The 288358-nt window shown below is 41.3% G+C and overlaps 2 protein-coding genes across 2 annotated transcripts in view; one reads left to right on the forward strand and one right to left on the reverse strand.

Moving 5' to 3' along the window:
- Positions 1–7388, forward strand: part of DUSP4 (dual specificity phosphatase 4) — a 12434-nt gene extending 5046 nt beyond the window's left edge. Inside the window, exons 2-4 of the mRNA XM_062212893.1 lie at positions 3630–3775; positions 4685–4904; positions 5926–7388. Of these exons, the coding sequence (XP_062068877.1) occupies positions 3630–3775; positions 4685–4904; positions 5926–6311 (752 nt within the window). The 3' untranslated portion in view covers positions 6312–7388. The remainder of the gene's footprint in view (positions 1–3629; positions 3776–4684; positions 4905–5925) is intronic.
- Positions 7389–19808: 12420 nt separating this feature from the next.
- Positions 19809–235967, reverse strand: TNKS (tankyrase). The gene is made up of 27 exons (XM_062213699.1): positions 235257–235967; positions 206777–207001; positions 178703–178798; positions 121146–121182; positions 120322–120397; positions 99586–99680; positions 98139–98205; positions 97296–97482; positions 93791–93912; positions 90795–90886; positions 90638–90716; positions 73338–73509; positions 66551–66630; positions 63208–63353; positions 60444–60609; positions 58839–59058; positions 58443–58552; positions 48946–49134; positions 44128–44365; positions 42647–42729; positions 36422–36542; positions 34816–34913; positions 31697–31771; positions 30772–30877; positions 30020–30206; positions 28229–28385; positions 19809–25447 (listed from the first exon to the last, which is right to left on the reverse strand). Exons 1-27 carry the CDS (start codon positions 235927–235929, stop codon positions 25361–25363), a joined length of 3984 nt encoding a protein of 1327 aa, XP_062069683.1. The 5' UTR covers positions 235930–235967; the 3' UTR covers positions 19809–25360.
- Positions 235968–288358: the final 52391 nt, after the last annotated feature.

Genomic DNA, 288358 nt, shown 5'->3' on the forward strand with positions numbered 1-288358 from the left:
AGGCCACCAGCAGTGGACAATCTATGGCCAGGGAGACATGGTTCTCACTCAACTTTGGGAACTCACTTGCTGTGTGAACACAAGAGTGAGCAGTTGGGTGAAAATCGTACTCCTATTATTTTTTTTTTTCCTCCTAGACTTTCGAGTTTTAAAATTCATCTGAGAAAATGAGAGGTTTCAAAATAAGGAGTACATTCGTAAATAAGGACTTGGGAAAGACTGGTCAGAATTAGTCCAAGTGGTTTTTTTTGGAATTGCATTCAATGGGGCATACAAACAAACAGGTGAACATTCATTGGCATATCTGTTGGGATATTTTATTCAGAAGACACGAATGCCTGTTTTCTTTTTTTTTTTTTTTTGGACAGGCAGAGTTAGACAGAGAGAGAGAATCAGAGAGAAAGGTCTTCCTTCCGTTGGTTCACCCCCCAAAAGGGTCGCCACAGCCGGTGCACAGCGCTGATCCAAAGCCAGGAGCCAGGTGCTTCCTCCCATAAGGGTGCAGGGCTCAAGCACTTGGGCCATCTTCCAGAGAGCTGGACTGGAAGAGTAGCAACCGGGACAGAATCCGGCGCCCCAACTGGGACTAGAACCTGGGGTGCCGGCACCACAGGCGGAGGATTAGCCTAGTGGCGCCGGTCTGAATGCCCGTTTTCGACACCTGCTGGCCAACTTGACCAGCAGAGAAGGACCTTGTCTTTGGACATTTAGACCCACAGGACACAGGAACTTCAAGATCATTGTCATGTGATGTCCTTAGTGTTGAGGGGCTGGGAAACTGGGGTTTGAGAGAGACTGTGCTTGCCCAAGTCCCGGGTCTGCCTCCTCTGTTTGTCCTTGCACGGCGTGAGCTCAGCCTGCTTATATGCGATGGCAACAAGCTCTCCTTCTCCTGAGTTGTAGCTAAGCCTGGGGGGGGGGGGGGTGGGGTGGGGTGGGGGTGGGGGGGGGTTGACCGCAGCACACTGGGTAGGAGAGAGGCAGAAGTCTTAGAATCTTTTGTCCCACCTCACACATGGTGAGGGCTCCCACCTTCATTCACAGGGCGACTCAGTAGAGGGATACAGGCACGCCTGGAGGAACCTGCGCTCCAGGGCACGCGTGGCGTCTGCTGGTTGGTGCGGCTCAGTCCCACATTTCCACAGGACGCGGCTGGGCTCGTGGGTGGAAGCCTGGCACGTGGGACATGGTCCCTCTCACAGTGGCCGCACTCTTCGCTAGCACAGACTGAGACTAGAGACCCCTGGCGAGGGGCTGGCCTTAAGGATGCACTGGGTGCTGCAGGCCCACTGGAGGAGCTCCCTGGGGTGTTGCTCCTTGGGCCACCCAGCCACAGCCCCTCCCTAAAGCCAGCCGCAGCCCAGGAAGCTCAAACCCTCGATGGCTGCCCATGGCCCCTGCTCCCTCCGCTACTCCGCTAGCTTCTTCCTTCCCGTGGTTCCTTTAGCCATGGCCAGGAGGGAAGCTTACCTTGTTTCTGCTGCTTTCTAAGGGGGTCTTTTCTAGACGCTTGCTAGTTGTCCGTCCTGTTGGGATCGCTTGCTAGTTGTCCGTCCTGTTGGGATCAGCGTGGAGGAGGCCTCTCCTCCACCCCGGGGGGTCACCCTGTCCTGCCTCCCACCCAGTCAGCGGTCAGCAGCAGGCTCCAGGCCCCTCCCTCCGGGGGTCTGCTGCTCACTGACTGGGCCCTGGAGGTAGCCGATGCCTGCCATGGCAGGTTTTACTTGCTGGTGGGGGACAGTTGGCCTGTCTGGGAGCTTTTGGAAGGCTCCACTCTTGTCTTAGATGTTTATTGAAAAACATGTACTTTGATAGCTCACATGATACATAGACGCTGGGATGCTGGTCTTCAAACCCCTGGGAGCGCACAGAAGCCCACGTGACTGCCTGCGTGCAGGTATCCACCTGCCGTGGTTTGTCGCTTGCACCTGTCTTCCGGTCCCCTTTATCCGAAGGGGAGTGTTGACCAATGCTCCTGGTGCCTGAGGCCCACCTGACGCCAGATCTTTAGTTACAGATGCTTGCTGCCTCCTCCCCCGCCCCTCCCCCATACTCCATTCACTCCACTATGGGCAGCAAAGTCAGCAGCTTTGTAAGGAAGGGGGCAGATGGGGTTCTCATGGGAGGAAGGGGTGCTCCCGGGGTGAGGTGGCTGCTCAGGCCAGTGGCATGGCTGGAGCTGGCATGGGGCACCCGGGGCGGCTGGGCGCTGTGAGTCAGCAGGAAGCAGGCCTGTGCCCAGAGAGATGTCTGGTTACATCCGGAGGGAGGGAGTGAGCCGAGGGGGACAGGGAGGAAGGCTGGATGCCCTGTTTCTGGAAGCCTTGTGGCTCTCTGGGGATAGGGGGGGTGGGGAGGGAGCTGTTTTTAGGGTGGGGAATCAGGGCAAGGGCTTGCCTCACTATGTCACGTGGGCTGCCCTGGGGAATGGCGGCCTGGACTACAGACGGGACTGTGCTGGCGACGCGGGGATCTGCAGCCACCTTGGCATTTTCACTTTATTTATGGTTTAAAGGCTTATTTAGTTATTTGAAAAGAAGAGTGATAGAGAGGATGAGACAGAGATCTTCCGTCTTCTGGTTCACTTCCTCAAATGGCTGCATTGGCTGAGGCTGGGCCCGGGCAAAACCAGGAGCCCAGAACTCCATCTGGGTCTCCCACATTTGGTGCAGGGGCCCAATTATCAAGGCCATCTTCCGCTGCCTTCCCAGGTGCATTAGCAGGGAGCTGGGTTGGAGCCGGGACTGGCACTGGTGCTCTGGTGGGATCGCAGGTGGTGTCTTAGTTCTGCATCACAGCGCCAGCCCCCAGCTTGGCATTGTCATCATTTGAATGGGTTCATTAGAGGAGTTGTGGCAAAAGCTCTACTGCATTAAAACCATCCCTTGCTGGGCCTGGCGGGCACCCGGCACAGCGGTTAAGACAGCTCCGGGGACTCCCACATCCCAGAGTGCCTGGGTTCAAGTCCCCACTCGGCCTCCTGCTCATGCACCCATGGGAGGCAGCAGGTCCACCCATGTGGGAGACCCGGGTGGAGTTCTAGATCCCGGCTTCAGCCTGGCCCAGCCCCATCCATTGCCAGCCACTTGGGGAGTAAACCAGCAGATGGAAGATTTCTCTCCAACCATCTGTGTCTGCCTTTCAAATAAATACAAATAAGTAGAAACAGTTTTAAAGCTCATTTGTGGGGCTCACGAAATAAACCTGAAAGCGGGGCCACACGTGGGCAGGGCCTCGGAGGGCCCGGTCGGGGTCCTCCTGTGCCCGAGCCCCAGGTGTCTGCAGGGGCTGTGCGGTGAGGTGGTGCACCTGCTTCTGTTCTGCCCTGGGCATCCAAAAGGGCCGGTGCCAGGGGGCCTGGGTGTGTGTGTGTGTGACCGGCGCCCGTGCAGGCCGCCCCGGGGCGCATGGCAGCCCACAGTCCGTGCTGTGCCCTAGCTCTGCAGAGGCGCCCCTGCCGCCGGCCTGCGTGTCTTCCTCTGTAGCCCAACCCCAAGGCGTCCCCCGGAGAAACGCGCCTGGGCCGTAATCGCCGGGCCCACAGCGCCACCCAGTGGCAGATGCGGCGCCAGCCAGCCAGCCTTCGCTGAAGCCGACTCCCTTAACCTGAACCTCTTTCTGCTTTACAGGTGGCTATGAGAGGTTTTCCTCCGAGTACCCAGAATTTTGTTCCAAGACCAAGGCCCTGGCAGCCATCCCAGCCCCGGTGCCCCCGAGTGCCACGGAATCGTTGGAGCTGGGCTGTAGCTCCTGCGGGACCCCCCTGCACGACCAGGTAGACTTGGGGTGCCGACCTCAGGCGTGAGGGGTGAGGGTGGGGTGGGGACCTAGGAGCTTGGCAGAGCTCTGGTTTGTTTTTTTTTAAGACGTTGAATGTAGTGCTTCAATTTGGGAAGAATGAAGTGAACCCTGAGTATTGGGGTGTGATGTTAGACAGGGTCCGTTCACTTAACTCTCTAATTAACTCTCATTTAAGAACAAATCTAAAGACATGTGCCCAGCTCAGCCTCGAGCGTTAACGTTCGGTGTCACTGGCACCTGCTGTATAGGAGGCAGAGAGAAAGCCTTCCTCAAAGGAACAGGCCATGGAGCGGTGCCCAGCGGTCAGGCTGCCCGGCTCGTTGTGCGGGGGTCATCAAAACCTTCAGCCTCGCGATTAAGACACGGGCACCGGTGTGCCTGGGTCCAGGTCCTGGCTGCACTCCCCACTCCAGCCGCCTGCTAGCACACAGCCTGGGAGGCACTGGGGATGGCTCACGTGGTTGGGTCCCTGCTACCCACACGGGAGATCTGGATGGAGCTCCCCGGCCAGCCCCACCCTTGCTCTTGTCCCTAAGGTCAGGATGGTGCCTGTCTTTGTTGTGCAGCGGCTTGCTGATCAACAGGCTTAAACTCTGAAGGCAAAGCCAGCACTGAGCTACTTCCCTTGTCCTGGAAGTGGTGGATGGGACCTGTGCTGGCTTCTCTGCCCACTGGCAGAGTGGAAAAAGCTCCAGCTGCCCCCCCCCCCCCGGGACCACCAACCCTGCCATGCTCCCGGAGGAGGGGGTTGGGCTCCAAGGGCTGCCTTGGAAAGCCCCCCAGGGCCAGGCTCCGCCCTGCTCCCCCAGCCTGGCCTGAGCCTGTCCGGCCCTTTGCTTGCACTCACGTTGTCGGGGTGCCTCTGTGTTCCTTCCTGCTGCAGGGGGGTCCCGTGGAGATCCTGCCTTTCCTCTACCTCGGCAGCGCCTATCACGCTGCGCGGAGAGACATGCTGGATGCCCTGGGCATCACGGCCCTGCTGAACGTCTCCTCCGACTGCCCAAACCACTTCGAAGGCCACTACCAGTACAAGTGCATCCCGGTGGAAGACAACCACAAGACCGACATCAGCTCCTGGTTCATGGAAGCCATCGAGTACATAGGTAAGCGGGCTGGCCTGGGCTCCCCCCGGGGAGGGTGCGAGGGACCAAGCCGCCCTGTGCCTAGCTCCACTGCTTCCTCACCAGCAGCCTTGTGCACCGGCTGTGCTGGCTGGGTGGGGTTTGGAAGATGAGCGGCAGATACCCCAATGGGGACCCAGAGGGAGAACTGGGTCGTTCTGTTTCCGGAGATGGGAACCCTTGCATGTCTGATGGGACCTGACTGGCCGCAGCGTAAATTTTCCCCAAGTGTGGTGCTTTCCTTTGGTTAACTCCCTGGAGGGGCTGGCGTTGTGGCGCGGTGGATTCACCTGCCACTAGGGATGCTGGCATCCGGCATCGGAGCGCTGGTTCAAGTCCCTTCTCTGCTTGCTGCCAATGTGCCCAGGAAGGCAGTGGATGATGGCCAGAGTATTTGGGCTTCTGCCACTCATGTGGGAGACCAGGATGGGGTTCAGGCTCCTGGCTTGGGCCTGGCCCAGGTCTGGCCTTTGGGGCCATTTGGGGAGTGAAGCAGCCAATGGAAGATGTGTGTGTGTGTGTGTGTGTCTACACTTCTACATCTCCATCTCTCTGCCTCTCACCTAAGCAAGTAAATAAATCTTTAAGAAACAAAGCAGAGCAGAACCACCCTAGAACAGGTAGAATCCCTCACGTGGGGATTTTCTTCCTCTCCCTTCTGAATCTGCTTGGGCATTAAAAAAAAAAAAAAAAGGTTAATTTATTTAAGGACAGAGTGACAGAGAGGGAGAGAGACACAGAGCTCTTGTATCTGCTAGTTCACGTCCCATGTGGTCACCAGGAACTCCATCCTGGGCTCCCACATGGGTGGCAGGGGCCCAAGTACCTGCACCATCTTCCACTGCCTTCCCAGGTACACCGGCAGTGTTGGGGAGCAGCCAGGACTCCTGCTGGGGCTGGGATCCGGGATGGCAGCCCTGCCCCGCAGCGCTCCCCCCCACCCCCGCCCCGTGCCTGAGTAGGCGTGCCCCCAAGCTCACTGCGTCCCCCCTGTGTGCCCCAGATGCGGTGAAGGAGTGCCGCGGCCGCGTGCTGGTGCACTGCCAGGCGGGCATCTCGCGCTCGGCCACCATCTGCCTGGCCTACCTGATGATGAAGAAGCGGGTGAGGCTGGAGGAGGCCTTCGAGTTCGTGAAGCAGCGCCGGAGCATCATCTCGCCCAACTTCAGCTTCATGGGGCAGCTGCTGCAGTTCGAGTCCCAGGTGCTGGCCGCATCCTGCGCCGCCGAGGCCCACAGCCCCTCGGCGCCCCTGCGGGAGCGCGGCAAGGCCACCCCGACGCCCACCTCGCAGTTCGTCTTCAGCTTCCCGGTCTCGGTGGGCGTGCACTCGGCCCCCAGCAGCCTGCCGTACCTGCACAGCCCCATCACCACGTCTCCCAGCTGCTAAGAGCCGGGAGCCCCCCGCCCCGTCCGCCTCTCCCTGGCCAGCCGCAGGGCCAGCCACGATGGCAATAAGGACTTTCGACTACAGATTCGAACAAACAGCAAAACACTCCACCTTAGAGCAATAACGGCTGCCCCGGCTGCCAGGGAAGGCCTTGGTGTGGTTTGTGTGTCAGTTTTACTTTTCCGATAGAAATTTCTTACCTCATTTTTTAAAAGCAGTGAATGAAGGCTTGAAGTTTCCACGCCCCCAGCTCCTGGCAAGTGCGCCCGATCGACTGGTTTCCTTAGAGGCGGGGGAGGAAGGGAGAAGGAGAAGAGACCAAGTTTGCCAGAAGTGCCTGGTTCTGCGTGCTTGTCCCTTTTTTTTTTTCTGTTGTAGTTACAGGAATTGTGTTTCAAAAGGAATATTCTAGGACATGGTTTTCACTTCTGAAGTCGCCAACAGGTGCATAATTATGTGTAATAATAAAGGCAATTATTTATTACGCGGTTCCTCGGGGCGTGGACATACTAGGAGTGGAGCTACAGTGATGTGAGAGTTTGGGGTGCTGTCCAACAGCCCTGCAGCTGGGTAGGAAGTGGATGGTGCCCCCCCCCCCCGGGGGGGTGCAAGTGGGCCTGATGGTCACCCGCATCTGTCTCCCTGGACGTAGATGGGAAGAGAAAGGAAGGAAAAGACCACTCTGGGAGCTGGGACCTGGGCACCCAGACCACCAAGGTGATTGAGCTGTACCATACGACTTCTCTCCCATGATCACTTTGGCGGTTGGAGCGGGCTTCTCCTGGACCTGCCTGAGACTGTGATACATGGCACCTGGTCCAGGGTGCTCCCAGGAAATTGGGTGCCAATCAGACATTCCTAGAGCACCCCGCTTGCAAGGCCTTGGGGAAGACCAGATTCCGAACCCCTTCGTCCGCTGGAGCCTCATCTCTCCTCTCTCTTTCGGCAGCTGCAGTGTTGGGTCTTAGGAAGCTCCCCAGAGATGTCCTGGGAAATGCTTGTGCTCCTAAAATTCCCGCCTCGGTGGGTAGTTCAGGACTCTCTTGAAGGACAAGATCGTGCCAGGTGTCCTTGAGTGTGGGGGGTGGGGGTGGGGATGGGGTTGAGGCAGAGTCCGCTGGCTGCTGACCCCTGGGACGCACGTTGTGTGCACTTGGCGATGGTGGCTCCGAATCCTTTGGGCCAATGCCATTAAGGGGCCTGTCCAAGTGGAGAAATGGCTAATTTAGAGGCAGAAGGATGTGTGTTCCAGGCAAGGTTGGGGGGTGGGCTAGGGGAGGGGGGGCAGCCTTTGCGTGATTTCTTGTGTCGTGTTGTGGGGCCGTGTTGCTCTGGAAACAAGGGCCTGCGTCTTGTAGCCCTTGGATAATCTCCGTGGAGACCTTGCTCGCCCAGAAAGGACTTCCAAGCTGCAGAGGCACGGACGCCACTTCTCCTCTCCGCCTCCCAGCCGGGACTGGGCTCCTTCTGTGAACTCTGAACCCGTGTGTGCCCTTTGACCAAGGCCAGGGCTCCCACTTCCCATTTGTAGGGAAGCCAGAGGTTCACCCTCCCCTCCCCCCATTTCCTCCAGAGCAAGCTGCACGGTGGGGAGGGGTAGGGGTTGTTGGACAATGGGCACATTCAGAGACTGCTGGTGGAACATTCCCGCATTCTCACATTTTCCTTGCTTCCTGGAAGTCACTTCAAGGTCAAAGAAGGTCAAGTGGGGCCGCTGCTTGGGGGCGGGGTACCAGGGAAGGGCACCTGCAGGACCTTGTTCCTTTTTCCCTAGAGAGAGTACACATTTGCCAAAAGCCACCCTGCTTTCCCGGCCAGATCCCAACCAACTTGGAGCTTGCTCCACGTCCGGCCAACCCCTGCTTCCCAATTCAGGTCTTTGAATGTCGGACAAGCTCTTTATGAAGCCATTTCCTCTGTACTTGATAGCAGCATGAGCCCCAACCCCCTTGGAGGCAAACTAGGACATAGGCTCCATTGCAAAAGAGGCCTTTTGGTGGTAGCTCTCTTGGATGGCTCCGGCAGCCCTAATGAAGCCGCCACGGGGTCAGTGCAGCAGTCGGGGGTTTTCAGGAGCCCCTGCCCATCCTGTGCTATGATTTCTGGGAATGAGAGATCTCTGCAGTGGCCACCAGGCATTGCCACCCTTCCCTGCCCACCAAGTCTGCTGTTGGCCGTGAAAGTGCAGCCAGCGTGTGCGAGGACCATGGCCCCTTCCCTCCCCGGGTCCTGTCCGCCCACCGGTGCTTATGCAGGACCCTAAGTGGAGTGGACCGGCTCGGCCACAGGGTGGCGTTAGGCTGGCACTGTGCAGAGCATTTACAAATCCTTGGGGAAGTGGCGGCCAGGGAGCTGGGATGGTTGGAATGCGAAGAGAAGGGGCTGAGACTGGGAGTTGACCACCAAGCCTTCGGTAGCCAAGAAGGCGGTCTTTCCCCCTCGGCCACCCATAAGAATCACCCAGGAGCTTCCAGACTCCTGAAATCCAGCTCTTCCTGCACCGGGCCAACCAGAATCCCATGGGCGGGACCCCGGCATCCGTGTATTTCAGAACCGCAGGCGCTCGCAAGGTGCAGCCAACAGCCCGGTTCTGGGTGGAGGCTGGGCCCGGACACCACAGAGCTAGTCATCTCACAGAAAGCACAGCCAGGGTTTGTCCCTGTCTGGGCGTGGTCACGCCAGCCCCAGCCCCGGCCTGGCCCAAATGGGGCATCTGTTCTTGCTTGCAAGCCAGCTGATGCCAGGCAGCGCTGTGGGAAGACTTTGCCCGAACTGTGTCCATCGAGGGTGGAGGGTGTCTCCTCTTGGAAAGCGCCCTTCCCCCCAGCGCTCTGCCCCTCCTTGGTATCTTCAGCGGGTCAAGGAAGAGGGTTGCGGGAGCCAGCAATGCAATACTTATAACTTGTGTAAGTAGCCTCATCTTTCGGAGTGATGTCATGTCTACATTTGAAATGCCTGTACTTCTGTAGGATGTATATAGTCTACGGCATTTTTGTTTTGATTTTTTTTTAGAAAAGTCAACATGTCTGTTTTTATTTATTGCTTGATAAAGATTGTTTGAAGAAAAATAAATACATTTTCAACCACCTCTGGCTTGGTTTAAATGTCCTTGAACACTGTCTTGCTCCTGTGACCCAGGAGGGGAGGAAAGAAGGCCTGGGCATTGTCATCTTGCTCTAGGGTAGGCGATGAGCCTGTGGTTGAAGACGACCCCGAGTACCCGGCTGTGAGACCCAGCTCTGGCTCCTGATGCAGACCTGGGAGGCAACAGTGATGCCTCAAGTCAATTGAGGTCCCTTTCCCCAGGTCACAGCCACTGCAGGCATTTAGGGAGTGAACCAGTGGATGGGAGTTCTTCGTCTCTCCCTCCCTGTCTCTGAAATACATACATGTATTTTAAAACCCTTGCCCCCTTAGTGGCACCTGCAGTGGAGACTGGCCGGGGAAGGTAGCCCATCTCTGCTCCTTGAACACCAAGGAGGCAGGTGAGAGAAGGCAGAAAATAATCTCTCAAGAATCTGATTTCTCCAGGCTGTCCTGCAGGAGCGGGGCAGGGGGGTGGTCAGAGATGGGGAGTGCCCTCCCGCATCCGGATGGTCAAGATAGGATGTGGAGATGAGGGTTCCAGGCTCCTACCCTTGGCCCGGCCCAGCCCTGGCAAGTGCAGGCATTTGTAAAATGAACCAGGGTATGGAAGAGCAATCGCTCGCTCGCTCACTCTCTTTTTCAAGTAAGCTTTTCAACAATGAGGTGGCTATTGGAGTCAGTGGTTATGACGCTGTTTGGGATGCCCAGTTCCCCTCCCAGGGCGCTACACTATTGACTCCCAGCTCAGCTTCCTGCTGACAAACTTCCTGGGAGGCAGGAGGTGATGGCTCAAATGCTGGGGTCCCTGCCAGCCATGGGGGAGATCCCAGCTTCACTCTGGCTGAGCCCTGGATGTTGTGGGCATTTGGGGAGTGAGCCAGAGGCTGGAAGACCTGTTTTCCTCTCTCTGTGTGCCTTTCTCACACACACACACACACACACACAGAGTTGTGGAAATGAGAATGGCTCCTCAGTGGGAGACATCAATCTTACACAGCCTAGAGGCAAAGTGGGGCTGTCCCAGAAGAATGCACAAGGCATTGCCGCCACTGGCACGGCCCTCCCCACCGAGAACAAGGAGGCCTGGCCTGGCTCCCAGTCTGGGGAGATTTCACTCACCTCGTGTTCTTTCAGGACCATCAAATTCAGCAGCCTTTCGGAGCTGGTAAAAGTTTCTCACACAAGCCAGTGATGTCCTGCAGTGTTGATCTGTGGGTCACTTGCACAAGTCCACTGGTACAGATTTTCCAATGGAGGCTAAAACTACTGGGAAAGCTGCATCCCCTCTGTATTGCGATTCTTTAGCGTTATTGGCAACACGAAGCCAATGCGATTAGCCAGGGAAAGTCACGAGGGACAGCACTGGGAGGGGGGAGGTCAGATTATCTGCGGGTCATAGGTATCTGGAAAATGAAGGAATACAGTGGAAAACTCAGAGAATTCAGCAAGTGATTAATTGTAGAACTAATATGAAAAGAACCCAGACTTTTCCTATGCAGAAATGTCAATTAAAACTAAACTGGGGGTAGGAGACAATCCCACTGGCAGTAGCAATGTACAATCAAATGCCTATGGTAGACTTTACTAGAGCTAGGTCAAGTGTATGGTGGGTATGGAAATAGGAACATAGAAGAACCCTTGGAAACAGCAGAACAACACACTGTGTCTTGGATAAGAGGATAAGAAGCCTCAGTATTGAAAAAATATGGTTTCCCCATCAATTAGCCCATACATTTAACATGATTTGGGGTAAAACAGCAACAAGATTTTGAGAGGAACTTGACAAAATGATTCTGAATTTCACCTGGAAAAATAAACATGCAGGGAAATAAAAAATGTAATACTAATAATGGGGGTGGGAATCAAAGGTTGGGTTGGGAGCCTCTTGGTTTGTTGGGTGCTACCATAACAGGGTCCCGCAGACTGGTGACCTAGAATGTGGATCTAATTCTAATAGTCCTAGAGGCTGGGAAGGCCACGATCAATGGGAGCCCCTCTGGCAAAAAGTTGCTGTGTCATCCCATGGCAGAAGGGAGAAGGGCAGGAGAGTTTGAGACTGGGGCAGGGGCCAAACTTGTGTTTACCACAAAGCTCTCACAACGACGAACCCACTCTCCCAGTAAAGACAAGAATCCACTCTTGAGGTCAGAGCCCTTATGACCTAACCACTTCTTAAGGTTCCATCTCACAACACTGTTGTCCTGAGGGTTAATTAAGTTCGCAACACATGAACTTGGGGAGACAGATTTGGACCATAGTGTTCTGCCTTGGCTGGCCAATGCGTGCCCTCTGTCACCAACAAAACACATTCATCCCATCCCAATGGCCACAAAGCCTTAATTCAATCCAGCAGCAACTCCGAAGTCCAGAGTCTCATCTGAATGGGACCAGGGTGAGACTCGGGGCACAATTCACCCAGGGGTACATTCCCTTTCATGGCGAGCCTGTGAAGTTAACAAGTTACATGCCTCCCAAGACGACCGGGGGACACACGGGCTAGACATTCTCACCCCGTAAAGAAGAAATAGGCAAGAAGAAAGGGTAGCTGGTGCCAAGTTAAGTCTGAAACTCAACAGGGCAAACAACAGCAAGTGGGAAAGCTGAGAAGACTCCACGTCCTCCCATCTTGGCCACACTGAAGGGTTTGCCCCCTCTGCCCTCCGTGGCCTCAGGCAGCCCAAGCTTTGTAGCCTGGCAGGGCTCAGCCCTCCTAGCTATCTCCGGGAAGTTGGCCTCTCGTGCCTGCAGCTCTCCCAGGCTGCAAATATCGTGGCCTGGTAAGTCTGCAGGGGTGGGGTCCCAGAGGCAGTCCTGCTCCCATGGCGCCACTAGGAAGTCTACTGGGGACACTGGGGTGGCCTCGTTCCCACGGCTCCACTCGACGCCGCCCTGCCATGGACTCTGCCCTTGCGCCAAGTTTTTGTCTGGGCCCCCAGGCTGTCTGCCACACCCTCTGATATCTTGGTATTCAACCAAGGCCCACCGCTTGGGGCCTCCGAGCAGCATCTGGGTCCCCCGCGGGTCCCAGCAGCCTCTGTATGTTAGATCACCACTCTTACGGTCTGACCTCCATGAAGCACCAGGGCATGGACCCGGGGCCACTGAGTTCTCACAACTGTGGAGCAAGGATGCCTTTTCCTCCTGTTTCCAAAATCTTGCTGCTTGGTCCCAAGACCCCAGCAGTAGGACCTTCCTTCCCAGCCATGTTTCCAACAGCATCCTGATCACCACTGCCTACGTAATCTTGAAGAAGCTCCCAACTTCCACTCCAGTTCTCTTCTGAGTCCTCCCTAGATTCACCTGCAGTCTCCATTCGTGGCAATCGAACCTTTCCCTATTTGGCTGGCTTTTACACGTTATCCAGTTCCAAAGTTGCTTCTAGATTCATTTTCAGATATTGGTCACCGCAAGATTCTCATTGCTCAGGAACAACTTTCTCTCTTAGTCCCTTATTTACATAGATCAAAATTCAAAAGGTGGGGCTGGTGCCATGGTGTATTGGGCTAAGCCTGTGACACTGGCATCCCATATACGTGCCCATTCGTGGGCATAACTTGCAATATTAACTTGTTTTTGTGGTTTTAATTTTTTTTTGTTGTTGTTGTTCTATGTACAAAATGCTGGCATGGTTCTCCTTAGCTCTGATGCCTGGAGAATCCATTCAAGGAAAATCCCTCGGTCCCACTTAATGAAACTGACACCCAACACAGGCTGTGGTCCTGTCTCCAGATGTGACCGTGCGTGCTTGAGCAGACCTGTGAGAGAGAGAACCCCGGCTGGATTTTCACAGGTGGCTCCTTGGGAGCTGTGTGGCCCATCTGGCTTTCCAGAGAACGTCGAGGCAAAAGGCGACTTGTTGTCTTAACTTGGGCCTCTCTGATTAGGAGACTGAGTAGTTTATATATTTTCAAAAGTCACTGCACACGTGTGTGTGCAAATTGCCACCTGATTATCTTAGAGATTTACAGGAACCCTGCATAGAAAGAGAAGCGGCCCCTTGTCTGTCGCCAACATTTGCAGCCTGTCCCCGTCTGTCAGCTGTGTTTTGATTTTCTATATGACAGCGCTCTTCCTTTTTTTCTTTTTCTTTTTTTAACAACTATGTTTGGGTCCCTGCTTTCAGTTCTTTGGGGGTGTCTTCTCTCTGCCTATTTGAAAGAACATTTAGAGAGAGAAGAAAGCTGTCTTCATCATGGCTCGGCCCTCACGGATACATCAGGGCACATCAATCTTAAAACGTAAACATTTAATGGGCACAGGGGAGGAGATATGGCCTGGATAAGTGCTCTCCTTTCTTGATACTCCTCCTGAGTCTAAACTGTGCAGTCCAGAATCAGGTCCAAGTCCATGGTGGAGAACCTAAGGAGCACCTGTGCCCACCTCCACTGCCCCCAGTTCAGATGTGTTAAAAACAGCAGCACGCTACATAGGCTCTGCAAATATTTTTCTCCAATTCTGTTGGTTGTTTCTTTTGGATGGCATCTTTTTTTTAAAGATTTGTTTATTTATTTGAAAGGCAGAAACAGAGAGCAAGAGAAGGAGAGGAGAAGAGAGGAGGGGAGGGGAAGCGAGGGGGGGAAAGGGGAGGGGAGGAGAGGAGGGAAGGGGAGGGGAGGAGAGGAGGGGAGGGGAGGGGAGGGGAGGAAGAGAGAGAGAAAGAGAGAGAGAGAGAGAGAGAGATAATGAATCTTCCATCCGCTGGTTCACTCTGCAAAAGGCTGCAATGACTGGAGTCAGGCCAATTGGAAGCCAAGAGCTAGGAGCTTCCTCTGGGTCTCCCATGTGGGTGCAGGGGCCCAGGCACTTGGGCTGTCCTCTGCTGTTTTCCCAAGTGCATTAGTAGGGTGCTGGATTGGAAGTGGAGCGCCCATATAGAATGCCGGCAGTCCAGGTTGAGGTTTAACATTCTATACCACAGGGCCAGCCCTGTTCCTTTTCTTTTTTAATTTTTTCCCCCTTGATGGTGTCTTTTGAACCCCAATGTTTTAAAAGTTAACCAATGTGTCTTTTATCTGTAGTTGCTTGTCCTTTAGGCATTGTATCAAAGACAACAACTTCCGGGCCCACAGCTTTTATGCTTGTTTTCTTTAGAGTTTTGTCGTTTTAGCTCTGTCCTCCACTGCCAGTTCCATGCTTTGGTATACGGGGTCGGCCGCTGGGCTTTCTTCTGGGAGCAGGGGTGGTTTTCTGGTCTCTGCTCCTGTTTGGTGGCCTAGGGGTCCCTTGGGAGTCAGCAGGTGGCTGGCTCCTTGCTCCTCCCCAGGAGGAGCAAGGGCTGGCAGGAGTCGGCGCTCTATCTGCTCATCTTGGCTTCTCTACGGGGCAGGTGGAAGAGCCGTGGCTGGGACGTGGGGTGCACTCCCGGCTACCTGGAGCCACGGGGCTGGGTGCTGAGGACTGGCCTGGCCCCACTGTCACCACCGGCAGCAAACGTGGAGGCACCAGAAATAGCCTGGGCTTGCAGTCCCAATTCTGATGACTTCATTGAAATAAATCATAGAAATCGGTTAAGCATTTGAAGTTGGTCTGAATCCTTTTCTCCCACGATCGCTGGGACAGTGTCCCAGTAACTCCCTGTGGAAGCTGCCACTGCCATCTGGGTCATTTCCCACGTAACACAGGTCTTAAATCACAGCTGTGCTTTTGGAAGGCTTTGGTCGTGGGTGGGTGGGTGGGGTTAGCCCAGGGGGAAGACCTGAGATATAGATGGACGAGTGATGTGATGCACGGAATATTTCTACAGGACAGCTTTGTAGCTGTCTGCGGAAGGTTGGAAGATAGAGGAACGAGCAGGAAGAACTAAAGATGGTTACTGTGGGGCTGGTGCTGTGGGGTGGTGGGTAAAGCCACTGCCTGCAGTGCCGGCATCCCATCTGGGTGCCAGTTCAAGTCCCGGCTGCTCCACTTCCGATCCAGCTCTCTGCTGTGGCCTAGGAAAATAGAAGAAGATGGCCCAAGTCCTTGGGCCCCTGTACCTGTGTGGGTGACAGGAGGAAGCTTCTGGCTCCTGGCTTCCAATTGGCGCAGCTCCAGCTGTTGTGGCCAATTGCGGAGCGAGCCAGCGGATGGAAGACCTCTGTCTCTGTCTCTCACTCTCTCTCTCTCTCTGCCTCTTCTTTCTTTGTGTAACTCTTTCAAATAAATAAATATATATATTTTTAAAAGATGGCTATTGGAAGACTTATAGGATGGGAGTGCTATGTCTAAGTTCAAATGGAAGTCAGGAGTTTGGATTCTGTCTACACTGCCTCACTCTTGTTATGAGGCCTTCAACAGACTCTTCACCAATCAAAGAATACAGCTGGGGGCTGGTGCCGAGGTTCAGTAGGTTAATCCTCCGCCTGCGGCACCAGCATCCCATATGGGCACCGGTTCTAGTCCCGGTTGCTCCTCTTCCCATCCAGCTCTCTGCTATGGCCTGGGAAAGCAGTAGAAGATGGCCCAAGTCCTTGGGCCCCTGCATCTGGGTGGGAGACCAGGAAGAAGCCCCTGGCTCCTGGCTTTGAATCGGTATTTGGGGGGTGAACCAACCTTTCTGTCTCTCCCTCTCACTGTCTGTAACTCTGACAAAGAGAGAGAGAGAAAGAGAGAGAGAGAAAATAGAATACAGCTGGGCCAGATGAACACTAAGGCTTATTCCAGCTGTCAAGACATTGTGAGATGCCATCCTCATCCCATAGCATGAGGCCAGCTTAGGATATTTTAAGATGCAGCCACACACCCTGTGTTTTATCCTCTGAAACATACATTTTCTCTGAAGGGAAGAGGAGCCAATTTTTAGATGAAAAAAAAAATAAAGACCATTTACAACACAAGTCAGCTCATGTAATTCTCACAGCAACTCTCAAACAGTAGTTAACAATAGTAGTAGTGGTACATTTTAAAAAAAGATTGATTTATTAATTTGAGAGGCAGAGTTATGGGCTGGGGTTGAGGGGAGAATCTTCCATCCTCTGGTTCACTCCCCAAATGACCTGCAAGGGCCACAGCTGGGCCAGTCAGAGGCCAGGAGTCAGGAGCTTCTTCCGGGTCTCCCACTTGAGTGCAGGGGCCCAAGCACTTGGGTCATCCTCCGCTGCTTTCCCAGGCACATTAGCAAGGAGCTGGATCAGAAGTGAAGCAGCCGGGACACGTACGAGATGTCGGTGCCACAGGCAGTGACTTTACCTGTTAAACCCAAGTGCCTGCTCCAGTGCATTCGTTTTTAAAGATGAAGCAGTTCAGGCACAGGGAAGATAAGTGACTTATAGCCCTATGGCTCATCGGTAACAGAGCCGTATAGCCCTATGGCTCATCGGTAACAGAGCCGGAGGCTTTAATCCCACATAGTCTTTCAGTAAACTAGCTGCCTGAACAGGCTCTGAGCTCACGTCAAAACTTTGCGGAAAAAGCATGTCATGCAAAAATCAGACATGGATTTCCAAAACCTTGTTGCACCACAATAAGCCTCATCTTTTAGTTCTATTCCTTTCCATGAACTTTCTGATGTACCCTCGTACCTAGACATCTAAATGTCTCAGTGTTGTTATTCCACTTTCTCCTAGGACAATAAAAACATGATTCATATCACCTGATGCATGTCCCAAACACTCCCGTGAATGGCTCTCGGGCAGACAGTATTTCCAGCCGGCAGACAGAACAACAGAGACATGCAACCCTCTCAAACTTCCTTGGCAATTTAGTGGATTATGGCAGGTACTGCTTTCCTGTGAACTTGAACTTGAGCCTCTGCATAAAAAATGACTCTCATAGCTACCTTGTGCTGTATGCTTGGTATTCATATGCCACTGATTTTTTGGCAGGATTATGAATAAAGACAGACTTGATTTACAAATCAGTAGTTGAACAGCAAGAGTATGTTGAGTCATTTCAAAAATTGACGTCATCTACATATTGTCTTCCTCACACAAAGCTGTTGTAATAGCACTGTAAGGCTGGTGGGAACTGGTTAAAATGAAGATCCACGGCCGGCGCCGTGGCTCAACAGGCTAATCCTCCGCCTTGCGGTGCCGGCACACCGGGTTCTAGTCCCGGTCAGGGCACCGATCCTGTCCCGGTTGCCCCTCTTCCAGGCCAGCTCTCTGCTGTGGCCAGGGAGTGCAGTGGAGGACAGCCCAAGTGTTTGGGCTCTGCACCCCATGGGAGACCAGGAGAAGCACCTGGCTCCTGCCATCGGAACAGCGCGGTGCGCCGGCCGCAACGCGCTACCGCGGCGGCCATTGGAGGGTAAACCAACGGCAAAAGGAAGACCTTTCTCTCTGTCTCTCTCTCACTGTCCACTCTGCCTGTCAAAAAAAAAAAAAAAAAAAAAAAAAAAAAAAAAAAAAAAAAAAGAAGATTCACACAAGAGTCGTCTTCCATTTCTGCATTTTCTATTTTCAAGTCTTCGGAGCAGATGCTAACCAGGAAACTTGGCACTTCGGTCCCAACTCAATGGGAGCAGATGACTTCTCTTTTTTATTATCTCCAATATAATATCAAGTGCTCCTTCAGATCGGAAGCAATTACATGGTCTCGTGATTATTAAATAATGAGGAAAAGAGAACAGAGCCAAATAATGAAGGTTTACAAATGCCAAAAATGGGGCACGCTGTCTCTATTCTGAGATACTGGGTCAGAACAACCAGAGCACCAGTGTCGACAACTGAATTCATAAGCAGTTCTTCAAAGTTTGCTGCCCAAGAAACCCTTTCCTACTAGGTACAGGATTTAGTTTTTTCTTTTTCTAATTTTTATTTTATTTATTTGAAATACAGAGTTACAGAGAGAGGTAGAGATAGAGAGAGAGGTCTTCCATCCGCTGGTTCACTCCCCAGACGGCCGCAGCAGCCGGAGCTATGCTGATCCGAAGCCAGGAGCCAGGAGCTTTTTCTGGGTCTCCCACACAGGTGCAGGGGCCCAAGGACTTGGGCCATCTTCCAGTGCTTTCCCAGGCCATAGCAGAGAGCTGGATGGGAAGATGAGCAGCCGGAATTTGAACTGGCGCCCATATGGGATGCCGGCGCCCCAGACCAGGGCGTCAACCCACTGCGCCACAGCGCCGGCCCCAGGATTTAGTTTTCTAGCAAGTGATTTTCTTTAGAAGACAAATGCAATCTATCTGGCAAGTGACTTACAGCCCTCTCCCACTGTCCACCACTGAGTTCCAGTTGTAAAAGTAGGCCTTGGGGCCATGTTGTGGCGTGGTGCGTGAAGCTGCTGTCTGCAGCACAGGCATCCCATATGGGCGCCGGTTTGAATCCTGGTTGCTCCACTTCCAACCCAGTTCCCTGCTGATGTTCCTGGGAAAGCAACAGAAGATGGCCCAGGTTCTTGGGCCCTTGCACCCACATGGGAGACCCAGATGAAGCTCCCGGTCCCTGACATTCCACCTGGCCCAGCCCTAGCAGTTGCCGCTGTTTAGGGAGTGAACCAGCAGAGTAAAGATTTCTGTCTCTTACTTTCAATCTCAAAAAAAAAAAAAAAAAAAAAGCAGGCCCTTAGATTACTTATTCTGCCAGGCTGTGGAAATTCTAAGTTGCTATTTCCTAATGCACTTGATTTCCCTGCACAATTCAGATCAATTCTATTTTCTAACACAACAATAACCAAAGGGGGGCACTTGAATCTAATGGCATTTAGAATCGGATGCCCTAAGATACTGATGATCCACAAAGCATGTAGGAGAGTCAACTCTGGGTTTTCATTCCTGCTTAAGCTCAAAACTCCATTTTCTTCTTAGGGATTGGTGTACAGCAACTGATACTCAGTCCTACCGTGAAAAGTACTCTTGAGCTATAAATTATTTCACACCTTGGAGTTCGTTTCTTCATCTGTAAAGTGAGGATTAAAGCATGAGTTGTGCAGGTGGCTGGGGTTAGTAATCATGACGGTACACAGTGCCTGACTGGTTAAACAGCTCAGGGACAAGCATTCTTGTGTGCAGGGTTGCCAGAGTAGCCAGCCAGGAGAAAGGAAGGGGAGGCAACGGAAGACTGCCCCCAGCCCTCCCTGGTGGGTCCCGTGTGAGGTCTTTAGTAGCTATCTCGGCACGTGGAAGGCATTCTTTGTGCTTCCTCTCACACAGGATGAGGTATGAGAGTGAGTCTCCCAGCCATCAGGCTGTGCCGGGCCTCCCGCGGCCCCGGGAACTGTGTGAGGCCTGACTCCAAAGCTAGGTCTCTTTGTTTAGGGATCTTTCTAGAAGAAACCCGAGTTCTTCCTGCCACTGCTACTCCTCAGGGACTGCCACGCAAGCTAAGAGGTGAAGACAGTGCCCCGCAAGTCCAGATCTCACCAGGGGACAGGGAGGGAGGCTGTTACTGTGCCCTTGACAGTTTTAGGTCAGCTGTGTTAAGGCTGCTCAGGCTGAAATGAATAAACAGGACAACAGGAAAGCATTCGGGTGCTAAACGCTACTCACACACAGTGTACTTTAAAAACAGTTTTTATTGAATATTAATCAATTACAAGTACTGTAAGTTAGACGTTAAGCCAAAGCACAATCACAGGTTAAATATACTCACAAAGATGTTCTCAACAGAAACCCACCGCGGAGGCAGGTCCGGTTCTCTGGCGCCCTCTTTTGGAAATACGCAGAGGGCAGAGGGAAGGAAAGGTCTTCCATTCCGGTGAAGGACCATGAAGACTACAAGCGTTACATGCTGGAAGGCATTTTTTGTGACCGAACTGGGAAGGTTGCCAGATTCACAAAACGAAACAAAGCAAAGCAAAAATTCAGGACACTCAGTTAAATCTGAATTTCTGATAAATACCAAATACCTCTTTTTAGTTATTAAGTATATGCCAAATATTGCGTGACACATAAATGAACTAAAAAACTGTTTATCTGAAATTCAAATTTAATTGTGCATCGTGTATTTCATCTGACAATCCTACAGACAGACAAATGCAAGAAAGAAAGGGGAGGGGGTTGGAATCCCCTGCCACTGGTGGGTCATACAGACTAAAAAATAACACAGCAACAGTGAACCAAAGAATTACTACATCGGTTACTACACAGACCAACATCACAGTGAGAAGATACAGTAACTACTCCCAATGCTGTTACCAGGAAACATTCTACGTTTCCTCAAAGCTGGTTTTGTAAATGTTTTGAGAAACCTTGTTGATAAAAGTACCTTTTTAGTTTTGTAGTTATCAAAGACAAGTATTACTACCACAAACATGAGCTTAAAACAACAGGAGCAGAAGCAGGGTATTATATGCCATGAAGGGTTTAAATGTTTTGTGTAGTGAATACAATGGTTATCCGGTCAAGGTCATCTTCTAGGGCTAGGCTATTAGCCTTACAGATTTCAGCTCCTTTCTAACTCAAGGTGTCCTGCTTCAGCTTTTCATCCTGAACTCTGGGAGGGGGTGAAGGTGTGCGAGGTACAACCCACGGCCAGGGGCTGACTGGCTTTCTTTGCAAGCACTCTGATGGGCTTTCAGGGCTGCCTGCAGAAATGGGGAGACTGATCAAAAATGATAAGCATAAGCGGAATTTTGGAAAGGATGGGTGATGGGGGTGGGTGTGGAGCTGTGACGGGTAAAGCAGAAAGGAGAAGGGGAAAGTCTTGATGCTTGTCAAAATGCAATTACCTCTACAGTGTGGATACTACTTCAAAGGAGGCAGGACTCTAGCAAGTGTATAAAACTGGTCAACATCGTAACCATATTTGGTCTTACAGAGTATATAAAATCTTCAGCTTCCTACAGGTTTTCACTTTAATATCACCATAGCTTATAGCTTAAAACGACTGAAATACGGCTTCACACCACTCAGCCTCTACCTGGTAGCACGGCTGTCATCCCACCCCCACTCACAACTACATGAGCATTTCTCCAAACCAGAGCCTGGAGCTGAGGAGTTTCAAATATGGAGAAAGCAGAATGGATGGATCACATCAATCCTGCTGTTTAGAGGGGAGTATTATCTATGAAGCACATCCTCACTGAACAAGCCGACCAGGTATGGAACACACGGAGATATGCCTGACACACTGACACCCTTCAAGCACGAAGAATTGCATTTACAATATCTTACTTACTAGAATAGAAAAATGTAAAAAGTTTCTGCCACAGTTAAGGCTTTCTTAAGAAGAAAAATGTAATTGTCCATTGATTGCAGAATGCATAAGTTGTCTGAACAAGCCTGATTTTGGGGGTGGTAATTTTTGAACGCGTTTACTTTTCATATACTAGATGGGTCCCACCACAGCTCGAATACTACTTACAGTTCTTTTCATTTCTCTGTCATTGATTGGCCATCATATACATTTAACTTTAGTCAACCTGAGTCTTTCAATGAATTTCTGACACAGGAAGCCCTATCTTCATGTCAGGTTTGGGTATTTGCTAAATGACTAGCCTGTGGCTCTACGCGAGATAATTAACCCAACAGAACACACAATCAGAAGGCTACGTATCACAGATATCATCTGGACACTCTGGGAAAAGAGTCTTAGAGACACACACCACTTCCCGTGCGCAAGGCCATCGGCAGGAATCCAGAGAGCATCATGTTTATAAAGGGAGAGGAAACAATGTCCAACAACCCTCTGCGCAATTGGGAGACGCACTGAAACAGAAAAACCTGGAGAACGTACTGTATTCTGATGCCATTTTTCCAGTGTAAGCCAACTTTTTTTTTTTTTTTTTGTATAGTGGCTATAATAACAGAAAGTTAATCTGTATTACTTTATTTGTTTGCCATATTCAGGTATATTTCAATGCACCTTGCTATTTTGAGAGCCAAAGGGAAATTATTTTCACCACTGATATCAAGCTCCAAGGAGTACAAGGATGCTATTTCATGAAACATCCTAATATCTTTATTCTATTTATATTGCCCAAAAAGCTAGAAATTCCAAACTTCAAGAAGGAAAGGTAAATAGGAATCCCGGTTGCACTGCTATAATGTTGCACAGAATTACAACTCTGGGTTCCATGCTATTATTTGTTCACAAAGTGGCACAACCTTCTGGGCAGACAATGTATGAGGCCCACTACTCATTTCTGATTGTGATATGAAAATGGAGAGGTACCTCCTGTAAGTCCTAGATGAAGAGAAGAAATGAAGAATGAATGGGGTCAGGGATAACTGTTGCAGCGAATTTTATTTTCAGACTAGCAATCCGGGGGAAATGGATGGAGGCCTAGTTAAAAAAAAGTGTCTAGTCCAGAGCACTTAACTGATGCCTGTGTCAAGTATCCCGCTGGACAATACCAGTGACCTGGAACCATCAGGTCTAGAGAAGCCCTCTGCTATTGGAACTCTGGTAGAGCGCATGGTGACGTGTTCGAATTCTGACTTCCACACAGTCTGAGAAACACAGGGGCCATTTCAGGGCGGTGGGGGGTGGAGGGGAGGACTACAATGGAAGCCCCTGACTTCCTAGTGTTTCCATATAGTACATATGCAAGAAATTAAGCAGATTTCTGCTTAAGTCAATGCCATGTTTTCAATATGCCATAAGGTCTTAACATCACTGCTGATGGAAATCCTAAATGTACTCAACTTATGCTTTTCTGAGTACACGCATGATGACCTTTGGTTTTCAAGTTCTGAAAAAGTGTTACTTGCTCCTGTGATACACCCATTAGCCCTCTCCCTTTAGCAATGAATAATGCACGCACATTCTTTCAAGAACTACCACATACATGTATCATCACAAGACAAGAAGCACTGCACATGTCTTCCTTACGGAGTACCCTTTACTTGGCACACAGAACGTCTGACACAGAACACATGACAATGGCAGTTTGAATACTGAACCACAGTTTGACTTCTCAAGTGTAAGGCTCAAGTTTAAAACTGACACATCCATTAATCTAGTTAGTATAATGGAAACGACACACAACCACAGTTGGGTAGTGGTTTACCATTTTAATGAAGTCATAAAGCTTTCCATATCTATACCATAGAAACACTTTTACTTAACTAAAAATCACGGCTGTGCTGACCGTTTAAAACTATATCTAAGGGAGGGGGGCAGGAAATACACACCTGGGAACTACTGAAAACTAGACAGATGGGAATTTCTTTGACCCTTTGTTACACACAGCCAAAAAGGAACAGAGGAAAGAAAGTTCTCTCACTGAATCGGGAAGTTTGAAGCTCCACTGGAATTCTAGTGTTATCAAGCACACAGCCACGATGCGAACACCCAGCTCGGGCCACTGACCCTTCAACAGAACCGAAAACTGATGCTTCTTCTGCACTGAAATTCTGAGGACCCACATGAGATGGAGCTATAGAATTCAAACTAGTGTGGCTGTCTAGTTCTAGCACTGGACTCTAGCCAAAAAAGAAAGCAAGATGTGTATTTTTAAGAGCCTATTGCTAAAAATTTTGCATGTAAGCATTTTATTTCACCTCAGGTAATTTAAATCAGCCTACATTTTAAAAGTCCTCCAAATTAGCTTCCAAGGCTTTACATCGAAATGGCAAGTTCGTGTCATGCTGCCTTTCTGACTTTTCCACCATGTTTGTATTCCATTTTCTTCAAAGCTGAGCAGACACGCAGCCTGTCGAGTAGCGTGGAATCGATGCACTGGGTTTGCTACTTAGCTCAGGTGGAAAGGGAAGTGTGAGTACTGCAGCGCATGGCCCTGAGTCGATGTGCCCTGGGCCAGTGCTGACTCCAGCACGCAGCGAGCTCCTGTCACACCGGGACTGGGGCTCTCCACCACCTCCATCACAAAACACACACAACTAAAAAGCTTTGGTTTCCGTTTTTGATGATCTTGCCTAAATATTAAGAAATCTGAAAAGTTTGAAGCTCAAAAATTTAGTACAGGGATCTTTCTTTCTAAGCTCTCTGTAGCATACCACTCAAAATGAACACCAAATCTGGATTAAACAAAAACATTCTTGCATTGTGTGTATCTATCGAAGCTAAAGAAAACAACAGGATAATCATTTTGTGACTTTGATGAGGCACAATTCCTCTGACTTTGGAAATAAGGCAGCTAATTTTGGGGCGGCAACTCTGGTGGTGCAGATTAAGTGAGGGGAAGAACTGACTCTTTGAGGAGCCCCTCAATGCTTTTGGCTGTGATGCTGTAGATCCCGTGCTCCACCCGCGGCTTGCCACTGCTCCTCCCTTGCAGCCTGCCTAGTCTTCACCCGGGGAACGACTGGCGCAGTGGCCTCACTCCAACATTTCTCTGGCCGAGCTCTGCTGGCCTCTCCAGCACTTCCTGCGCACCTGTGCATGGAGCAAGTGATGCTTCTCAGGCTCTGACTTCTCTCAACCTGGGGCTCCTAAACTGGGGGGGGAGAGGGGGGGCTGTCTGTGCCCTTCCCGTGCAAGATGCGCCAATTTACAAAAGCGAACGAACACTGTCATTTTTCCTTTTCATTTCAGTTTAAGTGAATTTAAGCACAGACCCAAAAATCAAACCAGTGAAAGTAAAAAAAAAGAGAGTGGAAACTGAATCTCGCTAGGCCAGAAGCGTGGGTTGCATTGCTCATGACTTTAGTCAGTGTGACTTTGTGCAAAATGTCCTCAAGAAGGTTCTGGCTCATTTTCAATGTAACAAAACAAAACAAAACGCGCCAATGATGCACATTTCGAAACAATTATGTGTATGTCTGCTATATACATGTGTGATGCATAACAAAGCAAATGTAGTGTGTAACAGTGAACATGTGGAACAGTATTGGTTTTCTTGTTTTCCATGTCCAAGTCTAGATCAAGCAATTTTGTTTTAGAATTGGATAACTGCAATGAAAATGAGCCTGAGATATGTGAAAAGGCCGCCCCTGTAAACATTTCCTCAAAGGGAACAGTAGCAGTTGAGTATGTATCAGTTACTCATACTAGATTCATCACTATAGCAATGCTTTATAAAAGACAAACAGCTTATTTCTAGGCTGTCAGGGATTGACGGAATATTCACTTGCTGTTGTTCAAACAATCCACTGTAACCCAGTCCCAGGTTCCATCCAAACTGGCCTTTCCCAGGGGCGTTCACTAGGTCTTCTGCTCCGCGGCAGTGGCGGTCTGGGAAGGCGCCTCGGGCTTCATGATCTGATACGTGATGAGATACTCGGGGTATGCCTGCAGAGGACACGAAGAAAGCAGGTCACCTTCAGGGAGGCACACCGTTCCAGCTGTACTTCCCAGGGAAACCTCAGAGGCTGCTGGGCCTAGGCTAACTCCACAGAGCCCCAGCAGCCTGGGAGAACCAGTCTACGAACAGGTGCCTGGACAATTAGCAGATCCAAACGTGCGGCTCTGTACAGAAACATGCACACATCCTACACTCCAGAGAGCTACCTGAATGCCAGTTCTACTCTGAACACCATAAACGTTCACACTCTAGCCTTGTCTTTACAGCCGCATGCTACAAGACCAAGGCATGAAGCAGTGCTAAGACCTTCCTTCTTCTTCTTCCCTTATACACCATAGGACTATCGCACAGCACATGCTCGATGACAGTTGCTAAATCAAAGAGTAATTCTGCTGCACTGAGACCAGATTAGTCACAGAAAATGAAGTAAATGCACTGAGCTAGAAAGAGCAAAGGTAGGACATGCTGAGTCAGCAACAACCTACCGTCAGCAGTTGGGAGGTACTTTCTAAACACTGACTAAATACAAGTGTTGTTTATAAGAAAATAGCACCTCTCACACTAGTCTCTTTCTGTGTCTCTGCTGTCTGGCAGTTAATAAAACAGTAGGCTCAGTGTCTGGAATGAGCACTTGACGGGAGCATGAAAAAGGCTAACCAGAGGAAGTTGTCATAAACCTTGGCAGAAATACCACAAAGACAACTGGAAGGAGGGGACGAACACCTCCTCGATCTGAAAACTCCACAGGGAATTATTCCACACAAAATACACACGATTATAAAAGAAGATTCAGTACTCAGGCTGAAAAATACTACTTGTTTGGTGAGCAAATAATGTGTTGAATGATGATCTACAAATTACTTGTATGCAGACATTTAGTATGATAACAAAAGGAAAGGAATTAAAAGAGTAAGGAAAAACTGGATTAACACTTCAAATGTAGAAATAACCAATCACTGAATTATGTCTCTTTAACCACTGAGATCTTAGGAGGCAGAAACTGCTACACATCTGAGCCTTGGCTGTCTTCATCTATAAATGGCACTTCCATGAGGAATACATAAAGGGTCTTATGCTGGGCATAGTAAGAATCCAGTACATGTTAGTTATTACTATAAATATTTTACCAGAGGCTTGACTCTCCTTGGAGGTCTCAACAAGGATTTTAAAAACAAAACAAAAACCATATATGTGCCGTAAGAAGTTATACTTGCTTATGTACATGAAAGGAATCATTATTGTTTATAATATTCTTATCAAAAATTCTAATTTGTTGCTAAAAATTACAGTGCTGTCCATCTTTAGTATATGTAATTGTAATAACCAAGGATGACAATCATTTTTTACTTTACTATTTGAAGCCTCAATAACTAAATGGTTTGTAGCTTTATTTTATGATTTTTATACTGCTTAATTTTTTTTAAAGATAGATTTATTCATTTGAAAGGCAGAGTTACAGAGAGGCAGAGGCAGAGAGAGAGGTCTTCCATTTGCTGGTTCAGTCCCCAAATGGCTGCAACAGCTGGAGCTGGGCCGATCCAAAGCCAGGAGCCTGGAGCTTCTGCTAGGTCTCCTACCCCCTTCTCTATTGCTCTGCCTCTCAAATAAATCTTAAAAAAAAAAAAAAAAAAAAAGATACAAATATCCTTTGCCACTTAGCAGCTGATATGGAAATTATTTAAAAAAAAAGATTTCATATCTTTTGTATCAAAATAAACATTTTAAAATTCCATTTCCCAGAAACTTTTGAAGTATCCTTGTATCAGAAACCATGCGTTCATTTCAAAGACATCCAATTTCAGTCCACCCCTACTAGAGTTCACATTTTCCTGTTCCATATTTGTACATCCCTTCTACAGTAAGAAATGTAGTCCTCGGATCAATACATCACCACATTCATTCATTTCATCAACTCCATAATGCACCTAGAAGAGTTTCATTGTTTTGCCAAACTACTACAATCAACACACTTACTAAAAAAGATTTCTTGGCAATTCTGCTGGCTTCACACCCTACCCTGCCCAAGATTGATAGCACAGAGTAAAATACCATTTTTATAGATCACATGTTACGTATATTACATGTTGGTTTTTGTTTTTTTCTCTTCTCCTTCAGCATAGTAGTGGTATTCATTTGAAATTCAGTTAAGTTCAGATAAACTGATTTTTGTTTTCAGACAAGTTGGTAGACACTTAGCAGTACTGTCTTAAGACAGAATTGAAAAACATTGGAAAAGTTTTCTGGGTTTACATTTCCCTGAGTGTGTGTGTGTGTGTGTGTGTTGTTTCCAATTCTACTTTTGCACCTCAAGCAGTTGGTAGAATTAAACATCCTAAGAGCTTTGTGACTCAGAAAGCTACACAGTTCTATGTAGGCACCATGATCAAAATGACAGAGATTCAACTCCTGTGACAAGCCTGTGCAAGCAGGTCCATTCAATGGCAGCTCCTTAGCTCCTCACTGCCAGGCTGGGGAATGGAGGGATCCGAAGCATTAACTCAGAACAGCAGGCCTCAGCACAGCATGGCATCTAGCTGCCCTCCTGTCTACACTGAGCTACTTCCCTGACATGTAACTAATGGGTTCTCTGTGCAAAGTTGATGTCAAAGAAACATTTTCCTGTCTTCATTTTGCACCCAAGTTGACTAACACTACTAGACTAGGTGGTATGTATTTCACCAAAAGGTTTGCTTAAATCTCACATGGTCTTCATATTCTGTACTGACACGTTTGCTAACATGGATATGCTCATTTAATGCATCACATACCTGCTCTCCCCTGTAGATGACGTATTCAGCGTATGCCAGCCCGTTGACACTTGGTCTACCAATAACTGAGTGATGTCCTGGAGGCGCGTGAGCCATTTTCATGGTGCTGAATTGCAGGAAGGATTTCCCAAGAGTCACTCTACAGAAAAGCATTTGTCTGAAGAAAAAAAGGAAAGTCATGCTTTGAAGGAAACCTTAACTCTTACAATGACATAACTGTTAGGTTTTCTATACTTTTTTTAAAAAAATAATAGCAGGCAAGCCAATCTAAATGTCATTTTGAAATTAATGAGTAGGAATGAGATGGGACCTGATATATTGATTTGCTATAAACAGTTACCAGGTGCAGTAGTTAACATAAAAGTTAGGAGCTGTGTTGTGGCATGTGGGTTAAGCTACTGCCTGTGATGTTGGCATCCCATAGCAGGCTGGTTCATGTTCCAGCTGCTCCATTTCTGATCCAGCTCCCTCCTAATGGCCTGGGAAAAGAAGTGGAAGGTGCCTCAAGTGTTTGGGTTCCTGTCACCCACTGGGGAGACCCAGATAAACTTCCTGACGCTGGCTTCGGCCTGACTCAGCCCTGGCCATTATGGCCACTTGGAGAGTGGACCAGCAGATGGAAGACCCCGCCACCCCCAACCTCCATGTCTCACTCTCTTTCTCTGTAATTCTTTCACATAAATAAATTTTTTCAAAACAAGTTTAAAAGTAGTTTAGTGCGATTTAAGAACAAAACAGAAAATACATGGTACTAAGTTTTGCCTAATGCAAAAAGGCTCTCTTTTCTAGAAAATCTTGGCTAATATATAAACTTAGTGTCTAATTTTAGTAAGTGACTTTCTATCCTTATCTAGGTTCACTTTTATTGATTAAGGTTTATTTTGTTTCCAGGGGAGCCTGGTTGAAAGCAGGCTAAGTTTTGCATGCTGTATGTACTTGTGTCCTTGGGAATTTCTGTGTGTTTTGAATCAGAGAGGTCTCAATGGAAAGAATTTCTATGGCATGCACCTTAGGACTGCTGATGAATATAATTTTTTTCATAACAAAACAGAGATAAACTTTAGGGTCAATAACTATAATGAATTTCAAGATTATATAGGTCTTTTTAAGGTCTTAACTGAATAACAAGATACCTCATTAACTTGATTTGCAAAAATAATGCATCTCATTAGTTTGAAGAGAAATCTAATAAATTTCACTCTTTGTAAAGTATAATTCTTTCATATTTTTTCACTTGACCAGAAAGGGAATATTTCTCTTACACTGACTTCAGAGAAAATGTACTAACGTTATTTTTACTTTCTGAATGTTAAGATCCTATTCAAAAGCTGATATTTATTTGTTTGCAATTAATTCCAAAGTTGTTATTTTGAGGTTGTATTTTTCATGGTTAATCCTGCCATAAACAACATCAGAAGTAAATGAGAGTCTACTTGATAGTAAAAGTTGTATGTGCTAGTTAAAATGTGACTAGAGCTAGAATTCTTGGTTTCACATAAATTTTTCTCGGCCTTTCCTTGTCCTGAAGCAAGGCAAGCGGGCACAGGGAGAAAGTCAAGATGCAGGGAGCAGCATCATAGCTCACGTCTGGGCAGAGGGGTTTGGCTTCCCCTCTGATACCACATCCACGCCACTGCTCCTAGAAGAGCTGTGTCTCCTTAAACTCCAAGCCTGTCCTCTGTAATAGGAAGTTAACACTGAGGATAACCTGTGACTTCTGCAGAGTCTGAGAAGGTAGTCTGGTTTATCACCTGAGGGTGGCAACCATCACACTGAAGGCAAGACGCTCACCTGTGACATATATAACATGACCTGTCTTTGTGTGTGGGGCAGCCTGTTCCTCCTCCAATCCCATAGACATACTGGTTGCTTTTTGAGGAGTTTTCAGCAAAATAAATACCAGCTCCAAACATTCCTCCTATGTACGCATGTCGCTCATCAAACCCTTTATGAATAATGGCATTAATGAAAGGAGAACCTAAAAACATAAAGACACACAGAAAAACTGGTTTTGGAACACTTTTCTAGAACCTGAGTTAGGCACATGCTATCTGCACCAGGTAGATTAATATTAAGTAACCAATAATGCTTAAATGGGAAGCTCCATTTTTCTAAGATCGCCTATTATACATAAATTATTGTATCAGTGAATCACAGCGTCTGTTACCAAGCTTGCCATATAGGTTTGCAGATGGCATGAGATTTAGGTGGTCATGTATAATGTGGCTTTAAAAAAACTGTTTTACATGCACTCTTACTTAAACAAGCATGGAAAATCTGATAAACGAAAACAACTTCACTACATTAGGACAAAAGTACTTCGCTAGTTGGTTCAACATGCAACTTGTGTTCTGAAGCAACTGCAGATAGAGTATGTTAATTTACATGTCTTGGAAAACATGCAGTGCACCAACAATTATTTGTAAAGAACAAAACAAGCCATGTTCAACCCAACCCTACTACGGTCAACAGCATAGGGTTTTCACTTCTGTGAGTTCTGCAAAAGCCCCGTCCGCCCGCACGTGCCGGCGCCACGCACTCACCGTGAAATAACATGCGCTCGTTGTGATGGTTGTGATTCTCCTCCGAGACCTCCTTCTGTCTGTGGCAGAATCGCTCCCTCAGCTTCTTATTGACAACTTTTTGAATCTTTAAGGATGAAGAAGAAAGCAGCTATTTGCCAGTGAAATGTACAGTTACGTCTAAAAACTGAAAAGCATGCTTGCCACTAAGAAGGTTCAGTTTTTGTTGTATGCCAAAGGCAGGATTTTAAAACGCTGAGCTTGCCATGTCACGGCAATTCAGATGGTAACTCCAGCTTCCAGCCACATGCACCAGAGCTGGCTGATACAGAGGTTTAGAGTTATAAAAAGTCAAAAAGGTTCTTTCTAGGCTTTTCCCCAGCTTGATGAACTTTAGGCCTCTACATCTATATTTTTTAAAAAAGGTTCTCCTGAGTAATTCTTATGTGCACCTGTACAGCTTCCTCAGGTCTGTTAGCCCCACATGGTACACTAGCTCTCAACATATTTTACTCATATTCATACAGCCCCTTTAAAAAAGGGTACAAGTTATACATTAAGATACTGAGATTAAGAGATATACACACTCTGGTATAACCTCTGACTCAAGTAGATTGTAAATCTAGGCCTTTAATGTTACTCTCAAGTGGTAATAAAAAAAAACTACTGTCAGTGTGGTCCAATCTCCACGGGCGCTCACGTGTCACAAGGTGCGCCACGAGGTCACCAGCTGGTGTTCCCAGAGCCTCTGTTCCTCCAGAAGACTGGCTTTGGGGTGGGGGTGGGCTGAGAGTTACTGCAGGGAGGACAGTGACATCTGACTTCAGCATGACACAGCGCTGATCACCAGGGTTTGAACACAGGACTTGGAGGAAGTGTGCATGGCCTAGATTTCGCTTCCAGGCAAGCCCTCCATCTGATTCTAGCAGGACCTTTTAACACTTACTCGAATGACGTTGTATCTGTTGAAGATGCCCCCAGCATTCCCGCCATCTCTGTGTTCTCGGATGGTACTCTGCATCTGGAGAGCAAAATATAGCAATGAACCTCATGAAAATCCTTTGGCGTATAATTCTGAAGACATTCCTGTTGTTTTCAATATTCCAGTTCTATTGTATTGGTTTACTGACAAGTAAAAAATTCAGCATTAATAAATAAATAGGAGTTCACTATTTATGGGCCAACAGATTTAGTGGCTTAAATTTTTTTTTTTTTTTTTTTTGACAGGCAGAGTGGACAGTGAGAGAGAGAGACAGAGAGAAAGGTCTTCCTTTTGCCGTTGGTTCACCCTCCAATGGCTTAAATATTTTTGAGAAGAAAACAGTTACAAACATAAATATTACATTTATGTACTTTGTTTATTTTCTAATAAAAGTTTTGAAAAGAGTTCCTCTAAACCTAATGGGAAAACATACAGAAAAATATCACATTAAATCATCTAAAATCACAACTATTATTTCATGCTATTGAGAATGAGAAATTCTGTGATTAAGTCAAAACTAAAACTACTCTCATTTGGTTTACACCCCATGGGACAAATTATTAAAAATAAATAATTTTTTCAGGGCTGGTATTGTGGCTCAGGGGGTGAAACTGCCGGCTGCAATGACAGCACCCAACAGGGGTGCAGGCTTTAGAGTCCTGGCTGCTCCACTTCTTCTTTTTTAAAGATTTATTTATTTATTTATTTAAAAGACAGAGGTACAGAGAGGCAGGGGCAGAGAGAGAATCTGCTGGTTTACTTCCCAAATGGCTGCAACGGCCAGAGCTGAGCCAATCAGAAGCCAGGAGCCAGGAGCCTTTTCCGGGTCTCCCACACAGGTGCAGGGGCCCAAGCACTTGGGCTACCCTCCACTGCTTTCCCAAGTCATAGCAGAGAGCTGAATTGGAAGTGGAACAGCCGGGACTAACTGGCACCCATAGGGGATGCCGGTGCCACAGGCTTAGCCTACTATGATACAGTGTTGGCCCCTATTCCACTTCTGATGCAGCTCCTTGCAAGTGTGATTGAGAAAGCAACAGAAGATGGCCAAAGTACCTGGGCTCCTGCCGCCCACATGGGAGACCTGCATGTAGTTCCAGGCTCATGGTTTTGGCCTGTTCTAGCCCTAGCTGTTGCAGACATTTAGGGTGTGAAGCAGTGGATGGAAGATCTCTCTCTCTCTCTCTCTGTGACTGTGCCTTTCAAATAAATAAATAAACTTCAAAATAAATAAATAAATACTTTTTCAAAAAAATTAATTTTTGGAAAGTTCTCTAGGTGAAATATTCTATATTAGTTCAATAGTCTTTAACTTGTGATCTCTATGTATGTATAGAGAGTACAGAGGAAGTTGCATATAACATTCAACTAAACGAAATAACTTTCTTCTAATCACTAATCTTTCCCCCATTCTCCAAATTAAAAATAATTATTATGGAAAAGAAAAATGTTTTAAAGATTCAAGTTTTCATAGTATTGATTCACAGGGTGAATTCCCTATCTCATGCTCCCCAATTTGTGAAGATTACCGACCTATCTGATATTCCAATCAGAATTTACTAACTTCTGGAATAATTCAGTATAAGACACTAGATTGTGACAGGAAGTCTTCCTGATACTCAAGCTAAGTATGAGCTCAAAGACTTTCCTGGGATAACTGGTTCAGGACCAATCCTAATGTGATTTTCTAGCATGGGAATGAGAATAATAAAAGCATTCATTAAAAAACAACAACAATAAAAAATGTAAATGCCAGCATGCCTTCCCTGTTCAGGTAATGGAAGTAAGCATTAATTATCTAATGGAATTAGGCATGTTGCTTATCATGGGTGAGAAGTGAGACATAAGTCACCAGGAGAGAAGATATCTCAGTGGTATCTATAAGGAGGTTCACAAACATAGCCTTACCAAAGGGCTTCACATAATTGTGACTGGAGAAATGAAATATGACACAGAATTATGAAGTAGGCTTCAGAAGCAGACATGAAAATTAGGCATATATTTTATAATCATATTCTCTAACTACATTAAAATAAGGATTAGAGGATGTTTCTCTATGAGGTAAGATTCTCACTCTGTTTCATCCTTAGGCACCATTCTAAGATTGTAAGATTATAAACAGTTCTAATAGGATCCTTGCCTGAGTTTCAAGAAAGTCTCCAGAATAGAAAGACATCTGCCCAACCCATGCAAACTCTAGGCTTATGACCTGAAAGCAAGGTGGCATAGTTCCAACTCAGTCACATTTTAATTCTGGCAATATTCCACTATCATGGCAAAGGAGACTGAATAATATAGATATACCATATGACCAGCAATCCCACTATTGGGAATTTACCCAAATGAAATGAAATCAGCATATGAAGAGTCATCTGTACCCCATGTTTATTGCAGCTCAATTCACAATAGCTAAGATATGGAATCAACCCAATTGTCCATCAACTGATGATTGGATAAAGAAATTATGGCATTTATATAACGTGGAATACTACTCAGCCATAACAAAGAATATCCTTTTGCAATGAACTGGAAGCAACCAGAAACTATTATACTTAGTGAAATGAGCCAGTACCAAAAAGACAAATATCATACGTTTTCCCTGATCTGTGGTAACAAACAGAGTGTCATTTTGAGCTCTGATGATTGTTTACAGCCCTTGTCTCTACTGTTGAGGAACAGTGTTTTTTCCTTCTTACTATTTGTTGAACTCTTTACTTAGTGTAGGGTTAATCTTTTGAGTATAAAGTAAACTGAAAGTAGAACACTGTAAAAATTAAGAGGGAATAAGAGAGGGGGGAGGAGGAAGGCTGGGAGCATGGGTGGGAGGGAGGGGAGGGTGAGAAGCATCACTATGTTTCTAAATCTGCATATATGAAATATATGAAATTTGTTTACCTTAAATAAAAAACATTAATTAAAAAACACCAAAACAAAAATAATAGAGCTGTTGCCCATTTTTAAAATGGGAAAACAATAGATAGGCAGGTGGCCGCAAGATAATGTAAGATGATCCTACTTCTGGGAAAATGGGTTTGGCCACAGGTTTCAGGAAAAGAAAATTTCAAATTTTTGATATACATTACCTCTTCTTCTACTGACTGATATTCTTTATCCTCTGGAGCAAGATCCAGCAAGATAGTCCCCTGATTAACACAGTGAAAAGTCAAATAAGGATTGGTACCTGTGGAAGAGAAAAAAAATCAGCATATAAAACAACATTCTGCACCACCCAGGCTCTATCTTAGGAAAAACTTCACCACAAACAATTGATATTTTGGAATATACCTAAAGTATTTGCAATTCCAACCTAACACAGAAGGTTACATTGAATAAATGTACCAAAAACAAGAGAAGAAATGAAGATGTGTTTGTGGATCAATCTGATCAGTTTTTTTTTTTTTTTCCTTTTATTTGACAGGTAGAGCTATAGACAGCGAGAAAGAAACAGAGAGAAAGGTCTTCCTTCTGTTAGTTCACTCCCCAAATGGCTGCCACGGCTGTGCTATGCTGATCTGAATCCAGGAGTCAGGTGCTTCCTCCTGGTCTCCCATGTGGGTGCAGGAGCCCAAGCACTTGGGCCATCCTCCACTGTACTCCCGGGCCACAGCAGAGAGCTAGAATTGAAGGGGAGCAACCGGGACTAGAACCTGGCACCCATGTGGGATACCGGCACCACAGACGGAGGATTAACCAAGTGAGCCATGGTGCCAGCCCCAATCTGATCAGTTCTTACAGAGCTCCCTGTAAACATGGCAAGGATCAACAAATTGCTGAATTAAAATTGTTGAAATAAAGTCAATCATAAACACAGGGAAGCCGTATCTGACCCAAAAGACACATACTTATATTACAATGCAACAAGTCTAAAATACTTGAATTATTTGTTAAAAGTGTCACTACATGACAGAAATTTATAACAGCTTCAGAATACATTACCTTTGTTAATTTCATGGATGGACTAAAATACAGAGAAATAAATAAGACTCAAGCACAAAGCCTAACTTGTATCATGTCACTCTTGCAATTTTGTTAGCTCTGTGGCTTAATTCATTAATTCAAGTTGTTTATCTTTCCTTGCTTTACCATATAGTTAAAGTGCTTCTACCAAATGGAGAGATGATAAACATGAAAGACAAAGATAAGAGACTTCTAACAGCAAAGCACAATGGACAAAGACTGAGCTGATAATCATGGGCCAGGGAGAAAGCTTCAAGGTGAGGTAGGAAAGGTCAGATACTAAAAAAACCCCATGTTATGAGTGTCTGATTCCAGCCTAAAAGCAGTAAGATCCACTGAAGGGTTTTAAGCCAGAGTGATCTGATTAGGCTCTCATTTCATAGGGTCCTGGGGTTACCGTGGGGAGAAAGGAAAGCAAAGGTAGAGACTGCTGAGGAGCAGGAGGGTGGCCATGACAGCGCAGGGAGGCAGGAACAGTGGTTTGGGTTCAGTGAGAGCAATGGGAAAGGACAGAAGCACAGAGATTCTAGAGAAGTTTAGGATATAAAGTGTGTAGAGAGAGAGAGGGCAGAATGCGTCTCAGATCTTCCCAGCTGTAACTGAGAGGGGAGAGGCAAGGGGTACACCAGCAATGTGCATGGGCTCTGGCTCAGGTGGCCTGAGTTCACACGCCAGCCCTGATATTAAGTTTGCACCACTCACCTCTGGCCTATTATTTTCTGAATGGCTTACCTTGCTGTCCACCTAAAAGTCTTTCTACTCCTTTGATTAATTTGTGGCGATGTCCATATGCATTGATGCCTATTTCTTTCAACTCTTCATGACCCATGTCAGCCAGCACATCTAGTGTAATCTGCAAAACAAACACACTTGCTGCTACAGCTTTCAGAGTTCCTCAGACGACAGGAGTGCTTCCATTTTTCCAAAATGCTTTACCATACAAATTAAAGAAATTCTTTTGTTTCCTTTATAAGCATGAACTTGCAATCTTGTTAAAGTCACTCTCATAATCTGATCAGCTTTTTTGCTCACTTGAAATAGTTCTTATTTTTTTTTTTTTTTTTTTTTTAGTCAGTGGAGAATTAGAAAGGGAGAAATAATACTATAGAAATACAAGGTGAACATTGCTATGATTTCTTCTGATTACTGTATTTAATTCTACCATCTTCTGCTTGCCTCAAAATATAGGAGGCACCTGTAATTTGAAAATGGGGATGCCCCAGCTCCCACTCGCCAGCAGGTAGAAGTGCACACAAGGGAAAAGGAGACATGTTGAATAGTTAGATAGAATGTGGAAAAGGAGTAAGCAGTTTTGCATCACTAGATCTTAGATAAAGATAAGGAAGAACTTCCCAGTGCTAAGAAATATTTAAGCCTGGTACAGGCTGCCTGAGAAAGTGGTAAGACAGCTATCTGAAGTACACACCATTTTATAGAGAAGCTACATTAAAAAAAAAAAAAATCCCAGTTTGGACAACAGAAGACACAGTAGACAGTTTTTAAACTCTCTTAAGACATTGTCTGAATTAATAATCCCTGCTGCTTAACATACATTTCTCTTTTTAATTTTTGGTTACTTGTCCCTGTAGATGGAGATGTTTAACTGGCTCAAAAGTACCTAATGCCGTTGTGCTCTAAAGTAACTGTGCCTGCACCCCCCCCCAGTGGCAGCACTTTGAACACTCAGGATGAAGTCTCCCGCAGAGCCACTTCTTGAGGGCTGAAACAGGCAGTTTTACAGCCCAGAAGAAGCTGGCCCCTGGGATCCAAATACTAGTTCACAAGATTAGCCTTTGACTTTCTTCTTCCTTGGAAAACTGAGCAATCGTTTTACAGACACTCCTTTTCAAACTGAAAGGTATTATGAAAAATTGAAATAGCTTTTTTCCAACTTTATACCTGCACATAACATTTTAAAAACTGACAAATTAGACCTGGAGGAGCTCAGCTGATTTTTACTGTCAGAATGAAAAAGGATATAATGAGTCTGACAGTCTCAGTGCAATGAACATATATCACTCACTTTTTGAAATAATTTACTATATTGCTTCTAAGTGGCCATTTAAGAAGTAATTGCTTCATTGTACAAAATGGGCAATTCACTTTCAATCACCCAAAGGAAGTTTTCAGCCAAGCTTTTAAAGAGCAACAGTTCTGAAATACAGTTGAGACAGAATGGTTCACAAAATAGCTGTCTTCACATTTCTATCTAGAAGTGATCTTAATATAATTTGAAAACCACGTTATTGATATCCCATTTTTTTGGTAAATATATTCTGTCAGTTTAAGTACAGTTAACATAACAACGAGATCTCATATTTATGTCCTAACTTCAAGTTAAAGTATCCCTCACTTTCTGAACCGACACACACAATACCTATCTGGAGGAAACAGAAACAGGCCAGCCAAACACAGTATACTCCACAATGTCCTAGAAGCAATGCAGAAGCTTCATCTACTTGTTCATTATAAAGCACTGAGCATGCAATGAATGTAAAGAATTTCTAACCGAAGCCACAAAACACCCTGATAGATTATAATCTGCCATTTAGTTCAGAAAGCAAGGTTCAGAACGGGCCTCCTACCTACTGTGAAAAGCAGCCTCTAAGATGGCCTCCACTGATCCCTACACCTCCTGGTATCTGTGTTCCGTGCCCTTGAGTGTGAACTAGACTCACTGGTACTCATTCTAACAAACCTAAGACTGCAGAAGTGAGGAGACACCACTTTTCATGCCAGGTGGTAAAAAGATGGTGGTTTCCGCCTGGAGTGCTCACTCTGCCGGCCTGCGCCCGGGGGGAGCCAGCTGCGATGCCGCAGTAGACAGAGACAGTGAGTCCCATTCCTGTGGTGTGTGGGCTCAGCGATGGTGACTGCATGCTGACTAGCAGGATCGCTCCCCTGTTGGCTTTGGTAAGGAATTATGACATATTAGGCCCAGATGGTAAGGAGTGGAGGACTCCAGTCCAACAAGCTGCAAGCTACTGACTCCTGCCCATGACTGTAAGCTTGGAATGGGATCAGTTCCCCAGTTGAGTATTTAAATGATTTACCAGCCCTGGTAGGCACCCTGACTGCAGCTTTGTGAGACTCAGAAGCAAAGGGCAAAACTAAACCATGCACAGACTCCTGACTCACAGATGTGTTGTTTTCAGCTGTTAAATTGATGACGATTTGTCAAGCAGCAACAGATAAATAACACATACCATATGGTCATTCCATGGGGACCTCTGTAAGGTGAGGGGTCAAGGTCAAGATGGGCTAACACTACGAGTGAAGTTGGAAGTGGCCCCCACTCTCGCCAAGTGAGAGCCTCCAGAGGAAACCATGGAGCTGGCAGACGGCGGGACTAACTGCATTGCATACCTGTGGCCTGAGGCATCTAACTACGCCATGCTCAGCTCCTGGACCCACAGAAACTGCAGGATACTCAATATTTATTTTAAGCCACCAAGTTTTGGGGTAATTTGTCACATAGCAGTGAATAAAAAATGCCTCTGGGCTACCTTGGCATTTATCTCATTTGATGCTTACTTATATAGCTATATAGAAAGAATAAATAAGAAAATACGTATTCAAGGAAAAAAGAAAATATTTATTAGGTTGAAATGAAGGAGACAAAGGATCGAAAGATATTAACATCTGAAATCTGAAAAGCAAAAAGGAATGGCACAATTTATAAACCTAAAATGGAATTTATATACATACATTTTGTAATTCCATCCATCCATTCACCATGCATCCTCTCATCCACCCAATATTTGTTGTTCAAAGCACCTTCTCTCTTCCCCACTCCACAAATATCTTCAACTATCATCACATATTACTGGTCAGATTTACAATGGGGAAATTCTAAGTTATGGAAAGGGTCATCAAATTTATTACTTCATAACTGAGTGTTAAATAAGTAACATTTACAGTTGAAATACAAATAAATCCGATTGCTTGAAGACTGGATGGGGCCCAAAGACAGGCAACCACAGTTCAATACGATGGATGGTAGTATCACTTGTCTGGGGAAGAGGAAGTGTAATAGAGAACACACATTAAATGCAAGAGTCAAAGCACTGGTCAAGAAAAGGCAAAAACAACATCAATGGAACCATTCATTCAGAATAAACCTACAGTGAAAGGAGAACAAGGAAACTGATGAAACCAGGACAAGCTTTCAGAGGACTGATGGGAAATCAGTAAAAAGAGAGAAATATGCCAGAGGCAGTCAGTAACTGAGGAATATACAATACAAAGTAAAAAAGAAAACATAAAATTATAATGCTCACTGACAAGAAGAGTGGACCCTGAAGTTATATGAAAATGTTTTAATAGTCATGAAATTATTTGTTTGAGTCAGGGCCTCTGGATTTTATGCGAAGACATGAGAGTATTGTGGATATGATTTGGGAAGAAGGGATATGGCTATAATATGGCTAGAGCAGATAATAATGCTTTTAAAACAGATTCAATATCTTCAGGGAGAGAAAAAGAAAAAAAAGTCTTAAATGTTTAAGATGTTCTCAGAAGGAATCTCCAAGCCAGAGTACAAATGGTAGGAAAAAGAAATTATCACATTCTCTAAAGTCCTCACCACCAGACAGAAGAAATCTGAAGCTCCACTAAAGCATATTCTCCAACCTTGTGCACACGGCACAGCAAGTGGACGACTGCACCCCACAGAGGAGGACCTGGATCTGAGACCCAATTCAGTTTTACTCCAGCTTCCCACTGATGTAAACCCTGGGAGGCGGTGATGATGTCTTAAAAGTGGGAGACCCCCCAGGGCCGGCACAGCAGGTGAAGCTGCCGCCTGCAGTACTGGCATCCCATGTGGGTGACGGTTCAAGACCTGGCTGGTTCACTTCCAACCAATTCTCTGCTTTGGTCTGGGAAAGCAATAGAGGACAGCCCAAATCCTTGGACCCCTGTACCCGCATGAGAGGCCTGGAGGAAGCTCCTGGCTCGTGGCTTTGGATCGGCTCAGCTCTAGCCATTGCAGCCATCTGGGGAGTGAATCAGCAGATGGAAGACCTCTCTCTCTCTCTCTCTGCCTCTGGCCCTCTGTAACTCTGCCTTTCAAATTAATAAATAAATATTAAAAAAAAGTGGGAGACCCAGAAGCAGCTCCTGCTCCTGGCTTCAGATTGGCCCAGCTCTGGCTGTTTTTGGCCATCTGGGGAATAAACCAATGGACAAAAGATCTTTCTCTCTCTCTCTCTCTCTGCCCCTCTCTTTGTAACTCTGCCTTTCAAATAAATAAATCTTTTTTTTTAAAGAAACTTAATTTTACTAAGAAAAAGAAAAAAATCTTACAATGTAACTGATCTGAAAAAGAAGAAAAAGATCTGAAAAAGAAGAAAAAGAACTGAGGTTTTTAGTTAACTCCAAATTGCTTATAGGCCTATAAAGAAACCAGAACAGGGAAGAAGGTCATGTATGGAATTTGGAAACTATGGCATATAGAACATAACTAAAAAATTTGATCCTAAAATATGGGAAGATTTGTGTTGGTGGGCAGGCAGTTGGAATGGTGAAGTTCATAAACTGACTAGGTCTTAAAACTGAAGGGCTGTATTGTACTGTAGTGCACTGAGTGGTGGCTCTCTAGAGGCTACGGTTCTAATCCCCAGAACCCACAAATATGACCTTATTGGAAAGAGATTTGGAAATGTTTTTCTAGATGTAATTAAGGATCCTGAGAAAGATTAGATAGGCTTATAAGGGTAGGTCCAAATTCACTGTGAGTGTCCCTATAAGAGATACAGAGAAGAGAATACAGATACAAAAAGAGAACACAATGTGAAGATAAAGCGGTTTGAAGGAACGTGGCTGCGAGCCGAGGAAACTGCCAGGAGTCAGAAGCTAGAGGCATGGAAGGCTTGTCCTTGGAGCCCTAGAGTTCCAGGAGGCACAGCCCTGCTGACATGTCCAGAATTTGAAGGTAACTTGTGGTAATTTGTCACCACCGCCTTATGAAAGTTAATATACTATATAGATTGGAGATGTGGTTTCAGTGGAAAGCAGGGTAAACATTAAATCTAAAACATACAAATTGATTATACTCAGGGTAGATTTTGGTACACTTAAAAGTTACAGTCATTCTATTACACCTGCCCCAGATTATAAGTGACCTTCCTTGGCTACAGGATAGACACAGATGTTAAAAGGGTGATTATAAGATCTCTAAACAGCTTCCTATTCTAAGATTATTTATATATATCAATAACAGGCAATTTAAACTCAGGAACTTATTATCATTCAACATTTAATGCTGATCATGATAATAAAACCATCCAATATTAAGTTAAAAATTGTTTATCCTATGCAAAGGTAGCATGATAAATAGGATTCTAATTCATAAATGCCCTAATGATGACTCCATAACTAATGATGGCATAGACTTTTACAGACATTAAAGCTGAAAATAGGATAGTCCATTTGAATGTATTGCCAATTTTTGGCTCAATACTAATTAGACTCTAATGGAATGACAACAACTTCATAAACGGACGATTTTAAAAATGTACAAATGGCTAAGTATTCGTTGTCCAAGATTTGCTGAATACTAAATATTTAATGAAAGAGTTTCTCATTGGTTATAAGGGGAAATCTAGTCACATCAGTAATGAAATGAACTGGATAAATGCCAACAGTTTTGGAAACAAAATAACTAAAAGCAATTTTGAAAGCATCCGTTTGAAGTGGTTTTATGGTTGAAGTTTGACGTATGACAAAATATATAAAGCCAGCTTACTTGTAAATATAAACCAAAATAACAAAGTCTCTCATTTTTTAGATAATTTTGGGATGAATTATAAAATATAAGACTCCCTGGCTTCTACAGAAACATGTTGTGGGTTACAAAATAGCTATTAAAAAAAAAGAAAAAAAAAAGAAATAATGAGTGACAATTCATAATTCTTAATGTTTAATTCAAAGACTCAAATATATACAGGGGCTTACCTGTTCTGTTTCAAAGATATCCCGAAGATGTTCAAGACCAAGGCTTTTTAGGAACTGGCTAATATTCATGTCAAGACCCGCAACTGAAACAGAAACATATTAAAGTTTCTCAGAAGCAATTTTATGAATACAAAGAAAATTTCAATTTCTTTTTTTTTTAAGATTTATTTATTTGAAAGTCAGAGTTACACAGATTGAGGAGAGGCAGAGAGAGAGAGAGAGAGAGAGAGAGAGGAACAGAGAGAGAGAGAGGAACAGAGAGAGAGAGAGAAAGAGAGAGAGAGGCCCCCCATCCAATGGATCACTCTTCAATTGGCTGCAATGGCTGGCAGGAGCTGCACCGATCTGAAGCCAGGAGCCAGGAGCCTCTTCCAGGTTTCCCACATGGGTGCAGGGGCCCAAGAACTTGGGCCATCTTCTACTGCCTTTTCAGGCCATAGCAGAGAGCTAGATTGGAAGTGGAGCAGCCAGGTCACGAACTGGCGCCCATATGGGATGCCAGTACCGCAGGCCAGGGCATTAACCCACTGTGCCACAGTGCTGGCCCTGGAAATTTCAATTTCTATTTAAAGTCATGGCTCTCTGACATCCTTGGCTGTGTAGTTGATTTTACACAGCATAATATAATCCAGACTGAAGACGAGGTCTGAGTAATCGTTTTTCACCTTTACAATAGTGTGAAAGTGATACACATTCAGTAGAAAGTGGACTTTGGAGTTTGAATGTTGGTGTGTTCCTGAACTAGTGATGTGTGGCCTGACCCTCTCTAGTGCTGCTGGGCAGCAGTGGCAGTCCCGCTGTCAGCCACAGGGTCATGAGGAAAAACAACCAGGGCTCTCCAGTGTGCGCGTTGCTGAGCTAGGCTGCTTGGTAGCTTAGGGGAGCTCAGCGCATTTTCAGCTTACGATATTTTCAACTTATGATGGGTGTATCAATTTGTAATCCCACAGTGAGTTGAGGAGCGTCTGCATATAAATTTAATTCAGACATTTCAAGTTACCCCTAAATTTGAGAAGTGAAAGTAGAGTGCTTTATCAAATCATGAGTATTTACATTAATTCTAATATTATAGTTAGGACTAGATTAATATTCTAGAATAATAATTATAGCATTATAATTGTTCTATTAGAACAAATATTTAATAATATAATTATAGAATGCTCTAATTAGCATAATTATAATTGAATGTTTTTAATGAATTAAAAAAGTCCCTCCTTAAGTGACCTCCCAGTTGTTTTTGGTGATTACATAGTTTAATAAGATACTATGGTTGGAAATGGAGGTACTAGAATATGCATACTAAGAATAATGCGGATGTTTAGAAACTTGTTAGTCTTCTATGAAGTATCTAAGGTGTCAGGTGTATGAAGTTACAGACAGGATGTGTCTAAATGAGGTGTTTAACAGCTACCAATAGAAAACAGTGAGTCTGTCCCACTGAAGAAAAGTATGAGCAAAGGAGAGTTCAAAGGTCTGCTCACCTTCTCCTTCCTTCCTTTCTGTACCAGCTGCACCGTCCCCTGCGTTCGAGGCTCCTCCTACTGCCAGCTCGGCTAAAGGGCCAGTGAGGTTATCAATGCTGCTAGCAGCAGACAGGCAGGAGGGGGTGGACGCTGGTGAGATCAAAGATGCACTCACTACAGTAGCCTGAGGTTTAAAACAGGTAGGTAAGGCCTCTGGGGGCATGGCATCTATCAGCAAAGCTCTGATATCGTCAGCCTGAAATCATAATTAAAATAGGACAAACACAAATTACTATATTTTAAAATGTTACATTTCCCACACTACAGACCACATATTTTGTGAAATTTTTTCTTTAATAAAAGGATTATTATTGCCTTGAGTTTTGGTCATTCCTCTTGCTTTCCTTCGCTTATTCACAGCTCCAAGAGACTCAGTAATTTCAGTAGATAGGACTGGAGAAACTATGTAATTCTAAGACATATTTCTTATTTTAGGACATTAATTCTCTCTTAGAATTTCCATATGTGCTTTTAAAAAATTATTTATTTATTTGAAAAGCAGAGTTAGAGAAAGAGAAGATCTTTCATCACTTGGTTCATTCCCCCAAATGGCTATAATGGCCAGGGCTGGGCCAGCCTGAATCTATGTTTGGGTCTCCTATATGGGTAGCAGTGTTACAAAACACTCAGGCCATCTTCTGCTCCCTTCTCAGGCAGACTAGCAGGGAGCTGGATTGGAAGTAGAGCTGGGACTCAAACGGGGGTCATATGGGATGCCAGTGTTGTAGGCAGCATGTTAACCACTAAGCCACAAAGCCAGCCCTACTCTTTTATTGCTTAAACAACTATAATAATCTTTGGTTATTTGGTGTATACTTAATGTACAATTAACATGTTTTAATTTTTATGTTTTTTTCTACATTTTTGAGTTATCGTTTTGGTTTTAAAAAAACTTATTTATTTGAAAGTCAGAGTGAGAGACGGAGAGACAGAGATCTTCCATCTGCTGACTTGCTTCTCAAATGGCCATAACAACAAGGTCTTTGGTCTGATGCAGACCAAAGCCAGGAGCCAGGAACCCAATCCTGGTCTCCTACATGGGTTAACAGGGGTCCAAGTACTTAGGCCATCCCCTGCTGCCTTCCTTGGTACATTAGCAGGAAGCTAGACTGGAAGCAGAGTAGCCAGCACTCAGATAGGGGATGCTGGCTTCACCTGCTGTGCCACAGTGCTGGCTCCTGGTAAAACTGAAGGGTTGACTACTTGGCTGGTTTATTCACAAGCTTCCCAGTTCACACATGTGAGGTGAAGGTGCTGTAAGAGTATGCAGGAGATCGTTTCCAAAGCCATTAGCTACTAATTCCTTCACAACGTAGTGCATGCCACTCCTCCACCTACAGGTGACATCGATTTCCCTCTCCATGAACCTGATTTGCCCTGTGAGTTGCTCTGACCAATAGAACATCAAGGATGTGATGCTCTGAGCCTTTTGAGAAAGGCTTTAAGAGGCTGGCAGTATCTACTTCTACTTTCTTAGAAGCCACGCTGTAAATAAGTGGGCTGGACTACTGAGTGGTGAGAGACACTATGAATTAGGGAGAAAATCTGCAAGATGAAAGGCTATCTTGGATGCTCCAGCCTCGGTTGATTTCCTATTGAAGAGAGCCATACAGACTGCAGAACTGCTCAGCCGAACCCAGTCAGCCTTAGAACTGAGAAATAAATGGTAGGTTAAGCTCCTCTCTATGTTTTTGGATGTTTTGTTTTGCAGCAAGAGAGCAATGATATGAAAATTGGTACCTGGAAGTGGAGTGCTGCTCTAACAAAAACCCAAGCTATGTGCCTTTGGCTGGTGCCTGAACCGTGGCATGGTGACTGTTCGTGGCGGCTGGCAGACAGATAGTGGCAATGGACAGCTGGAGAAAGGGACACTGATGCTCTGGAATGCCCTGGCACTTAAGGTACTGTGGAAGGTCAACAATGACCCTAATACACTTGTGGATTGGCTAACTCAACCGCACTGGCTTGTTCTATCTGGCCTTGAAAAAGCACAGGAGAGAAATGAACTAAGATAAGAACTGCTTAGTTCTCTTTAAGGACACATATTCATCCAAGATTTGCTAGGTTTGCAACTTCTGATTAGCAAGTTTCTCAAAGCTAGAAAAAGCTTCAGGCCCAAGATCAAATCTAGGTTGTCGATAATAAAACATGGCCTCAGAGTAAAAATCAATTCAGAGGTAGGCATGTATTACATAAGTCTTAAAAAGAGCTTTAGGGTGGGTAGTACCCTTAGAACTCTCTCAGCTAGATGAAAGAGACTGTAGGAGTCTTAGGGACATTGCCCCCTAGCTCCTTGGCTTGTAATCCAAATTAGAGGGGGACATGCCTTGAAGAGATCTGTGAGGCTGCCTTTGTCTGATGGAGAAGCAAATAACTTGATAAGAAACTCAAACATTTATAGAGGAGTGTACCAGTCTGGACTAGAAGGGACAGACTGATCAAAAGGAGGGAAGGCTCAATCAAGATGCCCAGCTTCCTGGGAGCAAGGAACAACAGGCTGAGCAAGCCATTTAACAGCCATAGACATGGGTCATTTCTTATGAAAACAGAAGGATGATTCAGAGGGCACAGCCAAGAGCTACAGAAAGCCTCCCCCTGGGGAGAGAAGCGGGCCTTATTCAAGGGCCAGTCCCTGATTTCAGAGTAGAAGGCGCTACCAACATAACAGGTGCCGGGTTCGATTTCTGAGCTGCTATGGATCAGTGTTGTGCATACAGCTTAAATGCAGGAGACACGTAAATAAGTCGTGCTCACCAGGAGGCTTGTGATAGATTACACATAGTCAAAATCTTTGCTCTTTTCCCTTCAAAGAAGTGGCGTCTATTTGCTTATCCCTCAAATATGGACTGACCTCACGACTTACTTTGTCTCACAGAATGTAGTGAAGTGCTAGCATGCCAGTTCCAGGCTTAGTCTTAAGAGAAATGGCAGCTTCTGTTTTCTCCCATGAAGAAATTCTAGCAAACCTACTAAATGGTGAGACACCACATGGAGTAGACAGGAGGTCTCATCTTTCTAGTGGTCTCTGCCAAGGACCAGGCATAGGAGTGAAGTGACCCTTACATTCCTGCTCCAGCCACAGCTGTGTACAACTGCATAGCTGACCTCAAGTGAGCTTCCTAGCCAATATAGAGAACCATGAGAAATAATAAGTCATTATTAAGCCACTGTTCTGAAAGTTTGTTACTCAGCAGCAGATTTCTAGCTTAAAAATTAGAAGTTATTGTAACTCCCTATTTTCCAAAAGTTCAGGGAAGATGATTCAGTATTTAATGTTGCAGTTATGATATTTAACCCACAAACATTTCATTCTTGGTTTTGAAACATTTTTTAAAAAATTTATTTTCATTTTATTTGAAGGAAAGACACACACACAGACATACAGAAAGAGAGGATCTTCCATCTGTTGGTTCACTCTCCAAATGCCCACAACAGGTAGGGCTGGGCCAGGCCAAAATCAGGAGACTGGAACTCAATCCAGGACTCACACATGGTAGGCAGGAACTCAATTACTTAGGCAGTCACTTACTATTTCCTAGGGCACACAGTAGCAGGTAGGTGGAATCAGAAGCAGAGCTGGAACTTGAGGCCAGCCACTTTGATATGGGATTTGGGTGTCCCAAGTACTATCTTAATCACTATCTCAAATGTTAACTCTAGGGGCCGGCACTGCAGCACAGCAGGTTAAAGCCCCAACCTGCAGTGCTAGCATCCCATATGGGCACCGGTTCGAGTCCTGGCTGCTCTACTTCCCATCCAACTCTCTGCTATGGCCTGGGAAAGCAGAGAGGATGGCTCAAGTCCTTGGGTCCCCGCACCCTCGTGGGAGGCCTGGAAGAAGCTTTTGGCTCCTGGCTTCAGATCGGCTCAGCTCCAGCTGTGGAGTGAACCAGCAGATGGGAGACCTCTCTCTCTTTCTGACTCTACCTCTCTCTGTAACTCTTTCAAATAAATAAAATAAATAAATAAAACGAATCTTTAAAAAATGTTAACTAGTATTGGGAAATACTTCTATATTAATCAACTTTTATATCTTCATAGAATAATATACTGCTGACTTAATTTTCTTTGGCCATCTCATAGGCTTGTGTAACTTGTCATGAACATTCAGTTGCTCTACAACTACATGCCAAATACAGAAGGTGCAAGACATTTTACTAAATGTAATTCTTTGAGAAGATACTCTAGAAATGTGCTTTCCTAAGATTCATGTTTTTCCATTCAAGCTAAGTGTGGTACAAAAAGCTTACTGTTTAGTTTGTCTTAACAGTTTTAAATTGCATATATTTAAACATTTTTAATTAAATTTTTTAAAATGTATTTGAGAAGGAGAGACAGACACACAAAAGACAGCCAAGGAGAGCTCCCACCTGCTGGTTCATTCTTCAAAAGCCTACAACAGCTGGGGCTGTGCCAGGCTAAAGCTAAGAGCTGGGAACTCAATTCAGGTCTCCCACATGAATGACAGGGACCCAGGTATTTGAGCCATCATCTGCTGCCACCCAGTATGCACATCAGCAGAAAGCTAGAATCAGGAGTAGACCTGGGACTCAAACCTAGCAGGCATCCCAACCAAGGTTTTAAACACTGTGCCAAAGACCCATCCCTTAAGTTATATTTTAATACAAAAAAGTGTGAACTTAAAAAAATTTCAGAAAGAATTCTCTTCCTATTCTAAGCAAAATAAGCATTACTAATGGTAAACTTATTAAGCCCTAGAACTTAACCCTTTGAAAGTACAATGAACAACACTGAGTACTTGAACTGAGAACTTACTGTTGCCAGATCTAAAGGCGTCTGGCCCTCTTGGTTCTTCATGGTTGGATCTGCACCGTGTGCTAGGAGTAGGGCACACAACTGTGTCCTTCCTTTTTGGGCTGCTTCGTGAAGAGGAGTAAATGCCCACTTGTCTGTTGCATTTACACAGGTATTATATTTGATCAGTAATGCTGCTATGTCGACATGCTGAAGCAAAACAAGAGAATGCACAGCGAGATCGTTAGGGAAGCTCCATCAAGTACACTTGCTTTTACTGTAGTTTCATCTGTAATGTTTGTTCTAGGGGGAAAATACATTCTTCTCCCTGTATAATGGACTCCATCCTTTCTTGCCTCTTCCAAAATCTCAATTCCACAATCATGCTTTTATCCTGTAACTCTTAATGGGCTTTTTTTTTTTTTTTTTTTTTTTAAGAATTCAGCCTTCTAACGTATCAGGTCTATCTTAAAAACAAATATATCTTTTAAAAGCTTTATTTACTTGAAAGGCAGTTACAGAAAGAGAGGGAGAGAGAGAGATCTTCTATCTACTGGTTCATTCCCCAAATGGCCACAATGGGAGCTGGTCTGGTCTGAAGCCAGTAGCCAGTAGCCAGGAGCTTCTTCTGGGTCTCCCATATGGGTGCAGGAGCTCAAGCACTTGGGCTATCTTACATTGCTTTCCCAGGCACATTAGCAGGGAGCTGGATTTGAAGTGGAACAGCTGGGACTTAAATCATCTTCCCTATGGAAAGATGGCATCATCACAGGTGGCAGCTTTACCTGCTGTGCCACAATGCTGGCCCTTAGAAAAAAGATGAGTTTACTCCAAAAGTTAATGGAAAACTGGAGTTAAAAGATGTTTATTTTGGTGCAAAATTTTGAAATCCATGCATTTTCCATGGAATTTTTGAAGACTCCTCATATATAAAATGAATTAGTATTTGACCCTAGACCCTCTGCTCATGATCAAATCCACCTGTCAAACTTTTCAAATGTGCATTCTGTACCCACACACTTCTCTTCTCATTTCTCTCCACATCTACTGCAATCTGATCTATTTACTGAAACACTCATCTCAAGGATTTTCAATGTTTCTTTTCTTCAGCTTCTAGGAAACTAACAAAACAACATTTTACAAAAAAAAATTAGTCTGTCATGACCAAAAGGATTTAAGTGTAGAGGAAATGTTAGCAGAAGACACAGTAGTAACTCGGGCATGAGATGATGAGACTTTGAACTATCATGGTTATGGCAGAATGGAAAAGAGGGCTAAATTTGAGAAATCTGCAAAGGAACAAAAAAAATTTGGGGTTAGAAAGACAAACTCACTCCATATGAGGAAAGAATAATAAAAATAAAAGATGACAAAATTGGGGGTGGGACTGGTGTCCAGAAGATGAAAAAAACAGAGGTGGAACTATTAATAGAAAATGAATAGCAAAAGTTAAGTAGGAACGAAATGATAGAAGGATAAGGTTCACTTTTGAAGTAAAGCATTAAAACAGTGATGTTCTGTAAATGGTTTGACAGAAAAGGCTGGAGCACAGATAGAGGCCATCAATTATTCACTCCCTTATACTCCCAGAGACACCCAGCTACTAAACATTTGCTGAGTGTCTACCAAAGGCCTGGCATTGGGAGCAGGAGCTCTAGGGAGATTACAAACTGGAATATTAAATTAACGGTTGCAGTCACTTAATAAATGAGCTCATTGAGAAAAGAATACAGAGGGATAATTACAGAAAGATAAAGCTGTGAGAGCAGTATTTTGGAAAAAGTAAAAGAGTCCTCAGAGGGGGCTAAAAGAGAGACATAATGGTAGAACTATAAAGGTGCAGAATGTTGAAAGCCAATGTAGAAGAAAATTCAAAGAAAAACGGGTTCTCTCACTGGCAGCTCTACAGAGCAAAAACTGATTATACACAGGTAATACTGATTCAACAACTAGGCTTTAAAGATTTGTAAAAATAACTTGTATATGTTTATCAACACATTTGCAGATGGTAGGTACCACTAACGAATTCCTGAGATCTCATCCAAGCCCAATAGTCTATAATTTTGTAAGAATGGCATAAGTTGTATTTCTTATGGATATATTTCCTAGTATGTCTTGGTCATTTTGGATAATTAACTCAGAAGCACATTATCTGTGAAGAATACATTTCTAACTCATGCTGTTGCTCAACTACAAGCAGTCATCTCTTGGCATCTACTAGGGATACCAAAATCCACAGATGCTCTAGTCTCCTTTATAAAACGGCATATCTGCATCTAAGCTCTGCACAGCTTCTGTTTATTCTAAATTATAATTCATAATGCAATGCAATGACTCTGCAGGTGCTACATTGTGCCATTTAGAGGATAATACAGGTCTGCACATGTTCTATATAGATGCAATCTTTCCCCCACCTTTTCCAGTGTGGTTGCTTCAATCAGCAGATATGGAACCCATGGACAAAAAGGCACAACTGTGCTAGGCTATTTTTATGTTTTATTTATTTATTTATTTATTTATTCATCTACTCAAAAGGTGAGGGTGGGAGAGGGGAAAGGAAAAGCAAAAGAAAAAAGGGAAAAAAGAAAAGAGTGAGAGTGGATCTTTCACCGACTGGTTTATTCTACAAGTGCTTACAACAGCCAGAGCTGTGCTGGGCTGAAGCCAGGAGCCTGGAATTCCATCTGGCTCTCCTATATGGGCGGCAGGAATCCAAGCATTTGGGCCATCATCTAGGCCCTCCCAGGATGCATTAGCAGAAAGCTGAATCTAAAGTGGAGTAGCCAGGACTGGAACTGGATTCTGATATGGGACGTGCACACCGCAAGCAGTGTTTTGATCTGACGTGCCACAATGCCCATCCTATCAAGTTTTTTGAAGTGGACGTGTATGAGAAGGGGAAGAGAGGGGGAAGGTGAAGAAAGATCCCAAGGTGGGATTAAAGGAAAGACCACCCCCCACAAGATAGGATTTAAGGTATGCCACTTCACATCTTCCTTAAGACACAGTCTTTGCTTTCCTGAAGACATTCACTTCAAAAAGAACAGGCACTTTTTCTGAGTTAGTATTGAAGCTTTTTATAGACCACAAATATTTCTGAATTTTAGAAAAGTGAAGAAAAATCATCTTAAAAGAAAAAGAACAAATGAATGAACTCCTAAGGAAAGCTTCTACATCTGTTCTGATGATATAAAGTCAAAAAAAGAAAAAAAAAGCAGTAGCATACTCAGATAAGGCTTCTGAGAACATGCAAGTTCTGATGATCCACTTGGGATTACGAAACCAGCATAAAATTGATTCTGATCCTTAATTATTTTTAGGATTTCTAACATAAAATATGAAAACAGAGGTACCATCTGTGGCATTATCAAACTCATTTAAAACCTACCAACACCCCTTATTTAAAAGATATATTTTGGAAAAAGAATAATTTTGTTAGCCCAAAAGCATGGAATAATTTCAAGCTTCTCTCTAGTGAGGTTATATGCTATTTAAATTATACTTTTGATGACTAATTTTATTCTACTCCCATGTTTATTGGCAGAACAATATAACTTGGTAGAGTAATCTTCACAGTCTTCCAAAATTAGATAGTCCTAGAGAAATTATGTGGTTTTTTGACATGTGTGTGTATAAAATGAACTATGTATCTGGTAGGTACTATTAAACTTTCTTTATACTGAATTTATAGTTCATGCCTAGAGAAACCAATTATATGTCAGTTAAATTTGCTGAAAAATGTCTGAAAGAGCAATGAACAGGAGGAAGTATATGACTACCCAAGTAGACCACAAACAAAATTCTTAAGCTGTTTAATTCTTTTAAACAGCTAAACCACTAGGAGAAGACATAACTGAAATTTAAGGCTGACCAATCCAATAAATAAGTAGCAGTCCTGCTATTCTCTTCAATTTGTAAGAGGATTGGATTGAACTAAAAGGTCTAGAAAAGGACTTGAACTTGGTGGAATGCTTCCAGGAGAAAGAGTCAATTTCATATGGTTTCAGGGTCTAACTGCAACACAACATGTCATAGATGAAAAATCCAACATGGAAACGTTAGGAAGGTGGGAAATAGGGAGAAGAGAAATGTGCCCAGGCTCTGGCGACAGCCATTTAATCATACAAAGGCTTTTTATTACAATGATGTCATGAAATCCTCCGAAGATATATTTTAGAGAGAAGACAATAGGAAATGGAAAAAGTGGAGAAAGAAAACTAATTGGCTAAATGATTTACTCTTACGAGAAAACAACATTATATGCTTTGTGCTAATAAATAAATGCTTTATATTTATGGAAGAGAAGAAAAATTAACTGTCTTGCATAAACATACATTCAAAAATAATACAAGACATTGCACTGTAAAGAACACTAAACACAATAAGGTATAAAATGTTAATGTAAGTTCTCATGAAACTTGCAACTTTTATTTGAACTTCTTAAAGCTATGTATTCATTTCTGTATTTGGAAAAACTGAGATGGCAAGTGTTTTTTATATTAAAAAAGGCCCAAAGAAATACAGAGAATAGACTGAAGCACTCTAGAGGAAAAATTACCAATAAATAAATAAACACAAGAAGTAAACAGGTTTTTTTTTTTGAAATTCACAGACACCGTATTATTATTATTTTAAAATTTATTTTCAACTACTTGAAAGGCAGAGGGAGAATGGGAGCCAGAGAGATATCTTGCATCTACTGGTTCACTTCCCAAATGCCTGCAACAGCCAGGGCTGGGCTGGGCCGAGGCTAGCAGTTGGAAACAACATCAAGGTCTTCCGTTACGTGACAGGGGCCCAGCACTGCCTCCTAGGGTGTATTGGCAAGAAACTGAATCAAAAGCAGAGTAGCCAGGACTCAAACTGGCACTCCCATATGGGATGTGGGTGTCATAAGCGGTGGCTTAACCTGCTCAGCCACAATGCTCCTCGCCCTCTTATTATTTTCTCTCTAGTCAATTAACCTGTGCTGACTTAATACTGATTTTGAGCTGGCCAAATACATAGATCATTCCTAAGGCTGTGAGATGTAAGAGTGGTACCCAGTTCTTACTCTGATTGTGGCAAGTGAGTTACAGTATTACACTGGATTTTCATAGTGCCTTAGCTTAGAGAGTACATTTTCCATATGCATGGTCTTATTTCATCGTTACAGTAACCCTGTAAAGAAGTTCTTAGCATCCAGCTTTTACTAGTGACAAAGCTGGAGGTCAGAAGACTACTGGGTTACTGAGCACAGGAGTAAAGACTACTTTCCAGATGCTCCAATCCCAAGTACAGTTCTTTCCATTACACTGCAGATACATGCAAGGTCATGCTGGACTAAAACACAAGAGACATTTTCCTGACAAGATCAAAGTGGGAAAGAGTAGGAGAAAGCATTTAAGTAGGGAGCATTATTCTTAAAATTATTCTACAGATTGCTTCTGTTATCTACTCAAGATGAACTGCTACAAAAAATCTATTCCACAAAGCTATTACTTCAGAGCAAGTGTAAAATACACAGGATGCGGCCAGGCCACTCCATGTGGACTGGAGCCCTACGATGTCATTAGAACGTCCAGGTGAGGTAGGTATGTGGCAAGAACAAAGAGGAACTTTTGAAAGATACACAAATTTGGCCAGCACCATGGCTCACTAGGCTAATCCTCCGCCTGCGGCGCCGGCACCCCAGGTTCTAGTCCCGGTTGGGGCGCTGGATTCTGTCCCGGTTACTCCTCTTCCAGGCCAGCTCTCTGCTGTGGCCCCGGGAGTGCAGTGGAGGATGGCCTAAGTGCTTGGGCCCTGCACCCGCAAGGGAGACCAGGAGGAAGCACCTGGCTCCTGGCTTTGGATCGGCGCAGCACGCTGGCCGCAGCGGCCATTTAGGGGGTGAGCCAACGGAAGGAAGACCTTTCTCTATGTCTGTCTCTCTCACTGCCTAACTCTGCCAGTCAAAAAAGAAAGAAAGATACACAAATTTATATACCTCCAGATCACAAAAAAGTTTTATTTTCCCTTTATATAAAATGGTTATATCTGTCCTTTGTGTGTCCATAAGTTGAAGGAAGACCAAGCAGCTTTTTACATTTTTATACAGGATTGTGGTAACATTAGTCCTCATTTTAAGGCACTTCACTGAAATCGAGAGCAGCTGATCTGATATGGGCATTGATAGCCCAAAACACGATTATAAGTGGCATTAACTAGGATTACTTTATAGGGCCAAGATTCTCAGTGGGGAGGATGACCTCACTGCCAATCAACAACCAGTGAGTCATGAGAGCGATTCATCAGGGGGAGAGGCTGCACACATGAAAAAAATGGCAATGGAAAAAAAAATAAGTAAATTTTATTTATAAAATAAATAAATCACCAAAATAAAGGTGTTGGTGGATAACAGTGCATAGCTATTGAGCTGCTTGAGTTTTGAACTTACACGTTTAGTACGTGGAGGTTTTTAGTCACTCAGATAATCCACCCACACAATGAGGTAAAAATGCCTGCTCATTTGAGTTTTCAGAACAAGATGGACTCACCCAGGTGGAACCAAAACCTCTACAGCCTGGAGAATTTTCTGTTCATTTTCACCTCAGTAAGCTACCTTCACTTACAAATAGCTAAGCAGTGGGGGTTTGATAACACAAAAAGAGGTGAGAAGAATTCATCGGCTCTCACTTGGAGATAGAAACGAAGAGTCAGTCCGAGCTGTGAAGAACGGCAGAATCAGTTTACGAGAACAGAACAGTGGTCACCTGCCAGAAGACTGACTATATTACACCTCTCTTCAGCCAGTGACAAGACAGTCTCCAGGGAGCATGATATAAAACAAGGTCGATGTGCAGGCTCCATTAGATTTTAGCCACCACTTTCATTAATTCTATTCCTCTCACTCAGATTGCCAAATGACACAAATGTAGAATAAGAAACATCTCAACCCTTTTCCTATTAGAAGGATGGGAAATGGTGACTTTATAAATTTAGTATTACTTATTTTATCCTGGGGACAGTCAGGAAGCCTGTGAGAGGAGAGGACTGATGGACCGGTACTTCCCTACATCCACAACATGGGGTCAATTGTAGTCTAGAAAGCTGCTGGTATCACAGAAGCTTTATTAGATGACGTCACCACTATGATTCTATTGCCACCATCTATCCTTACTCATTGGAGATTTACACAGAAGATAAAAGACATTTAAGATCCTATAAGAGTTTTATAAACTCTTGACTGAAGCTTAGCAAAGGGATGATTAGAATATAACAAGGCAAGGGTGGGGAAAGTCAGCCATGGGCCGTACATGACTCTGCCAAGGCAACCACAGGCAAGACTCAAAATTCACAAAGTCTATAGCAGTCTAATTTTTAAGTTGATAATTTTGTATGAGCCACGAATGATGCTATAAATATTCAAATGGCCCTTGGCAGAAAAAAGTTTTCTTAACTCAGCAATATATAGAGAGCTCATGCTAAGAAGTTTAGTCTGCAAATGATATACATGTGTAATTATAACTTCAGGGTAAAAACTATATATAACATACAGGGACACTTCATAAAGTTCATGATAAGTGGAATTAAAAGATAAGCTTATTTTGGCACAAAAAATTTTGAAATCCATGCACAGATTTCTTATAATATGTATTTCCATGAACTTTTCTTTCGAAGATTTGTTTATCTGAAAGGCAGAGAGAGAGAGAAGTGGAGACAGAGAGAGAGATCTTTGATCTGCTGCTTTACTCCTCAATGGGCACAACGGTCAGAGCTGGGCTGGGCTGAAGCTAGGAGCCCAGAACTCCATCTAGGTCTCCCACATGGGTGGCAAGGGCCCATGTACCTTGGCCATCTGCTGCTGCTTTCCCAGGTGCATTAGAAGGGAGCTGGATTGGAAGTGGAGCAGCTGGGACTGCACTCCTAAGGGATGCTGGAATTGCAAGTGGCAGCTTAACTTGCTGTGCCACAGTGCTGGCCCCCTCCAAGAATTTTTGAGAGACCTCTCATATATGCAGTTAGCAGCAAATATTTAGCATATGAGATCTTCAGTAGAAATGTCTGTTGTACACTAGAACTGAGAATGTTATGCAAAGAAAGATCAAAGGGAAATTCTAACAATCTCTGGAAAGATAATTGTAGTTTCAAAAGGACTTCGGTACCAATAATATATTTATTAAATATTATAACTTCCTATTAATTTATAATTACTCTTGGAAGTATAATTTTCTTTCTTGTTTCTCCAATTTAAAACTGGATTGTTTGCTTTCCTTACAAGTATTCTCACTCAGATTCGTCATTTTCCTGAAGTCTGAGCACTGGCTTTTGTGAAACTGGCCTGAAAAGATGAGGACATTCTCTTTGTGAAGAGAGCAAAAGGCAGAATATGGAGATCAAGGTGCTTAGTTTGGTTTTTATTTATAGCTTGTCAGGCTTTTGCAAATCTAGAAACCGTGCTCATCAATAGTGATTCCAACCATGAGGACATCTGGTGCGTACAATCTGGCCTCTGGGGATTTTTACAGTCAAATAGGGATTAAAAGGATGAACATACAAGCACAGAGCATCTGCCTTATTTCTACTGTCATGAGTCATCAGGCCTGGGTAGGCGTTGGTTACTTCTAGTCAGTCAGTTCTGACAAATGGTATCAAGATATAGCAATACACTTCTTCTTACAGATGATGGTTAGCTTTAGTGTTAGACAGAATGTCTCTGAAGTTCCATGGTGGGGTTTTAGCTAGTCATCTGAATTCTATGAAACTATATATACCAATTACTCGGCCAACTTATTTGAATATTTTAAAGATGCTGATGACATACATAAGGCACCATGATGCCCATGCCTATATAACAGGCTTCTGGGCCTGCTGGTTTCTAAAATCTACTTGGGGTAGAGTTGAAATATATTACACATGGCCGGCGCCGCGGCTCACTAGGCTAATCCTCCGCCTTGCAGCGCCGGCACACCGGGTTCTAGTCCCGGTCGGGGCACCGATCCTGTCCCGGTTGCCCCGCTTCCAGGCCAGCTCTCTGCTGTGGCCAGGGAGTGCAGTGGAGGATGACCCAAGTGCTTGGGCCCTGCACCCCATGGGAGACTAGGAGAAGCACCTGGCTCCTGCCATCGGAACAGCGCGGTGCGCCGGCCGTAGCGCGCTACCGTGGCGGCCATTGGAGGGTGAACCAACAGCAAAAGGAAGACCTTTCTCTCTGTCTCTCTCTCACTGTCCACTCTGCCTGTCAAAAATAAAAAAAAAAGTTAAAAAAAAAAGAAATATATTACACATGTCCATAAATATTAACTGAGCACCTACTACACAGCTATTATTATGCTAGATAACGTGGATAGATCAAAACTCTGTGAGAGGCATCATGATTGGCTAAAATATAGCTAAGCTTAATGGAGAAGGCAAGATGAAAACTCTGAATAGGAGAATAAAATTGTGGCAGATTAAGTTGCCGGTTAGATATTTATTTGCTTACTGCATACATTTAATAGAGTAGGAAAGGTGAGAGTTAAGGGAAGCTTTCTAGATTCTTACTTTAGCGTGCTTACCCCGTAAGATGCTGCATTATGAAGAGGAATTAAACCGCCTTTGTCCTGGGCATTAACATCTGCTCCATGTTCTAGAAGATATTCAGCTACTTCCAGGTTATTATAGCCTGCTATTAGAGTGAAAAAAGATAAACACAACAGATTAATGGGAAAGAATATATGTATATAAGTAATATACATCAGAAAAAGTTCCCGTTTGAGCACTTTTTGCTTCAAAAGATAATACTATTATCCGAGAATTGAGAGCATTCACAGTAAGAAATACACAAAAGTATGTCAATTGAAAGCGTGTTTCTACGTGGTGCCCTATGCGATGCTCAGCACTGTTTCTTGTTGTTGCCTGCTTGTTTCATGCCTTGGTGAGCTGCTGTAGGTCTTTAAGGGAGGAACACCTACCTGCCAGGTGCAGCGGCGTCGAGTTCCTGCCCTGGGTGTCCCTGCAGTTGATGTTCTCCGCGGTGCACAGCTTCTGCACTCTGGCCAGGCAGCCCTTCTTGGCAGCATCCAGTAAGGCAGCGTCTCCTCTCAGCAAGTCCTGAATATCTGTGTCTCCTTCTTTCACCAAGTCTAAGGGCGTGTTTCCATCTCTGTTCTTTTTAGTTGGATCTGCTCCATGCTACAAAAAAAAAAAAAAAGAAAGAAAGAAAAATGGGGTTTGCGTTCTGTGTAATGTCTTTGCATTGGCAGATGATAGGCAGGTATATACATATTTACCTATTTTATTTCTATTTTATTTAACTTACTCTACTTCTGCTCATTTGAAGAATGTTATCTGTTACATATGCATTTTGAAAAAAAAAAAAAAAGAGGTACTATCTTGTTTACTGTCACAAATTCTCCACCTGGCAATACACTGGATCAGCTCTCCATTATTCAGTCAAAGGCTGAGGGCCAGTGGTGCTAGTGAAATGAGGAGGCTGGAGAGTGATTCCACTCCTTACACAAGGTACTTTGTCTCAGACTCCAAGTTGTCTCTGGAAACCTTTCCTTCTTTCAAGAATGGCCAGGACAGTAATTTTGACCACAGTTAAATTATAAAAGGATACTGAGTGGATATAATGAAAAACAGAAGAAAAAGGTTTGGTAATATTTTTCATATGAAGTCACAAAATTAGGTACAAATGAATAAAAAAAATCTTGATTTAAAAAGTTTAAATATCCATACCTGTGAAATAAGGTAAATCAATGTCAAGAACTTTTATTATAGCTCTCATATAGACTGCTATTGGCCCACTGTAACAACTAGGAATAAACCAAGGTAGACAATGGATTCACAATCACCTGGAAGCTATTTCTCACCAACCAGTGATAATAAAAATTAGTACAAAATCATGTTTTTTGTAAGACTCTTAAGAATAAGTATTTGAGCCCATAAAAAGGCAGAAGAATTTTTTTATAGCTAACCAGAAGAGTTTTTTTCTCTAGTTTAAGAAGCAAAAAAGACATAAAAACCAGTGTTGAGTCATTTTTTATATCATTTAATTTAAAAAAAAAAAAACATGAAATTACTGGTACTCTCATATAACTACTAGTTTCTACTGTTTTAGGTATTTCTCAAAAACCTATATCAACAACTTTATTTAGAAGTTACCTTATATTCTAATTAGAACCTGCTAGTAAAATATATGTTTAAATAATAATTAATGATGAGGAATGAGTTAATAATAATAAAATAGCCAGTAAGAAGAAATAAATCAACTTGACTGAAAAACCTGTTGCTCCCTTTATCGATTTTTTTTCAGATTTTAAAACTGTAAGTATTAAGATAATACTTAATACACACAAATTAATCCAACCCTATTCCAAAACCTAATCAGTTCAGAAAGGTACTGGCACTCCTCACAGCTATGTAAGTATATCACACTTAACCATGCCTCTAAAATGGAATATGGAAGAAATTTCTACAATAGTCACTTACAAAATATTCCCATTTAATTTCAAGTAATAGCCCAACATACATAGAATTGTCTTATATTTTATAACTTTGTTTAAACTACATACTTTCAAGAGGAGCTTGCAGATCTCATACTTCCCTTTAGCTGCTGCTTCATGAAGGGGGGTAAACTTCCAGAGGTCCGCCACATTGACAGAAGCCCCGTGTCTCACTAAGAGCTCAGCCACCTCATAGTGTCCGTATGAACAGGCATTATGAAGAGGCACCAAGCCGCTACACAAAAGAAAATTATTTTAAAGTCACAAAGCAAATATCTGTGTTAAAATGGTTCTTTATAATCAAATAATGCATTTTTATTGCATATATTAAACATCCATTCAAAAAGAAATAATTCTCATTTAGTCTTTCAGATACAATCATTTACTTGTAAATAACTTAAAATTCATATTTTCACCTTGACAATAGAAAGTCCAACACTACAAAGTGATTTCAGGGTTAATTAATCAATAATCTAGTTTTATTTCCTCTCAGATTTTCTTCCATTTTTAGGTTTTCCTAATGAAAATTATAACCTTATAAAATATACAATGCAATCCATCTTCTTGATCTACCTTTTATATTTTAATTTGTAATGACTCAGTGGTTTCTATGCGTAGGGTTATATCCAGGTGCCAAGCAATGAAAACTGACAACCCAAGTGATGGAGAAAGTATTCAGAGAGGAAACGAATGATGTCGATTATAAACTCTAGTCAGAAAAGAAAATCTCATTGCCTCAATTCACTCATATGGGCCAGCTATTCTGCGGTGACTGCACATTCTGATTAAAAGGCACACTGGCATTCTAAAACGGCAAAGATGCCCCCATACAGAAGTGTGCATAAAAAGAGTAAGTTTAAGTTGAATTTAAGACATGGCAAAAACAGGTGTCAAGTATCTTTTTATTTAGAAATCTGTACTCTGTTTAAAAAACATTTTTCCAATGAAATATCCTAATAGGCAAAAGAAACAAATGTTTTTTGCTCTCCAATGCACAACTCTTTGAAATAATTAGTGATATTATTATTGAATATTAAGGTCTGGTATATTCACTGAAAAAGATAAAGAAATACATAATCAGTAACTGAAGCTTAAAGTATACAGGTTAATTCTACACAGTTTAATTCATTCTGCTATATAATTATACATAAAGGTGTTGGCTGGTTTTGAGAGGATATAAAATTAATTCAGAATATGGAAACTCATTTCAGCTAAAAATCCCTTCTTGTATTTCTAACTAGCTTCGGTGGCTGCTTTAAGCTCTGTCTAAAGAAATTCAAATAATTTAGCAAACTAATATAAAATATAGAATACTGGAAGTAGTGAAAATAAAATTGTTTCTGTTGATACTGATGACTTTGAGATGGGTGGCTTCTTTTTTGAAGAGATTATATAGATTTATTTTTTAAAAAGATTTATTTATTTTACTTGAAGAGTTACAGAGAGAGGGAGAGATATAGACAGAGACAGAGAGAGAGAGAGAGAGATCTTTCATCTGCTGGTTCACTCCCTAAATGGTTGTAATGGCTGGAGCTGAGCCAGTCCAGAAGCCATGTGGGTGCAGGGCCCAAGCACTTGGGTCATCCTCTGCTGCTTTGCTAGGCACATGAGCCGGGAGCTGGATTGGAAGTGTCATACGTATCATACGTAGGGGATGCCAGCACTGTAGTGGTGGCTTTACTTGCTACGCCACAGCAACAGCACAGATTATATAGTTTTAAAAGCAAAAAACATCCAGAGGGATAAACATTAAATTACAAACCAGATAAAAAATTCATACAATGTAATAAGATACTACATCTAAGGGTTCAATAAATTATTTTTTAAAAGACTTTATTTTATTTGAGAGGTAGAGTTAGAGTAAGAGGGAAATTTCGACCGAGAGAAAGGCCTTCCACTGGTTCACTCCCCAAATGGCTGTAATGGCTGGAGCTGCGCCAATCCAAAGCCAGGAGCCAGGCACTTCTTCCTGGTCTTCCACGTGGGTGCAGGAGCCCAAGGACTTGGGCCATCCTCTATTGCTCCCCCAGGCCATAGCAGTGTGCTGGACTGGAAATGGAGCAGCCGGGACCAGAACTGGTGTGCATATGGGATGCCTGCGCTGCAGGCGGAGGATTAACTTACTGCGCCACAGCACCGGGCCCTTGATGAACTATTAACTACTGATTTGGAAAGAAAGATATTCAAGATAAAGCACTGGGTGAAAGCAAGGAAACCGCTAGGTAGACTATCCAGAGAGTGGTATCATCGTTTAGTGTTAAAGACCACCACCAGTGGGGCGGGATGTTATGGCCTAGAAGGTGAAGCAGACACCTGCAATACCAGCATCCCATACTGGAGCACCAGGTCAAGTCCCAGCTGCTCCACTTCCAATCCAGCTTCTTACTCATGTGCATGGGAAAGCAGTGGAAGATGACTTAAGAGCCTGGGTCCCTGCCACCCACGTGGGAGCCCTGGATGACTTCTTGGTTCTTGGCTTCAACTTGGCCCAGCTTTGGCCACTGTGGACACCTGGGGAATGAGCCAGTGATGGAAGATTTCTCTCTCTCTCTCTCTCTTTCCCTCTCTGCCTGCCTTTCAAATACATGAAATGTCTTTAATAAGTAAATAAATACCACCACCTCCACAGCATACACACTCGTTAATGCATTTGAAATATCTGGATTACATACAAATTAAAGTTGCATCTCTAGCAGGTGTGCTGACCGGAAATTTCCATTTTCTGTACGGTCATGTTTATGTTTTTAAGCAAGCATACAGAAAAGACTCCAGAGGTTTTTGTTTTGAAAGGCTGAGGAGCATGACTCCCACACAGCTGCACTGTAACACGTACCCTTTGTCTTTGGCGTGGACGTCTGCGCCATGATGCAGCAGGTACTCTACAACAGACACGCGGTTATAGCCTGCTGCAAAGTGTAGCGGTGTTGAGTGCCGGCCCTCTAAGTCTCTGCAATTCACATTTTGAGGGCTGCAAAGTTGCTTTTGTGTTACAGACAGACAAAAACAAAAAAATTAATATTCATACATTATACTCTAAAATAGCACAGCATCTTGCATAAATTTTCATTTTCTGATGACTATTTCCAAAGATCAGATAATGCAAACGAAATTTAAAAATCAGCACTATGCTTGGCTTTATGGTGATTACAACTACTATGTATCAAGTAATTAAATCTTTCCCAACATTTCCTGGTTAAAATTATAGTCAAACAGAAAAACCCACAATAAAGCAAGGAAGGCCAATTACGCCTTGTTTTTTTCAGCTTTTTAAGTCTTTCCTCCCAGAGCCTGCTTGTCATTGTACATGTGCTTATACTAGGATGCTTTTAGCCATACTTTGCTCAAGTAAGATCAACCTCAGTTGACTAGAGAACAGAGTTCTTGTCTCCTCTCTCACGAATTAAGCAAGGAAAAAGGCTCTGGAAAAAATTATTTTTCTGCTTGGATCACTCACTTGGTCCTTTGATCTACTGTAGCGATGCAGAGGACAATGCAATAAAGGCACATAAGTAAACAATGTTTTGTATCACTTTTGGGGAAATGTATGTTTAACTCTGCAAGTCGAACTGATTTTAATTACACTCTAGTTGATGCTCTTTACTTCCGTCTTCCCGGAGATTTCCTCCAAATCTCTTTTCAAAAGAGCCTTTTGACTCTTTGATGCTACCATGTCCAGCCAACCTGAATCCTAAGCTCAACGTTGTTTCTAAAACACTAAGAAGTAAGGAACAAAAGGCTGCATCATTGCTGGTAGCAGTATCTAAATACCTAATATTCTTTCAGTGAGGGAATTATTATCTATTTATGAAGAGGATCGCTATCTCCATTTTATAGCTAAACTAAGGCTCAAAAAGTGGCTTATCCTTTTTGAATAGCTAAGAGGTACACTAAAGACTTAAACCCTCCTTTACTGATTTGTAATTTCTTGATCTTTTTGCTGTATCATGCATCACTGCTCACTTTCTGAAGTGTCCAAATTCAGGGAATGATGAGAAGAAACACAATGGAAAGAAGAAAAGGTAAATGAAGTACAGAGGAGTGGCATTTTCTGGGCCACAAGGAATGATGGGTGGAAGGGCCTTTCCAAGAATTGCCAGTCTTGGCTGCCATTAAAATGAGCTACTAGTACATAAAAACTAAGAACCTGAAAGGTCTCGTTTCTACAGTTGTATGAGTAGGGGTGCAAAGGTTTAAATGTGTGTATACACTTCCAAAATTTATGCTGAACCTTATTCTTCAATGCAATAGTATCAAGAGATGGGCCTCTAGGTGTCACGAGGCCCTTCCTCCACGGATGGGGTTAAGGCCCAGCATCCAGTCCTTCCTGCCCTCCTGCTTTCTGCAGGACACAGTGACGGATGAGGCGCCATCTTGGAAGCAGCAGACCAGCCGCTAACAGACACTGAACCTGCTGGCACCAGGATCATGAACTCCTCAGCCTCTAGAACTGAGGGAAGTAAGTCTCTATTGTTTATAAATTCCTCTGTCCATGGTATATTATTATAGCAGTACAAATGGACTATGATAAGGAATATTCATACTGGTAAGATTAAAAATGAGGGCTTTTCAGGTTGCAAAATTTTAACATGACAGGAGGAAGTCTGGGTAGCAAGAGAGAGTCTACAATCCCTACTATAAGATGGAAGAGATCCTGGAAGTGTCCAAATTTTGAAACAAAACTAGAATTTCTAGGCAACTGGGTATCATCAAGAATGCTAAAATTAGTTTGCCAAAAATTACAGTTTCTTAATAAGAGGTGACATAGCTAAGTTTGTGAAAATATAACTGTTAGTACCAATTTTGCACCTAGCCTTTCTTTCAAAGTGAAAATGCATCTCTTCTTGCTTTTTTTTATAAATTTTTATAGATGTCTCTGTGTTTAAAAAGCATGTTGAGTATTAAAATTATTATAATTTTATATTTGAAAAAACAACAAATTTGTAGTCATAGTTTATATATAACAAATAAAAAAAAGTAAAATTCTTGGCAAGCAGAGTTACACAAAAAAGAAAATCCAGCTGCATATAAGTAATTGCAAATTGCAAGATCACAGAATGCTTCCTAAAATAAATGTGAGAATCTCTGGGAAAGGTCAAGAAACACCACATCGAACACTATCCCATAAGCACCTGGGTTTGAATTAGTCCACGTATTTATGACTGTGGCCAGAAATATTTTACACTTTAAGTAATGTAAGTAGAAATAAAAGTATTTTCATGAAATCTGAAGAAAAATCACTATCACTAAAAATCATGTGTAGCCGGCACCGCGGCTCACTAGGCTAATCCTCCGCCTTGTGGCGCCAGCACACCGGGTTCTAGTCCCGGTTGGGGCGCCAGATTCTGTCCCGGTTGCCCCTCTTCCAGGCCAGCTCTCTGCTATGGCCCGGGAGTGCAGTGGAGGATGGCCCAAGTGCTTGGGCCCTGCACCCCATGGGAGACCAGGAGAAGCACCTGGCTCCTGGCTTTGGATCAGCGCGGTGCGCCGGCCGCAGCGCACCAGCCGCGGTGGCCATTGGATGGTGAACCAACGGCAAAGGAAGACCTTTCTCTCTGTCTCTCTCTCTCACTGTCCACTCTGCCTGTCAAAAAAAAAAAAAATAATAATGTGTGTGTGTGCATACTTTTCTTTTTGATGGTCCAACGGATATAAAGCACTTCATGAGAACTGCTTTGTGGTAAAGATATCTTCTGAACCTGGATCTTTCTTCTGCTCAGCCTTAGTATCGCCTGGATTTAAACAGATTTACTTAGAAGCTTAAAAGTGGATTGGTTTGGGGCCAGTGCTGTGGCACAGCGGGTCAAGCTGCCATGTACAGTGCCAGCATTTCATATGGGTGCTGGTTCGAGTCCAGGCTGCTCCACTTCCAATCCAACTCTCTGCTATGGCCTGGGAAACTGGTAGAAGATGGCCCAAGTCTTTGGGCCCTGCACCCCATGGGAGACCTGGAAGAAGCTCCTGGCTCCTGGCTTTGGGTTGGTGCAGCTCTGGCCATTGTGGCCATCTGGGGAGTGAACCAGTGGATGGAAGACCTTTCTTTCTTTCTTTCTTTCTCTCTCTCTCTCTCTCTCTCTGCAACTCTGTCCTTCAAATAAGTAAATCTTTTAAAAAAAAAAAAGTGGATTGATTTGCAAAGTTTAACAGCACTGCATCAGACAGTAAGAGTACTCACTCACCTTCACAGTTTCCAAGTCTCCAGCTTTAGATGCTTCTAAAAGCCGATAGTCAACGTCGGAAGTGCGTACAGGTGTACTTTCTGCACAAAAAGAAGGTCTGCTGTTAGTCCTCCTGATACCACAAAGCCATGAAGCACGGAGAGCCATTTGGTGGTGAGTGAGAAGAGATTGAGGCATCAGGAATTTCTGAGCTCCACCATGGAGTTTTTCTTAATCTCTTTTCCAATAAGAAAGTGTTCTCTTGTTTCCATCTATTTCCATATTTTCCTAAGCCACATGTAAATAAATACTAATATACACAAATCTTCACCCATCGCTACTACTCCTTCTGTAAATATTATGATAAAACAATTGACAAAGAGACTACGGAAACCTAGAAACTGGAGATCGAGAATATCTTCCTGACACCTTGGTTTTACAAAGTGCTCTATCAAAGCTTTGACACATACCTGTTATGGAAACCTAATGTTTAATTTTTATTTTTAGCCTTAATATAAAACTATTCCTGGAATCAGAATTATTTTAGAAAGTATAATCAGTGAATAAAAATGGCCTACTAAATACAGACATTTGTTTAATTCACACCTGGCTTCAGGGAAATGCAATTTAAAATGTATAATTAGAACGTATGAGATCAATGTTAAACAAAAATATAATTGGACAGTTAAATACAGAGGCTGGGGGCTGCACTGTGGCGTAGCAGGTGAAGCTGTTGCCTGTGATGCCAGCATCCTATATAGGTGCCAATGTGTGTCCTGGATGCTCCACTTCTGATCCAGCTCCCTGCGAACAGCCTGGGAAAAGCAGCACAAGATGGCCCAAATACTTGGGCCTCTGCCACCCATGTGGGAGACCCGGATGAAGCTCCTGGCTTCAAGCCTAGCTCAGCCCTGGCCTTTGTGGCCACTTGGAGAATGAATTGGAGAAGACCTCTGTCTCTGTTTCTTTCTACCTTTCTCTCTCCCTTTCTCTCTGCTAACTCTTTCAAATAAATAAATAAATTAAGTCTTAAAAAAAATCCAGATGGTAACAAATGAGGTATTTTGATTAATCCAATATAAGCCAACCAAAAATTCATCTTGCTTTGCTCCAAACAAGGCAGGTTTTGAAAAAAAAAAAAATTGATAATATATCACCCAAAGTATGGCCATAGACATTAAGTGTGGCTTTTATAATGAGTGCACACACACAAACACACATGTAATGCAAAAAGATTGAGCTCCAGGAGACCTGCATTGTAGACTGAGCTCCATTTTCTGTCACTTTGGGCAATACTTGCTTGGCTTTTATGCTTACATAGGGGGAACTGGTTTCCTTCTCAATGTGTTTCAGACTTAAGATTGCATTATCTTATGATCAAAGACACATTTAAGCCCACTGTCCAAGTGAGAAGATCAAGTACTGTTATAAAGAGGTTTCACATTTCAGAAGAAGTACTTCAGTTCTTATGGCTTAAAGTGCTTTGTTCAGGAGAGTAGTTTTTAAACAGTAAGTAATGAAAATTCTTCATTGGCAGATAAACTGTTTATTTGATCATCATAATGATAATACTTAGCAGATAAAATGCCAAAATTACAGGGAGGAAAGGAGAGAATGTTTCATAAAATGAAGTACACTGCAAAATTCCATTCTTTAAAAGGGAAAATTATATTACAATTGTTAGCTTGTGCAATTTACTGAGGAGTCAGATCTTGCACTTCCTTACATTCTTTCCCATGTGGGAAACGGTCACAAAACATTTGCTGAACAGACCTCCATGCTAATTTATACTGGGGTTAACGTGAATGTCAAATTTTAGCTTTTGCTTTTATTGCCCTTATTCTGTTCTTTCACTTCAAGTGCATGCATTCAAAGTGTGCATGGGAGTTACTGCATTTACTGGGAAAAAGTCCATTTGTATTACATTCCTATGAGAGTGGCAGTTTATAACTCGCTGAAACATCTTTTGACTACCTATATAGGTGACATTTTTATTAATCATTTAAACAAAACAAAATGGTGGCCACAATTTTAGAATTTTGGGACACAATATGGCTGACGTCTTGAATTCTAACAAATTGTTGGAAATTGCCACACCCATCTTGATGCACACTGACCAGTAAAGGGTATATTTTATCATCAAGTAAAAAGTTTTATGAAAATGTAAGAATGTTTCTCAAAAAACAAAATCTTAGTCTTGATCAAAGAGCAGAAAATAAAGATATTGATTAAATTATTATACTAACTGTAGAGTCCTGCATCTACTATAAATCTTGAATAAGCTTACAACAGACTCATTTTCAGAAACAATGTGTACAAAGTATTAACTGAAAGAATATATATACCAACCCGGGAATTTTGTACTACAGTGATACATAATTAAACAAAGGAATATGGCCAGCGCCACGGCTCACTAGGCTAATCCTCCGCCTTGCGGTGCCGGCACACCGGGTTCTAGTCCCGGTCGGGGCACCGATCCTGTCCCGGTTGCCCCTCTTCCAGGCCAGCTCTCTGCTGTGGCCAGGGAGTGCAGTGGAGGATGGCCCAAGTCCTTGGGCCCTGCACCCCATGGGAGACCAGGAGAAGCACCTGGCTCCTGCCATCGGATCAGTGCGGTGCGCTGGCCGCAGCGCGCTACCGCGGCGGCGATTGGAGGGTGAACCAACGGCAAAGGAAGACCTTTCTCTCTCTCACTGTCCACTCTGCCTGTCAAAAAAAAAAAACAAAAAAACAAAAAAACAAAGGAATATAAAAAGTGAAGTTAGGGTTGTGTGTGGCCAGAAGGTGAAGCAGCTGCTTGGGGTACCTGCATTCATAGGAGTGTCTGGGATTCAATCCCACCCTCTGCTGCCGATCCACCTTCCAGCTAATGTGCCTGAGATGTAGCACTTGATGGCTCAAGTACTTGCATTCCAAGTGCCATGTGGGAGACCTGGATGGAGTCCCTGGCTCCCGCCTTTGGCCTGGCCTAGCTCTGGCTGTTGCAGCCAGCGCATGGAAGATCTCTCTTGCTTCCTTGCTTTCTCTTTCCCTCTCTGTCATTCAGCCTTTCAAATAAAATCAAATAATAAAAATATTTTAAAAATACAGTTCAAAAAGAAGTGTAAGTAAAGGAAGAGTAGTTGATATGCAAAATGCTGTATTAGTAAAACTCTTTTTAAGTATACTGGTTTTTGTAGAATATGAAATTATGGTGATGGGCTTCTAATTTTTTGTATGATCCTATTCTGGCTCACCAGAATTTAAAACAAAAGTTTCAAAGGCTGGAAAGCAGTTTTTTACTTAAAAATATCTCTTGTAGAGTAGCTCTTTGATTAGTATTAGACTACTATCCTGGCAACCAGCCTTAGTGGCCTATTTCTACGTGTCACTGTAAACAAGGATTTCAATGTTTAATTGAACTGTCATAAGCTTCTAAATCCTCATCTGTGTATATGATTACATCAAAGGAATGCTTATCCCACACTGGGATATACAATCTGAAGAAATCAGCTCAAGATCTAGTCTAAAAGTTCTGTCCAAAAGAACTGTGTGATGTTGGAAATACTTGTTATCTGTGCTAATATGGTAGCCATGGGCCAAATGTGTCTGCTGAGTACCAGAAATGTGGTTAGTGAGACTGCTGAACGGCTTTTCAGTTTATTTAACTTAATTAACTTAAGTGTAGTTCACAGGTACCTAGTGGCTACCAAATTAGACACAGCGGACTAGAGAAAACACATTTTCTGAAATGATGTTTTTTAAAATGCTGATTCATGAAAATCTATTCATCTTTATCTTCTTTGCTCTGATATTAATTTTGACATAAATATTGCCAGTAACTTACAAGGAAAACTTCAAAACATATTTTTTATTTGAAAGGCAGAGTTACAAAGAGAGGTGGAGAAATAGATTATCTTCTATCTGCTGGTTCACTCCCCCAGTGGCTGCCAATTGGCCAGGCTGAAGCCAGGATGCAGGGACTCCATTCAGGTCTCCCACGTGAGTGGCCCAAGTACTTATACTTGTGCCACCACTTTTTCCTGGGTGCATTAGCAGGGAGCTGGATCAGAAGTGGAGCAGTTAGGATTCAAACTGGTGCCCACATGGAATGCTGATGTCACGGGTTTGGTGGCTTAACCTGCTCCACCACAGTGCCAGCCCAAAAACTTCATTAATACAATCTTCTGGCAACCACAGACTTGAAGCTTCTAAAGTAAATCTGAAGCTGATTGCTAGCACATGTATTTCAATGAATCTTTAGGATGTTACTTAGAACAGAATGCCAACTTACTATATGATCGAGATGATAGCTATAACCTGGAAATGGATTAATAAATGCAGTTAAACTGAAAAGTCAGTTACTACATGATCCACAGCCTACAGACACAATTTCCTACCAGAAATATTAATTTAAGAAATTATATTCTCAGGGGCAGTGTTTGTGTAGTGCCCACATTCCGTTTTCGAACATCTGGGACTGAGTCCTGGCTCTGCTCCCAATTCCAGCTGCCTGCTAATGCATTCCCAGAGAGGCAGCAGATGACGGTTCAGGTAGTAGGCTCTATGTCACTCACATGGGAGACCTGAATTAATTTCCTATATCCCAGTTTTAGCCTGGCCCACCTCTGGCTGTTGCGGGCATCTGGAGGAACAACCCAGCAGATGGGAGGGTGATCTCTCTCTTTCTAGCTCTAAAAAATTAATTAATTAATTAATTAAAAATTACAGTCTCTTTCAAACAAGAAAGAATTCCCAGAAAAGAAGCCAAAAACAAAATTGTTCTGAAGTATAAAACTATACCATAATATCGAGTATCTTTACTTTCCAGATCAATAAAGAATATTAAAAATTACACTAAAATTTTGACGTTTTGACATGTCTTATTTTACAAATCAATTTTAAAAGCAGAATTATCAAAATAATTGAAGAATATTTCTTGTATGATTCAGTACTTAATTTTATCTTTTACCAGAGCTCAAATACCCCAACTGCATTTATTTAGAAGACATTTTAAAAAAGTACTGTATGGGGCCGGCACTGTGGTGTAGCAGATAAAGCTGCCTCCTGCGGTGCTGGCATCCCATATGGGTGCTGGTTCTAGTCCCGGCTGCTCCACTTCCAATCCAGCTCTCTGCTCTGGCCTAGGAAAGACTGGAAGATGGCCCAAGGCCTTGGGCCCTTGCACCCGAGTGGGAGACCCAGAAGAAGCTCCTGGCTCCTGGCTTTGGATTGGCCCAGCTCCGGCTGTTGAGGCCAATTGGGGAGTGAAGCAGTGGATGGAAGACCTCTCTCTCTGCCTCTCCTTCTCTCTCTGTTTAACTCTGAGTTTCAAATAAATATAATTTAAAAAAAAGTATTGTATGGCTCTAAGCTTCTTGATTGACTCAATCCTTTCTTCTCCATTTTGTTAATTATTTCTTTAAAATTATGTTCAATATTATTAGAAATTTTGACATAATAGTTGTATGTTTGATTCATAGTTACTACTTACAGAAACTAACTTAAAATTCAATACTAAATGATGCTTAGTAGAAAATATGAGAGCAAATTTAGCATATTTTAATAACAATCACAATTTTTAGAAATCATTAGAATTTACTAAGAAGACAGAAACATTTCCTATTCACAGAGAGATATCTTCTTTAAGCAAATGCTCCATTGCTCTGCAGAAGAAGGAGGTAAAAGTCATGTTTTAAATAGTTTAAGCTTGCACTCCTACAATAGGAAACTTCACTCCTTCAGACACAGCCTACTCATTCTGAGAGTGAAAATGCCTGAGATAGGCTTTCCCGCAGTGTGTAAACATCAGCTCATGCTCACCATGTAAGAGTGAGCTAGCACTAAGAAAATCAGCTCTAATCAATAGTTTTCACAACAATAGTTTTATGAGGTTGTTAGCACTGATCCAGCTCTTACAACACACATACCATGATCACTATGGAATGTGGAGGGCTCCATTTCAGCACCCAGCAGTCATTCCCATTTGGGCTGAACTTCTTGGAAGCCCTTTAGAAATTTAAGGGGCCAATTTTTGTCTCCTACTATGGAGTATTACTACTTAATATTTATCAATTATTTTAATCTGTAGCTTTTTCCATTTTGTTTGTTTGTTATTTTAGTCTGTAGCAGATATATTCTACACACCAAATCAAAAGGGTAGCAGAGGAGCCAGTAATAATAAGTTTCTTTTGAACGTAGCTGATCATTTTTCAGTGGGTAGACTGTGTTATTTCCTTCCATTTTAGAATTAGGTAGCCAATGTCTATTTTCATATTAATGTTTGATCTTCCTCAACAAACTAAATATTAAAATATCTAACATTGTACTAGGCAAATACTATAACATTCAGCAAGATTTCATAATTATATTTAAATCAGGAAAAGACAAAATAATTTTATATTAGTACCATGAAGTTAAGAATTATAAAAGCAGGTCCGAACATTACACATACAAGAACAATTAATTAAAGGTCATTACCATTTGAATGACACAATTTTCTCTTTGATCGGTTTTAGAGCCACTATAATTCTACATGCTTATATGAGTTTTCAGTTCTCTTTGATCATAACACCCTTAAGTCAAGTTTTTAACTACAGTTAAAAGTATATTTTTCTCCTTCTCAGGATACCTGTGCTTCACCCTACCAAAAAGGGAGAGTGCAGAAAGAGCAAAGACTAAACTGCAAAGATAGGAATAAAAAAAAAAATTGGGCAGAAAAAAACAACACTTCAGAGAGCTACTTAGGAAAATAAGTGGTATGGTTTGTTGGTATATTTCCGTGGAACTGGACTGGAAGGCACAAAACAAGCTCTCTGTCTGGACTCACCACTCAGAATCTGCTGCACCGCTTCGTTCCCCATCTGTGCTGCTGTAAAGCCTTGTAAGGAGATGATGGAGGGATCAGAGCCATAACTCAGCAGGAGGCGGCAGGTCTGCAGGTGGCCTGCGAGGGCAGCTCTATGCAAAGCAGTCTGACCAAGGGTGTCCAGCGCGTTCATCTGAAAAATCATTGGATGGGAAAACAGAATTGAGCATCTGCTTTTGTTCCCTTCGACATCTTAGCAAATACATTCTTATGAGTAAAATCAACTATCAAAGCTTTTAGAAAAATGCCACAGATGTCCATTATGTGAATTTTGCTCACTGGATCTGAAAAAAATATTATCTTCCTTTCAGGTACCTGTTCTGACCACCCTATTGAAAACGACAACATACTCCTACTTCTTCCTTGAACGACCACCTTTCTTCCTGTTTTCCAACCCCTGCCAAATCCTGACAGTTGGAATCTAAGGTCTGTGAGGGTGGGACTCTCCTCTGGCGATCACTGCTTGACAGCACTTTGGAATGAATGTGTTTTATCAAACTTATTCCCAGAATACACAAAGACAAAAGAATATGCACACCAAGACCATCAAAGCAGTTGATTACATTTCATTTCTAATTTTAGGTTGGCTATCCCAGAATACTTCGGACCCGTTTTGGGTTTTGGGTTTGAGATTTTGACACATTTGCATATACCTAATGAGATATCTTAGAAAATAGGATCCAAGTCTAAACATGAAATTCATTTATGTTTCACATATATACACATCTTTAGGGTAATTTTATACAATAATTTTAGTGCACATGCATTTTGACTGTGACCCATCACATGGGGTCAATGTGGGATTTTTCACTGTGGTGTCAGCATTTAAAAAGTTTTGGATTTTGGATTTCAGATTTTTGAATTAGGGCTACTTGTCACAGAATATGATAGCTGAATTATAAAGACATTTAACCAAAAGATTACTTGAGGATTTAAATGTTTAAAATTTAAATTTAAATGTGTGTGTGTGTGTTTTTGTTTTTGTTTTTGTTTTTTGTTTTTTTTTTTTTGACAGGCAGAGTGGACAGTGAGAGAGAGAGACAGAGAGAAAGGTCTTCCTTTGCCGTTGGTTCACCCTCCAATGGCCGCCGCGCTGCGGCCGGCGCACCACGCTGATCCGAAGGCAGGAGCCAGGTGCTTCTCCTGGTCTCCCATGGGGTACAGGGCCCAAGCACTTGGGCCATCCTCCACTGCACTCCCGGGCCACAGCAGAGAGCTGGCCTGGAAGAGGGGCAACCGGGACAGAATCCGGTGCCCAGACCAGGACTAGAACCTGGGGTGCCGGCGCCGCAAGGCGGAGGATTAGCCTAGTGAGCCACGGCACAAGCTAAAATTTAAATGTTTTAAAACCTTGAAGAATTACACAAGAAGAATGATCTAGCTAGTTTTCAGGTTGTTTAAGACAATGTGGAACTCTGGGATTGTGTTCATGGTTTGGTCCAACCTAACCGATCCTGTCTTCCAGGACGTCACGGGAGACAGTCTACTCTTGTCAGATCGAAGCCCACGTTTATGTACCAGCCGCTTCTTTCAGAGAGGCTCTTCTTCTTCCTGCATTTCTAATCATGAGAACTATTCAAGTCTTTCCTCCTCTAAGAAGTCCTCCTTGATTACTCAAAGCCTCGATGACTACATCTGAACACCTAACGCCAGTTAGCATCTATCTTTGAAAAAAATTTGCTAAATTTTTATTTTATATTAAAGACAGACACAGAAAAGATCTTCCATCTTCTAGTTCATTCCTGAAATGCCCTCAACATCTGGGGCTGAGCTAAGTCAGCAGCCTGCAACTCCATCCACGTCTCCCACGTGGGCGGTAGGGACCCAAGCACTTGAGCTGTCACTGCTGCCACCCAAGGGTGTGCATTAGCAGGAAACTCGATCAGAAGTGGAAGAGCTGAGACTCAAACTAGGCACACAGATATGGGACAGGCATCTCACGTGGTGACTTAATCTGCTGTGTCAAATACCAGCCCCATTTACTTATTATTTGAAAGGCATAGAAAAACAGAGACAGAGATCTTTCTTTCACTGTTTCATTTCCCCAGTGCCTACCACACTCAGAGCTGGCCCAGGTTGGAGTCAGGAAGGTATAAGCAGGGAGCCAGAATAAGAAGTGGAGCCTAGACTTGAACTCAGATACTCCAATGATGTGAAGTGGGTGTCCCGACAGCTGGCTTAATGCTAAACCAAACACCTGCCTGCTCACCCTCTCCCCACCCCTGCAAACTATATATTGTAACACTGGGGTAATTTTTATCACGTAAAACTAAGGTTATTGAGAATGTGGATTATATTATATACATTTCCTGGGTCCTCTAGAAAGCTCCCCATAAGAAAACATAGTAAATACCCAAATATATGCTGATAGGTTATTCAAAACACTTGTGTACATCAAATAAAAAGTTAAGAAAGGATTTAAAATAATTGGTCTCTCTGTCCCCAGCCTTTCATCACTGTCAGTAAGGCTGTCACATTTATTCAGGCAAAGGTTCATCTAAATCCTAAATGGTTATTTGCAAAATTCACCATGAAAAATCAACATATTTAATTCTATCACATTGGCCAGCAGAAAAATGACTGCTTATACATTACAACATCAAAGTGTAGCCACTAACACTTACCAGTGGAAAATAAGGTGCTAAACTAAACTTGAATTTTTCCATGAATACTTTTTTGCTACTTCTTGGAGAAAAACTTTGGGAACATTCTAATCATTAACATTTTTTTCCTGGCAATTGGAAAAGAAACTAAATTATTCAATTACAGTAATGGAAACCCCATCCGGCTTGTTAAATCATGGGAACATCATTTGAGACATACTACTCTAAAATACAGATTGCATCAAGTTATTACTCAGCTCGGAATAATGATTATTTAATGCCTTCAATAAAGTTGAATCCCTCAGCCTGTCATTTCCAACCATATGCAATTACTCCTATGCTAACTCCCTTCCCTACTGTCATTTTTCATCACCTTCTGATAGGCCTGCTATGCCTCAGCTTTATCAGATTACAAGAAGCCCCATTATACAATGAAAATGTTAGTTTCTAAAGTTATTGGTCAAAGTAAAACTTGCTTTTGGTCCAGATTATCCCCGAAAACACATTAACAACATGCGACAGTAGAGACAGACTGTAAAGTTTCTCTGTAAACTACCAGCCAGTTTACCTCCAGTGTATGAGATCAACGGATCCCCTTCGATACAGTACATACAGTAGCTTTAAACATTAAAAACACATAATATGTAAAGGAGATTCTCTCTATAAATCTGTATGGTAGAATTGAGTATAATACAGAAAATAGCAGATTCACTTCTCCCACCTGTCACTCACTCTGGGGCATGTCCTCATAGATTGAAATGTAAACTGTAAGCCATATAAGAGCAATGCAGGATCATTATGTAGGCTCAAATGCAATACTCTCCCCTGACCCCAAGTCTCAAGAAACAACCTCTAGGACAGCTGGAATAAATGTCTTCTGCATGAATGAGACTTAAAACACACGGTTGATAAAAAGAACTCTGCAATTATCTGAAAAAGTCCCAACCACTAGAGGAGAGGAGATTGATAACCCTAGAAAGTTGATAAGTTGATTATATACTGAAGCACTACGTCCTCAACCCTCTGGTTTGTATCTATGGGGCATTTACTCATTCCTCAAGGTGGAAATGTTTTCTTCTCGTATTTCAGAAAACCAAACTTAGATAAAGTCTAAGGCCCATGTGATACAAAATTATTTGTTTCAGTAAATATACAATCTTTTCAATTATAAAAGAACACTACAGTTATTTCTCAAAGCTTAAAAAATATCAGCAACAGAAAAATATCCATGGAACACTTTATCAAACAACAAAGCTAAATCACTAAAAGAAGTGACAGAGGGGCCAGTGCAGTGGCGCAGTGGGTTAAAGCTCTGGCCTGAGGCGCCAGCATCCCATATGGGCGCTGGTTCTAGTCCCAGCTGCTCCTCTTCCAATCCAGCTCTCTTCTATGGCCTGGAAAAGCAGTAGAGGATGGCCCCAAGTCCTTGGGCTCTTAGACCCACATGAGAGACCCGGAAGAAGCTCCTGGCTTTGGATCGGCCATCTGGGGAGTGAATCAGCAGATGGAAGACCTCTCTCTCTCTCTGTCTCTACCTCTCTCTGTAACTGTCTTTGAAATAAATAAAATAAATCTTTTTTTAAAAAAGTGACAGGCCGGCGCCACGACTCAATAGGCTAATCTGCCTGCAGCGCTGGCATACTGGGTTCTAGTCCCGGTTGGGGCACCGGATTCTGTCCTGGTTGCTCCTCTTCCAGGCCAGCTCTCTGCTATGGCCCGGGAGTACAGTGGAGGATGGCCCAAGTGCTTGGGCCCTGCATCCCATGGAAGACCAGAATAAGCACCTGGCTCCTGCCTTCGGATCAGCGCAGTGCGCCGGCCGCGGCGGCCATTGGAGGGTGAACCAATGGCAAAGGGAGACCTTTCGCTCTGTCTCTCTCTCTCTCTCACTGTCCACTCTGCCTGTCAAAAAATAAATAAATAAATAAAAATAAAAAGTGACAGAAAAGGACTAGTGAGTAATGTCATAAAAGTATTCATTGCATGGAAACAGTAACAAAACTTAAACAATTTGGTTATACTCTATACCACCCACTTGAAGAATCAATAATGGAGAAAATACAAAGTAGACATTCTGTAAGGGTTTTGTCAGGAAGGATTATTCTTCACTAGAAGCAAATGTCAAATTTCTCAAATCTTCTATTATTAGGACTTCAGGTTTTTCCTTTTGTGATCAAAAGCTGACTTGGCACAGGCATTGGGGTGCAGGGGGTTAAGTCACCATTTGATTTGATTGCATTCCATATCTGTGTGTTGGTTTGAATCCTAGCTACTTGCTTCTAGTCTAGCTTCCTCCTAATACGCCTGGGAGTCAGCAGATAATGGCTCCAAGGCTTGGGCCCCTGCAATCTAAATGGGAGAAAGATGGAGTTCCAGGCTCCTGATTACAGCTTGGTTCAGCTCTGGCTGTTTGTAGGCATTTCAGGAGTAAACCAGTGAATGAAAGATTTTCTCTTTCTCTCCCTGCCTCTCAAGTAAATGAAATGTAAGTAAACAAATAAGTACAAAAAAGATGACTAGGGCAGTTTCACACATCCCATTCACACAATCATATCCAATGCAAAAAAAGAGAAGTTTCATACATACATTTTAAAACAGAAGAAAGCTTTGCCAGTACATTTTTCTCACCAATCCCTACTAGCAAGGATCACCAGACCCAGCCTTCCCTGCAGTAAATGGTCTCTCAGACTGAAGGACTGGGGAAGCTATGACTTGTGGGTTAATTCCAACCAGCTGGCTTTTTTTTTTTTTTAAAGACTATACTTTTTTTTTTTTTTTTAATTTGACAGGTAGAGTTATAGACAGTGAGAGAGAGAGAGAGAGAGACAGAGAGAAAGGTCTTTCTTCTGTTGGCTCACTCCCCAAATGGCCACTACGGCTGGCACTGCGCCAATCCGAAGCCAGGAGCCAGGAGCTTCCTCCTGGCCTCCTATGCAGGTGCAGGGGCCCAAGCACTTGGGCCATCCTCCACTGCCCTCCCGGGCCACAGCAGAGAGCTGGACAGGAAGAGGAGCAGCCGGGACTAGAACCTGGTGCCCATATGGGATGCCGGCGCCGCAGGCAAAGGATTAACCAAGTGAGCCATGGTGCTGGGCCCAAGCATATACTTTAAATAAAGATCCAAAATCAGGAAACCAAAGGGATTTGCTTGTTAGATCGTCAGAAGTTTAATTAGTTAGTTTACAAAGTATAGAGAGGAAAACAATGAAAATATGGAAAGATAAGCTGCAGTAAGATCTTGGTATTCTCAGAGAATGCCAAGAGAGAGCTCAGCCTTTGTTATCACAGAACTTGGAGAGACCATGGGAAATTCTGGAATAGGCAGGTGGTATGAGCAGAATTCAGCTTCAGGAAGGTAACACACTTCCTAGGAAACTATTTTCTGTCAGAAAACCAATTCCAGAAACATACATATACAATAGCTGGTATAATCATTTAACAATATTCAACAAAGTTAGCCTTTGAAAGTTTTGGGGACAAAGATAGTGGGCAGATAATGTTTCTTACCTTCAACCTAAAGTGATTTAAATACATCTGCTACCTGTTCCCCGGATTATAGTCTCTGTCCACCAGGACACACACCTGTTTCAAATCTCTAATTTTTGTTTCTCTTTTGGAGATTTATTAAAGCCTATTAATTTTTTTCTATTGCTTAAAGTGCCCTGGTTTGAGTAAAAAAAAAAAAAAAAAGATACAATATCACAGGAATACAAAGACTGCTTTAACTCTCAAGAGTACTTGAAATCAAATTCTAGACTGAGGTTTACAAACTACTAAAATATCCTTGATTTACCCCAGGAGTGAGGAATGTAGAGCTCACAAAACATTTGGTCCAGCTCTGTTTAGGCAACAGCAGTCAGAACTTGAAATTCAACAAATCTGTAACAGGCTAATTTTTAAGTTGATAATTTTGTATGGCCCATGAATTATGTTACAAATATTCAAATGGCCTTTGGCAAAAAAATGTTTCCTAACACCTGAACTAACCAAAACCTCTTTCCCTGGAAATATGAAAGAAAAAAGAAAGTGAAATGCCAAGATTTATTGAAATGCTTAATATTAAAAATAATCAATTCATTTTATCTCTCATAAAAATACTATTTGATTCTAATACTTTTAATGTTATTTGTAGGTCATTACCCTTGCTAATTTGTACATAGTTAAAGCACCTCCTATGAATAATGAAAGAGTCAAATGAACACAAATTCAATTCTTAACTAGAATTCTGACATGGCAATGACTACCTAAAAAGGTCTTTAATCCTTTACATGTTTTAACTCACAACAAAACATGGAACTAGATTTTGGCCCACCAACTGAATTTGAATATATTATTATTTATAAGCTTTTAAACTTCATGTGGAACTTTAGAAAATCTCCTAATAAAAGTACAAAGGAAACCCAAAGCAAATAACAGGAATACTTATGGAAATATGGCAGAACCAAGTCATTACATATCAGTAATAACACTGAATGTAAATAGCTTAAATTCTTCAATTAAAAAACATAGAAAGTTAATTAATTCGAAAAAAAATCATGTGGGTTCTCTGTCTTTAATGTGCTGTACATTGCTATTTGATGCTATAATTAGTAATCCAATGGTAGTTTTTTCACTTTGTATTGCTATATGGGCAAAATGTTGAAAACCTTACCTAATATATGCTAAGCTGATCTTCTGTATACAAAGAGAATTGAAAATGAATCCTTACGTGAATGGAAGGGGAGAGGGAGCGGGAGAGGGGAGGGTTGCGGGCGGGAGGGTAGTTAAGGGAGGGGGGAAGCCATTGTGACCCATAAGCTGTACTTTGGAAATTTATATTCATTAAATAAAAGTTTAATAAAAAAAAAAAACATAGACTGGCTAAATGGAATAAAAAACAAGAACCATCTATTTGTTGCCTGCAAGAAACACACCTCACCAACAAAGATACACAGAAAATGAAAGCGAAAGGATGGAAAAAGATATTCCATACTAACAGAAAGCAAAAACGAGCAGTAGTAGCTATCTTAATATCAGACAGACTTAAACACAAAAACTGTTAAGAGACAAAGATGGGCATTAGGTAATGTTTATGGAATCAATTCAACAGGAAAATGTGACTATCATAAGTGTATATGTACCCAATTCCAGGGCAGCTGGCTATTTAAAACAAATGTTAATGGATCTAAAGGGAGACATAGGCCCCAACACAAAAAGGGGGGCCATCAACACCTTGCCTTTTTCAATGGACATATCCACTAGACAAAAAAGCAACAAGGAAACAACAGAACTAATCTTCATATGGACCAAATGAACCTACAAGACGTTTCATCCCACAGCTACAGAATACACATTCTTTTCATCAGTGCATGGAACTTTCTCTATGACAGGTCATGTGATAGGCCATAAAGCAAGTCTCAACAAATTCAAATAATTGAAATCATAACACTTATCTTTTTTGACCATATGGAATGAAGCTGGAAATTAACAACTTAAGAAACTCTAGAAAATACACAAATACGTGGAGATTGAACAACATGCTCCTAATTAACAGGGGGTCACAGAAGAAATCAGAAAGGAAATTAAAAAAATCCTAGAAATGAATGAAGATGATAATTCAACATATCAGATACAGCAAAAGCAGTAGTAAGAGGAAAGTTTAGGGGCTAGTGCCATGGCGCAGTGAGTTAAAGCTCTGGCCTGAAGTGGTGGCATCCCATATGGGTGCACCAGTTCGAGACCTGGCTGCTCCACTTCTGATCCGGCTCTCTGCTATGGCCTGGGAAGGCAGTCCTTGGGCCCCTGCACCCATGTGGGAGACCTGGAAGAAGCTCCTGGGTCCTGGCTCCGGATCAGCGCAGCTCTGGCCATTGTAGCCATCTGGGGAGTGAACCATCGGATGGAAGACCTCTCTCTCTCTCTCTCTCTATGTACCTCTGACTTTCAAATAAATAAATTAATTTAAAAAAAGTTTATAGCAATTAGTACCTACATCAAGAAATTGGAAAGGTATTAAATAAATTATCTAACAATGCATTTCAAGGATCTAGAAGAACAACAAACCAAACCCCAAATTAGAAGGAAAGAAATAATTAAAAGTAGAGAAGGAAAAAAAAAAAAACAAAATTGGACCAATAAAACAATATGAAGGATCAGTGAAATGAAGAGCTGTGTTTTTTTTTGAAAAAAACAAAACAAAACAAAAAAACCAAAATTGATATACCATTGGCCCAATTACAATCCCCCAACAAAGAGGGGGAGGAAAGACCCAAATTAATAAAATCAGAGATGAAAAAGGAGATGTTACAATGGATGCCACAGAAATAAACATAATCATCAGGAAATACTACAGTTATATGCCAACAAACCAGAAAATCTAGAAGAAATGGACAGATTTCTGGATACATACAATCTATTCAAACTGAGTCATGAAAATATAGAAAAGCTAAATGGATGAATAACCAAGACAGAGATTGAATCAATAATAAAGACCCTCCCAACAAAGAAAAGCCCAGGACTGGATGGCTTCACTAATTCCAATTCTTCTCAAATTATTCAAAACAATTGAAAAGGAACGAATTCCCCGAAACTCCTTCTATGAGGCCTGCATCACCTTAATTCCAAAACCAGAAAAAGATATAACAAAGAAAGAGAACTATAGCCCAATATCCCTGATGAACATAGATGCAAAAGTCCTCGATAAAATATTAGCTAAGCTAATCCAACAACACATCAGAAAGTTCATTCACCCAAATCAAGTAGGATTTATCCCTGGTATGCAGAGATGGTTCAACACAGGCAAATCAATAAATGTGATATGCTACATTAACTGAAGAATAAAAAAACATACGATTATCCCAGTAGATGCAGAGAAAGCATGTGATAAAATACATGCTTTCATGATAAAAACCTTAAGCAAAGTGGGTTTTTAAAGGAACATTCCTCAACATGATCAAGGTAATTAATGACAAACCCACAGCCAGCATATTGAATGGGGAACCAGATAAGGGTACCCACTTTCACCATTGCTACTCAATATAGTTCTGGAAGTTTTAGCCAGAGACATTAGGCAAGAAAAAGAAATCAAAGGTATAAAACTTAGAAAGGAGGAAGTAAAATTATTCTTATGTGCAGATTCCCATATATATAGGGGAATCCAAAGACTCCACTAACAGACTCGTGGAACTCACAGAAGAGCTTGGTAAAGTTGCAGAATATAAAATCAACACACAAAAATTAATCGCCTTTGAATACACAGACAATGCTAGGGCTAAGAAAGAACTTCGAAGATCAGTCCCATTCACAGTAACTACAAAAAAATTTAAATGCCTCAGAATAAATTTAACCAAGAATGTGAAAGATCTCTACAATGAAATTAGAAAACATTAAAGAAAGAAAAAAGAAGACACAGAATAATGGAAGAATCTTCCATGGTCATGGATCGTCATCATCAAAATGTCCATACTACTCAAGCAATTTACAGATTCAACGTGATCCCAATCAAAATATCAAAGACATTCTTCTCAAATCTAGAAAAAAGAATGCTAAAATTCATATGGGAACACAAGAGATCCCAAATAGCTAACGCAGTCTTAAACAACAAAAACAAAGCCAGAAGCATCACAATACTAGATTTCAAGACATACTACAGGGCAGTTATAACCAAAACAGCCTAGTTGGCACAAAAACAGACATGGAGCCTAATAAAACAGAACAGAAGGCTCAGGAATTAACCCACACAGCTGCAACCACCTAATCTTTGACAAACAAGATAAAATCAATCCCTGGAGAAAGGACAGTCTTTTCAACAAATGGTGCACTGGATTTATGCATGTAGAAGTATGAAACAAGACCTCTACTTCAGACCTTATAATAAAATCAACTTTCAGTGAATCAAAGGTCTAAATCTATGTCCTGATACTATCAAATTACTAGATGAAAACATCTTGGAAACTCTGCAAGACACTGGCATAGGCAAAGACTTCTTGGGAAAAAAACTCAGAAGCACAGGCAATAAAGCAAAAACAGACAAAAGGGATTACATCAAGCTAAAATCTTCTGCACTGCAAAGGAAACACTCAACAAAGTGAAGAGGCAACTGATAGAATGGAAGAAAGTATTTGTAAACCATGTATCGGATAAAGGATTAATATCCAGGCTATATAAAGAGCTTAAGAACTCAGCAATAACAAAACAAATAATCCAGTTAAGAAATGGGCAAAGGACATGAACAGGGGTTTTTCAAAGGACAAAATACAAATGACCAACAGACAGACACAGGAAAAAATGCAAATAAAAATGCAAATAAAAACGACAGTGAGGTTTCACTTCACCCCTGTCAGAATGGCTATCATCAAAAAGAAAAAAAAATGCTGGGAAAGATACTGTTGGTGGGAATGTAAACTAGTACAACCATTATGGAAGACAGTATGGAGATTGGCTCAGTTATCTGAAAATAGATCTACCCTATGACCCAGCCACCCCACTCCTGGGAATTTACCCAAAGAAAATTAAATCAACATATAACAGAGTTATTTGTACCCTCATGTTTATTGCAGCTGAATTCATAATAGCTAAGATATGGAATCAAGCCAGAAGTCCATAAACAAAATGGATAAAGAAAATGTCATATATATATACTATAGAATACTACTCAGCCATAAAAAAGAATGAAATCCTGTCTTTAGCCACAAAATAGGTGTAACTAGAAACCATCATGCTTAGTGAAATAAACCAGCCTCAAAAAGAAAAATATCCTGTTTTCTCTGATATGTAGCAGTTAATATAGGATACAAAAAATGTATAGGAACAAAATGGACATCTTGAGACTTGATTCTTTTTTTTTTTTAGTACTTGTTTACACTCTTGTGGAACCATGGTCTTTCTATTTTTTTACTTGTTGAATATTATGGTTAGTGGTGCATTAAGCCAGTGATTTGATTGGATTGAAATTATGTTTTTTTGTTTTTCAAAAATTAAAGAAAAAAGGAAGGAAAGGAGAATTGAAGGGGGGAAAGAAGGAAAGTATGGTTATCTTCTAAGAATTGTATCTATGAAATACATCAAATCAGTTTTCTTTATATTAATAAAAATTTTTTAAAATGTCTATTTTTCTCTACTTGAAAGATAAGAGTGATAGAAAGAGAAAGAGAGAGAGAGAGAGAGAGAGAGAGAGAGAGACAGACAGACCAACAAAGAGATATGGTCTATCAGTTGGGTCACTACCAAAATGGCCACAACAGCCAGGACTGGGCCAGGCTGAAGCTAGGAGCCAGGTACACCGTCTGGGTCTCCCATGTGGGTAGGTGGGTGACAGGGGCCCAGGCACTTGGGCCATCACCTACTGTCCCTATAACGCATCAGCGAGAAGCTGGATCAGAAGCAGAGTATCTGGTGCTCAAATCAGCACTCTGACAGCAGATACAGGTATTGCAAGCAGTGGTTTAAACAGGTGCACCACAATGCCCACACTTCATGAGTAATTTTAAAAGAAACATTCAAATTCCTCAAAAAAATTAAAAAAGAGTCATATATAGATATTACAACGGTATGTATTTTCTTTGCCCCGTTAAAGGGCAAGACCTCACTTAGCTCATATGCCCCGAGAAATAACAGAGTAGACTAGATATCATCAATCCAACGGCCATGTGAACAAGTTTGTCTCATTCATGATCTCTTTTCTCATCCCTGAGACTTGAAGAGACTGAACCAGGTGCAGGTGGTGTACCTGTCAGTACAGGCAAAATAGAGGTTGAAATACTGTATTTATATGACAGAGAAATCAGATAGAACAACCCAGTCTGTAGAAAGGAGAATGAAGCAGATGAACAAAGTTCAGCAGAGAAAAGGAACGACGTGACTTCACAGAGGGAGGGAGAGAGAGTTCCAAGGTATACAACAGAACTGAAAATGCTGGTCTTCTGTTAATCTCAGCTAGAATTCCTACATACAGTTAATTCACAGATGTAACAGACATATTTATAGTAGCAAAAAAATAGATTTCCATTTGCACTTTCAATCTAGATTCATTTAGTCTGTTACAGGTAACCAAAATGCCCATGAGATACTGATTATTTTGGACTTCATTTTGATATGATCAAACCTCAGATAAAAGATCTCTAGTATCTTAAAAAGTACTTTTAACACCTTGATATTACAAGAATCTATTTATTAATCCACTTCTAGAATAGTATAATAAAACCCCTACAAAGAGCTAACACATTTTCCCAAAGTGAGTAGATTTGTGATCACCTCTCAATGTGAGAAATAAGCCTTTTAGGTGTGAATTACTATTGTCACAATATCTTCTTGTATACAATATAAATAAATCTGTCAAATTAAAATATGAACAATCAAAAGAAATTCATTAATGTTTCAGGCATTTAACAGATGAACACTAATGGCAAAAGAGCAATGTTTCGGATCTGAAAAAAGCACTTCTGAATTAAGCTTTCTACTTTTAAGTATTAATAATTGCACACGCATGTTGGGCATAATTCCCCTCAATAATGACAGCAGACAATTCATTCGTGGTAGAAGGTAGATTGCCAGGGTAGACGAACAATACTAAAGAAAAAAAATTGCCCCATGAAGGATTAAACCTCTTAGTCTTATTTAGGCTTTGTAGTAATCTTGCAAAGCAGGGCATGTCAAACATAATCTTTTTTTTTTTTTTTTGAAGCACAGAAGTCTGTTCCTAGTAAAAGTAGTTTTCTTAGAATACCTCCACTTCCTTATAACCCTCCTTTGCTTCCCAGCCATTTGTTTTCTAAGCTTTTGCTGACTATTTCCTGCTTGCCCCTCCACATCTATATCCATCACTCATCCTGTTGTATATCCTAGGAAAATCACTTGTATGGACCACATCCTACAGGATCTTCTGTCTTCAACTTTTATCGGATTTCACACCAGCAGGAGATAGTAGGCAGTGAAGAGTGAGGGGAACAGAATAAGACTACAGGCCCTGGAGCTGGCACTGTGGTGCAGTAGGTTAATCCTCCGCCTGTGGTCCTGGCATTCCATATGGGCGTGGGTTCTAGTTCCAGCTGCTCCACGATCCAGCTCTCTGCTATGGCCTGAGAAAGTAGCAGAAGATGACTCAAGTCCATGGGCCCCTGCACCCACACAGGAGACCCAGAAGCTCCTGGCTCCTGGCTTCAGATCAGCTCAGCTCCGGCCACTGCAGCCATTTGGGGAATGAACCAGCAGCAGATGAAAGACCTTTCTCTCTGTCTCTCCTTCTGTCTGTAACTCTACCTCTCAAAATAAATAAATAAAATCTTAAAAAAAAAAATAGCACTACAGGTGCTGCTAATGGCTCTCACTAGATAGCTATGTTCTCTTGTTCACAGTGACCTTTTCCTTCCGTGGCCCCTTGAAGTCAGGGGTGACACTGCCTCCCCACTTGCTGCTAGAACCACCTCAATCCTTGCTGATTTCCTTAAACTTGGCCTATACCTTTGTATTCCTTTTGTTAGAACTTTTGTCAAATTATTCACTTTGAGTTTGCTGCTTCTTGCCAAGATCCCAACTGCCACAACTTCTGTATCTCCAGGGTATCTTTCAAAGCTACCAGAGCTCTCATATGAAAATTGGCAAATTAAATGTCCCCGTCTAACTTGATTTCTTTCTGCAGCATGGGTCACCTACTCCTTCTTCATGTTCTCACTGCACTCAGTAGCTACTGTGACAAAGCTTTTCTTTCCTCTTTGCTTCATTGCTCTATAAACACAGGTAATTCTCAAAAATTCTTAATTTAGCCCTCAATCTCTCTAGGGATTCTCTACTGGAGCCCCTACCTACCCTCACAATGGGAGATTACTGTCAGTGGTTTCCTATTGCCATATCTTTTATTGTTGGTTTTACCTAAATGGACTTCTACCTAAATGTCCAATTATCACATGAAATCTAAGTATAAAATCATTATTAAAACCTAGAAGCACTTTCTCTGGCTTTCTTATGTTCATTTTATCATCCTTTTCTAAGTCCATTCTAATACCAAATTCATTCCTAAACATTAAAATCATCCCTTCTTAAGTGGCTTTCCTCTTTCTCTTCCTTTTTTATTACTGATGTTGCTAAATTGATTCAGGATCAGTCAAGTTTGATAACTATATTAATTCCAAATGGGTATTTCTCATGGGAAAATGCCCTGTCTTGATCATTTTACTTGCTAATAGGGATTAAATGTGTCTTAGAAAAATTATAATTAAATGGAAATAAACAGTATACAAGTGTCTGAAAAGACAAATATGGAAAAAATGCTCATAACCATTCGTAATCAATGCATTGTTTGTATACTAAGAACTATACTATGTGCTTAAAGATACAAGCTCATTTGAGTTTTACAAACAAACCTGTAGGCGAGGTTTTTTATTTTTATTTTATTTTATTTGCAAATCACTGATGAATCAATTGAGGCTGGAGGAAATGTGGTTCAAAATCACAAAACTAGAAAGTGGAGGATTCTAAACTAAAGAAAGCATGTCTGTTAAGGCTATCTGTGCAGTATGTTCAGTTTCACTTGCATAATTAAACTAAACTTTGTTTTTATTTTTTATTTTATTTTTTTTTAAGTTTTTTTGATTTTTTGATTTTTTTTTTTTTGACAGAGTGGATAGTGAGAGAGACAGAGGGAAAGGTCTTCCTTTTTGCCGTTGGTTCACCCTCCAATGGCTGCCGCGGCCGGCGCATCGCGCTGATCCGAAGCCAGGAGCCAGGTGCCTCTCCTGGTCTCCCATGCGGGTGCAGGGCCCAAGCACTTGGGCCATCCTCCACTGCCTTCCCGGGCCATAGCAGAGAGCTGGCCTGGAAGAGGGGCAACCGGGACAGAATCCGGCGCCCCAACCGGGACTAGAACCCGGTGTGCTGGCGCCGCAAGGCGGAGGATTAGCCTGTTAAGCCACGGCGCCAGCCTAAACTTTGTTTTTATTACCAAATTTTGCACCAAAAGAATATTTTGACTCATAAAAATACTAAGTTATGTCCAAAACACATTGGGTGATGGTAATTAAGTCTCCCTCTAAAATTCTTCTGCCTTAGCCTGAGAAATTAACTCATTAAGGGGATGGGAGGGCAGCAGGGTAGTGGGAGGAGCATAAGCAGGTGAGTCCTAATGTAAAGATGAAGCTGCTTGTTCTAAAGGTGCTTCCAGAATGAAATGGAATTAAGAGTTGCCTGAAAATGAATTAGATATCATGAGTTACAACCCCCCACCCCCGGGGGAGGGAACTAAGAGAAAGCTGAGGGCCAACAGTGCAAAGTGAGATTTTACTAAGATATTAATCACCAGATACCCCAGCCCTGAGGGATAGCACACTGCTTTGGAACAAGGGAATGAGTGAACGGGAGTAGATATGACTTCTGTGATCTGAGAGTAATGGTGGCAATTCCTATCTATTGACTCATTATTTGTATTAAATGTGACTTTTTTTCCTCCATTTCAAAGTGCCTCGTAGCAAGAGTTCTCAACTCAGCTGAACTGTAGAGGAAAGACTAGGGAGTGTATTCAGAAGCCACTCTGGATCATTGGCTGAGTGTTTAAAAATTACACAAGCCTCCCTGAGGAACTAAAATGTTACTCATGAGAACGGATTATGCACATGAAATGCAGATAAAGACTGAGAGCCACAGGACCAGGGTAACGCTAACTAGGATGGTTATAAAATAATGTTGCTCTCATTGAATGTTTATGAAATGAAATGACTCACAGGGGACAATAAATAGATTTGATTTTCCTAAAATGAAGGACATTATTCATGGTTTTTCAAGAGCATAATAAATGTCATAAAAGATTTACAAGACAGACAGGTCAACAAGAAACTTACGATGCTCACAAGTACAGCAGAAAGCCTGCTTAGCTTAGTATTTTCTCCTTGACAGAGCAAGAAGACATTACTCATATAAGGCAGTAGTTGTACCTACAAAACAGGTAATAAATGTAGAGAACTCCATTCTTTTTTAGTCTTACTCCTTTCTATTTTTTCATTAAAATCATCAAATGTCCTTTTAAAGCAGTGATATTCAAGTTTTTGGATCATGTACTCTATGAGTGAAAAAATGTTTTGGGAACTCTCAAATATGTACATGTGTTCATTTGTAAATTATATCTAAGAAGCGCTGTACTGGATTACTATACAAAACTCTTAAAATAGAAATTATAAAGGATGAGAAAAGGATGAAATAATTACAAATGGTACAATATATCTTTGGGCTCTAATTTTAAAGACTTCAAAATCTTATAAAAATTGTGACACAGAGATTTGAGGGTCTGAGAATCTAAGTTCATTTTTGACAGCTGGTCCCAATGGCTCTTTTCTGAAACTATTTCATACAGATACATGGGGCTAATGAACGCGATGCATTGCTAACTGTGCCTAGTAAATTATAATGCTTATTTTAATGTGATTAATTATGCTAACATCTTAACTGAAATTCTGTAAAATTCTTGATATTTTTGCAAAATTAGTAGGATGTGTTACATTATGAAGGTTTTAACAAGTTTAGAAATCACCTAAACACAAATTAGTTAATTTTTAAACAGGTAAGAAAATCCAGTTTTCATTTATGCAGACACGATGGCCTGATGACATCAGCATTTACATACACGATCTTCTGGTAAACCAGCAGAGAAGTAGCAGGCTGTAGAGCCAGGCACTTCACTGCCAGTGTGAGCCTCACCTTTGCTCCATGTTTGTGCAGCACTTCCATGACGTCATTGTGAGCTCTCTCTGCCGCAACATGCAGGGGAGTCATGAAACTGCAGAGAAGAGAAAGGAAAAGGTAATCTCCTCTCTGACTGTAAGAGGGGAACAGCCCCTTCTGCAATCACACTTACTCTTTATTTTTTTCATTCACATTTGCTCCTTTTCTAAGTAACAATTCTGTCACTTGCTTTCGTTTGGGATGCAGGGAAGCCACAGCACAATGCTATAAAGGAAACAAAACTAAGTTAGTAAAATAAACTTCTGCTTAAAAGTAGATTTCTCAATTAACTAGCACCTGTTGATGATTTAGAACATGGTTATCTCAGAGAGTATCAGAACATGATGATATAGTTTACCTTCTGGGGATGATCCATATTCCCTCAAAACACACTGGAAGTACAAAACTTAAGCCTTCAAACCAAGGTGGAATTATGTTCTTGTTAACATTAAAAGAAATCTTGTTTCTTTTCCTTTGGCTGGTGAATAATTATGTGGTATACTAATAATGAAAGCATTAAAATACTAACTCTTCAAAGCTACAGAAATCTCCAACTAAAATACTCAATGCTTCATTAGGCCACAGGCCACTCACATCAATATTTCCCAGTCTCTCCCACACACCTAGCACTATAAGATAATAAGCTTATAAACACCTAGCACTATAGGATACTAAGATTATAAATACCTAGCACTATAGGATAATAAGCTTATATGACCAGGAATTGGATAGGAAAAGTAACAGGCTCGGGAATTTGTTCAGAGGAAGAAATGGTCTCAGAAATTTTATATTTTACTGTAATAATTACACAACTTTTATATTCTGCTTTTTTTTAAAAAAATATTTTATTTATACATTTGAGAGGAAGAATTACAGACAGTAAGAGGGAGAGACAAAAAGAAAGGTCTTCCTTCCGTTGGTTCACCCCCAAGATGGCCACAACAGTCGGAGCTGCGCCAATCCGAAGCCAGGAGCCAGGAGCTTCCTCCCGGTTTCCCATGCAGGTGCAGGGGCCCAAGGACTTGGGCCATGTTCCACTGCTTTCCCAGGCCATAGCAGAGAGCTGGATTGGAAGAGGGGCAGCCGGGCCTAAAACCAGCGCCCACATGGGGTGCCGGCGCCGCAGGCAGAGGATTAACCAACTTCACCATGGTGCTGGCCCCTATTTTTTATTTTTTTAAAGATTTATTTATGTATTTGAAAGGCAGAGATACAGAGAGGCAGAGGCAGAGGCAGAGAGAGAGAGAGAGAGAGAGAGAGGTCTTCCATCCGGTGGTTCAGTCACTATATGGCCGGAGCTGCACCAGTCAGAAGCCAGGAGCCAGGAGCTTTTTCTGGGTCTCCCACGCAGGTGCAGGGGCCCAAGGACTTGGGCCATCTTCCAGTGCTTTCCCAGGCCATAGCAGAGAGCTGGATCGGAACTGGAGCAGCCAGTACTTGAACTGGTGCCCACATGGGATACCGGCGCTGCAGGAGGCAGCTTTACACACTGGCCCCTTCTGCATTATCTTAACATTAACATTTGAGAGTAGGCAATGTGGGACAGTGGATTCAATCCCTGCTTGGTATGCCTGCACCCATTATCAGAGTGCCTGCTTTAAGTCCCTGCTACTTTGCGTGTTACTATACCTGGGAGGCAGTGGATAAAAGCTCAAGTACTTTAGTCGCTGCCACCCACCTAGAAGACCCTGATGGAGCTCCTGATTCCTGGCTTTAGCCTGGCCCAGGCCTGGTTGTTGTGAGCACTTGAGAGTGTGAGCCAGTGGACGGAAGATTTCTTTTTTTCTGTCTGTCTCCCCTCTCTTCTGTCATTCTACTTCTCAAGTAAGTAAATCTTCAAAAATATTACATTGATATTTGTATTACAATCAAACAAAAATACTTCCTTTTGAGTAATTGTATTCAAAGTACTAATTACTTTGAATGAATACTCCAAAAAGATGACTCAGGTATATTCTGTAGTGATGTGTACCTCCTGGCATAACATGTTTATCTTGAATCTGAGCCCATTTGAGGATCATGGATTTGAGGGCACATACAGCTGGCCCTGTTTTACTTGTGAATTTTTTAATGTTTTCAGCAGATGTTGACTAAAGTTTGACCTTTTTGGGTTGGATATGTGCAAGAACATTAATCGAGGTATATTCAGAGGTTTGTGATACAAATATCACAGATGCTTAAACTTTGAATTAAGGAGCAATAACTAACTAGCCCTATACTTTTGCCTTAATGCAGTCAGTGATAGAGAAAAACACATAAATCTTTCAGAAAGTGCATTAGAAGAAAAAAGATGAATAATTTTAATAACAATTTGATGTAGAACAGAAAATTCATAATCTCATAATTCATAATTTCAATATGAATATAATCAGTATTTGAATGTAATTACTCAAAAGGATGATGTAAATCTTTGGAAACACATCTTGTAATTTTTTGCATGCAAAAAATATAAGAATGGGGCCAGCACCGTGGCTCACTTAGTTAATCCTCTGCCTATGGCACTGGCATCCCATATGAGCACCGGGTTCTAGTTCCAGTTGCTCTTCTTCCAGTCCAGCTTTCTGCTGTGGCCCGGGAAGGCAGTGGAGGATGGCCCAAGTGCTTGGGCCCCTGCACCCACATGGGAGACCAGGAGGAGGCACCTGGCTCCTGGCTTCGGTTTGGTGTACCTCCAGCCATAGCGGCCATTTAGGGGGTGAACCAACGAAAGGAAGATCTTTCTCTCTCTCTCTCACTGTCTAACTCTATCTATAAAATAAATTATATATATATATATATATATATATATATATATATAGGATTCAGCTAATAAACTCAAGAGAAACAAGATTCTATTGAGAAAATCATATGTTGTATTTTTTGGAAGCATTGGCTATAAAGGTAGATTGTTTTATAATAAGTTTGTGTAAAGACAAAGGTACAATAATTGCCAAATGAAGGCTGACCAAATGTCTGTTCGCATACCCATGAAAGGAATCATCATCTGAACCAAAATTAACACTCAGTACAAGCAAAATGCAAATTCCTGGCATTTTCCACACTAAAATCAAGGTTTCTGAAATGAAAATCATATTCTGTGCTTACACTACTGTTACAGACCCAAAGAATGGATGAACAATAACATCTTACCAGTGCTGTTTCATGAGACTGTGGTTGTTTGAAATTAATGATTTCCAAAGCAAGAGTTTTTTTAACTTTGGCTAGGTCTGCTTCCCTGGCTGCTTGCAGTAAAGAATGACCTTTAAATTCATCTGTCAATGAAATAATGATTGATATAAAAAAGGTTTAAAAATAATAACACTCTTCAGCATGATTGCATACATAGGAAAATTAGTATTTTCACATATTCCTCCATTTTTAATAAGCAATACAACACTATAATGAGAATGCAGGATGAGGGCGTGATTAATGTGAAGTTTGTAAAGATGCACATACAAAGACATTTATTGCAACAAAATTTTAAAACAATTCATCTAAATATCCAGCAAAAGGAAATCAGAGGCAGGCATTGTGGCACTGCAGGTTAAGCCATCACTTGCATCACTCACATCCCATATCAGAGTGCTTGTTTGAGTCCTGGCTGCCCTGCTTCCTATCCAGTTTCCTAATAATGTACTTGGGCAATTAACAGTGACGGCCCCAGTACCTGGGCCCCTGCCATTCATTTGGGAGACCAGGATGGAGTTCCTGGCTCTCAGCTTTGGCCTGGACCAGCTCGGGTCAATGTAGCCATTTGAACCATGAGCGAACCATCCACTGGCTCGCTCTCTCCCTATTACTCTGCCTTTTAAATAAATAAATCTTTAAAAAAAACAAAAAACAAACAAACAAAAAAAACACTAGTGAGATGGCATTGGTACATGCCACCTTGATGGGATTGTATTGGAATCCCCTAGCAAGTTTCTAACTCCATCATTTGGGGCAAGTCCGATTGAGCATGTCCCAAATTGTACATCTCCTCCCTCTCTTTTTCCTACTCTTACATCCAACAAGGATCAATTTTTGGTTAAAATTCAAACATCTAAGAATAATTGTGTGTTAATTACAGAGTCCAAACAATAGTACTAAAACAAAAAAATACTATAATGGATAAAGTATTGCATTGTACATCAACAGTCAGGACAAGAGCTGATCAAGTCACTGTTTCTCATAGTGTCCAATTCACTTCAACAGGTATCCCCTTTGGTGCTCAGTTAGTTGTCACCGATCAGGGAGAACATATGATATTTGTCCCTTTGGGACTGGCTTATTTAACTCAGCATAATGTTTTCCAGATTCCTCCATCTTGTTGCAAATGACCAGATTTCATTGTTTTTGACTGCTGTATAGTATTCTATACACTACATGTCCCATAATTTCTTTATCCAGTCTACTGTTGATGGGCATTTGGGTTGGTTCCAGGACTTAGCTATTGCGAATTGAGCTGAAATAAACATTAATGTGCAGACAGCTTTTTTGTTTGCCAATTTAATTTCCTTCGGGTAAATTCCAAGGAGTGGGATGGCTGGGTTGTATGGTAGAGTTATGTTCAGGTTTCTGAGGAATCTCCAGACTGACTTCCATAGTGGCTTAACCAGTTTGCATTCCCACCAACAGTGGGTTAGTGTCCCTTTTTCCCCACATCCTCTCCAGCATCTATTGTTGGTAGATTTCTGAATGTGAGCCATTCTCACCGGGGTGAGGTGAAACCTCATTATGTACCAATGCCATCGCACAAGTCCAGGTGATCAACTTCAGTTCACAATTGATCACACTGATAGGTCTAAGAGTCAAAGGGATCACACAAACAAGACTAGTGTCTGCTAATACTAACTGATAGAATCAAAAAGGGAGAGAACGATCCAACATGGGAAGTGGGAGACACAGCAGACTCATAGAATGGCAGATGTCCTAAATAGCACTCTGGACTCAGACTCAGCCCTTAAGGCATTCGGATCTGGCTGAAGAGCCCATGAGAGTATTTTAGGCATGGAAAGCCAAGACACTCTGGGAAAAAAAAAAAAAAAAAAAGACGACCTAAATGAAAGATCTCTGCGAGTGAGATCCCAGTGGAAAGAATGGGGCCATCAAAGAAGGAGGTACCTTTCTCTGAAGGGAGGAGAGAACTTCCACTTTGACTATGACCCTGTCAGAATAAGATTGAAGTCGGCGAACCCTAAAGGCTTCCATAGCCTTGGCAACTCATGACTAGAGCCTAGGGAGATTACTGACGCCATAAACAAGAGTGTCAAATTGTTAAGTCAGCAACAGGAGTCACTGTGTACTTACGTCTCATGTGGGATCTGTCCTTAATGTGCTGTCCAAAGTGAAGTAATGCTATAACTAGTACTGAAACAGTTTTTTTTTTGACAGGCAGAGTGGACAGTGAGAGAGAGAGACAGAGAGAAAGGTCTTCCTTTGCCGTTGGTTCACCATCCAATGGCCGCCATGGCCAGCACACTGCGGCTGGCGCACCGCGCTGATCCGATGGCAGGAGCCAGGTGCTTATCCTGGTCTCCCATGGGGTACAGGGCCCAAACACTTGGGCCATCCTCCACTGCACTCCTGGGCCACAGCAGAGAGCTGGACTGGAAGAGAGGCAACTGGGACAGAATCCAGCGCCCCGTTGGGACTAGAACCTGGTGTGTCGGTGGTGCAAGGCGGAGGATTAGCCTGTTGAGCCATGGTGCCGGCTCTGAAATTGTATTTTTACACTTTGTGTTTCTGTGTGGGTGCAAACTGATGAAATCTTTACTTAGTATATACTGAATCGATCTTCTGTATATAAAGATAATTGAAAATGAAAAAAAAAAAACCTAGGTTTTAAATTGGAAATTGCATAGAAAATTAATCAATTTTTAAAAAATATCATGTAGGATCTCTGTCCTTAATGTGCTGTACATTGTGATTTAATGCTATAACTAGTACTCCAACAGTATTTTTCACTTTATGTTGCTATGTGGGTGCAAACTGTTGAAATCTTTACTTAATATATACTAAACTGATCTTCTGTATATAAAGAGAATTGAAAATGAATCTTGATGTGAATGGAAGTGGAGAGGGAGTGGGAAAGGGGAGGGTTGCAGGTGGGAGGGAAGTTATGGAGGGGTGGGGAAAGCCAATGTAATCCATAAGCTGTACTTTAGAAATTTATATTCATTAAATAAAAGTTAAAAAAAAAAAAAAAACCCAAGATTGTGCAACCTTGCAAGGCTTGGGAAAATATAAATACTCAGAAATGTTGAATATAACCTATTATTATCAATGGCACAAAAATAGAAGCTCTTATGATGTCAGAGATTTTTTTCCCTGATTTGTACACTGCTGTATTCCCAGTGCCTGGCTCATAGTAAGTATTCAATAAGTGGTTCCTGATGGACTCATTCTCATTAGCCCTAAAAAAAAGCAGCAGCAGCTGCTGCCACTGCCACCTTAACAAATGAGTTAGTTTTAGGCTTGAATAAAACCCTAACATATGGTATGTGTGTACAAGATGCCTGTGGAAGTCATAGAGAAGTAAAAGTGTATGATTAGAAATGAGGACTATAAACTAGTATTCCTGCAAAAATGGAAGGATAACATCTAAGTTAGGCAAAACACTAGCCCTAGGAACAATTGCTCTCAGCAGTATTGATTTTAGGATCCAGATACATACAAGTCAATCTCTCTCGGAGTTCAGGAGTGGGAGCCATGTCCACAGCACTTTTGCCGTGGCAGTTGACCAGCGTAGGGTCGGCACCGTGGCTGAGTAACAAGGAGCAGACTTCAACGCGGTTCTTGGAAGCAGCCTCGTGCAGTGGAGTAAACTGCCAGAGATCCATGGCGTTCACACAAGCTCCGTGCTGAACAGAGAAAGTGCTACGTCAGTAACCATTTTGCATTGAATGAAACCATGTGCATTATCTGAAACTCAGAAGATATTTCATTGCAAATTTCAGTCATGGCTTTCTGAAATGTGAATAACTTTTATTTCTTTCAATTTCAGCTGTCAAAAACAGGTTAAATTAAGTGGATCATTTCGATAATTTTAAGGCAATAGTAATTTTTAAAATTATTTTATTCTCTTAGGCCTGCGTTGTGGCACAGCAGGTTAAAGCCCTGGCTTGCAGTGCTGGCATCCCATATAGGCACCGGTTCAAGTCCTAGCTGTTCCACTTCCAATCCAGCTCCCTGCTAATGTGCCTGGGAAAGCAGCAGAGGATGGCCCAAGTCCTTGGGCTCCTGCACCCAAGCAGGAAACACAGAAGAAGCTCCTAGCTCTTGGCTTCAGATCAGCTTGGCTCCAATCATTGTGGCCATTTGGGGACTGAACCAATAGATGGAAGACCTCTCTCTCTCTCTCTCTCTACCTCTCTGTAACTTTCAAATAAATAAAATAAATCTTAAAAATATTATTTTATTCTCTTAAAAATCTTATTGGCCAAGAAACACAGAAAAGCTAACTCTTTTTGAAGCAAGTGGTACTTAGTATTTTGATACTTAGTATATTTCCTCATACCTTTAGCAGCAGTTCTGTGACTTCATAATGTCCATATGAACATGCATTATGAAGAGGTACAAGTCCACTAAATAAAAAAAGGCAAATCAAAATACTTAAATTTCAGGCAACTTAGTCATTTATTCATGAAATACTAAGAAACAAATCCCCCCATATTATATTGAAATACATCTATTTAATTAAAAGAATTCAAAGTACAATGTTCACATTTTGTATATTCATTGTGTGTTTTTTTTTTGCTTGTAATCCTTAAAGATGATAAAACATCAATTAGAAGAACATTGAGGCAAAGAGAAGATCTTGTGCTAATTGATAACTACATACTTTATATATCAAGTATTTATAGGAAATAAAAGTTAATTGGTAGTGAATTGAAACTTTCCTGTTATTTTCCTTCATTTTCATGGTAATTTCCAGCATAAGAATTAAATATCCCACTATTAAAATGTACATGTCAAAGTATCCTAAGTGAGTCAGAACTCCCTTTTTTGGTGCTGTACTTCTCTTGATGACTCACCTACCATACACCCATCTGTTTTCAGTCATGCGCAAGGACACAGAGATGCACAAGAGCATCAGACATTCTAATCTCCTACACTATTGGGACACCATTCACATACGGCACAAAACCTGTGCAGGCAAGAGAAACAGCACTGAGACGAGCAGACTTGAAATGGATGGATTTCCGTTCTCATAAACGTCTCAAGTACTGCGTTCATGTCTTGATACCGAGGGTGCAAAGTGAAAGAAACACTCCTCGAGGGCATCTCTTCTTCATGCTCCAGTCACAAGCCTGCAACGTGAGCTGGGTCACCTGGACGCTAGCATCAGTTATCTTTTAGATCTTAAGGTGGGAGGGTAATGAGAGATGTTAGCCTGCCCCAATGTTCATATATCCCTAGAGTCTAGACAGGAAACTGGCGTAAAAGTTTTCTGAAACTCATCTATTCAGAAAAAAAATTGCATAACTGCTTTCTGGGCTCCCATTCATCCCCTTCCCATACTATACTTCCTAAGGTCCCCCTAGGCTTTTGTCAGTTTAGATATCCATGATTTCATTAGGGAAAAATCCTCCCACCAAATGAACACTTTGAATACTTAACATTTTGGTTTATTAACTAAAAGAGATAATCCTTTCATATCTGATATGATAATTATGCTACTGGATTATCTTAACTTTCCATTTGTTTTCTGTTTCTAAAATACAACTTAAGAACTGAAAAATGATGATTGCAATTGACAAACATATTTGAACTTCAAATAACAGAGCTGCCATACAATTAAATGATTTAGGAAACTATAAGTATCCTTAATAAATAGGTACATATCAAAATTATCTTATTATTAAACTTTGTCTAGTACTTAAAAACTATAGAGTAGCAGAGGATGAAAATAAGGCATAATAATTCATAAACAGAATCATAAGGAAATAAATTTTTACACCTACCCTTTGTCTTTTGCATGAACATCAGCACCATGCTGAAGAAGAAGCTGAACTATTCGAACTCTGTTGTAGCCCGCTGCTAGATGTAAAGGAGTGGACTAGAAAACAGGAACAAAAACACATTCCCCTTGTCAGACAAAAAAATTCTTGCTTTGCCATTTTAATATGTATTCAGAATTCAACATAATGTTAGTTAACACAAAATACTGGGTTGAAATGCCAAAACTTTACCTTTCATCACCGCACAACAGATAAGTCACCCTCCTTAGAAATAAGTTCTAACTTCTGTGACATCTGTTGCTGTTTGAATATGGTTTGTCCTCACCAAAAATTATGCTGAGGCTTGGGGCTCCGTTCAACAGTGTTGAGAGATGCTGGGGCCTTTTAGAGGGATCCGTGCTTTTCTCATAGGAAGAACTCATGAGTTTTGTGCTGGACTGGACTGGTTAGCACAAGAGAAAGTGCTTAGGAAGTGAGTTTGGCTTGCTTAGCTCACTCTCTTGTGTCCTCCCTCAATCATGTGACTTCCGACCCCTCTCGTGTGTTCTATGCCATGCAGTGGGAGGTGGCTAAAGGGCCCAATTTCTAGCCACAGATTGGGAGCCAGATGAATCCTTTTCATTATACATTTACCTGATACTGGGCATTTTGTTATAGTGACATGAAACAAAGACATCACACATTTCCCTACTTGTTTTTCAAGATCTTCAGTAATCAAGCCCTATCCTATCTCCCCTACATTATTTCTGATTTCTTTCCAAAATAAACCATCCTCATTGTTTTGACAAGACATGCCAGGGCACACATTCTCTACAACTGGAAATACTCTTCTGTATCCTGCTTATATCCTGTCCCTTCACATTCTAACATTTAAATCTCAATTCTATCATAAATCTTTAAAGACATAGCTTGCAAAATGTCTTTAACAAGAAAGATCAAAAAGCATCCCTAAAGAACTATTTGAAGAAATGTGAGTGGAAACAAAAAAGAAAATGAAGCTTATTCATTCCATATGGCTGCTAGTAATGGGTCAAAACTATATTCCAACAGAGAATTTAATTCTTCTATTGTATGTACCCCACACACCCATCATAAACACAGGAGAAAATGTAGTTTCTTCTCAATTAATTTCTGCCACATTTTAATTTGAAACATTCGGCTAAAATTTAATCCAATTAAAGTAATCAAAATTCCCCTCAGTTTTTTAAAAAATCAGAAATAACATTATGTTAATTAAAAACTTCTCTGCAACCAAAGCAATTTTCCAATGTGGCCCTGTTAAGCTACAACAGGTTTTCATGCAAACTCTAATGTACTTTAATGTCTTCTCTTTCATTTTTCTTGTCTTCTATTTGGGCCTTACTAAGATTTTTCCATTTATTTTCTTCATACATTCTAAATTAAAGATTAAAAAAACCATAATACATATTGCACTACCTGTTATCACTTTCAAAGCACTTTGTACACTTTAAATACACACACACACATTTTTGACTGTCTCTATATTTAAAAAACATTTTGAGCAATACACAGCTATTAATCAAAAGACCATGTATATATTAGAAGACATCTGAAGAGGAAAATCAGAAAACCTGATTATGGTCCCAAATCTTAGGAAATTCTGTGAAAGTCATACTACCTATAGGTTTCAGTTTTTGTATATATAACATAAAGTCACTCATGTCAGCTATTGTAAAAACTAAAGTTTTCTGCCTATGCAAATTATTTTTTAAAAATTTGAGGGGCTGGTGCTGTGGAGTAGCAAGTAAAGCTGCCACCTGCAGTGCCAGCATCCCATATGGGTGCCAGTTTGAGTCCCGGCTGCTCCACTTCCGATCCAACTCTCTGCTATGGCCTGGGAAAGCAGTGTAAGATGGCCCAACTCCTTGGGCTCCTGCAGCCATGTGGGAGACCAGGAAGAAGCTCTTGGCTCCTGGCTTCAGATTAGTGCAGCGCTGGCCATTATAGCCATCTAGGGAGTGAAGCACCCAATGGAAAACCTCTCTCTCTCTCTGCCTCTCCTGCTCTCTTTGTGTAACTCTTTCAAATAAACAAAAAATTCTTTAAAAATTTTTATTTGAAAGGCAGAGTTTACAGAGAGAAAGAGAGGGAGAGACAGAGACATCTTCTCCCCAAAAGGCCACAATGGCCAGAGCTGAACTGGTCTGTAGCTAGGAGCCAAGAGCTTCTTCTGGGTCTCCCACATGGGTTGACGGGGCCCAAGTACATGGGAGATTTTCTGCAGCTTTCCCAGGCGCATTAGCAGAGAGATGGACTGGAAGTGGAGTAGCTGGGGCTCAAATCAGCACCCCTATGGGGATTCTGGGCACCACAGGCGAATCTGCCACAATGCTAGCCCCACACTTCCAAGATACAAAATGCTGAACAATTTAATTTTTTGTACTATCTAATGACAAGCCCAGTCAAGTTTCTGCTTTCAGATACATGTCAAATGTCCTTGCAAATGATACTACCAGAGAGTATTAAGGTATTTTCAAACTGTTATTTCTTCTTCCTTTTACAAAGATATTTTTGCTGATAATGAAGTTTAAGTTAACTCTTTTCTCTTTCTTTAATATTTCAAACAAGCTTTTCTGCTGTCTTCTGGCTTGCATTTTTTTTTTTTTTTTTGACAGGTAGAGTTATAGACAGTGAGGGAGAGAGAGACAAAGGTCTTCCTTCAGCTGGTTCACCCCCCAAAACGGCTGCTACCACCGGCACTGTGCTGATCCGAAGCCAAGAGTCATGTGCTTCCTCCTGGTCTCCCATGCAGGTGCATGGGCCCAAGCACTGGGGCCATCCTCCACTGCCCTCCTGGGCCACAGCAGAGAGCTGGACTGGAAGAAGAGCAAACAGAACTAGAACCCAGTGCCCATATGCGATGCCAGCACCGCAGGCAGAGGATTAACCAAGTGAGCCACGGCGCCGGCCCTCGCATTGCTTCAAGACTAGTAGTCTGCCACCATCCTTATTTTTTTTGTTCCTTTGTACATGTTCTTTCCTCTGGATACTTTAATATTTTCTTTTATCATTGGCTTTAAGAAATTTGATTATGATGAACTTTTGGATAGTTTTCTACAGTTATTTATTTATTTACTGTGCTTAGGCTTGGTAAACTTCTTGGACCTGTTTTCACTAAGTCTGGAAAACTTGAGCTATCATATCATCAAATATTCTTTTCTGCTCCCTCACACTTATAGGAACTGCATGATATTCTGATCAACAACAGACTACATACATGGTGGTGGTCCCAGAAGATCAAATCCTCTAGTGATGTGGCGGTCTTAATTTGTGTAAGTTTACTCTATGAAGTTTGCATAGTGATGAAATCAACTAAGGATGCATTTCTCAGAATCCTAGCTGTTTAAGCAATGCATGGCTGTAATAGGTTGCTTTCAAAGCTTGGTTTTAAGCTTTGTTAGGCAGGACCAGAGCAGACTTTTGATGGAAATGATTTTCCTTTACTACTGAGACATTGCCTTTTGAGTTCTCCATGACACCCAGTGATTCATGAGAGTTCCCACTTCAGTTAGTGGTAAGGGAAACTACTACAAATCATTTCCTGGCACTTATCCTTTTGGGTGGGTCTTTGATCAGTCTCAGGCAGTTCCCTCATACATGTGATCATCGTACTTAACTGAAGACTGTCAGCGGACCTTTCGTGGATCTCCCTTACCTGCCCAATTCTGTCTCCTTAACTCAGGGAGTCCACAGGGTTCTTCCTGAACTTCCCCTCCTACACTAAAGCCTGGAATTCTTTTCTAGGCTGTAAGCTGCAGCAACTGCACAGCTGACCTGATTTGCTCCCTTTTTGCAATGTCCAGAGTCTGAAAACTATGGTTTCATGTTTTTTCGATTTTCCTTTCTGTTTCAGGAAGGAAGGTACACACAGTCTTTGCGATCTCATATTGGCCCACTTCCAGGATTGAACTGGACATGGCATGGTGGGTGGGAAGTTTTCCCCAGAGACAAAGGCTGCTTTGGATGATTGGTCATTAAGTCAGGCAGCTCTTACAGGACATAGCATACACACAATTTTATTTGTATCTAGTTGATAATTTTTGTTTCTTTTACTCCTGAAAATGAACGAAGTCCCTAAATGAATGAACCTATATTAACAGCTTATTTAGCAGGGAAAAATATAAGAAAAACACTCCAGTTTCCAGATTTAAAAAGTCATTCGAGAGTCAAAATTTATTGACACTGTGCTGAGAACATAATATATGTAGTTTTGAAACTGCTGAAATCTATATAACTGAAATCTCTTTAAGTGACAAGACAGAAAGCAATGGGAAGCCTGAAATAAAGTGGTGTGATTAAGGACTGAGTTGTAAAAACTATTAGGAAACACAATAGCTAATGCTTTCATAACTGATTGATAATGGTGAGGACTATGATAGTTTCCAGTTTAGAAATGTCAATTACAGAAAAAATAACAAGAGAAAGGAGGAAAGAGGAGATGCCAGGTGGAAAGATTTTGAGATGTGAGTTTACTGAATTTTAAGTGCCCATATGATACCTTAATAGTAACTTCTGGGCAGGGAAGAGGAGATGGGAGGGGTGGAGGAAGGGTAGGGGGAAAAGAGAGAGGGGGAAGAGAGACAGAGAGAGAGAGAGAGCGAGAACAGAAGTATGGGACTAGAATTCGGGACAGATTAGGTTAAAAACAAATCTGGTCATCATTGTTACTCACTTCCAACATTTTAGTATCTACCACGCACGTGACATCTAGTCAAGCACTGGGGTAATCAAGGAAAGTTCAACACTTAGCCTCCTTCCTTGTGGATCTTCTCATCCCTCCCACACAGAGCACTCAAAGGAAGTGCATATAAACTAAACTTCTGTTCAGAATGACAAAAGATGAAGAAACAAAAGTGTAATTTCTGAGGACTCAAGGGACTAAAGAAAACAGGTAATACAGTCTGTGTGAACACAAGTATGATCAGGAAAGTTCAGGAAGCCACAGAAGTCTACAAGATGCAAACCCAAGACACTGTATAGGCAAGCAGGAGAGAGAGGGGTCAGGGAAGACTCTCAAAAGAACTGTTTTCTGAGCTGAGACTTGAAGAAAAACAAGGATCATTGAGGCAAAGGAAAGGGAGCTTTCTTCCAAGTAGCATGAAGTGCCTACGGAACAGTATACTTGAGAAACTAAAAAAATAACATCCAGTGGCTAAATTTACTGTATGAGATTGGGGGAGATCTAAGAACAATGAGAAACCACTGCAGGCCTTGAAGCACAAGAGTACTTAAGACTGAAGTTTCGGAAAGGCTGTTTTAGTTATTATGTGGAAGAATGAAACTGAAGAGACAGAGCTAATCTTACGGGAGGAAGATGTGGACAGCATCCTGCTAGCCCAGGAGACAGATGACAGTGTCAGCAGACGGCTGGCAGCATCTCAGGAGGGGCAGCTGAGCACGGGAGCGGACCAACTACAGGAAGGGTGAGTGCAGAACGAGCTGGATGAGACGTTCTGAGTAACTGCTCTAACGTGGATACTAACCATGTAACCTGGATGGTCTAACTAGCAGGAACATCGGGAAAAATCCATGCAATACATTTGAGAAATGGCAGAATGCACAGAGAAAAGTACAGACAAATGGAGAACAAAGGATTGTCTGAACAGGCTTATGCCCCTAAAGGCCAAGCGGTTTCCACACTCTAGAAACAAAACTTACAACATTATTTATCAAATTCCATCTCCGATGCAAAGCAATCAAACCATGTAGCCTAGAACTCAGCTCGGTCATTGGTTACCATGCAGTGCCAAATTTACACCCCAATTGTCAAATGGTGAAGCAATGATAAAAAGTAATTTTCTAATTGCTTGGATAATCGACAGAGTGTAATTTTGGCTTTCAATAAATAAAGCAGACCCACTTGTAATACTCACACATGTTACTACATAATTTGATGGTGGTTGTAAACTAGTAGATGTGAGAATCAAACATTTAAGACATCAGTGTACACAGGAAAGCAATCATCACCAGCCTGTAAACTTCAGATTTATTCTAAAAACAGATGTTTCCACTGGGAACATTTTAAAAGACAAACATGTGGAATGGCAAAGTGTGTAAAAACTGCAAATATAAAACCTCTTTCTAAATATTACTCTGATGTAAAAGAAATGTTATCACTAATATTTTCATATTACAAAATGTTTATAGAAAAAAAGGGATTACTGAAGAAAGTCCCAGAATTCAAAGCTTTCCTCTTGGATTCAATCTATAAGAAAAAATAAATTATCTTCGTTTTTTTGACAGATTTACAGTCCAGTAAAAAACATTTCAGGTAGCTTTAACTTATCACACACACACACACACACACATACACATTCACAAGCCTGTGGGTGCAACTTTATTTATAAACTTTTATCAATTTGATCTTTTGTCATTTTTTTGGCCAATGTCAAAGTCCTGGTTCAAGTCCTGACTGCTCCACTTCCAATCCAGCTCCCTGTTAATGTGCCTGGGAATCAGTGGATGACAGCTCCAGTACTTGGGCAGAGTGAAATGCAGAGCCTCTCTCTCTCTCTCTCTCTTTCTCTCTCTCTTTCTCATACATATACACACACACACAGTAGGGGGGTTATGGGAGGAGGGAGAGGGGAAGAAGGGAGAGAGATCTTCTATCCACTGATTCACTCCCCAAATGCCCACAATAGCTAGGGTAGAGCCAGGACTAAGGCAGAGGTCGGCAGCTCCATCTGGGTCTCCTCAAGGACCCCAAGTATTTGAGCCAGCATTTGAACATGTCTGCTTTATTAAAAATGGGTTTGAAGAAATATAAAATACTGAAATACTCATCTCTTAGATTCAATAATCATTATTAAGACCTTGTTACTCTGGCTTCTGTTATCACTTTTGTATTCTTTTTTCCTTAAATATTTTCCTTCTGAAGTATATTTAAAATGCTGACAATTCACCTCTACATATTTCCACAGGTGTCTAAAATGTATAGGTGTTTTCTTTCAAAACTTGAACACGTTAATTATATTTAACAAAAGCGAAGGAAAACTTTATTATCTAATGCTCTTGTCAATATACAGATATCGTTGTCTAAAAAACACTATTATTTTAAAGATGTTTTGCTGGAATCTGGATAAATATATTTAGCTACTGTGCCTCTAAGTCTCTCTAATTGTCATCATATTTTTCCACACTATAGGATTGCCTTGTGGAAGAAACAGTGTCAGTTGTCTATTCCCTTTCTTGTGTGCTTGTTTAACTCTTGGCTATATCTTCTGTATTTCTTGTAAACTGGAAGTTTCCTCTTTCCTGTGACACTTTTTGGCAAAAAACAATTCATAGGTTGTACTATGTACATCATATAGTACTATATTGGGTGACACATTACCTGGATATTTCACTTTTTTTTTTTAAGATTTATTTTTATTTATTTGAAAGGCAGAGTTACAGAGAGAGGTAGAGACAGAGAGAGAGGTCTTCCATCCACTGGTTCACTCCCTAGATGGCAGCAATGGCTGGAGCTGTGCAGATCAGAAGCCAGGAGCCAGGAGCCAGGAGCTTCCTTTGGGTCTCCCACATGGGTGCAGGGGCCCAAGGACTTGGGCCATCTTCTACTGCTATCCCAGGCTATAGCAGAGAGCTGAATCGGAAGAGGAGCAGCCAGGACTAGAACCGGCGCCCATATGGAATGCTGGCGCTTCAGGCCAGGGCTTTAACCCACTGCGCCACAGCGCTGGCCCCCTATTCTTTCACTTTTAAAATTATTCAATGGATAATCAGTTTTGGAAGTATTACTTTTCTGAACCTACAAGTCCCAGATAACATCTTTGCAAATTTAACTTTATCATCTTTAAATAAAAAGCTATTATCATATTTAATAACTCTAATACTTATTTCTATTTTTAGACAAGTAAAAACATGCCTTTTCAAGTTTGGCTTCAAAAATGAGGCACTATGTATGTATCTTCCCAGTTTCAATTTGTCTTGATTATAAAATACTTTCCATTTATTCATCGTTCCTTTGTCAATAAAGTTCCTTTTTCAATTATGAAAATATTAATCAATGAATATAGGAAATACATAAAATTTGGATACCTTAAATAAAATTTTTAAAATATACTATTCAAACTGTATAGAAGATAATAGGAAGTGGAAGTTTTTCTTTATTTCTCCCTAAAGCCCAACAAGCCCCTTGTCAAAAGTTATCAGTATTTACAGTTGCGCAAGTATCTTTTAATACAGTCTTCCAAGTATGAGAGGGTATTTAAAAATTTTTTTTGGAAAAAATGGAACTAAAAGGTAATGCACATTTTCCACAAACTTTTTGAATACCTTTACAGATATGTACTTGTTTTTCCTCTTTTTGTTGTTGCTTTGGTCACACAGATAGGACTGTATTATGTTCTTCCACAATCTGCTCTTCCCCTCTTGGTTTCAGTTTATGTACATCTATCTTACTTTTTGTAACAACTGTACATATTTCCACTGTATGGCTGTTATCATAATTATTTACCATTGTTTATAAATGGAGATTTAGGTCGTTCCATGCTTGCTCTCTCTCCTCAAAACACAGATCTTTGGATCTGTCACCTGGTTAAGATAGACATGTGTTCCTTTCTACAAATAAAATACTACATCAGCCATTAAGACAAAATTCCCAGGAAAAGAGACAGAGAGTCAGAGTTTTCTTAAATTTCTTCCAGGCACAGAGACCTGATTAATCTGCTAAGAAGCTCAGAAGCTCTTTGAGACAGTGATACTAAGATCAGAATCTAAGCAAATTAAAAACTAGAGAATCAATATGGCATGATTCCATTGAAATAAATATATCTAATCGCTGATGCCTGTTCTTTTAAAGTGATATTTTAAGTAGCAGCATAATGAAGAGCAGTCTCCTTGAAGTTTCTTAGCACTTGCACCACTATAAAGCGAATTTAATAGAGTAACTTCTAGAGAAGAGAAAATGATAAAGCAGAGATGAAACAAAGCTATTTTATTCCCATCTTTCTCACAACTTGTCTTCTCCAGTTTGTCTTTTCTAAAGAATGCATATTATCAAATCCTCTTACAGTAATATGGTCTCTTTTCAATCCCAAGTCTTTGCCTCTGGTCCTGGGCCTCTTTCTTAGTCAATGGTTCTCAAAAGCACAGTGCTAGAACTAAAGACATCTACCACAGCTACAACTTCATCACAATGAACCATATCATAGACATGGTACTACCCCTATAACCTGACAATTTAATGTATTAATATGTTCTTAACTCATATCTCTGTAATGGGGAGGGTATGTGCAGAGATGGGGGGAGAATGGCAACAATGAAATATATCTTCCTCACAGAAATATGCATATTTAAAATGACACGGAAGATATTAAACACCTTCAGAATACAAGTCTTTATTGAAAATAACCAAGGTTTACTGGGTACTTCCTATGTACTAATCGTTGTTCTAAGTCCATTATGTGTATTATCTTGTTTATTCTCTTTTATTTGCTTTTTAAAAGGTTTATTTTATTTATCTGAAACACAGAGTGACAGCAAGAGGGAGAGCTAGAGATCTTCCATTCACTGATTCACTCCCCAAATGGCTGCAATGGCAGGGGCTGGGCCAAGTTGAAGCCAGTAGCCTGCAACTCATTCCAGTTCTCCCTTGTGGCTACAGAGGCCCAAGCACTTGGGCTATCACCTGCTATTTTCCCAGGAGCATTAGCAGGAGCTGGATTGGAAGCTAAGTAGCCAGGACTTGAACCAGCATTCCCAGGCAGCAGCTTAAGCTGCTGCACCAGAACACAAGCCCTATCTTGTTCACTTTCTACACCAACTGCCTGAATCGAAAATTACTCTAACTTCTACATAACAACCAATGAAACTGAGAAACGGGGATATCACTACAGCAAGTTAATAAATCAGGGGTCAAATTCAAGCTGTCTGAATTCAGAACCCTTAGCCTGTCATCCCTCTTTTCCTGCGGCTGAGTGCTCAGGTAGTAGACAGGATGCTCAGAAATGGACTAGGAAGCCTGAGTGGCAAGAAGAATTACTGTCAGCAGGAAGGGATCTCCTTGGTTCTAACCACTTCAGCACTCTGATCACACAGGTCACTCCAAGCTAACCCTATCAATAATGACAATATGACCACACCATTGGATGGGCATCCTAGAAATGGGGCCTAAAGCAAGACCAGAAAGAACAACATTGAAATTGGAGAAGATAATATCTTTCGCCTGCTTCCCAGTGCAGGATTTTTCTAGGTATTTCTAACCAATGGTCAGTTGGGTTTTCTTGAACTAACCCCCTCCCAGCCGCCACAAATCTTCTCACTGGAAAATGACTACCTGCCTGGTAACCTTTTAGTAGGTCAGTATCCCTTCTTCAAGTTTAATATCCAAAATCAGGCCTGAATTCAGATATGATCTGATCTAAACCAGTGAGCTTTTTTTTTTTTTTTTCTGTTTTAAAGATATTTAAGCAGAGCCTGCCAGAGTTATCAACACTGGTTTCAAAGCTGCATTGGGAGGCTCCTTCCAAAGATGACCCTGGATTCTAGACAGACTGCATGAACAGAGAATGGTTGGTATTTTATAGCCTCAGAGAGGATGTTCTGCCACAATAACAACATGGGCATTTGAACCTGGGCATTTGAAAAGTTATAGAATTTATGAAATATCTTACAAAACAAGGTTTCTGTGCTTGCATAGCCTTAAATATTAAAAATTTATTTTCTGAATCTTGATGCAAATGGAAGGGGAGAGGGAGCGGGAGGGGGGAGGGTTGCGGGTGGGAGGGAAGTTATGGGGGGGGGAAGCCATTGTAATCCATAAGCTGTACACTGGAAATTTATATTCATTAAATAAAAGTTAAAAAAAAAAAAAAATTTATTTTCAAGTTCAGATATAAAAGGCTATCTCTAAGCATATGCTTTAGGAGGAGAAAAGGGGAAAGGAAACGAACAGACAAGAAAGAGGAAGAAATCCTCAGGGTGATCTATGTGAGAATAAAGCTCTAAATGCCAACTTAACTCAATTTTAATTTAACATTCTCATTATGGAAATTCCTAGGGGATTCTTCAAGACCTGCAAGACCTACAACTGTGTTTCTCTTTTCCAGCATCCGAACAGCAGAAGAAATTGAAATATGCGTATGAAAATGAGTTCCTGGCATCCTCTCATAGGGTCTGTATGGCATGGGGAGGGGAGGAGGTGCCTGGTACTCTCAGGGTGCAACATAGTTTTTTCATTGTTAGCAAGAAACTACTGGCATACTTTATGGACTACAGGTTTCTTGATCTGATAGTAACCGGATGTTTTATACTATGGAAACCTCACATAAATTCCTCGTGGTAATTACTATTTTAGAATTTAGATTTTCATATCTGAGCTTCAAAGATTTTAAGTAATGTAAAACAAATGACTTATTCTTGAAAGAGAAAACAAGTTGCACTAATCAGCTTTTAAAGACTGCACAGGAGGGAAGCATTCTACATTGTACTATCAGAGGGCCATGTTAACTGCAAGCTGGAACATCGGGAAACTCCTTCAGCAGGTTTCAACGTGGTTGAGAGTGCGAGGACTTTGGAGACACACTGTTATCACAGAGTTCCTTCAGTGGTAAGTCCTAGGGGCTTCTGGATAGGAGTACAGGAGAGTCCAAAGGTGGGAGGAGGGTGACTAAACAGGAGAAATGGGCAACTACGTTTTATCACCTGCTCTTTAACACTGTGGTCCCCTTCTGCAAAAAACTCATTCCTCAAAGAAAAAAACAGCCTAGCTGGCCCCGGACTAATTACCCTTGCTAGTAGAAATGTCACACTTGACAAAAGAGAGATGGGGTTAGTGGAAGCAATTCCCTAATGAAAGATAAAAAGACATTCTCAAGCCGTTGTTGTATATATATATCAGATATACAGAGATTTTGCAATAGACCCCAACACAAGGAGGCCAGAAAACTTGCTCTAAGGGATTCCTGCATTACAGTAAAACATGCACTGCTCTCCAAGACACACTCTAAAGAAGTGATTTGATTAGATGGATAATTAAACCTAAAGTACTTGAAGAATTCCCTGATGCAGACTTAATGGATTTTCACTTCTTGTAATCACAAGCAACATCTCAACTATGATCCATAAAGTTGGGAAGTAAAAAATGGTATGACCCTTTGGCAAGAACAGAGGAGGATAACAAAACTAGGGGCTAGAGGAAGCACGACCCGCACCCTCAGCTACGGCTGACACTTTCTCAAAGGGCAGAAAGTCTCCACAGGAGCTAGACTGCAGGTGCCACGGGTCTAGCCAGATGATGCTGCAGACTCTGACACAGTCCCACTCCAGAGCACTGGCAATCACCAGTAACTGCTGAAAAATAAAGGGCACAGTATGTTACAGTCTCGGAACGCTAGGTTGGGAGGTACTTTACAGCACACATGGCCCAAATCTTTCATTTTGTTAGGCTAAAAAAACTGAGAACTCAAAAATATAACAAAACTTGCTCTTCCAGCTTCAAATTCCTGCTTTTTTCCCTACAATACCACCACCTGAAAAGGTGCACATAAAATTATTTTCTACAATTTTACGGGAAAAAACTCCTCAGATTGTAAGTTACAAATTCAAAATAACTGAAGAAATCCTAAGTACACTGGGGGAGATATTTTAAAACCTTTACTTTTTCTTTCAAGTAGTTATAAAAGAACCATATTCAGGGCCAGTGCTGCGGCTCACGAGGCTAATCCTCTGCCTGCAGTGCTGGCACCCCGGGGTTCTAGTCCCGGTTGGGGCACCGGATTCTGTCCTGGTTGTTCCTATTCCAGTCCAGCTCTCTGCTATGGCCCAAGAAGGCAGTGGAGGATGGCCCAAGTGCTTGGGCCCTGCACCTGCATGGGAGACAAGGAGGAAGCACCTGGCTCCTGGCTTCGGATTGGCACAGCACGCTGGTCGTGGTGGCCATTTGGGGGGTGAACCAACGGAAAAAGGAAGACCTGTCTGTCCCTCTCTCTCTCATTGTCTAACTGTGCCTGTCAAAACACACACACACACACACATTTTCAGTAATCCAGCTTCTTGCCCGGAAGATAATAAACATAGAGTTAGATTTTCTAACAGTGTACATTTCAGTTACCTATTAGTACAATTACAAACCACCTCAAAACACAGGTGAGTTGTCTGGACTGGAACAGAGAGGAGGCCAGAATGTCTGGGATATCTGAACAGATAAAGTTACTCAGGTGGCTGTACTGGCTAGAGGTCTTCCTTTGCCTCCATGTGGCCCTCTCCACATGGCTGTCTGGGCTGCTCCCTGGCATAGCAGCCGGGTTTCAGGAAAGAACATTCCAAAAGCAAGACACTAACAGCTGCCAGGTTAATTCCGAGACTTGTCCTGAAATGGACACAGCACCACATCTGCCTTATTTTTGTCACCACAGCAGTCACAGGCAAATCACAGTCACTGTGGGAGGGAACTAGACACGTGCATGAATAAAGAGAAGCATGATTCATGGAAGATCTTCAAAGTAACAATCTACCACATAGGGACTGCCAAAACCTGGCCCAGACGTGATAGTTAGAGAAGAATTATATCAGGTAGAGAGCTACTGACCAAGGATACGGAGAAATTCTATGTACTGCAATACGACAAATGTATACAACCCTAGAACTTCAATACAGACACCCAAATAATTAATCCTATACCTGCCTTGTGTTTCATGGGTGCAATTTTTGCAATTCAAGTGAATATGGTAGCCTTATTTCAGCCAAACATTAATTTTTAGTCAGCATGTACTGAAAAATAGATATATATCTCAAGAACACATTTGTGAATTTATAAGTTGATAATTCAAACAAATTTCTTTACTGTATGCTATACTGGGTGGGGAAACAGAGAATGCCAAGCTCAAAAAGAATTCAATTATTTGCATTATAGATTACTCAGTAACTACAGGTTTTTTGTTTTTTTAAGATTTTATTTATTTGAGATGTAGAGTTACAGACATTGAGAGGGAGAGACAAAGAGAAAGGTCTTCCTTCTGTTGGTTCACTCCCCAAATGGTCACAACGGCCGGAGCTGTGCCAACCCGGAGCCAGGAGCTTCTTCCAGGTCTCCCACATGGGTGCAGGGGCCCAAGGACTTGGGCCATCTTCTACTGCTATCCCAGGCCACAGCAGAGAACTGGGTGGGAAGAGAAGCAGCTAGGACTAGAATCGGCGCCCATATGGGATGTCGGCGCCTCAGATGGAGGATTAACCTACTGCGCCAAGGCGCTAGCCGCCTAACCACAGTTTATTTTACCCAAATGCCACCCTGGTCTGCCCTTAGATAATAAAGACAATATAAGTGGCTAGGTAGGGAATGTAGGAATACTCAAAAGTATGTAAACTTTTTTTTTAAAATTTATTTATTTTACTTTGAAAGCCAGAGTTACAGAGAAAGAGGGAGAGGCAAAGGCAGAGAGAGAGAGAGAGAGAGGGAAAGTGGTCCTCCATCCGCTGGTTCACTCCCCAACTGGCTGCAACAGCTGGAGCTGTGCTGATCCGAAGCCAGGAGCCAGGAGCTTCCTCCAGGTCTCCCATGCGGGTGCAGGGGGCCCAAGGGCTTGGGCCATCCTCCACTGCTTTCCCAGGCCATAGCAGAGAGCTGCATCGGAAGTGGAGCAGCCGGGTCTTAAACTGGCGCCCATATGGGAAGCCGGCACTGCAGGCAGCAGCTTTACCTGCTACGCCACAGTGCCAGCCCCAGTATGTATCTATTCTAAATATATTTATAAACTTCAAAAATGGTACCAAAGGAGTAGTTATTGAGGTTCTGCTCTGTGCCACAACTGTACTGCGCACATGGATCACATTATTTCCCTTAACCCTTTGAATGCCTTGTGGGTGGGCATGACTACTCTACTCCCATTTGTGAAAGAGTAAGTCCAAATTGCCACAGCCACAGTCACACACACTTAGAAAGCAGGAGGGTCAAGAACAGAACCCAACACTTGTCCTTATAGCCTAACTGCTATTTCACATCTATAAAACAGGTTTGTCATACAGTATTAGAGATATACTAAATTCTACTTTGTTTTTGATTGATCTCAATTTGGAAATAGTTTTTATAGACTTTACTCCTTTCTGTTTCTTGAGTTTTGGTCACTATTAAATATTTTAGGGAAGCAAACATTTACACAGTAGAAGTCTAACATTTAAAGAAACCCTTCAGTTAATTATTCTTAAATTAAAACAAGCTCCTTCTGGGGCCAGCACTGTGGCTAGTACCGGTCACTGTAGCCATTTGGAGAGTGAACCAGAGGATGGACGATCAATCTCTTCCTCCCTCTCTCTCTACTACAGAGTTACAGAGAGAGAGAGATCTTCCATCCACTGTTTCACTCTCCAAATGGCTGTAACAGCCAGGGCTGGGCCAGGTCAATGCCAGGAGCCAGTTTTATCTGGGTCTCCCACGTGGGTACAAGTGAAGCAGTTGGGACTCTAACCAGCGCTATCTATCTATCTATCTATCTATAAAAAACAGTATCATTTAGGCCTATGAACTTCCTAACTTCAGCTTGTATACTTTTTTATGAATGAGGAGGGCATACATTTAGACATTTGTTTTAGAAGGGGATAAAGACAGTCTGCAAATTGGAATAACACACGGAGGGCTCAAAGAGAATTCTTGAGGGTGGTGTTAGAATAGCTTGAAATGAGTTCAAATATTTACTTTTGTCTATTTTAAAAAAACTGTCCTCATGAAAATTAACACAGAGAAACAAGGAAATACTACCACCTTAAATTTAAATATCAAACAAGCCCAGAATTTAAGCCCAGAGATTTAAAGTCAAGAAACCTGTGTTTGAAAATATAAGAATAAAGAATTCTAGAATGCCAGTAACATGGCACTGTGGGTTAAGCCACTGCCTGTGACTTTGGCTCCCCTATCCCGTATCTGGAGCCCTGGTTGGGGTCCCAGCTGCTCCACCTCTAATCAAGCTCCCTGCTAATGTGGCTGGGAAGGCAGCAGAAGATGGCTCAAATATTTGGAACCCTGACAACCACCTGAGACCCAAATGGAGTTCCAGGCTCTGACTTTGGCGTGGGCTCAGCCCCAGCTGTCATGGCCATCTGGGGAGTGAACCAGCAGATGGAAAATCTCCTTCTGTCTGTTCCCTTCTATCTGTAACTCTGCCTTCCAGATAAATAAAATAAATCTTTAGAAAAAAATAAAATAGAATTCTAGAAAGGTGACAACCTCTTTTGAGGTTCTGGTTGTACTTTACTCCAATAAGGAACTGTGGAGCATTAAGGTTAATCACAATGTGCAGAAAATAAAAGAATAATAATATTTATGCTTCTGTGTTTCTAAAATAGCAATCATTACAGCATATATAGAATTGGATAAATATTTAGAACAAATATTTAAAAATGTTTTCTACTTTTGCTTTTCAGGAAAAGACAATAATGAAACTTCTAGAGTGGCCAAGCTCCAATTCTGATGTATGTGTAAGATGTTAAAGCCATTGGTTTTGATTGAGCTCCTACACTAGGTCAAACAGATTCATTCAAAATGGAGTTATTCATGCTGCAGCACCATGCCACGAAGTCAAAACTAAGTCACTTGTCTGACCTTCTGAGATATCAACAGAGTGAAAAATAAGACAAATCTCCAAGCAGGTTAGCTATATCCAGCATAAGAAAGTCTCCTCTGCTTTTAACTTTTACAAAGAAAGTAACTTTGAAATGACCAACCTGCTTTTTGTTTTCTCTGTTTTCTTACACCTTTTGTCTATACAGTTAACCTCCTCTGTTTAGCTCATTGGAACACTCATTCTGTTTTACAGAAAGCACATATTCTATTTTATAAAACAGAATGAAGTGTTACCTGAATCTAGAATTACAAACAAAAAAGTCAATTATGATTTTTAAGTAGTTTTTTGTAATTTTGTTTCTTGACAAAAATGAAAGCTTAACAATAATTATATAAAAACCTAAAAACAAATGTCATGGGGAAATAAAAATATTAAGGACTCACACATTATCTGATTAGATAATCATCAAGTCACAGTACATAGAGACTACTGAAAATTTACATTCTCATGGAATAATCACATGCATGACATTAAAAAGGAATACTAAAGTCTCAAATTCCCATATATCTCCAGGATCACTCTCCACCTAGTAAGCACTGTAAAAAGAACATTTCTTTTCTAAAAACGTTATGAAATTAACATTTCTCATGGGCTTTTTAAATTTACAAACCAGGAATTGTAGTAAAAACCAAGACAGGAGTGGGCTCAGTTAAACATAAATAGAGTCATTTAGAAAACCTACAAAAAAAGGATTTGATTGTACATTATGTTCAAAAATGAAATTCAGGCTATCAAACTTTATATACCTGATTAACTAATATACATGAAAAATTACTCTCATCCTCTAATTAGTACATCATCTGACTCCCTAATTCTAGATGAAAAGATGTATTAAGACAGAGACTTGGGGGGGCTAGCATTGTGGTATAGCAGGTAAAGCCACCAGCTGCAGTGCCGGCATCCCATTTGGGCACTGGTTTGAGTCTCAGCTGCTCCACTTCCGATTCAACTCTCTGCTATGGCCTGGGAAAGCAGTAGAAGATGGCCCAAGTCCTGGTCCCTGTCCCCGCATGGGAGATCCGGAAGAAGCTCCTGGCTCCTGGCTTTGGATTGGCCCAGCTCCTGCCCTTGGAGCCATTTGGGGAGTGAACCAGCAGAAGGAAGACCACCTTCCCACAGCCTCTGCCTCTCTTTATCTCTGCCTTTCAAATAAATAAATACATCTTTAAAAAAAAAAGAGGCTTGGAATTTAGTGGCTAGATTTGCTAGATTTGTTTTCTTGCTTTTAACATCAAAAAAACAAAAGATATTATTATAACTAAGAGATCTCGTCCCAATCTCCACTAACATCCTATATACTATATAACTATATCCTATTAAGTATCCTATATACTATCCTATAGCTTTATTGCAATTGGTACATTTAATAAGAATTATTCTATGCCATAAATAAGGATAATATCTAGATATGGATATTATTCAATTTAAATTATGAAATTTGATTTGTACTTTGCATACAGATGGACAATTGTGAAAGATTTCCTATGTTATAGTCATAGCAGTAAAACCTAATAAATGCTTAAGCCTAACTTGTCTTTTCCATCTAATTTAGCTTTGCAAAACCCAATTTTTTAAATAGTATAAGAGCATATTTTAGAAAATTATTTACTTGTTAGGAATCCTTCAGTTTAATGCTTGAGATACATTCTTAAAAATATTCTACACATTAAAACCTGGTGTTAAATTGGAAATGGCATAGAAAATTAATTAATTTTTTTAAAAAATATTATGTAGGATCTCTGTCTTTAATGTGCTGTACACTCTTATTTAATGCTATAACTAGTACTCCAACAGTATTTTTTTTCACTTTGTGTTGCTATATGGGGGCAAACTGTTGAAATCGTTACCTAATATATACTAAACTGATCTTCTGTATATAAAGAGAATTGAAAATGAATCATGATGTGATTGGAAGGGGAGAGGGAGCGGGAAAGGGGAGGGTTGTGGGTGGGAGGGAAGTTTTGGGAGGGGGAAGCCATTGTAACCCATAAGCTATACTTTGGAAATTTATATTCATTAAATAAAAGTTTAATTAAAAAATATTCTACACATTAAAACAGAGTTCTCATAGGTGTTAGTTACTCAAGGATAAATAGAATAATTCTTATACTAGTAATGATAAAACACAAAATCTCCCACTCATATACTTCTAGTTTAATTTTTGAAATGGCAAAAAGTACAGATGATGTTTGCACTCAGATGATAAAATTACACTTATCAGAAAACAACAGAGCTGTATCACATGGTTCTGCCATATTCAAACTGTGGGGTTTGGACCTGTACAAAATATAAAGGCAGCTAACAGAGAAGCAGAAGAAAAATGTATGCATGAATATTAATATTACCATTTAAAGAACTCGGTGGCAATTGCCATAGAGCAATAGAGAAAAGAAATTATAGGAATCTAGAGGAGCAATACATTGGCTCCAGCTAAAAGGAAATGTGTCCTCCTTTGGGGAGAAGAAGAAGGAATTCCATATACTTGTGTAGGGGAAGAAGCAAGGAAAAGAGATAATTTGCTAAGTATCAGCAATCATGCTCCTTAATTATTATAATTTCCTACACTAGAAATGGGGCTGTCAGAGTATAGTACAAGGATAATGGAGGTACAGTGAGGCTGTGATGCAAATTGACTCCTGCGGTAGGAATTTCACAGAAACTCTGCAGTGAAATGGCCATGGAAAACTGAAGTAGGCTGGGCTCTCAAGGAGTTCTGCCTAAGAAACATGGCCACACTTATTAGACATGAAGGCCCTGATCTGCATAGTGGAGGAGGCACTTTGTCTACTCAGAAGATTTGAACAAGATCTAGAGCTCAAGGAATACACAGGAGTGTTAAAATCCCTATACAGCAACTTAAAAACTGAAGGAAAAAATGAGCAGTTACTATTTTAAAATGCCTCCCAAAAGTCAGTAATAGTAATAAGTAAATCTTTGCTAGCTTATTGTTGGATATATGTAATTTAACCTCCGTGAGAGTAGAAGTCTTTCCCTAAATTATCCAGAGAAACTGGATATTTACTGAGTCATGTGATATAATATATAAGCCATCCACAATAACAAATAGCATGTATTCTGAAGGATTCAATTCCTTGTGCCACCATTATTAGATTTTATGAGAATGAGGGAGAATGAATTTGGGAGGGGAGCACTCAAGGAAAATGGAGCAATTTTGATCTACAGAATTATACCTCACTGAAAAGTGATTTTTTAAAAGCAAAATAGTTTGTTATTTCTAAGGAGTACCAATTCATCATAATATTTCTCATATTTTTTACTATAAATACTTTCAAGAGAATTCATTCATTAAATATTAAGCACTAGGTAATATTTCCTCAATATTTGCAGCATACATTTGAAAATATTTCAAGTTTTTGAACTATGAAATTCGTCCCTTTCCACTAAAAAAATTAACTGTCACTTCAAAAAAAAAAAAAAGAACTTTAACCAAAGTGGTTTGTTTTTCAGTGTGTTTTAGGTAAAATCAGTACAAAACTTTGTGGTTAATTACCAAAGTCTTGTAAAGGACTGCATTTCAGATCACATTCAGCAAGAAAAACAAACAGATAATGAATCTGCTGGCTGTACATGTTAGGTTTGCTTGCATTTTTTACAACTGTGTATCAATGCAGAATATTCTTGTTTTATTATTCCTACTTTGGATACTCTAATTAACAATGTAGCCAATAAAACTAATAAATAGCAAAGTGGTCACACAGATTTAAAAGAATCATTAACAACATTTTCACAGCTTAATGAGAAATCAAAAATGTAAATGTTCCATCAAAGGTGGGAAAGTAGGACATAAACAAATATTCCCAATTTCCATTATCATGCAGACAGTAACGGATGTTATTATAGTTTTAGTCCCAACAAGGCTGCGGTTCTATGTAACAAACAACTTTCAGGGTCTGACATTTAAGAGAAAATCCTTACTTAAGATCCATGCTTCACCAGCTCTGTGTGGATATGTCACCACTGCCAATAACAGACATAACAGCATTTCATTTACAGTGAAAAGATGACAGTAAAAATAGAGCCATATATATGCATGAATATACAAATGGATTTATATACATATATATGCCAAGTTAAAAAAATTTCACTGCAAAGCAAATCCAAATTGTTCAAAGAGATTATATTCTAAGCAACTCACCTTTCGCCCATCGCTTGCGTGGCAATTCACATTGAGAGGAGTCAGTAAAGCCATTAGTTTTTCTTCATTACCACTCCTGTAAAAAGGTAGTAAGTCAATTTCCACAAATTTATAGAGCTGCTAATGAAGATATATGGATTTTCTTCACAAGGCAGTGGAAAATAAAATATATTTGCTTTGACTTTGTTTCACATGGATCACAATGAAGCTCTTGCAATATTCAATCTAATATATTTCTAATTAATTCATGTTAATCACTATCTAGTGGTATAGCTTTGATAATGTAGCTTTCTACATTCTTTATTTGTTTTATTTATCTGCACAAAGTCACCTTCTTAATTACAAACAAACTTTATTCTGAAAAATGATCTAAAACACTGGAGTTAAAAAATACATACAAAACCCTATGAAGAATTAATGCATTAAATCATAAATGACCAAGAACAAAAAAACATGAACAAGGACTTTAACATTGACTTTATGTCCCTCACGCAAGCTTTGCTAGAGAAATCTTCAGAGGATATGAAGATACAAGCATTTAAACACTCCAAGAACAGCTTCTGAAACGCTGGGCAGCTAAGGTTTGCAGGTACCTTACGGAATGTTCCAAAGAAAATTAACCTCACAATCAGCACCATATTGAAAGATTTTTATCACTATACCAATCTTGCAGAATATTCAGGGGTTTAATAAAGGTCTTATCTTCATTACTGCATAAAATCCAAGCAAGACAACATGTTATAATTTTTATAGTCCTCCACCTGCCCTCCCCTTTTTCTCCCTTAAATGCATTATACTCACTTAAAATGAATGGAATCACTTACCTAGCAGCTTCTAGGAGTTCGTCTTTCTTGTATTCACCTAGATGATTGCAAAATATCATGCTGTTAGCATTTGGCAGAAGACAGATTAAGAAATGCAGTAGGCAGCAAATAGAGAATTAAATAGAGAAGAACAGAAAAAGAGAGTCCACACCCCGCTGGGTGATGGAGCCGTGACGTTAGCCAGCTTGTGAAGGCAGCATCACCAGTGCCTTGGAGACGGGCAGCAAATTGACGCAGCTTCTTGTCCAATCCTCAGATGAAATAGCTTTCTTCAGACAACCAATGAATGCTAAATCTCGTGTCCAGAAACACATTCTCTCTGATAACAGCATGCCAGTTGAAGACAATGTCCCCTCCCCCCTTTCCTATTCAGGCTGTCACAGTATACTTGTGAAGCATAATACATTCTGAGACAAAAGCAAAATAATGTGGCTCTTTAAAGGTACAAATTACTAGGCTTCAAAAAACTCAGTTTTATTTGTAATGATATGAAAAGTTTTTTTTTTTTGAAAAAACATTAATTACCATTGTTGAGCTTTATGGCAATAGAAAATGCAAATACTAGAACCACGATGCCTTTGCCTGATAGGGAAGGTCTGTAGACTGGAAATACGTGAACTACGTACCAAATGCTGTGAACCTCTTGGAGACAGCGCTCCAAAACCAAAACACTGGATATATTCTGAAATGGCAATAATATTCAAACGTGCCACAATCTCTATACTTTTCTTACAAATTCAGTATCAAATTCTAACAAATGACAAATCTCAAACATATTTTTGAAAAGGACTCTAGGGTCCCTAAGAATAAGATACTCAACTATTTTGATGTGGGTAAATTTTCTCTCATTCTGTTTTTTTCACAATGGATTTTAAAAATATATCAGACTGAAGATGGAAATATAATTTAAACCCCCCTTTAACACATTTCTTAGGGAGTTCAAAAATCTAGCAAGCAAGTTTCTTTGGCAAGAAATTTTAATAATACAGTGCTTGTTCATTCAATAAATACAAAGAGTAGCCAGGACGATGATTCAGCTATAATACACCAACTCAGTTTGCTATCTCATTAAAGCAGTAATTATGCGGAGTGTCTTAGCAAGTCATTATATGAAAACAAGTGATAAGTATCCATTTAGGAAATTAAATTTTAGATTAAATGAAAAAGTTACAATTCTAATATAAAATAAGCCCAAAGTATTTTTCAAAATCTTGTTTGCAAATACAGACTTCTTCCCATCTTCTTTCTATTTTCCTATAGAATATATTATCATGATACAAATACTATAAAGACGTCTCAGTACCACCAGGCAAATATTTAAATTCTATCGTGGTACTTCAAGAATGTAGTGGAAAATAGAATTAAAAGATAGGCTTATGCTGGTACAAAAAAATTTTTAAATCCATGCATATGAGGGGAATTCAAAAAGCTCAGGACAATGTACATTTTGAATAAACCATGCATAGACTTCAAACATTTTTGCACCAAAATAAACATATTTTAACTCACTTTTTCCATAAACTTTTTGAAGTTCCCTTGTATACCCATATTTACCCAGCAATATTCCAACACTTAAGCCTCATGAATTACGATTGGTTAAAATCTAGAATACCTATTCTTCTCTAAGGCAATTTTGTATACCAATAAAGTCACATATTCAACAACATGCATCAGTAACCTAGAATGTACAACTTCATGATCTTAGAGCTGGTCTTTCCAATTTCCCATAAATTATATTTCAGATTCTTCCACTACTGAAGGGTGAACATTATATTATTATATTCTCTGGCTAATCAGGCTCAAAGCCAAAGTCCTGCCTTTATACATTTATTCAAAAGACCTATGAATATGTCAGATTCAAAACCAAAAGACACTATCATTTCTGACCTCAAGGAATGTTATTCTATTAAAACAAAGAAACAAACATGAAAACAAAGTATGAAAAAAATCTTATGAAATAGCTATCGCAGGTTTACTAACTAGTCTAAACAGGATTAACAGGAGTCTGAGAAGTGGGTGCTTTGTTTTCAAACAGCTTTGAGAAAACACCAGTATTTGGACAAAGCGGAGAACAAAGTATATTTAAAGATCTGTAAGTTTTGTGATTACATAAAATATTTCCTTCCATACTCTATTCCAGGAAACCTTTGTTGGGGAGAAAGGTGGGGGGGGGGGGGGGGGAGGAAACACTAAATTCTGACATGGTTTATATTTTAGAATAAGTATAAATTCCTTTGACATACAGTACAAGCACTAAAACTGTGAACTGAAAACAGCTACTACTGAAATTTAACTCAGAGTGAAGCAGGACTCTAAAAAGCTGGGCAATGAAAGTGTGGTGATTTGGGCCCCTCAAAGTTGAAATCATCCTACCCATGGAAACTTCTCAAGCATAGCTTATTGACATTTTCACCAAAAGGCACATTTTCGCAAAAATGTTATTCCTTCCTGGATAAGCTGATAATAAAGCAAAGCTTTCAAACTTCTAAGAGCATCCAACAGAATCAGACACAGGTATTACAAATGACTTCCCACTGTTACGAGATCCTAGCGCTTCACTCAGCTTTTCTGCAGTACATTCCAGCATCCACTATCTGGTGCCCAAGGACCACAATCTATAAACAGCTGAAGCTATTTTTTTCAAAAGCTACCTCACAGGAACAACTAACATAATGGATTTAGAACCTGTTACACATTCTGACAGCAAATCGGAGCCGCTTACTTAGCAGCCAAACCACCAGTTCTGTTTCATTTTAGCTGAGAATCTGAAAATATTCTGGCTGAGACGATGGTGCTCTATAAGGCATTTATATTCTTTAATAACATCCAGATAAAGGCTAGCAATAGATCAGCCAGAAAGGAAACTAGACAATTATAGTCAAGATAATAACAGCCAAGAATGGAGAAAATAGATGGTCTGAAAATTTTTTTATTGGAATAAAGTGAGATTTAAAAAAAAAATAAGGAAACCACAAAGTTTACTTTCTCAAGTGTGAACTGTCTGTATTAGTCAAATAAGAAATGCTGTGCTGTATGTCCAGATACCCACATACAAACACACAAGTCAATGTATTCATAAGCTATTGAGTAAAGGCTAAAAACAAAACTGTCCTTAGTATTTCTTTGAATTGTCAGAACAGCCTCTCTTTCACTGACTGTAAAGGCAAAATTAATTTTGAATACAACCCAGAAAAAAACCTAAATCAATAAACAAAAGTCATAATCACTGCAATTATCTCAGTTTCAATATTTTAAGGAGCTGTTACCGATCTTCAGCATCTGACAGGATCAAAGTAGACCTAATTTTGTAAAAATTAGTTATTTGGTTTAGTTGAGGTGGATTAACACAGAAAGATCACGAGTATGAATTAACAAATTCTTAAAGCAATAAAGGACAAAAAAAGAATTCTGACCTTTCTGTTCTTTACTTCCAAACCATGTGTAAGTTATGCCATCAATACCATCTCATATTATATGAAATGGGGGTGGGGGCATGATTTGAAAGTGACCCTTGGCTGGCGCCGTGCTTAACAGGCTAATCCTCCGCCTTGCGGCGCTGGCACACCAGGTTCTAGTCCTGGTTGGGGCGCCGGATTCTATCCCGGTTACCCTTCTTCCAGTCCAGCTCTCTGCTATGGCCCGGGAAGGCAGTGGAGGATGGCCCAAGTCCTCGGGCCCTGCACCCGCGTGGGAGACCAGGAGAAGCACCTGGCTCCTGGCTTCGGATCAGCGAGATGCGCTGGCCGCAGCGGCCATTGGAGGGTGAACCAACGGCAAAAAGGAAGACCTTTCTCTCTGTCTCTCTCTCTCTCACTATCCACTCTGCCTGTTTAAAAAAAAAAAAAAAAAAAAGTGACCTTTTCTTCTTGTCACCTCACCCCCAATTTCAGAATTGGTCTCCTAAGGGGTCACCTACAACATATTCATTTTCAGTCAATGAAACTGGTGCCAAGGTATTAAACGAACTGTCTGAGGTTTCACTGGTTATTATCCACTATCTACTAGGCCCTGAACTAGGCTAATAGATAAACACAAATGAACAAAATTTGAGTTTTGGAAGAAGCAATGTAAGCAAAAGAGAGGAGTATTAAAATAGTAACAGTAATAAAATGATTTTTAGAACAGTGACAGTTACTAGCTTTAAACAAGCTAACCATACTAATATAACAAACCAAAAATGCTCATCAGAACTACTTTAAAGCATTTGGACTTCCATATGAACTTGTAAACAAGGGATACCGGGCCAAGGAAACAAAGATGACTCATTCTGGGTCTAGTCAAATGATCGATGCATTTTGCATTTCCCATAGCATGTTTTAATTTCTAACTTATTAGATATCTCAAGGGAAGAGATATGTAAAAGCTCCAGTGAAGAATCTCACATGTTACTATAGAGCTCTTATGTTGTTCAGTGCTAAGTAGTGCCATGAATTGGTAATTCTGATACAGATATTTTCTCATTAAGGTATCAGCAAAATTAAGAGATGTATTGATTCTTACAGCTAAACAGTCTATGTGAAAATATGCATTTTGGTGACATATTCCATTGTGTTTTCATTAGTAGATCTGAAAATTCAAAATCAGCTATGAGGTCTTAGAACAAAGCTAGCTAAGGCTCTGGGAAATGATCTAGTCACAATAAGTTAGATTTTTCCACCGAGAGTAATTTTCGGACAGATATTCAACTATATATAAATATGGGTCCCAGGACGATTTGAAGTTTTATCCCCTGGGGTCTTTTATGAATATATTCAGAACAAATGGGATAAAATTACAAAGATATCAGAGCTCTCAATGCCTTCTTCATACTTTTAAATCCCATCAAATCTTCCCACTTTCTGATATTAGCTTGAAAGTGCATACCATCATTTAAGCCTAGACTCATAGCCAGACTAAATACTCCACACACATTTTAAACACAGAATAGCTTGGGGTCTTCCAACTCTAGATATAAAGAGTACCAGGATACTTCAGCAAGTGCATGGAGCACACTATTATCTTCTAATTCCTTTTTCCATGAACTTTATGAGGTAGACTCCTATTTTCCTGGTCTAGATCCTCTCCTTTTATTTTCTCCTACAATTGTGACCTTTTAACTAGCTAACATTAGCTAGCATTAAATACCAACTGTGCTTACCACCAACACAATCCCAAAGCTATGCTGACCAACACATGCGTTACCATCCTCAGGTGTCCACTTAAATTTAAATAAATTAAAATCATGTGAAAAATAGTATTCTGTTCCTCGGTTACACCAGCCATACTGCAGGCAGCACAAAGGAACAGGAAGTTACTGTATGTCATAATGGATAGTGCAGAGAACATAAAAATAGTTAAAACTTCCACTGGACTATGCAGTTTTATAGTGTTTTAAATTACTATTTAAGAATTCATCTTTTACCCTAATAAACTACTGCTCATATATTTCTTACTCCAAAAATAGTCACTGCCAAAATTCTATAATACAAACTCCCACACATACACTGAAAACCGAACAATCATTTCATCACTATAATACATAGGGAAAAATACTGGACTGAGCAGAAGCTTTGGACTAAACTCTAGCTCTGCCACTGATTTTACCTGCATGGCCTTAGACAAGTTGCTTCATCCTATAGGGAGCCTTCACTTTACTCTCATATGGAAAATGAAGGGTTTAAATGATTTCTAATGGATCAGCTCTAAAATGTTCACCTTTTATTGGGTTCTCAGTATTGGTCAGAGATTTTTCTGAGATGCTTTTAAAGTTGCTCTAAATAGGTATTAAGAGAAAACATAAAATTTTCTGTAAAAAATAATGTCTAAGAAACTGTTACAAGAAGCAATACTCAGAAATTCTAGAATAAGTGGCAAAGCAATTTTAGCAGGCTGTAACTCTCTACTTGGTTAATAGATATGAACTTTCGATAATCTTTTAATTAAAAGTTTGATGAAAACCAGACTTATTTTCTTGTTATTCTCTAAAAAACACAGCATAATATTTACATTGTATTAGGTTTTATATATAATCTAGAGATAATTTAAAGTACAGGGGAGGATACACCTAAGTTATAAGCAAATAGTACATCATTTTATATACTAGACTTGAGAAAATATTGATTTTGGTATTTGTGGGGAGGATCAGTTTCTGGGACCAAGCCTCTCTGAATACCAAGGATATCTGTAATTACATTGAGACATAAATATATACACACCAAGGAAAAGTTGCATTATGAGATAAATATATATTCTTTGAAGTTGGATATTAAAAGCCAAGAAAGGTATTCCTTAGGCAGTTGTTAACCAATGAGACATTCTGCTAAACTTGCCTATAACTTAAAAGAAAACGGCCTTTTAGACCACACTGCAGAGGGAAAAACTTTTCGATATATGAAAAAGAATGAAGGAAGATGGAGGAAGGAGGAAAGAACTCTCATTCTAAGCAATATAGTTTAAGGGCACCAGGTACCGAGTCTAATAAGAGTTCAGAATGCCCATAATTACTTAAGCCATCAAATTACCTGTGTCAATGGCTGAGGGCTGGAGAAGTGGGATATTGATATTTTAGTTATCACAAAGTTTATTCCTAAAAAAGTAGTGTGGAAAAGTAAATTCTATATTTGACTCAAAAGCAATAGTTTTATGTTTTGTTCCACATCAGTGGTCCTTTTACTTTAACTGTCAATTCATGCTCACCAATTTGCAAATCCCAAATCCAAAAAGTTCTAAAAATTCATTTGGCAGCAAAACTTGACCTACTTAGTGTATATAGCTATCGTATGTTTCTCAGCAAAAATACTGTTATAAGGTACATCCTCCATTGGGACACTTTGAAATATAGGGTGGATGTACTGTGTCTTTTCTTAAATCACCTATTTTAGATGCTTGATTCTGTGAATTCTGACAAACGTATACAGTTGTGTGAACAACATCCTCAAGATACAAAACATTTCAATCACCAGAAAAAGTTTCCTCTAGCCCCTCTGAAATTAATCTCCTGTCCTTGTCCCATTCTATGACAACCACTGATCTGACTTCTATTTCTATAATTCTCAATAAAATTGGAGACACAAAGAGAGAGAGAAAGACAGAGGTAGTTCTTCCATCCTTTGGTTCACTCCCCAAATACCTGCTACATCCATGTAGGAGCCGGGAGCCAGGAACTCAATCTGGATTTCTCAGGTGGGTGGCAGAGAAGTGCTTGAGCTATCATCTGCTCCCTCCCAGTGTGTGCATTAGTAGGAAGCTGGATCAGAAGTGGAGCAGCAGGGGCTTGAACAGGGCACTCCAATCCTGAATGAGATAGCTCAAGTGGCAGCCTAATTACTGTGCCAAATGCCCACACCTTCTCCTACAAATTTATTTTAGAGAATATCATAGGAATGGAATACATAAACTTTGGAGTCTGGCTTCTTTTCATAGTACAAATGTTTCTGAGGTTCATTCAAGCTGTTGGACATATAAGTCATTTATTCTTTTTATTGTAACATAGTATTCCATCATGTGGACATTCCTCAATTTGCTTACCCATTCGCCAGCTGCTAGCCATCTAGGTTGTTTCCAGCTTCTGGTGATTATGAATAAGCCTACTACAAACATTCAGACAACATTTTGTATGAACATACAACCTCATTCCTCTGGGGTAAATACCTAGCAACAGAGATGCTAGGTTGTGTAGGCATATGCTTTAACTTTGTAAGAAACTGCCAAACCATGTCTTTTTTTTAAAGTATGAGAAATTCTCTAATCTGTAATATGAACCTGTGGTCCATAGAATGGGATAAGAACAAAAAAGAAACTGACTACTGAGAAATAATGTTAGTACTAACACATATCACACCTGGAAATCCTAACTTTGCCTCTTAGGTCACGTAAGCTGACCTACTTTGAACATCTTTGAAAATTCTACATTTCTCACTTGCTTTGTGGTTTGTATGAAAAAACAAAGAAAATGGCATTTTCTGATTTTGGTTCATGGCACACAGGCATTCCATATATGTTTAGAAATGATGGCAAACAGTTCTTGTAGGAAAATCCTACAGTATAGATAATGCTGAAAGTAAAAGCCAATCCTGGAAACACTTGTTAATGTTACCATTAGTGTCGAAGCATCACAGCAAGGCTGTGTGCATGATGGAATGTGTATCACAGCTTAATCTAAGCAGCTTTCTAAAAAATAAAATAAAAGGAACAAGGAAGTTCTGAATGGTCATCTATCAAAAAGATAATAACAAGCACTGAAAATTACATAAATCTAATTTTGACATTTTAAGAAGTAATAGGCAGATAAATTTATATCAGCATACACAAAAGGAAAGCATGAGTGACTCAAATTTCATTATTATTAATTAAAATCATCTTATTTATGGTTTGGATAGAATTGTTGCAGCCCTATTTTGCTAAGTATTTAAAACAAAGAGGAACTAGACAATAAAATGAATACCAAATGATGAGTTAAATATAGTTCATAGAGGAAAATTAAAATATATTGTGGATACAGGGCTACATGTCCTCAGCAAATAGGTGAAAGTATCCCAATAATATAATTTTAGGATTATCTGAAATTGAACGTCTCCTCGTTCCATTTTTCCATTACTTCAAATAAAGTATTCTGACTTGCACTTAGACTTGAAACTATTTCCTAAAGCAAAGTACCACAAAGCAAATTTTCAAAAAAACACAAGTATATCCCTTTGTTTACTCAGAAAACCTTTCCTCCATATCTGCCGTCATAAAAAACCCTCACACATCTTCTCAGCTGAACAAACTAGGAGAAGATCACAGTAAAAAGCATTTCAAATCAAAAGCAATAATAATAATACAATAGCCCATGATGTTAAATTTATGAGAATGGTTACGTAAATATATTAAAGTTCTTTTTCTTTTCTATTGGATATTTTTTGAAGCTAACTATGCTCAGCAAAGGAGCAAATTGACTTTCTAGATATTATATCTAACAGCCGTCTTTATAGTCTTTCAGGAAACAATATTCTCTAAAACTGCTTCTTTCAATACTATTTTCTTTAACAAGCCTGAAATTCCTCCTAGCTAAATTGTGAATGCTCACTATCTGTGCTGAAACTGGCTATACAAGAATTAAAGATTGTTCAATTTCAATAACTAAATTAATAGTTCAATAAACTAGCTACACTATTTAAATGGTTATCCTAAAGAAGTCTGAATTGGGGGACATACATCCATTAAGTACAAGCAGAATCAACAAAGTGATTGCTCTTAGGATTATGTTCAGAGGGGCCAGCATTATGACATAGAGGTTAAGCTGCCCCCATGCTGGCGTCCCACAAGTCCTGGCTACTCCACTTCCTTTCCAGCTCCCTGCTAATGGTTTTGGAAAGTAGTGGAGGAGGGGCCCCTGCCACCGACATGGGAGACCTAGATAAAGCTCCTGGCTTCAGACTGGCCCAGTGCTAGCTGTTGGCAGCCATCTGGGCGTGAACAAGTAGATGCAAGATTCTTTCTCTCTCTCCTTCTCTCTGTATCTCTTTCAAAGGAAATAATTTTTTTTAAAAAAAGGATTATGTTCAGGGGCCGGTGCTATAGCATACTGGGTAAAACCACTGCCTGCAGTGTCGGCATCCCATATGGGTGCCAGTTTGAGTCCTGGCTGCTACACTTCCGACCCAGCTCTCTGCTATGGTCTGGGAAAGCAGTAGAAGATGGCCCAAGTCCTTAGACCCCTGCACCTGCATGGGAGACCCAGAGGAAGCTCCTGGCTCCTGGTTTTGGATCGGTGCAGCTCTGGCCATGTAGTCAACTGGAGAGTGAACCAGTGGATGGAAGACCTCTCTCTCTCTCTCTCTCTCTCTCTCTATTTCTCTGCCTCTCCTTCTCCCTCTGTGTACCTCTGACTTTCAGATGAGTGGGTGAATCTTTATTTAAAAAAAAAAAATATGTCCAGAAAGATTACTGGACAAAGTATTAATCAAATTATTTTCAGTTTTATCATTAATTTTTGGCTATGTGACATGATATTCTTAGTCACATATTAAGCTAATCCATCAAAGTTGCAAGCTCTATTACATTGTGATCCATTTAAAGCCTTCCCTTTGCTTGAAATTCTTTCCATTCTTATTGCCACCATTTATTTAAGCACTTTTTCCTCTCACCATCCTCCTCCAACAGTTTTGCAAATGATCCTTAATGTCTCCAGCTCTTAATTCAGAGCTAATATGTTTTTCTGCTTTATTTAATGTACTCCCCTCCTCAATATTAAGACAGAAAACAATAAATTTACAGCCCCCATTCCTATGCCTTACAAAATAATGTTTAATTCTACAGCCTGACGTTCAAAATATTCTTAAAGGCTTTTATTTTTTAAATTTATTACTCAATATTCTCCATTCCATCTCAACTTCCCAACACAAAAACTCTACACTTTCCCCCAAATATACCTTGCATCTTCCTGATTTTCTTTGTTCATGCTGATAAGTATTTAACCTCCAATCCTTTTCCACTTCTTAAAATTCTGCTCCAAGAGAATGATCCAACATGGGAAGCGAGATACATAGCAGATTCATAGAATGGCAGATGTCTTAAACAGCACTCTGGCCTCAGAATCAGCCCTTAAGGCATTCGGATCCAGCTAAAAACTCCATGAAAGTATTTCAGGCATGGAAAGCCAAGACACTGTGGTTAAAACAAAACAAAACAAAACAAAACAAAAACAGCACTCTGGCCTCAGAATCAGCCCTTAAGGCATTCGGATCCAGCTAAAAACTCCATGAGAGTATTTCAGGCATGGAAAGCCAAGACACTGTGGTTAAAACAAAACAAAACAAAACAAAACAAAACAAAAAAACTACCTAAATGAAAGATCTCTGTGAGTGAGATCCCAGCAGAAAGAACGGGCTATCACAGAAGGAGGTACCTTTCTCTGAAGGGAGGAGAGAACTTCCACTTTGACTATGACGTTGTCTAAATCAGATCGGAGTTGGCAAACTCAAAAGGCTTCCATAGCCTTGGCAACTCATGACAAGAGCCTAGGGAGATTACTGACACCATAAACAAGAGTGTCAATTGTTAAGTTAACAACAGGAGTCACTGTGCACGTACTCCCCATGTAGGATCTCTGTCCTTAATGTGTTGTACTATGTGAATTAACAGTATAACTAGTACTCAAACAGTACTTTACACTTTGTGCTTCTGTGTGGGTGCAAACAGTTGAAATCTTTACTTAGTAAATGCTAAATTGATCCTCTGTACACAAAGATAATTGAAAATGAATCTTAGGCCGGCGCCGTGGCTCAATAGGCTAATTCTCCGCCTGCGGCTCCGGCACCCCAGGGTTCTAGTCCCGGTTGGGGCGCCAGATTCTGTCCTGGTTTCTCCTCTTCCAGTCCAGCTCTCTGCTGTGGCCCGAGAGGGCAGTGGAGGATGGCCCAGGTCCTTGGGCCCTGCACTCGCATGGGAGACCAGGAGAAGCACCTGGCTCCTGGCTTCGGATCGGCCAGCTGCAGCGGCCATTGAGGGGTGAACCAACAGAAAAGGAAGACTTTTCTCTCTGTCTCTCTCTCTCTCTCACTGTCCACTCTGTCTGTCCAAAAAAAAAAAAAAAAAAAAAGAAAGAAAGAAAGAAAGAAAGAAAAAAAAAAGAAGAAAAGGAAAACAGAAAATGAATCTTGATGTGAATGGGATGGGAGAGGGAGCGGAAGATGGGAGGGTTGCAGGTGGGAGGGAGGTTATGGGGGGAAAAAGCCACTGTAATCCAAAAGTTGTACTTTGGAAATTTATATTTATTAAATAAAAATTTTTTAAAAAAGATAAATGTATGTGTTCAAACTAACACATCGAAGAATACAGGTATTTTCTCTGCTCAAAAAAAAAAAAAAAAATTCTGCTCCAAAATGCAGTTAGGCTTACACGAGGTCCTTCACAAAGTTTATGGTCAATGAAATTAAAATTAAGTTTATTGCAGTGTAAAAAAAAATTGAAATCCAAGATACAAGAGGTTTTCAAAATGTTCGTGAAAATGTGTACTATGTGAAACTATGCATGGCTTTCAAAAATCACTCCCATTATCATTCCAATTTTAAAGTTCCTAGTTTTGCCGTTATATAGTTTTAAAATTTTAGGCAACTAACTTGTAAGTTTAAAACTTTATAATCGAGTGTGACAGAGGTTCTTATCCTCTGATAACTTCACGGAATTCAACAAATCTGTAAATATCCTACAAATGTAGGCAAAATTTCAAATTGATGTCAAAATGTGTAAAGTAATTTCTCCCTAGAAACTGGGTCTCAGAATTCTTAAAACAGTACAAGACTCAAAAACGGTTAGCATCTATTTTCTGATTTAAATCTTTTTACATAGAAATATACAGAGATGCACAACTATCCCCCAAATATAAGTCCCTAAGACCTTTAAAATCCCAGTGCTTAGCTGTTATCTCCTAAAAATGGCTCGCAACCATTTCCCCTCACCCACCTGATAGGTGCTGTTCACACAGGAGGCACACCACTTCCATTTGCAGCAGCTGTACACCACAGCCTGCTAAATGTGGAAGATTTTCTATGAGTTCGATGCCATTCTTAGTGTGCAAGCTCTAATTCCACAACTTTTGCTCCTACAGATTCAAGATTTATGGTATTACTATTGTATTGTGCTTAGCATATTGTAGATTGTGAATGTATATTTGTTAAATGAACAAAGAAATGGTGTGATGCAAAAAACTAATACATGAATGGCATTACCAAAAGGGCTTAAATGAGAAAGATTATACCTAGGCTAATACATTAATCAGGCTTCACTGAAGACAAATTACTTCTAACCTTAAACAGGAGATTCAGGGATGCTTTTGAGAAAACATAATGAAAAAAAAAAAAATAAATGAAGCACGCGTAGTTAAAGCAGTAAATGACAACTGATGTGTCTTGAGAAAACCAAAATTGCAAAGTCACCATATCTTTGAGATGTTTTACAAACCAAGAACATAGAGTCTGGCGCTGTGATGTAGTGGGTACAGCTGCCGCCTGCAGTGCAGATATCCCATATGGATGCAGGTTTAAGACCTGGCTGCTCCTCTTCTGATCCAGCTCTCTGCTATGGCCTGGGAAAGCAGTGGAGATTTGGGGCCCATGGATCGGCATGGGAGACCCTTCTAGAAGAAGCTCCTGGCTGCTGGCTTCTGATTTGCCCAGCTCTGGCTGTTGTGACCATTTAGGGAGTGAACCAGCAGATGGAAGATTCTCTCTCTCTCTCTCTCTGCCTCTATAACTCTACCTTTCAAATAAATAAATAAATCTTTTAAAAAATCAACTGTGCCCACATTACAAAGAATAAAATGAAATCACATACAAAATCAGAATGACAATAGTTCTCACATCATTCAAGTACATGTAGTGATATGTACTTCTGCATTAGCCTGCAGCTTCTTAGGACTGTACAATACCTGTCACAAGAAACAGATCTGACCATCCTGAAATAGGGGTCTCACAAAACTTCAGGCCCTCCATAGCTAATACATTGAGGGGCTATGCATCCTGCTAAGGGCAAGGACTGCAGGAAAGTCATTTACTTTCCCACAGGGACAGTATGGTTCCTATAAATCACAGTATGCTGTGTTCACATATCTCCAGAGCTCTCAGATTGCAGGTACCACAAACAAAACAATTTCTTGAATGAAGAGATAAAGTATGCACACTGGTTTAAACAAAAATGAATAGTTTTTGAAGTAACTATTTTAATATATCTACAATACTTGACATGAATGCTTTAAGAGGAATATCTGAAGTAAGGTGTTTTTGATTATTTGGGCATTTCTATTCTTTGATGGACCTGTTTTCCTCTCATAAATTTATCAAGTACCCTCATATCAAAATTATCACTAGTATTAACTGAAATACTGCTACTATAAAAATTAACACTCTTGGAAAAATTTCCAACGAAACTGCTAATTTAGCATTTTAATGTCTGTTGTTGGTGGAGTTCCTTTCTGAAATATATCACACACTTTTATGCATTCACAATAATTTAACTTTTCATGACAATGCCGTCAATTATCAGGAACCTCCATCAGCCAGTGCATTAACAGAGTCATGGTCTCTGTTCCTACAGGGATGTTTGTATGTACACAAAATGGCTCCTGAATGCTATGCACATATGTAATTTTGTTCTATTTGAAACACAGAGATGGGGCAGAGATCTTCCATCAGCTGGTTCGCTCCACAAATGGCCACAATGACCAGAAGCCAAGGACTCAAGCAATTGGGACATCTGCTGCTGCTTTCCCAGGTGCATTAGCAAGAAGCTGGGTCAGAAGTGAAGCCGCCAGGACTTAAACCAGCACTCATGGGATGCTGAAGCTTAACCTGCTGCACCATCACAACACCAGCCCCACAGGTGTAATTTTAAACTTTTTAATAATCATTTTAAAAAAGCAAAGAAACAGGAAAATTAACTTTAAGAATACATTTTACTTAACCTACTATATCCAAAATATTCTTTCACTGGAACCATTTCTCTGTGAATGCTATTGGACACTGCACATTTAAAACCACCTAGAGCTGGAAGATCACAGTAAGCAGGTGTACTCAGTAAATAGTAAAAACTGTTACTATGGTAGTAGCAAATTTGCTCAGAGATTGTAGGGATCTCTGAGGTAAAAGGAACTTCAGAGATTCAGAGCACGATTTTGAACCTCTATCTGATAGGAGCTGGAGTGGTGGGTAGGAGAAAGAACAAAGGGGAGGCAGAGGAGGAGAGAGAAGTAAGAGTGAAGAAGGAGAATAAAGAAGAGGCAGAAATGAGGTTAGGAAGGTGGCAAGAACCCAGTTTAAAAAGTCCTTGAGGAATACAGGCTCTGAGAAGGCTGGAGATTCAGAAGTCTGACCAGAAAAATGCAAAACCGAGGTTGTTGTTAGTAGTTAATCTACGGGATTTAAGGACGCATGCAATTCACAGGTATGAAGCATTCAATAATAACTGCAACATGCTACAGTATCCAGAGAGAGACCAGTGGTGGTGAGTAATGATTCTTAAAGGGGCAGCATAAAGATTCTTAAAGCCTACCTCCCTTAAATGTACATGCCATGAAGTGACTAAGAGTATGCTTGGGTAATGTGTCAAACATACTATTTATTAATGACTTTTGCTGAATCTGGTAGAGATGAACAACTTTTCCAAAAGCTATATGGACCATTCCTAGAGACTCTGAAGTCCCGGGCAAGGGACCAAAAGAACTGGTAAACTCATCACTTCCTCCTGCTGCATAGTCTTTAAAAGAAGTGGAAATATGAAAAATAGGAACTGGCCCAAATCTGGTCTTGAGAAACTGAGCTTAGGGTGTAGAAAGATGAACCTCAGACAATTGGTGATGGGCATTAAGGAACAACATGAGGAATGTTTAATAAGAAAGAACGCAATGTCCTATTTAGATCCTCCTGACCCTACAAAAGAAAATGTTCAGATATGTAAGTGAAGAAAGACTAAAAGCTGACTTAAGGCTAGCCCTGATAAAACTATTCTGAATCAAGTATGGCAGCGGGTTCAATGAATCAATATGAAAAATTACACGAAAGCAAATGGGAACTTGGGCTTTACTGGTAGACTTTAAAGCAAAAAGGAGGGCGGATACTTAGTCAAGAGCATAAAAGCCTGAGGTGGTGATTGTAGAAGGATCTGGACTACAACTGTAAGTATTTCAGAGAGGCCTCTCCAAAAGAAAGACATTGAGCCTTATACAGTGTTGCTCCAAAAGAAGTTACCGCACTTGGCTTAACACTCGGGAGAAATATTTCTAACCATTTCCGCTATCCAATAATGGATTGCTCAGGGAGAGAGCTCACGGGGAATCTGCAAAGCTAGAACTGATGTCAGACGGCCTCCCACCCTCTTTACCAGCTTCCCCTGGATGCTCCAAACTCAAACCTACTTGTTACATTTCTTCATCGCTTTTCCAAATTTCCTCGGCTTAGGCTTTCACAATGGATCTGATCTATGATTAATGTTCCTGTTGTCTTAGAAGAGCTGCTGAAGACTTAGCACATGCACAGAGCCTAAAACTGCAACTCATTCAACCTCGGCACATGTGGGAGAATAAAACAACAAAACCCTAACCTGCAGAACCAAAGACTCTAGCAAGGGTGGGAGCCTTGCTTTCTGCCAAAGGCCGTTTGGGTATTTACTACATCCTTCAAGGGCCAACGTTATCAACTTAAAAACTGCTATACATTCAATGGATTTCACGTGTGGTTACTTTGGCAGGGCCGAACCAAAGGAATTTACGGGTTGTATGTTCCCCACCCCTACACTAGAGCAGGACCAGAACGAAAATGCTGGAACCCTTTCAGAAGCAAGGGGTCCACTAATTAGGGAAATGTGACGTTGGAGCCCATCTTACTAAACTTTATCACAAATGGGCTGGTTCCAAGCCCCTCCAATCAGAACTTGCCTTGCCAGTGCTTGTGCATCCCAGCTTTTCCTATCTGATCCATAAAGCTTTCCCCAGACTCCTCATCAGAGAGACAGATCTGAATCATGCATCCCTCATTTAGCCATAATGAAGCCTCCACAAAAACCTACAAGGGCAAGTCTGCACAGTTTCCAGTCTGCTGATCACAGGGAGGTGCTGGGAAAGCAGGATGCCAGGAGAGACTGTGGAAGCTCCCTGCCCCTTCCCATACGCCTTGCTCTAGGTGCCTCTCTTTCTGGCTGCCTGCAGCAGGGCTCTGTTCCTTCCACAGGCTCTAGGAGAGAATCCATCTTCCTGCCTGTTCTAGCTTCTGACGGTGTTGACATTTTTGGCTTGTAGCTGTCAGCAGTATGACCTCTTGGTTCTGTCAACCCATCTTCTGTGATTCTGGCCCTCCTTCAATCATTCTTTTAAGGATCCTCATGATTACAGTCAGCCTACCCAGACAACCCAAGAAAAGGCATCCATCGTAAGATCTTTAACTGAATCACATCTGCAGAGTTTCTTTTACCCTGTAGGGCAACATATTCATAGGTTCTGAGAATTAGAAGTGGACATCTCTGGGGAGGCTCTGTGCTAGTAAGAAGCAGATTGCAAGCTTCTAACCACAACACTGCTTCTCAAACACTACTCCTCAGTTAAATAGAGAGCAGATACTTCTAACGTATTTCCTAGAAGTTGCTAGGAATACACACGTTTTCTTCACTAAGATACATGAAATATATCAACTAGAGTATAGACAGTCTATAAAGCAACAAAAATTTTTGTCTGGCATATGCCTTTGTTTTAAAGTAAAATAAGCTCTTTGAAAAATATATGATAAACATCTACTCTACTTTCTGATTAAGGCTGCAATGAAATAAAAATATCCTTTATTGGGGAGGACATTTGGTTCAGAGTGCTAAAATGCCAGTTTGGATGTCCGTATTTCACGTCAAAGTGCCTGGGCTCCACTCCTGGCTCTGTTTTGGATTCCAGCTTCCTGCTAATTCACACCCTGGGAAGCAGCAGGTGATGGCTCAGGCACTTGGGTCCCTGCTACCCATCTGAGAGACCTGGACTGAGTTCCTGGCTTTGGCCTAGCCCCAGTTGTTGTAGGCATGTGGGAAGTGAACCAGCAAATGGGGGCTGTCTCCCTCTCAAATAAATATAATAAAATATTCATTATCAATAAAAGCATGTTTGTACATTCTGAAAGGTAAACATTAATGCTGGAATTCTGAATACCTGTATGCATGCTTCTTTTCAGTTGCAAAGAATTAAAATTTAATTTTTTGGTAAAATCATGTATTTTTACACAATAAATATTCAATTTTTAGTTTGTATACTAGGTGAGGAAGGTATTAGGATAAAATGTAAATCTAAATAGAAAAACACAGCAGGCATGTCATTTTTGTCTGCCCAACTGCCTATTACAAACTTCTGGTAATCTTACTCACCTTTATTTTGAAGAACTGCTCCTCCCCAACTCAGATCACCTGATTCCAGTGGGTTCCACTCACAGTGCCCCATAGCCCTGGCCAATCAAGATTGTCTACCTGAAGACCAGTGACTGATCAGGTACAGTTACTGAAGCAAAACAGCTCAGAGTGTTTCCTTGAGCTTTTTCATTATACAACTGGGAAGAAGAGCCATTATACAACATTAGAAGAACCACAGGGTTGTGTCCTCAGAGCTGCCAATGGCAATGTGCCTCAAATCTGGAGACACAGAGGCCGGCAATATTTGGCAGTGGGGGAAGGGACAGAGAGAGCAAAGCAGGGAAAGAAACGGTAGTGAGGGAAAGTCAGCAGAGAAAAGGTGGATGAATTCGAGAAAGAACCAGTGACTATCAGATGCATGACAAGGCTTGAGTTCCTAATACAACAGACCCTGAAATAAAACCCATGTTTGCCTTTATATGGCTAATTTCCTAACCAACCAATTTTGTCAGCATAAATAATAGCAATTGGATGAATGAATGTTCATAATGTGCTTTATTCCCTTCCCTGTAACTGCTTTCGACCTCACTGCTCATTATAAGTCTTTCTTCTGGCCCAAACTTTACGACGTTCATCACAAAGAAGCGGCTGGGTGGGTGCACATGTCCATGGAGACTCCAAGGACTCTTCTGAGCCATGTGCCTTGAAGGGGCCCGAGCTGGACCCGGCTTGGGAATCACTGGTGAGCTCTCGGAGAAGCATCAGCTTTGAGGCCAGGTATGTTCAATGAACCTTAGCTCTGCTATCATCTGTCCACATGAGTCTGATCAAATCATTTAACCTTCCTCTGAGTTTCATGTTTCTCATTTTTAAAAACAAAAGGATCATACTTAGGCGGTTGCTCTGAGGGTCACAGATAATACAAATAAAACCCTCAACACAGAACACGCCCATACCAGTTAACAATCACATTGGTGATTATGACAATAAAGGGATTCAAATCTTAGAGCATTTGATTGACTAACAATTGTTTCTTATTTCTTCCTGTGAATCACCAGGGAGGCAGGACCTCCTTTTCATTAATGCCAGGGAAAAAAGTTTGATTAAAAAAACTAAAATTTAAAGAATCTGAGAAAATTGATTTTTCTATATCCTTCTAGCATTCTCTATAATAAAATGGCCTTTATTAAATCAAAAGGGGAGAGGCTTTTTAAAAATCCTGGGTCCCTAGAAAGTTGTAATCACAATAGGAAATGAAAGCTATAGAAACTGATATACTACATTAATAGACTAGTGGGAAAAAATAGAGGGCTTTAAATTACTTCTAAGAAAACAGTGAAAGCTATTCAGAGGATGATAATTAGAAAAACTATGTGGAAGAATCAGTTCCTCTTCAGTTCAGCATAGCCCCTCTGACCGCTCACAAAAAAAAGGAATCTCATTACAACTTACCTGGAGTAAATATCTACATTAAAGAGAAAGTCTCCCTCCAAAAGAAGTATGTAGTGGTAACAGGTTCCTGTCATATGGGTATATATGGGTATTTAACAGTTCCTAATAGCCCAGCTGGTGAGTTCTTTTTTTTTTTTTTTAAGATTTATTTATTTATTTGCAAGTCAGAGTTACACAGAGAGAGGACAGAGAGAGAGAGAGAGAGAGAGACAGAGAGGGAGGGAGAGAGAGAGGTCTTCCATCCGATGGTTCACCCCCCAGATGGCTGCAATGGCCAGAACTGTGCCAATCCGAAGCCAGGAGCCAGGAGCTTCCTCCAGGTCTCCCACGTGGGTGCAGAGGCCCAAGCACTTGGGCCATCCTCCACTGCTTTCCCAGATCACAGTAGAGCTGGATCGGAAGTGGAGCAGCCGGGCCTCAAACCGGTGCCCACATGGGATGCTGGCGCTTCAGGCCAGGGCGTTAACCCACTGCGCCACAGCGCCAGCCCCATCAGCTGGTGAGTTCTAACAGCTGCAATTATGTCCTGGTATTGGTGATGAGAAGCCATAATGAAAATAAAGATTCATTCCATACTTATTTAGTTTTTTCCTTAATTTTAACTTAATATTTACTTTAAATTTCATAAAATAATTTCACAAAATGCCAATCAATCTTGGTATATTTTTATTTACCCACAGAAATATACCAACCCGGAAATGTAATAATCCTTACAAAACTTGACTGAAGGTTAATACGCACATTAGTCACATTTTAAAGTCTGGCAGAAATTAAAAATAAAGGCCGGTGCCGCGGCTCACTTGGCTAATCCTCTGCCTGCAGTGCCGGCACCCCAGGTTCTAGTCCGGTTGGGGCGCCGGATTCTGTCCCGGTTGCTCCTCTTCCAGTCCAGCTCTCTGCTGTGGCCCAGGAGGGCAGTGGAGGATGGCCCAAGTGCTTGGGCCCTGCACCCACATGGGAGACCAGGAGGAAGCACCTGGCTCCTGGTTTCAGATCTGCGCAGTGCGCCGGCCGTAGCAGCCACTGGTGTGTGTGTGTGTGTGTGTATGTGTGAACCAACGGAAGGAAGACCTTTCTGTCTCTTTCTCTCTCTCATTGTCTAACTCTGCCTGTCAAAAAAAAAAAAAAAAAAAAGAAAAGAAATTAAAAATAAAAATCATTGCAGATTAACACTCAACATTAGCCCTAGGAGTACAAGTCTGCTCTGCTGATAGTGACCGTTTCCAATAGGACACAGACAAAGCCGCACACAACAATGTTTCTATGCAAGGCTACACCACAGCTATGCCTGTAAAGCAGTCCTTTACTTCTGAGTGACTTGATTTCTTGAGGACGACATCACCAGCTTGCCGTCACTCCTCCTGCTTTCTGAACTGATATTTCTAAACTACCGAATCGCTCCATCTCACAACAGTATCAAATCAAGAGCAGACCCCAACTTATCTAATGTCTCTTTAAAAACACGCAGGCAGACCTGTCTTTCACTGATGGCATTCAACAAAAGATATGCATGAACCTATGCACAGGACAGGCACTGCCACAGTATGTTCTACTTATACATTCAAATAAAAGCTCTTAAGGTTGAATACATAATATTCAACTGTGGCTGCTATTTATTTTACTCCATTTCTTAAAATGGGGGGAGGCCTGTCTACACTTATTTTTCTTACATGAAATTTTGCATTATTTCAAATAAAAGGCCATTAGTTATTATTCATTTTTTAGTACAGCTTATATTCTATCAGTGAAGTGTATAAAAGAATCTCTGTATGACCTCTAAAAAAATGACATATTTTCACTTTATCTTCTAATTTGTTTTGTATTCTCCAGAGAAACAGAAGACGAAATAGCAAGTTCTTCCCATAATACAAATGGCTCATTTTTATTAGTTTATTGACTACTGTTAATTTTTTTTCCTTCCCAAAGTAATTCAAATAGCTCTCTCCTAAAGAATAATTGCCTTGTTCTCAGGTGTAAATGATGTTTCAAAAATCCAGCAAGTTACAGCAAGTCAACCTTGGTACTGGAAAATTTTTATGTATATACCTGTAATAACTTTTCACTGAATCAAAAGCCCAACACTTTCATTCAACAAATTCAAGTTGCCTCATCCAAATTTGTGTTATCCTGCTTTAGCTACACCACTATTTTCTGAATCTATACCCTAATCTTGTACTATTGCGTGTTCCTCCCCAGAGGTTTGCTATGCACTCCTGTGATACTTTCATTCTGATTTCTAAGTCTAGATACCACAGATTGCTCTGTCTTTTCAATACAGTTTCATCCTAGATAAGGCATTCTTTTTAAGAAAGATCTATGATTCCAGGGATGGGAAAGCCAGGAAGACAAATATTTCTCTTTATTCATTAAAACAAATTGGAAATGTAAGAATGAATATAAGAAATGGCCCCTGACTTCAAGAAATCCAAGGCAGACCCACAGATGATTTTTTTTATACAATGTCAAACATGTTATGGAGCACAGAGGCAGGAGCAACTGGTTCACTGCAGAAATTATGCTATGGTTTGAATGTTTTCACCTCTCTGAGTCTCTAAACTTGGAAGTTTAGTCTCCAAAGTCTTAGTTAACAGTGCTAAGAGGGCAGAGACTTAATCCTATTATGGTGTTTAGAGTTGGGGCCTTTGGAATAAATTAGATTGCTTCCTCTGGGTCCAGCCCCATGACTGAATCCTGGTGGCTTTGAAAGCAGTAAGAGAACGAGACCACACAGACACACACTGTGCTCCCTGTCTCTTGCCATGTGATGCCCTCTGGGACCTTAGGACTCCTGTCAGTAAGAATGCCATCACGGGGCCAGCACTGTGGCTCACTTGGTTAATCCCCGCCTGTGGCACCGGCATCCCATATGGGCTCCGGATTCTGTCCCGGTTGCTCCTCTTCTGGTCCAGCTCTTCGCTGTGGCCCGGGAGTGCAGTGGAGGATGGTCCAAGTGCTTGGGCCCTGCACCCTCATGGGAGACCAGGAGGAAGCTCCTGGCTCCTGGCTTCGGATGGGCACAGCACGCTGGCCGTAGCGGCCATTTGGGGAGTGAATCACCGGAAGGAAGACTTTTCTCTCTCTCTCTCACTAACTGCCTGTCAAAAAATTAAAAAAAAAAAAAAAAAAGAAGAAGAAGAATGCCATCACTAGAGGCCGAACCAATAGAGCCCACCTGATCTTAGACTGAGTAAAAATTAACTTTTTTTCTTTATAAAGTAACCTGCTTTAGGGATTTTGTTATGGTAACAAAAAACTGACATAGCAAGTTACTAAAGCTGAGAACTCACCTGGGTTATTATCGCCTTATAATGCTTCAAATTTTCTAAATGTTGACGTTTTCCTATTTAGAATATTTCATTTTTCTGTACTTTTGCTCAACAAAAACTAAGGAAAAGGGGGGAAAATACAACTATTTTCTAGTTTGTTCTCAGCAACAACAGTATCATTCTCCCAAGTAGACAGCACTCTCTTCTATGGCCATCAGGAGGCATCAAATGAGCATAATCGTACAAAATGAACAGAGGAGATTCTACCTAGATGGAGGTCAGAAGTGTGTGTGTGGGGTATGTGTCCATGTGTGCTGATTTGCTAGATATTATTCTGCAAAGTTATACTTTGTACAGTTGGTCCTTGTTAACTGTGGGTTCCACATCCATGGATTCAACCAACCATGTGTCCAAGACATTTGCAAAAAAACACTTGTACCTGTACTGAAGAGGCACAGGCTTTTTTCCTTGCTATTTCTTAATCATGTAGCATAACAACTATTTAGTTTGTATTAGATATTATAAATTAGAGATGACTTAAAATATGTGGGAGGGCATGCATAGGTTACAGGCAAATACTACATCTTTTTAAGTAGGGGACTTGGGCATCTGTGGTATATATTCTGGTATCCAAGGAGGGGTGTCTTTGAAACAAATCCCCCATGGATATGGGGGGCACTGCTGTAACACTGGAACCTTTTCCTGCAAGATGGTAACAGGCAGAAAGTCACTGTGTCCCTTTCTAATTTTCCTAAGATGACAGTTAATACCTTGCCACTGGGAGATGAGAAAATACTTAGCAAAACTGATCAATACCCCAGTTATTCATCTTTGTTCTGCTGCTGCCCTGCCACCACCTACTAAGTATATAAAATTTCATACCACATCACCAATTCACTTTTGTAAATTAAAAATATTTGTATTTTTCTGCTCCAAAGTAAAAACTGGGTGGTAAAAGAAGTTCATATCTACATTGCATTGCACAAATATCTACAAAATCTTGCATCTGTTGACCCCTATGAATATAAAAACATTGACAGCATATGTGTAATAATGAACCCAAAGCTACCTAGGCAAAGCAGGACACATACAATCCCTAGAATATAAAAAAAGCCCACAGTTTTATGCTATATGTATACACACTAAGAATGTACAGATTTTTTTCTCATTTGTGAGGAAATATGGCCAAAGTTGCATGATAGCTCTCTTGTCAATACTTGGAAGAACAGCCAGGTTATAAAAGGAGTAGGTTTCCTTATAGGACCCCAAAGGATTAACTTAGAATTAATGGAGAAGGTTACAAGATGCTAGATTTAAATTCAAAGTAAAAGACCTAACAAAGTATCAAGACCTATAATAAAACAAATTGAGTTGGATGGCTAAGCATCTTATTTAAGTGTGACCTAGAAAACTATAGGGCTCTCCCTTTTCCATGGTTTCACATACCCATGGTTTGTTTTATTTGGTTTTAGATTCCCATGGTCAAATGTGGTCCAAAAATATTAAATGCAGAATTCCAGAAATAAACAACTCATAAATTTTAAATTTTGTGCCATTCTCAGTGGACTGGTGGAATCTTGCACTGCCCTGCTCCTGCTGGGGATGTGATTCATCCCTTTGTCCAGTATATTCAACGTTATCCAACCATTACTCACTTACCAGCTGTCTGGGTTACCAGACTATAGCAGTATCAAAGTACCTCTTTCAAGTAATCCTTATTTTACTTAAAAGCCCCATAGTGTAAGAGTATGATGCTACAACTTTATTGTAATATATTGTTATAACTGTTCCATTTTGTTATAATTTGTTTCACTGATGGTACCTAATTTATAAGCTAATAGGAAAAAAAGCATGGTATATTTAAGATTCTGTTCTATTTGTGGTTTTAGACTTCCACTGGGGTCTTGGAATGTATCCCCAGTGGATAAGAAGGGACGAATGTGTTAGGTTATTGAAATGTTTAAGTACTAGAAGATTGTTTGATCTAAAAGAACTTTAAGGTTCATTTAACTCAGAGATTCCATGAGTTCGTGACAACAAACCTGGATAGATGTCATTTACTACTAATTTCATTTAAAAGGAAACATTTTGTAGAGCTAAAGAAATAAGTCTCCAGTTACACAATACGATTTCATAAAAATTAGAAACAAGTATGGCACTGAGAAAAATCTCAAAATTATAAAGAAAAAACAAACTATAAAGAAGAGAGAATCAGAGTAGAAGCCAATTTCTATTTATAATAATAGAAATGAGACAATAATAAATAAAATCTATAGATCATAGGACAAAGATGAAAGAGATGCCGATCATAAAATTGTTATCATAGATAAATTATCCTTCCTACAGAATGTTAAAGACAGGTTAGAAAAATCAAAAATACTTTAAATCCAAAACAAAATATTTTTAAGTTACATCAAGTAAAAACAAATGAGAAATTAATTTGTGATCTATAAATAGGACTAAGTAGACACTGAGAACGCAGTAGTAAACTGCAGCAGTAAACTACAGCTTGCAAATATCATTCCCATTCTATAGGCTGTCTCTTCACTCTGCTGATTGTTTCTTTTGCTGTGCAGAAACTCTTTTAGCTTATGAAATTTGCTTTTGTTTCCTGGCTTTTGGAGCTCCATACCGGAAAAAAAAAAAAATCCTTGCATTCCAGCATCCTGAAGAATTTCCCCTCTTCCAGTAGTTTCAAAGACTCAGATCTTATAGTCAGGTCTTAGTCCATTCTCAGTTGATTTTTCCCATGGTGAGATGTGCAGGTCTAGTTTCATTCTTCTGCATGTGGATACCCAACTTCCCTAGCGCCATTTATTAAAAAGACTCCTTTTATTTATTTATTTATTTGTAGGATTTATTTATTTGAAGGGCAGAGTAACAGAGTTACTTCTACCCATTGGTTCACTCCAAATGGCTGGACTGAGGATGGGGCCAGTGCAAAGTCAGGAGCCTGGAACTCCATCTGGGTCTCCCACAAAGGGCCATCTTACACTGCTATCTCAAGCACACTAGCATGGAGACGGATTGGAAGTAGGGCAGCCAGGACTTGAAACTTGAATTAGCACTCCAATATGGGATACTGGCATCATAGGCCATGGCTTAGCCTGCTGCATACTGGCTGGGTGAAGACTCCTTTTCCTAATGCATGCTCTCTGCATTTTTGTCAAAGATTGGGTGGCTATAGAGATGTGGGTTTTACTTATAAGGTTTTTATTCTGTTCTACTCATCTGAGTCTGTTTTTATGCCACTGCCAGTCTATTTTAATTACTGTAGTATAAGTCTCCTGCTTTGTTCTTTATCTTCAAGACTGCTATGGCCATTCAAGACCTTTTGTGATCCCACACAAATTTAACCTACTTTTTTTTTTCTAGTTCTGTAAAAACTAGAATCTAAATGACAGCAGTAAGACATCACCTATCAATAATTACAAAAACATAGTGAATAATGCTTTTTATGTGCTGGTGGATTCAGTTTGCTAGTATTTTGTTGAAGATTTTTCTATCTGTATTCATTCATGAAGGCTATTGGTCTTTGGCTTTTCTCTTTTTTGGCTATGTCCTTGTCTGGTTTTGTTTTGGTATAAGAGTAATGCTGGCCTTTAGAATGAGTTTGAGACAATTCCCTTCTCTTCTACTTTTTTGGAATAATTTAAGAAGAATTGATGTTAATTTCTTAAATGTTTGGTAGAATTCAACAAGAAAGCCATCTAGTCCAGACTTTTCTTTGATAGGAGACTTTAATATTGATTCAATCTATCGCTTTTTATTGATAAATTTAGGCATGCTATTTCGTCACAATTCAATCTTGGGTAAGTTGTATTTGTTGAGGAACTTGTCTGTTTCTTCTGGGTCAAATGATTTGTTGCTGCAAAACTGTTTATAATAATCTCCAACAATACTTTGTATTTCTATGGTGTCAGTAGTGTCTGCTTTTTCATCTCTGCTTTTATTTATTTGATTTATTGCTCCTTTTTTCTGAAATAGTCGGTTTTGTCATTTAAAAAAATCTTTGTAAAGAACCAGTTCTTTGTTTAATTCTTTTTTGCTATTTCATGTATTTCTGTTGTGACATTTATTATTTCTTTCCTTCTACTAATTTTGAATTGTTCTCCATCCAGGTGTCCCACATGTGTGGCAGGAACCCAAAACTTAGGCCATCATCTGCTGGCTCCCGGGCACATGAGCAAGAAGCCGGTTCAGGAGCTCAAAGTAACTAAGACTCAAAGCAGGCCCTCCAACATGGGATGTGGGTGTTCTAAGTGGTGGCTCAATCTGCTGCACAACATTGCCTGCCCTTCTTTTTGCTTTCTTGAAGAAAGAATCATTTGCTCTAAACTTCCCTCTTAGAACCACTCTTGCTGTATACCATAGATTTTGGTATGTTGTGTTTCCATTTTCATTCGTTTCAAAATATTTTAAAATCGCCTTCTTCATTTCTTCCTTGATCCATTAATTGCTCAGAAATAAGATATTTAATTTCTATGTTTTATATTATATTTTATATATAATATACATATATAACATACATATAATATATATTATATATAATATACATATAAACTATTATAATAATATTACTGATTTCTAGTTTTCTTGTATTGTGATCAGAAAAATACTCAAAATGATTTGTATACTTAAAAAATTTATTTTGAATAAAATCTTTAAAAAAAAGGGGGGGGGGGTCTGGCACTGTGGCGCAGTGGGTTAACACCCTGGCCTGAAGCGCCAGCATCCCATATGGGTACTGGTTCGAGTCCCTGCTACTCTTCTTTCAATTCAGATCTCTGCTATGGCCTGGGATGGCAGTGGAGGATGGCCCGAGTCTTTGGGCCCCTGCACCCATGTGAGAAACCTGGAAGAAGCTCCTGACTCCTGGCTTCGGTTAGGTGCAGCTCCGGCTGCTGCAGCCGTAAGGGGAGTGAAAGAGCAGATGGAAGACCTCTCTCTCTAAGTCTCTACCTCTCTCTGTAACTCTGACTTTCAAATAAATAAATAAATATTTGAAAAAAAAATAAAAAATTTATTTAGACCTGTTTTGTGACCTATCAGGTTACCTACCCTGGAGAATGTTCCAAGTGCTATTGGGTGGAACATTCTATAGCCATCTATAAGGTACAATTGTTCTCAGGTGCCATTTAACTCTGCTGTTGCTTTGATTTTCTCTCTAGATGATCTGTCCACTTTTGAAAATGGAGTGCTAAAATCCCACACTATTATTGTACTACAATCTTTCACTCCCTTTGTTTCTATTAATATTTATTTTATGTATCTTTTTTTTCTTTTTCTTTTTTTTTTTTTTTTTTTTTGACAGGCAGAGTGGACAGTGTGAGAGAGACAGAGAGAAAGGTCTTCCTTTGCCGTTGGTTCACCCTCCAATGGCCGCCGCGGCCGGCGCGCTGCAGCTGGCGCACTGCGCTGATTCGAAGGCAGGAGCCAGGTGCTTATCCTGGTCTCCCATGGGGTACAGGGCCCAAGCACTTGGGCCATCCTCCACTGCACTCCCGGGTCACAGCAGAGAGCTGGCCTGGAAGAGGGGCAACCGGGACAGAATCCAGTGCCCCGACCGGGACTAGGACCCGGTGTGCCGGCGCCGCAAGGCAGAGGATTAGCCTAGTGAGCCGCGGCACCGGCCCTATTAATATTTATTTTATATATCTTAGTGATATGTTATTGGGAGCATATATATTTCGAACGTGAGTTTTTTGTTTCTGAATTGAATTCATCATAATATAATGATTTTCCTTGTCTCTATTACTTTTGATTTAAAATTCATTTATCTGATGCAAATATGGCTATTCTTGCTTTCTTTTGGGTTCCATTTGCACAGAATAACTCATTCCATCCTTTTACTTTCAACCTATGTGTGTCCTTAGAAGTTAGATGAGTTTCCTGTAGCTGGATCTTGTTTTTGCTTTCAGTGCAGTCACTCCGTGCCTTTTGATTGGTGAATTTAATCTATTTACATCTAAGGTAATTATTGATAGGTGAGGTCTTACTACTGTCATTTAAATTCTTCTTTTCTGGAGTTACTGTATTTCCATTCTTTCTCCCTTTCTTACAATCTTCCTTTTGTGGCTAAGTGATTTTCGTTAGTAGTATGTCTTGATTCCTTGCTTATTACTTTTGGTAAGTATATTATAAATGTTTGCTTTGCAGTTACCAAGAGACTTACAAAAATATTTTAGTTATAAAAGCTGTTTTGAGACAACAGCAACTTGACATTGATTATAAAAACAGACAAATCCAGAACTTCACAAATTTGCTCAACCTTGTATAGAAGTCACCCTGATCTTTTCTGCATTGTTCTAATTTGAGTCCAGGAGCTGCCAGAGCAAGCACCACAGCAGGAAACTCTGTGAAGCAGGAATCTCTGTGAAGCAGGAATTTCTAAAATGAAAAGAGACTGTGCTACCAGTCTAGACCTAAGCTATGAGAAAATTGCAAAAACTAGGGTGGGGTTGGAGGGAGGAATTAGCAAATAAAAATGTTTGGGGAACATGAGCATTTTGCTAAGTCAACGTAAAACTGCAAAAACAGAGTTAAATATAGGTGGTAAGGAAATGAAGACAACTATTAGTCAAACTGCTGAATTTTTAAAAACAAATCAGGAAGGAGAAAGACAAGAAACTTATTTAAGTCATTAAAGTAAAATTGTAAATGCTATAAAAATAGTAAAGAAAAAAACTTAAAATAAAATGACATGATAAAATACATCATTTATCATTATTCATTAAAAGCATCCTTCTAAATACAGGGAACGTATCAGTAAACTGACAAAAATCTTCGCTTCGCAGAGCTTATAACTTAATGGAATACAAGTAGGTTGAATTTTCCTGTCAAAAACCTCAAAGAATGTTTTTAAAATATGCTTTTAAAAAAGCCAACAGTTGTATCTGTTAAAAAATATGCGTGTGAAATATGGAGGCAATGAGGGAAAAGATACTATGCAAATGCAAACCAAAAAAAAAAAAAAAAAAAGCAGGGCAATATTAGTATCAGGTAAAGACAAAGACCCAGCCCCAGGGGCGGTGCCATGGCATAGTATGTTAATCCTCCGCCTGCGGTGCTGGCATCCCATATGGACGCTGGTCTCCAGCTCTCTGCCGTGGTCCAGGAGGGCAATGGAGGATGGCCTAAGTGCTTGGGCCCTGCACCTGCATGGGAGACCAGGAGGAAGGACCTGGCTCCTGCCTTCGGATCAGCGCAGCGCCAGCCATGGCGGCCATTTGGGGAGTGAACCAACGGAAGGAGGACCTTTCTGTCTCTCTCTCTGTCTATAACTCTACCTATCAAAAAAAAAAAAGTCCACAGGCTATACCTGTCCCTGGGTTCTACCTACCTCTGGCTCCTAACTCCAGCTTCTTGCTAACGCAGACTCAGGGAAGCAGTGGTGATGGCTCCAGCACTGGAGTTTCTGCCACCCATGTGGGAGATCTGTATTGTGTTCCTGACACCCGGCTTCAGCCTCAACCCAGTCCTGGCCACTGTGAGCATTTGAGGAATGAACCAGTAGCCGGAACTGACTGACTCTGTGTGTGTGTGTCTGTGTGTGTGTCTGTCTGCCTCTCAAATAAGAAATTTTAAAACAACATAAAAACGCCCCCAAACAATTTCTTCCTAAAAATAAAAATGTCTGACAAATTATATAGCTGATTAGTTCATGGCTGGTTGCATTTATAAAGGATGACATTTACTCTGGTTCACCCTGTGCCACCATCTCAAATTATTTTTCCCTAGCCAAAATAGCATTTAGATGCAAGAAAAATTTAAATTGTGAAAATTGTTTCCAATAAACTCTCATTTTAAATTGTGATTAATAACAGTCACAATATTCTGAAGGGGTGGGGAACCCTTTTCTGCCAAGGGTCATTTGGATATTTAGAACATAATTTGTGGGCTATACAAAATTATCAACTTATATATCAGCCTGCTATACATTTATGGAATTTTGAATCCCACCTGTGGCTGCCCTCACAGGGCTGCAGATCTTATACAGCCCACAGACTGAACGTTCCCCACCCCTGCAACAGAATGCTATAATTAAGGAGACCTACCACTGTTCAAATACTAAAAACCATTCTCTCTACATAATCTCATTCTCTTATGAACCACATGTTCATTTTGAGTAAATCTGGTTTAAATGACAGAATTAGCCATATGTAGCATGCCTTCTGCAAATAATTATCTAGGAATGGTGACAAGTCTACAAAGCCCACCTCAAAGAGGGCTGTAACTGGTACAGAAGTTCAGTATGTTACGTTTGGGTTCTTAACAGCCTCAATTTTCTCATCTTGATAATCTTTAGATTTTTGGAAGTATAACATTTTTGTTTTTTTAAGATTTATTTATTTATTTGAAAGAATTACAAAGAGAGAGGAGAGGCCAAGAGAGAGAGGTCTCCCATCCGCTGATTCACTCCCCAATTGGCCAGAGCTGCGCCAATCCGAAGCCAGGAGCCAGGAGCTTCTTCTGGGTCTCTAACACAGGGGCAGGGTCCCAAGGACTTGGGCCATCTTCTACTGCTTTTCCAGGCCATAGCAGAGAGCTGGATTGGAAGTGGAGCAGTCGGATCTCAAACCGGCACCCATATGGGATGCCGGTGCTTCAGGCCAGGGCGATAACCCGCTGTGCCACAGTGCCGGCCCGAAGTATAAAATTTTTAAATCTCAGGAGTTCAGTGATTTGGAATGCTTGGTGAGGCTATTTGCTAAACAGCAACACTATGAACATTGCTTTGTGTGAGATCTTAGTTTTTATAACACAATTCAAACTAAAAAACTCACATCTTATATGAAATGACAAAGAGGTAGGAATATCCTAGGACAGATGATAGAACTAACAGTAATTCCAGGCTTTCTTTCAGGAAAAGAACATAATATATCATTATATCTGGTCATCAATGGTTCTGTGTAAATCATTACGACTGAGTTGCAAAGTGTGTGTCTCTTCTGCACACACATGAAAAAATGCATTCTCAGAAAGATGTTTTTGGTTTTTTAAAATAACTTTAGGGACTAGAGTTTTGTGAATCAGTTCCAAACACTTAAGTCTCGTAAAGGTAGTATGCAAAGGTAACGAGAATCCCATACCTTATATAAAATAAACAAAATTTCAAGAATTTTTTATGTGTTTTGCCAAAGTATGGTTAAAAAAAAAAGGAGGACAATTGTAAAGGAGAAAGATTTTTAAATTAGACTAATTTTTATTATTAAGTGAAAGTATATTAATTGTTTAGTTACAAAATTCTAAAGGGCAGAGATAGTGCCTTTTTATCTTAATACACTAAACAACTGTAATGATGCTAGCAAACATTCAAGTGTTAAGAAATGTGTAGAATTAAAAATATACATGTAGGCCGGCGCCGCGGCTCACTAGGCTAATCCTCCGCCTTGCAGCGCGGGCACACCCGGGTTCTAGTCCCGGTCGGGGCACCGATCCTGTCCCGGTTGCCCCTCTTCCAGGCCAGCTCTCTGCTGTAGCCAGGGAAGGCAGTGGAGGATGGCCCAAGTGCTTGGGCCCTGCACCCCATGGGAGACCAGGAGAAGCACCTGGCTCCTGGCTTCGGATCAGCGAGATGCGCCGGCCGCAGCGCGCCTACTGTGGCGGCCATTGGAGGGTGAACCAACGGCAAAAGGAAGACCTTTCTCTCTACCTCTCTCTCTCACTGTCCACTCTGTCAAAAAAAAGAAAAGAAATTAAGGAAGCACTCAACCCTGAATGCTGGGGGATAATCTGCATCTTAAGGAAAGTGTCAACACTCTTCAGCCAATGATGAACAGGAATACACCTGTAGCTGAACAGATGAAACTCTACTGCAGGGCCAGGAGGTCCCACAGTGTGGTGAACACTCGGCCATCTCAGTAACAAAGTGTCAGAAAGAATCTATAATCTATTAGGATAGCATTTGGGCTTTGGTTGGAAGATCTAGGAAGCAAGGGTTTGTTCTAGATTAAATGCTATTAGAAAATGGGGGCAATTCAATGACTAGGGTAAAAAGGCTAACATTCCAAAGAGCTAGATGAGGAGAAAGTGTGTATGTTGTAGTTTATGAAGTGACTTTGCTTCTGTTGCTTCATCGCGGTCTTCAGTGACCTGTCTCATGCTGGTGTTCTGTGAAACTGTTCAGGTCCAACAGCAGAACAACAGTTCCAGTACAAAAAGGGCTATTTTTTATTCTCATAAGAAAGATTTAACTGAAAATGAAAGAATATTATTTCTACCAGTTAGCAAGACACCAATTTGAAATTTTTTAAAATGATGAACCTGTATTCCGAGCACTCTTAACTATGTCAGATTTAATTCTCAATCATAAACATCCATAAAATTGAAGAAAAATTCTTGAATATAATGAACCCAGTTAGATCGAGATTTACTTTACAATTCAGGGGACCATTTAGTCTAAACAAAATGCTTTGAGTGAACAGTTTTCCATTAACTAGCTGAATAATATAGCCATATGTTAAGGAAATACCCCACCCTGCCTATAATTATCCTTTGTTGAGTAAGTAAAAGCATATCTCCAATTGCCCGTGAACTTCTCTAACTGGTCTTCTGTAGCATGAAGCTTTACACAATTACTGGAAGATATGGTATACTCATAGGTATAAACAGGTATTTTAAGAAAAAATAAGTAAGATTCTAAGTATAGGGACTGGAAATATTCAGTAAGTACAGGAAGTATAAGGACTGGAAATATTCAGCCCTTTTGCTTTCCTATACCCTTCAACTTACCCTGTCACCCAATACAATAACAAACTCAAATCCTGCCATGCATTAAGAAAACCTCCTACTGTCCAAGGAATAGCCTCAGCAGTTAATTAGGTCCATTTAATTAAATCAAGATAGATAAGTTATTAAGCTGCATTAAATACATAAAAACGTGGTAAATATATGTTATAGATCCCTACATAGTGCAAGGGTACGTGGCTGAAAAATACTTAAGAAAAACTAGAAAGCCAAACAAACAGAGGCTTAGATAAACATAACTAAATAGTGAAAGCCTTAGGTATGATATTTTTAAATGACCATACAGACTTCATCATTTCAATTAAAGAGTAGTTACAGCCGGCGCTGCAGCTTACTAGGCTAATCCTCCGCCTGCGGCGCCAGCACCCCAGGTTCTAGTCCCAGCTGGGGCACCGGATTCTGTCCTGGTTGCCCCTCTTCCAGTCCAGCACTCCGCTGTGTCCCAGAAATGCAGTGGAGGATGGCCCAGGTCCTTGGGCCCTGCACCCACATGGGAGACCAGGAGAAGCACCTGGCTCATGGCTTCGGATCATCGCAGTGCGCCGGCCATAGCAGCCACTTGGGGGGTGAACCAAAGGAAGGAAGACCTTTCTCTCTGTCTCTCAGTTTCTCTCACTGTCTAACTCTGCCTGTCAAAAAAAAAAAAAAAAAGTAGTTACATTCTCAAACACAGAGAAATGAGAGTGGTTAAAATCAAAAGAAAGCTGTTGTCACATTACAGCAATAAAAACTGTTCATAAGCTATTGTTACACTTAAACAACTTACAGTTTGTAAATGTGGGTTCCTTGAAAGCTTAATTGGTTTTCATACCAATTAAAGATAAATCTATTTTAAAAAAATAAACAAGTTGTCCTGATTTTTTAAGGAATCCATAAGGTAGCGCTCTGGTTTGCACTAAATAACAACATGGAGAACATTCAGGTCCTTCACATCACATACAAAATTCAAGAATTTGGCAAAATGTGATGATAAAAGTCTAGCAATACTTTTCAACTCAAGTTCATAGGAAGAAAGTTAATTTTAAAATACAGTGAGTAAAGCCATTGCCTTCAGTGCCGGCATCCCATGTGGGTGCCGATTCGGGTCCCGGCTGCTCCACTTCCAATCCAGCTCTCTGCTATGGTCTGGGAAAGCAGTAGAAGATGGCCCAAGTCCTTGGGCCCCTGCACCCATGTGGGAGACCCGGAAGAAGCTCCTGGCTCCTGGCTTCGGATTGGCGCAGCTCTGGCCAATTGGGGAGTGAAACAGCTGATGGAAGACCTCTCTCTCTCTGCCTCTCCTTTTCTCTGTGTAACTCTGACTTTCAAGTAAATACATAAATCTTTTTAAAAAAAAAAATACAGCGAGTAAAGCAACAACTTGCTTTGAGGGGTCACTATTGGAAGGCAGCCATTTTGTAAATTCAGTCTTCATGCAGTCTGTATAACCTCCTAAGGCCCTCACTCACCTTGCTCTCTGTAACACTTATAGGATTTCCTTCTTTTCAGTTAAGGTTGTAGAAAGTTTTTTTTCTTTCAAAAGTGCTCTTTGGTCCTGTGTGCTGCATTGTATATGTATTTACTTCTCTAACAGGGCTTTCTGTACATCCCTGTCCTATTTTTTCCATCATAAACAGTATGACAGTCTCTTTCCAGTTCTTAAGACTTCTAAAACATTGAAATGAATTTTCTATTTTACATTTATAAATATTTCTTAGGTTAAACTACCTTTGTTTTCACTCTTTGGTTAAATCATGTTTAAAAAATGTCATTCCAACTTTTGTCTTAGCATTTTTCTCTGAAAAGTATCACATAAAGATCTAAAATAAGAAAAAAATATTTAGACTCATCTCTATTTTCTTTCAGAAACAAATTATATAAACTTATCATTCAACAATATTATCTCCTTTGTCCCAGAAAAAGAAATCATGTAAATATATATAAATCATGTAAAATATACATATAAATACATGGATGTGACAACATGTTCATGGCTGTTTTATTCTCCAGGAGATTAGAGAAGATCTTTAAAGTGCAAATCCTTTTACAATTCAGAGTATCAACAACACCATTTCAGCATAACATGTAGCCCAAAACATACTTTAACTGAGAAAGTAACTAACATTGATGTGGGAGCCATGATGAAGGTAAATACAGGGATATTTACAAGGATTCAAGAATTTGCTATGAAACTCTCATTCTTTAAGTTGTCCATTGTTCTCTAAGAATTCAAATACTGAGAAGAGTAGGTATAAAAGTATAGCCTTATGAGAAAGGAACAATCATAAACTTTTGATATGAGGATACTAAATGTAAAGTAGCTTAAATTTGGTCCCCTTTTTAATTGAGTTTCCTTTCTCCATTCCTCACTAGCCTTTTCTTCTACAAATAATCATTAATATTTCTACTTGGCTTGTTTCTGTTTTTCTCTCACAAAGAATATAGTTGAGGTTATTTTATTTTCCCTTATTAGAGAAAATAAAATGAAAAGATTTATATTGCAAACAAGTTCACAAACCATGTTGCTCTTCAGAAAAAAGAATACTCTCCCATGTCTATCTGTTGTTGCCACTGGCATTCTAATAACTTCTTAAAAACAAGAGTCATTTTTATGTCTGTCATAAGCAATATATCATTCACTCTCAGTGCAATGGAGAGTAATAGAATAACAGAAAAACAACATATGGCAAAATAAGAACATGAACAGAGTGGGGAAAAAGTCTTTCACTCACCTGGAGCACATTTCCAAACACTGAATCCAAATATGAATAACTAGAATTATAAAGAGCAATAAATTTTTCCCCACCAAGAAACAACCCAAGGAAAAGAATGAAAGAACAGAAACAAACACCAGGACAGAGAACCTTACCCATCTTCAGAAAGAAAAGCAGTGTGATGCAAACGAGAGAGAACCATGTTCTGATACGTCACAAATCCATGGATAGTCTATATTGCTAAAGTGCTCCTTTAATAATGGTACATTTTTCATTCACAAAGACTTGAGCATACGAGTCACTCTATTTCTCACTCCATGCTCAGGCAGGCTGTTCATTCAGATGACTTCCAACATCTACTTCTACAAAAGTCTAGCAATTCTAAAACTGTCAGGGTCTGATGGACAAATGTACAAGATGAACACACTCTACATAACTGGCATTCTAAGTAGGCTTGATTCTTTCCCTAAGAAAACACCTCTCACCTCACCCATTATGACAGCCACATGCACAAAATTAATCAGGCTAATGAAAAGCCTCCCAAGAACTAGTCAGCACCTACCTAGTGTCTGCCTAAGGTAATGTATCCTTACCCAGTTAGGAACACTGAGTCTACTGAAAGGAGCTCCTGGCTCCTGGCTTCAGACTGGCGCAGCTACAGCAGTTGTGGGCAATTGGGGAGTGAACCAGCTGATGGAAGACCTCTCTCTCTCTCTCTGCCTCTCCTCTCTCTGTGTAACTCTGACTTGCAAATAAATAAATCTTTAACAACAACAAAAAAAGAGGCCATCCAAGGTCAAGTAGGAAAGCTGGTTCAGACAAAGTGACCATATAATTTATCAGCCACACTGTGACTCTGTATTTGTTCACAGTGGTAAGTTTAAATTTTTGTTTATTAGAAATCACTTTAAACAGAAAATGTACAAAATTAGTATAGAGTGCTCCTATATAACCTTTGTTCAGGTTCACCAGTTTTAATATTTTTGCTCATGTGCTTTATATCTTTTCTTTATCTACTTATAATTAATAGGATTGCAATGTATCACTCTATGCCTTTAAAACTGTGTTGCCCGTTTCTTAAAGAAGGATATTGTCTTACATCACTACAGTATAGTAATTAAGTTCAAGTAACACTAGAGCAATTTTTTATAATCTAAAATAGAGTATAAATTCCAATTTTGTCAATTTTTCCAATGAACTCTTTCCTAGTTTTCCCCTTCAGTCCAAGGTTATGTATTTTGCATTTAATTGTCATAGCCCCTTAGTCTCTTTTAATTTGGAATAATTTTTCAGTCTTTATCTGTCAATATATTGGCTTTTTTGTATAATACAGGATAATTATTTTGTAGAATGTTCCTAAATTTGGATTGATCTAATGTTTAGAGACTTATTTATGTGTTCCTAGCTAGAACACAACAAATGTGATGCGTCCTTTCTCAGGTATGAATTGTACACAAGGTTTATTTAACTCTCATCGGTGCTATTCATCTGATGACCCGATAAACAGACTGTCAGATTTCTCCTCTGTCTTTCCAGGTAATAACAATCTATGATGGGCAGATATGGTGAGAACCACGCAAGCACACTGCTGCTCATAAAAGCTGGTACAGGAGATTTAGCATGCATTAATAATGCCTGCTTTAACTAGTCTCTACTGTGATAGTTACGAGTGGTGATTTTCTAGGTCCACAGTCAGTCCACAGTGATTAGTGGGCATTCTACAGCAAGAAAAATTTCCACCCTATTCATTCATACACTCACTTATTATCACTGTATGAACATATCTATTTTAACCAATGGGTTATATAACTCACTACTATCATTATGCAGAGTCAGATTGTCCCAGATTTGGGTAGTGGCACCCACTTCAAGTTGGTTTCTGTGATCTTCTGACATGTCTCTGTTTGTGTTTGAGCACTGCCTTACCTTCTATCACCACAAAATGTCACCAGCTGATTTTACACCTTCCCTGTCCTAGCCCTGAAATCAACCCCCTCAACTCCTCCCAAGACTTCTGCAACCTTTTAATAGCGTGGAGAACCTCATATAGAAACCAGGATCTGGGAAATAGGCTTACTCCATTGCCACTGATGTCTCACTGTTTTCTAGGGTTTTTTTTGTTTTTTTTTTTTTTCCCAGCAGAACTGGATACTCCTCCCACAAGATGATTCTAGTATCAACAACTTCCATGCAACTGCACAATTTTCTCCTTTTTCTTCTCCCATTCCACATTTGCTTATTTCTTTTGCTATACTAAGAGTCCTGGCTCCCAACACATTCACTACAGACTACCTAACATAGTTTCAGAATTACAACATCACAAAGCACAAAAAACAAAACAAAAAAATGGGATGGGAGTCTGACACAGTGGCTTAAGTTGCCACTGAGGACCCTGCCATACTATATCAGGATGCCTAGTCTGAGTCACAGCTACTCTGTTTCTGATCCAGCTTCCTACTAATATACATGCTGGGAGGCAGGCAGATGATGGCTCAAGTACTTGGGTCCCTGCCACTCATGTGCTAGACCCAGATGGAGTTCCAGGCTCCTGGCTTCTACCTGGCCCAGACCTGGCTATTTTGGGTGTTCATGGATTAAACCAGTACATGGAAGGTCACTGTCTCTCTGCCTTTCAAATAAAATGAAAATAAATAAAAATTAAGACAAAGCAAAATTTCAGAAACTCTAAATTATGTTACAGTTACTTGGATTTGTTATTTCTTTCACTAGTTATTTGAAACAAATAGTTCATTTATTTCTGTTTGTATTCAGATCTTAGTTTTTTCTCAGATTTAATTTTTAAAAATATTTACTTATTAATTTGAAAAGTAGAGTTGCAGAGAAAGAGATCTTCCATCTACTGGTTTACACCCCAAATGGCCACAAACGCCAGGGCTGGGCCAAGCTGAAGTCAGGAGTCCGTCTGGGTCTCTCACGTGGGTGCAGGGGCCCAAGTACTTGAGCCATCTTCCACTACTTCCCCAGGTACATTAGCAGAGAGCGGAATCAGAAGTGAAGAAGCTGGGGCTTGAACCAGCGCTCATATGGGAGGCCAGTGTCACAGATGGTGGCTTTTAGTTTGCTGTGCCACAATGCCAGCTGCTAATTGTTTTAAAAATATGTGGAATATTAACATGCTTTCAGAAATTAAAATTATACCAAAATGCTATACTCTAAGAAACCTCTTACCTCTACAGTACCCTTTCCTTTCTGAAACCCTAACCTCCTTATAGGTAGCCAATTTCAATGGTTTGTAGTTTATCCTTCCTGTGCCCATTTGGAAAAGAAAAACTGCAGACACATAAATCTCTTACACAAAAACTCCCCAGTACATATTAGTAATTATTTCTGCCCCCAAAATAGCAACCTCAGCACTTGGCAGCCTAGCAGAACAATATTACCTCGTCTAGTTTCTGAGGGTCTGGAATCTGGGAGTGGTTAGCTGGATGATTCGGACTCTCGAAGCATCTCTCACACACGCAGCCAAGCTGCAGGCTGGGACCACAATATCCCAAGACTTGTCTGAGGCTGAGAAATCTGTCTCCCAGCATTTCCGTGTGGTTGCTGACAGCCTTTGGCTATTGGTTAGAGACTTGATGCTTCTCTGTAGGGCAGCTTTCAACATGGCAGCTTGCTCCCTCCAGGGCAAGTGATGCAAGACAATGAGAAAGACAGAGACCAAGACAAAATGACCATCAATTCTGCTGTATGATGTTGGTCAAAAAGAACAACCCTGGTACAACGCGGGAGAGAAGTACACAAAGGTGTGAACACTAGGTAGGAGACAGAGTGATCAGGGCCTTCTTGAAAGCTAGCTACTCCACTGGGTTCCTTATAAAAAGAACGGCATTCATAAATACTAACTATATCTTAGGATGCAATCCTTCAGTAGATCACAGAGAACATCATTATTTCATAAATGTGGAATGTTCATAGACCACAGATTATTCAAATAATCTCCTGCACTGCGGCATTAAGGTAGGCTCCAATATTTTATAATTACAAATAACAGATAACATACTGCTTCTATATTTTTATCATGGAAAGTCAAATTGTTAGAAAATCTGGTCTGGATCACTAATACATTAAACTGTTTTCGAGAAGATCAGTAACACATTTTTAGAATGGAAATTTAAAAACCTGAATTTGACTTTTAGTGAAGTTTCACACTGTATTTCTCTGCTTTTAATTTTTAAAAAGTTTATTTAAAATTTTTTATTTATTTTCTTCTTTTATTTGAAAGGCAGCGAGACAGAGAGAGCTTTTCTATCTATTGGTTCACTCCTCGAATGCCCACAACAGCTGGGGCAGGGCCAAGCCAAAGTCGGGAGTCAGGAACTCAATCCAGGTCTCCCGTATGGGTGGCAGGGACCCAAGTACTTCAGCTATGTGTGTGGATTAGCCAGAAGTTGGATCAGAAGCAGAGCCAGGACTCAAAGTAGGCACTCTAATGGAATGCAAGTGTCCCAAATGGCGTCTCAAACATTGCATCAAATACTTACTCTTATTATGCATTTCTTAAGCAACTGATGTAAGTGGTAATGTACCATGGTCCATAATTATTACCTGCCTCTATCTCCATAGAGAAGAAAGGAGATTGTAGTAGCATCATTAAACCAGAATTAAACACTTTTTCTTAGAGGGCAAACATTTCAGTGGATATTAAGCACATCTGTAGAAGAGAGGTGACAACTAGGTAGGGGTGAAATTTCTATGTGCTCATGACAGGGTTCAAGAAACTCGAAAGTTGTGTGAAGAAATGGAATTACCTGGTATCGATGGAAAAGGTCATAGGCCAAGATGTATTTTTATAAAACAGTAAGAAGACGAATTGAGCAATAAATAGTAAATCCCCAAATGTGGTAACTGTAATCATGTTACGTAGATGAACAACTAAAGTATTTAAGCATGAACCACCACAGTGTCTTCAAGTAACTCTCAAATGGTTCAGAGAAGACAAAGAAGGAAATATACATGGAGAGAAAAACATATAAAACAATCCTGGGACATGTTAGCAATTGCCAAATCTATGTGAAGCAGATAGGTATTCATTCTACTGTTTTTTTTTTTTTTCAACTTTTCTGTAAGTTGAAAATTTTTCAAAATGAAAATAACTAAAAAATTGGGAAAAGCAGATGAGAAGCTTGACATCAACAATAACATCTTACTCATACAATTTTTTTTTTTAATTTTTGACAGGCAGAGTGGATAGTGAGAGAGAGAGACAGAGAGAAAGGTCTTCCTTTTTGCCATTGGTTCACTCTCCAATGGCCACTGCAGCCAGCACATCTCACTGATCCGAAGCCAGGAGCCAGGCGCTTCTCCTGGTCTCCCATGCAGGTGCAGGGCCCAAGCACTTAGGCCATCCTCCACTGCCTTCCCGGGCCACAGCAGAGAGCTGGCCTGGAAGAGGGGCAATCGGGATAGAGTCCGGCACCCCAACCGGGACTAGAACCCGGTGTGCCGACGCCGCAAGGCGGAGGATTAGCCTGTTAAGCCACAGCGCCGGCCATACAATTCTAATAGCTCAACTGAATTACCTAACGGTTTAAAAGGCAATTTTGAAGCAAAAACAATAGTGGGATTTGAATGAAACAGTATACTCTGTAAAAAACAAACAAAAAATTATACTTCAATAATATGAAGTCTGGTATCTATTTATCAAAGGTCTAATTACAAGTTTTAGGTTTTATATCATTAAGTTTTCTGAGGATACAAAAATAATGCAATTTCTGTTATTATCCACCCAAACCTTCTCTAAAATTTCAATGTAGAATTGGATTACTTTTGAGGATACAAGCAAATGTTAATCCTCCCTTTATAAGGTTTGCTAGCACATGCATCAAGGCCACCTGAGGATAAATATATCTGCATTCTATAGCTGGATTCATGCTGAAAATTATTAAAAACTGGTCAGTTTTTCTTGAAAAAAAAAAATCAGCCAACCATGTCAGATTTGTTTTAGCCTACTTTGGAAAAGTTTTTTTGACTGAAGAACTAAGATGAAAAATTAAGATAATAAAGAAAGGAAAATGAAACAAGAATAAACTCACAAAACTCAAAATTGTTTTATAAAATAAAGCAGTAGCTTCTTTCACATCAGCACATGTATGACCCCTATGAAAATAAGGGAAAGTATTCTCACCAAAAATCCTATCTCAATGAGGTAGGGCTGTTCTCAGTCTTGCATGGTTCTTAATCTTTTGCTTAGCCTAAAACACCCTAAAATGATTCACTATTTACACAAAGTCATGGCTAGGGACAGGGAAAGGTCAATCATGGAACATCCCCTTTAACACTCTTCAGAAAAACGAGAGAATTCTTGAGGTATTAATAAGGTTGAGGACCGGTGGTATGGTGTAGTGGGTAGAGCTGCCGCCTGCAGTGTTGGCATCCCATATGGGTGCCAGTTCAAGTCCCAGCTGCTCCACTTCCGATACAGCTATCTGCCGTGGCCTGGGAAAGCAGTAGGTCTTTGGGCCCCTGCACCTGCGTGGAAGACCCAGAAGAAGCTCCTGGCTTCTGACTATTGGCTTCAGATCAATGCAGGTCTGGCCTTTGCAGCCAGTTGGGGAGTGAACCAGCGGATGGAAGACCCCCCCCCCCCTTTTCTCTCTGTGTAAATCTTTCAAATAAATAAATAAATCTTAAAAAAAATAAGTTTGGAAACTGCTTTATGAACTAGCTAAATGTTAACAAATATTTTAAATCAACACATTTGTGGATATGAGACTAAATATTTAGCTGAGAATATTTAGTTTATTATAACAGCCTCATTATAATCAACAGAATCAAAAATTGTTTTATTTAAAAATGAGATCAAATTAAAACTGGTAGTATGTAGATGAAGATTTTAGAAAAATTTATGAGGATATATATATATATATACTTTCTCATAAAAACAATACAGTAAAAAGGAGACTTTATATTACATACAATAAAGAATTCTTAGATAAAATTATGAAATATCTTTTAAAACTAAGGGTATAGCTACAACATTAGGCAATCAATAAGTTTTAATTGAATAGGAAAGTTTTACAATTTCTTTCTTTCTTTCTTTTTTAAAGACTGAACTCCATCTGTACCTCCCATGTGGACAGCAAGGACTCAAGTACTTGAGCTACCATCTGCTGCTTCGCTGGCACAATAGTAGGAAGCTAGATCGGAAGTAGAATAGCAAAGACTCAAAATGGCGTTCTGACATGGAATGTAGTGTCCCAACCCACAGCTTAACTTGATTTGACATGATGCCTACCGCACAGTTTTTTTGTTGATATTTATTTCATTTATCTAGGACTACAGAAGCCCAGTGACAATTCTGAATACAGTCAGTATGCAACTGATCATCTGTATTTTTTCCTCAGTAACAAACCTATTACTAGGACCAAAAATGGACCAAACATTGAACACTTTATGATAGAAAAGTTTTATGTAGCATAGATTAATACATAAAAGGTATACTCCTCCCCACCTTTAATGTAATGGAACTCAGTGTTGTTTTAAATGATCTAACTAAAGAATAAGTTTGTTGGTTTATTTAACAGCGGGTGAATGTAGAACTTGGGGATTCAGGCATAACAGAACAACACAGATTTATCAAGCAAACCACCAGATTAGATGCCTTATCAAGGCTCCTTTCCAATCTTTTAATCAATTTTAATTTGTCTACATGATGTATCATTTCTTCTATTTTTTAGTATTATTGGTATGCATAACAAAACATCAAAAATGTTCCATTTCATAGTAAAATAGCCCATGAAGCACCCATCTACTCAATGATTACTCATTCAACAAATGTTTATCAAGTGCTGGGACCATAACAATGAACAAAGAGAAAAAGAAAACAAAAACAAGAAGTTAGTCCAGAAGAGTGGGAATCAAGATTTAAATTAAAAAAAAAAAAAAAAAGTAACTGAAATTACTACCAATGGTGCAAGACCAGCAACGTAGAGGATGACTGCCAGCTACTCTGGATACCAGTTTGTATAAGGGTTCTGGAAAAGTCTACTTGTGGTAGTGATTTTTTAATTGAACTTTAAAAACCAAGAGACAGCAGTTAAGCAAAGATGTTGAGAAAGAGCATTTCATACAAAGGAATCAACACTGTAGAGACAAGACAGAGAAGGTAGAATACCAGATAGAAACCAACTTGAGTGACAGAAAGGAGGTTAGTATGGCTGGAATCTAAGCAATAGGCAAAGTGTTGAACAATGCAGTCAAATGGGTAGATAGGGCCAGAAAAAATGTTCTGAGTTTTATTTGAAGTAAAATGACTTTTAAGAAGATAAATGAAATAAACCAGTCAATGTTATTAAAATTTTTTTCTGGCTGCTACTGGTATTGAAATTTCATTGCTGGTGCTGTGATTCACTAGGCTAATCCTCTGCCTGCGGCACCGGCATTCCGGGTTCTAGTCCCAGTTGCGGCACCGGATTCTGTCCCGGTTGCTCCTCTTCCAGTCCAGCTCTCTTCTGTGGCCTGGGAGGGTAGTGGAGGATGGCCCAAGTGCTTGGGCCCTGCACCCGCATCGGAGACCAGAAGGAAGCACCTGGCTCCTGGCTTCGGATCAGCGTGGTGCGCCGGCCGTAGCGGCCACTTGGGGGGTGAACCAACGGAAAAGGAATACCTTTCTCTCTCTCTGTCTCTCTCACTGTCTAACTCTGTCAAAAAAAAAAAAAAAAAAGAAATTTCACAATAAGTGATATGGATCTGGTATCAGTATTACTAGATCAATAGAAAAGAAGGGCCCAAGGATTTAAGTTTATTAAGTAATAAATGTTGCTTTTTAAAAATGAATTATTTCATTTATTTGAAAGGCAGAGTTACAGAGCGAAAGTGACAGAGAGAGAGAGAGAGAGAGAGAGAGAGAGAGAGAAGGCATGGAGAATCTTCCATCTTCTGGTTCATTCCTCAGATAGCCACAATAGCTCGGGCTGGGCCAGGCTGAAGCCAGAAGCCAGGAACTTTAATCAGGTCTCCCACGTGTGTGAAGGGGCCCAAGGACTAGGGCCATCTTTCACTGCTTTTACAGGCGCATTAGCAGGAAGCTGGATTGGAAGCGGAGTAGCTGTGACTTGAACTGCTGCCCATATATGAGATGCCAGCGTCACAGGAGATGACTTAACCCATTAAGCCAAAACACCTGCCCAATAAACATAGCAAGATATTCAACAATGGATCCTAGAGAAAACTTACATGTAAAGAACAGGGATGTAATTTTCTGTCAAAATACATTTCTGATGGAAAAGAAAGCAAATGGAAAATACAAAATCATAAAATCACTACACAGGGTAACTTTATGTAAATTGCAGTGTACCTGAAGTACTTTCTAAACTCAAGACACAAAATTCAGAAATTCAAAGAAAATGATTATTGTTTGCAGTACAGTAAAATACATACCACAAGGCCTGGCATAAAGTAAATGCTCAAGAAATGTGAGCCAAGATTTTGCATAGAATCTAACAGCCTATGACAACAAGCTGAAAAATAACAGGAACCACATACACACATCTATTTCCCTGTAAGCTCAACTACTGTCTCTTCTTTCAGCTTCTTAACCGCTATCCCGTGTAGCCATAAATCTGCAGTTAGTGATGGCTGCTCCTCTGCATTGCAGAAAAAGGATTAAGAAGAGTACTGTGTCTCCGAAGATCATCGGTGACTCTCCTTCCTATTCCAAAGCCTCGCTAAACTGCCCCTATCAAATGAGTCTAATCTGGTTAGCCTCACCCCACCAGCTAGCTGCTGTTCCTCCTTGCCATCTGCTGAAACAGCAGGCTGGAAGGTGTTAAATGCAGTTGTAAGGACACTTCTGCCTGGAAATGTGAGGCAGGAAAATAAACATCTGTTTGAAGACTTCTCTGGTTTTAACTCAATTTAGATCTTTTGCATTATATCCTCCTCCAGTTTCCTCAACCTTATGAATGAATAACATAAGACAGGGATACTAACAATGTATACAGCAAAAATTCCACTAGTAACCCTCCAACGCTAAGCTAGTTACTTTAACTATGGTGCCTGCTTAATTCTAAATTATTTTCATAATTCCACTACTTAGTAACACTAAGTAACACCTCCTATATTTTAATAAAAACTTCATGCCATTTGTTCAGTGCCATATTAAAGTTTCAGAAAAATAGGTCTTCTAAATTAAGACAAGCTAGGAAAATATGCGCCGCTCTATGGCTGAGCCAAAGAGCGAATGGAATTAATATTACAGCATAGAAAAGAGGAATGAAAAGGTAGCTACCAACTGATAGCATAAGCAGTTGTTGATAACTTCTTTTCTTACAATTCAACAATAAATACTAAAATCATAACTTTATTTTTATTCAGTTTTAAAAGTTAAAGCATTAAACAATTGTATTCTCTCTACCATTATGTGAACAGTACTGAGAATCCAATAATATATCCCCCTTTATCTCAGTTACTGAAATCTAGGTTTCTGACTAACAGATTTAGAACAACGGGCATACCACAAGACTTCCTCCTGCTCATGATATCTTACTCAATGCTTATATCCTCCGAGTGTCCACTAGAGTAACGAAGGGTACCATATAGTAATGACTTATTCAAAATAATGTCAAGACTTCTGGGAAAACAAAAATAGATACACTTTTCCTTGTTCTTCCCACTAAGTGCATCTAAAACTCCTGGACACCAACTATAATACAAACGTTAGAGGACTCTCAAGGGTGAAGAGAAGAAGGACGACAGACTAGGGGCTCCAGTACTCAAGGAATGATATGGTGGTGTGTTCCCAAGTCCTTTTTGTCCCACATAGCACAGAGACTTAAGTGCTGTAGAGTTGGCAACCCACAGATGCCAATTGGCACAGACAAAAAAAAAGTCCTCTCTAATTAAAGGAACAGAAAAAGCAGAACCTAGCAAGGCAGAAAACCTTTACATAATAGCCAATCTACTCCAACCAAATACCTCACTGACATGCACCAAAAAACAAAATAAAAAAAAAAAAAAACCTGTCCCAACACTTCCATGCCAGCAGAGACCTTCTGATGAGTCTAAATGAGCATTCTCACCAGGCTTTAATGGGAAACCCACGAGGCAGACTATCATTTCTGCTAGGCAGTAATTAGTACCTCTTCTCTCCAGTGTTGCTGGAACTATGGATTTCCATTCTCACCCGGCAATAGCAACATGCCCCTACAGTTTCCCACTTGGATGGTATTAGAGGAGACCTCAGTACAGAATCAAGCCTTTCATTACAGTTCAATAGTAATGAGGCTACTCTTCTCCTCTACCTACCATGTTATCAGTGGTAATCATGTGGGTAAAGTAAAAAGACAGTAATACACTTACCAAGCAAGAAGGTAGCCTTGGAGGCTTGGTAAGAAGGCAGAAATCCCACCCGTACCCAGCAATAATGAGAAACTCTCTCTTGGGTATCAAAAGTGAATGGATGGGGGACCAGCACTGTGGTATAGCAGGTAAAGCCGCCACCTGCGGTACTGGCATCCCATATAGGCACCAGTTCGAGTCCCCGCTGCTCTACTTCCAATCCAGCTCTCTGCTATGACCTGGGAAAGCAGCAGAGGATGGCCCAAGTGCTTGGGTCCCTGCACCCACATGAGAGACCCAGAGGAAGCTACTGGCTCATGGCTTTAGATGGGCCCTGCTCTGGCCATGGTGGCCATTTGGGGAGTGAACCAGGGGATGGAAGACTTCTCTCTCTATATAAATTTCTCTGGTTGTATTTTTTCCCCTAGGAAAAAAATTAAAAAGCAAAACAAAAACAGCAGTAACCATAAATGAGAATGCAAAGACAAATAAATAAATAAATAGGTAGAAAAACTAGACTTCCAACCACAACTGACTTCAAGAAGGCACTGTCAAATTAAGCCAGCTAAGACAGGTTTAAAAAAGATCCAAAGTCCCATAATATCAAAATATCCAGGTTTCAAAGGAATATGATTTGTCATACCAAGAACTAGGAAGATTTCAAAATGAACAAAAAAGACAACCTCTAGGTACTGTGTTAGTTTCCTACTGTCATTATAACAAATAATCATAGATTTAGTGGCTTAAAAGAACACAAATTTATTATATTGCAGTTACAGTAGCCAGAAGTCTGCCACAGGTCTCAGGACCTAAATACAACAGTTAAAAACCAGAAATTGGCAGCAAAGGTAGGAAATGTGACTCAACTATATGCTATCTGAAAGGAACTCAGTTCAAACACAATGATATTGGTAGGCTGAAAGTAAAAGGATGGAAAATATATCTCATACAAACATCAATGACAAAAAAAGCAGGCATGGCTATATTAATATTAGATAAAGTAGAATTTACAGCAAAGAGAATTATTTGAAATAATCTTTACGTTATGATAAAAGGGTCAATGTACCAGAAAGATGTAACAATCTTAAATGTATGTACCAAGTCACAAAGTTGCAAAATTTGGTAGACATTAATGTCTAATTATAGTTGGATATATTACTACCCCTCTCTCAATAACTGACAGAATATCTAGGTAGAAAATCAGCAAGAATATAGAACTTTATAACACCATCATTCAACAGGCTCTAATAGATAATTATAAAGCTCTCTATTAAACAAGCTCAGACATTTTTCCATATACCCATGGAATATACCCTACACCATAACAGAACACATCCTGGCCTTAAAACAAAACTTCTAGAAATCAAGAGTTGAAATAATACAAAATATTTTCCAAGTATAATGGAATTAAACTACCAAGCAGCATCAATAAGATAACAGAAAAATCCAAACACTTAAATCTAAACAACATAATTCTAATTAGCCCATGGGTTAAAGAGTTGAAATCTCAAAATAAAGAAAAAGGAATAAATTGAACTGTATGAACATGAAAACAGAACACTGAATTGGTAAAATTGCTTTGGGTAGTATGGACATTTTAATTATATTAATTCTTCCAATCCACAAACATGGAAGATTTCCCCATTTTTTGGTGTCTTCTTCTATTTGTTTCCTTAATGTTTTGTAATTTTCACTGTAGAGATCTTTCATATCCTTAGTTAAATTTATTCCAAAGTGTTTAAAGTTTCTTGTAGCAACTGTGAATGGGACTGATGTTCTCAGCCATGATTTGTTTATGTACACAAATGCTACTGATTTTTGCGTGTTAATTTTATAACTTCACCAAATTCTCTTACAAGCTCCAATAGTCTCTTGGTGGAGTCTTTTGGGTCCCCTATATTTAGGATCATCTCATCTGCAAGCAGGGATAATTTGACTTCTTCCTAATATGAATCCCTTTGATTTGTTTTTCTTGCTTAATGGCTCTGGCTAAAACTTCCAGACTATAGTGAATAGCAATGGTTGCAGTAGGCATCCTTGTCTGGTTCTGGATCTTAGTACAAATGCTTCCAGCCTTTCCTCATTCAATATGATTCTGGCTGTGGGTTTGTCATATGTTGCTTCAATTGTGTTGAGATATGTTCCTTCTACACCCAATTTGCTTAAGGCTTTTTTTTTTTTTTATCATGGAAGGACATTGCAGTTTATCAGATGCTTTCTCTGCCTCTATTGAGGCAATCATCTTTCTAAAAAGATTTGTTAATTTTATTTGGAAGAGTTACACAGAAAGGGAGAGAAGGAGAGAAATCTTCTATCTGGTGGATCATTCCCCAAATGGCTGCAACAGCTGCAGCTGAGCTGATCCGAAGCCAGGAGCCAGGAGCCTTCTCCAGATCTCCCATGTGGGTGCAGAGGCCCAAGCATTTGGGCCATCTTCTACTGCTTTCCCAGGCCATAGCAGAGAGCTAGATTGAAGTAGAGCAGCTGGGACTTGAACTGGCGCTCATACGGGATGCTGACACTGCAGGCAGTGGCTTTACCCACTATGTCACAGCGTCAGCCCCAGAGAGAAACTTTTAACACTATATATAGAATGCTATATTAGAAAAGAAGGGGGAAAAAATCTTAAGTCAATTTTCTAAGCTCTCACCTCAAGAACCCAGGAAAAAGTATAAGTTCAACATTAGCATAAGGAAAGAAATTATAAAGAACAGAAATGAATGAAATTGAAAACAGAAGAGAAAAAAAGCTCAATGAAATAAAGAATTTTTTTTTTTTACAAAAAAGAGAGAAACCAAATGACTGATATCACCACAGACCCTGCAGACATCAAAGGTCCAATGAGAAAAGCTGCAAACAACTCTACACACAAATTTGACAAGTTAGATGAAACCAAGTAATTCCTCGAAAGACAAACTACCAAAATGCACACTAGGTGAAATAAATAACCTGATTTGTCTGACATCCATTACAAATTTAATCAATAAACAGAGTACTAGAGCCAAATGGTTTTACTAGTGAAATCTACTGAACATTCCAGTAAGAAATAAGACTAACACTGAAATGGAGCCCTGCTGCTTTCAAAGCAGACTTTATCAGGCCCCAGTCTCCGTACTGTGGCTTATAGTTCCTCTGTCTTTAGATTGATGATCCCAAGTTAACTCCTTGCTAAAGATTAACTCACTAAATTAAGGGAATAGTATAAAGGTCAGGTGAAACCTCAAGACCCCAGGTCACAAGACTCAGAATTCCATTATCTCTGAAGTAAATATCCTAATGCTAGACTCTATTTTGAGACCCCAAAGCAACTCCAGATCCTGATGAATCAAGGTAATAACCAATCTACCAGTAGACCCTAGACAGACCAGAGTCCATCCTTACATCACAGCATCTTCAGAAGAACACACTAACCTTCCTATTGCTGACCGCCGAAAGAAGGCCACAAGTACTGCAGACCAAAAAGAAAGCTGCAAATGGAGCTGGTGTTGTGGCACAGCAGGTTAAGCTGCTGCCTGAAATGCCAACTTCCCATATTAGTGCTGGTTTGAGTCCTGGCTGCTCCACTTCCAATCCAACTCCCTGTTAATGTGCCAGGGAAAGCAACAGAAGATGGCCCAAGAGCTTGGACCCCTGACACCCACACAGGAGACCCAGATGTAGTTCCAGGCTCCTGGTTTCAGCTTGGCTCAGTCCTAGCCATTGAGGCCATTTGGGGAATCAATCAAAGGATGGGAGATTTTCTGTCTCTGTAATTCTGCCTTTCAAATAAATAAAAATAAATTTTTAAAAAGAAAGATAGAAACCTGCATATGAGCTGATACACAAAGCTCAACCTCAACTTTAATCTGTAAGTTTCACCACCCTTAGTCCATTGGACAGTACAGGAATTAAGTGATAGATGCATGATCCCTTGTTCTGTGCATTGCAAAATAAAGTGCTTTCTTCTGCTCCCCTGAATGTTAGTGGTTGTTTGCTATGTCAAGTGAGCATAGATTTATTTTAGTTCTACAAACACATTTCACAATTTCTTCCAGAAAATAAAAAGCAAAACTAGATAAAGTAGGGGAAAAGTAGAAAGAATATCTCTGATGATGGAAACATTCTATATCTTAACAATGTCAATGTTAATATCCTGGCTGTAGTATCATGTTACAGTTTTGCAAGACCTTACACTAGGGGAAATTAGATAAAAGGTACAGGGGACATTCCTGAATTACTTTTTATACTTACATGTGAACCTACAGTTATGTTAAAATAAATGTTTAATAAAATTTTCAAAGACTAGAGCTCGTAACCATTGTAATACCGAAGCATTAATGAATTCTGTCAATGTGTTATTTTAAGAAAACAAGTATTAACAGCACTTTATTATAATAAATTTAAAAGAATCATTTAAAATAGCAGCAATTTGGTTGTAGTTAAAGCGCTAATACAACGTGCAATGAAAATAACACACAGTTGGTACAGTCTACTAGGGAGAATGCCAGCTGCTTGGAGAGTATACACTAATAAGTTATGCTTCACAAATATGTCGTTTCGATTAGTTGAAAGATCATGATGTTTTTAATGATATCAGCCTAATGGCTGTAAGTACATAAAACAGTTGATGGGAAGAGCTTGAAGTACAGTGCTTGGGTTATTTAAACAGAAAGTTTCTGAGTCCTCCCATGCCATGTATATACGTAACTGCCTGTAACTCATACAAAGCCTATTTACATTATTTGAGCTGCCTCTGTGGATAGCTTATACATTTTGAATACTATCTTTCCTTATAGATTCTAATTACTGTTTTTTGTAAAGTATTGAATGCTAACCAAGCCTACTGATTGATTAGATAGCAAAGGCTTAACAGAATTTATGAAGTTTGATAGATCACTTAAATTACCAAATTAATTGTGCTATAATAATAGAATGACGAGTCTTGTAGGTAATGTTAATTAGGTAAATATTATCTTTTGGAAAGGAAGAACCTTTAATAAAGTAGAAAAGCACTGTATTAACAAAATGGAATTAAGCCCTGAGTTTATGAGCTGGTCTGATTTTATTTTTACATTGTGAAGGACCACAACCCTCCAAATGAATAAACAGTTTAAAAGGTGAAAAAAAAAATAAGTAAAATGATTCTACATATGTAAGAGTAGTGACTCAAACCCTAACAATTTCCCTTAGTGACCCTGCGAACTTGCAAAGGCAACTTAACCTCTGCCCTGAAAGATGGACAATGATGTCTACCTCATAGCTTCCTTACGAGGACTTAGTGCCCTCAGAACAGCGCCTGGCTCCTGGAGGAATGCAGAGGGTGTCCACTATTATTCTTGTTGTATTTTACATAAACTTCTTCAAAGAAAGCTTAGTTTACTGTGGGTAATATGAAAAAAATCAATATAAATTACAAAAATAAGTGCTAAAAAGAAATTAACTAGCTTCAAATAAGCCACTGAACTATTTGTTCAAGGTGCAAATAATATTTCAAAAATTTAAATTGGCGTTGGCTCTGTAGCACAGTAGGCTAAGCATTCACCTGCAGTCCTAGCATCCCATTCGAGCACCGGTTCATGTACCACCTGCTCCTCTTCTGATCCAGCTCTCTGCTTATGGCCTGAGAAAGCACCAGAGGATGGCCCAAGTGCTTAGGCCCCTGCACCCACGTGAGAGACCTGGAGGAAGCTCCTGACTCCTGGCTTCAGTTTGGCACAGCTCTGGCCATTGCAGCCATTTGGGGAGTGAACCAGCAAATGGAAGACCTTTTTTTCTGTCTCTTCCTCTCAATGTTTATGACTCTGCCTTCCAAGTAAATAAATAAAGTATTTAAAAATTTTTTAAATTAATGTGTTAAGTCATTGTATGGTCTTTTTAAAAAGGTGCTAGCTTCACATTCTTCTCATCTTCCTGGTTTTAAGTTTTCCAATAAAGTATTTCAAGCACTTTTAATAAAATTGTCCTTAAATTGTCCTATTTGTGTCTCAAACTACAAACTAAGTTAACAAAATTTTCTTAAAATTAGTTAAGAAATTAGCATTTTCAATGTACCTTTAAAATGAGTATTCACACTGTTTTATTTCAACAATAACAAGTTTTAACTTCCTTTGCTATAATATTAATGGTAATTTTTTTTAAAAAAAAAAGGAACTCATCTTAATATAACAATAATTTTCCCCTTGCAAAACTCAGCTGGAAAACTATATAACTTATCTTGAAAAGTAACAAAAGGTTTATTTCCATTGAAAAATTATGCTTCTTAACAATTGATATAAATAATTCTTAAAGTTCAGATTACCAGCATGAGAAACTATCTTCAATTATGTAGGTAATAGTAAAAATATACAACATGTACTATGCAATATGCCACACTATAGTATAGTGCAAAAACAGTGTGGTAAGAACTATTAACAACTGAATGAAAAGAGTGAACATTAGGCTCTGGTTGGACATCTGGAAGTCTGATGTGACAGCTGCAGGCAGACTGATCATTCCAGAATTGGAATGCTCTTAATCAAGGAGTCCTGCGTCAACAGTACATTTCTCACTCATCATACCAACTGAAATATTTTCAAATTACATAGAACGGGCATTTGGACTAATGAGTATCCATATCCCAAATCAGAGTGCCTAGGTTCAAGTGCTGGGTCCACTCCAATTCCAGCTTCCTGCTAATGTGCATCCTGGAAGGCAACAGGTGATGGCTCAAGTAGTTGGATCCCTGCCACCACATAGGAGACCTGGACTGAGTTCTCAGTTCCCAGCTTCAACCTGGCTCAGTCCCAGCCATTGTGGGCATGTGGGGAGGGAATCAGCATGTGGGAACTCTCATTTGTGTGTCTGCTTCTCAAATTAAAAATGTAATAATAACAATAATTCAATTACGTGTTAAAGAGTATACTACTTCTTAACTACAAGAAATCCAGAATAATTTTTTATTAAGATGACTGCAATATGAAGTGAGAGGTCAAATAAAATGCTTAGTGAGTATTTCTAGGGCCTAGAAAATATGCTATTTTCATTTACTAGTGATTAGACCTTAGTTGTATTTGTTTATTTAATCATTCTAAGTCCTGGAAACAAAGAAGTGAATAAGAGTGACAAAAGTCCAAACTCCCACGAAGTTTTCATTCTACTGGGGAAAACAAGAACAAACTGCAATTTCAGATATCAATAGCTCCTTCAAGAAAACAAAGTACTGGGGTTGGGAACATAGGGGCTCCTTTGAGGAGCAGACATTTGAGCAGAGATTTAACTGATGAACCACGTCAAGTTCTGAGGCAGAGTTCCTTTCAGTTATTTTTATAACCAGGAAAAAAGGCTAAAATGTTACTTCTCAAAATCCATTAACATACCAAACCTCCTTTCAACAAAATTTACATAGACTGTTTTATACTTTTCATATTGGTATTTCTTTAAAAAAAAAAAAAAAAAGCAAACCAAACCAATCCTTTAGTTGATAACGTAGACTTTGTCATTATCAAAAAAGAAAAAAAAAAAAAAATCAGGATTTCTCCTAAGCATAGCATCACCCTCTTACACAGTAATGCAGCAGGATTTACTAAGTCTAAGTGTTGTGCTGTAAATACCTAAGTACTACCCTAAGCAAATGGCTCTATGTTGGGGGCCCCTAAACTGTAAAACTAAGGCTATTCTGCTGCTTTGTATAGTTTTGTAAAACTTCCTTCTTTAAGTCTAAGACAGATCCTCGATCAGTCATAATTTTCAAATGTTCTATTGGGGCCGGCGCTGTGGCACAGTGGGTTAAAGCCCTGGCCTGAAGTGCCAGCATCCCATATGGGTGCCGGTTCTAGTCCCAGCTGCTCCTCTTCCTATCCAGCTCTCAGCTATGGCCTGGGAAAGCAGTAGAGGATGGCCCAAGTCCTTGGGCCCTTGCATCCATGTGGAAGACCCAGAGGAAGCTCCTGACTCCTGGCTTTGGATCAGAGCGGCTCTGGCCATTGTGGCCATGTGGGGAGTAAACCAGCAGATGGAAGACCTCTGTCTCTGTCTCTACCACTCATCTTTAAAAAATGTTCTAAAAAAGAGAGGTTCACTCTGTCAGTTTCCTTTAAAGAAGACAGATACTCACTTGTACACTAAGGCTTTGGCTAAGGTATAGTAGTAATTAAAAAGATGGAATCTCAAAAGAGATTTTTTTTCAGCAAGCAAATTTCCAAAGAGAATATTTAAGAACAAAAACTTCACTCTCAAGGTAAGTAGTGGTACTACAATTGCAGCGTGCATAAAAATAAAGAATGACCTATTTACTTAGAACAATGTCTAATACTTCTAAATTAAGACATTCCTTTCAATATATACCATTTTAAAAACATGCTTAATTTTAAAAATTTACTTTGTAAATAAAACTTCCCCCATAATTACTTTGGGAACAATTTATTAGTAGAGAACCTACAAGGTCAAGAAAACATTTTGGAGTACATTTCACCTAAGTGCCATTTCACTGTGTTACATAACACAAATGTGTTAAGTAGAACTAGGTTATCACTTCAACAGAATTAACGTCTATTACTAGACTCTGTTTTTCATATCTGAAAAGTCACATATCATATCCAAAAGAACAGACCTTCCTGAAAAGAACAGATAATAAAATCAGTATTACAACCAACAAGAATTTCATATCTTCCTATCTAAGCAAAGTACGTACTAGATGGATTTCAAATCAATCTGAATGGATATGGCATCTGTTCTCCAGGAATCTCCATTCCCCATAAACTAGCAACAGCCAATATAAACTTCCCTGAAATTCACTGCAAATTAAGAGGTAGCCTCTTGTTGTCAATAACGTACATAAATATGTCTTTTTAAAAAGTAAAAAGCAATGTTGCATTAAATGAATCTACGAGGTGGTCAAGGCAGGTGCTGGGAGAAGGAAAGGTCAGAGGGAGGACACTTAGACACAGAGCCCGTCTTGCTCAGCACTCACAATAGACTGTAGCTCTGTTACTACGAACTGGATTTCTCCTCTGGCTGGAGACCACTGTAAAGCGATCATCACTGCTCTGGGCTTTGGTAAGACACTGAAAGGCTGTAGAACCTAAGCAGGCCTGAGGCTATGAATTTCAATTTTATATTTAAAATTGGACATTTATATTTAAATTTCTTCTGATCTATACTGATTTAAATAGCTTTATTCTTCTTGTGTATATAATCTTGATTCAGTAACTGAAGCACCTAACCTTTCATTAATTGAGAAAAGTCATATTACTGTGATTTAACAGTGGTGATATTAATTTTGGCACAGTGGGAAGCTGTCTTTCTATGCAGAGTAATTAAGCAAAACTCTGTATATTTTCAAAGCTTTCTATATATCAGTGTTTTCCATTCACCTCAGAATCTTGGTTAAAATGCGCAGCATGGACTCTGAACTTAGAGAACAAAAGATTTATTTTCTTCAAACATGGGCAAATGGGAAAGGTGGTTAAAAGTCATTTACTCTCACACAAGCTAGAGCAGCACTGCTGGTACTGCAGTGACAGAGGCTCCAGATTCCAAAGGTCGGTTAAGTAAAAGAGGGCAAAGGCAGCAGGACTCAGAGGCTAAGAATAATAACAAAAATAGATCCGATGCAGCATTTTGCAAATGAAGATCAATGAAAACAGATGCTCAAGATCCTATCACTTACAGCATTATTTTCTATATTGTTATCAGAGATCCCTTCTATTTGAGCATTTCCTCCTTGTTGGCTATTGGCATTTGTTTTAATACAACTAATACTTTAGCCAAAACTGTGCAGTACCTGAAGTAAAAAATAATAATAATAATAATATTGGCTTAGTTAAACATAGCTTAGCTATCACGGCAAAAGTGAAAACATATGATAAAAATACAAACAGGGTGGCAAGGGAGAAGCAGCAGCATTATTTCACTTAACTACCAACCCAAGAAATAAGGCAGCAGGTTGTCTTTCCAATCAAAACTACTTTCACAGTCACACAAATGCCCTTGCTTGCTTAACAGTGAAGGTCTTAAAAAGAAACAACTGACAGGGTGAGGTACCAGGAAATTATATAAATCAGAAAAATGACTAAAATATGAGTGAATAATATACGTTATGATTTATGTTCCAATTCTAAGTAGAAGAAGCAATCTTACTGCTTCTGCTTATGACAGCACAGCAACTGAGACATATCAAGTCCTTAAGAAGGCAGCAGATGACACATGTATTTGTTAGATTTAGCAGTGGGAAAAAAATTCCATGCAGAAAGGTTTTACAAAATCAAGAAGCAGTTCCACAGATAAAACAGTTTGGTAGCTCCCTGGTTCTTACCTGTAAGGACAGCTTTTGCTGAAGGATCTGCCAGGTCCAGGGCTGATTTCCCATCAGTGTTCCGAATGTTTGGATCCGCTCCGTGCTGCAGCAGCACTGTGCAGGGAAAGCAGAAACAGTATCTTACCTCCGGGATACAGAGATTATTTACTGGTAAGTGTCGCCTCGGCATGGTGTAGGCATAAACATACATTGCACACTTCTTTCTCTTTCAAGAAAAAAAGAAAAGAAAGAAAAAGAAAGAAAGGGGGCGGGGGGAAGCACTGCAGCAAAGGATCTTCTCCAGAGTAAGGCGAAGTTGGCAACTTAGGGTACAGTAGTATCACATGACCTAACATCATAAACATGACACTCGAAAAATCTTGCAATCGACAGTTTTGGTCTCTCCTTCAGCAGCAGGATGGGGAGCTAGGTGCTCCTGGACTCACTGTCAAAGATGCTCACTGTGAACCTGCCTAGCTTTACTGCCACTGTGGCTGCTTGTTGCTGCTGCTGCCGCCTTCCTGCTGAATTTCCAAAGGCTTCCTCTCCTCAGTACAGTTAGGAGCCTGTGCAAGCCTTTTAGTGGCTCACCGCTTCCATATGAAACTCACCATAACACACTGGCTTGCTTCCAGGAAGTCTAGCAGACATAGCAATCCATGCAGTCCTGGGCCCCTGCAGCGGAGCTGCGAGAAAGAACTTCCTACAATATTTCCTTGCATAAAAAATTTTTAGAAACAGAAACCCAATTCATATAAATATGCTACGCTGGACAGAAAGTAGCTAAATTCTTACATCATAAGGATTCTATGAGAGAGACAGGAAGAGAGAGAGAGAGAGAGAGAGAGAGAGAGAGAATCACTGCTTAAATAAAATCCAGAGATAACATTTTATTAACCCAAAACATTTCACAGCCACATCTAGTTTGTGAGAATGTGTGTGTATGAGGAGAAAGTTGCTGTAAGACTATCCATCCAGTGGCTAACAAATACATCCCTAATCTGAAAACCCAAAGTCCAAAATGTTCCACAGTCCTAAACTTCTTGGGTACCCACATAACACCACAAGTGGAAAATTCCACACTTGACCTTATTCAATGGGCTGCAGTCAGAACGCAAGGGCACTAAAAATATTGTATACAATTACCTTCAGTCTATGTATATAAAGTGCATATGAAACATAAATGAAGTTCATGTTGATTTTGGTTCCATTTCCAAGATAACTCATTATGTATATGCAGATATCCCAGAGCCAAAACAATCTGAAATCGGAAACATTTCTGAAACTGGAAACACTCCAAGCACTTCAGATAGAGGATGCTCGATCTATATCCACGTTGTTTAAGCACAGCTGAATTTTAAGTTATGAGCCACTATTACTGACGAGCCCCAAATTTTTATTTATTAATAGTCCCACGCTAAAGTAAGTATAATAATTCTTTTGGAGTATTTGGAAAGCAATCCTCATATATTATGAAGTAGTAAGCTCTTTGGAAAGCTCTCCCTCTTCCTTGAATGCATAGGTCAGGATGTCAACGGCTCTGTACAAACAATAACCTTACACAGAATTAGAACACAGCTGTGAGGACGTGAGAGTTTGTTATCTCTTGCCTTAGAACTGCTTAGGTCATCTGGGACTTGGGATAATAAAAACTAGCTGTGGCATGAGAAGATGCAGTGCTATCTTGCAAACATTTTCTGCTGTAGCAGTTCCTCTCCCATCTACAGTTTTGCTTCCTGTGGTTAGTTACCCCTGTTCAACTGATGTCTGTAAAGCATGAATTGGAAAATTAAAAATATATATAAGTTTTAAGTTTTAAGCTTGCACTTTTCTGAGTAGCATGATGAGAATTCAAACACTCTCACTGAGTCCAACCCAGAACGTGAGTCACCTCCTTGTGCAGTGTATCCATGATATAAATATGACCCACTTATTAGTCACTTAGTAATTGCCTAGGTTATCAGACAGCCTGATATAGTATCACAGTGTGAGTCCAAGTAATCTCTTTTAAAAAAAAATTATTTTATTTATTTGAAAGGAAAAGTTACAGAGAGGCAGAGGTAGAGGGGGAAGAGAGAGAGAGAGAGAGAGAGAGAGAGGTCTTCCACCCACTGGTTCACTCCCCAGATGGCCGCAACAGCTGGAGCTGCGCCGATCTGAAGCCAGGAGCCAGGAGCCAGGAGCTTCTTCCAGGTCTTCCACATGGGTGCAGGGGCCCAGGGACTTGGGCCATCTTCTACTGCTTTCCCAGGCCATAGAAGAGAGATGGATTGGAAGTAGAGCAGCCGGGACTTGAACTGGTGCCTATATGGGAACCCAACACCGCAGGTGGCAGCTTTACCTGCTATGCCACAAGCGCCAGCCCCCCACCCACTCACTTTTGATACCCAAGAGAGTTTCTCATTGTTGCTGGGTATGGGTGGGATTTTTGTCTTCTTACCAAGCCTCCAATGCTACCTTCTTGCTTGGTAAGAGTATTACTGTCTCTACTTTTACCCACATGGTTACCTCTGATAACGTTGTACGTAAGGGAGAAGAGTGGCCAGCACTGCAGTGGCGGCTTTACCAACTACACCACAGCGCTGGCCTCCTAGTAACCTTTACTGTACTTAATAACAGCCCTAATACTCACAGTGCTGATAATGGTAATTTGGATATAACAAAAAGAAATGTCAGAGTGCCTCCTCTAAGTGAAAGCTTTTGACTTAATCAGGAAAGAAAAAAAAATTATATGCTGGAATTGCTAAGATTTATGCTAAGAACAAACCTTGTCTGTGAATATGTGAAGACGGAAGAAACCTGTGTTAGTTATGTTGTCACACTCCAAACTGCAAACCTTATGGGAGACCACATTCTTATAGCTTTTATTATAGTATAGTGCTATAACTGTTCTGCTTTAGTATAGCCACTGTTGCCAATCTCTTACTGTGCCTAATTTATAAATTAAACTTTCTCATAGATACATATGTACAGGGAAAAGCATGGTGAACACAGGGTTGGGTACTATTCACAGTTTCAGGTATTCACTGTGGGTCTTGGACCAAGTCCCTCTGAGATAAAGGGAGAGTCTCTACTGTGTATTATTTCAATCGAGTGCAGGAAATGAACACACAGGGGCCTGCACTGCGGCACTGTCTGCAATGCCAGCATCCCATAGGGGCACCAGTTCGAGTTTCTGCTGCTCCACTTCCAATCCAGCTCCCTACTAATGTGCCTAGGAAAGCAGTGGAGGATGGCCCCAGTGTTTGGGCCCCTGCCACCGACGTGGAAGACCCAGAGGAAGCTCCCGGGTCCTCGCTTCAGCTTGGCCCAGTCCTGGCCATTGAGGCAAGCTGGGGAGTGAACCAGCAGATGAAAGCTGGCTTTTGCTCTCTCACTCTCTCTCTCCCCCTGATATTCAAAGAAATAAATATTTTAAAAAATGAATACAATTATTTCCCTTCTGTTTATAAACTGACTCAGGAGTTAAACAGAATAAAATAGTAAGTACCACAAATATCAAACTGTAGTTATTCCTTTCTCATAATGAATAGAGCTTTTGTAGCAACCCCCACCCCCAGGGGATAAATTCCAACGTGAAGGTTTAGTTTATAAAGGGTCTCTATCATAAAGTAGACTCAAGTCTCCAAGCTGATAACTATCTCTATTTAAATTGCTGAGTGATCATATGCAAAAGAGTAAGAAAAAATAACAGATACCATAAAAAGCAGAGTTTTTTATTGCATATTTCAGGAACTTCAGAATGTGCTTTAAACAAGAAGCAAAGAAATATTTTTATTAAACAAGAATTTGACAGTTCTACAATGGGAGTTTCATTTTGCAGCTTTTAACAAGTGGCAGAGGCAAAATACTAAAAACCTGATGGCTCTTCTGAAAGTCCTCATAAACGTCAGTCCCCCTAGCTGTCACCAGTTTTTCACCTATTATAACTTTGCTATTTTGCAACAGTAATCTGTCATTACAGTTCAGTTGCAGTTTTAAAGGAGTAATCTTTTTCCTTGAAATGTATGATTGCAATACTTTTTTTTTTTTTTTTTTGACAGGCAGAGTGGACAGTGAGAGAGAGGGAGAGAGAAAGGTCTTCCTTTTCCATTGGTTCACTCCCCAATGGCTGCTGCGGCCGGCGCACTGCGGCCAGCGCACTGCGCTGATCCGAAGCCAGGATCCAGGTGCTTCCTCCTGGTCTCCCATGCGGGTGCAGGGCCCAAGGACTCGGGCCCTCCTCAACTGCCTTCCCAGGCCACAGCAGAGAGCTGGACTGGAAGAGGAGCGACCGGGACAGAATCTGGCACCCCAACCAGGACTAGAACCCAGTGTGTCAGCGCTGCAGGTGGAGGATTAGCCTATTGAGTCGCGGCGCCGGCAATTTCAATACTTTTTCAATGGATCTGAACATACAGACATATCCACTGCAGAGGAACCCAGCAATAAGAAGAAGGAACTGAATTTTCTAAACCAGATGCTAGTTAACAAAATCCATGTTATAAAATATTTAACCATTTAACCATTATTAATTCACCAGCTATGGGTTAACAACTCAGCTCAGCAGTTAAAAAGTTTTGGGAGCGGTAAAGGTATCTGCCATTAGACCAGCAGGGGTCTAAACTTACCTAGCTCTCAGAAAAGATCACCAGATTGCTGCGAAGATGATTAAATGAGAACATAAAGCGTAATGCAAAGGTGCTGACGACAATATCAGTGAAAGCACGTTGAAAAACGCAGACCTTGTTTGTACTCGCAACCCTGCCGATAACTACTAAGTCCAGGCTTTGTTCTAAGGCAAGAGTCAGCACACTTCTTCTGTAAAGGGCAAGACGGTAAATACTTCAGACTTTGTGGATCACCTGGTCTCTTTCTCAGTTACTCAGCCCTGTCTAGACCCTACCACTATAGAGCAAAAGCACCTACAGACAATACTAAAATGAATGCGTGTAGCTGGGCTCCAACAAACTTACTTAAAGACAGTGAAATTTGAACTTTATATAATTTTCATGTGTCACAAAATATTATTCTTTTTATTTTTAAAAACTTTTAAAACATAAAAAATAATTCTTAGAAGGTAGGCCAAACAAAAATAGAGTGGGCTGGACTTGGCCTATAGTTCACAATTTGCTGACCCCGATCCTGGGCAATACTATACAAAGTGTGGTCTATGGACTGTCCTGGTGGCATAGCTATTCACAATCCATCTATACACTATGATAAGCACACAAATTGAGGGTATGAATTTAGAACTCTCATTTGAAATTATTTTTCCCAGTACTTCACTTCATTTGCATTTCATAAAATTATTGGTCTGTCATTGAGGGGAAAAAACCCTGGTCCTCTCTCCCAGGCGACTTGAGAAGCACTGAGCCAGAGCACATGTGAGCTGTCAGGCCTGAAAAATAAAGGAGCTGAATGCCATAGAGAGTCTCTAGACCACTAAGGTGAGAGAGGCCTCAAACCTCTGATAACACTTTTAGAGTTACAGCTAAAGAACTGAAAGGTTAAGACTTTAGATCTTTAATAAGAGTAATTTTTTTAAAAGACTTGGTTCAAGTGGAACCTTTTCTTCCCCACCCTCTAACAAAAGCCAACAAAACTTCATCGAGGTCACAATCTCTGAAAAGTTGCTGGGTACACACTAAAATGTCCCAAACTGTTCCCAAGCCATGGCTCAGCTGGAGCTTCCTCTGAAGTGCCTTCACGTCTGTGCTGTCTCACATGGGACACGCACAGGACTGGTTTCTCACACCAGAAGAATGGCACCCACACAAGGCAAAGATAACAACGCTTTCAAGGACGCCAGACTGTACTTGAGGTGGTGGCACCTGCGACTCAATTCTGGACACTTCAAAATTTGTTTTCAAAAATTCTGAGTCATCAAAAGCAACAATAAAATGTGACTTAAAAGATGTTACAATTAGAAATTCCATCTTGTAAAATCAATACGTACTTACAGCACACTAATATAAAACAGGTTTTTCTATAACAGTAGCATAATTTTCTGCCACGAAGTTCCTAAAACATAATTGACGAAGTAAGGTTTGCAAGCAAACAAGGAAACTAAAATCTGGAAAACATTCCATACATAAATTCAAGCATACTACGGCCATTCCAAATTCCTCTACACTACCTATGCCCAACCAGGAAATTATCAAACCTCAAATCCCAAAAATTCAACTGTTGTTTCTAGTTATTCTATTGATATATTCCAATTCCACTTATCTCCTTTATGAGGTGGGAGGGATCAAGAACAGAAAGCAGCAGGCACACATTTAGGTAAAGCTAATAAAGGATCACCATATTCAAAATGCAATTTTCAAATGAGCAGGAAAGGTATCTGATTTTCCCATCTCCATACAAGCGTTCAGCTACAATGAACCAGATCCAGAAAGCAAGACCTAACCTTGACAGTTTCACATCATTCCTCAAGACTATTAAAAATTCACTTCATTTTGATTCTTGCAAATAAAATGAAAATATTTTTATATTTTATAAAGCCTATTCTGTCAAATTCCTAGAAAAATATGTACTATTATGATAAATTGCATTTAACTACCAGCATTATTAACCTTAGGAGACAGAAGAAATGCATACAACATGAGTGTTCCAAGCTAAAAACATAGCAAATCTTATAGAATAAATTATCAAAAGACGTCTTAGTAACTTTTCACTTTAAATAGCAAATAGCACACACACTATTAAAATAATGTAAATGCTGTTTGTCACGTCAATTTAGAGCTAAATGAGTGTAAAACTGCTCACTAGAATAAATACTAAAATAGATTTAAGTCAAGTTGTTTGTTAAAATGTTTTCATTTATAACCATCTGACTCTTTAAGACCCAGAGATGTTCAACTATTAAACTGAATTTCAAAAACTGAATCACATCAAGACCAAGTTCCTTGGATTTTAAGTAAAGCAAATTTTAAATTTTATAACAGAACATTGAAGAATCAAACTAACTATAACCTTCAACATGACTCTCACCAGTAAATGGGGGCTTTCAAAGAGAAGCTTTTTAAATACTGAAATACAAGAGATATTCTGGAGTGAATACATATTCTTATACTCTTCTCCATAAAAATATGTACAATATTTAATGACATAATTATGCCCTTATACTATATATATTTATATGCTATAGATTTTTTTTTACAAACTTCATTTATCTTTTTAACCAAGACACATTTCATTTTTTACAGCATTAAAAGTAGCTGAGTTGATATACTTTTTTAAATCATCAAGAACTTATTGATCTCTCACAGTAAACTTGAAAATTCAAGTAACCAGTGTTATGCTACATAAGACTTACTGAGTTTAAATTACAATTTAAAAGATATAATTTACTGTTTTCAGCAGGGTATATTAGCTTATTTGGTCCAACTCTTAGACTGTAAACAACAAACATAACTAGATTAAAACAAAATCAAAATAAATCTTCCTAACATCTTCTAAAAGCTTAATGAAACTGTTAACGTATTACCAGCTGAAAACAGAGAAGCAAAAAGAATCTCCAGGGTAAGCATGTTTAGAAGCTGCCATTATTCCAAAGGCAATTATTGATCCAGAAATAATAAACTATCTTTTCAATGTTTAATAGGGTAAGAGGAATAACAATAAAAGCCCAAGGTCCCCAAAAAGTAAGGAATGTAATAAAGACTCCCCTACAAAATAAAGGATGAGGGCAAAGCAAACGTGAACTAGCCCTAAGTACAAAACTATGGGTAGACATTCTAGATGTTCAGGCTATCCCAAGCCTTGAATTTCATTAAAGGTGATCCCAGATAAGCAGTAGCTCCTATAAATACAGTAAAATGTCCAGCACATGGCCAAGATAACCAGGTATATAAGTAATATGAATAAGTTCTAATAATCAAAGAAAACATATTCAAAGAATTAAAGGAAAACATGACCTTAAGAAGTGAACAGATACAGATACCCTAAGAATCAAGTGAGAAATTACAGAACTAAAAAAACTGAAGGACTCATATTACCTAATTTCAAGATTTATTATGAAGTTACAGAAATCAACACAATGTAGTACTGGCATTAAGAATAAATACGCAGTTCAATGAGAGAAAACAGATCAGTGATAAACCAACAAAGTCACTGATTTTTCAACAAAGGAGACAGTAATACATTAGTAGAAAAATAGTGTACTTAACAAATCACGCTAGAATGATTGGTTAGTCATACAGGAAAGAAAAAAAAAAAAACATGGAACAATTCTCACTTCACACTATATACAAATTAACTCAAAGAGAGCCACAAGCTTAAATGTAAAAGCTAAAACGATAAAGCCTGCAGAAGAAAACATGAAAGAATCTTCATGATTTCCTAGGAGAAAATGAGTTTGGGGGGGCCAGCACTGCGACTTAGTGGTAAAGCCACTGCCTGCAGTGCCGGCATCCCATATGGCACCAGTTCGATTCCTGGCTGCTCCACTTCCAAACCAGCTCTTTGTTATGGCCTGGGAAAGCAGTGGAGGATGGCCCAAGTCCTTGGGTTTCTGTACCCACGTGGGAGACCTGGAAAAAGCTCCTGGCTCCTGGCTCCTGATGGGTTCAGTTCCGGCCATTGAGGCCATTTGGGGAGTGAACCCACAGAAGGAAGACCTCTCCCTCTCTCCCTCTTTCCCTCTCTTCCTCTCTGTAACTCTGCCTTTCAAATAACATAAATAAATCTTAAAAAAAAAAAAAAAAAGAAGTTTGAAACTTAAAAGAAACTACCAATAAATTGTATTTCAACAAAATTATTAACATTTGCTCTTCAAAATTTACATTAAGAATGTGAAAAGGCGGGGCCAGCACTGTGGCACAGCGGGTTAAAGCCCCAGCTTGCAGCCCCAGAATCTCATATGGGCCGGTTCCAGTCCTAGCTGCTCTACTTCCGATCCAGCTCCCTGCTATGGCCTGGGAAAATAGTAGAGGATGGCCCAAGTCCTTAGGCCCCTGAACCCACGTGGGGAACCCGGAAGAAGCTCCTGGCTCCTGGCTTCAGATCAGCTCAGCTCTGGCCATTGGGGGAGTGAACCAGCAGAATGGAAGACCTCTCTCTCTGGCTCTACTTCTCCCTGCAACTCTTTCAAATAAATAAAATAATTCTTAAAAAAAAAAAAAAAAAAAAAAGAATGTGAAAAGGCAAGACATAAACCAGAGGAAAATATTTCCAATATAAAGACATGATAAAGAACTCTTCCAGATTCTACAAAGAATTCCTAACAGTCATTTAAAAAAAAATACAATTTGAACAATGGGCAAAAATTTCTTCACAGAAAGTCACGTGTTCTATTGGGCTTTTGTTACTACAATGAAATACCTGAGAGAAGCTGACTACAAAGAGAAGAGAGGTTTATTCTGACTCAGCTCTGGAGGTTTAAAATCCCAGCTTGGGCAGCCACACTGACGTGGCATCTGGTGAGGGTGCCGGAGCACATGTAGAGGAAGGGTCATAGGACAAGGCAGGGGACAGAGAGCACTGGGCCCAGTGAGGCGGTCCCTACCAACCCTCTCACAAGAACCACCTTCTTTGAGCACACCCTCAGTGAGCTAAGGCTCTTCACCATGCTCACCTTCTAAATGCCTCCCTTACCATCATTAACTTATGACCTTGGGGTTCAAACATCTGCATGAGTTTTGGAGCCCAATTCTGTTCAAATCACACCACTGATAATATAAATTACTAAAAGATACATTATTAATCAACAGGGCAATACAAATTTAAAGAATTGGCAGCATATAGGCATTTAGTGATTAAGATACTTCAATCCCACATTAGAGTACCTGAGTTCCATTCCCAGCTCTGGCTCGGACTCCAACTTCTAGCTAATGCAGATTCTGGGAGGCAGCAGTGATGGGAGACTGTTCCAGTCCAACCACAGTTCTTTGGACATTTGGAAGAATGAAGAAGTAGATGGAAGATCGCTCTCTCTGTCTCTCCTACTCTCTCTCATTCTCCCTGCCTCTCAAATAAATAACTCTAAAAAGAAATTGTACCAAGACCAGCAATACCAAGTAAGAATGAGGAGGAGGTAACTAAACTGGAACTCTCCTACATTTTTGGTGGGAATAAGAGATGGTTCAAGCACTCTGGAATGCATCTGTCAGTGCCTTACAAACATAAATATATACTACCATGTATTCCACACATATCTAGTTTTAGGTATTTTCCCAACAGGATGTGTTCATACAATAGACTTGGAGGTGAATGTTTATTTATTTGTAATAGTCAAACAGTGGAATATAGGCAAAATAAGCAAATCATGGTATAATCATATAACAGAATACTACCCAGCAATAAAAAAATACAAAAACAACTACTGATTCATACAACCAGGAGGAAATCTCCAAAGCATGCAAGCAAAAGCAGCCAGACATCGAAGAATTCATTTCTGGAACATAAAATTAATCTATGTGCAGAAAACAGATCAATTATCGGCTGAGGAATAACTGACTGCAGGGGTTGGTGCTGTAGCATAATGGGTAAAGCAGCCTCCAGTGGCACTGGTTTGAGTTCCAGCTGCTCTGCTTCATATCCAGCTCCCTGCTAAAGTGCCTGGGAGATCAGTGGAAGATGGCCCAAGTACTCGGGCCCCTGCACCCACATGGGAGAATCCAAAGAAGCTCCTGGCTCCTGGGTTCAGATCAGCCCAGCTCTGGCCATTGCAGCCATTTGGAGAATGAGCCAGCGAATGGACGAATAATCAATCAATCAATCAATCAATCTCTCTCTCTGTAACTCTGCCTTTCAAATACATAAATTAAAAAAAAAAAAAGTTGACTGCAAATGAGCACCAACAAGCTTTCCAGAGTGATGAAAATGTCCTGTTGTTTTGATTGTGGTGGTGGTTACATGGGCACGTACATTTGTCAAACTCATCAAACTATATACTTAAATGGATTCATTTTATTTCATTACCTCAAAGTCAATAAAATTGCTTTTGTGTTATAATTCAATAAAGTTGATTTAAAAAATCAATACAGGATTTAACTGCAGATTAGAAACAATTTAAAGGCAAAATTATTGAATTGGAAAATATATCAATAGGAATTTCCAAGAATGCAACATCAAGAGAAAAAAAATAATATAGTGGAGAAAGGATGGAATTAGAAGGTCTTATTTGCTGTGATCAGTCTTAGAAGAAAAACAAATAACAACTCCATTATCATGTAATTATATATTGTTATATATTATATATAAATATATAATTTCAAGAATAATGGCTACGTTTTTCTAGATCTAACATAAAATTTCATGAGATAATTTCTGAGATTTTTCTTTTTTTTTTTTTTTAAGATTTATTTATTTATTTGAAAGAAAGAGAGAGAGAGTAGGAGAGGCACTGGTTCACTCCCCAATTGGTCCCAATGGACAGAGCTGTGCTGATCCACACCCAGGAGCCAGGAGCTTCTTCTGGGTCTGCACGAGGGTGCAGGGACCCAAGCACTTGGGCCATCTTCTACTACGGCTTTCCCAGGCCATAGCAGAGAGCTGGATCGGAAGTGGAGCTGCTGGGACTTGAACTGGTGCCCACGTGGGATGCCAGCACTGCAGGTGGCGGCTTTCCTGATACACCATAGGGCCAGCTCCATATCTGAGATTTTTCTACATCTACTGGAAGACAACAATCTACAGGTTCAAGAAGCCCAAACAAGGGGTTAACGCTGTGCTGCAGAAGGTTAAGCCTGCAGTGCCAACCTCGCATATGGACCCTGGGTTCAAGTCCTGACTGCTCCACTTCTGATCCAGCTTCTTGCTAATGTGCCTGGGAAAGCAGAGGAGGATGACCCATAGTGTTTGGGCCCCTGCATCCACATGTGAGACCTGGAAGAAGCTCCTGGCTCCTGGCTCTTGGCTTTGGCCTGGCCCAGCCCTGGCCATTGCAGCCATTTGGGGAGTGAACCTGCCAATAAAAGATTGCTTGTGCACATGTTCTCTCTCTCTTCTTCTTTAATTTTTTAATTTTTTTTTTTTTTTTTTTTTTTTGACAGGCAGAGTGGATAGTGAGAGAGAGAGACAGAGAGAAAGGTCTTCCTTTTTGCCGTTGGTTCACCCTCCAATGGCCGCTGTGGCCAGGCATTGTGCTGATCCGAAGCCAGGAGCCAGGTGCTTCTCCTGGTCTCCCATGCGGGTGCAGGGCCCAAGGACTTGGGCCATCCTCCACTGCCTTCCCGTGCCATAGCAGAGAGCTGGCCTGGAAGAGGGGCAACCAGGATAGAATCCAGCGCCCTAACCGGGACTAGAACCCAGTGTGCCGGTGCCGCAAGGTGGAGGATTAGCCTGTTAAACCACGGCGCCAGCCCTCTCTCTCTTCTTCTATCTCTGCCTTTCAAATAAATAAATTTAAAAAATAAAATAAAGAAGTGAAAACAAAATAAACACATTAATCACATAGGAAAAAACCATTTTATATACAAACTTGGAACAACTATAAGAAAGTAGCTGACAGTTCAAGAGAAAGCATGTAAGTAAATACATTAATAGTATATAAACTACTTTGAAAATAAATATTTTTGTATGCCTATTTTAATATACATGGTATTACGACATGTATAAAGCATTATAGCAAGTATAATTCTATTTACATGTGTATCTGTAAAAAAGTATAGTTATTTTTTAACTATAAAAACATGGTATTTCTATTCTAGGTACACACCCAATTTAGGTAATACCAATTAAAAATGTCACACTTTTTTTTTTTTTTCCCAGACAGGCAGAGTTAGACAGTGAGAGAGAGACAGAGAGAAAGGTCTTCCTTCCATTGATTCACCCCCGGCGCCGTGCTGTGCCAATCCGAAGCCAGGAGCTAGGTGCTTCCTGGTCTCCCATGCGGGTGCAGGGCCCAAGCACTTGGGCCATCCTCAACTGCCTCCCCGGGTCACAGCAGAGAGCTGGATTGGAAGAGGAGGAACCGGGACAGAATCTGGCGCCCCAACCGGGCTAGAACCCAGGGTACCGGCACCGCAGGTGGAGGATTAGTCAAGTGAGCTGGGCACTGGCCCAAAAATGTTACATTTTAAGAAATAAATAAATGGTAACATTAGATACATAGAAAGGATTGCTATAATACTACCCTACAACCAAGACCACACAAGGTCTAAGTCCACTTGACCAAATCAAAAAAGTAACAAAGAAAAACACAATAAAGCTGATTAAAATTTAATACTTTTATTTGAAAAATTCTATATTTTAAAAATTTTACCTCCTCTTTGCATTTCTTTTTAGAATCCTCCTCAATTAAGATTTACCTTTTTTACAAGACTATTTCAACCTCTGAATAAACTATTCATTTAAATTCTTTGAATTCTGACATGCATAGTAAATAAATAATACTGTGTGTAGCAGATTAAATTTGCAACACAAAAAGAGTTATCAGTTCTGTTTTCTCAATATACTAAGCAAATAACAAGTTTCTCTTGAGAACATAAGATAAACACTTTGATGCTCAATGATGCCTTCCTTCTGCTTTGAATGGGCAGTGCCATTAGTGAATGAAGAAGGCTTGTTTACCTTAATTAATACCCTAAGGAGGAACCTGGAGACCCTCATTATAAAATGAATAGCCTAATCTGATCTGCTGAAAAACTCCTCTAATAGAAGTATTTTTTTTTTTTTTTAATTTGAAAGTCAGAGTTAGAAAAGGAGAGGGAGGGAGGGAGGGAGGGAGGGAGGGAGAGAGAGAGAGAGAGAGAGAGAGATCCTCCATCTGCTGGTCCACTCCCCAACTGGCCTTCAACTGGATTCTTCAGAACCCTTGCCCATCCCCTGCAACACACAGTTCAAATATATTCATTCCGTCACACACTCCTTCCCACCCCCTCATACACACCATCTATAAAGGACTAGGCTTCTCCTGCTCTCTGAGCACTTACAAGTTGGGTTACTGTACTGTATCTTATTTCAACAAAGATTTCTGTGGTTCAGAAACACAAAAATAAGTAGTAAAGCAGTGAAACAGTAAATAAACAAAAATGATAACAGTAATGTAAAGAGTAAAAATGGTGTTTAAGGTTCACCTAAAAGCTGTGGTCTTTGAATGCATCTCTGACCTTATGGAAGACAGGGTTTTGTTTTTAATTACATGTGGTTAAATGAACCATCTAGTCACCTTAGCAATAGAAAAATGTATTAAACAACAGAGGTATCTCATCAAAAACAAAGGCGGAAATGTGTCCAAAACTTTTTCTTGCTATCTATTCCTGTCTTCCAGCCATTCCCCTCAGGAACAAAAACATACATCTCTATTATCTGAATCTAGATCCTAAATTCTCACTAGGAGAATTTGGTCGGTTTGTTCAGTGTCTGATCAGGGCCGCATGGAACAGTAACACAAATACCTGTTGGGGAAGAAGCCCTGAGGTGTCTACTGCGTCTCACACTGAAAACTACTTTCAAATTATGGGCACCATAATTTTATACACAGTGAATGAATTCATATAAACACAAAATGATTATAACTGAGAAAACCAAAGAATTGGGACTTCCACTTCCTATTTTATGCATTTATATACTGTTTTGCTGTTTATTATAAATTGTATTACTTTTTTAACAAGTGGAAAATGAGACTGTTCTCCTCAAAAACTGTTTTCACATATGCTACTTAAGTATGTCCACCAAAGTAATACTTTTTAAAAGCTGTTATTTAAAAGCATTTATTTGTAACCAATGGATAAACAAAAACTGGATGGTTCTTCCAGTCGAGGGAATAACACTAAATATGAAAACAACTTTAAAAAATAAGACTAATATAAAACAAATCTATTGATTCAGATTCTCTGACAATGTTGAGACTATAGAAACAGCTATTAAATAAGCTAGTCAAGAACTGACTTTTTACTTCACAAAAATTCTGGACTTTAGTCTTTTTTTTTCTTTTTAAGTATTTGCCTTTTTTTTTTTTTTTAAGATTTATTTTATTTATTTGAAAGAGTTAGAGAGAGAGGTAGAGACAGAGAGAGATGTCTTCCATCTGCAGGTTCACTCCCCAAATGGCCGCAACAGCCACAGCCAGGAGCTTCTTCCAGGTCTCCCAGGGGGATGCAGTGACCCAAGCACATAGCCCATCCTCCATTGCTTTCCCAAGAGCATCAGCAGGGAGCTGCATTGGAACTGGAGCATTCCGGACTCAAACTGGTGCCCATATGAGACTCTGGCGCTGCAGGCCAGGGCTTTAACCCACTGTGCCACAGTGCTGGCCCTGAGTCTTTGCCTTTCACATAGCAAACAAAAACTCCAAATTCAGCCAACATGTGAGACTAGCATACTTCTGACATATTACTTATTTTCACTCGGTGCCCAGTGAAATACATGCCTTGTTATATAGATACCCAATTTGTAACTTTTTTTCCACAGACTTCCCTTTAAAAAAAAAAAAAAAAAGTCCATATGGGCTGTAAAAAATGTTAAAAAATAAAAAAAAGATCAAATTCTCCACTCACTAATGGTAACATCCCACAGTTAAGGTTATTAAGAACAAAGCTATGGTCAAGAGCCCCAACTCTGGAAGCTGACTGCACAGGTTACGATCCAGTTCTGTTGCCATCTAGTTCTAGGACCACAAGAAACTCTCTCACCTACCTAGTCCCTTGCCACCCACTTGAGAGACCTGGGCTGAGTTACTCGCTCCTAGTCTTGGCCTGGCCCAGCCCCAGATATTGCAAGCATTTGGGGAGTGAACCAGGAGATGAGAAATCTCTGTGTCTGTCTCTCTCTCTCTGCCCTTCAAATGAATTTAAAATTTTTAAAAGATATTCTGAAATATTTAATTACTCAAAAAATCGACTCAAGGGAATAGAATTTTACTGAATGTATATGGGAAATTTCTTCTGTTCATGATTAATGAGATAAATTAATCTTTGTCAGGCTTTATGGTCAAATTTTGGCATAAAAATTCATAATAAAAGAATCCTCTACCTCACCTCAGGCATTTAGATGAAACAGCAGGTGGAAGCTCTCCTTCTCTTACTCTCCCTGTGGATGTATGTGTCTACCTCTCAAATTAATATTTATATTAAGAAAGGAAAATACCCTCCCAATTAAATTTTGCTCCTAATTGTCAAGTTTTCTCACAGCTATGGAATATCAGGCAAGATGTGTTTAAAAGGCACATTATTACAACAGCAGTAACATAGATTTAAACATTTTTTCTTTTCTTGAGAGGTAGAGAAGCAGCAGGAGAGAGATCTTCTGTCTGCTGGTTCACTCCTCAAATGCCTGAGGCAGCCAAAACTAGCCCACGCTGAAGCCAGGAGCCCGGCACTCAATCCAAGTCTAGCTGGGTGGCAGGGACCCAGTCAACAGAGCTACTGCACATTAACAGGAACCTGATTTGGGGACAGCACCCAGCACTCAAACCCAGGCCCTCTGAGAAGGGATGCAGGCATCCCAATCATGATCTTAACTACTATGCCAAATGCATGCTCCTAGAAATGGATTCTTCTGTACATATATCAACAGAATTTTCTTCTTTTCCTTTTCTTTTTAAAAGTTTTGTTTTTGTTTTTATTCTTATCCTTCTTTGATTTTATTCAGAGCAGAGTTGGTACCCAAGATCAATTACATCCTTTTGGCAATAAACAGGTCATAATACATTCATGAAAATAGTATTATGTGCTTATGCAAACCACAATTTATCACAAGATAAGGCAAGCACTGGAATCAATATATGAATGGCTATAACATAATGTATCTTCCTTCCTGGAGACTCTGAAGAGTAAAGCCTGAAAGAAAATACTATTCCAACCGTCAGACAAACCTGAGTTTTAGAATACTGCTCTCCACTTAGCTACTGTCTCACCTTGTGAAAGTTACTTTACCACTGTCAATCTCAATTACCTCCTTCATCAAACATTACCAAACTCAGAGAACTGCTGTTACAATTAAAGGTGACAATACATATAAAATGAGCTTGGTTCTCGGCACATAATGGGAACTCAGTAAATCAGATCTCAATCAGATCTTTTCATTTGTCTTTCAAAAATAGAATCGTGGTGGGGGGCCAGCATTGTGGCACAGTGGGTAAAGCTGCCATTTGCCACACCAGTGTCTCATATGGGTGCTGGTTCAAGTCCCCACTGTTCCACTTCTAATCCAGCTCCCTACTAATGTGCCAGGGAGAGCAGTGGAGGGTGGCCCCAGTGCTTGGGCTCCTGCACACATGAGGGAGACACAGAAGAAGCTCCTGGTGCCTGCCTTTGGATCAGCCCAGCTCCAGCCATTGCGGCCATTTGGGGAGTGATCCAGTGGATGCAAGATCTCTCTCTGTGTATGTTTCTTTCCTCTCTCCTTGTGACTCTACTTTTCAAATAAATAAATAAAACTTGAAAAAAAATTAAGAATCATGACAGACTGAAACAAAGGCACACTGGTAAAAGCCCTAGAGAACAATGAATTCATCTGTGCCATTCCAGTTGTGTTATGCTTTCTGGGATTTAGGAAGAGATTACCTTTTCTAAAACTTGACTAAATTCAGCTAAATGAAATACTCACAAAGAATCAAACAAGTGTATTTATCATCTGACTGGGTGAGTTTATAGTAGGATCACAGACAATGATAACTTGTAAAAGGTGCTGCCCAACCTCTCTCTGGGAGAGAAGAAAGGGCAAACCTAGACACACTTCTCTACCCGTGTTTCTGAATCCTTCCCTGAGCTGCTCCACCTCCTCCCAAGGCCTCAAGGACTAACTAGTATTCCAGATAAACTTCTTTGTGTATAAAACATTAAGACCAATTAAAAACAGTTCTTATATTACTTATTACAAGGCTGAACATTTTTAAATTTTTTTAATATCCCCAAGAAAAACAGTATTAAACCTATATCATAGTATTCAGATTCTGCATGGAACTTTGGTTTCTTAAAAAATATTACTAGCACTCTTGTCCTAAGAGTATTAATTCAATAGACTGAAACCAATACACTATGGTACTTTCAATCTGAAGGAGAAATAGAATGTAATGCTAAGTTTTCAGTCCTTGGTGGATTCAGTAAATGACCCTACTCTGAGTTGTGCTTAATGATACAGATTTCAGATGTCACTTCAGCTCCTCTCCCCAATGCTGAGGAGGGAAAGACCATTTTTTCTTCCAATGTAATTTCTCCTCTGCCCTTTCTTTTCTTTCATTCTTAATGGGTTACAATTTTCAGAGGAGCTACTCTGATATCCTCCGGCAGCCTGAAGGAGAGTAATTTACCCACAATTAATTTGCTTTAGAAAATATTAACAACTATTCACACCTCTTCAATTTTATCAAGCTTTCATTTTCATACACTTCATATTGGGTCACAGCAATCCAATATAGAAGAACTTAATACTTCTGACACTGAATATTCATGGGAATAATGTTTTAAGTTACATGAATAATTTTTCCATAATACTACATGCATCAACTTGAAAGATCTAAACTACAATGAGGAAAATAAAAACTTACTTCATACCTTATCAAATTAAAATTCAGGTTTATAAAACTACAAAGGAAATGAAACAAAGGGCTACATTCATTAATTCACAGTGACCACAACAAAGAACAGCATATGGTAACGGTCACTCAGTTATCAGGCTTTTACTGTGTTTTCACTTTGTGAGACAACACAAAAGTCATCTGGAACATGCTACTGTTGCCACGTAAGGGGAAAGAGAACAGAAGGAAACAAACATTTGCTGAGACACTACTTGCTTCAGAAGTATTCTCTCATTTAACTTTCCCCAACTGCTTTACGCAGTAGATACGAGGTCCATTTTATAAATGAGAAGCTGACACTGAAAGGGATTAAATTATTCATGTAAGGTTACAGTTTTTAAGTGGCAAACTGGAATTCATATCTAAGTCTAAAGCCAAGTACTTAATTCCCGCTTTATCATTCTATGTCAGTGCAATCTAAGATCACCTCAGAACTGTAACTCAAGCTTTCTCCCCCTGCAGAGGATTCTAAAGGGCACGTTTACACATTTGTTCTCAACACCCTGTTACTCCTATCTGCAATGTCCCCTTCCTAATAATCCCATCAAATAGTCCTCTTGTGGGGTTACTTGAAGCCACCATTCTGAAAAACATCCCTGACAGGGCTCCATTTTAGGGGGGTCCACCAGAACATTTCCTGCTCTGGTTCCCTTAAGCAACATATTCAAACTTATTCTTTCAAAAGAACGCACTGAAAACTGTGCCCCAAACGCGCAAAATGAATACACGCTCCCTAGTCTGTAACCACGAATATCTGTATTACAGCAAACTTAGAAATTTTCACACTTGACACGCACAAAAAAATGTATATTTGGAAATAGCATAGGATTTCTTAGTAAGACTTATTTATACTCTTATATCTGGGAGCAGAGTATAAACAACTCATGGTAGGCTTACATTCTTAATTCTAGATTCTGCCGACAGATGAAAAGACTGATACCTACCCCCCATTCTTAAAAGATTAGCAGATTTAAATAACATATATAAGTATATGCTTAAAAGCCTGTAAATATAATTGTTATACTTAATAGCTTTCTGGTCTAGTCAGCTGAGAATGAGTGAAAAGAACAGCCTCCACTCTGTCTTCAAACTGGGCCTGCCTTTGAGCTCTCAGGCACCACAGAATGTACAAAGTGAGGATACAGTTCTAACACACACAAGTTTCAGATAACCTCATACCAGATAAAGTGAGGTCTGTCACATGAGCCACCTGTACCATTTTCATACAACTCCCAAAGTTATGCCAAACATCTCACTGAAATTCATACAAAGCATCGTGGGTTGAAAGAAAATAGAAATATATAATTATTTTAATATACAGACTTGAACATTAAGTGAAGCATTGCATCACTTTAAAATTCTGTTGTTTTTTGTCTATTTTCCTCCTAATTTAAGCATTTTGCCATACTTCTAAAGCCTTTGGACAGTAAAGGCATTCACACCAATGCTTTTCTAGAAATTCTAATAAAATACTATGAAAAATGTACATGGTTTATGTGTATAGTTACCACCATTGTCCAGAACGTCTACTAAATTAGTTCTGAATATACCAGGTAAATGTATAAACACCCTAACCTCCTGAAAACAGCTTGTACAGAGCAGTCACACCCTCGGATAGCAGCACCCAGTCTCAATAGGGATTATTTCACCAGTGACAATCACTGTCATTTCTGGCTCTTCCCCTCTAAGGATCCAAGGAAGAAACTTTGTCAGCTTCTACTTTTTATGAAAATGGTACACAGAGACATTTAAAAGACCCCAAGCCCAATTCCATCTTTATATGGGAAATTAATGGTAAAAATGCAAAATAGAAGTTTTCTAGCAAGAAAAGAAAAACACACAAAAAAAACTAAAACAAGGGAATCAAATTCTTAAGGCTTCATTCAATTTTAAGTTAATTTTTGCAAAAGGTAAGGAAGGTAGGGAACTGATTTTTCTGAACCCAGATCATTTATGGGTAATACATGAATAGATGATGTCACAGGCTAAATCGAAAGCCTCAGCAGAACTCCCCAGTAGCTAAAAGTTCTTTGATCCTTATTAAGCATTGTCTGGGGCCAGTATTGTGGCACAGACTGCCGCTGCGACACCAGCAACCATATCAGAGTGCAGGTTGTACCAGTTCAAATCCCCACTACTCTGTTCTGACCCAGCTCCCTGCTAATGTGCCTGGGAAGGCAGCAGAAAGCGGCCCAGGTACTTGGGCCCCTGACAAGGATGGAGTTCCTGGCTCCTGGCTTTGGCGTGGCCCAACCCTGGGTACTGTGGCCATTTCAAGAGTGAACCAGTGTGTGAAGATCTCCATCTCTCTGTCTCTCCCTTTCTCTATGTTGCTTCGCTTTTCAATTAAATAAATTTTTTGACAGGCAAAGTGGACAGTGAGAGAGACAGACAGAAAGGTCTTCCTTTGCCATTGGTTCACCCTCCAATGGCCGCCGCGGCTGGTGCACTGTGGCCAGCGCACCACGCTGATCCACAGCCAGGACCCAGGTGCTTCTCCTGGTCTCCCATGGGGTGCAGGGCGCAAGGACCTGGGCCATCCTCCACTGCACTCCCTGGCCACAGCAGAGAGCTGGCCTGGAAGAGGGGCAACCGGGATAGAATCCAGCGCCCCAACCGGGACTAGAACCCGGTGTGCCAGCGCCGCAAGGCGGAGGATTAGCCTGTTAAGCCACGGCGCCGGCCTAAATAAATCTTCAAAACAAAACAAAAAGCTGTCTTTCCAAAAGTTTATCCTAAAGTAAAGTTTATACATGTATTTCATGAAAATTATATTGCCCATAGTACTATTTATAAAAGAGTGAAAAAAGTTGAAATAGCCCAGATGATTTAAAATAGGTGACTTGGGGGTGGCGCTATGGCGCAGTTTAATCCTCCGCCTGAAGCGCCAACATCCCATATGGGCACGGGTTCTAGTCACGGCTGCTCCTCTTCCCATCCAGCAATCTGCTATGGCCTGAGAAAGCAGAAGATGGCCCAAGTCCTTGGGTCCCTGCACCCACGTGGGAGACCCAGAAGAAGCTCCTGACTCCTGGTTTCAGACTGGCACAGCTCCGGCCATTGTGTGGCGACTGGGGGAGTGAACCAGAAGACGGAAGACCTTTCTCTCTGTCTCTCTCTCTCTCACTATAACTCTAGCTCTCAAATAAATAAATAAAATCTTAAAAAACCAAAGTGACTAATTAGAAAAATGATTATTTCTATAATTCTTAAAAGTCTTTTTGAGATTATATGGAAACATTCTCTATTAATGAAACATTCAGAATATATTAAGTGAAAAACATGAGAACACAAATAGTATGTATGGTACAACCCCATTTATGTAAAATGGATTGTGTCCCCAGGGTCGCTGGGTCTAATCACACTAACAGAACTTGGGCAATCATGAGAATTTCTGTATTTGTACTCTCCAATGCAACAACCAAGAATCAGATATGATTATTAAGCACCTAGTGCTACAAAAGAACTAAAGTTTTAATCTTTAAATTTTAACTAATTTTAAATTAATGGCACCCATATTGGACAGTATATGTCTAAATGGACAGAAAATGAGGTGTGACAGTTGTTATCAGTGTATTTTCTAATTTTCTCTAATGAACATCTATTACCTCAAATAACACCTTTCAGACAAAACACAAAGCTGCTGGCCTTTCAAATGCTAGATTTAGAATAAAAGGAGATGAGAATCTACCAAAGGCAAACCAACATTTATTCCACCTTCCTCTGCTCCCATCCTCAATTCCATGTCACTCTAAGTTTGAGTACATGAACTTCATCAAAGCACAGGCAACCACAGAAGTGATCAGATAAATTAGAATAGTCTGAACAGAGAAAGCAAATTTATTTTTCTAGATAGCAGATATATGAAACAAAGTTACAAAGAAATTATTAGAGGGAAAATACTATTTTAGGAGTTATGTAAAAACCTGTTTCAAGTTTTAGTAGACAGGGTATTTATTTATTTATATATATTTTTTAATAAAGCTAAGACTATTTCCCATTTCAAATCTGTATATTATTAGATGATTTAAAAAGTTAAACTAAAAACAATTCAGCATACTTATAGATGAAATTAATTATTATATTTAAAATGTATTATTAAATAAATCCCACTAAGTAGATAGAAACCTCAGTTCTCAATCAAGAAAACATTTTTATTATAACAACTTTTATCAGCTTACACACTGTCAAAGTGACAACTTTTTCCTTTGTTCACAGGTAAAACTGTGAACAAGTAATCTGAATCAAACATCTTAAGTATAGGAAATAAACATTAGTGAAACTATTTGACTAGTTAACTAGACAACTATTCACAGCAACTTTCAGAAAATTTACCACAATCATGTTATCCTTTCTTCTCCCTTTTTACCCCAACTCCTCAACTCCTGAGAGGGGGCAACACAAAGGTTTAATCTTTAAATAACAACAAAAAAGTTTGACTACCCAATCTTTACAGAAAACCCACTCTAAGCCAAATTCAGGGGCCGGCGCTGTGGCGCAGTGGGTTAAAGCCCTGGCCTGAAGCACCGGCATCCCATATGGGTGCTGGTTCGAGACCCAGCTGCTCTTCTTCACATCCAGCTCTCTGCTATGGCCTGGGATAGCAGTGGAAGATGGCCCAAGTCCTTGGGCTCCTGCACCCACATGGGAGACCCAGAAGAAGCTCCTGGCTTCTGGCTTCGGATAGGCACAGCTTCGGCCATTGCGGCCATCTGGGAAGTGAACCAGTGGATGGAAGACCTCTCTGTCTCTACCTCTCTCTGTAACTCTGTCTTTCAAATAAATAAAATAAATCTTTAGGAAAAAAAAAAAAAGATAAATCTTTAAAAAAAAAAAAAAAGCCAAATTCAATGTATGATAGAAGCCACATTCTACTACCCACCCTAATGAAAACTAAAGTTACTTGATAAATGGCAGATAATCAAAACATACTTTATATCTGACTATAAAGTGTGTTTTATATTTGTATATGAATGCCTGACATACCACAAATTCAAAATTAAATAAAGCAACTTCAAAATATCTAATCAAGAAGTAGAAAATAACTCAGCTTCCTTATCCTGAACACAGACTAGCACAAAAAGGTCAGATAGAACCAAGACATCTTCTAGTGAACCGTTTTGTCATTCCAGGAATATTTACCTTTTATTTAAAAAAAAAATAGATTTATTTTATTTATTTGAAAGACAGAGTTACAGAGAGAGGTAGAGTAAGAGAGAGAAAGGTTTTCCATCCACTGGTTCACTCCCCAAATGGCTGCAATGGCCAGAGTTGGGCCGATCTAAAGCCAGGAGCTTCTTCCAGGTCTCCCATGTGGGTGCAGGGGCCCAAGGACTTGGGTCATCCGTCCTCTGCTACTTTCCCAGGCGCATTTAGCAGGGAGCCAGATTGGAAGTGGAGCAGCCAAGACTGGAACCAGCACCCATATGGGAAGCCAGTGCTGAGAGCAGGACTTTAACCCACTGCTCCACAGCGCCGGCCCCCATGAATTCTTAAGGAGGTAATCAGATACTGGAGACAGCCAACAGGAAAACAAGAGTGTCCACACATTATTGTTAGTTCCCTACCACAGAGAATTTACGATCTTCCAGGTAGGAAGGACTAAGTAAAACATAAGCACAATATTATGGGAGCATATAAGAGGGTACTAATCAGTCTGGAACTTACTTAAGATGACATCTTAACTAATTCAGTTTAAGAAACTAGCACTTGGTCCTACAGTTGCATTAGAAAGTAACAGGACTACTATACTTCCAGATGCCAGTGGGAACTGAAGGTTTAAACTACACAAGAACTATAAAGATAAGTCTTTGATACTTTAAACTATTAATATTTCCTCTCAGTATAGTGGGAATATTGAAAGCTGTAAGAATTCTACCAAACTCATGAATGTGAAGAAATAGCTCAAAGAACATTTATGCATCTCTTGATCCAGGAATGGCAAATAATGTTCACAATGCTAAGAGAACATTACAGGAAAGCCCAAATAAACAAATTTTTAAGTATTAGGAATTAGTGAGTATTTATGGAAAGATTTCTGGTTCCAAGCTATTAAAAATAACCTATTTCGGCCGGCGCCGCGGCTCACTAGGCTAATCCTCCGCCTTGCGGCGCCGGCACGCCGGGTTCTAGTCCCGGTTGGGGCACCGATCCTGTCCCGGTTGCCCCTCTTCCAGGCCAGCTCTCTGCTGTGGCCAGGGAGTGCAGTGGAGGATGGCCCAAGTGCTTGGGCTCTGCACCCCATGGGAGACCAGGAGAAGCATCTGGCTCCTGCCATTGGATCAGCATGGTGCGCCGGCCGCAGCGGCCATTGGAGGGTGAACCAACAGCAAAAAGGAAGACCTTTCTCTCTGTCTCTCTCTCACTGTCCACTCTTCCTGTCAAAAAAAAAAAAAACAAAAAAAAAAAAAACCTATTTCCCTATATCTTAGACATGTACTTCCAAATAGTAGGGGCAAACAATGTTATCTCAGAAATAGTTATGCATATTTTAGATAATTATTTTCTAATTAACAAGGCCTACTTAACTTTTGTTGTTAAATGTTAACAGTAGAAGCTGGCCCAAGTCCTTGGGCCTCTGCACCTGCATGGGAGACCTAGAAGAAGCTCCTGGCTCCTGGCTTTGGATCAGCTGTACCCATTGCAGTCATTTGGGGAGTGTACCACTGGAATGGAAGACCTCTCTCTCTCTGGCTCTACCTCTCTCTGTAACTCTTTCAAATAAATAAACTAATTCTTAAAAAAGTATCATAAGTACATTGTTATATAAAGTACTTCAAGCCTATATCTCATGATCAAAATTCAATTTGAGATCTTACCAATAAAATAACAATAGAAATTAATATTAACAATTAATATTTATTGAATGTGCCTATATCAGGTACTCTTCTAAGTCATGTGTATGAGGGTACTTCAAAAAGTTCATGGAAAAATCCAGTTAAAAGATAAGGTTTTTGGGTACAAACATTTTTTGAAATCTATGCCTAATTTTTTCATAAGATACATTTCCCATGAATTCTTTGAAGACCCCTTGTATTTGCTAATACAGTAAAGGACCCTACAAAGTATAGACAGCACTCCCATTCCACTAATGAAATATGGAGGTGATGCCCAGAGCATGTTCTATATATCAATCTGCCCAGAATGCACCCTTAAGCTAGGGGTACCATGCCTTTATAAATATCAAATGTACTTGCTATTCTACCCCACATAAAGAAATGTAAGTTATCTTCAAATACTTAGGCCATTAGTTCAAGCAAAATGCTTTTTGTTTTTTTAGATTTATTTAATTATTTGAAAGTCAGAGTCACAGAAAGAGAGAGATTTTTCTATCTACTGGTTTACCCCCCAAGTGGCAGCAATGGTCAGGGCTAACCCAGGCCAAAGCCAGGAACTAGGAGCTTTATCTGTGTCTCCCACACGTTGCAAGCACCCAAGCACTTGAGCCATCCCCCATTGCTCTCCCAGGCCATTATCAGGGAGCTGGACAGGAAGTGGAGCAGCCGGGACTCAAACCAGCAACCATATGGGATGCCAGTGTCCCAGGCAGAGGCTCTACCTGTTATGCCACAATGCCAGCATCCTAGGCAAAAACCATTCAAGAATCAATTTGGTATACTAGTCTCTCAAAACCACCAGAAATAACCAACAGGGGAAAAAAAAAAAAAAAGCTTTCAATTCTTTAATCCAGCTGTCCCAAAATGAAAGCTTACCTCATAGAAAGACCTCAGAATTCCTTAACAATACTCAGATCCAGAAAGTATGATATATATGCTATCAGAAGTTTCAATGAACCTGAGAATGAACCTCCTAAGAGGATGTTGAAAGCTAATTAAAGATACAAAAAGATCTACAACCAATCTTGATTCCCATAATACCTATATTACATACTTTAATAGCAGCTATATTATATTCTTAATTATAGTTTGATTATAGTTTCAAAGGCACTCCTTCCTTTCCCCTCAATTTTTATAAAAAGGAATAAGAACTTAAAAGGAAGGCAGTATTTTCCAAAGTCTATTATGGATTTCAGGAGTTGGGAATCTGACATTCAGGAGTGGGAATCCATTTTTTAAAAATTCAAGTCGTACATCTTAACCCTTTATTTGTACAGAAACTGAGAGAGACAAAGTATTTTCATTATGTACAATTGGGTAGGAGATTAACAGGAAGAGGAAAGAAATATTAATTTCAGTTAAGATATTCAAAGTATTAATAAAGTGAAAAACTCAGAGAAGCAAAGGCAGAAAAACAGAACACTAAAGACTAAAAATAATAATATTTTAAGGTTTAAAAAAAGTATAAAATTCAATGACAAATTACAGAAAAGGCCAAAGGATAGGACAAGGTGAAGCAAAAAGAGTCAATGGCAAGAAAATTGAAAGTCTAGAAAATTAGGTAAGAACTTGGTAAGTTCAGTGATAGTTGTCACATACAAAAGCAAGGAATGTAAAGGTTTTGTGGTCAGAGAGAAGACGTCATAAATTCAAACTTCCCAAGGTTTTATACAATGATTTGGTCTACGACATGACCACATTAGGGGAGATATAGGAGGAAACAGGAGAATCAAATGAAAGTACAAGGTGTCAAGGAAACAAAGGCACAGAATATCCAAAGGGTTGTGTCAGTGAATGCTGGAGTTAGAAAGGACAATGACAGAGAACGTGATAAAACATTGTATGACAGGCACTGCAATAATTTGAGGAAAATTGAAAAGTATACTGGAGGCTAGAATAGATAGCTATGAGGAAGGAATAATTGAAATCATTAAGAGATACACCACTAGTGTATCTTTAAGAATGACATGTATATTTGAGTTTTATAATTAAAAAAATGGATAACACTGAAATGGATGTCATCCCGGAAAATCACAACTATGGAAATTAACCTACCACTGGCTAAACAAGCATGCACCCTATCAAGAAATAGATGATATACTCAGAAGAAGCTATGCTTGTCCTCTAGAACCTTACTTGTTTTAGATTTCAACATTTTTTAAATGTAAAATAAAGCAGAATCAATAAATGCTGATTGAATATAACTTCACATAATGTAGACATTGAAAACGGTTGAAAAGTTCGATTTTGTTTGAAATTGCTTTTCCTCTAGACAGTGGCACATGCTGAAAATATTAGACTTTGAACTACTGGATCTGAAATACTCACTCAAAGCTTTCCAGCACTAATAAGCTGGCTGCTGTCCAATTTTGACAACACAAAGAAAAAGCCTTTGCCTTAGTACCTGATGACTTTCCTTGAATCAACCTACATTATCCAAATATGTAATCTAATTCAGAAAGAACTTGTATTTTATAATGTCTCTCATTGATGCAAGGGCTGAAACCTGCAATCTTTTAAAGAGACTGTACATTGACTGAATTTGACAACAGCAATCCATCAAAATTTAGTTCCACATCACTTGGTATTTGACTTGCACTTGGAGTTAATGTTGTGAATCTTGTTCTTAACCAACTTTAGATTACCATGTCTCAACTTTCCTTTTAATGGAAAAGAACGGCTTCTAGAAGAAGCAATAAACACTCGCCTATAGTGAAGAGGCATTACTTAATCCCATAATAAAGAAATAAGAGTAAATCTTCACCTAATATTGTTTATCTGTCAGGCTGACCACACAGTTTAAGTACTCACCAATGCACACATCAATTTTCCCTTTTATAGCGGCTTCGTGCAGAGGAGTATAGTTCCAGTTATCCCTGGCATTTGGATCAGCTCCTTGGCACAGTAGCAGACTCACAACCTCAGCATGGCCAAAAGAACAGGCATTATGGAGCGGGATGAGACCACCATCATCACGAGCATGGACGTTAGCACCCATCTGCAGTAAGTGTTCCACAACATCCTTCCTTCCAAAACCTAAAAGGAAAGGGGGAAAAGTCTTAGACATTAATCCAATTTTGTAAAAAGAACTAGTATCTTTAACAAGATCAACTGTACTCTGTAGCAAAAAAGTTAAAGCAAAACAAATAACATTAACTCTGTTCATAACAATTCTTTTGTCACACAACTGGAAACTAAGAAAACTTTTATTCTTTAGGGAATTTGAAAAAAAAATTTCTAAATCACTCATTATATGTGGGATGACAATGCTTGAAAAACAAAATGAATGAGACAAGGCTCCTGTCCAAGAAGACATTAACTTTTCCCTCATGAGTCCCAAGACAAAGTTATATGTACAAAATTCCTCTATGTTTTAAAGACAAAGTTACTTAAACACTGCTGACAACCCAATGTAAGACAAATTACAACAGTCAACATATTAGGACAATTGGAGAGGAATACATGGATACCAGAAATATGAGCCAACAGTTTGGCTGCAGGGCATTTCAAATGAAGGAAAGACTAAAGACAACGTCAAAATCTCTCTTCTTGGGACTGGTGGACAAACGACACAGAATGGCTGGTAAAGTCAGACGATTCAAGCTTGGGTTTACTGAGTTTGAGGAAACAATATGGCAAATGTGTGGGAAAACAGGCAATCAGAAATACAGAATCAGAACACTGATAAGAAATATCACAGTTATCAGACAGAAAAGGAGAGTGGAGCCAGAACAGATCTGGAGCAGTGTAAAGGGCCAAGCAAACACTTAGAAAGACAAGAAATACCAAGAAGGAGAACATCCTGGAAGTCCAAGAGCAACAACTCTATGCAAAGTCTAGCATGATCTGGATTCAGTGAGATCAGGGAGAAGAGGAAAATGGTCACCAACACTTTGATTGTCAGTACAGTGATAGAACTGCAGGCTACATCACAATAGGCTAAAGAAGGAAACTACAAACACTACAATTTTTATCTTTCAAGCTAGTACCTTTATTCATGCTTCTTTTCCACTTTTAAATCTTATTAGGTTTTATTGGCTAAGTATCACTGCTTCCACTGCTTATTACCATAAAATGTTGTTAGAAAATGGCATCTTAAGTAAAACTAAAATGCAGAAAGAGTCATATCTCCCTCCATTCTATTCATAGATTAAATAAATAAGAATCATGAGAAAATGGAAGAAAAAAAAGAATTATTTCACGATACAGCCTCTCAGCTATCTATAGAAATTCCAAAAAAGTAGGCTGTATAAAAAGTCTCCAAAGTAACTCATATATTTCCACAGATATTGATCACAAAAGTCAGAATTAGGTTTCCATGGAAAATATCCTTCAATTTAAGCTGAAAACTTTGGGTGAAAACACGTCATTGGGTATTAGTGACTGAACAGCAAGCAACAGCTGGACATATGCAAAAAGAACTGTCATCAACTTGCCAGGATTTTGTTTGGTTTTTGCTTATAACCCTTTTAGAATTTCTGTTTTAATCTCTAACATTTTTCTTCCTGTATCATCACAACTCAACTCTTCTGGGCTCTCCTTACCCAAAAAGACTGAATGGCTCTCCTCCTCTAAATGCGTTTGAATAATGCCTGAATGTAAACTCACTTTCCCTAGTCAGTGAACTGACAATGCTGGAGAACTAACTTCTTATCTCCACCAATAACCAAGTAAAGGTTAATCACTTATCAAACTTCACCATAAAATATCTGTACATGAACAAAGATTTTACATCAAGAATATCTTTCATAGCATTACTTACAGAAAATCATGGAAGTCATTTAGAGATGACAACAGAGGCTCTATTAAGTAGATGATGTTTTTTCACATAACATCACATTAAAAGGGATGTTGCAAAACACTGTGAGTGTACTCAATGCCACTAAATTTACACCTAGAAATTATTAATATGCTGAATTTTGTTATAGACAAGAAAAACAGTAAGATGTTACAGAAAATTTCACACATTAGTGATACATGTTTTAGATTAATCAGTCTCTGATTAAAAATATACAAAATAAAGTACAGGAGAGAATATATGTATATATATATATATGTAGGCATATATTTAAAATATAAATATATAGAAAAAATACTAAATCACTAAGTATTATGATTATGGGACTTCAATTTTTTTTTCTATTTTCCTAATTATATGAGAGCACAACTTTGTATAAAGCTGTATAAAGTTGGGCCGGTGCTGCAGTATAGAAGGTTAAGCCTCCACCTGCAGTGCCACCATCCCATTGCTGGTTCAAGTCCCAATGCTCCACTCCATTCCAGCTCCCCGCTAATGCACTGGGAAAGCAGTGGAGGACTGCCCAAGTGATTGGGCCACTGCACCCTTGTGGGAGACCCAGAATAAGTTCCTGGCTCCTGGCTTTGGCCTGGTCCAGCTCTGACTGTTATGTCCATTTGGGGAATGAACCAGTGGATGGAAGATGGATCTCTCTCTCTCTCCCCCTCCCTCTGTGTGTGTGTGTGTATCTCCCCTTCTTTCCCTGTATCTCTGCCTTTCAAATAAATAAATAAATCTTTACAAAAAAGTTCTCTAAAGCTTATGTGTATAGACACACTGCTTATGAAAGGGGATGGAAGTAAACCGTCAAAATCAGGGAAGAGATATTTTATGCAGCAATTATGAGGTTATCCCTTCTCATTTGATCTGGAATTACTAAATTAGTCACAAAACAAATAGTCCCCTATTTAAGCTATTGAAATTTAAGAAACTATACATAAAAATAGACTATAACTGTTCTATTGAGTATGAATCAGAATTGGTCATTCACCATTCTAACAATGCTAAATGCTTATGTATTACTTTTATACATAATGAGAATATATTAACTTTGAAGTTTACATACAAGGTCTTCATTTCATAACCAAAGTTACTAGTTAAAATTACCAATTTAGTTTATTTGCTTATTTGAAACTAAAGAATCAAAATAAAAATAATCAGGATCAGTTTGAAGAATCAAGAGCTAAATAAAATTTGGAAGCAACTTATCACTAATTTTATGGGAATATTCCCTAAGTGAAAACATTAGATACATACCGCAAACAAGATTTTCAGTGTCCCGCTGAATCTAGACAGCATATATTCAAAGCAATGATAATAATAATGTCACAATTTTTAAAGGAATTATGTTACTAATTATACATGTATTTATGAGAGGACCAATATATCTTCTCTCTCTAATCACTAAAAAGTAAAACAGTGTAATTAATACTCTAATTTTTACCAACACATTATATTATGTAACAAACTTCAATTCTGAAAGTTATCATGCAAGAGGTGTAATTTTACTTTTATAGAAAAATTCTTTTTGCCAGGGTACATGCCTTATTCTACTTTTTAAATTGTTTTTAAAAAATTTTTTGGTATTTCAAAGGCAGAGATATAGAGAGCTCCTCATTCACTGGTTCACTCCCCAAATGCCTACAACAGCCAGGAACTCAGAACTCAACCTTGAGTCTCCCACACGGGTGACAGGGACCCAAGTACTTGAACCATCAGCAGCTACTGCCTCCCAGGGTGTATAATAGCAGGGAGCAGGAATCAGCATCTGAGCTGGGACTGAGATTCAAACCCAGGAATGTGGGCATCTTCATCACTGAGCCAAACCACTTCAGGAAGACTAAGCACCTACCATTTAGTGAGAGCTCATGCGTCAAGAAGTATGCCAAATGTGATACCCATCAGCTCCTTGTGATAACACCATGAGAATTGACTGTTGATTAATTCTTTCTCTGTCCAATATTCATAAACTACACTTCCAAATATAGTACTCTCTTACTCTAGGGGAAACAATCGAAGACCCCCAGTGGATGCCTAAAACCTCAAATAGTACCAACAATATTTGTATAACATTTTAGTCAATGACAGACTACATATATAATAGTGGTCCCATAGGTTATAATGGAACTGAAAACTTCCTATCACTTAGTGGATGTAGTAGCTATGGTAATACAGCACAATTCACTACTCAGGTTTTTGTGATGACACTAAAGCAAACAAGCCTAAGTGCTGCATATAAAGCACAGCATATACAATTACCAACTCAATCTATTTACTGTATTTTATAACATTATTTCAGGGTGTACACCTACTTACACTCATGTACACACACCAAATAGCTTAAGTGTATAGCAGGCTATGTCATCTAGGTTTACCTAAATACACTCTATGATGCTAGCAGGATAACAAAGTTACCTAAAATTTCTCTGAACATACCTCTGTTGTTAAGCAACATGTGACTACTGTTTTTTCCTATACATACATAACATTCTTAGGCACAGTAAGAAATTAAACACAGCAACTAATATAGTAAAACAGAGCAACCATCATATTAAAGTTATGTGAACGTGGTCTCTCTCTTCCATTTAACATTTTCAAACTGCAGTTGACTGTGGTAACTGCAACTGCAGACAGTGAAGCCATGCACTGAGGGGACCGCTGTATAAATCTCCAGTCTGTTCCCCCGTGCTACAGCCCAGCAAACTGATCTCTCTGCTGTCACATCTGCCGCTCTACAATTAATTCATCCAGCACACAATACGCAGAGTGGGCCTTTCAGAGCATAAATTAGATCCAGCTGCTTCTCTGCTTAATGTCCTGCAATGGGTTTCCGTAACACACATAGGAAAACGGTAGCACAAAAGCCTTATGACCTATGATGCTTTATGTGAGCTGGCCCCTGTTACCTATTCAATTTCACTGAGCTTCACTCATCCTTTCGCTTTTTGTTCCTTGAACATGACACTCCTCAGCCTAAGGGATATTGCACTCACTGTGCATTCTGGCTGAAGTCCTGGCCCCAGATCTTCACACAGGACAAGCTCCATCTGTCATGCAATTCTCAGTCCAAAGGTTAGCAGCTCAGAAAGACACTTACTGAGCACTGATTTAAAGACACATACACACACCCCTCCCATCCTTACTTTCAACAACGGCCAGTTTTACTTTCTTCCTGTACTTAGTCACTACCTAAAAACACCTCGGCCACGTCTTTGTCTACTTTCCTATCATGTGTCTTCCCCATTCAAGACATTTCATGAAAAGAGGCTCCATGACTCTCCTGTGAGCTGTCTGTATTTCATCACCCTACAGTAGTACCTGATATAAAGCATGCTCTCCATAAAATCTGCTGAATACATAATGTATTTGCTTCATGGTATTTAGAACAGTAAGTAAACAGCTTTTAATTTTGCATTTTTAACTTACTAAAAGAAAGCAGATTTAAAGGTTCTTACAACTAAAAACATCAGAAATATTTAAACAAAACACCAACTTTTCAAAAAGCAAAGTTATCTGTAATATCCACATAATGAATATACTGTCAGTTAAACTTCCAGATTTCTTTCTTTGCAAATGTGTGTGTGTTTCTAAACATACGTGTTTTTTTTTCCCTGCTTTTTTATTGTTCAAATACCACAGATTTTTTTTTGGTAAAGATTTCAAATTTATCTATCACTTTTTATAGATTCTTTAAGCATTCCATTACATGTGTATATCACAATTTCTTTAATTGGGTGGTTCCATCAGTGATAAAGAGTTTGCTACTCTGAAACTAAGTTAAAATAAATTTTGTAGCAACATTTGTGTACAACTTTAAACATAAATGCCTCTTCATTTAAGATAAATGCCTCAGGAGTGAGCATTTGGCAAAGAAGTTAAGATGCCATTGGGACAACAAACTCCGTATCAGAGTACCTGGGTTCCAGGCCAGTCTCCAAGTCCAGCTTCTTGCTAATGCACACCTTGAGTGGCAGCAGGTGATAACGCAAGTATTTGGGTTCTTGCCACCCACATGGAAGGCCCAGATTCAGTGCCAAGCTCCTGGCTTCAGCTTGGCCCAGATCTAGTTGTTATAAGCATCTGAAAAGTAAACCGGTGAATAGAAGACAGCTGTCTCCCACGTGGGTGGCAGAGGCTGAATCACTTAGGCCATCTTCTGCTACTTTCCAAGGCACATTATCAAGAAGCTGGATCAGAAGCAGAGTTCCCAAGATTTGAACTGTAGCTCCAATATGGGATGTAGCATCACAAGTAGTGGCTAAACCACTGTGCTACATCTACCCCATTTGTGTGTTTTTAAACCCATGTATTTATATGTGATTTCTATAGTTATATATTTCCTATTATCATATATTTAATTACCATATATTTCACATTCTATGTTATTGGAATATATTTTACATATATATATATACACACACACACTCATTATTGTCAATGTCATATGGTTCAATCAGTACTAGCAAAAAGTTAATAATTATAGCAAGAGGCTGGCACTGTGGCATAGCAGGTGAAGCTAACGCCTGCAGTGCTGGCTTCTCATATGGGCACTGGTTCCAGACCTGACTGCTCCACTTCCAATCCAGCTCCCTGCTAGTGTGCCTGGGAAAGCAGTGGAGGATGGCCCAAGTGCTTGGGACCCTGCACCCGCATGGGAGACCAGGAGGAAGCACCTGGCTCCTGGCTTCGGATCAGCGCAGTGCCGGCTGTAGCGGCCATTTGGGGAGTGAACCAACGGAAAAAGGAAGACCTTTCTCTCTGTCTCTCTCTCACTGTCTAACTCTGCCTGTCAAAAAAAAAAAAAAAGAAAAGAAAAGAAAAAGGAAGAACTCACTAGAGCAGTCAAAGGAGCAGAGATCGATTTATTGAATACACTCCAAGGGAGCAGCAGGCAGGCAGGCAGCCAGAGTCTGCCTGTATAAACCAGACAGCAATCTGAGAGGCACACTTGTAACCACATTCTCTAAGGCTCAGTCAGGATGAGTCCTCTTGTGGTCCAACAGGTTTCCCCAGTTAGGTAATTTGCCTGTCTGCTGGAGCTAGGGAGTTAGCACCAACTTCAGCTGGGGACAAGTGCCCCAGGGCAACCTTCCACATTAACTTTTTTTAATGCTCAAATATGAATATCAAGTTCCAAGAAGAAAAGTATTGGAAATTTTTTAAAAGCTCATTGATTAAATTTCTGAAAACTTGAGAAATTTATAATCCTGACTCTTCTAATCCACGTACAATCATCCCTCCGTATTCTAAGGGATTGATTTGAGGATATTCAAGTGCTTTTCATAAGTCATGGATGGAAGTCTGGATTTCACTGTAAGTACGTGGGAAACCATTTACAAGGGAAATTTCTTCATTCTTTAAGTCTTAAAAGGATTATCATTCAGCTATGGGAAAAACAGACTGGAGAATGGCAAGAGCAAAATCAGAGAGCCCAGTTTAACAACTTCTGCCACAGCATGGTCAAGAATTGGCAATGGCTTGAGACAGGACAGTGGCAACGTGGATAGGTCAAAGGAGAGAGAACTGGGATAAGTTTTAAAGCAAGAATAACTGGCTTCCAGGTTTCTGGCTTGAGCAACTCATCTAATGGAGGCACCATTTAGAAAAGAGTCAGGGCAAGCAGCCACCAATAAAAAGTTCACTTGGATGAACTGCCCTCCTCCAGCTACTAAATTTTGTGATTGTAAATTTCTGCACATCCTTTCTCCTAATCAATGTGTGAGAAACACATTATTTCATATACTTAAAGAAACACTAAAATACACTATTGCAGAAAACATTATGCTGGCACAATGAGGAAAATCTAAATTTAAAACACATAGCCTCACCAAATATACTTAAAACAGTTTTCCTTATTCTAATGTTAAAGTGTTTCAATTAATGCCATTCAAAATGCTTCCATGTCAAATGTAAAGTCATTGGTATCTATTCCCCAGGTCTGAGTTTAAAGATAAAGTTGTTTCATTTATGTTCAGCATTTTAAATCTATAGCATTTTAAAACTTTGAAGGAAAAACCTTGGCCAATATTAAATCATCTAATTCAGAACTATGGCTTCCAAAATTTAATATGAAGAGAAAAAAAATAAAGTACTTGGAGTATTTTAAACCGATCTTTTTATTTATGGAAGCCAAGTCATAGCTTGGAGATATTTTCCCCCTAATTAGACTGTCATAAAAGCCACAGCCACTGTACATCATTTAAACTGCTAATCCACTGACCTATACTTACACACCCAGTGAGAAAATTTATACTTACATTACATTTCTCTATTTAAAAAAAAAAAAAATTCCCAAAGTGCTAAGAGATCCAATTATACCAAAAAGATACTAAAGTAATGGTAAAATGAGTTTGGGACTGTTTAGGAAAACGACTCATAAATACTCTATTTTTTTTTTTTTTTTTTTAATTTTTGACAGGCAGAGTGGACAGTGAGAGAGAGACAGAGAGAAAGGTCTTCCTTTTGCCGTTGGTTCACCCTCCAATGGCCGCCGCGGTTGGCGCGCTGCGGCCGGCGCACCGCGCTGTTCCGATGGCAGGAGCCAGGTGCTTCTCCTGGTCTCCCATGGGGTGCAGGACCCAAGCACTTGGACTATCCTCCACTGCACTCCCTAGCCACAGCAGAGAGCTGGCCTGGAAGAGGGGCAACCGGGACAGGATCGGTGCCCCAACCGGGACTAGAACCCGGTGTGCCGGCGCTGCAAGGCGGAGGATTAGCCTAGTGAGCCACAGCGCCGGCCATAAATACTCTATTTTGCTGACACAGTTGATAGTAATGACTTGTTCATTTTTATCTTCAAAAACTTAGGAAAATTAGAATCTGAACTATGAGAACGGCCTACTTACTTTATATTCTCATCTCCTCATCTTAAGAATTATCAATCCACTTCTATTTAAAATAAAAAACCAAAAATACAGCAAAGGTAATAAAATTACTTTCAACAAAACAAAAGTCAGCTGTGACACATTTATGTAATAGCTATAAGGTATATTTAACTTTTTATCTATTTAATTATTTGAGAGGCAGGGAAGATGGGGGGAGTTGGGAGTTGCCTATCTGCTGGTTTGCTTCACAAATGTCAGCAAGGGCTGGGGCTTGACTGGGCAAAAGCTGAAACCAGGAACTCAATCCAGATCACCCACATGTATGGAAAGAACCCAACTACTTGAGCCATCACTACAGCCCCCAGGATGCATATCAGCAGGAAGCTGGAGTCAGGAACTAGCAGCAAGTATCCAACCCAAGCACTCTAATAGTGTACCTAGGTATCCTAACTGCTAGTCCAAATGCCCATCCTGTTGTTTTCACAAGTACAGCTTAGGAAACAAACTATAAAATGACTTGGAATTTGGGGTGGGGAACAAAGTACTGGTAGACCTTAATAGGCACCTTTGAAGGGGACAGCAATTGGAAAAGAAGGGATGGATGGAAAATCTTCAGTAACCATGCAATATTTGAGCAGAAATCATGGTACCAAAGATTCTTTCCTGAGGCATGTCTCTGTTTGCCCTGAGCCACCTGGAGGACAAACGTACAATATAGGCTTTTACCACTCCAAAACCCAAACTTCTCAAAACCCATCCTCCCCTATAAACACATTATTGGTTCAAATACTATTGGTTCTAGGTCAGCAACACAAAAGTATAATAAAAGTAGAATTAAACCAGACCGCCCCCGCCCCTAAAAATCACCAGACATTTAAAATATACTGGCAAGAAACATAACAGGTAAAAGCATTAATTGATTAAATAATAACAGAAACAAAGAATAAATTCCTAAGAGTATCAAGCTAAAGAACTTTCCCAAAAAGCACCTGAAAGGGATAAACAAATGGAGAATGTGACACGAGAAAGAAGTGGAGGATGGGTAAAGAGAAAAAAATGTCAAGATTTCTCATAATTAAAGGAAAATATAAATTTGCAGTTTAATCAGATTTCACATATTAACACACAGAATAGACAGACACATTATAGAAAGCTCTAATGATATCAAAGGCAATGAAATGTCGATGTCCTTCAGAAAGAAAACACTTACCAGCTAAAACAAAAACAAAAAACCCACCAAGAAACAGTTGGCAACTGAAGCCAATCTTCTCAACTTTCAGAAAAAGTATTCTGGTACTTAATTTCAAATCCAGCTAACTTAATTTACATATAAGAGTAAAATTAAAATAATCTCAGATATGTAAAAAAACTAAGGGGCTGGTGCTGTGGCGCAGCGAGTTAATGACCTAGCCTGAAGCACCGGCATCCCATATGGGCGCCGGTTCGAATCCTGGCGGCACCTCTTCTGATCCAGCTCTCTGCTATGGCCTGGAAAAGCAGTAGATGATGGCCCAAGTCCTTGGGCCTCTGCACCCACGTGGGAGACCCAGAAGAAGCGCCTGGCTCCTGGCTTCAGATCCACGCAGCTCCGGCCCTTGTGGCCAATTGGGGAGTGAACCATCCATCGGATGGAAGACCTCTCTCTCGCTCCCTCTCTCTCTGCCTCTCCTTCTGTGTAACTCTTTCAAATAAATAAATAAATCTTTAAAAAAAATCTCAAAACTAAACACAAAATTATCATAGCCAAAAATACTCTTGTAAGAATACTTTAATATAACAAAAAATGAATTCAGTTTTGTGTGTGTGTGTCTCTACATGTATCTATGTATCATGAATTAATTCAGGAAAAATCTCTCCTTGTTTCACAGAACACAGGCCAATTAAATACCTTAACAAATAATTAACAATGTTTAGGTAACAAAGAGTACACAGTGGGCCGGAGCTGTGGCTCACTTGGTAAATCCTCCACCTGCAGCGCCAGCAACCCATATGGGCGCTGGTTCTAGTCCCGGCTGCTCCTCTTCCAGTCCAGCTCTCTGCTGTGGCCCAGGAGGGCAGTGGAGGATGGCCCAAGTGCTTGGGCCCCTGCACCCGCAGGGGAAACCAGGAAGAAGCACCTGGCTGCTGGCTTTGGATCGGCGCAGTGCCGGCTGTAGCGACCATTTGGGGAGTGAACCAAAGAAGGAAGACCTTTCTCTCTGTCTCTCTCTCTGTCTGTAACTCTGCCTGTCAAAAAAAAAAAAAAAAAAACACAGCAATGCAAACTTAATCAAGTCTGGGATAGGGAACCTTCCCTAATGAAATGATATTTTGAAATAAGATCTAAAGATTAAACAATAAATCAGAAAAAAAAAAAAAAAGGCGAGGGTGTCTCAAAGAGGACAAGGAATAGAAAATGCAAAGATTGAAAGGCATAAAACGTATTATATATTCAGAACCCTAAAAGATAATTCAGAATGGTTCAAAGAAGGTAGAAATGATGCAATCAAATAACTTTATGCCACATAGATGAGATCAGCCCTCAAAACCAATATATCAAAACTAAAACTTCCTTATTTTCTTGTCAATGAGAAGACTATGACTATTCCCTACCAAATTGGCATAATTTAAATTTCTGCTACATGAACTTACATATAGGTAAAGAAAACTACAAAATGTAAATATTTATGTATACATCCACCTCAGAAGTTAGAGGAAAAAGCTTAACAGACTCTTGTTATCCTGCTGACAGTTTTTGATCAACCTTTATTTTGATGTGGAAGTTATTTTAGAGGTTATCATTACTGGAGTAGCAGGAAGGGAAAGGATAAAGCACAGTACAATGAATGAATTACAATAACTAGAATTCAAAACAAAAAGCAGCAAAATGTCCCTCAACATAGTATTTAAAAAGACCCATCTTCATTTGTATTTAAATGGTTGTATGCATTATTCAATAAATAGTTGAAGGGAACTGGCTCCCTAAAAACTGTTTTTAAAATTTTTGCCTCTCAGTGCATAGCCAGATAAATTTAAATTAGATTGAAAGTGTAACATGTTGAAATTAAACCTTAAAAAATGTTAAGTGGGTATTTGTACTCTTAGGATAGAAAAAGGCAATAGAAGAAAACAAAAAAATTTTTAAAACAAATAAACTAGGAAAATATTTGCAATGACTTAATAAAAAGCACACATAAAATTAACATCAAAAGGCAAAAGAAAAATTTTAAATAGGAAGGTAATTCACAGAAAATACCAATATTTAAAAAGGAAATTCAGTGACCCAAAAATGATCAAAGCAAAGAAAATTAAAACATGAATAATGGGGCAGGAATTTGGCCTAACATTAAGCTACTGGTTAGGATGCCCAACATCCCACACCAGAGTACCTTGGCTGGAATCTTGGGTGTACTCCTAATTCTAGCTTTCTGCTAATGCCCACCCTGATGGCAGAGTGGTGATGGCTTAAGTAATCTGCCACTGGAGTGGTAAGAACTGAGTTCCTGGCTTCTGGCTTTAGCCTTGCCCAACCCCAGCACTGCAAAATTTTGGGGGAGTAAATCAACAGATGGAATGCTGCCTGTTTCTCTACCTCTCAAAAATACTAAGAACTCTGATTTTGAATGACTCGTTTTAGAGACATATACAAAGATGTTCATAGGCAAAATAATCATAAGGGTTAACACATAGAAACTACTCAAATGCTCATCAGCAGTAAAATGTATAAATAGTGGCACACTCATACAATGCAATTCTGTAGAATAATGAAAACAAACTACCATAGAGATCCAGCATGATATGACTGGGGCCATCTTGGTGGTAACTGCCATCTTACCCTCTAGGGACCTGGCAGTCATCCCAAACCCCATGGGATAACCATAATTATTAAAGCAACCTACTAAATGATTCCTGTACTGTACCTTATCTAACCTTACCTTATGTCTGAAATGTTAGTAACTCTTGAGAAAGTGCAGGTACATTCTAGTTGGCCAATGACTATCTTTGTCTAGCTCAGCTTATAAACCCTTTTCTTCCTGTCTCCTGACATGGAGAATCCTGTCTTGTGGCTGCTGCCCAAAACATGTTTCATCTGTAAGTCCCAAGTAAATTATACTTTATATAACCTTGCATTTGTCTACCTCTTTCTCCTCTTGGCACCTTCTGCCTTTGGTGAACAGTTCTCATATGCCAGGGTTTTCCAAAACAACAGACAAAATAAATCTATGGGTAGTAAACGGGTAGTGACTCAAAAGTAACCTTAAAAAAAAAATTTAGGGGCCGGCGCCGTGGCTTAACAGGCTAATCCTCCGCCTTGCGGCGCCGGCACACCATGTTCTAGTCCCGGTCAGGGGGCCGGATTCTGTCCCGGTTGCCCCTCTTCCAGGCCAGCTCTCTGCTGTGGCCAGGGAGTGCAGTGGAGGATGGCCCAAGTGCTTGGGCCCTGCACCCCATGGGAGACCAGGAGAAGCACCTGGCTCCTGCCATCAGATCGATCGGCACGGTGCGCCGGCCGCAGCATGCCGGCCACGGTGGCCATTGGAGGGTGAACCAACGGCAAAGGAAGACCTTTCTTTCTCTCTCTCTCTCTCTCTCTCACTGTCCACTCTGCCTGTGAAAAATAAAAATAAAAAATAAAAATTTAGGATTCCAAGATGGTGTAATAGGGAGGGAGCTTACTGCTCTAGTCTTGGGAAAAGAGTTTTAAAAAAGTAGAGAGAATGCAATCTCAGGGATGAGTTAGGAGGAAAACTCCAGAGGAAACTTGACGCAAATTAGAGGGACACTGTGGATCTATGTGGAGGGTGTGGATGTGCACAACTCAGGACGCCAGCACCTGAGAGCCTCGGCACCAGCTTTGGAGAGTGAGGAGAGAACAGATTCCAGCAACCCAAGCCACTGGCAATAAAGCTATGGGAAGAGCCTGACATGAGTCCAGCCTGGAGCCCTGTGGGGGACACTACACCTGCCAATTTAGAGGGGAAAAAGAGGGTCTTGTTTCTCTCTCCCCGATCACCCGGAACTAGCATCCTGTAACTTATCAAGACACAGTGGGCACCATTTTGGACATAACAGCTGTGCCAGCTTGTGTCCAGGCACCCAGCAATGAGCCGAGAGGAGAAGCCATGCACTGGTCTCCTTGGAGGAGAAGAGGTAAGCATGAGACTATGCCAAGAGGGCTGAACAAACCTCCCCTCTGATAAGAAAAAAAAAAAGATTTACCATACCCACCTTAGGTGTCACCTTGGACACTCCCCCTCACCCTGGAGCACTAAACAGAGCTCTCTGGCCACACCCAGCACACACACCTCTGGGTATTCACTGAAAGAGCAGACATTGCCCTAAGCCACCTTTCTCTCTGTCTCTCCCCCTCACTGTCTGTACTTTACCTCTCAAATAAATAAATAAAATCTTTAAAAAAAAAAAAAAGAAAAGGCTATTAAAATACTCTTCATTTTCCAACTACATTATCTGTTGAAGCAAGATTTTCTTGATATACTTCAATCTAAATAATATATCACAATACATGGCATGCAGAAGCAAATTCGAATTCAGCTATCTTCCATTGAGTCAGACATCAAATCAAATTGGAAGTGTGAAACAATCGCACCCCTCTGATTAACCTTTGTTATTAATCAGTTTCTTTTCATTGAAGTGTTATTTACAGGGCAGGCCTGGTGGCAAAGCACAGTGGGTTAAGTGGCTGCCTGCCATGCGCATCCCGTGGGGGCACCAGAGCCCAGGTTGCTGGACCTCTGATCCAGCTCCCTGCTAACTAATGCACCTGAGAAAGCAGCAGAAGATGGCCCAAATACTTGGGTCCTGCTACCCTCATTGGAGACCTGGATGAAACTCAGGTTCCTGGCTTCAGCCTGGCTCAGCCTCCATTGTTGAGGCCATTTGCAGAGCAAACCAGTAGATGAAAATCTCTCTTTCTCTCTGTAACTCTACCTTTTGAGTAAATAAATAAACCTTAAAATTAAAAAAAAGTTGGCTGCTAAACAGCTTGAAAAGTTTAACTCTAAAAGTAAACTCTAAAAATTTAACTCTAAAAATAAATAACATGTTATGTACCCTAACATATAATGGAGTTTCATTATTTTTATTTTACAATGTCTCAGTTTTGATTTCTAATATAAAAAATCTCCAGACACCACCCACAAGAACGAAAACTCCTTCAATTATAGTACTTCCCCCTTACCCATGGTTTCCCTTTCAGTGCTTTCGGTGGTTTTATCTGCAGTTAACCAAAGTCCAAAAAATTTTTAACAAAAAATTCCCCAAATAAACAACTGTGTGCCATTCGGAGCAGTATGATGAAATCTCTCCTGGTCCTGCTAGGTGTCCCCTGGGGTGTGTGTCATCTCTGCACAAGATGGGTCCACAATGAATAATGTCCATCACCAGATCAACTGTTAGGGGACCCCAGTGCTTATGGGTAAATAATCCTTAATTTACATAGTAATGGCCCAGAGCCCAAGAGCAGTAATGCTGGCAACTCTCAGATCTGCCAAAGGGAAGCCATAAAGTGCTTCTTATAAAAGAGAAAGGAAAAGTTCTCATAAGGAAAGCAAAAAAATCATAGGCTGAGGTTACTAATATCTATAATACAGATTTTGAGGAGGTTACATTCACATAACTTTTATTAGAGTATATTGTTAAAATTATTTTTATGTAGTTATTACTGATAAGTAATATCTTAATTGTGTCTAGTTTAAAAATAAAACTTTGCCATAGGCATGTATATATAAAAAAATTGTATATAAAGAGTTTGGTATTATCCCTACTTTCAGGCATCCCATAACCCTGTGGATAAGGGGCAAATATTGTATTTTCACAAGTGTAAAAGAATCCTGAGATCAAAAAGCTTAGGAACTCGTTTTTGACTATCACCTTCTTTAAGGGCAGAAAACACTGCCATTCTCGTCATCTTGCTCCTTATAACATTCATCCTTGTTGAGCTGCTACTGAATTTTAATAAAACTGCAGGGATCATGCCAGACCCCCGAGGAACAGAATAAGGGGCAAGGGAAGGAATACACTATGGAACTGTCCCTGTGACTGTTCATTAAGCAAGCTGCATGAAGTTCTTTTGAATTTCCATAAACACTTCATTAATGCTGAGTTTCACACTGCCAGAGAAGGACTACAGTTACTTTCAGAAACGCGAATTAACAGAAGAGATGAAAAGTGTGTGCTCAACATAATCGCTGAGAACTGCTCTGATGAATACACTAATTTTCCATATTTCATGTTGGTAACATTAAGAAACAAGTTTTCTTTAGGACAACAGAGGAACCTAAATGTTGATTATGATACTTCCATTTTTAAAAAGTTTAACTGGGCAAAATACACATAAATTAAAATATTTTTAGGTGTACAACAATTCAATGTCATTACACACATTGAAATTCCTGGGACTCACATAGGTTTTATTTACTATTCAAAAGCAATGTTTAACTTGATTGCTTCCATGAGTCAAAGCGTATAACAAAACTTGTCTTCAACATTTTAACAATTTTAAGTAGTCATAAAGAAAGGAGTTGCTAAAATATCCTTCTTCAATTTAAATATGGAATTCTTAAAGGTCACTCTTAATCACACTTTTTATGTCTGTAAAGCAATGAACAAAAAACAGTCCAACGTTCTAATAAATGCAAATTTTCCAATGGACTACTTAACTAAAAATTTTACTTTAAATACCTAGGGAAAAGTGCTGGATGGAAACAGCAAAAATCACTGTTAGCTGCTGTGGCAACAGACTACTTTTTCTTGTACTTTGCAAAAATTTGTACAATGACTTTCAGTCTCAGAAAAATGATTTGGGAAAGCAATAACAAGTTATATTACAAAATATCTCAAAATACAAACTTTGTGTCTCATCCCTTACCGACTTTCCACTTGATTTTCATGAGCCAAGTGGTATTAAGACAACCAGATGTGGGTTTAAGTCTGTTCCCACCTCTTAATAAGGTATGTGTGTAATCTAGGATTTTGAAGATATAGAATGAACTGATATATAGGATTAATATGTTTTACATTTAAGAAAATAAAAGGATTAGAAATGTTCACCTTAAGAGTTCATTTGTTCACTTATTTATAGAGCAATTACTACAAATGATTCACTGAATTAAATATCAAGGTTTTTTTTTATCATATACTCCAAATTTATCTGCTTTCATAAAACCAAGAGTACCACTTTATACAGTTCTATTGTCAAAGTTTTGTTGATTGTTTTGGGGGAAGATGGGGAGATAACCACATTTTTTGATAGCTTGTCCTAATTTTTAAAGTTAGTGTAAAGATTTCTTTCCCAGATGGGAATATTTTCCAGTAAAGAAAAACATAAATTGGCATCTCTTCTCAAGACATTAGGAAAAATAGCTACCATATATTTATTAACTGTAATCCTATGTCATTTTTTTTTGGTAAAAGAAAAAAACGAATTTCCATAGTTAGCAAGAGAACAACCTGAGAACTGCACATCTTACTAAGCAGCTGGATAGAAAAAAATGATTCCCACAGCTTTTGAATATATCCTAATAAAGGCATCTGATCTTGTCCATGTCTTCTTATACATACAGATAGCCAAGCTTTTCAAATCATTACAATCAACTAGGCACCTGGAGGTTACATTTACTTCTTTTTGACAGGCAGAGTGGACAGTGAGAGAGAGACAGAGAGAAAGGTCTTCCTTTTGCCATTGGTTCACCCTCCAATGGCTGCTGCGGCCAGCGCACAGCGCTGATCTGATGGAAGGAGCCAGGTGCTTCTCCTGGTCTCCCATGGGGTGCAGGGCCCAAGCACTTGGGCCATCCTCCACTGCACTCCCTGGCCACAGCAGAGAGCTGGCCTGGAAGAGGGGCAACCGGGACAGGATCGGTGCCCCAACCGGGACTAGAACCCGGTGTGCCGGCGCCACAAGGCGGAGGATTAGCCTAGTGAGCCGCGGCGCCGGCCACATTTACTTCTAAACTATAATGAAGATATGGAGAATACAGCTATAAGGTTTTTTGGTCAATCAGCAAATTCAAAGCAAGGTTTTTTAGTTTGGTCTTGTAGTTAACAGAAATCATCTGCTAACTACCAAATGGTTGCTCACTCCCCTCAACCTCAAAATTTACCACAGAAGAAAAAGTTGCAAGTCCAAACAAACAAAAGAGCAGCTGGCATCAACTAGGCCTGTAACAAGGAAAAGGCAAAAGGGAAGAAGAAATTTTACATCCCTTCAGTTCCTCTCTTCCTGTAATAAAAAATAAATTCACTTGTCTAAATTGAATGAAAAGCTGATAGACTCAAACAAACAAAAATCAGTCTTTTTTAAAAAAAAAAAAAAGTTTAACCTCAAGGTGCTAAAATTCTACAAAGAGATACCTGAACAAACAAGCCAAACAAGTTTCCACCAAGAACCCAGAAACTCACTGTGGGAAAAATGACCTTGGCCATCTGATGAAGCTTGAAAGAGAAAGACAGTGGGCATGCAGAAACGGGACACTCCAAATGTTCCTTAATTACTAGAAATCAAAATACTTTTTAAAAACTGAGGTCCAATGGTATCCTGCGTACCCAGGCTTTAATACAAATTCTTAACAAACCCACTCTACTCAAGTCTTTATTTTTTAAGAGTATAGTGTTTTTTATTCAACAATAAGATGAAAGTACATTTCTAGATGCTTCGTAGGTATATTTCAATTTGTTTTATTAACAAGCAAAATCTCCTATGGGGAGGCTTCACCTAGTCTTCAGACTCCATTCCCTATTTTATTTATTTACTTATTTATTTGACAGGTAGAGTTATAGACAGTAAGAGAGAAAGAGAGACAGAGAAACATCTTCCTTCCGTTGGTTCACTCCCCCAATGGCCGCCATGGCCAGCGTGCTGTGCCAATCCAAAGCCAGGAGCCAGGTGCTTCCTCCTAGTCTCCCATGTGGGTGCAGGGGCCCAAGCACCTGGGCCATCCTCCACTGCCTTCCCGGGCCACAGCAGAGAGCTGGACTGGAAGAGGAGCAGCCAGGACTAGAACCCGGGGTGCCAGCACCGCAGGCGGAGGATTAGCCAAGTGACCCATGGCACTGGCCCCTCCATTCCCTCTTAATCTGGACTAAACCTGTATCCATATTGGTTGTTTTAGTCTGCTGGCCCTAGTGACATAAACACCAGTTAAAGGTCCCTTCTCTAAGCACTGCTCTCATGAATGGCAAATACGTTTCAACATCAGTTTTGGAGGGGACACTCAAACCATAGCACGTGGTCTACTCTCAGAAGAATAAACACAGTACTGTCAAGGGACCCAACACAGTGGAGAAAAGCAAGAATCTAATAGGCACCCCTCTCTTCCAATGGATCCACTGAAGATTCTACAGTCAAATACCTAAAAAATTTGTCTTTAAAGAAAAAGGAGGCTCTGAAATACATCTAAGGTTCATGGTGATGTGTATGCTCCTCTAAAACCTACCACTACAATGTATTTCCTCAGAATCATTTACATTCCTTGATTCTTTTGGACTCTATGCCTGAGATCTCACTTTTTAACATACTTAAGTTCACAACTTAGGCCTTGACAGTATGTCTTCTATCCTCAAAATATGTTTCTTTGCCCTATTAACCATCAAAAAGTCATTTCATATCTGGAAGGAACACACCTGGCCTCTGATCTTTCCCTTCATGAGGGGAATGGGCAGATGTCCCACAGGAGAGAAAAGAAGGCAAGTAGTTGGACTAAACTTACCAAAATAGACTCCTATGTAAATAAACTGATGCTTTATCATTTAAATTATGAAATAATGCAATTATTACTGTAAGAGATGATCCTGGAAACCTTACAAGAGGCCTCAGCTATTCTAGAAAAGCATGTCCAGCGTGAGAAAAAAGACCCAAGGGGAGTTATCCTTGACATCCCAGACCTTTATGTTTATCCTTGAAATGATCCTTGTCTATAAAAATGAGTGATTAAAAAAACTGAGGTCAAATCCCATAGAAAGTTCTTATGAGAATTTCAGCAGGATAACATCTCTACAATACATACATACCAGAAGAAAATGACCCCCAAACAGACAAAATTACAATCAATTATTTCAACAGTAGCTAAAAGTTTATATGAAGATGAAGCAAGATATGAAAGAGCATATATCTGAAATATAAATAACAATCTCAAGAAATAATTTCCAATAGAAGAAAAAATTAAACAAGAAAGAATTCAAAGAAAGTGAAAACCAAATATTACACATTCAGCCAAACTGACTTCTAAGAATAAGGCAATGATTGTTAGTGACAGAAAAAAAATTTTTTCAGGGAATATTTTCCCCAGGAGAGCTTCCTGAGTAAACTCTAGTTCAGACAACCAAAATAACTAGAGCGGCATCAACGTAAAGACTAGCAGTGGGCTAATTTAAAACAGGGAAATAAACTAGGACTATAGCAATGACTTCCATCATATTGCTGTTTAATAAATTACTCCTTAATTTAGTGGCTTAAAATAACAACCAGCACTTCTTATTTCTGGTACTAGGTGTTACCTAAGCAAAGCCACTGGGGGCTCCGTGAGATTGGAATATCTATAGTGGCTCAGTCACTCACTAAGCTGGAGTGAGCACCAGCAGAGAGCATCCCTCTTTACCATCCTTACTTCTCCTTTACACTGGCTTTATTACATGGCGGCAGGGTGCCAAGAGGGTTCTCATTGCACAAAAAGTGAAAATTTCAAATTTCCAAAGGCTCGGGTGTCGATCTACCATATTCCACTCATTCCAGCAAGTCACAAATCTAACTCACATACAAGCAGAGGGAAATGGGCTCCACCTCTTGAAAAATGGTACAGCAAACACACATGTGAAGGAGAAGAATATATGGTAGCCACATGTGGTGACCATCTACCATGTACACACTGTTAGAACTAAAACTAAATGAAGTTCATTACAAGAAAGTATGTAATAGCTACCTCTTGTCCTGATGGAGCAAGAATGATGGAACAAACAGTAAAGATAGTGTATTCAAACAAACTTTTAGATGCTTTAGTAATTATGTTGTGTCTACATTACTTTGAGATCAACTGTGCATTACTATACAATAAAGCAAACAAGATGTTATATTCTAATTCTATAATCCTGTTGGTCTTGGAGAACCAGAAGTTTAGGTATGGAAGAAATGATGTAGACAGAAATATAGAAGGTTAAGTAGAAACCCTACAGTTCTGAATATGAATTTGAAGTATCAATATTAATTAATGGAATAGATTAAAAAAAGACAAACATTGTCAGAAAGTTTATAAAAGCAATAAATATATACTGTCCACATTAGACACATTTTAAATATGAAGACACAGGTTGAAAGCAAAGGGATACACACAGTAAGCATAAAATAGCTGATAGAGATGGTCATATAAAATCAAAATATTTCTTTTTTTTTCAAGATTTATTTACTTATTTGAAAGAGTAATAGAGAAAGATGGAGAGGCAGAGAGAGAGAGATCTTCCATCTGTTGGTTCACTCTCCCTGATGGCCAGAATGGACAGAGTTGGGCAAGGCTGAAGCCAGGAGCCAGGAATTCCATCAGGGCCCCCCAAGTGGGTGGCACAGGTCCAAATACTTTGGCCATCTTCCTCTGCTTTCCCAGGCACATTAGCAGGGAGTGGGATTGGAAGCGGATCAGCCAGGACTCAAACCGGCGCTCATGTGGGATGCCTGTGTCTCATACAGCAGCTTAACCCACTGTATCACAACGCTGCCCCTCCCCTCACAATAAAACATTCTTTAAAAAAAAAAAAAAAAAAAGGATTTATTTCTCTGAGTCCTGCCACCTAAGGAGATCCGAGGCCCGAACTGTGCTCCTGGTCCGCCCCAGCATTTGGAGGAATTTGGGGAGTGAATGAGCAGATGTGCTCTTCTTCAGGGAGTGCACGCTCTTCCTCCTTCTCTCAAATAACTAGCTTTTAACAAGTAATAAGGTCAAATCTCAGAAGACCCATGTATGGGCTGAGTATTCAGGTCCTCTTAGGATTCCTAAATTGAAATTCTAATCTCCAGTGCCCGTAGACATGAGTGGGCAAGCACTGCTATTTTTTAACTTTTATGCTGTATTTTAACTGTACCTTTTCTATATGTGGACATGGGGACACACAAATACCACTGTACTACAGCTGCCAACAGTATTCAGTACAGTAGCATGATACACAGGTTTGCAGCCCAGGAGCAATGTTAGTTACATCATGTAGCCTAGGTGTGCAGTGGCTGTGAAGGTACACTCTGGTATGCCAACAAAGCAAAATCACCTAACGACTTGCTTTTCAAAATGCATGCCCGGTGCTAACTGACGCCTGACTGTTCTGATACATATCATCATCAAAAACCACTCTGCTGAGCAAAAGAACTGTCTCACTGGAAAAGAGTAAATATTGTGTGATTCCACTTATATGAACTTCTAAAACAGGCAACTCTTCAGAGCAGAAAAAAACAATCAAGAACAGTGGTTGACTACAGGACAAGGGTAGGAACAAGGATTAATGTAAGGGGCATGAGGGAACTTTCTAAGGTCATGATGACTTCCAGTATAGGTTTGAGCTACACTGATGTTTGCATCTGTCCAAACTCACTGACTGTACATATAAGATCTGTGCTAATTTTACAGCAAAAGGCAAATATTTAAACACTAAAATCTTTTGATAATGATACATCTATTGGTGCAATGAGGGCAGCTGTTGCACGATGCCTGTAATTTACATTGACCAGCACTAAAAAAAGGTGGATAGACCAAGAAATTCATGAGCAGAGATATGTAATAGGAATCACACAGTGTTATAATTTATGTAAGCATTGCTCCAGTTTGCTTGTTACCAATTTGCCCAGGTACATATACATTTGGATACCTTACAGCTAATTTGGTCTTTTTTTTTTTTTACCTTTTAACCTTTTATTTAAGGTCTATAAACTTAATACATTTCATAAATACAACTTTGGGAACATAGTGATTCTTCCCACCGTACCCACCCTCCCAACCTACACCCTTCTTCCTCCTCCCTCTCCTATTTCCATTCTTATTTTTTACTAAGATCTATTTTCAATTAACTTTACACACATAAGATCAACCCTATACTAAGTAAAGAGTTCAACAAATAGTATGAAAAAAAATATTCCTCAACAGTCAAGATAAGGGCTGTTCAAAGTTATTGCATCTCAAAGTGTCAATTTCACATCTAGAGATTACCTTTTAGGTACTCTATTAGTTACCACAGATCAAGGAGAACATGGTATTTGTCCTTTGGGGACTGGCTTATTTCACTAAATATAATGCTTTTTAGTTGAGTCCATTTTGTCACAAATGTCAGGATTTCCTTTTTTTTAACCACTGAGTAGCATTCCTTGGTGTACATATCCCATAATTTCTTTATCCAGTCTTCAGCTGATGGACATTTGGGTTGATGCTAATTTGTTCTTTAAATCATTTGCTTCCAAGGAGTGGGATCACGAAGACAAAAGAAAAAGATATATACCTTGCACATCCTTCTAACAAAAAGTTCTACATTAATTTCTTCTGAAAATATATCTTAGGGAAAATGTTTTAAGAAAACACTAAGAAAAAACTTTTGTAACCAGAAGTTTTAAGTCTGGGAAGGTATTTATGAATCTAACTCCTTGTCTTCTATTACCAAATTTAGACCCTCCTTAAATCCTGAGGCAGGGAGTTTGAAAGCATAATCAAGGATCTTGCCAGACAATGGAAAACACAAAAAGATTCCTACACCAGGCGTGAAGCGTTCTGACTCATTCTTTACCTGCAATTTAGACAGGTAGCCATTTAGAGGACGTAGTGGCTTTTTAACTAGGAACTACTGACAAGGGAAAAAAAGACAAGCATGGTCATGCTGAAAAGCAATAATCAGGAATGAACAGAGCAACCCTGGTGCACTTAAAGGTGCGCTGTAACAGAAGACACCATCCATAACCAACCAGAGAGAAAATAACACTGGCATCTCTACTCTGCTGCTTCAACACTAAAACGCCTCATATTGCATATCACAATTCAAGTCACATGCTAATGAACTACCAGGAAGCCGATTTTGAAATTTCTTTACTTTAAAATAAATATGATGTAGTCTCAGAATGTAATGTTAAAGACCTTACCTAAACTTTTCTATAAAAAGAAAAGTTGCCAAAATATACAATCCTTCAGCAAAAATATGCCATTACAAGGTACTGAATTGAGAAGATGATAATCATTCTAAATGGTGTTATTTATAAAGCCCTCTGACTGCTGAACTTTGAACAATAGAAAACTAGGGTCAAGAATCTTATCTGTAAAAGAGAGAAGTCTCATATAAACTCTAGTCAACAATGAAAGACTTTTATCATTTTGATACGGTCATCATATGGAGGCTTTACAAATAGTATTTTCAGAATCTTTATTAACTATGGAAACTAAAGATTGTGTTCTAACTGTGGAGAAGACAACTGAATTACTAATATAGTCTCAATTCTACTGCTAGAGGGAATATTACCACTATTACGGCAGTATAAAGTCGCAGGGCTTTTTTTTAAATTTATTTACTTTTTTTTTTTTTTGCCAGACAGAGTTAGAGAGTGAGGGAGAGAGACAGAGAGAGAGTTATAGACAGTGAGAGAGAGACAGAGAGAAAGGTCTTCCTTCCGTTGGTTCACTCTCCTAATGGCTGCTACGGCCAGCGCTGCGCTGATCCTAAGCCAGGAGCCAGGTGCTTCTTCCTGGTCTCCCATGCGGGTGCAGGGCCCAAGCACTTGGGCCATCCTCCGCTGCCCTCCCAGGCCACAGCAGAGAGCTGGCCTGGAAGAGGGGCAACCAGGACTAGAACCCGGGGTGCTGGTGCTGCAGGTGGAGGATTAGCCTAGTGAGCCATGGCACCGGCCTAATTTATTTACTTTTATTTATTTGAATGCAGAGTTACAGAAAAAAGGAGAAGACACAGAGAGAGAGCTTCCATCCACCGGTTCATTCCTCAAATGGCCACAAAAGCCAGGGCTGGGCCAGGCCAAAGCCAGGCGCTTCCTCCAGGTTTCTCACATGGGTTCAAGGGCCCAAGCACTTGGGCCCTTCTCCTCTGTTTTCCCATTAGCAGGAAGCTGTATTGGAAGAGGAGCAGCTGGAATTCAAACTGGCAGGTACATGGGATGCCAGCACCCTAGGGGGCAGCTTTACCCACCAAAGCACCGGCCCAAAGTCATAGGACTTAAATATGGTTTCACACCACTACTGAGATCTTTAAAAAAATGGTTTCGATTCACTGTGTGGAACTGAAAACTCATTTTTAAATGTAAATAAATGCATTACTTAACATTATTCTTTCCAAAGTTGGCTTGGCTAGCCTGAGGTCACCTCTGAAACTTCTGCTTGAAAAAAGTTTATCTAGAACGATTTCCTCAATTGCTGTAAAGCCAGGAGAAGAGCCCTGTAACATACTCCAGAAGACAGTACGCTGTGCTTTCCTGTCGCTAAAGGTTCTATTCTTTGTGGGTTTTATTACTGCTGTTTAGCTTCCCCACTAGACTAAGCACCACACGGGTAAGAACCATTTGTTCTCCAAAACTGTAACATCTCACCTTTAAAGTATTAAATATTTGTAGAACAAATGAACTATAACTGTTAAAGCTTTCTATCCAAGGAATTGCTCCAACTTCAACTTCCTAAAACTATTACTTCATATTACTAACAGTAGTGTCTATACAAGAGTGATCTATCCACTACCACAATAACCAAATAACTGTCAATTAAGAATTATTTCTGGGGCCGGCATTGTGGTATGTGGGGAAAGCAAATTTGGGAAGCCAGAATCCCACACGGCAGTGCCAGTTCAAGTGCACATCAAGACCCCTTTTAACACACCTTGGAAAGCAGCAGATGACGGTTCAAGAACTTGGGCCTCTGCCACCCATGTGGGAAACCCAAATGGAGTTCCAGGCCCCTGACTCCACCGTGGCCCAGGCCTGCAGTATTTGAGGAATGAACTAGCAGTTAGAAGATCTCTGTGTGTGTGTGCGTGTGTGTGTGTACGTCACTTTGTCTTTCAAATAAATACTTTTTAAACACACACACACACACAAAGAATTACTTCTAACTATTCAGCCCTACATGACAGACAGATTTAACAAAACTTCAATATTATACATACAAACATGAAAGTGGTAAATTGACTACAGTGTTAGGTTTTTATATCTTAGAAAATTTTGTTATTATTTGTCTGTTTTCTGCAAATGAGCTAAAAATATTTTCATATTTTTACTAAAAAGTCAGTTCAGCCAGCGCCGCGGCTCACTAGGCTAATCCTCCACCTACAGCGCCAGCACCCCGGGGTTCTTGTCCCAGTTAGGGTGCCGGATTCTGTCCCGGTTGCTCCTCTTCCAGTCCAGCTCTCTGCTGTGGCCCAGGAAGCCAGTGGAGGATGGCCCAAGTGCTTGGGCCCTGCACCCACATGGGAGACCAGGAGAAGCACCTGGCTCCTGGCTTCAGATCGGCGCAGCAGCCATTTGGGGGGTGAACCAACAGAAAAGGAAGACGTTTCTGTCTGTCTCTCTCACTGTCTAACTCTGCCTGTCAAAAAAAGAAAAAAAAAAGTCAGTTCAAAGTGAGGTTCTCCTAACTACAACCCAATTACAAGACTGCTACTGTCTGCACTCTAGCTTATCCAGGTACACATAAAACTCTAGAACAGAATTAAAAGTAACTCATAGCAGACAGAAGACGATTTGGAAGACGAGCTCTATTTTATGTGTGACTAGCCCTAAGTTTTAATCCTAAATATACTAATATACAAATAAATAAAACTAATTACACTTGTTAGTGATTACTTATAAGGAAGTCAAATGGAAGTAAAATTAGAAATGCTAAAATTTGTGAAGCAATGTTAAAATAATCAGATTTGGAATAAAGTATGGGAAAGAACAAATCTTGGTTGATTTTTTAAATCAGACAGAGCTTTCATTTAGCGTAAAGACAAAGCAATGCTATCTCATTTAAAACAAGCAAGACCCTCGAAGGAGTACCTAGTTGGATGCAAGCCTGTTTATGATTCACTTCACTGCACTCCTGATAGCAGTGTCCATGTATGAAGAATGGATCCAGTGATCTAATAATGATTTCCAGTATTTCCCACACCACTGGTCATGACCCATTTAATGGATCACAAACAGTAGTTGCTAAAAATGAAATGAAATAGGATACAACGTAAAATATCAGAGCATAGCACATGTAGTAAGGGAAAGTACAGTTTCATGAAACTTTTTGTGTGTATGTCTAAGTATGAACTGCAATTTTAAAAAATAGTTATTCTTACATGTAAGCTCACTATTACTTCTTTTCCTAATACATCACGAAAATTAGAAAATCTGCACTATAATTACTCACAAAATGAAAAGTGAGTTTTACTCAGGGACAGTGTATGTTCATTAAAGCTTGATTTCACAAGCTCTAGAACCCAAGTGCTTGAACTTAAGGTTCAACCACCTCCTGAGTGAATGTTGAATTTAAACAAGATGAGCTACCTGTTTAATATCTGTAAAATGAGGATAATATTATTTCCCAAATTGTGGTAAGAATGAATAATACATACAGTGAGATCTTTACATGTTTACTATTAACAGAACAAATTGAAGGAGTGATTTATATCAGAAATGTAGCAAGAAACTTAACAGAGGGTATCTTTGGTGTGTTAGCTTTGATGTTTCTGTGTGGGGGTGGTGTTTTTCATTGTATATCTTTCTATCCTACTTGGATTTTGTAATGTGTATTTAAGGTGTATACTTTCAGTGTAATATTTCTGATGTTTAATTTTTTGCCTTTGTTCTATATGTCCCTGTAATTTATAAAAATATATTAAGTGTTTTTAAAAGAAAATAATCAACAACTTGCTAAAACAAGAGAGAGAGAGAGAAGAAGGACGAAGGGAGGGAGGGAGGGAGGGAGGGAAGGAGAGGCAGGTAAAGTGCAGTATCCAGAGTTAGGAGTTCCCACTTTTTTCCTAGATGTCATATGCCACATACTCCTTACTAAATCTTCAAATAACCTTAATCTGTTTTTGCCCATGAGATTTAAGTTAAACGGCCTGCTAGACAAATAACAAAACTTCAAAGCCTGTATTTCTTCCGTTGTCACATAATGCATCCAAATATTTTTCTCCCAGTTGTTTCATGCAGGCATATTCTGGTCTCCCCACTGGACAGCAAACTTCTTCAAAAGAGGGAGTTGCCAAAACTTCGGTTATGTCTTTTATTAATGTGTTTTACTAAGACCAACAGGATAGATCCTTAAACGCCTGCGGAGTTACATTAAACTTCTTCCGATCTAGACCGTCCTCAAGGGACAGACCCTTGTTCTGAAAACAAACCGGTCACAGCGACGACAAAGCGACTCCAAAGCCGCCCAAATCTAACTTTATTCCTGTACGCTCGGAACGAAAAAGTTTAAGTACTTCCAACTATCCCGCGCCTGCAACTACAGGGAGCCTCGTTAGAGGTATCAGCTTGCGAACAGTAAAGAACGGACTCACACCTCCCCTCCCACGCCCCTGGCACCCAGGCGCTCCCCAAAGAAAGGCACCTCTGGTCTTCGGGCGAAGAGTGGACCGGCCGTGGCCACGCCCCCACTTCGCCCCATCCTAATGACCTGTTTTTTCACAGCCAGACCCCCGGCCCTGACCCCGGTACCATGAACAAGTAATTCAAAAGTCTGACCTGCAGCGAAGTGCAGGGGAGACGACTTCCGGCCGGCCATGTCCTTTGCATTGACGTTTGCCGCGTCCACCAGCCTCTTTACCCTGGACACGTCCCCATTGCGACAGGCCTCCAGCAGCTCCCGTAGGGCCCCACTCACTGCTGGGACCCCTGTCCCAGGTCCCGCTGCCCCAGGTCCCAGTGTCGCTGTGTTGCTAACTCCGGCTGCCTCGGGGCTCTCCGCCAAGCTCGATCCAGGGGAGGAAGGAGAGGAAGAGGAGGAAGAAGTCGGGGAAGAAGAGGACGACGGTGAATTGTTACTGCCACCGCCGGCTGGATTGGGAGCGACCCCGACGGCAGATGCAGCAGAAGCCGCCGGGACCGCGGCCGCAGCGGCGACGGTACAAATTGTGCTGGTGGTGCTGCAACAGCTGGTACTGTCAAGTGGGTCCGGGGATCGGGGCCTGTCGGGCGGATCCCGACTTCCATCCCCCTCCGGCAGCGCTAGGCCGTGCCGCGGGGAAGCGAAGGGGGCCAGGCCACCGGCCGTGGGGGAGGCTGGGGTGGTCGCTGGGGCCAGGCCGGGACTGAGAGGTGGGGGAGGTGGCGGCGGCGGCGCCGAAGCCCCTGGGGCGGGCTGGAGCTGTTGTTGATGATGGTGGTGATGATGCTGAGAGCGACGCGACGCCGCCATCTTCGGACACCCCCAGCTCTGTCACTGCGGCAACGGCCCCACCGCCCGCCCTCACTTCCGACCTCTGGACCAATCAGCACTCAGCGCACAGGAACTGATGCTTGGCGGGGTGGGCGGGTCAAAGAGAAAGAGGGAAGTATTGGGAGCTCTGAGAACTTGGGAGGCGGAGGGCGTGGCTTCGTGACTGAGGGGCGGGCTTTGTGACGGCCTGGCGGGCCGGCGAAGAGATTTGAACGCAGGAACCAGGTTCTCCCAGCGTTTCTCACCTGCCGCCTGCTTGCCTTGCCTTGCTCAGTTCTGTGCCCTAGTCCCCTAGAGCCTTCCTTGTGTTGCTCCAGAGTCAGCAACTGAGGCGCAGTTCGGTGCAAGCAGAGAATGTTTTTCATCATCAGGTATTAGGTCCCAGCTCACAGAATCGCCTGCAGGATCAAATGAGCTGATGTAGACAAAATGCTCCGATTGTCAGCAATATGTAGCTGTCATCAGCCCACTGGTAATTTTTTAAAGCAGTCTTTCTTACCCAGTTGTTCCCTTGGTTTCTTGTTGCTTTCCAACAAGGTTGTTTTGTTTTTGTTTTTGTTTAAGATTGATTTATTTATTTGAGAGGGAGAGTTACAGACAGACAGACAGAAAGGTCCTCCATCCGTTGGTTCACAGCCTAAATGGCTGCAAGACTCAGAGTTGGGCTGATCAGGAGCCAGGAGCTTCCTCTGGGTCTCCCATGTGGGTGCAGGGGCCCAAGCACTTGGGCCATCTTCCACTGTTTTCCCCGGGCCATAGCAGAGAGCTGGATGGGAAGTGGAGCAGCGGGGACTCTAACCGACGCCCATATGCCGGCACTGCAGGTGGCAGCTTTACCTGCTATGCCGCAGGACTGGCCAGATCCCTACAAGTTTTCCCACTCTATGTGTGTACTTTGTTAATCTCTCATTTTTAAGTAGTGGTTCAGATTGCCAGGACTGGAATTCAAGCTCTGGCATTTACTAACGGTGTAAATTCGGGCAGATTCTAACCAACCAAGCACTCTGTCTTGCAGTGCCCCCTCTGTAAAATCGGAATAACAATAATTCCATAAGTGCTAAGTATTAAAATTATGATTTTTCCTCTTCTATTACCTCTGTACTTTTATTTCTCACAGTAAATTTGACTATTTATGAGTTATTTTTTAGCTTGGCCTCTCTTCCCTTCCATTACTCTCGCCCCACCCCTCTCTCCCCTTCAAACTAAGATGAAAACCTGACTGCTGTCCCTCACACACCTTCATAAATGCAACTTTTCAGTAACTGTGTTTTCATTCCTGCCTATACCTACTTCTTCCATCGGCCATCAGAAGAGATGTACCCATGAATGGGATAGCCTCCGGGAGATCTCCATCTCACACTGCTTGTTCCGTGGTGCAGCAGGCATCGTGGAAGTAGACACAAACGGCATTATTCCAGTAGAGTGGGCACAGATGGAAAGTCCATGTCCTAAGAAAAAAAGCAAAGTTCAGATAGATCAAGCAGAATATTAAACCAGGAGATAGTTATTTCACGTGTCCATTGTTAAATATAATTAATGTAATATTACTACTCCCACTTAAGTAAATGAATTAATTTATTGAGGAAATCAACTAAATACAATAAAAGCAAGAATGTAGTATGAGTGACGTTTATTTTCACGTAATCTGAGGTTACAAGTTATAAATCTGACCATATGTCTTACAAATGTGTGCTGTTGTTCACAATAGACACTCTGCAAAAATTGCAGCTGCATATGAAAACCCCCATCAGTGAAATTAAAATCAGTCCACCACACATCCTCCTGCAGAACACAGGATAGCGTCAGGGAGAGGAAGATCAGCACGGCACGGTGGCTGTCCAAATCACCGTGTGGTCCCTAGACTGTGGCCTTCTTGCATGTGAAGCATAAGGAATGTCTCATCATGTCCCCCAGTGGCCCATTATTCATAGATCATAGGAAGAAGTAATGTTTAGGCTAATGCAAAATGCATCTGTTGCATCTGTTTAGCTGTCCAGAATAAGAAACTCTCGCTGGACAGAGACAAAAAGATTGAATTGCCTGAATTTGCCTCTACTGGCAAACCGTATCTGAAAATGCATTTGATCAATTGAAAATTGCTTTTTTCCTCCTCCACTGGGGAGTAGTAAAAGTACTTAACATTAAGTATTTATAAAGTTTACAGCTTTATATGGACTGATGTTGAACTCTAAGCACGAAAGGGCAGTTATCATTATCTGATCTGTGGTTAAGCATAATTCCACGAGGGACACATTATACCCTAACGAAACAGCACAGCGTGGAGCCAACCCTGAGCGTGAATCACATCTCTGTCGGTTACCAGTTGGCTAAGCTTGGCAGATATGCTTTAGCTCTATGAAGCTAAAACTCTAATTTTATTTTAGCATTGCAATGAAGATTTAAGCGCTCCTGGAGTGTGAATTCCATGCTGTACGTGGTGTACCTAGAGTTAACAGGAGCTCACAGCCAATGTTAATTGCTTTTTCCTCACAGCTCTATGACGAAGACAGGGACTGAGAATAAGCACCCACCACTTAGGATGTAACAGGAATCTTAGACAAAAAGAGATTTCATTTAATTGTTTCCTCATCTGGTAATACATGATTTTTTTTACAAGTCCCAAGTTCCCCCCAAGAATTGTTGAGGATAGTAGTATCTTATTTTCCCAGTAACACTTCTATCAGAAATGCCTATGGTGCCAAGGGCCTAGATTTCTCCAAAAAACATATTGCATCAAGGTGGGTGTTTGGCATAGCAATCAAGTTGCTGCATCATGTACCAGAGTGCCTGGTTGGAGTCCCAGCTGCTTCGCTTCCAATCCAGCTTCCTGCTAATGTGCACCCTGAGAGGCAGCAGATGATGGCTTAAGTACTTGGGTCCCTGCTACCAGCTTGGGAGATCTGGATTGAGGTCCAGGCTCCTGGCTTCAACGTGGCCTGGCCCTGTCCAATTGAGGGCATTTAAGGAATGAAAGAGTAGATAGAAGATTTCTCTCTGTGTGTGTGTCTCTCAGCTACAAATGAAAATATATACTTTTATTTAAGTGTTACATTCTCTTAGCTAAAGTGCCATCCAACAGGTGACCCTGATCTTGTAAAGTCGCAGGTGTGCAAAAATTCCAACAGCTACAGTCATATAAAGTCCATTGTATCAGTGGAAGTTTTATATTTCAAGAAAGAATAACAGCTTATTACAAGACAGGAAAATTACAGTAATTCAAAGATTCCCCTTGTATGTGAATTTCTTAACAACCGCCCTTTGAAGCTTTCACTTGCCTTATCTCTTTTACATACCCATGTCCTCTGGATGGTACTCCCAAGATATCTGTAGCCTGCCCCATAATAACTTGGATTTTTCTCCTGCTCTGGTCTGTACAATTGGGAATAGTTACATCAAACTGAATGGTTCGTTCTGGGCAGAAAGACGGTATAATCCAGTTGCTAAGAATGTGGATTCTGGAGCTGGCGTTGTGAAGTAGTGGGTAAAAATGCCACTTGCAAGGCCTGCATCACATCTGGGCACCTGTTTGAGTTCCAGCTGCTCCTCTTCCAATTCAGCTCCCTGTTAATGGCCCGGGCAAAGCAGTGGAAGATGATACAAGTCCTTGGGCCCCTGTCACCCATGTGGGAGACCTGGAAGAAGCTCCTGGCTCCCGACTTCAGCCTGGCCCAGTCCCAGCCATTGCAGCCATATGAGGAATGAACCAGCAGATGGAAGTTCTCTCTCTCTTTCTCTCTCTCTCTCTCTCTCTCTTGCCTCTCAATAAATTTGACTTTCAAATAAGGAAATAAAAATCTTTTAAAAAAAAAAGAATGTACATTTTACATGTAGACTTCTTGGATATGAATCCTAGCTGTATTTCTTCCTAGCTGTATGTGATAAAAGGATGCCATGTCCTGCATTTTAACAGGGAGGAGTAAAGCCTATTTACTATGCTTTTAAAATGATAAACAAGCTTTCCCACTAAAAGCATTCTTTCTTTATAATCATTTTTTCCAGAAGTAATTAAAATGATACATAAGTACTCCATTAAAGACAAGCAGATGGCCACCTCACTCAAAGGCGACAAACACCTGCTATCCCCCAAAGCAGATTTAGAAAGTCCTAAAATTCTAGAATGTGTTGATAAGGAATGGTGTAACTAGCCAACAATGCATATGTAATGATGTAATGACTTACGTAACTGGGTGTAGCCAACCAGATAGGGCTGGCGCAACTGCAAGCAAATGAACTGTGGGTGGGCACCCGGAGTGCTGACCCCCACCCCGGTCAACAGGAGACCACCACCAGGCCTCTATGCCACTGCCCCTACTGATCATTATGTGACTTCTACACCTGGTGAAGCCTGGCACAAAGACCTCTGCCAGCAGAGATCATCAGATAAGCCCCCACCCAACCCCCAACACCCTGAGAATAACTGGCAGTTGAGCGATGAGAGAGACTTGTCAGTCTCAGAAGAGATTGATGCCTTTCACTATCTCTTCTTCCTGGCTTGTTGAAGGAAATAAATGAGTGAAGTCTAAGTTAAGTGGTGTTTGAGTGCTATTTCTCTTGGTATTGCCTACTGCCCCATATCCTACAACGAGGTCTTTATTTTGTTGTTGAATAGCTCATAATAAAATGCTGTATAACCCCACGGAAGTCATTTAACCTCTTTGGAAGCTCATCTTCAAGGTGGGGGTATTAATAGTTGTTATGAGTTAATACATACCGAATGCCTAGAACAGCTTCTGGCACATTATAAATGCCATGTAAATGTCAGCTGTTATTGTTATCAAGGACTAAGAAGACCTCAGGTACAGGATATAAAAAGGTTCCCAGAGAGAAAGATATGACTAGCTTTGCCTGCTGAACCACAATTGGCTTCTTTCGTACCCAAGAATGTTGTCATTTGGTCTCTCATACACACATTTTCTTTTTTGCTTTATAGTATCTTAAAAGTCCAATAAACTTGGAAACTAAAAGAAGCTCTTGTATTCGGGGAAATGCAAATAGTGCCTTATGGCTGCAGTCAGAGTGTGGGAGAGATGGGGACTCCAACAAGGAGGGCATCTTGGAATTATCCAAGTTTTTCTGGAAACATTCTGTCTCCTAGTGCTAAGAAAGCACTGCCACTGTTGTGTGAGAAACTGTCCAAGCTGCCATGATCAACTTGAGTGACATCTACACAGTCACGATTCCCAAGTCCCTATGGTCCAGGACATCCACAGAGAAAATCTCCCACAGAAGATAAATATACAACCATGAATCACCACATATGTGAAAAGGACCAAGAATATGAGGGGAAAACAGCAAACCAGGCAAACCAAAGGCTACAGATAATAGAGCAATCCAAAGTTTATTTTTGATATTTGTATTTAAGGCTTGTGGTAGGCAGAATAAGTCACCTGAAAGATATCCATGTCCTAATCCCTAGAATCTGTGACTATGTTAGCTTACATGGCAAAGTAGATTTAAAGTTGTGCTTGGCATTCAAGTTGTTAACTGGTTGACTTTAAAATACAGAGTTCTGGGGCTGGCATTGTGGCATAATGGGTTAAGCCGCTGCCTGCATATGGGAACTGATACAAGTCCTGGCTGATCCACTTCTGATCCAGCTCCCTGCTAATCTGCCTGGGAAACTAATGGAAGATGACCCAAGCTCTTGGGCTCCTGCACCCACATGGGAGACCTGGAAGAAGCTCCTGGCTTGAGATCAGCCCAGCTCCAGCTGTTGCAGCCATTTGGGGAGAAACCAGCAGATGGAAGATCTCTCTCTCTCTCTCTCTCTCTCTCTCTTTCTCCCCACTCCCACCTTTCAAAAGAAATGATGGAATAAATGTTTAAAAAATAAATAAATAAATACAGAGATTTTCCTCAATTGTGTGAGTGTGTCTAATAGAATCACAGGAGACCTTGAAGGTGCAATAGGGAAATCAAGCAGGAGTTTGGAGGGATGCAGTGTGAGAACTCAACTAGCCATTGCTGCCTTTGTAAATGAAGGGAGGGGGCCACAAGCCAAGGGAAGTGGCCTGCCTCTAGTTGGAAAAGGTGAGGAAACAGATTCTCCCCTAGAGTCTCCAGAAAATAATGTAGCCATGTCAAGACAGTGATTTCAGTCTAGGGAAACTCATGCCAGATTTATGACTATAGAATTGTAAAGTCAATTCCTGTTAAGTTACTAAACTTGTGATAAATGGCTAGGGCAGCAATTGAAAAATAATATAGGCTTCTTTGGGAAATCAGATGAATGAAGCCACCTGCCTATTTTTCCACACAAAAAAGGGTTAAAGTTGCATAGTTGCTAGAGCTCAGTAGTGCCTAAGTCCAGTTATTCTCCACCATTAATTTACATCTTGATGGCTTTACTCAGCTAAGGCCTGATCCCACGGTCATTGGAGTATTTCCTATGTGCCAGGTGGCATACCAGGCATAGAGATAATCAGAATTATTTCAGAACATCCAGTACACAAGAACCAGCTGAGAAAGGTGAAAGCTGCTGAGATTGAAGAAGCAGGCAGACAAATCTAGGATGACACAGGGTATAATTTATTCAGACTTTATGAATAGAAGGCTGCAGGAAGACTAGAGGACACCTCATCCATGGAAGTAGGGAGTGGTTTAGATGCTAAGCTAGATAAAGCTGACCCATGGCCAACACAAATGTAGCTCATTCTCAAGGAATGAACATGTCAGGCATCAGGGAAAAGACATTCTAGGTACAAAAATCTCAGCAGACTTTTTTTTTTTTTTTTGACAGGCAGAGTGGACAGTGAGAGAGAGAGACAGAGAGAAAGGTCTTCCTTTTTTTAACATTGGTTCACCCTCCAATGGCCGCTGCGGCCGGCACACCGCACTGATCCGATGGCAGGAGCCAGGTGCTTCTCCTGGTTTCCCATGCGGGTGCAGGGCCCAAGGACTTGGGCCATCCTCCACTGCCTTCCCGGGCCATAGCAGAGAGCTGGCCTGGAAGAGGGGCAACTGGGATAGAATCCGGCGCCCCAACGGGCACTAGAACCCAGTGTGCCGGCACCGCAAGGTGGAGGGTTAACCTGTTGAGCCACAGCGCCGGCCTCAGCAGACTCTCTTAATGACCTTGTTTATCCCATGGGTTTTGAGATGGGAGCCACAGCTAATAGATAAAATGGCAGTTAACACTAAGATGACTGTAGTCATACCAAACTGGATTCCTACTGGGGAAAAAAAGAGAGATCTGCTCCTAGATGTTGAGTATTTATGGTCTGGTAGGGGAGATAGATTGAAAATCCATTTCAGCACAATATTTTGAGTCCTCCAAGAGGAGTGCACACAGAGTTTTCTCTGGGAACACAAAGCCACAGGTAGCCCATCCTCAGGGGAGCATTCAAAAGGCAATGCCTCCATCTCTCTCACAATAAGAGCTTAGCTTCAGATAGCAGCCAGAATGTATACAGTACCTATTGTACGTCATAATGTATACAGTATTATTGTATATCATACACTGTCCTAAGCATCTTGCTTCTATTTATTTAGTTTTCATAATAATTTTATAATGTCCACTATTATTAACTATGTTGCACAGATGATGAAATTGAGAAGCAGAAGATTTGGGTAACTTGCCCAAGAACACGTATTTGATGAGTGGAGCTACAACGGGAGCCAAGTTATTTTGGCTGCAGTGTCTGAAATTTAACACCTACCCCATAATATCTTCTATCAAATAGTTTTCCATATGTGCCAGTAGACCCAAGGCCGTGCTGACAGTGAGGTCCAGCTGTCGTCCAGAGCTTCACTTTCACCCTTGGCTGCCAAGATACTGATTCTCTTATGGGTGGAGTAACTCCCCTTAGCCTCAGGGTTTTTTACTGGAAATACCTTCTAAGAGAAGGCAGTCATGCACTTCCTGAGTGCTTCCATCCATACCCATGACTCTCGGAACACTGGGATAGCCACTTTTTATTGAGGTACTTAAGGTATATCAAGTCAGTGTTAGTAACCACTAAGTTCAATCATATCCAATGAAGCATTAGGCAAACTCTTCAATGTCAACTATCCTTCCAACCAGTCATTCATCAAATATTTACCAAGAACATATCAGGGGCCGGCACTGTGGCCTGAAGTACTGGCATCCCGTATGGCGCCCAGCTGCTCCACTTCCAATCCAGCTCTCTGCTATGGCCTGAGAAGCAGTGGAGGATGGCCTGAGTCCTTGGGACCCTGCACCCACATGGGAGACCTGGAGGAAGCTCCTGGCTCCTGGCTTCTGGCTTTGGATGGAGGCAGCTCTGGCCGTTGTGGCCATCTGAGGAGTGAACCAGAGGATGGAAGACCCCTCTCTCTGTAACTCTGTCTTTCAAATAAATAAAAACAAATTTTAGGGGAAAAAAGGAACATATCAAGTGCCAGGCACAACTCTATATTTTGGGGGATATAGCAATGAATGAGGCAAAAATTTCCACTCTCAGAAAACATGTCTATCTAAGAGAGAATAGACAATAAACACATCAATAAAATCTAAGGCCTGTCAGATAGTGATAAATACTATGGATCAAAGAAGAACTGGAAAAACAGGAATGATGAAGATAAAGGCTATAATTTTCAATGTGGCAGTTAGGAAAGATCTCCATGAAAAGATAACAGTTGAGCAAAGATCTGGGTGAGGCACAGGAGCAAGCCTGGTTATATGTAGGGGAAGACAGTTCAGGGAGAGGAAACAACAGATAGATAGTTGGTATGTTCAAGGAAGCTCACATATTTGGAGCACAGCGAAAACGGAAGCAAGTAGAGAAAGAATCAAAGAACAACAGATCAGATTGTGCAGGATCTTAAGCTCCTAGTAGGCTTTTATTTCGAGTTGGGAGTTCTTGGATTATTTTGAAGAGAAGAATGGTGTGATCTCAAGTATGTTTAAAATATTGTGTTGAATACTTACTCTAGAAGGAAAGAGGGTATTAAGTTGCAAGAAATAATGGTGGTTAAAAAAAAGAATTGGTCGGCTCAATAGGCTAATCCTCCACCTGCGGCCCCGGCATCCCATATGGGTGCCGGATTCTGTCCCGATTGCCCCTCTTCCAGTCCAGCTCTCTGCTATGGCCTGGGAAGGCAGTGGAGGATGGCCCAAGTGCTTGAGCCCTGGACCCGCATGGGAGATCAGGAGAAGCACCTGGCTCCTGGCTTCGGATCAGTGTGGTGTGCTGGCCGCAGCACACCAGCCGCAGTGGCTATTGGGGGATGAACCAATGGCAAAGGAAGACCTTTCTCTCTGTCTCTCTCTCTCACTGTCCACTCTGCCTGTCAAATAATAATAATAATAATAATAAAAAGAATCAAGAATGGTTCCAGGGGCTGGCATTGTGATGCAGCAGGTTATGCTGCCGCCTGCAATAATGGCATCACATATGAGTGCTGGCCCGAGTCCCCGCCACTCCACTTCCAATCCAGCTCCCTGCCAATGCACCTGGAAAGGCAGCAGGAGATGGCCCAAGAGCCTGGGCTCCTGCCACCCATGTGGGAGACCTAGATGAAGTTCCAGGCTCCTGGCTTTTGCCTGGTGGAGCTCAGGCCATTGCAGCCATTTGGCAAGTGAACCAGTGGATAGAAAATCTCTTTCTGCCTCTCATTTTCTCTGTCACTCTCACTTCCAAATAAATAAATATTAAAAAAAAAAAAAAGAGTGACTCTAAGTGTTTACCTGAGGCATTTGATGGATAGAATTAGATAGGGAACAGCTTAGGGAGAAAATCAAGAGTTTGTTTTGGGACTTGCTAAGTTTAAAATCTCTATTAGACATTCAAATGTATTGCATGTAGCCTGAAGTTTAGGGAACAGGACAGAGTGAAGATATAAACTGGGGAGTGGTGAACACACAGGCAATTTTTGTTTGTTTGTTTGTTTGTTTTTGACAGGCAGAGTGGACAGTGAGAGACACAGAGAGAAAGGTCTTCCTTTTGCCATTGGTTCACCCTCCAATGGCCGCCGCGGCCGGCGCATCACACTGATCCGATGGCAGGAGCCAGATGCTTCTCCTGGTCTCCCATGGGGTCCAGGGCCCAAGCACTTGGGCCATCCTCCACTGCACTCCCGGACCACAGCAGAGAGCTGGCCTGGAAGAGGGGCAACCGGGACAGAATCCAGCGCCCCGACCGGGACTAGAACCTGGTGTGCCGGCACCACAAGGCGGAGGATTAGCCTATTGAGCCATGGCGCCGGCCACGCAGGCAATTTTTGAAACCATGAAACTAGATGAGACCACCAAATAAGTGACAATAGCTATAGAAGAGGCCCAAAGACTGAGCTCTGAGATACTTCACTTCCTCAACCAGTGGAGGAGAAGTAGAGTGAAGAGAAAGGATCCAGTGAGGAGTACTGGCATGCTAAAATTATTGGCATGCTAAAATACTTCACCGCTCCCTGCATCCACACTCTTTGCAATTACTTCCCCTAAGGATAGAGTATAATTCCTAGCTCTTTGATTTGGGGCTCCAGGGCATGATTTGCTTCAGCTACTAGATTGTTGGTGGGCTTCCTACTGGCCAGTGCCAGGTCTGAGTTTAGACATTCAGAGGCATCCTGTGTTTCTATTTGCCTGCTTATATTCTATCATCACCATGAGAGAAACAAGACCCAGATAACATGCTGGTCCAAAAAGTTTGGTGACTGCGGGCCAGCCCTGAACCGATCCTACTGCTTGGAGCTAATCCAGCTGAGCCCAGCCTGTATCAGAAGACTGTTGTCTGATCTGCAGAATGAGCAAATGTCTCCAGCTACTGAAGTTTGGAAAGATTTGTTATACGGCATTCTGGTGGCGATTGTTGGCTGATATCAAGGAAGTTATAAACGGTCAAATGTGACTAAATGTGATAAGGAGGAGTAAGAATAAGACCATGGATTGATAACTAGATTTAACTACAGGGAGGTTACTGATGTCCCTGAATATCAGTTCAAACAAAATAGGTTCAATAAAGTTTAGGGAAGAAAGAAACAAAATAAAAACAGAAAAGATAATTTCTTCAATAAACTGTAGGACAAAGAGAAGAAAAGGAATAAAGTAGCAACCAAAGGAAGAGTGTTGTCAAGACAGGGTTCTCTTTTTTTTTTTCTTTTTTCTTTTTCTTTTTCTTTCTTTTTTTTTTTTTTTTTTTTTTTTTTTTGACAGGCAGAGTGGACAGTGAGAGAGACAGAGAGAAAGGTCTTCCTTTACCGTTGGTTTACCCTCCAATGGCCACTGCAGCTGGCGCATCACGCTGATCCGAAGCCAGGAACCAGGTGCTTCTCCTGGCCTCCCATGCGGGTGTAGGGCCCAAGCACTTGGGCCATCCTCCACTGCACTCCCAGGCCATAGCAGAGAGCTGGACTGGAAGAGGAGCAACCGGGACAGAATCCGGTGCCCCAACCGAGACCAGAACCCGGTGTGCTGGTGCTGCAGGCAGAGGATTAGCCTATTGAGCCTCGGCGCCGGCCAAGACAGGGTTTTCTTTTATGGATTTTATTTTATTTCCTAATTTTGTTTTCTGCTTTATCATTTTTTAAAGATTTATTTATTTTCTTAAAAATCAGAGCTACAGAGAGGCAGAGAGAGAGAGTGAGAGCAGTCTTCCATCTGCTGGTTCACTCCCCAAATGGCTTCAATGGCTGGAGCTGTGCCAATCTGAAGCCAGGAGTCAGGAGCTTCCTCTAGGTCTTCCACCTGGGTGCAGGGGCTCAAGGACTTGGGCCATCTTCTGCTGCTTTCCCAGGTCATAGAAGAGAGCTGGATTGGAAGTGGAGCAGCCGAGACTTGAACCAGTGCCCATTTGGGATGCTGGTACTGCAGGCGGCGGCTTTACCTGCTTTGCCACAGTGCTGGCCCTTGCTTTATCATACTTTTATTAATAGATAAGTACTATTGGATATATTTTTAAATTTTTGTTTGTTTCCATTCTGTTTGAAAGGCAGAGAGACAGAGATCTTTCATTTGCTGGTTCACTCCCTGAATGCCCAGGCTGAAGCCAGGAGCCTAGAACTCTATCAGGGTTTCCCACATGGATGGCAGGGACCCAAGTACTTGAGCCATCATCTGCTACCTCCCAGAGTGCACAGTATCAGGAAACTAGATCAGAAATGAAGGAGCCAGGACTCACACGAGGCACTCCAATATGGATTTGGGCATCACAAGCAGCCACTTAGCTGCTGCACAAAGCACCCACCTAATGTGCATAATTTTTAATACTCAGATGAAAAATGTTTTTAGGTCTTCCATTAAAATAGTCAAAATATCACTGTGGCTTATTCTGTCCTTTTTCAGATATTTAGACTATAATCTCTGCCAGTATTTCCCTTTTCATGTAATATGAAAGCTATTGAGCTCTATTTCATATTTCACTCATCCATTTATAGTGTACACGTGGATGGTTTTTAGTATGTTCAGAGTTGTGCAACCATCACCACAACCAATATTAGAACATTTGCAGCACACCAAAAACAACCCTCATGCCCATTAGTAGTCATTGCAGAGAGGGTTTTGTTTTATTTTTTCAACTGTCTATGTATTTATTTTGAGAAGCAGTGAGACAGAAAGGGCTCCCATCTTCTGGTTCATTCCCCAAATGCCTGCAACAGCTGGGGATGGGCTGGGGCTAAAGTAAGAAGCTGGGAACTCAGTTCAGGTCTCCCCTGTGGCTGGCAGGAACCCAATCACTTGAGCCATTAGGAGTGCTCCCTGCAGAGCATATCGGCAGGAGCTGGAGTTAGGAACCAGAGCCGGATCTTGAACCTGGACACTCTGATGTGGGATACAGATGTCTTACTTGGTGTCTTAAGCGCTAGGTTAAGTGCTCGAAGGAGCGGGGTTTTTAAGACAGACAAAATGAAGGCGAATACCTTTATACTGATGAGGAAGGCCTAGTAGAGAGGAGCAGATTCATGACGTAGGAGGAATGTTGAGACAACATGTCCTTGGAGAGGGGGGGGGACGATGAAATCTGGGACAATTACTGGAAGTCAGTTCAACCCCAGTACCTGGGGAGAAGGCAGAGTGTAGGCACGAACACAACTGAGTGGCTCCATGGGGCACTGAGAGATGGACAGCTTGATTGCCTCTAGTTCCCCAGTGCACTAGAAACCAGAAAAAAGAGAGCCTGCCTTTACCTCTGTGTGCCTCTCATTGGCCTGAATTGGGCCACAAGCCTAAAACAATCTCTATTGCTAGAACTCCATGCTCTGATCAACTCAGGTTGTGTTGCTGAATCAGCCAACTGTCGTTTGAATTGGGCTCAAACGAACAGTGACCCACTCCTTGGATCATTTCCTCAAGGACCATGGCTACGTTTTGGTGGAGGGAGGTGGAACGGAGATTCTGGGGGTCACCAAAATGCCCTCCGCATTTTCCACATTTGCAATTCATAGCCCAGGCTGATCCCAACGCCCTGAAAAGTACAGTATCTTCTTTTGGCTGCCGTAACAAGCCACTACACTTAATGGCTTAAAACAACACAACACAAAGTTGTTGTCTGGGGTCAGAAGTTTCCAATCAGTTTCAAAGGGGCTGAAATCCAGGCGCTTTCTGTGCTGTTTTCCTCCGGGGGTTCTGTGGGGAAGTGTTCTCTTGTTCTATTTCAGCTTCTAGCAGCTGCCTGCAGGCTTTGGCTATGACCTCTACCTTCATCCTCATCCTCAATTCCTCCCCATCTCTCCCGTCGCTGCTTCCTCCCCATCACCTTCTGTCTGACTCTAACTCCTCCTGCTTCACTCGCGAGAGGACCCTCGTGGTGATGACGTCAGACCACCCACTGAATCCAGAATAACGTTCTCATCTCAAAATTCCCAATCACATAACGGGTGTCTTCTCAGCCCTGTAAGGGAGCATTCATGGAATACAGGACATACTAGCACAGGGATGTATTTAGGTGCCATTGCTAGAAAGACTACTTCAAGAACACTGAAGCCTGTCTTATATGAACAGGAGAGACGGAGGCTTTTCCTAAGGAGAAAACTTGGGTTAGCTCAGGGCTTGGAGGGAGGAAGCAGAGGACAAAGCCCCACACTCAGTGCCAACACTCTAATGGGGTCAGCGTTGTCCTGCTGAGCACCCACCAGCTCCCCAGCCTCCTGGGATGATGCAGTCCGCAGGGGCTCTATCCCCTTTCACTTTCAAAGGACATCATGCCGGTTACACTGAAGACATCATGCTGATTGGACCTAGTGAGTTAGAAGCTGGAAGTAGCAACCAATCTAGACTTAGGACAAAACTAATCTAGACTAGTGCAAAAATTCAGGAACTTCTGCCTCTGTGAAATTGTGAGGGGTTGGGTGATGTGGGGCAGGTCGTATAGCCAAGATGAAAGGTCCATTTTTGTACATGGCCCTCCTATAAATCTAAAAGAAGCACACTGCCCTGTGAGCCTGTTAGCATTCTGGATACAACCCATTTTTCACTAGACCCTGGGATTCTGGCCTAGTGAGTCACTGAGGGCTCACCCTGAACCCTGGAGTCTGCTGTACACAGTACACTGATGCCTGGCACCCCTGAGCAGTTTGAGGAGAGAGGCTCTGACTGCTCGCTGGAGGTGGCAGGCCGGGAAGAGGTACTTGGGCTGCGCTGTGCTGGGGACGAAGGAGGGGTGCTTCGATGTTGGGTAATTACTTCTCATGAGACAGAAGCTGGCCTGAGAGTCAAAGAGAGTTGACCTAGATCCACTGTGTAATCTCCTCCGAAGCATTGCCTCCGAGGGTGGACCGAGATGACTTGAGGCCGAGGAAGGAAATCCAAGCCGGCGATTGGAGGAGCCTCACCAGGAAGGGAATCCAGGCTTCTCAGTGAAGAACCCGCAATGCATCCTGGGAAGAGAAGTCAGCTTTGGTTGCCCACCCTACTCTGAATGAGATCATTTTAAACTTCTGTTGAGATCATGGGGTCGCACAAAATGACGGTTTTTCTGTTCTTTACACCCCTTCTCCTCTGCATTAGTCCTGGAGAGGTGAATACGTAGCCACTGTTTAGTTAGGGTTCTCTAGAGAAAGAGGCCCAATGTGCTGTATAGGACATTTGTTATAGGAATTGGTGCATACAGCTATTATTTTAGTCCATTTTTTTCTTGCTATAAGGAAATGCCTGAGGCTGGGTAACTAAACACAGAGGTTTTGTTAGCTCACAGCTCTGGAGATTTAAGGACAAGGGGCTGGCATTGGTTCAGTTCTGTGAGGACTTTCTGGTGGATGGCACCACGATGGCAGCAGCATGTAAGGTAGAAAGAGATCGCATCCTGGAACAGAAGCCAGGGACCGCCACCAGCATCCCCATATGGGCGCCGGTTCTAGTCCCAGCTGCTCCTCTTCTGATCCAGCTCTCTGCTATGGCCTGGGAAAGCAGTAGAAGATCGCACAGGCCCTTGGGCCTCTGCACTCAACGTGGGAGACCCAGAAGAAGCTCCTGGCTCCTGGCTTAGAATTGGCGCAGCTCTGGCTGTTGCGGCCATTTGGGGAGTGAACCAGCGGATGGAAGACCTTCCCTCTCTGTCTCTCATTCTCACTGTCTGTAACTCTGCCTCTCAAATAAATAAATAAAATCGTAAAAAGAAAGAAACAGAAGCCAGAGAGCAAGGCAGAGGGCCAGGGTTACTCTTACAACAACTTGCTTTTTTTTAAAGATATATTTATTTATATTTTGGAAGTCAGAGTTGAGAGAGATAGAGAGAGATTGCCCATCTGCTTGTTCACTTCCCAAATGGCTGCACTGGCTGATGGCGGGCCAGGCCAGAGCCAGGATCCAGGAGCTTCATTCATCTCCCACGTGGGTGCAGGGCCCAAGCACCTGGGCCATCTTCTACTGCTCTCCCAGGGTATTTTGAAATAGTCTTGTACGTTTATACTCCCACAATTGCTATTACCATTGTCTCCACAACACCACTTCTCATGGGCCCACCCAGTTTGTCTAGGTAAGCCTCAGGACTGAACAGAGTCCCACTGGGTGTCAATACGCATTCCACCCAGAGTTCTCCCATCTCAAGCTTCCCCTCTATACCTTCCTGAAGCTAAGACTACATGTACTATGGAAGAATACTTCAAAAAGTGTATGGAAAATGGAATAAAAAGGTAAGTTGATTTGGGTACAAAAATATTCACCAAATACTTATTTTTTTTCTTTGAAAAGTACTTGAAAAAAATGCATGTTACCAAAATTATGCATGGCTTTCAAATTTCCTTCGCACCAGAAGCAGCATCGTTTAATTCCATTTCCCACACCCTTTTTGAAGGACCCTCATACATGCACAGCTCTGAGTCTTGATAGTTATGGGGATCGCGGAGAGTAGACAGCTAATGACACATAAAGGCACAGGAAGAAGGAGTTGGCTCCATCTCTCCCGGTCTGTGCCGTGCCCTGCACTCCTCAGCATCCCTAGGTGTGACCCCATTCTCTGGCAGGCAATGGGTCTTCATGAAACTCGGCCCCGGATCTAGTATGGCTCTGCCCGTGGGCATCTCAGAACTTCTCAGACTGACCTAGATGCTCTATGAAGAACGCATCCTCCCTTCAGCAACAGAATCCCATCTCTTCTTTCAAAGTGATCTGCTGGAATATGTGCCAAGTTTAACTGCATGTACTCAGAATTGTAGAATGTTGCTACAATAGGGCTTCTCTCAATGGCAAGAGTTTTTAAAAACTTTTAAAAAGAGCTTTTAAAAACTGAACTCAATAAGTGGCCTTCAGTAATGGTATTGCAGCTACCTCTGTATGTGTCCTTTTACACTTGTGGTCAAAGGCCATCTTGAGATGACTCCGTTTTTCTCATTTGGGTGCTTTTTTTTTTTGACAGGCAGAGTGGACAGTGAAAGAGAGAGAGAAAGGTCTTCCTTTTGCCGTTGGTTCACCCTCCAATGGCCACTGTGGCCGGCGCATTGCGCTGATCCAAAGGCAGGAGCCAGGTACTTCTCCTGGTCTCCCACACGGGTACAGGGCCCAAGCACTTGGGCCATCCCTCCACTGCACTCCCAGGCCATAGCAGAGAGCTGGCCTGGAAGAGGGGCAACCAGGACAGAATTCGGCGCCTCAACTGGGACTAGAACCCGGTGTGCCGGCGCTGCAAGGCAGAGGATTAGCCTATTGAGCCATGGCGCCGGCCTAGGGTGCTGGGTTTTATCATCAGTCTATGGTAGAGCTCCTAGAATGCACTCAGTTACAAGAAGTCAATACAAGCAGGGCTGATGCTCAGCTGAAAACCTGAAGTGGGGCAATATCAGTTGTTAGCTGCTATCTTGGCTGATTGGTGTCTGGATCATACAGATTATGAAATATTTTGAGTATCACCCTGTGGATGGATCCACACAAGTAGACATCACCAATGTATCCAATTCTACTATGTTGAAGACTTCTTGGAATCACACCTTCAACAACAGTAGTTTTGCAAATTTTAAAGAATATATTTATTCAATTATTTAATTGAAAGGCAAAGTGACAGAGAGAGGTCTTCCACCTACTGTGTCACTCCCCAGATGGCTGTAATATCTGGGGCTGGGTCAGGCTGAAGCCAGGAATGAGGAATGTGGGGTCCCATGTGGATGGCAGGGACTCAAGTACTTGAACCATCCATCTGCTGTTTCTCAGGTGCATTAGCTGGGAGCTGAATCAGAAGTGGAGTTGTCACGACTCAAACAGGTGCTCTGATATAGGATGCAAATGCTGCAAGAGTGGCTTAACCAGCTGTTCTGCAGCGCCTTCCCAGTCATTTTGTTATTTTGTACAACACTGCAAACATCAGACTTATTTAGTAAATGCCAATCATCCAAGCAGATGCAGTGTGTATTCATGAAGCACCATCACGGATTCACCAGATGTCATTATAAACAGCGAGAGCTGGTAATGGCATTGCAAGCATTGAAGGAGCTGTTCTCTGGTTACCCAGGCAGAGAATGCAATGTAGTTGGTTACCCTCTGTGAGCAAAGGGCCCAGAATCATACCACAAGCTCCCTGGAGAGCTCCATGCCAACCCAAGGGCACCTAAGGAGATGGCCGCACAAATACCACTGATTGGCATCTTTATAGACTGCCTCTCAGCACCTGCCTAGGGTTGAGCGTTTGGACACCCCCTGGCAGCCACAGCAGTGTCACTTGGATCTATATCTCAGCATACTCACAGTTCGTGAAGGGATCTGTTTTGTTACCACAGAAGGTCGCATTGGATTCCTTTTCTAGCTTTTCAGAAAAAAGCAGGGAAAGAAAATAGATGAAAAGTGACTAATGTGTGTAATTGTCTTTCCAATTCTCACCAATATAGCACATTCAGATTCTTTCTATAGTTTTTCTTTTGAACCTCTGAGAGACAAATCTCTTTGGAAGCTTTTACTTATTGAAAATCTATAGGCTTCAGCCAGCCCTTTGTAAAAAGCAAGAGCATCATGATGACTTTTCTGAGGCATGAAAAGAGGTGCTTAGCTTTAATTACACTGAGCTTTCATTGATTTGGCTGGCTTAGTCTCCTTAGCCTTGATTAGCATGGGAGACCTTATAATCGTCATTTTTCAGGCTTGGTGAGGTACAGGAAGAGCAGCCATGGAGATAGGGAACTCCAGAGTGGCAGGGCCATGGATTAAGACAGGGAGCCTCCTTGGTCTCAGCAGTTGTTGAGAATACTCAGGTGCTTATTGATGATGGGAACTCAAAGCAGATGTAAATAATCAATGACTCTTCAAAAACGTCGTGAAATGGATATTATGAAAATACTATGCGTGGATTTTTAAAAAATTGTGACAATATAAGCCTATCTTTTAAATCTATTTTCCCTGAAATTTTCAAAGCACTCTCATTAGAGTTTGTCAAAGACTTCTTTCAGAGATACACTATAAGAATATAACAAGCATGATGTTAATATCCACTTATCAAGCTTATAAACTACAAGCTTCTCAGAGTCAGTCACTAACAAATGTAGTCTATGGATCACCTGTGGAGCTACCTTAAAGCTCACCACCAACAATTTGTTTGTCTTGAGGGTGTGTGTTTTATTTCCAATTTTACTTTTCTTAGGCCACTGTGTTTTATAATGACAGGGATATTTAGATATTACTGAATCAGCTGAAGATATTCTCCCTACTGTGATTTTATTTATTTATTTGTTAAAGCTCTATTGAGCCGGCACTGCAGCTCACTAGGCTAATCCTCCGCCTGCGGCGCCGGCACCCAGGGTTCTAGTACCGGTTGGGGCGCCAGATTCTGTCCTGGTTGCTCCTCTTCCAGTCCAGCTCTCTGCTGTGGCCCGGGAAGGCAGTGGAGGATGGCCCAGGTCCTTGGGCCCTGCACCCGCATGGGAGACCAGGAGGAAGCACCTGGCTCCTGGCTTCAGATCGGCGCCAATCGCAACGTGCCAACTATAGCAGCCACTTGGGGGGTGAACCAACAGAAAAAGGAAGACCTTTCTCTCTGTCTCTTTCTCACTGTCTAACTCTGCCTATCCAAAAAAATAAATAAATAAATAAATAAAACTCTATTATTATCAGAAAGGCAGAATTACACAGAGAGAGCAAGAGCAAGAGCCATAGGGAGAGAGAGAAAGAGAGAGAGACCGCACTTTTTATCCGCTGGTTCACTCCCCAGATGGCTGCCACAGCCAGGCCTGAGCCTTGCTGAAGACAAGAGCCAAGAACTCCATCCAGATCTTCTGCATGGGCAGCCGGGGCCACAGGCAGGGAGCTGCCTAGGAAGGGGAGGAGCTGGGACTCCAACCAGGTGCTCTGATGGGATGTGGGCATCTCCAGTGTCGGCTTAAGCTCTGTGCCACAACCCCCACCCCCTTCCTCTGATTTATTAAGTTAGTGTCCCACGGAGCAGATACAAGTAAAAGGAGAGTTGGGAAATCTTCTCACTATTATTTTCTTTTGAAACACAGAAGTCTTGGCTGTATCCAGCTGTGACAATGACATATGGTCAGATAGTTATACCTAAATTAGGACACCATCCTTTCACTTACTATGTGATTAAGAAGTCCAGACTTGTGGCCAGCATTGTGGTGTAGCATGGTAAGCTGATGCATGCAAAGCGAGCATTCCATATCGTAGGGCCACTTCAGTCCCAGCTAGTCTGCTTCCAATCCAGCTTCCTGCTAATGTGCCTGGGAAGCAACAGATGATGGCTCAAGTACTTTCCTTACTACCCACATAGAAGACCTCACTCCTGGATGGGGCACCTCACTCCTGCCTTTAGTCTGCCCCAGCCAGACTTTTGTAGACATTTGGGGAGTGCACCTGTGGGTAAAGACCAGTCCTCCTTGCCCCTGCTCTGTTTCCATCTCTGAAACTCTGCCTTTCAGATAAATAAATAAATCTTTAAAAAGTGAAAAAGGAGGGCTGGCCCTGTGGTGTAGTGAATAAGGCTGCCGCCTGCATGCCAGCATCCCACATGGGTGCTGGTTCGAGTTCTGGCTGCTCCACTTCTGACCCAGCTCTCTGCTATGGCTGGGAAAGCAGTAGAAGATGGCCCCAACTGCTTGGGCCTCTGCACCCATGTGGGAGACCCAGAAGAAGCTCCTGGCTCCTGGCTTCGGATTGGCATAGCTCCGGCCGTTGCAGCCAATTGGGGAGTAAACCAGCAGATGGAAGACCTCTCTCTCTCTCTCTCTCTTTCTCTCTCTCTCTCTCTCTCTCTCTCTTTCTCTGCCTCTCTTTATCTCTCTCTGCATAACTTTGACTTTCAAATAAATAAATAAATCTTTAAAAATAAAAGCGAGAAAGAAGTCTTGACTTCTCCTAGGTTTCTCCTCCCCAGCTGTTCTCTAGGACTCCCAGGGATGCTTCTGCCTCTGAATGAATCAGTTTTTCTTGAGAGCTGCTGCCTGCTGGCAAAAGTGGTTACAGATCAGACTGCACTGTCGGCTGGTACTGGAAGGCCCTAGAGGATACGTCTAGCTATATGGTCTTGCTGAAATCAGCAGGTGTGTTGCAGCCAAGGCCTGGCAGTCCTGCAAAGATGGTCCCTCATTGGGCTGATGGGTCTGCCTGAGTGTAAATAAATACTTAGTTTGGAAAATAAAATGGATATATAAAGGTATTTGCAGAAATGATGGCGGCTGTCCTCTGCCTTGACACGCTGTTGTAACCAATATTTTCAAAAGTGATCATTAGCATAACAGTAGGCAAAGACCATAGGATGTTTATTTTACAAACATGGTGGCTTGGTTCTAGTAATATAAAGCTTTTCTACACACAACTAACGTTGTAATATTCACTGATAATATGTGCAATGTCAGAACCTTAGATGTAGCATTGCCCAAACTCCTGTTTTCTGGTTGAGAAGCTAGAGTAACCATCAAGTCAGATAACAGAAATCCATTTCTTGGGCCTAGGCATTGAGATGTGGGTCCAGAGACATTATCCTCTTTCTAGCCAATTCTTTCAAGAAGCTAGAATTCAAGAGTGCTTTATGGTTGACATATCAATACTGGTTTTCCAAAATTCTGTGTGTGTATTTTTTTTTAAAAAATTTGTTTGTTTATTTGAAAGGCAGAGTTACAGAGAGAGAGAGAGAGAGAGAGAGAGAGAATGAGAGAGAGATCTTCCATCCACTGGTTCGCTCTCGAACAAAGGCCAGGCCTGGGCCAGGCCAAAGCTAGGAGCCACAGGAGCTTCATCCAGTTCTCCCATATGGGTAGTAGTGGCCCAAGTACTTGGGCCATCTTCTGCTGCTTTCCCCAGGCCATTAGCAGCTGGAACTCAAATCAGTGCTTGTATGGGCTACTGGTGCTGCAGGTGGCAGCTGAACTCCCTGTACCACAGTGCTGGCCCCCAAAATTCAGTTTTTGAATTGAGATGGAGCAATGTTTGAATTGAGATGGAGAGGAGAAACATGCAGAGGAGAGGAATTCCATTTCTTCTTTGGAATGTTGTTGGTGTCATCTTAATTCCACTTTCTCAGAATGGGTGAAAAATTCTCTAGGTCTCAGTGGTGGGCTCTATTTTTTTTTTTTTTATAGCAGTAATGCCACTGTATTCACTTTGGTGGTTTACAGTTGAAAAACAAGTGCACAAGCATTCTTCTCCTTAATTACAACAATGCTGAGGGGTTGGTGAGATAGATACCTCTATTTTGCTAAAAAGAAACTGAGGTTGAAGATTAATGGACTTGTTTAAGCTCCTACAGAGTGTAGAAGATAGAGCTCATGCCAGATTAAAATGTCTTGGCTCTGAGTTGCTATGCTCTCCAGCAGAAAGAACAGCATTGTTGCAGAGAAACTGGTGCAATGAGTCTGGGTTGGCATCTTGGGGTTGATGGCAATTTATGAGACAGAACACAACAGTGAGAGGAGAAGAAATGAAGTTCATTTGCATAGGAAACAGAGACGCTCCCTGAAAAGGGAAGTGGGTGGTGGAAAAGAGACCAGGCCACTGAGGTCCTGCAGTCTGGGGGTGTTTGCATGTGTTTAACACGTCCTCTCCAAAGAACAAGTGGAGTGGTTATACATTAGCCATTGTGAAAGCAGAGGCCATCGTAATGGAAGCTTTCCTAACTTGCTTTTGTCAAGACCTAAATCTTGTTGTCTGTTGGCAAATATTTGTTACAAGGGGCTTCCGTCCTGTTTTGTTTGACAAGGAGCTGCAGGTTGTGCGTGCTGACCAGGACCTGTAGGATGGAGTTAGTCTAGCCTGCTTCTGGCCCCGGGCTCCCTCAGCATCTTCCTTGTTCATGCCATATTTGAGCTCAGTTTGATCTGCCAGTTTGAGCACGGATTGATCCCTGCCTCTCCCTTGCACTGCACTGCATGCCATGGGACATCTCTCAGCCCAAGCCTTCAGATGGTCTCATTTGGAAATACTTAGGTTGGAGAGAAGGAGGAAGAGAGAACGAGGGTAATTCTCTACCTTTCGCAATTTCCTGTGGCCCATCTGGGCAGAGGCTTCCACGGCTTTGTCTTCTGCCAGCCAGTTCATTCTTTGGAGCCAGATCCCTGTGGCCAGCCCCTCTCACATGGCATGGGCTTGCAGACTTTGACACTATCACTTCCTCCCGTTGAACCTCTAGCCCTTAGGGAGGTAAATGACTTCCTGACATTCTCACTCTCTGGGGTCCTTTACTATCCCCCTGCTTGTTTTCTCTGTCCTCTGTCATCTTTGCACTTGTTGTCCTGTATTAAATTCTCTCCATATGAAGGACCTGGAGTGGGTTCTCTTTTCCTGGATGGAGCCCAATTGATCCTCTTAAAAACATTACTGGTGGGGTGGGGGTGAGGGTGGGGGCGGCGCAGTGGCTCACTTGGTTAATCCTCCACCTGCGGCGCCGGCATCCCATATGGGCGCCGGGTTCTAGTCCCAGTTGCTCCTCTTCTAGTCTGGCTCTCTGCTGTGGCCTGGGAGTACAGTGGAGGATGGCCCCAGTGCTTGGGCCCTGCACCCGCATGGGAGACCAGGAGAAGCACCTGGCTCCTGGCTTCGGATCAGCGTAGTTCCAGCCGTGGAGGCCATTTGAGGGGTGAACCAGTGGAAGGAAGACCTTTCTCTCTGTCTCTCTCCCTCCCTGTCTAACTCTATCTGTCAAAAAAAAAAAAAAAAAAAAATTACTCGGCCCAGCACTGGGCGTAGCAGGTAAAGCCATTGCCTGCAGTGCCAGCATCCCATATGGGCACCAGTTCAAGTCCCGGCTGCTCCACTTCCGATCCAGCTCTCTGCTACGGCCTGGGAAAGCAGTGGAAGATGGCCCCTGTCCTTGGTCCCCGCACCTGCATGGGAGACCACAAGAAGCTCCTGTCTCCTGGCTTTGGATTGGCACAGCTCCAGCCATTGCGGCCAACTAGGGAGTGAATCAGCAGATGGAAGACCTCTCTCTCTCTCTCTCTTTGCCTCTCTTTCTCTCTTTATGTAACTCTGACTTTCAAATAAATAAATAAATCTTTAAAAAAAAAATCTTTGCATCAGTGGTTCTCAAACTTCAGAATGCACCAGAATCACTTAGAAGGTATGTTAAAGCACAGATGGTGAGCCCACTCTCCGGCACCTGATTCAGTAGATCTGGGATAGAGGCCCAAGAATTTGCATGTTTTTTAACTTTGATTTTTATTATGGTAAAATATGCAACATAATATAACATTTACATGAACAAATTTTAATTGTACAGTTCACTGGTATTAAGTATGTTCTCAATGTTATGCAACCATCACCATTATTGAATTCTACAACTTTTTCACCATCCCAAATAGAAGTATTTAAAAACGCTTCCCAGAGGCCACGTTTGGTCCAGTGGCTATGACACCACTTGGCATGTCCACATTTCACATCAGAGTGCCTGGGTTTGAGGCCTAGCTGTACTCCTAACTCCAGCTTCCTGCTAATGAGCACCCTGATAGAGAGAGGAGGCGATTTTTAATATATGCAGGCAGAAAGGGAAAAGGAGCCCAGAGGCAGAATAACTCCATCACAGGACTCACCTGACAAGGTCACAAGGATCCTGACCCCTGAGGACCTGACTGAGCTCTCTATCAACAAGTTACTATGACTCTGACCTGAGGGACTGCTCCCTAAGTGGCCCATATCTAGTATTAGAGGTTTTCACCTTATTAGTGTATGTAGCAACCAATCAAAACGGTCACGGCTTGATACCTCATTTGCATCTCTTCCTGACCAATAGTCCATAGGAACTCCTAGACAGCTTCCCCTAATGCCCAGCCCTTCTGGGACCCCTCTCAGTGCTGCCCGAGGTTTCTCTTTTGCTTTTGCTTCTTTCAAGTATCTCTCACTTTGTCCATGTCCCTAATTCTTCCCAGTCATAAGACAAAGAACTTGGCCAAGAATAAGAGCTACAACACAAAAGACCTATAGCATTTCTTAAAAATCGGCAGAAAGAAAAAATCTACAACAACCCCAGAAAGCAGCAGTAATGGCTCAAATGATTGTATTCTTGCCACCCACAAGGTAGACCTAGAGTTCCAGGCTCCTGGCTTTGACCTAGCCCAGCCCTGATCATTATAGGCATTTGGTGAGTGAGCTAGCTGATGGAAGATCTCTGTGTGGCTCTTTCTGTCTGTAGGGAAGGCTCACAGCACCACTCTTGCCCTGTGAGAAAGAGCTTGTGGCCGGATTCTAGTCCCAGTCGGGGCGCCGGATTCTGTCCCGGTTGCTCCTCTTCCAGTCCAGCTCTCAGCTGTGGCCTGAGGGTGCAGTGGAGGATGGCCCAAGTGCTTGGGCCCTGCACCCCATGGGAGACCAGGAGAAGCACCTGGCCCCTGGCTTCGGATCAGCACGGTGTGCCGGCCGCAGCGGCTATTGGGGGGTGAACCAACGGAAAAGGAAGACCTTTCTCTCTGTCTCTCTCACTGTCCACTCTGCCTGTCAGAAAGAAAGAAAGAAAGAAAGAAAGAAAGAAAGAAAGGAAGGAAGGAAGGAAGGAAGGAAGGAAGGAAGGAAGGAAGGAAGGAAGGAAGGAAGGAAGGAAGGGCGAGCTTGTTACGCCCTGGGGAAGGCCTCTGGGAAAGCCCCACCCCCACACCATAACCCTAAGGCAAACATCTGCAGTGGAATCCTTGGGAAGGGCCAGTGCAATCCTAATGGAGCTGTATCTGGTAAAACGGCAAGGAACTTGCTGTTTGGACCATGAAACAGTTGGGCTCCTTCACTCTTGTGCTATTTAATGCTGTGCACTCTGGCCCTGCGGGACTGGACGGATTATTGACCAACAAGCTGCCATAGACCCTGTTAGGTAAGTAAAGAAAATCTCTCTCCCACTTGGACTTTTGGGTGGTTTCTTTGGAATTAATAAATGTTATGCATAAGCCTCTTAGACTTTGAGCCCCTGTTACACCATCTCTCTGTCTTCCAAATAAAATTAAACAAATAAAAATAGTTCCCCATTCCTCACTCCCTCTCCAGTGTTTGGTAACCTCCACTGTGCATCTGTCTCTGTAAGTTTGCCTATTCTAATTCTCTATATAAGTAGAATCATATAATATTTGTCATTCTGTGTCTGACATTTCATTTAACATGTGTTCAAGGTTTGTCCACGTTTTTTATAATGTGTCGGAATTTCCTTTTTAAGGTTGAATACCTCGGAGTGTATACCTCACCTTGTTTATTCATTCTTCTGTTGATGCATATTTGAGTCATTTATGCCTTTAAGTCCTTGTGAATAGGCTGCTATGACCTTTGGTGTACCACGATCTGTTTGAGTCCTTTCTTTAAGTTCTTTTGAGTCTATAGTAGAAGTGGTATTGCTGGATCCCATGGTAGTTCTGTTACCAGAGAAGCAAATGGTTGTTGTCTTTGCACAAGAAAGAATTCAGGTGTGAGACAGAGAGCAGGGGAAAACAACATACCAAGGTTTATTAGGGTAGGGACATCCATAAGAACAGATGGGCACTTCTCCAGACAGGACCTGAGAGAGCGTGCACAGTGCACATTTAAAAAGCTGGGGCTTTAAGGACATGGGTCTTGCCTTCCCACTCCCTCTCCTTCTCCTCCTCCCGAACAAAGGACTTGTTGGATGTAAATACGAAAAATTCCTTTCTGAGTTTTTCCTCCCCGAGTTATCAGACAGGGGAAGCCTGGCTGGCTGGCATTGCCCCGTCTTAGAGGAAGGATGGTTATGGTTATGGGGTAGAAGGGGCAGGACCCCCTGGAGGGTCATCAGGATCTGGGCAGGATGTTTGAAGTGCAGATACTGGGCTACACCTGGAGGGCTATCGGGATGATTTGAGATGTGGATGCTGGATCGCTGTAGATGTCAATTCCTTAGGCCTTTGTCACTCACACATAAGCTCATTTCTGACTTCCTACCTAACAGTCCTATGTTAGTCCTAGGAACAGTCCTAGGAACCACTGTAGCCCAGCAGAAAAGCTCAAGAATTCCAATCTCCTCACATATGTACCAGCACTTGCTACTTACTGTCGTGTGCGGGTACATGCACGTACAAGTGTGTATGTGTGTGTATAGTAGCCATCCTAATGGGTGTGATGTAACATCTCACACTGGTTTTGATTTGCATTTACTTAATGGCTAGTTATGTTGAATGTCATGCCATGCGTTTATTGGCCACTTGCATATCTTTTTTGGAGCAATGCCTAGTCAAGTCCTTTGTCCATTCTTGGGTTATGCTTCTATTGTTGTTGAAGAGTTGTTGTTGGATTCTTTACAAGATGCCAGGAGGTGCTGCTCTGCTGGCTCCAAGATCACATTTTGAGATTTACTGCCTTAAATTCTAAATATCAAGTGATTTGAATACCAACCTTATTTTTTTTAAGATTTATTTTTTTATTTGAAAGTCAGAATTACACAGAGAGAGAAGGAAAGGCAGAGAGAGAGAGAGAGAGAGAGAGAGAGAGAATATCTTCCATCTGCTGGTTCTCTCTCTAATTGGCTGCAACAGCTGGAGCTGAGCTGATCTGAAGCCAGAAGCCAGGAGCCTCCTCCGGGTCTCCCACATGGGTGTAGGGGCCCAAGCAAGCACTTGGGCCATCTTCTATTGCTTTCCCAGGCCATAGCAGAGAGCTGGATCGAAAGTGGAGCAAGTGGGACTTGAACCAGTGTCTATATAGGATGCTGGCACTGCAGGCGGCGGCTTTACTCACTACACCACTTTACTCACAGTACTGGCAACCCCCCCAACCTTATTTATTATACAAAAGTTGGATGAAATCTGTGTGGTATATGGTTTTAATCACTTCTTAGTTGTAAGACTTTTGATATTTCATCTACTGGAATTTTTGATATATCGCCTTTCTCAGCACACAACAACCGTGGAAGAACAGCTGTGAAGGAAGGCAGCTCTGAAGTTGAAACACCCTAGCACCATGTTACCCACCACGTTTAAACCCCTCGAGACCATGTCTGGAGGTGTATTAGCACCTTGGGAATATTCATGTTTCTGACACTGGACCTGGAATAAGGTTAATACTGAACTAAAGACTTGGGCAATTCCTGTGCACAGAGCCTCACCAACTCCTGACCAGCAGAATCATTTTATGCATGTGATTTTTTTTAAAGAAGAATAATTACCTTAAAGCACTCTTACTTATTATACTGAGTTAGAAGAATTATCATGGGCCATGTGAATATGTAATTACCATGATTTATTTGTCAAGTACTGAATATAGGTAAATTTCCTCTATTTTTATTGAGTTTGAGAAGTTAATTAGTATGACCATTAAGCAAAACCTAGAGAGCATTATATGTGAAATATGTCCTTATAATTCAAATAAATTGATTTAAAAACCTATTAGGCTTGAAATTTCATTCAATAGTTTCCAAATATTTTTCTCCTCTGTTAATGGATCTCTGTACTTATGCTTATCACTGGAAATATTCTATATGTATTGAAAAGGTTTATAATAGTTCTGGCCACACATACATCATTTAGTTTATTTTCTGTGAAAATGTCCTTGGAATTAATGGAAAAGTATAATTCACTTCATTATTACTTATGTAGCACTTTATATTTCTAAAGTAATATAGAACCACCAGTTCCTTCTGAGCCACTCGTTCATAGTTAGTCACTGTATTATTCACTATAATGTCCTTTTAATACGGTATTGTTACCAAAAGTTTGGTGCCTGTCTCTCATGCCAATCAAAATAGTGAGGACAAGGTTTTGGGGTGAAGGAAAGAGAACATTTAATGTGTCCACAGACGAGTGTAGCAAACTTCTAAGTCTCAAAGATTACCACTCTGTGGGGTGAGGGGTTTTGGGACTTACAAAGGGGCAACCAGGAAGGGGGTATTGGCATGGTGAAATCATGAAAGAGCTGCAGGTTGAGGGGCGGATAAAGCCAAAACCTGCGGTGCCAGCATCCCAGATGGGTACCGGTTCACAACTCGGCTCCTCCACTTCTGAACCAGCTCCCTGCTACTGTGCCTGGGAAATCCCCGGAGAATGGCCCAAGTGCTTCCAACACTCAAGTGGGAGACCAGGAAGAAGCTCCTGGCTTCAGATCAGCCCAGCTCCAGCTGTTGCAGCCATTTGGGTAGTGAACCAGTGGATGGAAGACCTCTGTCTATCTCTGCCTCTCTCTCTGTAAGTCTGCCCTTCAAATAAATAAATCAGTCTTTAAATAGAAGAGCTGCAGGTGTCCGGTGCCAGGATCCATGGCTTGTTATTAACTCGATGACGATGCTCACCTTCGCCGTTTCGTCCCGGTGATCCTTGAGGTGAGGTCCATGGCAGTGACCGGATTCTCCTGCTCTAGAGAACAAGTGAGATAAGCAGCCAGGCAGTAGGGGCCTTAGGACACACTCGGGCAGGTGGGAAGCCAGCCGTGCAGCCCTGACGCATCAGCCTCCCAGCTTTACATTGAAGTACTCAAAATCGTCTGCTCATGTGACCTTATACCCGCTTACAATACGGGATGGACTTTTGTCATGCCCTTTGATCTATGTCAACGGAAGAAAGAAATATGATGGGCTTTTGGTCCCCGAAACCACTCAGAGGTTTGCTGATTCCCTAGGGGGACCCCCAGGACTCAGTTTCTAGCACACTCGCTACAGCAACGTCAGCAGAGGGAAAAGCCACATGGGGTGAAGGTGCAAGCTTTAAGGGTCCTTTTCCAGAGGCACCCCAGAGACACTTCATGTCCCCGGCAACACTCGAGAAAGGTTATGAGCCAGAAAGGCTCCAATGAGAGATTAAGTGTCAAGGGCGCTTGTTGGGAGCTAATCACACAGACAGGATGCCCTTGGCATGGATGAAATTCCCAGGCTCCCAGGAGAGCAGACATTCAGTTTTGTGATGGTTAATTTCATGTGTCAGTTTGACCATGCCACAGTGCCCGGGTACATGGTTAACATTATTCTAGATTCTTCCGTGAAGGTGCTTTTGGATGAGATGTACATTTAACTTAGTGGACCTTGTGTGGTGCAGACTGCCCTCCTAGTGTGGGTGGGCCACATTCAATTAGTTGAAGACCTGAATGGAGCAAGAAGCCAACCTCTTTGGAGCAAGAAGGAATTCTGGTAGCTGATGGCCTTTTTTGTTTGTTTGTTTGTTTTTTGTTTGTTTGACATGCAGAGTGGATAGTGAGAGAGAGAGAGACAGAAGGAAAGGTCTTCCTTTTGCCGTTGGTTCACCCTCCAATGGCCGCCACCGCCAGCGCGCTGCGACCAGCGCACCGTGCTGAACCGAAGCCAGGAGCCAGGTGCTTCTCCTGGTCTCCCATGGGGTGCAGGGCCCAAGGACTTGGGTCATCCTCCACTGCACTCCCTGGCCACAGCAGAGAGCTGGCCTGGAAGAGGGGCAACTGGGACAGAATCCGGCGCCCCGACAGGGACTAGAACCCGGGTGCCGGCACCACAAGGCGGAGGATTAGCCTGTTGAGCCGCGGCGCCGGCCGTTGATGGCCTTTAAACTTGAACCTGAACAGAAGCTGTGCCTGGGTCTGATCTCCCTCTCTTTCCATACACACATACACACATCCCATCGCTTCTCTTTCTCTGGAAAGCCCTACTACAAGCAAACACCATATTGTTTGCGCAGACAGTTTGGGCACAGTGAACCATGCTGATCAGCCAATGGTGGGAACATTCCTGAAATCTGAATTCCCAGATGCCAATCAAAACCCAACCTTGCAACAGTTCAGGCCTGGGCCGTTTAACTTTTCCTCCACATCCTCTCATCTTGTATACTTTATTTAAATTGTGGAAACTTACCCAGAGAAAGAGGAAAGAGAAAACGAAGGGTGAGGGGAGATTTTCCCGTCTTTTTGCCGGCTCCTTGAGTATGTATACCTTGTTCGTACACCCGGAGGAATTTCTTCTGTTCAGACATATTCTTGTAAGATGTAGACCCACAAACTAGCTAAGGCGCTGCTAACCATGTCCTCCTTGGCATCGATCGGTGTTTCCAATCTCTCTCAGCCTGCCGCACCGCAACACCAGCCCTTCGATCTCACCATCCGACTGGATTAACCCATGCAAAACATTTAGTATCAGGAAAGGTTGTGATTCACGGGGTTCTGAGCTGTGCTGCTGTGTGGATTTTTTTTCCAGTTCTGCGATTTTTCATCAGATAACGTCACTTTTTTACTTGAACTTCACAGGAAAGTCTATGGGTGAATGTGTCCTGAGATACGCGAAGCATGATGGGAGGGAGCACCAAGTACTTGTCAGAAGAAAGACAGCAGCTCCTGTAGACCCTGCTCCTCTCCTGCCGCCAGCCGTCCACAGTGAAGACGCCCCTGGGGCGGGAAGAAGGAAGCGTCTGTGGCTTAACCAGTGTTTGCAGTCTGTCCTTGCTCACTCAACAGGTCTAGATAAAGAGGCAGACACAGACCAGGGTGGGGAAAGCGTTGTTCTATTCCGTTGCCATCTCAGAATTTTGACTTTTTGCTCATAATTCTGACAGTGTCTGCACTAGTCTCCCTGTGTCTTCTCTCCTCTGTTTCCTGTTTATTGCACCTGCTACTGGAAGAATTTTTCTGCAAACACGAATCTGGTCATATCGCCTCACTCAATCCCTATCCATTCTCCATGGCGTGCTGAATAAATTCTTAAGTCCGACACTGAGGCATCGTATTGAGGGGACGTGGCAATGTGGCTTGGATTTGTCCTCTCAGCCACCTTTCTAGCCACCTCCTCCCAACAGTGGAGTGAGTCAGTCCTTCCCGTTTGACTTGAAATCTAAAAATCTATCCAGTTAGAAAGTTCTATGGATTTACAAGATCCACTATCAGGAAGATATGCATTTTATCAAGTAAACTTTTTTTTAAAAAAAGATTTCTTTATTTGAAAGTCAGAGTTACACACACACACACACACAGAGAGAGAGAGAGAGAAATGGAGGAGAGAGAGATCTTCCATCCGCTGGCCCACTCCTCGTAAGGCCACAACAGCCAAAACTGGGCCAGGCTAAAACCAGGAACCAGGATCTTCTTCTGGGTCTCTCACGTAGATGCAGGGGCCCAAGCACTCGGGTCATCTTCCAGTGCCCTTCCAGGCCATTAGCAGAGAGCTGGATGGGAGCAGAGCAGTCAGAATTTAAACTGGTGTGCAATGGGATGCAGGAGTTGCAGGCAAAGGCTTACCCGCTGTGCCACAATGCTGGCCCCTCAAGTAAACTTTTGGAAATGTCGTGTGTGTGTGCGTGTGTGTTTATAGGAGGGCAGTTTACCCCTTTCCCTTTAGACTGGTTTCAGGTTCCTGCCTCCATGCATGGAAGAATTCAAGGAGGAGAAAAAGACAAAAGGGAGCAGAAATGTAAGGTTTACTTAAAGGCAGAGGAAGGTGGGTGCTTCAACAGGAGTGTGGACAACCTCAGAAGGTGAGTGCTGCAATTAACAAGGTTCAGGGTCATCCTTTGTAGGACTGGGTGGTGCTCAGGGCAGAGCCTAACTGAATTTTCAGAGGAGATGGAGTTTGGGGTGGGTTTGCAGCAAACATGGTGACCTTTAGGAGTGTCATGGTGTCTGGTGCACAGTGGCTGCAAGCATGTGTTGGAGTTGAGGAAGTGTCAAGTCATCTGATGCATGATGGGAAGTGAGGCTCAGATGCATCATAGGGAGTGGGTGTGCCAAACCTGCAGCCATGTTGGATTGGCATGGAAGTGGGGTTGGGTTTGGACAATGCAGTCCTCAGCTCCTCTCTGCTACCTCCTGCCTATGTCAACGCCAAAAGTATATAGCTTAATCGTCAACAATGAACACATCGTTGTAACCCATAACCTAATCAAAAATGTGCTATCACCAGCATTGCTCTTTCCAGACTCGGCCCCAATCATTGCTCCCCGACTGCTGTCACCTGTGATAATTCTTTGGCTTGTTTATGAACTTTATAAAAATGGAATCCATCATGCACAATATACTCTCATATCTGGTTTCTTTTTTTTAAAGATTTTAATTTATTTATATGAGAGGGAGAGCTACAGAGAGAGGGAGAGAAAGACAGAGAGAAAGGTCTTCCACCCACTGGTTCACTCTGCAATTGGCCACAATGGCTGGAGCTATGCTGATCTGGAGCCAGGAGCCAGGAGTTTCTTCCGGGCCTCCCGGGTGCAGGGGCCCAGGGACTTGGGCCATCTTCCACTGCTTTCCCAGGCCATAGCAGAGAGCTGGATCCAAAGAAGAGCAGTGAGGACATGAACCGGCACTGCAGGCAGAAAGCCCAGCCTACCATGCCACAGTGCATCTAGTTTCTTTTGCTCGATACTACAAAGGTACTTCAAAATGTTCATGGAAATGGAATTAAAATGTAAGCTCATTTTAGGGCAAAAAAAAAAAAAACAACACATTGAAATCAATGCAGTTTTTTAAGAAGATGCATTTTTTTCATGAACTTTTTTTTTTTTTTAAATTTTTGTCAGGCATAGTGGACAGTGAGAGAGACAGAGAGAAATGTCTTCCTTTCCATTGGTTCACCCTCCAATGGCTGCCGGGCTGCGGCCGGCGCACCGTGCTGATCCGAAGGCAGGAGCCAGATGCTTCTCCTGGTCTCCCATGGGGTGCAGGGCCCAAGGACTTGGGCCATCCTCCACTGCACTCCATGGCCACAGCAGAGAGCTGACCTGGAAGAGGGGCAACCGGGACAGAATCCGGCGCCCCAACCTGGACTAGAACCCGGTTTCACGAACTTTTGCAGGAGGCCTTGTATGCATAGATTCCAAAACTGCTTTGCACCAAAATAAACTCCTCTTTTATTTCCATTTTCCACACTCTGAAGTACCCTCGTAGCTTGTAAAATTTACCTGTGCTTTAACAATAGACAGTTTGTCCCGGTGTGTTGTGTTTCAATTTATTCTATTTTGTTGGACATTAACTTAGTCCCATTTTTTAGCTGTTAGGAACAGTGCTGCTATAAATATTCTTGCCTATGGGCTTTGAGAAGTACAAATATGCATTCCTGTTGGTGTGTAAGAGCTGCATAGCTCTACTTGGTAGATGCTTGTACTGCTAAGTTGTGGCCATTTAGAGTCCCAGCGCTCCAGTTTCTTCATATGCTCACCAACATTTGGTAGCAGAGGCTTATTCTATACTAGTCATTTTGGTGGATGTGTAGTATAGTTATATCATTGTGGTTTTACTTTGGGTTCCCTGGTGACTATGGATTTGGAGCACTTTTTGATATATATATCATATATAATATAATATATATATAATATATATGCCATTTTGATTTTGTTCTTTTGTAAAGTGCTTATTCAAGCCCTTTTCTCATTTCAACATTGATCTTAAGAGTTGTTTCTATTTTAGGAGTTATTTTTATATCCTAGATATAGGAAGTTTTTTTTTCCCTTAAAGATTTCTTTGTTTACTCTCAAAGGCAGAGTTACAAAGAGAGGGAGAGACAGAGAGAGAAAGTTTCCATCTGTCATTCACTCTCCAAGTGGCCACACCGGCCAGGACTGAGCCATGCCAAAGCCAGGAGCCAGGAGCTTCATCCAGAACTCTCACTTGGATGGCAGGTCCCAAACACTTGAGCCATCTTCTGCTGCTCTTCCCACGTCATTTGCAGGGAGCTGGATCAGAAAAGGAGCATCCGTATGGGATGCTGGCATGGCAGGCCGTGGCTTTATAGGCTATGTTACTACACTGGTCTTGATACAGAGTTTTATACATACTTCCATATTTCTCTTGTTCTATATCTGCTTTTTCAATCTTGATGTTATTTTGCAGTGGACATAAATTCTTAATTTTAAGGAAGTTCAGATGTCCATCTTTTATGATTAGTGTTTTTGTGTTTTATTGAGAAATCTGCTTGCCTCAAAATTGTGAAAATATGCTTTAATCTAGAAGGATATTGTTTTGCCTTTCATATTTAGACCAGAAATAATTTAGAAATGATCTTTTATGGTGTGAGGTAGAAATCATAGTACAGTTTTGCATATGCATATCCAGTTGATCCAAAGCTTTAAGAACTTCATCTCTTCTTCCATTGCACCTGTCATAAACAACAGCACTGTATCTGCTGTGGGTCTATTTCTGGAATCTTAACACAATACTCTCAATCTGTTGATCTATCCTTTGCCAACATCCCTCTGTCTTAATCGCTATAGTTTAGCAGTAAGTCTTGGTATTTAGTAGTATAAAACTTTTAGCTTTGTTCTTCAAAATTGTCTTGGATATTTCTTTGTATTTTCACATAAACTTTAGCGTCATTTTGCAAATTTCTATAAAAATAAATTTTCTAGGATTTTGATTGTTATTTTATCTGATTTCTATATTTGTGCATGGGAGAATTTACATTTTTTTAATGTCAAAGATTTTAGTTGATACATACAGTTTATCCCCTCATTTATTTAGGACTTTGTTTACTTCTATAAAAATGCCTCATAGTTTTCTTGGCTTTGAATTATATCATGTTTAGGATTTTAACTTTTTTTTAAAAAAGATTTTATTTATTTATTTGAGAGGTAGAGTTACAGACAGTGAGAGGGAGAGACAGAAAGAAAGGTCTTCCTTCTGTTGGTTCACTCCCCAAATGGCTGCAAAAGCTGGACCTGTGCCGATCTGAAGCCAGGAGCCAGGAGCTTCTTCGGAGTCTCCCATTTGTGTGCAGGAGCCTAAGCCCTTGGGCTCTCCTCCACTGCCCTCCCGGGTCACAGCAGAGAGCTGGATTGGAGGAGGTGCAGCTGGGACTAGAACCGGTGGCCATGTGGGATGCCAGGCTGCAGGCAGAGGATTAACTTATTGCGCTACAGCGCCTGCCCCTAGGATTTTAACTTCTATGCTCATAAGCAAGATGTCCTACAATTTCCCTTTCCTGTAATATTATTGTCAGGTTTTGGTAGCCAGGTTATACTGGACTCATAAAGCAAGCTGGAAGGTATTTCTGCTTTTATTCCCTCCTTTGGATGAATTTACTGGTGAAACCATCAAGTCCTGCTGATTCTTTAGTGAAGGGATTTTAAATGAAAGATTCAAGTTTTTAATAGATATGTGACTGAAATTTTGTTTCATTTTCCTGTCAGTTTATTAATTATTGTATTAATGTATATATTTTGTCTTCATTATCAAATTTGCTGAGAAATGTTTATAACATCTTATTTTTAGGTTAATTTATTTGAAAGGCTGCCTGAGGAATAGAAAGAGAGACACACATACACACACACACACAGAAGGGGAGAGAGAGACAGAATCTTCCATCCACGGATTCACTTCTCAGATGGCTGCAGTGGCTGGAACTGGGCCAGGCTAAAGCAGGAGCCAGGAGCTTCTTCCAGGTCTCCCACATAGGCAGAGGGGCCCAAGCACTTGGGCTATCTTCTGCTGATTTCCTAGGCCATTAGCAGAGAGCTGGATCAGAAGTGGAGCCGCTGGGACACGAAATGGTGCCCATATGGGATGCTGGCACTGCAAATGGCAGCTTTACCCACTACACCACAACACTGGCCTCAAATTTGTGTTGTGTGTGTGTGTGTGTGTATGTGTTTTGACAGGCAGAGTTAGACAGTGAGAGAGACAGAGAGAAAGGTCTTCCTTTTTCCATTGGTTCACCCCCTAAATGGCTGCTACAGCTTGCGTGCTGCGCTGATCCAAAGCCAGGAGCCAGGTGCTTCCTCCTGGTCTCCCGTAGGAGCGCAGGGCCCAAGGACTTGGGCCATCCTCCACTGCCTTCCCGGGCCACAGCAGAGAGCTGGACTGGAAGAGGAGCAACCGGGACAGAATCCGGCACCCCAACCGGGACTAGAACCCGGGGTGCCGGCACCGCAGGCAGAGGATTAGCCTAGTGAGCCGCGTTAGTTAGTGAGGCACTAACTTTTGTGCCTCATTGTCCTTTGTGTGACCCAAAGTACGTGTTTTTAAATGAAGGCCCCCTAACAAATTAGGGATGCAGCTTGTCAATGTGAAAATTTTACATTTTTAGGGGACAGCTTCGATGAGATAGAGCTATAGTCATTATTATAATCGCCCACGGTTGCTGTAACAAACTCCCACAGACTGGGTGACTTAGAACAACAGAAATTCATTGTCTCACAGTTTTGGAGGCTACATGTCCAAAATCAAGGTGTCACCAGCACCTTGCTGACTCTCAAATCTATAGGGGAAGAACCCTTTTTCCCCTTTCTTCCCTCCTAGTGGTGGGCTGTCCATCTTCTGTGTCCTTGGCTTGTAACTGTATCACTTGACTCTTCAGCCCTCACATTACCATGTTCTTTCTTTGCTTGCCTTTCTCTGTGTTCAGATTTCCCCCTGGTATAAGGACAAGGGTCTAGGTGCATGAGGGCCTTGCCTAATTGCCTCACTGAATTACCTCTGCCAAGTCCCTTGTTCCCAGGTCACAATCCAAGGTGCTCATGGTTAGGACGTCAGCAGTGACGCAGCTCAACTCACAATGAGGATAATTTCCACACCTGTTGAGAAAGGTCCAAAGGCAGGTAAATGGGAAGTCAAACAGTGGGAGGGGAAGGAGAAAGCCCCGCTGACAGCCAGCTGAAATGCTCTCCTTCAACGCTCACACACAGTGTTCCAATCGTGGGAGTGCTGCTCCTTAGCTTCACCCGCCTCCTTGGGCAATACACCTGCGAGCATGGGATCACATTCGTTTTAGCCCTTGGAGTGAACGTTTAAATACGCACAGCTCCTATGTAAACAGAATTATTTGGTTTGGGGATTCAGATAAATCTTTGCAGAAACCCGGCTCAACATTGTGATACCAAATTGTATAAACTGCTTTCAAAATTACCCATGGTAAATAACCTGTATTTCAAAAGAGCCGTAACCTCAGGAGAAAAGTCGTGTGTTAGAAAATGATTGGAAATGCATGCGTGTGCCTCTCGAGTCCACGGAGGTTTCCCTGTAGCATCTCTTCCCACTCAGAGGGTTAGCACCTGCTCTGCTCCCGTGACTCGTTTGGTAGCCGTTAATGTTTCTTTCTCAATTGTATGTTAGCAGGATCACCCTGTAGGCAGCATCAATAGACTTTTAGGACCAGAAAGCAGAGGGGCAAATGAGCTACCAAGAATAGCTACATTCCTGGGTCAATTAAATTCAACTTGACAGCCTTAGTGCATCTGTAATGTGATAATAATAATGATCTACTTCATAGGGCTGTTGTGAGGAATAACAAGCGATGATTGTGAAGCTCTCTGAAAATAGAAGGGGCTCGATAAAAGTATGTAATTATTAACAGTAACTATTTGCAACTGACCGGGAAATTGCTGTCGAGTTATATAGCACACATCTTGTAATGCCTTCTTTTCTTATAAGTTTTGGTCTCCAGCCTGAAGCTCAGGGCTGAGCAAGATTTCACGTTGCCATTCTGCAGCCCTCAGGAGTCTTCTAAGGGAAACTTAGCAGCAACACTAATCCTATATCTCTTGCCTCTAAAATGCTCCTTTTTTTCTTGCCTATAATTAAAAATATTCATTTGTTTGTTCATTTACCCAACTGCTATTTATGGAACATTGCAGGCATAGGCCTGGCTTATGGGGTACAAAAAGGGGGGAAAAAAACCTAGCCATGCTATCTATTATCTTAGAGTTAACAGTCTAAACAGAAATAAAATAAAATAATTATTCCAGGGTGGGTATTGGGCACAGCAGCTAAGATACTGCTTTGGGACTCCGGCATCCCAGATCACAGTGCTCAGCTTGGAGTCCTGGATCCACTTCTGCATCTAGTTTTTGATAACGTGCACCCTGGGGGGAGGCAGGTAACACCCTGGGAGGTGACGGTTCCAGTAGTCTGGGCCCTGTCACCCACATGGGAGACCTGGATTGAGTTCCTGGCTCCTGGCCTTGGCCTGGCCCAGCCTTGTACCTGGGGGCATTTAGGGAGCGAACCAGTATCTGGAAGATCTCTCTGGGCCCCCCTCTTTCTGTTTCTCTGCCTTTCTAATAAGAATAGTTATAAATAAAAATTTAAGAAGAATCCTGACACAATAGTAAAAAATGTGCTAAATATGCTGGAATTGGAAACCTGGAGCATGTGAGGCAGGGGCAGGCACTCCCCCTGGGGGACAGGAGTATCCAGCTAGTGACTGGATTGACAGCATGGTGCCAAGGTGGCACAGTGGGCCTCTCCCCTGGGGGTCACCTATTTCCTTCCCCACACTTTCTTGAAAGTTCCCCACCACTTTGTCTTTTCAGGTGACCATAAATCCAATGTCCTCTCTTCTCTCTTTACAAAATGAAAGGGAGAGGCAGATCTTTTACCAGCCCAAGAAGACTTTCCCATTCTCCTTAGCTACGCATGGGGCAGAATGAGCAAGTTGGTAACCAGCTACTAGGAAGATGTGCAACAATCTGGGGGGTTTCTGGCTCTGCTGTGCCTGGAACATTCTTTGTGGAGCATATGGAAGCCTTCCTGAGGTCCGGCTCCCTCCCAGGTCTGATAATGGCCATCCTTAGGGGAATATTCTAGTTGGAAGATTCTGGGGTATGAATCCTGCTGACCTCAACACTTCTGTACCCTGTTACCCTAATCTCCTTCTTTCCACGTCCTGGTGATCGATGGTTCCAGTTGCTTTTGCAATTCCTTGGAAGCAGGATATATGGCTTGTTCTCCTGTGTGCTCCAGTGAGTGGGTCTTTCACCTTTGTGGGTGCGAGCCCTTCAGCCCACCTCTCCTACTGAGTGGACCCTTGGTCAGAGGCTCCTTCCTGACGCCCATTCCACAGTGGGGGGCTCAGCTCTGGCTTTTCTCGTCTCCCCCTGACCCACTATGCTGGAAAATTCCAGACTTGTTTCAGATGGTTTGTTACTGGTCGCTGAATCGGGCCTTTTCCCTTCTCCCTTTCCTTTCTGCCTGCCAATTATGGAGTTGCTCCTCCAACCTAACCACCATGCTTGACTGTGGGATACAAGGGTCTAAATTAACATTCAGACTTCCCAGTACAGCTTTTTCCAGCATCAGCAAACGTTGGCCAGAACCCTGGAAGGATTCGAGCAGCTTCTCAGTCTACTAGGGTGAAATGTGGTCAAAATAAAGGCAGGAAAGATTAAGGGTTGAAGCTGTCACTTCCCAAAGTGACTGCTCACTCTGTGGACACTCCTCAGGGCAGCTGCCTACTGACTCACACCAGCGTGGGGCCCTCTGTTCTGACTTTTAACAAAGTCACCCGACTCTCAGCTCTGCACAGCTCTTGCCTTCATCCTATGAGCCCAGTCCAAGCCAATGATTGGCCATTCTTCCTGCCCAGCCCAGCCTGCGATTGTTCCTGGGCTCTGCAGAAGGCTTCACTGGAACCATGAGCATGGTTTGGTTCCTCTTGAGGCCCCAGAAGGAAGTCCTTCGTAATTTTTTGGATTTGAGCTGTTGGATCAAATTTGCAGATACTCAATCAAGCATGAGATTCCAGCACTCATCGATTGGAATCTCACCACCTGGACTCTAAGCTGGTCTACCAGCTGGACCCATCCTGCTCCCACCACAGCAGGCTTTAACAGAGCCAAAGGGACTCATATGAATGCTCTCTTAACAGTCGTGTGAAGTTGTGGAAAAGGTGCGCTCTGAGCTATCTGTGTGGGATCAGCCTCCCCCACTGGGTAGTCAAACCTCAAGTTCTACTCTGCTAACGGAGGGAGAGGAAAATCTGTTTCAGCAGGTTGTTATGAATATGTAAGATGATAGTAACAGTGAAGCCCCCAGCACAAAGCCTGGCATATAGCAGGTGCCCAGAAACATTGCTTCCTTCATCACGTTTGGAGCTGCTGCTTCAAGTCTGTAATTACCATCAGCCTGACCTCTCCAATCTCCACAAGGTTTGCACTTTCTTAACTTCAGGCTGCCCCTGTGGTTATCATCATTAAATGCATTTCTGAGCTAAATGCAGGTAAAAGAGACAAAGGACTCATTCAACAAGATTAGAAAACCCCAATGGAAAAGTGTGGCTGTGACCTAGTTAATTCCAAATGGCGCAGAACAATGTCACCTAATTTTTGCATTGTGGGTATCTGTTAAACCTCAGCAAAGAGCAGAGGGCTCTGCTGCCTTGATTGTATGAGAGGACTTCAGAAAGGTCATGGACAAGTGGAATTAAAGGATAGAGGGCAGACATTTAGATTAGTAGTGGAGACGTCCATGCCCTCCATCAGAGGACGGTGGTCTGCCTCGGGCTCCAGCTCTTGACTCCAGTTTCCTGCCAGTGCAGATCCTTGGAGGGAGTGGTAAAGCTCAAGGAATTCAGTTCTTGTTTCCCACATAGGCAATCTGGGTTACATTCTGGGCACCTGAATTCAGCCCTGATCCAACACTGGCTGCTGCGGGCATTTGGGGAGTTAGTTCTTGGATGAGTGTGCGCTCTCTGTCTCTTTCCTTCTCAAACAAATAATATTTTTAAAAAATAAGTTTATTTTCATGTAAAAAAAATTTTTTTTGACAGGCTGAGTGGATAGTGAGAGAGAGAGACAGAGAGAAAGGTCTTCCTTTTTGTCCTTGGTTCACCCTCCAATGGCCGCTGTGGCTGGCGCATCTCGCTGATCCGAAGCCAGGAGCCAGGTACTTCTCCTGGTCTCCCATGCGGGTGCAGGGCCCAAGGACCTGGGCCATCCTCCACTGCCTTCCCGGGCCATAGCAGAGAGCTGGCCTGGAAGAGGGGCAACAGGGACAGAATCTGGCGCCGCAACCGGGACTAGAACCCTGGGTGCCGGCGCCGCAAGGTGGAGGATTAGCCTGTTAAGCCACGGCGCCAGCCTCATGTAAAAATTTTTGAGATCCATGGACAGTTTTTAAAATGTACAGCCTTTTTCATAAACTTTTTGAAGACTCCTATCTTCATGGATTTCAATTTTTTTGGTATCACAATAAACTTATCTTTTAATTCCACCTTGCATGGAGCCCTTGAAGTATTCTACATAATTCAGAAAATCACCTCTAGGTCCGGACTGGCTGTGTCCCTCCCTGTTTGTTTTCTAAACTTCAGGAATTGAAGAGAATCCACCTATGTTTGTATTTTATTTATCTTATTTAAAAAAAAATATTTACTTATTTTTTTGAAAGTCAGAGTTACACAGAGAGAGAGATTTTCCATCCACTGACTCACTCCCCAAATAGCTACAATGGCTGGGATTGGGCCAGGATGAAGCCAGGAGTCAGGAGCTTCCTCCAGGTCACCACATGGGTGGCAGGGGCCCAAGCATTTGGACCAACCTCCACTGCTCTCCCTGGAGTATCAGCAGGGGGCTGGATTGGAAGCAGAGCAGCTGAGACAAGAACCAGCGTCCATACGAGATGTCAGCATTGCAGGTGGCAGCTTTTACTTGCAATGTCACAAGGCTGGCCCCTTCGTATGCATTTTAAGTATGACTGATAAGGGAAGCTCATAAGGCCACAGTTTAGTAAAATTATGAGCTTGGATTCTAGGGCTGCTAACCTGGCAGTCTTGTGACCTCCTTCAGCCCCAAGGACAAATTAATTTAAAGTGCATACAGAAGAACTACAATGATTAGCTTTTGTAGGGCCAAACAGTGCTTGTTAGGAACAAAATGTGCAACTGAATGCTAATAACGGTTCTGCCAACTGAGCACTTCTGACTATGTCAGGTACACAAATTGCTTTTGGTTGGTCTAATTCTTGTTTCTTGAGAACGTTGCTCCTCAGGGGAAGTATATAGGAAAAATGTAAGTCTTTCTTCGGTCTGCTGTTCAGAGGGAAATGGCAAGGCTTTCATATAATGAGGAAGAAGGCAGAAGGGGAATGGTTATGTCACCAGCATTTACATTTTGTCACCGGCATTAAGGATAGCAGAGAGCAAGTGCACCTGAAAGTTATTATAGAATATGATTACTATAAATCAAGTACATTACAATGGTTATTTTGGGAACCATCAGGCAACATAGCAAAATATGTTAGGTTTTTCTGGCCTTGTCATCGACGGAAATAGAGCTCTCATAGAAACAGAGCCAAATAGATTCCTCAACTCTTCTACCCAGAGCCAGCGTTCTGAGTGCTTTTCAAGTCCCTTGAGATTAGGCAGCATAGCATTGCTTGGAAATGCAGGTGAGGAAGTATTGTAATAAAAAACACTCTGGATTCGGGCAATATTAGTCTTTGGAATAGTTAATGTTTTCATGTATTTTCTCTCTTTTAATAAATTGGAAATATTTTCCATGTTTCAAGAAGTCTCAAAAAGTTCATGGAAACTTTGGCCTGTCTTTACGTTGCATTTTCCAAGAACTTTTTGAACGCCCTTGTATGCCTGTGGCTGTTAGAACGGAGACGGTTTGGGATCGCACACTGCAAGGTCTACATGATCCAGTCCTCTAGGGACGGGGGTAGGGGCACAATCCTACGGAATGGTTAACCTTGGGTCTGGAGTCTGAAACACATGTAAACACGTCTACCTTTTGTCAGATGGATGTAGGCAGCTCTGTCACCTCCCCCAGCTTCTGTTTGTATCTCTGGTATATGTGTGTTAACACAGAACACGCCATTCAGTTTCTTGGTGTGATGTCTAATGCCCTAAGAGCGAACGCAGAGGACGCTGGTGGACACCACACCAGACAACTACCTGTCCTTGTCCTCCAGACCCGTGCATAGAACCCCCAACAGCCCCCCCCCCCCCGCCCCACCATTGCCTCTGGCCTGAGACGGGCTTGGGGATCCGGGGTTTCTACCTGCCTGGTGGAAACTGGCCCTGCAGCGGCTCCCATGACGGTGATGCAAGTGTCCGTTGAATTCCTGTGTTCTGGGCAGGGACCCAGCGGATTCATGGGTGTCTGCTTTGCTCTGTTGTCTTTCATGCACCAAGATTTGTGGCCAGTTTTAGGACTGCAAACTCAGGGCCAAGGTGGATTCAAGTTTTGGTGTCTCTGTTTTTTTACCAGGAACTTCTTCATTCTCTTGTCTCATTCTTTTGCAACTTAGGCCTCCACAAAGAGCTCCTCTTAAGACCTAATAAATTCACAATTTTACACTCAAAAGACTACTGGATTGTGTATGTTGTTTAAAAGTCAAGTCTTTATATTTGTATGACAAAAAATATTACCAGACTTGCAGAGTAGAATCTCTTCTACTTCTTATTCTTTCTTAACTCTTCCTCCTTCCTAAATAACAACACATTTAAAAAGATTTTAGGATATTTTCATTGACACAGCCAAACAGGTAGGAAAATGCCTGGACCGCTAACGCCGAGGTGGAGATGAAGGATTTGTAACCTGATGGTATAGTGCAAAAGAAATGCCTTAGAAAGGACTCGTGGGGGATTTGTGTCACCCACTTAGAGAATCTCTTTTCTGCTCTGAGCACACTTACACTCCCAGCAGTGCAGGGAAACACAGTAGATGCCTAATAAATGCCTGTGGGATGTTACAACCTGCATTTTTCTAAGTAACAGAACTGTTGATAGCTACTTGACAGTAAAATGTATCTTAAGAAACCTAACTTGGAAAAGAAGATGTAAGAGATTAATGCACCAACACAGTCTCTTTAGTTGTTTAAAATTTGTTACTGTATTTCAAAGATTCTTCATTAAATTTCTTATGAAGGCTGGAATTTCTGAATTACACCTTTTGTTCAAAATAGCCTCTGAAGGACAAGAACAAGTAAGGCATTGAAGTTGGCATTTTCTGTGTATTAACATTAGATATTAGCTACTGAAGTTTGCGGAGGTAGGACTTAAAAGCTGCTAATATACCATAATACAAACTTGTCTTGAACTTGCAATAACATTTTGTTGGAATTTTTTTTGTTGTGAAAAAGGCCATGTGGCTATGCCTCAGAGCCAGTTTCCTGGACTCATTCAGTACTCTGTTGATAGTTAAGAAGCATTTTAATATCTGAATTTAATTTTCTGAATTTACAAATATTCATTTCTTGGAAAATTTGAATATTTCCAAAAAATAAAAATTCAGTATCTTGTTATCCTGCTACATGGAGTTAAATGCAGTTCAATGTTTGGTGCATTTCTTCACAGTCTTTTTTTCAATGTATAAATATTAAACTTATTTTACAGTTGAGATCATACTGCATATATGGTACTGTATTTTGCTTTTTTCTTCTTTTTTTCTTTCAACGTCGGAGCATTTTTCCCATGGCGTTAAAAACTGTCTTTGAAAAATGGAAAGCATTTTGGGCTGTCAGCATTTAACTGAAAATGTTTTCTTGGTGTGACATGTGTATCTTTGTAATTGGTTTGATTTAGTGTGCTTTACTTCAATAAAAATTCAGTATTACAAAAAAAAAAAAAGATTTTAGGATAGAATTAAATTTTCAATACTGCCAAGAAAGGACAACACCAACCCATGTCTTAAATTGAATTTTCTTCTCTATGAGTATCCGTGCCTCTGTTCTCATTGACAGCATTCTCTCATAGTGTTCCATGGTCTTCCAGGTGTCATCCTTTCCATGGAGCCACAGGCCGAAGGGACCCCATCAAGGTGGATTTGCTGATCAACAGCATTCTTCTCTCCCTCTCCCTCTCCCTCTCCCTCTCTCTCTCTTTCTCTCTCTCTCTCTCTCTCTCTCTCTCTGAGTCTGAAGTTGGCATTCTTGCCTTTGGGTTCCAGCCAACCGTTCAGCTGAGAAATCCAAACAGAGACCACCCCACTTGACAGCACATGCACCAGGGAGACTTCTAAGCAGCATCTAAAGAGACAAAGCTGCCAAGACATGGGACTGCATTCACTAAACAGAGCCTGTTTGGGTGAATGCCTCGGGTGTTGAATGTTTTGATGTAGTACTTGGAAGTTTTCCCAGCTGGTTAATAATTGATGAGCTGTGAGGATATGAACATACTGAGGCTCAAATATACAACTTCCAACAGAAACCTTCTGTGTCCTGGTTCACCTGCCATTGGCCCCCAGTCCTGGTATTCTGACATTGACCTTCAAGAGTAGTTCCAGAGCCTACAAAAGGCATTAAAGATGATTCTTATATCCTGATGGATTCCACACTCTCTTCAAAGGACTCCTCAGGACTGACAATATTAGGTATTTTTAATAATTACTCTACAGGGGAATGATTGGAAACATTTTTAGAAAAACAATTACTTAAAAAGCCATATCTCCTATTGGACAGACAAATGAGAGTGTGAATGGCTTGACTCCTATTTCATTGGCAGATATGTGCTTTTCCTAGCATTCTAGAAAGTGCACCCAAATTTCTTCTTATTCTGGGATGGGGCTGGCTGTGGCTGTGGAAGTTGCAGGTTTTCCCATTGCTCCTGAGGCCTGGCGGCAGCTGCATGAGCAAACAAACCTTTGGTGCACCTACCAGGCACACAGAGGAAAACCTCATGCAGAGCCACGGGGAGAAAATCAGGAGTGCAGAGCCTGCACTAGCCAACAAAACGATTCGATTAGAATACAAGGTGGCTTGCAAATGTACATCGACTGCAATGATGTAGGAAACCAAATAAGGAAATCACAAAGAGGGGAGGCTGAAGGAGAAGGAAGATGAAAGGAAGGATTAACAAGAAATTAGAATGGGGAGGATGTTTAGCCCGCCATTGAGACACAAATGTCCCACATCAGCATCCCCGGGTTGGATGCCTGGCTCTGGTTCCTGGCTCCAGCTTCCTGCTATTGCAGACCCTTGGGGCGGCAATGGTGACTCAAGCAGTTGGGTTTCCTGACAGCCATATGGAAGACCTGGATTGAATTTCCCTAACTGACTGTTGTGGTCATTTGGGGAGTGAGGCAGTGGACAAGAGCTCTTTGCGTCTTTCTCTCTGTCTTTGTCTTTCTGCCTCTCAAATAAACAGACGAACAAAAAGACGAACCAAGATGCAAAGTTGTTATCAAAAACACAGCTAGGGAGCCCAGCACACACAGAGGACAGGGTGATCAGCAATACGTACAACTGGTCCATGGCTGTTCTGGCTCTCTTCCATTTTCCAACCAGAAAGATAATTCTGTTTTTTTTATCTAGAATATCTCCAATAACCTATATACAGCCCAGCACAGTGATCAGATTTTCTGTGGTTTTTCCATATCATTCTTTTTTTAAAAAAGATTTTTATTTATTTATTTGAGAGGTAGAATTACAGACAGTGAGAGGGAGAGACAGAGAGAAAGGTCTTCCATCCGCTGGTTCACTCCCCAAATGGCCGCAACGGCCAGAGCTGTGCCGATCCGAAGCCAGGAGCCAGGTGCTTCTTCCTGGTCTCCCATGTGGGTGCAGAGGCCCAAGGACTTGGGCCATCTTCTACTGTTATCCCAGGCCACGGCAGAGAGCTGGATGAGAAGAGGGACAGCCGGGACTAGAACCAGCACCCATATGGGATGCCAGCACCGCAGGTGGAGGATTATCCTACTGTGCCATGGTGCTGGCCCCTCCATATCATTCTTTAAACATAGGCGTGAGCGAGCTCACATCTCCAGGGTTAGATATATGTGATGAGCGTTTCTCTGAGACCCATGAGGGTGTAGCTCTCCTTCCCACCTACCTCCTTGCCTCTCTCTTTAATTCCCCACATAGAAGGGAGGATGAGCAAAAGGAATAAGTAGTCATTTTCTCTGCCCACGTGTTATGCGCTGAGCTAGGAGGTTTACAGATGTTATTTCACCGAGTTCTCACAGTGAACCTACAAGGGAAATACTGTTGTTTCCTCCCATTTTATAGTTGAGCCAAGAGGACCCGATAAATTAATAAATTTACCCAGTGCTGGCTTGTATCAGAGATGGGGTTTGGATCTGCAGTTGACTTAGATGATAAATCAAATATAGTTGTAATTTCTACTTAAACGAACCCATAACGAGATCTTTCTAAGTGGCTGTGACGTGCCCTGCACCTACCAAGCTCCCTCTTCTCTCTCCCCCCTCCACCAGTATTTACTCATTCTCTATGTGTGGGAAAATATCTGTGGATGAAAGAGGAGGGAAAGGGATGCGATGCTTGTTATAGTCCAGCGATGTTCCGTTTTTCTTCCTTATTCTTTTTTAAAATCCTGACCCGTCCCCCTGAAGCAATATATATTGGTTGAAATATTAAAAATGAGCAGCCAGCCATTTTTCTTCCCCTGGTGCTCTTTATCTAAGCAAGCCACAGCTCGCTAGAGGTAATTTCAATCCATTTTGGAGAGAAAGACTGCCTGCCTTGGCATGTTTTTATCCGTCGTACTGCCAGGCAGTAGACGGATCTGGAGAAAAAGCATCTTTATTGTATTATGTGCGAGAGGCCCAGAGTCAAAGTCATCTTAACTTTGTAATGAATAGCATTTTGACAGAGTGAATATTTGGCTCCTGGGAGGTTAAAGGAGAAACAGGACTCACATGCTTTAATAGCCCAGAGACCAGCACAGGAAATGAATTGATTGCATTGCGCTGCATCCCAGGTGGACAGTGCATAATGAAACTCGCTATCTGATCAGGACAGTTGCTGCAGAGGCTCCGGGCTGGGCGGGAGCAGCATGCTGAATCCTGGGCCGTGAGAGAGCTGCAGGAGACCCTGGTACCTGGAGCAGAGCTGGGAAGCTTCTCCACGGCCTGCGTGAACTCAATGTGCAGACCAATCAATCAACCAATCAATCGGATCACAGGCCTCTTACGAGGGCTGCCCAGGGCCCTCCATTGTCAGGGCGAGCCAACCAGACAGTAGGCAGAGTGGAACCAGCTGGAAGCCGACAACAGTCTGGCTCTACTTGGATTGGCTATGAAATGAATCACACAGATCTGTTTCCTGAAGGGACTGTTTGCTACAGGCCCAGAGGTCCACTGGAGGTATGTGGATACTGAATAACAGTAAATTCCTTGGGCTCCCTGACCTCCAGCCACCAGGCCACTCACTGGACAGAAGAAAACTGGCGGGCGGGAAGCACGAGCCAGCCTCTGGAGGAGCCTAAAGGGCTCACGCTATTTTTACGCAGAAGGAAACAGCTGTTCTAAGGAGCAGATTTGCCAAGAAACAAAAGGCGAAGACATTTCCACAGCCTCAAAGATGGTGAGGAACCTGAGAGACGCGTACGATACAGATGATGTCGAAACTCAGAAGACACGAGTGGCAGGAGCGAAATGTGAACACTGGCGTAGACAGAAGTCCAATGAATAGGGAGACAAATCCATCTGCAACTTTCTCCTCATCCATAATACACATCAATTGAAGCTTCTGTTATGTTATTCAACCCATTTATGTACGTGCGATATGAAATCGTTCCGTTAGTTTATCTCATATTCCACTGGATTTAATGATTCCTAAAGATAGAGACGGTATTACTGAGAAAATAGAAATGGTTCAACCACTTGGGAAAACAATTTGCCCCCACCTCCTAATGTTGAACCTTAATATACCCTAGTACCAAGAAATTCCATCTCTAGGTATACACCCAAGATAAACTCTGGTACATAAACATCAGGGGATGTGTATCTAAGAGTGCTCATAAAACTAAGATCCGGGGTCTGATGCTGTGGCATAGCAGGTAAAGCCACCGCCTGCAGTGCTGGCATCCCATATAGGTGCTGGTCCGAGTCTCGGCTGCTCCAGTTCCGATCCAGCTCTCTATGGCCAGGGAAAGCAGTAGAAGATGGCCCAACTCCTTGCGCCCCTGCACCCATGTGGGAGACTGGAAGAAGCTCCTGACTCCTGGCTTCAGATCGGCACAGTTCTGGCCATTGTGGCCATCTGGGGAGTGAACCAGTGGATGGAAGACCTCTCTCTCACTCTCTTTGCCTATGCCTCTCTGTAACTCTGCTTTTAAAATAAATAAATAAATCTTAAAAAGAAAAAGAAACTAAAACCTGGAAACAAATGGCCATAATTGATGAGAATAAAGGAATGGAAGGTTCACATAATTGAATACTCCTTCTCTCTCTCTCCTCTCCCCCTTCCACCACACCCTGCCTCCAGGTTTATGGATATTCATTGCAAGTTCTTTCAACTTTACTGTATATTTGATATTTTCATTATAAAATGTTGAAAAATAAATGCTAGAATAGTAAAAGAAAATAATTTTTCACACAAATCACATTAGGGCTCAATTCAAGGCAAGAAGACAGTACTCAGTCCAGTGAACCATAGCCATTGCAACAGTATGCAGAAACCTCTGTAATATATTAAATTAAATTAAAACAGTAAAGTTCAATTAAAATAAAAAATTAATTAAAAATTAAATTAAAACAAATGTCTATCAAAATGAAATATACCTTTTTCTAAAGTTAAAAACAACTGTAAAGGACTACATACATGAAGGTTTGACAAAAAGTCCATGAAAAAATTGGAGAAGATAAACCAATTTTGGTGCAAAATTTTTTGAAATTTATGCATAGAAGTGTTTTCCCCAAGTACGTGGAAAACGTGAGCTATGACAAAACTTTGTATGATTTCAAAATTTTATTGTGCTAAAATAAACTTATTTTTATGTTTTCCATGAACTTTTCAAAGTACCCTCAACAATGCAGAGAACATCTATAATCCTATACACACTTATCTGTCAGTCTATCTATCTATCTAAAAGCATGGGAATGATGACCATAGATAGGCTAGGGAGACCATATGGTTCCATGTATGTTGTCAAGGTCCTGGATCTTATTTTAGATCATGGGTTTGCAGGCAATTAACATATGGAAGTGAGTTATGGATGAACCAGTGATCAGAATGTGTCCAAATATGATTATAATGAGTCTAATTCTGGGCACAAATGATGAAAAGGAAAATAAATAAATAGATAAATAATGCTGGCCCCAGAAGGCTTTATTTAGTACCTGATATTAAGCAGAATTTCACCTCATGATGACGGAAGCAAATATTTGAATCGAATCAGGCTCTTGTGAATACTGTTACTCAGAGTAATAGTGCTCTGTCAGGGTGGTTCAGGTTTGTGAGTCTTCAGTAAAGAACTGACATAATTTGTGTGCAGAAATTGTTTTTTTTTTTTAGTGTTCCACCATTTATTTTTCAACATTTTATAATGAAAATATTAAATAAACAGAAAAGTTGAAAGAATTTTACAGTGGGGCTGGCATTGAGGCCTAGCATATAAAGCCACTGCCTGTGATGCCAGCATCCCATATGGGCACTGGTTTGAGTCCTGGCTGCTCCACTTCCAATCCAGCTCCCTGCTAATGCACCTGGGAAAGGCAGTGGAGGATGGCCCAATTGCTTGGGCCCCTACCACCTACGTGGGAGACCTGAATGAAGCTCCTGGCTCCAGCTTCAAGTTGGCTCAGTTCTGGCTGTTGTGGCCATCTGGGGAGTGAACCAGAAGATGGAAGATCTCTTTCTCTCTGTCCCTCCTGCTCTCTCTCTGTAACTCTGACTTTCAAATAGATAAATAAATATTATTTTTAAAAAATAATTTTACAATGAACATCCAGAAATCTACCACCTGGATTCTACCATGAACATTTTGCCCTACATACTTAAACACATATCTATCATCCATCTGTTATCTTCCTAGACATCCCAGCTTTTTTTTTTGCATTTCATAATAAATTGCAAATGTCATCCATTTCTCCCTAAATACTTCAGCAATCTTTTTTTTAACTAGATACAACATTTGTTTTCATTTCTGATTTAAAGGGGGCTACAGTTGGAAAAAAAAAAGTCTAAGCATTTCTAGAGTGAGAAATTGAGTGTCAAGTGTATCTGAAATGGAAAGCAAACAAAAGAACGTGGTCTAAGAAATGCTCTGAAATAAATGAGCTCCAGCCTCTGCATTGCCACGTGACATGGGCACAGAGGGTTTCTCTGTTCTCACAGGAAGACAATTGATGCTGAATGTGGCCCAAGAGAACGCCAAGCCAGAGCCAAGCGGCATGCACTTAACTACACCTTTGAAACCTTGGCACGGCCCAAGCAAATCCCCTAGCTCTAAAGGGCCTGCGTGCCAGCTGCAGTGGGTTCTGCAGGAGCGCTCCCAGCCCCAGCAGAGCAGTGCTGCTCAGCTTTGGTTCTGAGCTGCACTGGCCGTGACCTTTAGCTCCGAGAAGCCTCGGCACAGAGTCCCAGCTTCTACAAGCCAGCGAAAGACAGATTTTGGGAAAGGGAATTTTTTACCCCAGCTTATCTGCTGAGGGGCTGCCTTTCCCCCACACCAGAGCCCTCCTGCTGGGGATTCTTAGGAGCTTGGAGGGACATCAGTGCCACACCCCTTAAACTCCAGTGCAGAAGGGGAGACCAGCGACTGCTCCCACTCCAGGTTAGCTCATGGCATAGATCCTCTGCCTTCCACCAAATAATTACTCCCCTGGATGGGTCATGCCACGTGTGATCCTGGAAGAAAGAAGGCTTGCAGCCGGCGCCGCGGCTCACTAGGCTAATCCTCCGCCTTGCGGCGCCGGCACACCGGGTTCTAGTCCCGGTCGGGGCACTGATTCTGTCCCGGTTGCCCCTCTTCCAGGCCAGCTCTCTGCTGTGGCCAGGGAGTGCAGTGGAGGATGGCCCAAGTCCTTGGGCCCTGCACCCCATGGGAGACCAGGATAAGTACCTGGCTCCTGCCATCGGATCAGCGCGCTGCGCTGGCCGCAGCACGCCTACCGCGGCGGCCATTGGAGGGTGAACCAATGGCAAAAGGAAGACCTTTCTCTCTGTCTATCTCTCACTGTCCACTCTGCCTGTCAAAAAAAAAAAAAAAGAAAAAAAAAAAAAAAAGAAAGAAGGCTTGCTTCAGCTAAATGAACAACTGTAACTTGCAGCCGGGAGGAATAAAACGTGAATAGATTTGGTTTCTCAGATGAATACTAATTTGTTCAGAAGCTTGTAATGCTTCAAAGC

This window comes from Lepus europaeus, chromosome 16 (genome assembly GCF_033115175.1).
Source record: "Lepus europaeus isolate LE1 chromosome 16, mLepTim1.pri, whole genome shotgun sequence".
Classification (NCBI taxonomy): Eukaryota; Metazoa; Chordata; class Mammalia; order Lagomorpha; family Leporidae; genus Lepus; species Lepus europaeus.

What these genes read in the sequence shown, in the direction of transcription:
- TNKS (XM_062213699.1), bottom strand. Translation starts at nt 235,929, where the DNA reads ATGGCGGCGTCGCGTCGCTCTCAGCATCATCACCACCATCATCAACAA. An exon ending in GAAAATTGATGTGTGCATTG is followed by an intron (nt 178,799 to 206,776) that starts GTGAGTACTTAA and finishes TTCCCTGCACAG; the next exon opens with TGCTGCTGCAGCACGGAGCG. An exon ending in AGAAAGGAAGGAAGGAGAAG is followed by an intron (nt 42,730 to 44,127) that starts GTGAGCAGACCT and finishes TTTCTGTTTCAG; the next exon opens with TTGCGGGTCTTGACATGAAT.